We start from the raw sequence: 288,358 nt of genomic DNA on the forward strand, positions 1-288,358 counted from the left end.
GTAAACATGTCCCAATATTGTGCTATGGCTTCAGTCTAAGGAGAGGAGTTACATAGACTAAAGTCTCAATTTGCATGGGAACCTAAAAGTGAGGATTGACATTAGGTTAGGGAACTGGAAAACGAGAAACGCCTTACCGCGGCTTCCAGGTACACATAAATTGTCCATTTTATGCACTAAGCTTTCTCAATTTTTCGTATGTCTAATGCAGTAATGGATTTCATTTTTCATATTTGCATGCTATGGCGCTACAATGTGCTTCCTATTTTGTTTGAGTGTATATGAGTTGGTGACTCTAGGTTAAGCACCTATTCACATTTAGTTTATGGTTGGATGTGACGGTCAGTTTTTTTTAAATTTAGAAAAAGCAGGTATCCTGGAGAAACGCGCGTCAGGGACACATGTCCCAATATTGTGCCAGGGGTGATAAAGACAGGATCATTTAACTACGGTAGTTTACAAGAGGGTGCTGGTATCCACACAGCGCCAATGACAGCTGCGGAGACAGTTGGTCCACAGCGACACGCTGATCGATTCATGTTGACGTGTTCGCTACCACAGACGGCCTGTGCCTGTTACATTCGTCTGCCACACCTGTATGCAGTCACAGCATTAGCCACATGCAGAGCACACCCAGCTTACACGGCCTGACAGTACCGCTGTGTTCGCTGTAGTATCAGACGCATGGCATTTTCCCGCACCGGTTTGCTGCAGCTCTAGTCTATCGTGCACGAGCTGCACTACAGAATATAACTGCATATATGTGCGGGATGCAATTGTGGCACGTATGTTAATTAAAAACAGTGGAGCTAATACTACATACATAATATTCTAGCTATATAAATTGGTCAGACATCTATATGTGAATTATATTGGCTGATTATTATATATAAGGCCTGTTTCACACTTCAGTTATTTGATGTCAGTCAAAATCCGCCGTTTTGCAAAAAAAAATGGATCCGCCATTTTTTTTGGCAGATCCGTTTTTTCCCCATTGACTTGCATTAGGGGCGGATTTTGACGGATGGTCATCTGTCGGATCTGGTTTTGACGGATCCGCCAAAATTTTGGCATCCGCTGACTTTAGTGGATGGACAATGAAATGTTTTTTGTCTCTCTCTCTGCCTTTCTTTTTCCCAGGCTCGTGTTCCTTTAAATTTCAGTCCTAAACTGATAAAGCAGATCCGTCAAAAAACGGATCCGGTGGCATCCGTTTATGCCACAACGGAAACGGATCCGTTTTTTTCACAACCTGGCGGTTTTTGACTGACGTCAAATAACTGAAGTGTGAAACAGGCCTAACAGTCGTTTTATGATACTGTTTAATTGCATATATATGCAGGATGCAACTGTAGCATGTACATTAATTAAAAACAGTGGAGAGATATCGCTAATAATATATGTAACATAATATCTCTGCCATACATGACAAACCTATATGGATCATATTCGCTGAATATACATAACAGTGCGAAAATTCTTTTATCCTAATTTATGGAGCGATAGAGGTATACAACCACATCCCCTTACTCCTTTGTAACTAGCGATCCTATAATTTTGGGCTACAGAATAACCTGACCAATAATGTCAGACAGGAGGACCAGGGAACGGCGCTGTCTTTGCCACCGAGAGAAATCAAGATGCAGAAGTTTCAGGTTGCTTGTAAGTAAAAAAAATTTTTATTCAAACTGATAAAATCTATATACAAAACGCGTTTCGGCTATTTGCAGCCTTCAATTTTTTATTTATTTATTTTTTTTTAAGAGTTTTTTTTTTAAGAATATCTTTTCTCCTCTTTTTTAAAGAATAGAAGGTCACTTATTGGGATACAATTTAGTCTTCATATGGCAATTTAATTACCGTATATACTCGTGTATAAGCCGAACCCCCTAATTTTGCCACAAAAAACTGGGAAAACTTATTGACTTGTGTATAAGCCTAGGGTGGAAAATGCAGCAGCTACTGGTAAATTTCAAAAATAAAATAGATACCAATAAAAGTAAAATTAGTTGAGACATCAGTAGGTTAAATGTTTTTGAATATCCATATTGAATCAGGAGCGCCATATAATGCTTCATACAGTTCATGATGGCCCCATAAAATGCTCCATACAAAATACACCCATATAATGCTGCACAAAGGTTAATAATGGCCCCATAAGATGCTCCATAGAATAATATGCCCCATATGCTGCTCCATAAAGGTTATGGCCCCATAAGATGCTCCATAGATTATGCCCCATAAAATGCTCCATAGATTATGCCCCAATAAGATGCTCCATAGATGATGCCCCCATAAGATGTTCCATAGAATATGCTCCCATAAGATGCTCCACAGATTATGCGCCCATATGCTGCAGCAAATAAAAAAAAAAATGACATATTCACCTCTCTGTCGCTGGGGGACAGGTGCCTGTGTCGCCGCTGGCTCAGGGCCCCGGCACCTGAGATATTCACCTGTCCCCGTTCTATCGCAGGACGCCCCTCCGTCTTCTGGGTCCTCTGTCAGTGACGTTCAGGCAGAGGGCACGCACTAACCACGTCACCACGCCCTCTGGCCTGAACATCAAAGCCAGGGGATGCGGAAGACACAGCGGCACCCTGCGATGAACTGGGGACAGGTGAATATTGCATATACTCACCCCCTTCCTGGCGCAGTCTCTGCAGCCCCTGTGTCACTGGCAGCTCTTCTTGCCTTCAGCGGTCACGGAGTACCACTCATTAAAGTCATAGATATGCATGACTTTAATGAGCGGTACCACGTGACCGCTGAAGGAAGACCCCTGAGACCAGGAGAAGCAGGGGGGCTGCAGAGACGCGCCAGGGGGGGGTCAGTATGACACCCCCGCTCCCCCTCCAAACCCCCTGGCGTATATGACTCGCATATAAGCCGAGAGGGGGACTTTCAGCTCCAAAAAATGGGCTGAAAATCTCGGCTTATACGCAAGTATATACGGTAGATTGACATTTCGTATAAATACAGTGCCTTGCGAAAGTATTCGGCCCCCTGGAACTTTTCAACCTTTTCCCACATATCATGCTTCAAACATAAAGATACCAAATGTAAATTTTTATTGAAGAAACAACAACAAGTGGGACACAATTGTGAAGTTGAATGAAATTTATTGGTTATTTTAAATTTTTGTGGAAAGTCAAAACCTGAAAAGTGGGGCGTGCAATATTATTCGGCCCCTTTAACTTAATACTTTGTTGCACCACCTTTTGATGCGATTACAGCTGCAAGTCGCTTGGGGTATGTCTCGATCAGTTTTCTACATCGAGAGACTGAAATTCTTGCCCATTCTTCCTCTGCAAACAGCTCGAGCTCAGTGAGGTTGGATGGAGATCGTTTGTGATCAGCAGTTTTCAGCTCTTTCCACAGATTCTCGATTGGATTCAGGTCTGGACTGTGACTTGGCCATTCTCACACCTGGATTCGTTTATGAACCATTCCATTGTAGATTTTGCTTTAAGTTTGGGATCATTATCTTGTTGGAAGACAAATCTCCGTCCCAGTCTCAGGTCTTTTGCAGACTCCAACATGTTTTCTTCAAGAATGGTCCTGTATTTGGCTCCATCCATCTTCCCTGTCTCTGCTGAAGAAAAGCAGGCCCAATCCTTGATGCTGCCACCACCATGTTTGACAGTGGGGATGGTGTGTTCAGGGTGATGAGCTGTTTTGCCTTTACGCCAAACATATCGTTTGGCATTGTTGCCAAAAAGTTCTATTTTGGTTTCATCTGACCAGAGCACCTTCTTCCACATGTTTGGTGTGTCTCCCAGGTGGCTTGTTGAAAACTTTAAACAACACTTTTTATGGTTATCTTTGAGAAATGGCTTTCTTCTTGCCACTCTTCCATAAAGGTCAGATTTGTTTAGTGTACGACTGATTGTTATCCTATGGACAGACTGTCCCACCTCAGCTGTAGATCTCTGCAGTTCATCCAGAGTGATCATGGGCCTCTTGGCTGCATCTCTGATCAGTCTTCTCCTTGTTTGAGATAAAAGTTTAGAGGGACGGCCGGGTCTTGGTAGATTTGCAGTGGTATGATACTCCTTCCATTTCAATATGATCGCTTGCACAGTGCTCCTTGGGATGTTTGATGTTTAAGAAATCATTTTGTATCCAAATCCGGCTCTAAACTCTCTCCACAACAGTATCACGGACCTGCCTGTTGTGTTCCTTGGTCTTCATGATGCTCTCTGTGCTTCAAACAAGACCCTGAGACTATCACAGAGCAGGTGCATTTATATGGAGACTTGATTACACACAGGTGGATTATATTTATCATCATTAGTCATTTAGGACAACATTGGATCATTCAGAGATCCACAATGAACTTCTGGAGTGAGTTTGCTGCACTGAAAGTAAAGGAGCCGAATAATATTGCACGCCCCACTTTTTAGTTTTTGAATTTCCACAAAAATTTAAAATAACCATTAAACTTCATTCAACTTCACAATTGTGTCCCACTTGTTGATTCTTCACCAAAAATTTACATTTGGTATCTTTATGTTTGAAGCATGATATGTGGGAAAAGGTTGAACAGTTCCAGGGAGCCGAATGCTTTCGCAAGGCACTGTAAGTTCATTATTATCAATATTGTTTTTATATACATTTTATATGTCATGTTTTTATATATTAAAAACAATATGGGATGAATCCCTCCTCCTGTCCTCTCTTGTCTCCCTTCCCTCTCTCACACTGGGAAAGGGCTCTATAAGAAGGATCAAATTCATTTTCTCCATGCACCTGAAAAAGGCTGCATTCAGCTGAAACACGTTGTGTATATAGTTTTTATCAGTTTGAATCAAACATTTTTTTTTTTTACTTACAAGCGCCCTGAAATTTCTGCACCTTGATTTCCCTCAGTTACAAAGACAGCGCCGTTCCCTGGTCCTCCTTTCTGGAATCCACGTTGTGGGATCCTCCTGTTTCAGGGTCCAGTCCCTCCTCACCAGGGCGGCATCAGTCTCTTGCTAAAGCAGCCATACTTCAAGCTAGAATTGTTCCTCTGTTTGCACAACTGCATCAGGTGAGCTAATTCCTACAGATACTCACAGATTCCCAACTGACTATATCTTACTACGCTTAGATAGCGCCACACTTTTCTCCTTTAGGAACTTCAACACTGACCAATAATTTATAAGGGACGTATGGTCAGGAATCCAATTTATAATACAAATCCTGGAAACTATTGGGAATTAGTGGATCACAGCTGTGACCGCAACTCCTATAGATGGCCTTATATACATCCCCAATAGATGTATGTACCGCACATTATATGTTATATCACAATCATTAATGATAAAATAGAAGTCATTTTTATTCCCAGTTTTCCCTTCCCCATTAGTTTATTATTTTGCATTGTATGGCGGTATTTAGGTCTAAAACCTCCATCTTCCAATTGCAGCTGCTTGGAGAAGAAGCACCTCCGCTCAGTGACGAGCACTCAAAATTACACTGAAAACGGTTTTTCCTGAAAGTAGCCTTCTCCAAAAGGGGTGTACGTGAGAGAATTGCTTTGCAGGCAGATTCCTGTCAATCAGGGATCTATTCGTCTGTGGTTCACTTTTCTATACATTCCTTGCAGGTGTCTAGAAGGATCGTTTCTTGCCTCCTGATTATCGATTTTCGCCCAATACGTCACCCAGTGAAATGTCAAACCATTTAGCTGCAATTTGTTCCCAGACAGAAACAAAAAACTCTTCACAGCTTGAGATTTGCTGCCTAAAAATACTTCATTAACTACTCTAATCTGATCCATTAGGGACGGCAGCGCAGCTGATTACAGCGTACCTGACACAATGCATTAGGATTAGCCGGTGTTAGCTGGGGAGGCTGGAGGTTGGTTTGGCCGTGGTTGGCTCCGGTGGAACAGGTAAACAGGCAGTTTCCAGACTCTGCACGGTGGAGGAACACTGATCATTACCGGGGTCTGGCATCAATTAAACACAAATTCCACAATTGTTTTGCATTATAAGGCTATGTGCACACGCTGCGGATTCACCAGCGGATTTTTCTGTGCGGATCCGCAGGTAAAGTGACCTGCAGTTTTACCTGCGGATTGGCCAGCGGTTTTCCCCTGCGGTTTGACACCTGGACAATGGAATAGGTGTCAAACCGCAGCGGAATCCGCAGAAAGGATTGACATGCGTAGATGCAGCTGTTGCTTTTGACTGCGGCATCTAAGGTAGGAACCATGTTGTAGATGTTGCTTCTCCATTAGAGAAAGTAAAAATATCCATCAAGAAACAACTGGGCCTGGAAATGGCAGCAGAAGTGTCACAGCTCTGCTCCGTACATAGTAGTATTTTTCCAAGGTCCATGATTAAGACAGATAGTCGGAACTTGTAGGTCCTGTTAACAATATTTTATATTACGTTGCCTGTATTTTGGAAGTTTTTTATACTTGAATAAATGCTAAGTTTTACTTTTAAAAGGAAGCCACTATTTCTGCTGGATCATTTCTCCCTTAATTTTTGGATATAACAGTCTATAGGGCGGGTCACATATCCCTGTTTTTTTGCATAGTCTGTGTAAAATCGCAGAGACATGTTCAATAGACCCGAGTGCTGGATCAAACTCGGCAATGCAAGTGAAAAAACGAGAAAAAAAAGTGGACAGCACTCGAATTATGCCACTGACTGATAGGAGAACGTGGAGAATCCTTTTCTTCCTCAATAATGGAAAAAAAGTGATGAAAATCGCCATATGAGAAAAAGCTGACGAGCGAATGAGGCCTAACTAAAGACCGGCAAAAAGTTCACTTCTGGGAAGTTAAAGTGATGGCAAACTATGGGGCATGGGAACAAGGGCATAGCTAAATGGCATTAGCTGTAATATGGCTTTTCCTCCTGGGGTCCCTGTACACCCCGACGTGTGGAGGACTACTGGATACAGATAATGTACAGACGCTATGCAGCGGAGTCATCACAAATGGTGGAATATAAAATTGCCACCCATTTGGAAGAGTTCAGGTAAAGCGTTTGCAAAGGGGTTTAAGTTGTTCTTTCAAAACTCCAGTCTAGTGGCTGAATGGGTAATAAATAAAAAAAAGATAACAAAATAAAAAAGAGGGCAGTAAAGTGCTAAAAAGTTGTGGTTAGAATGTAGTTTGTGAGGGCATGATGGGAGATGTAGTTTCACAATAACTTAGGCTACGTTCCCACCATCAGGAAGCAGCAGAGCTTTGGATGCAGCATATTTTCTCTATGCTCTATAATGAACAATGCAGATTTACCGCGTCCGATACATTCTATTGTCGCAATATCTGTTGCGGAGACTAGTGCCTCAGCTGCAGATAGATAACATGCTGCGGCTCGTCAGCCTTCGCCGCAGGGCAGTTTACGCAGCGTCAAATAGAAGCACAGTGCGCATGAGATTTCTATAAATCCCATTCATTGTGTTACGTTTTGAATGCAGTGCAAAGGTATGCCGAGTCCAAAACGCTGCTATTCCTGGGCACTTATAACTCGCTTCTTCTGAGATACATGTACTCTGGGGTTCAAAGCGATGGTTATTTGTTTACATATTGGGTTCTTTACATTGTATCATTGTATGTGGGTCGAGCTGTAGTCCAGGGCAGGCTAGTGCATTCTTCTCCTGTATTTCACATACAGATTGCACCCGATTCTTACACTAGGGATGATAGTCCTCATAGACTGTAAGCTTGCGAGCAGGGCCCTCACTCCTCTTGGTATCTGTTTTGATCTATGTGACTATTGTTATGCTGTAATCTCGATCGTCTATACAAGTCCCCTCTGAAATGTAAAGTGCTGCGGAATATGACGGCGCTATAGAAATAAAATTATTATTATTATTTACATAGGATTGCAGCAGAGCCTCAGCTGTGAGAAACATTAGGCCTCTGCACAGACCTAACAGTACTGCAAGAAAACAGAGGTTTTGAGAACAGCGAGGCATTTCTTTAAAACAATTGTGAAAAGTTTCAGAACTTTTTCCTGACTTTCTGATGCCCTTTTTTTTTTTTTTTTTTTATTCATATAAAAAGAGGAAAGTCCTTTTTAAGTAGAGCATGTAACACATCTCCCAGGACAAGGGAGCAAAAAAGAAGCAAATGAAAGAACACCACAAAATGTGACATATGGGCAGATACAAGAACACTGCTTGCTGTGCGGGACTTGTAATGATACAAGGGCAGTGGCAACCCTGACAAGGTGAGATAGAAGCTGCCACGTCACATGACCCCGCTCGTTTATTGGGGCAAAGCTTAGGCTGGCAAATCCATGACAAGTCCGAATTAAGCGATTAGTCCTGCCTGGCAATTTATACCTTTCTTTAACATTGTTTGACCAGATAACAAACCCAAAGGCATAATGCGACACATTAATGAAATCAAAGGCCAGAAATGCCACGGGGAGACGCCCGTGCCAACCTGTGATAGCAGCCATCGCCATTCATTCACACTGCTCTTTGTCTTCTATCTGCCCTGCAGCTCAGCTTCCCCAGAAGACAGGAGGCGACATCTTGTAACTATTCATCTTTGAAGACGACTGAACAATGCAGTCACACAGCCAGAGATGGCGAAATCTCAAAATGTTCAGGTTAATACCGTAGTATTACTGTGTTCCTGTCATTTAACACCTGCAGTGAAGCTCAGTCCTTCTGTCCTCAGTCTTCAGCTAAAATACCAATATAGCCTGAATATAGCAGTATATTATATAAGTCAATCAATTATAATATTAATAATTCTACTATATATAGCAGCTAAAAGAATGGTAGACCATTCGAAGTATTTAAGAGAAACCAACAAAACAGTATTCGAATTTAGGTCAATAAAGAAGTACCATATTGTAATCTAAATACAAAAATTCGGAATAATAATAAGAGAAACAATATCTTTATTATAAAGGTATACCTTTATTAAAATAGGGTAACAATAGTATACAACCGTGTTCTCTGTGTACAATAGATAATAATAATTAAAATAGAAAATGGAAAAATACCAAAGACATAGCAGGCTGGCAAGTCATTAATCCCAAATATACACATATATATATATATACATATATATATAAATAATCCTGATATATAAAAAATCTTTCTCATATAGATACGTGAAAGTATAAGTGATAAATTTATATATAAGCACCCTGAGAAAAATGAAAATATATCTGATGTAAACAAAATATAAATATCCAAAAATTCAAAAAATTGTCATCTTAATATAAAGTGCCAAGTGCCAAAAGAACAATATGACTATTGCAAATAGTTAAATAAGTAAAAATAAAATATATGGTGCTTTTCAAACCAACACCATATACCTTTGAACCAAAATGCCAAGTGCAATATAAACAAACAAAGGTATAATCATTGAAAGTGCCAATGTGCATATAGCTAGGATAAATGATGAGAGAGAATGAAAAAAGTGTATACCTGGAGCACAGCCTGCCGGTCACAGGGGGTGGTCTCTGATCTAAACCGGGTCCTTTAAATATACATCCGCTGATTAATGTCCGGGATTTGGGCCTATTGCGGCGCGCGCGCCGCCATGGTAACCCGGATATACAACCCTCCCCCACATCACATGACCGGCAACCCGGAACTAACCGCTGTTGCCTGGTCACAGACGCAGGAGCGAGGAGTCCAGGATCCTGGCTGCGCAAGCGCACAGGTCCACCCATAACAATATTCAGCAGATCCAATGTGAGGGGGAGAGGATTCAACGGCGCATGCGCTAATGAGCCAATAGGAGTGTGAATGCGCACGCGCTATCCACAGCATGTTGCCATGGACACGCAACGCAGACACATAACCATGTCACCAGAAGCACACGCGCACTTCCTAAACCCAGACACATGGGTAAAAATGTCTATATAAATAAATGTAAATAGAGAGGGGAGGGGGAATAAATTGGCACCATATCATAATCACAAAAAATATATATGGCTGAATGATAAGATATCCACAATTATATAGGCCAAAATTGTGTAAATTAACAATTAACATAGTACAATGACCACAATATGGGTAAAAAATACCCCAAGATTATATATAGCATATTCTCAAAAAAAGAAAAGAAAAGAAGAGGAGAAAAATAAATAAATAATGGTAATAATAATAAATAAAAATAAAAAAGGAATAATACAAAATAATAATAATAATAATAATAATAATAATAAAAATAATAATAAATAAATATAAATAAATAAAAATACATATAAAAATAAATAAAAGTAAATATAAATAAAAATAAATATAATTATAAGAAAAATAAATAAAAATAATAATAAAAATATGAAAATAAAAAAAAAAAAATATTAAACAAAAATAAATAAAATAGGATAATATTAGTATTATAATAAATACAACATATATAGAAGAAATAGTATATGGAATAAAATCCCCATCTTCATTTCACTTTCCATTCCAGATATTTATATAGACAAAATATTAGCATGTCAATCCATGAATCCTCATAGTGAAGAATCCCACTCAATCGACTCACAAAAACAAGAAATCTAGAAAGAATGTAAAAAGGTTAAAATTATTAAAAATAATAAAAAGAACAGATTCAGAGAAAGAAAGCAGTTCACGACTTATAATTATAAAAAAGGAGCAAAGCTCAGATTCTCATTTAATCCTAGGGGCGATACTGTATTAAGGTTCCGGATCCATTTTGCTTCTAACCTAGCCAAGGGAGTACTAATTTTTCCGCCCCTAATATTGGGTTTTATCATATCAATGCCAATTATTCGTAAAAGGTCTGCATTACAATTATGATGCATCTTGAAGTGTTTCGGAATAGTTTTTAACATATCCAAATCCTCTATTCCTTTTGCAGCAGTAATCCCCAAAACATGTTCCCGAACTCTTACTTTTAACTGTCTTGTTGTCAGTCCGACATATATTAGGGAACATGGACAGGTAGCATAATATACTACCGCTTTTGATGTACATGTTATTGTGTGTGTAATTTTCTATGTCTTAGACCCGTCTGAATTGGAGAAGGTATTAGCCCGATCGACATTTGGACATGCCACACATCTGCCGCATGGTTTACATCCCCAAGGTGGTTTTGATATTGATAAAAATGTCGACTGGACTGGATCAGAGACATAATGGCTTTTGACCAATTTATCTCCCAAATTTGCTGATCTTCTATATGTCATACTAGGTTCTAAACCAATGTATTTGGATAATATAGCATCAGTATGTAATATAGGCCAAGCTTTCCTTAAACAATTCACCATGGCATCTGTCTGACCGTGATATTGGGTAATAAACCTCACTGTTTTCTCTGTTTTTAATGATTTAGCCGAATAAAGTGCTTCATGGCGTGAGGTATTTTTGGCCCTATTAAAAGCCCTTTTAATGGATCTATTGCTATACCCACGTTGTAAAAATCTGAGTTTAAGATCCTCCGCCTGTTACCTAAAATCTTCTTCGCTGGAACAAATCCTACGCAACCGTAAAAATTGGCCGATAGGAATCGATCTTATTAAAGCTGGGGGATGTGCCGAAGTTGCATGGAGATATGAATTCACTGCGGTGGACTTGCGAAATAAATCAGTCTGCACACAATTTTCTTTATCTCTTCGAACACTAACATCCAAAAAATCAATTACATCTTTGTTGACTTGGTAGGTAAGATGTATATTAAGAGAGTTAGAATTTAAATTGGATATAAATTCCTTGAGTGTGTCTGTTGATCCTTGCCAAATCAAAAAAATGTCGTCAATGTACCGCGCCCAAAAAAGAACGCGATCTACTGACGACAATTGGTCCGATAGAAAGAGGTCCCTCTCCCACAGCCCCAGGAATAAATTAGCATATGCTGGTGCAAAAGATGCACCCATAGCTGTACCCTGGAGCTGCAGGTAGAAGGACCCCTTAAAAAGAAAAAAATTGTGTGACAGTGTGAAGGACAATAATTCTTCTATAAATCGATTCATGGACATAGACATTGTCATAGACATCAGTCTTCAGCTGCATAGTCCAATCGAAGATATCCAGGAACATTCCCTGTGCCCATGTCTTGGAAATTGACATTCACTCTTTTTGGAAGTTGCTCCTCTTCAGTATTCAGCCAGAACTATAGGTTCAGAGACTCCCTCTTCCTCATTTCCCAGCACGCACTGTACCTGACACTGTCCAAACACTCGCCTGCCCCGAACTGAAAGTTCACCTCTATTTTCTGCCATTATCAAGCCGGGCAGAGTAAGAAGCCTCCCCGACCTCCTGTAATCAATCTTCTGGTCTCCTCTACATCTTGTCAATTCAAATCAGTCTCTGGCAACAAACAGCAGGAGACATACCAAGTGTGGACAAGACGTAGGAGTTTGGTTTAGGGGAAAAACAACATTATTGCTAAATAGTGATTCGCATGAACACCACAGAAAGAGGAAAAAACCTCCAAAAAATTGGTTACAGACCAGACAGGCCCAAATGCATCTGCACTAATCCAGGTTGCAGCGGACCCAAGTAAAAATGGCAGCTGCACAGGTGCATAAATACCGAATGAAACAGCCAGCCTACAATGAGGGATTGGCCGTGTGGTACACCAGTGCAGAAAAAATAATCCGCATGTGGCAAATAGTGATTCGCAGATGAACGATTCAGCACTATATCCAATGAAAACAGATTGTCTGTATTATAGCAGTTATATTCTTGCACATAGGGGCAGTATTATAGTAGGTATATTCTTGAACATAGGAGCAGTATTATAGTAGATATATTCTTGTACATAGGGGGCAGTATTATAGTAGTTATAGTCTTGTACATAGGGGCAGTATTATAGTAGTTATAGTCTTGTACATAGGGGCAGTATTATAGTAGGTATATTCTTGTACATAGGGGGCAGTATTATAGTAGTTATATTATTGTACATAGGGAGCAGTATTATAGTAGTTATATTCTTGTACATAGGGGGCAGTATTATAGTAGTTATATTCTTGTACATAGGGGGCAGTATTATAGTAGTTATATTCCTGTACATAGGGGCAGTATTATAGTAGTTATATTCTTGTACATAGGGGGCAGTATTATAGTAGTTATATTCTTGTACATAGGGGGCAGTATTATAGTAGTTATATTCCTGTACATAGGAGCAGTATTATAGTAGTTATATTCTTGTACATAGGAGCAGTATTATAGTAGATATATTCTTGTACATAGGGGGCAGTATTATAGTAGTTATAGTCTTGTACATAGGGGGCAGTATTATAGTAGTTATATTCTTGTACATAGGGGGCAGTATTATAGTAGTTATATTCTTGTACATAGGGGCAGTATTATAGTAGTTATAGTCTTGTACATAGGGGGCAGTATTATAGTAGCTATATTCTTGTACATAGGGGGCAGTATTATAGTAGTTATATTCTTGAACATAGGGGCAGTATTATAGTAGTTATATTCTTGTACATAGGGGGCAGTATTATAGTAGTTATAGTCTTGTACATAGGGGGCAGTATTATAGTAGTTATATTCTTGTACATAGGGGGCAGTATTATAGTAGTTATATTCTTGTACATAGGGGCAGTATTATAGTAGTTATAGTCTTGTACATAGGGGGCAGTATTATAGTAGCTATATTCTTGTACATAGGGGGCAGTATTATAGTAGTTATATTCTTGTACATAGGGACAGTATTATAGTAGTTATATTCTTGTACATAGGGGGCAGTATTATAGTAGTTATAGTCTTGTACATAGGGGCAGTATTATAGTAGTAATTTGTCTCTGCATTATTCTGATTGTACAAGATAACAATTTACCTGAGAAAACATTTTAGAAATGCAAGAAAGAAAATATATGCTCCATGCTCACAAGTGTGACCGTGCTGCCATGTTATCACAGAGATGACGCTCAGTCCATCACCCCTTTCTCACAGACCCTGTTATTCGTTAGTGAAATGTAGTATAACAGTAGCTAGTGTTAGTATTCCTGGCAGTGAGATACCGGGGCAAGGACTGATATGGACAGTAAATCATTAATTGCTTTAGTTTGTGGGGTGGAGAGTGATCTGGGGAGTGTAACGGCAGAGGCGGAAGGCATGAATGACCACAGCACAATACCGTCTCCTCAGGAATTAATTCTCAAAAGATTTTATAGTTCAGCTTCCAACAAACACAGAGAAAAGGCACTGACCTTTATGGTGTCGTCTTTCCACCGAGGAAAGGTCAAGCCAAGAACATGGCAGATAAGACACAGGGACGTGCGGGGTCAGGTCTTCTAGGGACAAGATGGGAGTCATGAAAATATCTGAGTTTATTCATTTGAGTTCAATTTGTGGTTTTGGTGATTTTTCTGTATAATTATGGTCGCCCAGCGCTAGGAGACTAAACACGGGAACTAAAAGGCCTCAAAAAAAAAAAAAAAAAAAAAAAAAAAGGGACACTAAGGGTGTGTGCACACGCTGCGGATTCTGCTGTGGATCCGCAGCGGACTTGGCCCTGCGGATCCGCAGCAGAATTAGCTGCGGTGTACATTACCTTTATGTGCTATGGAAAATGGAAACCGCAGTGCAGACGGTGCGGAATTTTCCACATGTTTTTTGCTGCGGTTTCCAATCCGCAGAAAGAATTCACATGTTATTCTTTTCTGCGGATTCCGCTTCGGTTTGCCGTCGCCTCCATTGTGGAGATGATAAACCGCAGGGCAAAACCGCAGGCTAATCCGCAGGTAAACCGCATGTCTTTTGACCTGCGGATTTTGCAAAATCCGCGCGGAAAAATCCGCAGACCATTCTGCAGTGTGTGCACATAGCCTAAGACTTCACAGACGGCAGTGTACACACCTGTAATATGAAACGGATAGAAGTGAAGGGGCCTCATACTGATGAGAGAAAAGGGAGCCGCGACCTGCCACCATCCGAGTACGGGGCCTCGAAAATCTCCCCCAACACACACTGCCAAGGGACAGACGGAGCGGGCATGTTCTATCAACACAGCCTGATCCTTTTGTTCCTGCAGAAGATAAGCTTCCACCAGTCTGGAGACGACAGGAGTCTGGCAGCAACTTCATTCTTATCCCTAATTGAAAGTACATGCATGCTTGGCCAAACTGAGCGTGCACGAACCTGGGGTGGAAGTCAGGATTTTAGGATTTTTCCCATCACTATAATGGGAAAAATATAAAAGTTACACAATAAATTGTGACTGGGAGAATTCAAGGAGCTAAAAAAGGGAAAATAAAATAATTTTGTTTCCGTTCAGCCAAAATACAATGAGATAATTTCCAACCTCCATAAGGCTAAGTTCACACTGGGCGTTTTTTTAATGCTAATTTTCAGCTTCTTTTCACAGCACCAGCAAAGTCTATGAGATTTCCGAAATCTCATGTACATACTGTTGATTTTTGTCATCAGTATTTTGGGCTTTACATTTTTTTTTGGACATAAAGCATTTCACTTCCTTCAGCGTTTTTCACCAATTGACTTGAATGGGTGGTGTGTGTGTGTGTGTGTGTACGCACCAAAAACGCAGGTATCAGATTTTGTTGCGGTTTTTGTGCCAAAACCTGATTCTATGGAATAGGGCTTTTTTTTTCCAAAACTAATCAAAAACGACAAGAAAAAAACAAGGAAACCATGCTTTTTTTCTGCAGCTTCTTTCCTGCCAAGAGATCAGGTTTATGCCGCAAGATAAAAAAAAAAAAAAAAAAACTGCTGAAAAAACCGGCAAGTGTGAACTTACCATAAGAAAAGAAAGTTTTGACAACCCATTGGTGTTTTTTTTAAAAGTGGTTGTCAGACTTAACAAGACCCCAATTCAGCTCCGTGGATTATTTGGTCCTCACCTATTAACACCTGTTCAAAGTAAAGAAAGGCTCCACTCATCAGCGCGGTATGAAGCGCCTGATCAGTAACACCTGTGTGTTTCGGGAGACGTTTACTTTAAGGCTGTGTGCCCACGTAGCGTTTTTTAAGCGTTTTTCGGGGTCAAACCGCATCAAAAACGCTTAAAAGAAGCATCCCATTCATTTAAATGCATTTTGGCCTTTTTGTGCCAAAGGAAGCATTTTTTACCGCTAAGGAAACGCTTAGGGATAAAAAACGCAGCATGTTCATTAATTTCCGCTTAGGTCCGCGTTTTGGGCTATTTCCTATAGTCCAAAAGACGCGCGCAAAAAAAAAATGCGCAAAAATCAAGGCAAAAACGCACGGAAAAAAACGCGCGTTTTCTGGGAAGAAGAACCCGTTTTCTGAGCGTTTAAAAACGTTACGTGGGCACATAGCCTAAAAAGAATCAATGAATCAGGATTTGTATTGTAAATACACAGCCAGCTGCCATGACACCCTGATTATGACACATTGTGTAATATGAATTTATGAGGCATAAATCAAGGCAAGTGAGCGGGGACAAAGCAGAAGCCTGGTCTGAGGCTACAAAGAACTAACAGCGGCGGCCGAGTGTTCAGTGTATACAGAGATGGCGTCACTTTGGTTCCCTGTCTACTTGTGTCACCCCACTGGAGCTGGAGCTCCCCCTCCTGGTCACCAAGTGCACAGCTGCTTCAGGCAAAAAAAGTGACAGATGGGGTACAGATGTAACGGGAATCTGGTGGGGAGAAAATAATTAAGAACTAAAGCCTGAAAGGTCTTTTATACATTTGCAGCAGGTTTTCTACTATTGCTTCTAAGTTAGATTGGACGGTATTTGGCACTAAACTTAAAAGGATTTTCTGAGTTATTTTTTGTAAAACCAAAATTAGCAAGTACAGGCCGTGTTTAAAATAATAAAGTGTGGCATACCCACCTGCATTTATCACTATGGACTCGGTGTGGGCTGCTCCGGTGGGCTGTGCTCGGCCCAGAAGTGATGAAGACTCATTCTTCAGTCATCTGACCTGAGACCCGTGATCGGTTGCAGCGGTTAGGAGACATCTTTGGATGGGTCTCTGATAAGATAATCCCATTAGAAAATTTGGAGAATGATATGTGAACACTGCTGACACCTTTTTCCATAATTTTGTTTAGGCCACATTTTTGCCAAAGCACTGGATGGTCAAAAAAAGGAATTACCAGAGATAATAACTGAATCATCCACGTATAACATTGGGAAAAAAACTGCAGCAGGTCAGAAAACATATGATTTCATTTGTGTGCCACTACATCTCAGTCTGATGGTGGCAACCCAGAAACCAGATAAAAAGAATTCTAGCTATGAACTCGCTCTACGCCCGGGTGGCGAGCATTTTTATTGGTATATGGTCTCCCATCCTGGTATGCATGGTCCCCTCACCCCCCCACCAATCCTGGTATGCATAGCACCCTATTCCTCATCCTGGTATGCATGGTCCCCTCACCCCCCAATCCTGGTATGCATGGCCCGCCTCACCACCCAATCCTGATATGCATGGTCCCCTCACCCCCCCACCAATCCTGGTATGCATAGCACCCTATTCTTCATCCTGGTATACATGGCCCCCTCACCCCCCAATCCTGATATGCATGGTCCCCTCACCCCCCTTTCGTGGTATGCGTGGTCCCCCTCACCACTAATAAACTACACACATACAAAAAAAAAAAAGTATTTATACACACCCTTCTTTCCTGTGCTCCAGCGCTGTCACGTTCTGCTGGAGGCCGGGGCAGGAGTGCGGCTGCAAATGTGTCTTCAGTAAAATGGCGCTATGCGCATGCGCGATTCCGGCCACACTACTGCCCCGGTCTCTGGCCGAAGATAAGCGCCGCGGCAATGCTCCTCCCGGTCAGGTACAGTGGGGCAAAAAAGTATTTAGTCAGTCAGCAATAGTGCAAGTTCCACCACTTAAAAAGATGAGAGGCGTCTGTAATTTACATCATAGGTAGACCTCAACTATGGGAGACAAACTGAGAAAAAAAAATCCAGAAAATCACATTGTCTGTTTTTTTTTCATTTTATTTGCATATTATGGTGGAAAATAAGTATTTGGTCAGAAACAAGCAATCAAGATTTCTGGCTCTCACAGACCTGTAACTTCTTCTTTAAGAGTCTCCTCTTTCCTCCACTCATTACCTGTAGTAATGGCACCTGTTTAAACTTGTTATCAGTATAAAAAGACACCTGTGCACACCCTCAAACAGTCTGACTCCAAACTCCACTATGGTGAAGACCAAAGAGCTGTCAAAGGACACCAGAAACAAAATTGTAGCCCTGCACCAGGCTGGGAAGACTGAATCTGCAATAGCCAACCAGCTTGGAGTGAAGAAATCAACTGTGGGAGCAATAATTAGAAAATGGAAGACATACAAGACCACTGATAATCTCCCTCGATCTGGTGCTCCACGCAAAATCCCACCCCGTGGGGTCAGAATGATCACAAGAACGGTGAGCAAAAAACCCAGAACCACGCGGGGGGACCTAGTGAATGAACTGCAGAGAGCTGGGACCAATGTAACAAGGCCTACCATAAGTAACACACTACGCCACCATGGACTCAGATCCTGCAGTGCCAGACGTGTCCCACTGCTTAAGCCTGTACATGTCCGGGCCCATCTGAAGTTTGCTAGAGAGCATTTGGATGATCCAGAGGAGTTTTGGGAGAATGTCCTATGGTCTGATGAAACCAAACTGGAACTGTTTGGTAGAAACACAACTTGTCGTGTTTGGAGGAAAAAGAATACTGAGTTGCATCCATCAAACACCATACCTACTGTAAAGCATGGTGGTGGAAACATCATGCTTTGGGGCTGTTTCTCTGCAAAGGGGCCAGGACGACTGATCCGGGTACATGAAAGAATGAATGGGGCCATGTATCGTGAGATTTTGAGTGCAAACCTCCTTCCATCAGCAAGGGCATTGATGATGAAACGTGGCTGGGTCTTTCAACATGACAATGATCCAAAGCACACCGCCAGGGCAACGAAGGAGTGGCTTCGTAAGAAGCATTTCAAGGTCCTGGAGTGGCCTAGCCAGTCTCCAGATCTCAACCCTATAGAAAACCTTTGGAGGGAGTTGAAAGTCTGTGTTGCCAAGCGAAAAGCCAAAAACATCACTGCTCTAGAGGAGATCTGCATGGAGGAATGGGCCAACATACCAACAACAGTGTGTGGCAACCTTGTGAAGACTTACAGAAAACGTTGGACCTCTGTCATTGCCAACAAAGGATATATCACAAAGTATTGAGATGAAATTTTGTTTCTGACCAAATACTTATTTTCCACCATAACATGCAAATAAAATGAAAAAAAAACCCAGACAATGTGATTTTCTGGATTTTTTTCTCAGTTTGTCTCCCATAGTTGAGGTCTACCTATGATGTAAATTACAGACGCCTCTCATCTTTTTAAGTGGTGGAACTTGCACTATTGCTGACTGACTAAATACTTTTTTGCCCCACTGTAAGTATGGCGCCGGAAATAGCGGTATGCAGTGTGTACGCGTACCGCCATCTCCGACGCCATACACACTCTTCACCGCTGGCTGCCTCATTCTGTCTGGAGCCAGACTACGCAGGCGCGTCGCGCTTGCACACTCTATAAAGGCTTCGGACAGAGTGACGCTTACAGCATTATATTATAGATTATATTAATCAGAGCTACACAGTTTTCCAATTGGATAGACTTGTGCATGTTTTCCAAGAATTCATCATATATAGTTTTTCATATGGAAAACAAACACGACTGGGCCAGAAATGCAAACTAACCCAAACAACGATGGTATTAGAAGTGAAAGAGGAATTATGTTACTATTAATTCTCCACCCCACAGTCACCAGATAAAAGGCTTTAGATTATAACTCTAACATTACATAACAGGGAAATTCATTCAGGGCTTCAGTATCATGTATCAGCGCTGCCTAAAGTTTACTTTAACACACAAAGAAAATGCATCTGAGACCGGCACCAGATATCGGTTACCATCTGGAGAACAGCAATGCTTCTATGGGTGCGAAATCCCAAAATGCTTAGCAACTTACTCTGCCAAGATGTAAAAGATTGTGTAACCAAGAGCAATTCTGAGAAGATCACACAACTTACATCAATCCATTGCTTACAATACCGCCCCTTACACAAAAAAATAACTAGAATGCTATGTGCACACAGTGTGGATTCTGCTGCGGATCCGCCGCAGAACTGCAGGTGATGTACAGTACCATTATAGCCTATGGGAAATGGAAACCGCAGTGCAGACGGTGCGGAATTTTCCGCGCGGTTTTTGCTGCGGTTTCAAATCCGCAGAAACAATTGACATGTCATTCTTTTCTGCGGATTCCGCTGCGGTTTGCCATCTCCTCCATTGTGGAGCTGATAAACCGCAGGTCTTTTGACCTTCGGATTTTGCAAAATCCGCGTGGAAAAATCCGCAGATCAATCCGCAGCGTGTGCACATAGCCGAATACTTGCTCCTATGTATAAGAATATAACTACTATAATACTGCCCCTATGTACAAGAATATAACTACTATAATACTGCTCCCCTATGTACAAGAATATAACTACTATAATACTGCTCCCTATGTACATGAATATAACTACTATAATACTGCTCCCCTATGTACAAGAATATAACTACTATAATACTGCTCCCCTATGTACAAGAATATAACTACTATAATACTGCCCCCCTATGTACAAGAATATAACTACTATAATACTGCCCCCCTATGTACAAGAATATAACTACTATAATACTGCTCCCTATGTACAAGAATATAACTACTATAATACTGCCCCCCTATGTACAAGAATATAACTACTATAATACTGCCCCCCTATGTACAAGAATATAACTACTGTAATACTGCCCCTATGTACAAGAATATAACTACTGTAATACTGCCCCTATGTACAAGAATATAACTACTGTAATACTGCCCCTATGTACAAGAATATAACTAATGTAATACTGCCCCCTATGTATAAGAATATAACTACTGTAATACTGCCCCCTATGTATAAGAATATAACTACTGTAATACTGCCCCCTATGTATAAGAATATAACTACTATAATACTGCCCCCTATGTATAAGAATATAACTACTGTAATACTGCCCCTATGTACAAGAATATAACTACTGTAATACTGCCCCCTATGTATAAGAATATAACTACTGTAATACTGCCCCCTATGTATAAGAATATAACTACTGTAATACTGCCCCTATGTACAAGAATATAACTACTGTAATACTGCCCCCTATGTATAAGAATATAACTACTGTAATACTGCCCCCTATGTATAAGAATATAACTACTGTAATACTGCCCCCTATGTATAAGAATATAACTACTGTAATACTGCCCCCTATGTATAAGAATATAACTACTATAATACTGCCCCTATGTACAAGAATATAACTACTGTAATACTGCCCCTATGTACAAGAATATAACTACTGTAATACTGCTCCTATGTACAAGAATATAACTACTATAATACTGCTCCCCTATGTACAAGAATATAACTACTATAATACTGCTCCCTATGTACATGAATATAACTACTATAATACTGCTCCCCTATGTACAAGAATATAACTACTATAATACTGCTCCCCTATGTACAAGAATATAACTACTATAATACTGCCCCCCTATGTACAAGAATATAACTACTATAATACTGCCCCCCTATGTACAAGAATATAACTACTATAATACTGCTCCCTATGTACAAGAATATAACTACTATAATACTGCCCCCCTATGTACAAGAATATAACTACTATAATACTGCCCCCCTATGTACAAGAATATAACTACTGTAATACTGCCCCTATGTACAAGAATATAACTACTGTAATACTGCCCCTATGTACAAGAATATAACTACTGTAATACTGCCCCTATGTACAAGAATATAACTAATGTAATACTGCCCCCTATGTATAAGAATATAACTACTGTAATACTGCCCCCTATGTATAAGAATATAACTACTGTAATACTGCCCCCTATGTATAAGAATATAACTACTATAATACTGCCCCCTATGTATAAGAATATAACTACTGTAATACTGCCCCTATGTACAAGAATATAACTACTGTAATACTGCCCCCTATGTATAAGAATATAACTACTGTAATACTGCCCCCTATGTATAAGAATATAACTACTGTAATACTGCCCCTATGTACAAGAATATAACTACTGTAATACTGCCCCCTATGTATAAGAATATAACTACTGTAATACTGCCCCCTATGTATAAGAATATAACTACTGTAATACTGCCCCCTATGTATAAGAATATAACTACTATAATACTGCCCCTATGTACAAGAATATAACTACTGTAATACTGCCCCTATGTACAAGAATATAACTACTGTAATACTGCTCCTATGTACAAGAATATAACTACTATAATACTGCTCCCTATGTACAAGAATATAACTACTATAATACTGCCCCCTATGTACAAGAATATAACTACTATAATACTGCCCCCCTATGTATAAGAACTACTATAATACTGCCCCCCTATGTACAAGAATATAACTACTATAATACTGCTCCCTATGTACAAGAATATAACTACTATAATACTGCCCCCCTATGTACAAGAATATAACTACTATAATACTGCCCCCCTATGTACAAGAATATAACTACTGTAATACTGCCCCTATGTACAAGAATATAACTACTGTAATACTGCCCCTATGTACAAGAATATAACTACTGTAATACTGCCCCTATGTACAAGAATATAACTAATGTAATACTGCCCCCTATGTATAAGAATATAACTACTGTAATACTGCCCCCTATGTATAAGAATATAACTACTGTAATACTGCCCCCTATGTATAAGAATATAACTACTATAATACTGCCCCCTATGTATAAGAATATAACTACTGTAATACTGCCCCTATGTACAAGAATATAACTACTGTAATACTGCCCCCTATGTATAAGAATATAACTACTGTAATACTGCCCCCTATGTATAGGAATATAACTACTGTAATACTGCCCCTATGTACAAGAATATAACTACTGTAATACTGCCCCCTATGTATAAGAATATAACTACTGTAATACTGCCCCCTATGTATAAGAATATAACTACTGTAATACTGCCCCCTATGTATAAGAATATAACTACTATAATACTGCCCCTATGTACAAGAATATAACTACTGTAATACTGCTCCTATGTACAAGAATATAACTACTATAATACTGCTCCCTATGTACAATAATATAACTACTATAATACTGCCCCCTATGTACAAGAATATAACTAATATAATACTGCTCCTATGTACAAGAATATAACTACTATAATACTGCCCCAATGTACAAGAATATAACTACTATAATACTGCCCCCTATGTACCAGAATATAACTACTATAATACTGCCCCCTATGTACAAAAAAATAACTACTATAATATGACTTTTATGTATAACAATACAATTGTAAATTAGAAAAAATATTAATACAATTATAGAATAGTCTCAGGTGTCTGGTGGATTTATCCCATGTGATGAGTGACAATTCGCCTTTCTTATATTCGGCTTTCATCACTGCCCTTGAAATGTTTATCACCTGTAGAGCGGTGACCTGGGAATTAGGACTTTGTCACCTCTTTCTGCTCCAGAGATCCTGGGAATATGTGAGGATAATGAGCTCCCGGGTGAACATGTAACTTCCAGTTTTAGCATCAAAGCTCAGAGGCAAAGCTGGATACAATGGATAGGAGACACATTCTGCTCAGTCACCTCCTCTTGGAGGTAAAAAATTAAAAATAGAATGTGTTAAGTGGCCTCTGCCATAATTTGGATCACCAAGTCATCAGAATAGAACCCCAAAAAAAAAAAAAAAACAACAACACAGGAACACAGACATTTATGCATTACAAACTTAACTTTTTGAATTTCACGAGACCATATAAAGCTATACTTTCCTACAGTGATGATAGTCTATCCTGAAGGGTTCCAAAACCTAGAACACCCAGCCTGTGAATACAAGTGCTGGGAGAAGAGCAGAGCTGTGTGTCTGATATAGATGCAGAGGGGGGAGGAATGTAATGACACACAGCTCTGCTCTCCCACAATGTCCATGCTGTGAGATTAGAGCTGCATTAAGGCCCTTTTACATTTAGCGATGCACCAGCGATCCAACCAGCGATCCGACCCGGTCAGGATCGCTGGTGCATCGCTAAATGATCGCTAGTGAGCTTTCATACAGAAAGATCTCACAGCGATGCAGCAGCGACGCAGCGCACGATACTTACCATTCACACACAGCGATCCTGCGTCCTCCCGCCCGCGTCCAGCGTCGCTCGTCGTCACAGCAGGAAGTCTCAGCAGGAAGCGCCCGACGAGAAATGGAGCCGGACATTCTCGCGCGATCAGCGATGGACAGCGGGGGAGCCGGTCGCTGGTAAGTATCACACATAGCGATATCGCTAGCAATATCGCTATAACGTCACAAAACCAGTGACGTTTTAGCGATATTGCTAGCGATATCGCTTAGTGTAAAACCCCCTTTATTCTCAGATAGATAACAAGGATAGATGCAGAGCTGCTATGTAGTCACACAACTCTGCTCTCATCCCCTGCACTTGCAACCACAGTAGTGAGATCTGTGTGACCTGGTTACATACGTACATCATTCTTACTGTATCAAAGCTGGACCTAGGCTTTCCTGAAGGGGCTTTTTTTTGTCAGTACCAAGCCTAAAGAATATGGAACATTAAACCTAGACCCTTTGTTAGATAAATTCAGAACCAAGGATAACCCATGGTCCAAACTCCCGCTATCAGTTATAGGTCGAGAAAATCTTATCAAGTTGATCCTTATGCCACAATTGTTATGCTCCTTGTTGGTTTCCTCCCCACATATTTCGTAAAGTACAGACCATGTTCAGGTAATTAACATGGCGTAATCAGTATTGTCAAATAAAACTACAAACTCTAAAATATAATAAGGCTGAGGATGGTCTGGCCACTTCTGATCCATGGCTACATTTTATTGCATCCCAATAACACCTCCATAGATGGGGAAGTAGAGATGACATGGGCCAATCAGATGCACCTATATTACAGAATATGAAATGGGCCTCACCTCTGGATCTTCTGGAGTCTGGGATTTCTCCCCAAGGGAATCCTCTTACTCTCACATTGGGGTCAGTATTTAAAGTGTGAGATAGTACCGATAAGCTTTTTTTTTTTCTAAGGGATTCACCAAATACACACCACTATGGCATAATCTCAATATGGGTAAAGTATCAAAGTTAAATGTTTTTTCTGATTGAGAGCAAAAAGGGATCTGGTCGACAGAACAACCATTTACAAACTCTGCCCTTAAAACTTTAAGGGTATGTGCACATGCTGCGGAATGCTCTGCGGATTTTGTAAAATCCACAGGTAAATCTGCAGGTCAAAAGACCTGCGGATTAGCCTGCGGTTTTGCCCTGCGGTTTTTCATCTCCACAATCGAGGAGATGGCAAACCGCAGCGGAATCCGCAGAAAGAATTGACATGTCAATTCTTTCTGCGGTTTTGAAACCGCGGAAAATTCTGCAGCGTCTGCACAGTGGGTTTTTTTCTCCCATAGGGTATAAAGGTACTGTACAACGCAGCAGAAACTGCTGCGGATCTGCAGCGGCGAAATACGCTGTGGATCCGCAGCAGAATCCGCAGCGTGTGCACACACCCTAACAGCTCCAAGATGAATTCAATTTATTGCTTACCAATACCTACGAATCCGACATTCTCCATCAGCTCAATTGGGTCTGATGGATCTTAGCAAACATCATCCCCTAAGATACTATTGCTTCTACAGGTCATACAAAGGGTTTAATTTTTACCATATACAGTGAGTACGGAAAGTATTCAGACCCCTTTAAATTTTTCACTCTTTGCTTCATTGCAGCCATTTGGTAAATTCAAAAAAGTTAATTTTTTTTCTCACTAATGTACACTCTGCACCCCAACTTCACTGAAAAAAAAAAAATAAAAAATAATAATTTAGAAATTTTTGCAAATTAAAATAGAAAAACTGATATATCCCATGGTAGTATTCAGCCCCTTTGCTCAGACACTCATTTAAGTCCCATGCTGTCCATTTCCTTGTGATCCTCCTTGAGATGGTTCTACTCCTTCATTGGAGTCCAGCTGTGTTTCATTAAACTGATGGGATTTGGGGCCGCTATGCATTGCATTATTACACTTGGGGCTTTTTCAGGTTTATCTATCAATTGGGACCAGTCTGTGTTGTTGCCTCTGGTTGTGGTGGCTCCCCTGACACTAGACCCTGGGATCCCCTTACGGGTGGTTCATGAGTTTAAATATCTGTGTATTGTGATCTCGGCTAAGATAGAAGACTATGAGCGGCTCAACTTAACTCCTCTGCTGGGAAAGGTTTCAACAGAAGATTGGAGCCTGGAAGAGGCTGCTGCTGTAGGTCGCCGGTAGAGTCAATTTGGTTAAAATGATACTCATGCCTCAACTTCTCTACATATTGCACAATGCTCCAGTGTGTTTGGCACAGAGTAAATTTTATAGGATCAATACCTTATTTAGGTATTTGATTTGGAAAGCTGGTTGGGCACACATCAAATTAGAAAAATTGCAGAGATCAAAGGATGAGGGGGGGGGGGTTGGCGGTTCCTAACCCTTGGATTTATTATATAGCGTCCCAATGTCAGCATATGGTGGGCTGGGGATAATATAGCCAAAGAACATCAGCGGGGATAATCACTGAATACATATTGGGGAAGGGCCCATTGTTAGCTAGCTTGGAAGCGGGTAGATTCAGATTAAATCCAAGGAGATTTCCAACCATAGTTATGATGGGGAAAATGTGGCAGAAGCTTAAACAGTGGAGGGGTGTTACGGAATATACACACTATGTGTCGATTTGGTTTGACCCTAGGATGGTGGAGCTCATGAGATTGTGGGGATTTGGTCAGTGGAGGCTTATTGGCATTTGGTTCGTGTCTCAGCTGTTTGATGGTGGTGTTCTTAAGACATTTGAAATGCTTAGGAAAGTTTCCTTTAAGCCAAAACATGTTTATCCAGTATCTGCAGTTGAGACATGCCCTAAAGAAGCAGAATGAAGTGTCGCGGGTGGTCCTGCAGTCAGATTATTTGTTGAACCTTATAGGTCCTGATAGATGTACAAGAGGATTTATTACTTTAATGTATAGGGGCCTGTTGGAAAAATTTTTACTGAGACACCCGTTAATGTTGAAGGAAAAATGGACGGCAGACTTGGGTTCCTTTTTGGAATCTCAATGGGAGTCCATATTACAATATATTCCTAAGGTCTCTTTGAGTGAGGCTAAGAGGGTGTCGCAGTTATATTTGGTGCATAGAGTATACAGGACACCGTTATGGATGAGGAAGGCGGGACCGAGAAGAGACTCAAAATGTCCCAAGTTGTTCTGAGGAAGGAGCGGACCTTATGCACATGATGTGCTCATGTTCTCGCCTGCAGCCCTTTTGGGTGAAGGTGCTTAACTTGATTCAAGAAGTGATGGGGGTAGATATTGGGATGTGTGGATGATATTGCTGCGGATGAATGTGTGAAATTGGCTATTGCAAGATTGTTGTATGCTGCCAGGAAGATTATCGCGATGCATTGGTTGGATGAAAGACCACCAGTCAAAATAAAGTTAATTTTATTGTTCTCATGTAAAGGAACATATATATATATATATATATATCTCAAGAGAGGGCAACATACAAAGTTTGAAAATGTTTGGGGCAGATGGATGGACTATCCAGGTGTGGCGTCTGTGGAGTTATTGCAGGCTAGGCTGGGTCCAGTTTAGGAGAGAAATTCATATTTATAAAGTTGTGCATCTGAAAAGCTATGTTTCAGTTTACTAAGAGGTGATGTATTAGCTGAAGCATAAAGGATATTGGGATGGGATTGGTGAGAAGGGAGGGGGTAGGGGGGTGGGTTATTGAGTCAAGGGGCTAGTTATGTTGAAAAAGGAAAATGTATTAATCAGCTTTTTACATTACATTTTGTATCTGTCTGGAGTTTGTCAGACTGTATTACAATATGGTTATCCGTTGTAATAAAAAATATTTGATTAAAAAAAACTGATGGGACTTGATTTTTAAAAGGCGCACACCTGTCTATATAAGACCTCACAGCTCGCAGTGCATGTCAGACCAAATGAGAACCATGAGGTCAAAGGAACTGGCCAAGGAGCTCAGAGACAATTGTGGCAAGGCGCCGATCTGGCCAAGGTTACAAAAGAATTTCTGCAGTACTCAAGGTTCCTAAGAGCACAGTGGCCTTCATAATCCTTAAACGGAAGAAGTTTGGGAGCACCAGAAGTCTTCCTAGACCTGGCCGTCCAGCCAAACTGAGTGTTACAGAACCCCCCCAGCACCCCGAATAGGAGATGCATGTATGATAGATGCAATGTGAGATGCATGCCCTTAATGCAACAACCGACCGGCTGCGACCCCTGGGCAAAGGTAAACGAGATATCCCACTTCTGACCTTCCCCCACCTTGGTAAATCACACGGCTATTGTAATGTATGTCTGGCGTCTTAATTGGAGCCTGTTATCTACTGGCCCGACACATATTGATTGTCCTGCCCTCTGTATGTATATACATTCTGAGACCGGTGAGTAAAATGCTGTCACACTGGAAATACGTGGAGAAGCAGCGATCTTTTATATGTTCCCATGTTACAAAGCCTTTCGAGCCAGCGTCCTTCATTCAGAAGTGAGGAAAAGCAGAGTGGACCTCCTGAGAAACAGGGTGGTAATGTAAAGAGGTATTACAGAACAGAAGACCCCGTTACACTGAGCAATCGTAGAAGAAGAGCCTTGGTGAGAGAGGTAAAGAAGAACCCCAAGATCACTGTGGCTGAGCTCCACAGATGCAGTAGTGAGATGGGAGAAAGTTCCAGAAAGTCATGAAAAATAAGATTCTCTGATCCGATGAGATGAAGATAGACCTTTTTGTTGAGAAGTGTGGAGAAACCAGGCACTGCTCATCACCTACCCAATACAATCCCAACAGTGAAACATGGTGATGGCAGCATCATGCTATGGGGGTGTTTTTCAGCTGTAGGGACAGGACGACTGGTTGCAACTGAAGGAAATATGAATGTGGCCAAGTACAGAGGTATCCTGGATGAAAACCTCTTCCAGAGTGCTCTGGACCTCAGACTTGGCCGAAGGCTCACCTTCCAACAAGACAATGACCCTAAGCACACAGCTAAAACAACGAAGGAGTGGCTTCAGAACAACACTGTGACCATTCCTGACTGGCCCAACCAGAGCCCTGACCTAAACCCAACTGAGCATCCCTGGAGAGACCTGAAAATGGCTGTCCACCAACGTTCACCATCCAACCTGACGGAACTGTAGAGGATCTGCAAGTAAGAATGGCAGAGGATCCCCAAATCCAGGTGTGAAAAACTCTTTGCATCATACCCAAAAAGACTCATGGCTGTACTAGCTCAAAAGGTGCGTCTACTCAATACTGAGCAAAGGGGCTGAATACTTATGACCATGTGAGATTTCATTTTTTCCTATTTTAATAAACTTACAAAAAAATTCTACATTTCTATTTTTTTTTCAGTCAAGATGGGGTGCAGAGTGTACATTAAAGAGAAAAAAAAAATGAACTTTTTTTTAATTTACCAAACGGCTGCAATGAAACAAAGAGGGAAAATTTAAAGGGGTCTGAATACTTTCCGTACCCAATGTAGAAAGCTAAATGGGAGGCAGATGTAGGTCTTATATCGATGGAGCAATGGAGATTCTTGAAACTGTTTCCAAATTATCTACGTGCAAGGCTCAAATACTCTCAACTATATGTCATTCAGAGTATACAAAACGCCAAGCTTTTACCACAAGATAGGATACTGCCATGAGGCAAAATGCCCCAGGTATGGGATTGATGAGCCACATTTGATTCATATGATGTGGGAATGTAGACAGATATTACCTCATTCAAAAATGGGCCTCTCCTTGATAAACCCTTTCTATGGAGTGAAATAGTTAACAGATCTATAACTATACACACACACACTGATAAAAAAAAAATAAAGGCAACACTGAAATACCACATCCTAGATATCTCGGAATGAAATATTCCAGTGGCAAATCTTTATTGCTTACATAGTGGTATGCGTTGACAACAATAAACATGAAAATGATCAATGGAAATCAAAATTAATATCTCATGGAGGTCTGGATTTGGAATGATACTCAAAATCAAATTACAGGCTGATCCAATTTGAGTGGAAATGCCTCAAGACAATGAAATGATGCTTAGTAGCGTATGTGGCCTCCATGTGCCTGTATGACCTCCCTACAACACCTGGGCATGGTCTTGATGAGGTGGCAGATGTTCTCCTGAGGGATCTCCTCCCAGACCTGGACTAAAAACAGTCAACTCCTCGACAGTCTGTGGTGCATTAGTGGACGGAACGAGACATGATGTCCCAGATGTGCTTGATTGGATTCAGCTCTGGGGAACGAGGTGGTCACTCCATAGCATCAATGCCTTCATAATGCAGGAATTGCTGACACACCTTAGCCACATTAGGCCTAGCATTGTCATTTATCATAAGTAACCCAGGGTCCACTGCACCTGCATATGGTCTCACAATGGGTCTGAGGATCTCATCCCGGTACCTAATGGAAGTCAGCGTACCTTTGGCTAGCACATGGAGAGCTGTGTGGTCCTTCAAACAAATGCATCCACACACCATATCTGACCCACTGCCAATCCTGTGTGAACCTGCTCTCATCTGTGAAGAGCACAAGGCACCAATATAAAATATGCCAATTTTGGTGCTCTCTAGCAATTGCCAATCACCCTGCATGGTTTCAGGCTGAAAGCACAACACCCACTTATAGACATCGGGCCCTCATGGAGTCTGTTTCTGACAGTTTGAGAAGACACATGGATGTTAGTGGAACGCTTGAGGTCTTTTTGCACAGCTCTGGCACTGCTCCTCCTTGCACAAAGGAGGCAGCGGTCATGCCGTTGCCCTCCTAGTCTACTGGTATCTGTTCCATGCACTGGACAATGTGCTGACAGATACAAATGCCCTTCTTGCCACAGCTCACATTGATGTGCCATCCTGGATGAGCTACACCACCTGAGCAACTTCTGTGGGTTATAGACATTGCCTCATGCTACTGTAAAAAAATGAAACAATTTTCAGCTCACCCAGAGATGTAATTCCACACACAAGAAGGAGCACGGCGTCGTCACTGCTGCACAGTGTCCAAAGCAATAGGAAGAACAGAAGTGGAGCCAACTCACTCAGAGGGCTCATTTAAAACCCAAACTTTTATTGGGTTATCCTTTAAAAATTGAAGATTACAAATGGACATCTTAGATGACACAGCAATTACAGGGGGTGGCATGTAATAAGGCCATACGCGTTTCGAGCAACACCGCTCTTGAACACTGGTTGCCCACAAATCTTCTAATTAGAGATAACATAGTAAATATTCTATTTCTTAATTGCCAAGTCCTCTTCCCCACCGCCTTCTCCATCTGTCTACAAATTTTATGTTATGTTATTCTAGAACTGCTCTGAAAATGGTCCTCTCTGGAATGTTGGGACTTAAGGTACTGTCACACTAAGAGATATCGCTAGCAATATCGCAATAACTAGTGACGTTAGAGCGATATTGCTAGCGATATCGCTGTGTGTAATACTTACCTACAACCCGCTCCCCCGCTGGTTATCGCTGATCGCGCGAGAACAGGCTGGACTGTTTCTCGTCGTCAGCTTCCTGCTGTGACGACGAGCGACGCGTGGAGCCGGGCGGGAGGACGCAGGATCGCCTGGTGTGACAGGTAAGTAGCGACCCCCGTCCCCAGCGATGTCGCTGGTGAGATCTGCCTGTGTGGCAGCTCACTAGCGACCACTTAGCGATGTACCAGCGATCCTGACCGCGTCATATCGCTGGTCGGGATCGCTGGTACATCGCTAAGTGTGACAGTACCTTTAGGTTTTAAGACGAGATAGCAAATTGAAGTGGACTTTGTATTTACTTTATAAATTACATAATTCCATAGTATGTTATTTTAAGATGAAAAGTTTGTATTTGGAGCTTTTCATTAAAAAAAAAAAAACACCCCTAAATAATATACTCTGCTAATGTCCCCAAGTTATAGTGGAAATTTGCATATAAAATGCACAAACCATTAACTCTGCAATGAAAATGAGAAATAAAAAATTAGTTTGAATCATTCTAAAGTGGCTGAAGATTTTATTCAGACAGTTTGTCATGTAAAAAAAAAAAAAGCCATGAAAGGTCTTTTTAAACGATAAGAAACCCTCCAAAAACAAGTTGTCCAAAAGATATTACCCTCTAAAGTGACAGAGCTTGATTACACCTATAATCCTTTCAGATGTGAGAAGTTTCACTTACACATGCTACACAAAGGAAAAGAGCCATCAGCCAAGACTTTGTGAAATCACTTAAGACTGGGTCAGGTCAGAGGGAGATTACCGAGAAATTTTAAACCAGTCAGTTAATTACCAAAGAAGCAGCAAGAACTGAGGAGTTATACAGATATGGCACCATGTCTGTACTAGCTGGTCACAGCGAGAAATATTGACAGAAGAGCATTGATGGGGTGGTGAGCTGGATAAAACTTCAGAGAAGACAAAGACACCCCCCCGCCCTTCATGATTATCCAAGTATGCAAGAAGCTGAGCCTTCGCTGTGGTTTTATGATATGCGGTCCCTATGAGTGGTCACCGAGATCCTACATTTGCTAAGAAATCAATGGAGCCAATGTTGTCTAAAGCTACATCCGTGTGAACGCACCGTTAGCGTACCGTTACACTTAGCGATGCACCAGTAATCCTGACAACGATATGGATCACTGGTGCATCGCTAAGTGGTCGCTAGTGAGCTGCCACACAGGCAGATCTCACCAGCGACATCGCAGGGGTCGCTACTTACCTGTTAGACACGGTGATCCTGACGTCCTCCCGCCCGCCTCCACGCCTCGCTCGTTGGCGCCACAGGAAGCGCCCAACGAGAAATGGTCCAGGAGCTTATCGCGCGACCAACGATGAGCAGCGGGGGAGCCGGTCGGAGGTAAGTATCACATGCAGCGATATCACTAGCAATATCGCTGCAACGTTATATATGGTATATAGTTTTTTCAACTTACTCTGCTTGTCCCCTTATGTTGTAAGGTCAAGAAACTTTTCAAAGTGCTTTATGATCCATGTAGTGCTGGACATGTGTTTATTTGACCACAACATTTTATTGGGTCCTGGTGTCTCAATTTAGTGTGATTGATTAACGAGAAGAGAGAGGCCAAAAAAAAAAAAAAAAAAGTTCTAAGTCTTATCCTCCTATATATTCAGACATAGCTTGGGGATAGCATTTATGCAGGGGGCATTTATGCACACTTTATCCAAGTACAGTTTATCAAAGTACTGGCACTTATAACATGGCAGTTAGACAGGGCAGGAGACAGGTAAGACATTTATATACATCTACTCCCTGTACATTTGGAGTACAACAAATATATACCATATGCATTTGTGTAATTTTAATCCTGGCCGCTGCATTCACACACATCCACCGCCTTGGCATTAACTCTCTACACTCCATCCACATTGGCCCCTCGCTTCTTTCCTCTCCTATGTATAGCACTCATGCTCTTTTCACATTGTTAAATTGCACAGATCCAGTCAGTCCCACCATTCAACATCAGAGACGCTCTCACAAATCACTTAACCATCTGCTCACTCTTTCTATCCTCCTTCTCCTAGTCGCAGGAGACATTGCTCCCAACCCTGGTCCCCCATGTTATAGAAAGTCAAACCCCCCGACTGCTACACTTAGAAACCCCTCTAATCTTATTAATGTTCCCTGCATGCCATCTGTCTCTCTTAATTGTGCACTTTGGAATTCTCGCTCAGTGTGTAACAAACTCTCCTTCATTCATGACTTTTTCCTTTCTAATTCTCTTAACCTCCTGGCTCTTACTGAAACCTGGATCCAGCAGTCAGACACTACCGCTGCTGCTGCTCTTTCATACGGGGGGCTTCACTTCTCTCATACCCCAAGATCAGACAGTAGAGCTGGTGGAGGCGTTGGTCTGCTCCTATCACCAAAATGTACCTTTCAGGTTATCCCTCAAGTACCCTCACTTGTCTTCCCTTCTTTTGAGGACCATGCCGTCAGACTCTACACCCCCTTCTCCATGCGAGTGGCGGTGGTGTATCGTCCTCCCGGCCCCTCCCATCAGTTCCTGGATCATTTTGCCACTTGGCTTCCACATTTTCTCTCCTGTGACATCCCTACCCTCATCATGGGAGATTTCAACATCCCCATTGCTCTTCCCCTCTCACCATCTGCTACTCACCTTTTATCTCTAACCTCCTCATTTGGCCTTTCGCAGCTTACTAATTCTCTAACGCATGAAGACGGAAACTCCCTCGACTTGGTCTTCTCTCGGCTTTGTGCAGTGGATGATTTTGCAAACTCCCCTCTCTGACCACAATCTTCTTTCATTCTCTATCAAGAACTGCCAGGCTGCTCAGGTCACCCCCACTGTCCAGACTTATAGAAACATACAGGCCATTAACACCCAGAAACTTCTGAAGAACTTGCAGTCTTCATTGGCCCCTATCTCCTCCCTCTCATGTCCTGATTCTGCATTGAAGCATTACAATGAAACACTTCAAAGTGCCCTGGATGAATTTGCACCCCCTATAAATAGAACACCACAACGCAGACGGCGACAACCCTGGCACACGGTGCAAACACGTTTCCTGCAGCGGTGCTCCAGGTGCGCCGAACGTCTGTGGAGAAAATCCAATCTACCCGAAGATTTCATCCATTTTAAGTTTATGCTTAGAACATACAACACTGCCCTTCACCTCTCAAAACAAACCTATTTCAACACCCTCATCACCTCACTGTCTAATAACCCGAAACGTCTCTTTGACACTTTTCATTCTCTACTCAATCCAAGAGTACAGGCCCCAACCACGGAGCTCCGAGCTGACGATCTGGCCAATTACTTCAAAGAAAAAATTGACCAGATCCGACAGGAAATTATCTCCCAATCACCTCATACCATGCACTGTCCTCCCTCCCCCACTGCATCTAACTCACTGATTTTGAACCAGTCACAGAAGAAGTAAGCAGGCTCCTTGCATCTTCTCGCCCAACTACTTGCACCAGTGACCCATTTCCGTCACAGCTCCTCCAGTCCCTTTCCCCTGCTGTCACCCCTCACCTAACTAAAATATTTAACCTCTCTCTCTCTTCTGGTATTTTTCCCTCCTCATTTAAGCATGCCATCATACATCCACTACTTAAAAAACCATCCCTCGACCAAAACTGTGCCGCTAACTATAGACCTGTCTCTAATCTTCCCTTCATCTCTAAACTCCTGGAACGCCTGGTCCACTCCCGTCTTATCCGTTATCTCTCAGAAAACTCTCTTCTCGACCCTCTCCAATCCGGTTTCCGCTCTTTACACTCCACTGAAACTGCCCTCACTAAAGTCTCCAATGATCTGCTAACAGCTAAATCAAATGGTCATTACTCCATGCTAATTCTCTTGGATCTCTCTGCAGCATTCGACACTGTGGATCATCAGCTCCTCCTCACTATGCTCCGTTCCATTTGCCTCAAGGATACCGTTCTCTCCTGGTTCTCCTCCTATCTCTCCGACCGCTCCTTTACTGTATCTTTTGCCAGTTCCTCCTCCTCTCATCTTCCCCTTACTGTTGGGGTCCCCCAAGGATCGGTTCTAGGCCCCCTCCTCTTCTCCTTGTACACTGCCCCTATTGGTCAAACAATCAGTAGATTTGGTTTCCAGTACCATCTCTATGCTGATGACACCCAATTATACGCTTCTTCTCCTGACATCACGCCAGCCTTTTTAGAAAACACCGGCGATTGTCTAAACGCTGTGTCTAATATCATGTCCTCACTATATCTGAAACTGAACCTGTCAAAGACTGAACTCCTGGTGTTTCCTCCCTCTACTAATGTACCTATACCCGACATTGCCATTTCTGTGTGTGGTTCCACTATTACTCCCCAGCAACAGGCCCGCTGTCTTGGGGTCATACTTGATTCCGAGCTTTCCTTTGCCCCCCACATTCGATCACTGGCTCGCTCTTGTCATCTGCACCTCAAAAACATTTCTAGAATTCGACCTTTTCTTACCTTTGACTCTGCAAAAACTCTTACGGTTTCTCTTATTCATTCTCGTCTGGACTATTGTAACTCTCTTCTAATCGGTCTCCCTCTTACCAAACTCTCCCCTCTCCAATCTGTCTTGAATGCTGCAGCCAGGATCATATTCCTCACCAATCGTTACACCGATGCCTCTACCTTGTGCCAGTCATTACACTGGCTACCCATCCACTCCAGAATTCAGTATAAACTTATTACCCTCACTCACAAAGCCCTCCATGGCTCAGCACCACCCTACATCTCCTCCCTTGTTTCAGTATACCACCCTACCCGCGCCCTCCGTTCTGCTGCTGACCTGAGGTTAGCATCCTCAATAGTCAGAACCTCCCACTCCCGTCTCCAAGACTTTACACGTGCCGCGCCAATTCTTTGGAATGCACTTCCCAGGTCAATACGATTAGTCCCCAATCCCCACACTTTTAAGCGTGTCCTGAAAACGCATTTATTCAGACTGGCCTATCGCCTCAACACATTAACCTAATCTATCCCTGTGTGGCAGAGCCAAAAGTTTTACCATAACCAGGTTCCCCGCATCATTCTCCCACATGCTTTATGCATCCATTAGCCCTCTGTGTCCGTACTGTCACACACCTAACATTATGGCTGGTCCATATAATCAGGGCAACTGTTACCACCCACCTTTCGTGTCTACCTCTTTCCTCATAGACTGTAAGCTTGCGAGCAGGGCCCTCTTTCCTCTTGGTATTTGATATAATCTACTGTATGTGATTATTGTTATGCTGTAATGTCTATTGTCTGTACAAATCCCCTCTGAAATGTAAAGTGCTGCGGAATATGTCGGCGCTATAAAAATAAAATTTATTATTATTAACGTCACAAAATCGGTGACGTTACAGCGATATTGCTAGCGATATCGCAGTGTGGAACGGGGGCTTTAGGCTGTGTGCACACGTTGCGGATTCTGCATTTCCGCAGCGGTTTTGGCCCTGCGGAAACGCAGCAGTTCCGCTGACCATGTACAGTACAATGAAACCCTATGGGGTTTCAAAAACGCTGTGCTGACGGTGCAGATTTTTCCGCGCGGTTTACAAACCGCAGCATGTCAATTGTTTGTGCGGATTCCGCAGCGGTTTCATACCTTTACCATAGCAGAGGTGTGAAACCGCAGGGGAAAACCGCAGACCAAACCGCAGGTCACTTTACCCGCGTTTCCGCGCGGAAGAATCCGCACCGTGTGCACATAGCTTTAGGGTTTTGCAGACAGTTCGGTTTAACAGTCTAACAAAACATTGGATCACTCTCGGACCAATGTTAGTCTACGGGGTCGGGTAGATGTCCGCTGATTTCCACAAAGAATGTACGATTAAGTAGAATCACTGCAGGAATGAGATTGATCAGATATTCGGATTGCACTCAGTGGAAAACATCAGATTGCAGACAGGTGACATTGAGTGCAGTTCAATTTCCACAGACTGATACAATGGAGAAGACCGGGGAAAAAAAAAAAAAAAAAATTCTCTTTATTGTCCATATCCGAGAAAATCAGATCACACTATATACTCTGATCAGTATAACTGATGAGATCTTCTTAAATATCTTAAAAAAAAAAACAAAAAAAAAACGAACAACAACAAACCACGCTTGTCTGCACCTAGTATACTGCGTGCAGCTGGGAACTGATCCATTGTCATACACTGTGCTGCCACCTTGTGCCCGAGATTCCAAGATGACAAGTTCTGTTTCCTGTGCTACAAAGTGTCTTATAATAAAAGAAAAAAAAACATTGAAAAAAACAATCCCAACATCGGCACCAGTCATTTTTATTGGCAATTCCCAAAGTAAAGGTTTCTGAACACAGTAAAACCTGTATCCGAATTCTCTTACCGGCATTCAATCTAAAACTAAAGTTTTTCCACTTTCACAAAAAGAACAATCCAAGTGAAAATAAACGAAATTGTGGCATCTGCCCCTGAAAAAGAGATAACGGGTGAAGAACATCTTAAAACAAAAAATTTGGAAGATCCAGACTTTGGGTCGGAGATTACTACTGTGATATTACGAAAGGCCAAAGAATGAGATATAACCAACGCGCCAACACAAGCTGGGATCTTGCGGGTGAGAAAGTCTGGTATTATGGACCCCACTGCACCCCAGGGTCATCAGCCAACCCGCAAGGGAGGAGCAACCAGCACAACGCCATCGCCTCTTACAAAAAGCATGGGGATGTTCCTCTTCGTAGACTGGAAAAAAAAACAAAAGAAAAACAAAAAAAAAAAACAGGAGAGAATTTAATGAATTCCATAGTATTCATTAATAAGCATCACCAGATACAGCAGCCGGCGTCCGCTGCAAAAGGTGTGGACTCCGCTCCCTTACCCACACACTTAGGCCCCCCGCTAAGAAACTTCTCGTGTTCCACATTATAAAAAATAAAATATCCAGCATTACCAAGACTGAGCTCAGCAGATTGTGGGAAATACCTTATATATCTCCTCGTAGGTTTCCTCATCGATCTCTATGGTGGTCACGGTTTCTTCTACATCCCCCAGTATCATGTTTAAGTGCTGATCATAGGCCTGTACGGAAACAAAGGATTAATAATGGAGGGGTCCATGCCAAAATGCACAGAGCCAGAGATCCAGACACGTACGTGCAGCCGTCCCCGGAGCTCTCGGTCATTCCTCATCTTCACATAAATGCGCTCGTCTAAGCTCAGCCGGATCAGATCCAGAGGCTCCTCCACCGTGTTTGTCGTCGGCTGCTGTATGTGGGAGGAGAGGAAAAAAGGCAAAATCATAAACGCACAAAACACAAATACATGTACCGAGAGCCTCGATGTGAAGATGAAAAATTTATAATGAAAAGTATGTACACAGTGAGTGCGCCAGCAGAATGGTGAGTGCAGCTCTGGGGTATAATACAGAATGTAACTCAGGATCAGTAATGTAATGTATGTACACAGTGACTGCACCAGCAGAATAGTGAGTGCAGCTCTGGGGTATAATACAGGATGTAACTCAGGATCAGTAATGTAATGTATGTACACAGTGAGTGCGCCAGCAGAATGGTGAGTGCAGCTCTGGGGTATAATACAGAATGTAACTCAGGATCAGTAATGTCATGTATGTACACAGTGACTGCACCAGCAGAATAGTGAGTGCAGCTCTGGAGTATAATACAGGATGTAACTCAGGATCAGTAATGTAATGTATGTACACAGTGACTGCACCAGCAGAATAGTGAGTGCAGCTCTGGAGTATAATACAGGATGTAACTCAGGATCAGTAATGTAATGTATGTACACAGTGACTGCACCAGCAGAATAGTGAGTGCAGCTCTGGAGTATAATACAGGATGTAACTCAGGATCAGTAATGTAATGTATGTACACAGTGACTGCACCAGCAGAATAGTGAGTGCAGCTCTGGAGTATAATACAGAATGTAACTCAGGATCAGTAATGTAATGTATGTACACAGTGACTGCACCAGCAGAATAGTGAGTGCAGCTCTGGAGTATAATACAGGATGTAACTCAGGATCAGTAATGTAATGTATGTACACAGTGACTGCACCAGCAGAATAGTGAGTGCAGCTCTGGAGCATAATACAGGATGTAACTCAGGATCAGTAATGTAATGTATGTACACAGTGACTGCACCAGCAGAATAGTGAGTGCAGCTCTGGAGTATAATACAGGATGTAACTCAGGATCAGTAATGTAATGTATGTACACAGTGACTGCACCAGCAGAATAGTGAGTGCAGCTCTGGAGTATAATACAGAATGTAACTCAGGATCAGTAATGTAATGTATGTACACAGTGACTGCACCAGCAGAATAGTGAGTGCAGCTCTGGAGTATAATACAGGATGTAACTCAGGATCAGTAATGTAATGTATGTACACAGTGACTGCACCAGCAGAATAGTGAGTGCAGCTCTGGAGTATAATACAGGATGTAACTCAGGATCAGTAATGTAATGTACGTGCACAGTGACTGCACCAGCAGAATAGTGAGCGCAGCTCTGGGGTATAATACAGGATGTAACTCAGGATCAGTAATGTAATGTACGTGCACAGTGACTGCACCAGCAGAATAGTGAGCGCAGCTCTGGGGTATAATACAGGATGTAACTCAGGATCAGTAATGTATGTACACAGTGACTGCTCCAGCAGAATAGTGAGTGCAGCTCTGGGGTAAAATACAGGATGTAACTCAGGATCAGTAATGTATGTACACAGTGCCTGCACCAGCAGAATAGTGAGTGCAGCTCTGGAGTATAATACAGGATGTAACTCAGGATCAGTAATGTAATGTATGTACACAGTGACTGCACCAGCAGAATAGTGAGTGCAGCTCTGGAGTATAATACAGGATGTAACTCAGGATCAGTAATGTAATGTATGTGCACAGTGACTGCACCAGCAGAATAGTGAGCGCAGCTCTGGGGTATAATACAGGATGTAACTCAGGATCAGTAATGTATGTACACAGTGACTGCACCAGCAGAATAGTGAGTGCAGCTCTGGAGTATAATACGGGATGTAACTCAGGATCAGTAATGTACTGTATGTACACAGTGACTGCACCAGCAGAATAGTGAGTGCAGCTCTGGAGTATAATACAGGAGGTAACTCAGGATCAGTAATGTAATGTATGTACACAGTGACTGCACCAGCAGAATAGTGAGTGCAGCTCTGGAGTATAATACAGGAGGTAACTCAGGATCAGTAATGTAATGTATGTACACAGTGAGTGCACCAGCAGAATAGTGAGTGCAGCTCTGGGGTATAATACAGGAGGTAACTCAGGATCAGTAATGTAATGTATGTACACAGTGACTGCACCAGCAGAATAGTGAGTGCAGCTCTGGGGTATAATACAGGAGGTAACTCAGGATCAGTAATGTAATGTATGTACACAGTGACTGCACCAGCAGAATAGTGAGTGCAGCTCTGGAGTATAATACAGGAGGTAACTCAGGATCAGTAATGTAATGTGCTCAGTGACTGCACCAGCAGAATAGTGAGGAGAACCAGAGTAGACACCTCAGTGGTCCCTGACCGCTTATAATGGCGGCTTCTGCTCGCTGTAAGAGCTGTGTACAGTACACACACGCCCCCGTGCTGCTCCGCGCTCACCTGCTCTCCATCATCCGCCATCTTGAAATCCCCACTCAGCGGAAGAGAACAGAACTCGCGCGAGATTTATGCCGCTGTCAGGCGGGAGGGAACTTCAGCCAATCAGGTGTGAGCTGCGGAACCATGTGACTTCCTTTGGTTTGGTTATACAACACTGCAGCATGTGTGGCTGAGCGGGATGGGGAAGCGCCGGGGCTCCGCGGATGGACAGACCGACTGCAAAAAGCCGAGGAAGCAGCCGGGGAAGAGGACGCCTGCCGCAGAGGGCAAAGGTGGGCGCCAGCGGTGCTTAGTGCTGTCCTATGTGCTGGAGCCATCACTGACAATGCTCTGACTCCGCCCATTACCTCATTACCATATTCCCTTAAAGGGCATCTCTAGCTTTATATAAATAATCCTTAAAGGGATCCTTGTAAGGCCAAGAAATTTGCACACTGCATCCTCCCCGCCCCAGTGGACTCCAAGTGAAAGTGGACAATCCCTTTAAGGTGGAAGTAGCCCCCCAGATTCAGCAAGCGGAGGTCTTAGCAGTGTAGTACACGGCATTTTAGCAAGTTGTCGTTTATCTCGTGCGGTTGTGTCCAGTACGAGATGGCGATGAAATAAACTCTGCACAGAATAACGCAACTAAAGGGCAAAACCGCTTCAGACTGCAGACGCAGTGCGGACACCTGCAGGTAATGGCGGCGCTCTCCCCCGGCTGCGCTCTGACTGTCCGGGATGGGTCCAGTAATGGCGGCGCTCTCCCCCGGCTGCGCTCTGACTGTCCGGGATGGGTCCGGTAATAGTGGCGCTCTCACCCAGCCGTGCTCTGACTGTCAGGGATGGGTCCGATAATGGCGGTGCTCTCACCAGGGGGCGCTCTGACTATCCGGGACTGGTCTGGTAATGGCGGGCGCTCTCACCCGGCGGCGCTGTGACTCTCCGGGACGGGTCCGGTAATGGCGGCGCTCTCACCCGGCTGCGTTTGACTGTCCGGGACGGGTCCGGTAATGGCGAGCTGTCACCCGGCTGAGCTCTGACCGAGACGGGTCCGGTAATGGCGGCGCTCTCACCCGACGACGCTCTGACTGTCCGGGACGGGTCCGGTAATGGCGGCGCTCTAACCCGGCCGCGCTCTGACTGTCCGGGACGGGTCCGGTAATGGCGGCGCTCTCACCCGGCGGTGCTCTGACTGTCCGGGACGGGTCCTGTAATGGCGGCGCTCTCACCCGGCGGTGCTCTGACTGTCCGGGACGGGTCCTGTAATGGCGGCGCTCTCACCCGGCCGCGCTCTGACTGTCCGGGACGGGTCCTGTAATGGCGGCGCTCTCACCCGGCGGTGATCTGACTGTCCGGGACGGGTCCTGTAATGGCGGCGCTCTCACCCGGCGGTGATCTGACTGTCCGGGACGGGTCCTGTAATGGCGGCGCTCTCACCCGGCGGTGCTCTGACTGTCCGGGACAGGTCCGCTGATTGTTTTACATGAACTTTGCATTTTTACCATTCACAGGCTGATTTTCTCATGTTTTTTTTTTGTTTGTTTGAATTTTTACTTCTGTTTTCTGTTGGTTTCGTGCAGCAGATGCTGTGGAGCCTGAATGTGAAGAGGCGCCAAATAAGAGACGCCGAGTCACCGCAGCAGGTGCCAGAACCACAAAAAAGGCCCTTAAAGGTGCGGAGAAGACGCCCGGGGGAGACGCTGCGGGGAAGAAACCTCCGAGAAACAAGAAGAAGGTGAAGGAAGAGGAGCCAGAGAAGGAGATCCAGTGAGTGTATTGTCAGAAAAGCCTGCGTGGTGCCATGGCAACCCCAGAGCAAGCGCAACCCCAGAGCAAGCGCAACATTCACCCAGAAGGTTTATATTAGAAAGTGCTCGTTGGATTTTTATTTTTCTCTCCTTGGCTTCTGTTAAGTCTTAAATGCATACTGGATGGAATCTCCTGAGGATCCATCTTTATTTATTTTTTATTTATATACCCACTGATAGGTAAAATGAAAACAAAAAAAAATTATTTTTTTTAATATAAACAATAGTTCAAATCCTGACGACTCGTTTCCTTTTCCAATAGATTAAAAGTGGAATTTCCCTTTTAATGTGGCCAGGTTCACACTGCGGCGACTGCTCGTTTTAGCAATAAATTGTCGGATAATTATAGTCACTGAATGCCCCGTGTGTCGCCCCCCCTAAGCTCTTTTCTGCTGATTATCCTATGATTGTGCTGCAGCGATTCTTCGTTTACTGCACGTTAAGCTGTTATTGTATTTTATGTTCTTTTTCTTTCAGAAAATTATTAAGTTTGGAGTCGCAGTCTGCGGTTTCAGATGCAGCGGTTAAAAAGGAAAGCGGCTCAGAAGATGACGAGGACAGCGAGGAGGAGTGGGAGGAAGTGGAAGGTATTCTGGGGAGGCCAAAACTTGGTGTGAAGCACTAAAAACTGCATTTTTGAGTTGCATGGTGGAGGGATAGAGCAGCAGACTGAGGAGACAGAAGGTGGGGTTGGCTTAGAATGTAAATATGCTGACACAGATTCTCATTAATCCTCCACCTTGTCCTTTGTTATAGAGCTCCATGCCACCACCCTGGACACTTTACAAGCCACAACATCCAATGATTCGGGGTTACCCACCGAGTCCGTGGAGATAGAGATCGAAACAGCAGAAGCTGCCAAGAAAAGATTAAGGAGGTAAATAAGGTTTGCAAAAATTCACTCGACTTACTACTTCACTGAACAACATTTATAGCCTGTATAGCCAGAAGGCCGTATGTGGCAACGGGCCGCACTTTGCCACATACGGCCTTCTGGCTATTCTTGTCTGGCCCAAGGACCAATACAGTCAGAGGGCTGAAACAGTGGCCCGCGGGCCGCACAGTGCTCTCCCCCTGCCCGGCCACTGCTGTCTCAGTTTCCACTATGTGCATCCGCAGTATGCAGGCAGAGGTGAATACATTGGGTGGAGGAGGCCGGCAGCCCCTTCTTCCACCAATCAGCGTGTGGGGCAGCAGTCATTTCATCACATCATCTGCTGTGCACTGCGGCGAGTCAGTGCATCGGAGACAGAGCGCTCAGGATCAGTAATGTATGTACACAGTGACTCCACCAGCAGAATAGTGAGCGCAGCTCTGGAGTATAATACAGCATGTAACTCAGGATCAGTAATGTAATGTATGTACACAGTGACTGCACCAGCAGAATAGTGAGTGCAGCTCTGGGGTATAATACAGGATGTAGCTCAGGATCACTAATGTATGTACACAGTGACTACACCAGCAGAATAGTGAGTTCAGCTCTGGAGTATAAGAAATCTGCAGTTAGGAAGTGATTTATGTTTTCTTTGCGGAATAATTTAATATGTAAATGGGTAAATTTATCAGATTTATGCATTGAGCAGCAGTGAAGTCTGAATTAAGGTAAATGCTAGGAGCTGATGGATGGGCCTATGTTTTACAGGGAAAAGAGAAAGGCAGAGTTTGACGCTTATCTACGCCGAATGATGAATCGATTCAGCAAGGAGCTGCGAGAAGACACCCACAAAGTGAGACATCGCGGAGCAATTGTCAGATGGTTCCTGTAGTGGTTTATTAATTGTCCTTGGTGCATTAACAACAAATAGAATAGAACATTATGAGGAGGATGAGACCTGTAGAAATGTATGGGTTTACCTGACCTTATGCTCTGATTTTTCTTCTCCCTAGGTGCATCTGCTCTGCCTCCTTGGCAATGGCTTCTTCCGTAGTGACGTGTGTAACTCCCCAGACCTCCAGGCAGTGGCGCTGTCTGTGGTTCCAGTTAAATTTGTAAATGTTCCCTCTGCTCGGATGGATGTTGTGTACGTGGCCAACTTGTTGAAGTGGTAAGTGATTCTGTGATAGGGTTATTTATTATAACTACCTGGACGCATTCCCTTGTAAATTCTGTTCCTTTCTAGGTTTACGACCACATTTACCCTGAATCCAGACATGTCTCTTGATGATCGAGAACCGCTGTCGGCCAGGCTAGAGCGGAGATTTGGAGTGTACGGAGTGAGGGACGCGGAGGAAATGGTCCATGTAGGTGACAAATCACTGGTTTCAAAACGTAAATGCAAACTTTAAGTTAATGAAGGTCTGGACAATGCAGATTATGTGGACCTCCATGATATGTCTGTAAGTCGGTGGGCTTCCATGACGGCCATCGAATACCATAAGTGCCCTTAAATATATCCGATTTAGCTGGGAAAAAAAAGCCAAATGATAGAATGACCTTGGGAGCTGGTAACTAAGGTACACATCGGGTTTCTAAGGGGCGTGCGTCACTTAGAAACCCGATGTGTACCTTAGTTACCAGCTTCTAAGCACAGCGCCGTGCTTAGAAACCCTGCGTTTACCTTAGTTACCAGCTGATCACTGGTCTTCCGCTTGTCACACGCAGCGATGTGTGCTGGCCAGCGGGAGACCAGCGACCAAAAAAATGTCCAGGGCTTTCCAACAGCGATCAGCTATACTGGCAGGGGGGCCGGTCGCTGATCGCTGTCACACACACTGGCGTCGCTGGTGAGATCGCTGTTACGTCACAAAACTTAAATGTGAAAGGGCCCTTACCCATCTTAGGCCTATTTCATGCTTACGTTATTCCCGTCAGTTGCCATCCGCCAAAAAGGTGGAGAACAGATCCGTGTCCGTCGAGACACCAACGGACCGTTGCATTGATGGGGTCCGCCGATGTAGGAATGTTAAAGGAACCGCAGGAAATCAAAAAGTACCGTCGTGGTAGTGGGGCCGCGAGAAGAGAGCGGGGCCGCCGGACTGGGAAGAGATCGCGGGACAAGCCACGAGAAGAGTCCGGGGTCGGGACGAGATCGCGGGGAGAGAGTGGCATTTAGGGTTAACTTTCCGGCAATGCCAATTCCGGGCACACGCAGTGTACAAATGCGGATCCGGCAACCAAAAAACGTTGCCGTGTCCGTCCTGCCATGTCAGCGGACGCTAACATTTTGGCGGATCCGTACAAAAACGGATCCAACGGATGACCATCCGTCAAGATCCGCCGTTAATGCAAGTCAATGGGGAAAAAACGGATACGCCAACAAAAATGGCGGATCCGTTTTTTTTTTGCATAACGGCGGATTTTGACTGATGGTGAAAGACTGATGTGTGAAAGAGGCCTTAGAAGCCTATTATTTTTTTCTACACTGATACATTGTAACAAACTAGAGAGACAGGAGTGAGGTTTTTGCTGGGGATATGTTTAGGATTGAATAGACCGGATACAATTATGACTGGTTTATCAGCAACAACAAATCTCTGTTGTTCTGGTGCTTTGTGGACTGAACCAAATTGATGTTGACCTTCTGAGGAACAAACTGTTTGCTAAGTCCCATTGTTCTTGCACAACTTGATCAAACATTTTGCATTTTTTGACATTTTTAAGCCAGCTTTTAGAAGAGCGGGACGGAGCTTTCTTGGGAGGGTTTTAACAAAGAATATGTATCATTTGCGCTATGTATTAATCCCTCACTGGAATACAGTTATTGCACTGGTGCATGACAAGTGAAACATGGACCATATTTACCAAGCGTGCTAATCTTACCCCAGTACACTCTTCACCAAGATTGATGTAAACAATACCAAGATTGATGAATCTAAGGCCAAAGTATATTAGAAATCTGCAGAACTTGTCATTATACATTCCTACATTTATTTTATTTTTTTGCAGCTGTTTTTGATTCTCCTTCGAGCGTTGCAGCTTCTTAGCCGCCTGGTGCTCTCCCTACAGCCGATCCCCACAAAGGAACCACCCAGCAAGGTAAGGGTTGTATGTGAGCCATACAAAAAAGTTGAGACTTCACCATCTTCTGGCTTGTGATGAGCATCAATCCTGCCTTATTCATTGCTGACAGAAGGGAAATGGAGACTTGAGCTCAGCTGCATTTTTCTGCCTTCTAGATAACAAGCAGCCCAAAAGGGAAGTCCTGTAAGAAGACTAATAAAACGTCCAGACCCCGAAAATCCCCCAAAGGAAAATCAAAGCCAAAACACAAGGAAAAGGAGCCCATTTCCTTAGACAGTTCAGAGGATGAAGATCAGAAACAATTAGATGTTATAACACCTAAGAAAGAAGTCCGTAAAGTCGAGAAGGAGAAGTCAGAGGAGAACTCCGAAGACTCCAAGGTTAAAGCAAATCCCAAAAATAAGCTCCGGAGGAAAGTGGCCTCCAAAGTATCATACAAAGAGGAGAGCGAGAGCCACGAGGGCAGCAGCGATTCTGACTACTCCGACACCGGCAGCAAGGACAGTGACTTCTCCGACTGGGACGAGTCGATTGAAAGGAAAGTTAAAAGGATGTCCTCACTAAAGGTGAACAGTAAAAGGTCAGGGGAGAGCAAAGGTAAGAGTCCTGTTGCCCCAGGACAACCTAAAGCAAAGAGCTCACCTAAAGATGATGACCAAACACCTAAGAGGAGAGGCAAGATCATTTCCACCGATGATGATGATGAGGTTACATTGCCGACCCCGACGAGAGGTAGCGATCAGTGGGTGGAGGTCTACCTGGAGAAAGAAGAGAAGTGGGTGTGCGTGGACTGTGTGTATGGGACGGTGAACCAGCCTTCCCTGTGCTTCAAGGCCGCCACCAAACCAGTTACTTACATCGTGGGGATTGACACCACAGGTCATGTAAAAGATGTGACACAAAGATATGATCCAGAGTGGATGACAAGGACCCGCAAACGCCGCGTTGATACAGAGTGGTGGGAACAGACACTGCTGCCTTACAAAAGCACCGACAGTACACGGGAAGATAAGGAAGATGTAGAGGTAAGGAGTGGAGACAGTGGTATATGATCACAGCATTTTACCCCACCTGCACTAGCAACACCACTGATGTTTGTGGGTTCATTATTGAAAACACATCAGCATGAAGTCTTTGGAGGGGGAAGGAGCGGAAAGAGAGAATCAGTCAGATGGTGCTGCAGCTTCCTAGTAAGTTTCTCACCACTGAGCCGAATTCACAGCTACACTGCTCAGCATTGCTGTGTCATGTTCTCCATGCTGCTGCTTCTAAACGTGCTACATAGAGACAAGAAAGTGGGAATCTTTCATGTCTGTGACTGCTATGTATGCGAGACATCACAGCAACTCGTCTACACTCACTAGCCCAGAGACATGTGAAAATTAGAGGTAGAGCCTGCAGTGATGAAAAATGTAGGATTCAAGTCATATAGTGGGCAGAAATAGTGACACCCCTCATGTGCACATTACATCTTATTCTTTTATACACTTCAAGGGGCTGACCAGTCTCTAAGGAAAAGTGTGCAATACTGCAGACTGCCAAATTGTGACTGTGTCCTCACGCTGCTTCCCGCAGGGGTGAATGGTCACATGGCCATATTTGTGATGATCATGCTTGCGGTCCTTTGCAGACTAGTCTCTCCCAGGTTCTCTCAACAGAAGAGAACTGAGGGAAGCTCAGGAGTCTAATCGGAAAAAGACCACAAGTATGCAGATCACAAATGTAGTCATGTGCCTGGTCACATGCTGGGAATGCAGGGGAAGCATGGTCGTAAGCGCACCACACACTGCCACAATTCTGCAGTCTACAGTCAAGCAGAATGTAGAAAATGTTTTCTTCTGAGACCAGACAACCCCTTTAACTCCAAATTACTGATTTGTTTTTTAGTTTGAAGCAAAACTCCTGAACCAGCGCCTGCCGACCTCTATCACAGAGTATAAGAACCATCCTCTCTATGCTCTAAAGCGACACCTACTGAAGTATGAAGCCATCTACCCTGAATCTGCTGCCATCCTTGGCTCCTGTAGAGGGGAGGCTGTGTATTCCAGGTAATGAACTAACGGCCTTTGCTCTAAATATGTCGGGCATAATTGTTTTTTCTTTATCACTTCACTGGGGGACACGGGTAACCATGGGGAGTTTCTCTGCTCTGTTGACATTCAGCAAACGTATCTTCACATTCCTGTTTGTGTACAGCATTCGAGATTCATTTGGTTTGCGATCCAGGAGGACCACTATCAATTCACGGCCCTTCCTTTCGGCCTAGCATCTGCCCCCAGGGTCTTCACGAAGGTCATGGCGGCTGTCATAGCCATCCTTCGCTCCAGGGGGATTCTTATAATCCCTTACCTGGACGACCTACTGATCAAAGGCCCGTCTCGCCGAGACTGCAATCAGTCTTCAAATCACTCTGGACACTCTGGTCCGTCTAAGCTGGATAGTCAGAGAGAAGTCCTCCCTGATCACTTCACATGATCCAGGCTTGTGTTTTCCTTCCGAAGAACAAGTTTTCATCTCTCTGCCAGGGAATCGGCTCCCTAAAGCGTCCTGTCCCCCTCCCCTTTCGGGCCTGCATGAGTGTCCTGTGAAAGATGATTGCCTCCATGGAAGCCGTGCCCTTCGCCCAGTTTCACACCCGCCCTCTTCAGCTGGCGCTCCTGTCCGCGTGGGACAAAAGAACGGTCTCCCTAGACTGACCTGTGCTTCTGCCTCTCAAAGTGAGGCAATCCCTGACCTGGTGGACGCTAATCGCTTCAGTCCTGCACGGGAGGACCTTTCTTCCACTTCGATGGCAGGTCGTCCCCACAGACGCCAGCCTCCTCGGGTGGGGAGCGGTTTTCCTTCAGGACACAGCTCAATGTCGCTGGAAGGAATCTGATGCTGTACACAAACAGGAATGATGCGCATCCTGAATGTCCACAGAGCAGAGCAACTCCCCATGGTTACCTGTGTCCCCCAATGAAGGCTCCAAGAAAGAGATTTTACAGTGAATACACCAAAAATCCTTTTTTCAGTCTCCTACTTTACCTTTGGGATATGACTGACATGGAACAACATCACATCCCGGATCTGGCTGTAGGCTGGCATTGTATCACAGGCGCTGGATTATTAAAGATCCAGTAAATACACCTGGTCATTCTCTCTGCAGGTCTTGTGTCCACACCCTGCATTCACGGGACACGTGGTTGAAGGATGCCCGCGTGGTGCGACTCGGGGAGGTGCCTTGCAAGGTGATGGAATAGACAGACTGCTTGGCCCCACCTGGCACGGAAAATTAAACTGTTAGATAAACTTTAGAGGATGATCTAATGTCATTTATGTCACACCCAATCTGCTTCGTGCACAGATGGTGAAAGGGCAGTCTAATCGAGCGAGAAAAGCCCGCCTGGCAGATCCAAACAAGGACAGCAATGACCTTGCTCTTTTTGGCCAGTGGCAGACGGAGGAGTATCAGCCGCCTATTGCTGTGGATGGAAAGGTAACGCTGCAGTGTCAGTGCATGAAGATTGGAAATAACAGTGATGGACATGGCACACTCCTCTGAAAGTGGGGTACACCTTAGCTACCTGCCGGTTAAGCCCTTATTGAACCGACTGCTATTCATTCTGACTCTCCCCGTACACTTGCATGCTTGGTTCAGTAGTGTGTGCACATACAGTTGTGGCCAAAAGTTTTGACACCCCTGCAATTTTGTCAGATAACGCAGTTTCTTCCTGAAAATGATTGCAATCACAAATTCTTTGGTATTATTATCTTCATTTAATTTGTGTTAAATGAAAAAACACAAAAGAGAATGAAGAAAAAAGCAAAACATTGATCATTTCACACACAACTCCAAAAATGGGCTAGACAAAAGTATTGGCACCCTCAGCGTATTGCTTGGTTGCACAACCTTTAGCCAAAATAACTGCGACCAACCGCTTCCGGTAACCATCAATGAGTTTCTTACAATGCTCTGCTGGAATTTTAGACCATTCTTCTTTGGCAAACTGCTTCAGGTCCCTGATATTTGAAGGGTGCCTTCTCCAAACTGCCATTTTTAGATCTCTCCACAGGTGTTCTATGGGATTCAGGTCTGGACTCATTGCTGGCCACCTTAGAAGTCTCCAGTGCTTTCTCTCAAACCATTTTCTAGTGCTTTTTGAAGTGTGTTTTGGGTCATTGTCCTGCTGGAAGACCCATGACCTCTGAGGGAGACCCAGCTTTCTCACACTGGGCCCTACATTATGCTGCAAAGTTTGTTGGTAGGCTTCAGACTTCATAATGCCATGCACACGGTCAAGCAGTCCAGAGGCAGCAAAGCAGCCCCAAAACATCAGGGAACCTCCACCATGTTTGACTGTAGGGACCGTGTTTTTTTTCTTTGAATGCCTTTTTTTTTTTTTTCTCCTGTAAACCCTATGTTGATGCCTTTGCCCAAAAAGCTCTACTTTTGTCTCATCTGACCAGAGAACATTCTTCCAAAACGTTTTAGGCTTTTTCAGGTAAGTTTTGGCAAACTCCAGCCTGGCTTTTTTGTTTCTGGGTAAGAAGTGGGGTCTTCCTGGGTCTCCTACCATACAGTCCTTTTTCATTCAAACGCCGACGGATAGTACGGGTTGACACTGTTGTACCCTCGGACTGCAGGGCAGCTTGAACTTGTTTGGATGTTAGTCGAGGTTCTTTATCCAACATCCGCACAATCTTTCGTTGAAATCTCTTGTCAATTTTTCTTTTCCGTCCACATCTAGGGAGGTTAGCCACAGTGCCATGGGCTTTAAACTTCTTGATGACACTGCGCACGGTAGACACAGGAACATTCAGGTCTTTGGAGATGGACTTGTAGCCTTGAGATTGCTCATGCTTCCTCACAATTTGGTTTCTCAAGTCCTCAGACAGTTCTTTGGTCTTCTTTCTTTTCTCCATGCTCAATGTGGTACACACAAGGACACAGGACAGAGGTTGAGTCAACTTTAATCCATGTCAACTGGCTGCAAGTGTGATTTAGTTATTGCCAACACCTGTTAGGTGCCACAGGTAAGTTACAGGTGCTGTTAATTACACAAATTAGAGAAGCATCACATGATTTTTCGAACAGTGCCAATACTTTTGTCCACCCTCTTTTTTATGTTTGGTGTGGAATTATATCCAATTTGGCTTTAGGACAATTCTTTTTGTGTTTTTTCATTTAAGACAAATTAAATGAAGATAATAATAACAAAGAATTTGTGTTTGCAATCATTTTCAGGAAGGAACTGAGTATTATTTGACAGAATTGCAGGGGTGTCAATACTTTTGGCCACAACTGTATGTACTCAATGGGGAGAGGGGAATAAGCTGCTGCTTAACAAATTCTCCTTTGATAACATGGCTCATCCTTTTCTTCCCCAACATCTGCTATTGAAGAAGAGTTGGGACACCTTGATTCGCATTCGATGGTCGCTCAGTTCCCCCAAAATCAGCAGGTTCCAAGTGGTGGACACAGCGCTGTGGCTTCTTCTACCAGATTCCTTATCCGACTATCTTTTTGATCTGCAGGTTCCTCGCAATGAGTTCGGCAATGTCTACCTCTTTAAACCCAACATGCTGCCCATCGGCTGCTGCCATCTGCAAGTCGCTAATCTGCATCGTGTGGCCAGGAAGCTGGATATCGACTGCGCCACTGCCATCACTGGCTTCGACTTTCACTGTGGCTTCTCACACCCTATGTAAGGCTGATGTCTCCTCTAACATAACTTTTTAGGGTTTGCACTTAATTTATCCAATGCAACAGACTGCAAACTGGCCCCGTTTTATTAAGCCCTTTGCTTTTAGTGTGTGCAAGATATTTGATTGCTGTCAGTGTACAGTGGAAGCCATAATTTACATTCAGCGATTGGTTATGTTGAATTGTTCCTTCATTCGATGCGTTAGAGTTGAGCAATTTTGTTCGGGTCCCTGCTTATTAGGTAAGCTATAGCTATAGGCCTTACCGAATAAGCTACTGCGGGAACCCGGATACATGGGGCACGCTGGCTGTTCCGTGCCGCAGTTGCATGTGTCGCGGCTGTGTGACAGTCACGGCACATGCATGGAGAGCCTGTGTGTTGGGCTTTCCATGCATGTGCTGCGACTCTGACACCGCTATGGCGCTGATGCGCACCATGTATCCGGGTTCCCACAGTAGCTTATCCAGTAAGCGCTATAGCTTGCTTAATAAGCAGGGACCCAAACAAATTTGCTCAACTTTAGTTATGATGTAGCACGTCCTCCTCCCACACTATCTGCATTGGTAGGTGAGAACTGCAGCATTGCCATATAATGAGCATGCTGGAGATTTGTTTTCTTTATTTTTTTTCTCCAACATATTGGGTTATAAAACTCCATCCACTTGTATTGATTTGGCAAATTTTAGCAACTCTACCTTGTCTGGACACTGCCTATTTTAAGCCTGTAAATTTAAACTATTAACATTTCCATTCACTGACAGCAAGCAGAATGGTTAGGAAATAAAACTATAAAGCTACAGAAAATGACAACTGCAGTACTAGGTTTCTTCTTTATTTCCCCAGTACTGATGGTTATATTGTGTGTGAAGAATATAAAGACGTCCTGCTGGCTGCCTGGGAGAATGAACAGGCGGAGATCGAGCGTAAGCAGAAAGAGGTGAATGACAGAATAGATTCAATGCGCCATGGTTAATGGGGCTGTGGAGTCGGTAAGCCGAACCACCGACTCCTCAATTTCTCTGACTTCCGACTCCACATCCCTGATGGTAAAATGACCCAATATTCAGACCGATCTCTGTACTTGTCTTGTAGAAGCGAGAAAAACGAGCGCTGGGAAACTGGAAACTGCTGGTGAAAGGTCTTCTGATCAGAGAGAGACTGAAAGCGCGATATGGACAGAAGGTAAAGCTGTGAAAGTGGCGCACTCGTCCAGACCGCTCCCCTCCTGCCAGTAACTGCAGCCAGCAACTCTTAACTTTTTTACAATGCCCCTCACAAGCTGCAGAAAATGCAAATTGTATATCAGGGCGGACATAGTGTGAGCACCTATCTGCAGCATTCCCTATACCTGGTGCAAGATGCATCCTTTACTGTATAGGGGAAATGTACTGTAAAATTAATAACCTCCCCCCATGTGGGACCCCCTACCTTTGCACTACTGAATTGGGACCCCTGCTGTTTAATGCTAGCACCAGACTGATAAGGTTTTGCTGATCACATTATAAGCACCTTTATCCTGACTCTTACTGTATTATTTCTGCAGGACTCCGCTCACTTCACCTCTGCAGCCGGAGAAGGATTCTCATCAGATGAGGAGCAACCGGCGAGTGGGACCCTGGCGCTGGACACTGCCGTATCCTGGCCCCAGAACAGAAAGGCTGAAGAGCAGCTGGGCGAGAAAGTGAAGCGGAAAACCAAGAGAGAGAAGAAAGGAGAAGAAAAACATTTATTCCCATTTGAGAAGCTGTGAAAAAGTCTGAGCATATGCGAACCACAAGTCTCAGCTTCCTACCCCTAACTTTATCTTAAAGGAGCACTTCAGGCAAAACGGGCACCGTGTCATACATGGTAACAGGGCCTTTGTTTCTTCAGGGTCTGACGGTAGAACAGTCATGAGAGAATCCAGGAGATGCGCTCTGCCCCTGCACCAGCCATAATGTCCTTTTACAGATTGTGAGTAGTATTTAAGAATATAATATAGAATTGTTTATAACAAAATAAAGAAAAAAAAAAAAAAAAAAATCAAATTTAAGACTGAATCTGGTTTTGTACAAAATTCTGAAAATAAATGTTTTATAATTGAGAACCCAAGTAGTGTTATTTATTTCCCTCTGTGACACAAGATTCAAGTCTGTCCTCACTCAGCTGCCGTCCATACAGTAAGTGCTGCCCCTTCTCATCTGTGCAGAGAGGGTATTTCTTATGGCAGTCACATGACCTAATCTGTAAAATGACAGTTCGCAAAGGGATTGTCCATAACTTGGATATTCAGAGCTGGGTCAGCACAGCGCCACATTGTGTAGTGGCCATTCTCAGGTACTGCAGATCAGCTCCTATTGAAATTAATGTTATCTGAGATTCGGTAAATGGGAGCAGGCACTACAGTGCTCAGATCCGTGCTGCTCCAGCTCCGTACATCCGGCTCCCAAAGGACCTGCAAAACAGCTACTCAATGGGGGTCTGCGGTGTCTGACTCCACGGATCTGATATGGATAACCATTTACCAAGGACATGTCATTAATGGCAAAGCGGAGGAGTGGCACACCAGGAATGTACGGGGTAGTTTCTCACTAGGTAGATCCACATTCACTCCTAAAGAGCATGGAAACATCCTAAGTCAGTTGCTTAAAAGGGTTGTCCGCTTTCACCAAATCTTGTGGTCCAGAGTGATAAGTACAGCACAGTTTTTTCTTTACTATACTCAACCTTCCTGAGTGCAGCATTGTCGCTGTTGTTTGAGCTGCAGCGGTGTCAATGTGGCGCTCTCACTGCAGCCAGAGACAAGACAGATCCAGGGAGAATAAGTGAAGATAGCATTTCATGTATGAAGGTGCCAGCATCGCAGGCGAGATGGTCACAGCTTTGTGTTCAGCTGCAGCCATGCCAAAGAGATCTGCTTATAATCAGGGAATGGAAACTCATCACTTCAATAGTTCTTCCAAGCTTATCTGCCAGGAGCAGAGGTTGCTGCTGTACATTTATCGGAGTTCTTACCTGTGCACCAGAGCACATTCTCAGGCCCTGGAGCAAAGTCATGACGTTTCCCATTCATTGACTACAAGCAGAGATCTTGGAAACGTTTAATTCACAAACTGTATAGCGCTTTATTTTATGAAGTCAGAAATTCCCTTTATTCATTGCATAAAACGCCAGTAACTTGTGTCGTACGTTCTTATTTAAGATCTCTGCTTGCCATGAGTGATTGAAAACATCGATCATAGAGGGTAAAAGCTTCTGGCTTGTACAAAAGTGAACTATAATCTACTCGAGGCACGATATCAGGACTGGTTTTCACTATCTCTTGTCATTTACTGACCGCAAGCAGAGATGTTGACCGTGGTGAGAAATTGAAAGTTTTATTACAAAGTCGCAGAACTTTTCAGTGCACAAATGGAAAATCCTCAGTAACTTTGCTCGGTCTCTACAGAGACTGGAACATGGAGAGCAGGATTGTCATTACAGAAGCGCTGGCTGGATGTTGCCAATATATGTTAATGTTCCTGCTGAGACTTGTAGTACCACAGAAGGCAGAGGCTTCAGTGTCAGCTCCATGTACCACTGACTGTCGTAAACATTTATTTTCCTTCAGCCACAGATTTAACTCTTCTCCTGCTCAATACAGTACAAAAATAGTGAGTCTCTTTGGTGACACCTGGATTCTGTATTTCACAGATGGCAGGTGCCATGTAACACGGGCAGGACCAATACATCATATACACAATGTGGAGTAACTCTGCATTACATGCATCATGTCACACTCCAATCACATCCAAAGCTGCATTCACGTCTTGGAATAGGTCAGGTCCGCATGAGGGGGAGACAGAGACCGAGCTGTACCCAAGAAACGTTCTACACGCTTCTCTAGATGTGACCAGAGAACAACACCTGATGTGTAATCCAATACAATATATAAAAACATTATCAAAGAATCCAAAAAGTAACATTGATGACATTATTGCATCGATGACCCCGAGGGCCGGAGCTTTGTAACCTTGTCACTACCACAACTCAAGTAGGGAAATGGCCCTACTGGTATTTCTTGGTGGGCACACGGGTCCGGGCGAGGAGAATAATGCCAATGGCGGCGGCGCTCAGCAGCAGTGCCATCAGCGGGCGATAGAACAACCAGCCGGAGGCGATGGTCAGCAGCGAGAGGGACGTGGAGATGCACAGGGCAAACAGCTTGAGACCCAGATTGACGAGATCACGAACAATAGGAAACCAGTCGACTGTAATGGGAGCAATGGGAAGTGATTAACCCAAAGGAAGAAAACACCATTCAAGCTTCTAGACTCCCTCCTTAAATTATGATCCTATTTTTTTCAGCACAGACTTCCATAATCCCCACGGGTATTCCGCTCTGGTCACTTCCATATCTGGAGGAGATTAGGGCCTGTGCCGTCTACTGACAAGGTCACATGCTCCATTGGTAAGTCTTGTGTACCTGTGGAGCACACATCTGGACAGCTAGCTGTAGACATGACTTTATTAGCCCCGCTCTCCTGAGGCAGTCAGTGGAGCCAGAGTAACCTTTTAAATAGAGCAGTCAAACTAAATAAGCAGAGCTGCAGTGTAAAGCAAGGAAGGAGATGGATTGAAAAGCTACCCCACTACACCGAAGCAGAAGTGTAAAGTAGAGGGTCAGAATAGCAGCCTAAACCTCTGATGAAGCAGGAGGTGGCTTTCCGACTACCTCAAACTCCAACAGACTGTGCAGCTGAGCTGGAGACTCTGCAAAAAGCGCCAGTACATGGCTACAACTGACTGTAGTGAGAGGATCTCATTACTGTATTGCCCCCCATTATCTATGCTCGCTCCTGGAGAATTCATGGCTCACCTAGCGTGTGGATGATCTTCGTCATCAAACTGACACCTAGGAACATCATCAGCCACCCGGCGGCACGCAGGGCCCACGTCTTCATGATGTTGCTCTGATGCTCTGCAAGGAACATTTCCTACAAGATATACGGCATCTCCTAAGTAAAGGTACGACGTGAGGGATGGGGAGACGCCTACGCCCTACCTCAGGCAGCAGACTGACCTCAGCCGTATGGCTCCCCAGATACAGAAGCTCCAGGGGGTCTCCAGATTTCGTCTTGTAAGACACAAGTTCTCCCCCTCGCTGCCGTGCTACGATGCTCACCTGGCAGAAAATAACAGTACGTTATATGGGCTCCAAGCGATGGGGTGGACTTCCCCTTTAAGTGAATGCTCCTGCCATGCTGAGCTACTCACCGAATAAAAATACAGAAATACTGTGGACTCAAAAAGACTTCTTAGTACCCCATTATATATCAGGAGGCACATAATGCCTCGCCTTTCGAGTCATTTAATAAGTTGAATTCCCATCATTAACAATTCTTCATATTAAATTACCGTATCGACTGATCCAAACGTTGGGCCTCCCATTGAAACTCCGGCGTACCAAAAAGAAATGCGCAAATCCCCCACCTGAAACAGAAATTCAATGTGACCCTCATATCGAGAGTTGGGCACATTTAGGTACTCGCACATCTCATGGTCTGGAGTATTCATTAATCCACAATGCCAGATTATCAGATGTCAAGGTAATAGATACTAATGCTCCACTCACCTCTGGGTTTTTGGGATTGGCACTTTCATAGAAGTAATTGCCTTCAGTGGTGACATCAGCATGCGGCGTCCTGATCTGGGACAGACTCAGCTGCTTAAATTTGTCGATCTTATTAATCAGCCCTGAAGGAAAAGTGCAGAAATCAGAAGAGGAACCAGAGCAAAAAGGAAGAGGGATACACAGATCGGGGGCCACACACAAGAGTCATAGGATAGCAGAGCGACAACCATGACAATAAATCCAGGTTGTGGGGACCCTTTCCATTTTAAAGGGTTTGTTTCATATTCTTTAAGAGTGCACGCCTCACTTGCCTCCAGCTTGCCAGGGACGGTGCACTCCTTCCCTGCCTCCAGCTTGCCAGGAATGGTGCAAATGGTGCACTCCTCTCCCTGCCTCCAGCTTGCCAGGAATGGTGCAAATGGTGCACTCCTCCCTGCCTCCAGCTTGCCAGGGATGGTGCACTCTTCCCCCTGTCTCCTGTTTGTCAGGGATGTGTACTCCTCCCCTGCCTCCTGCTTGCCAGGGACAGTGCACTCCTCTACTGCTTGCCAGGGATGGTGCACTCCTCCCCTGCTTGCGAGGGATGGTGCACTCCTCCCCTGCCTCCTGCTTGCCAGGGATGGTGCACTCCTCCCCTGCCTCCTGCTTGCCAGGGATGGTGCACTCCTCCCCTGCCTCCTGCTTGCCAGGGATGGTGCACTCCTCCCCTGCCTCCTGCTTGCCAGGGATGGTGCACTCCACCCCTGCCTCCTGCTTGCCAGGGATGGTGCACTCCACCCCTGCCTCCTGCTTGCCAGGGACGGTGCACTCCTCCCCTGTCTCCTGCTTGCCAGGGACGGTGCACTCCTCCCCTGTCTCCTGCTTGCCAGGGACGGTGCACTCCTCCCCTGCCTCCTGCTTGCCAGGGACGGTGCACTCCTGATGGTTGAACGTTCTAACCACCGGAATGGTTGCATTACAGGTTTTAATTGTGCACTCTTTCATGCTAGGGGCATAGACAGCTTTCTGCAGCATCGGAGGAGTATAGGGTACTGAGAATCGTTAGATCCAGAGTCTCTTCAGAGCACTGATTACAATCTGTATTGGAAAGAGAATAGCTTAGTTACTCACCGATGACGGTGTTTCTCGGAACCCATGACAGCACCACGGAGAGAGGGGGGGTCCGCCCATTAAGGACAGGAACCTACAGACAAAAGAGCGGCACCTCTCCTCCGCCCCCAGTTGGTTACAGAGCATCAGAGGGTCTCCCGGTTAGTTAACAACAAAAGTATATACATAACATTATAATTTGTATACTTATAGAGAAGCCTCATGTCTAAGAACACACTCTACACACATTAAATCGTGCTCACCGCACACGTGAATAATGGGGGGGGAATTAAGCGGGTGCTGTCATGGGTTCCGAGAAACACCGTTATCGGTGAGTAACTAAGCTATTCTCCCTCACCCATGACAGCACCACGGAGAGAATTTCAGAGATTGGTAGCTTAGGGAGGGACCACCGCCTGAAGGACCCTTCTCCCGAAGGTCAGACGCAGAGGCTAGATCTAGGCGATAGTGTTTGAAAAAGGTAGAAGGTGTTGACCAGGTGGCCGCCTTACAGATCTGCTCTATTGATACCTCTGATCTCTCTGCCCATGAGGTCGCCATTGCTCTCGTAGAGTGGGCTTTTAGACCCTCCGGGATGGTATTCCCACTGCATGAGTATGCCAGGGCAATCGCATCCCTTATCCATCTTGCCAGGGTAATTTTGGACGCCCCGAGCCCCTTCCGAGGTCCCTGGAAACACACAAAGAGAGATCCTTCCTTCCTACATCCCTTGGTGGCCTCTAGGTAGTGCACTAAGCACCTCTTCACATCTAATGTGTGAAATTTCTCCTCTCCTCTATTCGTAGGGTTTGGGCAGAAGGAAGGAAGGAAGGACTACCTCCTGTGATCTATGGAAGTGTGTTGCTACCTTAGGCAAATATGCAGGGTCAGGTTTCAATATAATTCTATCCTCCATAATTTTAATGAATGGGGGTAATGCCGATAAGGCTTGAATGTCACTCACTCTGCGAGCAGATGTTAGGGCCACTAGCAGTATCGTTTTTAATGATAGGGTCTTTAGTGGAGCTGACTGGATAGGCTCGAATGGGGGTCCTGTTAGGGCTGACAACACTAAGTTCAGATCCCATGATGGTACTTTCTGGTTAGTTATTGGTCTAGACCTGGCTGCGGCCCTCATAAACCATGATACCCAAGGGTCGCTCGCCACCTCCTCATTATAGAGGGCGCCTAGGGCCGCTACCTGTACCCTCAGTGTGTTAGTCGCTAGTCCCTGTTCTAACCCCCTTTGGAGGAATTCCAGGATTTTATCTATTTGTATTCCATCCTGAACCTTTGCCCCCGAACTGGATAGGAATTTCCTCCAGGTTCTACCATAGGCTCTGGTTGTAATTGGTTTTCTACTTTTTTGCAACGTGGAAATTAGATTTTCTGAAAATCCTTTCCCCCTCAGCAGTGACCTTTCAAATTCCATGCTGTTAAATGGAGGTTCACTGCTTGGGGGTGTAGCACAGGACCCTGCAATAGAAGGTCGGGGAGATCTGGTAGAACCCAGGGGTCGGTTACTGACATTATTCTGAGCCATGAAAACCATGTTCTTTTTGGCCAGAAAGGGGCTATAAGTATTACCCGAGCCCCCTCTTCCCTGACTTTCCTTATCACCGCCGGGAGGAGAATGGTCGGTGGGAAGGCATACAGTAGTCCCCGTGTCCATGGGAGCATAAATGCGTCCAGGGTCCGAGGATTCCCTTTGGGATTTAGAGAACAGAATGCTTCCACTTTTTTGATTTTGTGGTCTGCAAATAAGTCTATGTCTGGGGTTCCCCACATTTCCACAATCTTCTGAAAAACGGACTGATTTAGAGCCTACTCCCCTTGATGTAGTTGGGTATGGCTCAGAAAGTCTGCTGTCTGGTTCTCTACTCCCCGTATGTGTAGCGCCGATAGGGACAGTAAGTTTTCCTCGGCTAACCTGAATATCTCGGAGGATGCCTCCATTAGCGTTCTGGACCTGGTTCCCCCCTGGTGGTTTATATAGGCCACTGTTACTCGGTTGTCCGAGAATATCCGGACATGATGGCCCTTTAATGCTGGCAAAAAGTGACTCAAGGCATAATTTACTGATAGCAGTTCTTTTTGATTCGAGGAGGCTTTTAGTTCTTGACCTCTCCATCCTCCTTGAGCCACACTGATGCCCATGTGTGCTCCCCATCCCACAGGACTGGCGTCGGTGGTAATTACATGTGTGATCTTGGCCTCCCAGGGAATCCCTTTGGACAAGTTGTTTTTGTCCTCCCACCAGGCTAGGGAATGAATAGTTTTTGAATCTAGCGTAATATGATGTTCCAAGTGGTCTCCTAAAGCCCACTGGTTGGTCAGGACATCCCACTGCAGATCCCTCATGTGTATTTGTGCCCACTGGACCGCCGGCAAGCATGCAGAGAGGGACCCTAACAGAGACATTGCTTGTCTTAGTGTCATAGAAGGGTTTTGCCTCGCTTTTTGTACCATATGAATGATTCTGTCCCTTTTGTGATTTGACAAGTAACACACTTGGATGTTTGAATCCAGTGTCATGCCTAGGAACTCCTGGACTCTCCTTGGTTCCAGCCTTGACTTTTTCAGGTTCAGAAGCCACCCGAGGTTTTTTAGAGTGCTCATCACTCTGTCCCTCTGTTCTGTGCATTTCTGGCCTAAGTTGCTCGCTATTAAAAAGTCGTCCAAATATGGCACTATCAGAACATCCTGTTCTCTTATGTGAGCCATCATCTCTGCCACCAATTTCGTAAAGACCCGTGGAGCCACTGAGATCCCAAATGGCAGGGCCCTGTATTGGAATTCTCTTATTTCTCCTGCTATCGAGACCGCTAGCCTGAGGTATTGCCTGGACTCTTTGTGAATGGGGACATGGTAGTAGGCATCGCTGAGGTCTAAGACCACCATAAAGCATTGCGGAAAGAGAATTTTGATGGTCGATTTGATCGACTCCATCTTGAATTTTTCGTTCTTGATATAGCAATTCAGTCTTTTTAAATTTATGATGGTGCGGAAGGTGCCGTCTGGTTTGGTTACTAGGAAGAGAGGCGAGTAGAACCCCCTGCCTCTCTCCTGTGGGGGAACCTCCTGTAGGACTTTTTTGTCCAACATACTCAGGACCTCCTTTTCGAGGGCGTCTTGTTCGTTTTTTGACGACCTTATCGGGGTAATTATATATTTTTGCGGCGGGAGAGAATAAAAGCTTATCCTTAATCCTGATCTTATAAGATTTATCAGCCAGGGATTGTTGGATATTTTCTCCCAGGCTGGGAGGAAAAAACTTAGTCTCCCTCCCACCCTGGGCCCACAGTCACTTGGCGGGTTTTTTATCCCAGGACGAGTTACCGAAGATGAACCCCCTGTCCCTTCTTCTGTCTTCCCATTTTTGGTCTCTCGGGGGTCTCCTCTGAAAGAACTTTTTGTTCCGAAAGGACCGTTTAAAGCCCGTGGCGCTCACTGGTCCTAGGTTTGGGAAGCCTTTCTTTTTGTCGCCTGCCTTTTCGAGGATGTCATCCAAAGTTTCCCCGAAGAGGAATTTTCCTTCACAGGGAATGGCGCATAACTTCATTTTTGTCTGGAGATCCCCAGGCCAACATTTTAACCACAAAGCTCTTCTAGCTGCATTCGACAAGGCTGCCGTTTTGGATGACAATCTTATCGAATCAGCCGAAGAGTCGGCCAGGAAGGCTGCCGCCCCTCTTATCATTGGCATGGATTCCAGAATTTTATCTCTGGGAACCCCTTCCCTTATCTGTCTCTCCAATTGGTCTATCCATACCATAAGAGCTCTGGAGGTACAGGTTGCCGCTACCGCCGGCCTGATGTTTCCCCCTGCTGATTCCCAGGTGCCCTTAAGTAGGGTATCCGCTTTTTTATCTAATGGGTCTTTCAGGGTACCCATATCTTCAAAGGGGAGCGCAAACCTTCTTGCCCGCCACGTCTAGTTTGGGGGCTTTATCCCACGATGTGGATGCCTCCTCATCAAATGGGTACTTTCTTTTGATGGAAGTAACCGTAGAGTTTTTCCTATCCGGTTTTTCCCATTCTTTATCTATGAGGCCTTGGACGTTCTTATTTAACGGAAATACCCTCCGTTTCTTTTGACCCAGTCCTCCGAACATAATGTCCTGGACTGATCTATCAGTCCGGGGGTCTTCCACCCCCATAGTGGATCTTACCGCTTTTACTAAGGCATCCACTTCGTCCAGGGGGAAACAATGACGACCTTCCGTCTCCTCTTCGGAGGATGACAAGTCGGTGTTTACAGTATGGGAGGTGACTTCCCCTGACGATAAGCTCTCTGATTGGTACTCTATTACCACGTCCCCCTTCCTTCCTTTCCCGTTTTTTGGATGAAAGGGCACTCTGAATTTCTGCGTGGATTACCGCCCTTAGGTCTGCGGCATGATCCAGGGTTTCACCGCCGAGGACCTCCTGTATACAGGAGTCACATAATTTTTTCTCCCAGGGCGTTGGTAATGGCTTCCTACAGGTGGGGCATTCCCTGTTCTTGGTTTTTTCTCTCTTCTTTCCCTGATAAGGGAAAGAAGTCTATTACAATGGGGAACATTCACGAAGATCCACTTACCCCCCATGCGCGGTTGCAGGTACCGGTTCTGGAAGTGGATCCAAATCCCTCACTGGGCGATCCACGGCAGGTGACTTGCTCCTTGCAGTTGATTGCTGCGTGGAGTGACTACTGAACCGGCTCTCCCGTCCGTCTTTATCCTTTTGGCGGTGCTGGTGCTTAGGCTGCTGTAGCTCCTCATGCTGGTCGCTATCCATCACGCCTGAACGCTTCCAGCCCTGAGGCTGCTTCAGCGTTCCAAATTCGAATAGGCCTCCCTGGCGTCACCTGTTTTCCCGGCCTGCACCGCTGCCTCCCCGGGGAGTGCGCACTGCGCATGCGCCGACCGCGGGGACCAGGAAGTTCCTCCTTCTATTTCCGGGGCAGCGCCATCTTGGTACACCTCTGTACCCGGCGCTGCCCCTATACCGGCGTCCCCCGGCCCCTACTCCTCCCGGAGCGGCGGCCCGGTCCTCCCCGCCCGCTCACCCTGGACAGCCCCTCAGCTGCAGCGGTGGCGGCTTCGGCAACCGACCCCGCCGCGACAGGGGCCTCCCCGCTGTCTGACCGCGGACGGGACGGTCCCGGATCTTCACCCCGGTAAGTGCTGCGCTCCTGCTGCCGTGGTTCACCCGTCAAGGACAGGAACCCAACTGGGGGCGGAGGAGAGGTGCCGCTCTTTTGTCTGTAGGTTCCTGTCCTTGATGGGCGGACCCCCTCTCTCCGTGGTGCTGTCATGGGTGAGGGAGAATGCCCAGGTTAACGGCCACCTCTTCAGTCTGTCGGTGGCCAGTAACCTGGGCAACGAGCAGTAAACTATAGAATTAAAAATACCTTCATTCCTGAGAAAGTGGAAAATTTTTAAAAAGAAGTAATAATAATAATAATAATTTGTATTTCTATTGTGCCAACATATTCTGCAGAACTTTAATCTGCAAGGTTACTTGTTTTTCCCCAATTTGAAAACATGAGGCGAAGAATCTGAAAGGCAATTACTAAATAAATAAGCAGCAAACATTTTTCTGGATTTTCCACCAAAGAATAATCAGTCACTCCACATCCTGAAAGAGGAAGCAATAGATTACGATAAACAAAATGAACATAAGATAGATCTATCGCCCCTTACAGGGGTTTTCCCTACTCAGGATATGTGATATGTTTCAGATCGAATCACTGGGTCCCCAACAATCCAGAGAACGTGGCTCTGTTATGTCTTATTACAATGGCGCAGTGGCGGCAAATTGTAATCTCCGACTGTCCAATAAACCAGGAATAGAATGATACCAACGTGACATTTCAGAGCTCGATTTTCGACAACCAATTTAAAAGTCCTCAACAGCATCGACATCATGTATAATTAAAAGGACATGCCATCCAAACTTGTAAAAGTGTACATACAGTCATATGTAAAAGTTTGGGCACCCCTATTAATGTTAACCTTTTTTCTTTATAACAATTTTGGTTTTTGCAACAGGTATTTCAGTTTCATATATCTAATAACTGATGGACTCAGTTATATTTCTGGATTCAAATGAGGTTTATTGTGCTAACAGAAAATGTGCAATCTGCATTTAAACAAAATTTGACAGGTGCAAAAGTATGGGCACCCTTATCATTTTCTTGATTTGAACACTCCTAACTACTTTTTACTGACTTCCTGAAGAACTAAATTGGTTTTGTAACCTCATTGAGCTTTGAGCTTCATAGCCAGGTGTATCAAATCATGAGAAAAGTTTTTTAAAGTGGCCACTTGCAAGTAGTTCTCCTATTTGATTCTCCTATGAAGAGTGGCATCATGGGCTCCTCAAAACAACTCCCAAATGATTTGAAAACAAAGATTATTCAACATAGCTTTTCAGGGGAAGGATACAAAAAGTTGTCTCAGAGATTTAACCAGTCAGTTTCCACTGTGAGGAACATAGTAAGGAAATGGAAGAACACAGGTACAGTTCTTGTTAAGCCCAGAAGTGGCAGGCCAAGAAAAATATCAGAAAGGCAGAGAAGAATGGTGAGAACAGTCAAGGACAATCCACAGACCACCTCCAAAGACCTGCAGCGTCATCTTGCTGCAGATGGTGTCACTGTGCATCGGTCAACAATACAGCGCATGCATAACGCTTTTTTGTATGACCAAACAACTCAATCTTTGTTTCATCAGTCCACAGGACCTTCTTCCAAAATGTAACTGGCTTGTCCCAATGTGCTTTTGCAGACCTCAGGCGACTCTGTTTGTGGCGTGCTTGCAGAAACGGCTTCTTTCGCATCACTCTCCCATACAGCTTCTCCTTGTGCAAAGTGCGCTGTATTGTTGACCGATGCACAGTGACACCATCTGCAGCAAGATGATGCTGCAGGTCTTTGGAGGTGGTCTGTGGATTGTCCTTGACTGTTCTCACCATTCTTCTTCTCTGCCTTTCTGGTATTTTTCTTGGCCTGCCACTTCTGGGCTTAACAAGAACTGTACCTGTGTTCTTCCATTTCCTTACTATGTTCCTCACAGTGGAAACTGACTGGTTAAATCTCTGAGACAACTTTTTGTATCCATCCCCTGAAAAGCTATGTTGAATAATCTTTGTTTTCAGATCATTTGAGAGTTGTTTTGAGGAGCCCATGATGCCACTCTTCATAGGAGAAGCAAATAGGAGAACTACTTGCAAGTGGCCACCTTAAATACCTTTTCTCATGATTTGATACACCTGGCTATGAAGTTCAAAGCTCAATGAGGTTACAAAACCAATTTAGTGCTTCAGGAAGTCAGTAAAAAGTAGTTAGTAGTGTTCAAATCAAGAAAATGATAAGGGTGCCCATACTTTTGCACCGGTCAAATTTTGTTTAAATGCAGATTGCACATTTTCTGTTAGTACAATAAACCTCATTTGGATCCAGAAATATAACTGAGTCCATCAGTTATTAGATATATGAAACTGAAATACCTGTTGCAAAAACCAAAATTGTTATAAAGAAAAAAGGTTAACATTAATAGGGGTGCCCAAACTTTTACATATGACTGTATGTATATTTGTGTACCAGACCAATGCCCAAACCCCATGACCTCACTCTTCAACATCACTGAAGGGGAGCTTAATAGTCTCTTCTCCAAATCGCACCTCACAACCTGTGCACTCGACCCCATCCCATCCCACCTCCTCTCCAACCTCACTACCACACTTATCCCATCCCTAACCCACCTCTTCAACCTATCACTAACGTCCGGTACCTTCCCTTTTACTTTCAAACATGCCACAATCACACCTATCCTTAAAAAGCCAACCCTCGACCCAACCGCTATGCCCAGCTATCGCCCAATATCGATGCTTCCAAACTCCTGGAACAGCACGTCCACGCTGAACTTTCCTCCCACCGATCATCTAACTTGCTCTTTAACAATCTACAATCTGGTTTCCGCCCCCATCACTCCACTGAGACAGCCCTGACCAAAATTACTAACGACCTACTTACAGCCAAATCAAATGGACAATACTCTATACTCCTGCTTCTAGACCTGTCCTCTGCATTCGACACAGTTGACCACTGCCTCCTACTACAGATCCTCTCCTCCTTCAGCATCAAAGGCCTCGCCCTATCCTGGATCTCCTCATACCTTTACAACCGCACATTCAGCGTCTCCCACTCCCACACCACCCCCTCATCCCACCCTCTCTCTGTTGGAGTCCCCCAAGGCTCTGTTTTAGGACCACTACTCTTCTCAACCTATACACTTGGACTGGGGCAACTCAAAGTCCCAAGGATTCCACTACCACCTTTATGCTGATGACACTCAGATCTACCTCTCTGGCCCAGACGTCACCTCTCTGCTGTCCAGAATCCCAGAGTGTCTATCAGCCATATCCTCCTTCTTCTCCTCTCGCTTCCTCAAACTCAATGTAGACAAATCTGAACTCATCATCTTTCCTCCATCTCACAGATCTTCCTTACCCGACCTAGCTATAACAATTAATGACATCACACTTTCCCCAGTACCGGAAGTCCGCTGCCTCGGAGTAACCTTTGACTCTGCCCTGTCCTTCAAACCGCACATCCAAGCTCTTTATACCTCCTGTCGCCTCCAGCTCAAAAATATTTCCAGAATCCGTCCTTTCCTCAACCTACTAAAATGCTTGTGCATGCCTTCATCATCTCCCGCCTCGACTACTGCAACATCCTTTTCTGTGGCCTCCCTGCTAACAGCATCGCACCTCTCCAGTCCATCCTCAACTCTGCCGCCCGACTAATTCATCTCTCTCCTCGCTACTCCTCCGCTTCTCCCCTCTGCAGATCTCTTCACTGGCTCCCTTTCCCTCAGCGTATCCAGTTCAAATTACTAATACTGACCTACAAGGCCATCTATAACCTGTCTCCTCCATATGTCTCTGAACTAATCTCCCGATACCTTCCCTCACGTAATCTCCGGTCCTCCCAAGATCTCCTCTCCTCCACACTTATTCGCTCCTCACTCAACCGCCTCCAAGACTTCTCCCGAGTAGCCCCCATCCTCTGGAATTCTTTGCCCCAACAAGTCCGACTATCAACCACACTCGGATCCTTCAGACGGAACCTGAAAACCCACCTCTTCAAGAAAGCCTACAGCCTGCAATGACCCCGCTACCTCCTTCTCTCTCACCACTACCGGTGATATCACCTCAACCAACACCGGAACTGCTGCAACCCACCAACCTACTGTCTCCTTCCCCACCATCCTGTAGCATGTAAGCCCAAAAGGGCAGGGTCCTCTCTCCCCTCTGTATCAGTCTGTCATTGTTAGTTTGTTTACTGTAAGTGATATCTGTAATTTGTATGTAACCCCTTGTCATGTACAGCACCATGGAATCAATGGTGCTATAGAAATAAATAATAATAATAATTATGTCAGAAGCATCGATTAGTGGGCATCCTGGTACTGAGACCCCCATAAATTGCTGCTATAAAGGAGCAGACGCCTTCGCTGTCTTACTTTCTACAACCCGCTTCAGATCAGCCGATCGCTGAGTGCCTCGGCCCCTTCATTTTAGCAATCAATGGGGGTCTTAGCAGCTGGACTTGCTCTGACTAAAACTTTGATATGTCACTATGAAACAACAGGCATAATGTCAACGCTCATTCTGCTTTTCTCTACAGTCCATTCCTACTGAGTAAGTGAAGCATTAATTCATGGTGAAAAGGAGATGAATCCAGCGAGCCAAGTTTGAAGTACATAAAAAAAATCTTGTTCTTTATTTCAAACGTAGATTAAAAATATTATCCATAGCAGCATATTATAAGAATAGGCAGAGATAGGAAAAATTACTGCAGTAAAGCGCACGGCAAGACGCGTTTCGGCTAAACCTTTATCATTGCCATAATACACATTGCTATTTTTCTGGGATATAAGAAGGAAAAGGTCCTAAGATAGGAGGTACTATAGTTGATTAAGCGTTAATAGATCACACTTGTGGGCATCCACCTATAAGATTAACTATTTAAAAACAAGTGTTAACCCTAACAAAAGCTAATACGCTAGCAGTAATTTTTCCATATATTTTACAAATATTTTGCGATACATGATATAACAGAATATATATACAGAGATTTTATTCTCATGTTATCCTCCACAATACTTCCATAATACAATTTTTACTCAAAAAAATATATATATTTATGAACTTAAGACAGAGCAGGTTATAATTATTAACATAAGAATCATGATTTTAGGATTTTTAATAAATTCTAATTAAATCTTGTCTATTGTTTAAGCCAATTGGCATCCTAGTTTCCAAAGTAAAAATCCAAGCAGATTCTCTGTTAAGTAGTTTACGCTTTCTATCGCCCCCTCTGGTAGACCGTGTTACTAACTCTATTGCTTTAAACCTGAAGCTATCAAAATTGCCAGAATGATAATGTGAAAAATGCCTGGAGACCGCTGATGGATTGAAGCTGGAGGGGTTAATAGCATCAGAAATGTGTCTTCTAATTCTTTTCCTCAGTTTTCCCGTTGTACAACCTATATACTGTTTACAACATGATGTACAGTCAATCAAATATACTACATAGGTGGAATTACAGTTCAAAAAACTATTAATAGGATATTCTTTGTTACTATGGAATGAGGAGAATGTGTTGATTTTATGAGCATATTGACAACAAGTACATCTCTTATTTCCACATTTAAAAAACCCCTTTAATTTCAGCCGGGTGTCACTGGTTTCCAGCGAGGAATTCAAATACAGACTGGGCGATAGTTTATCCTGCAGAGTGGGGGCTTTTTTTGCTACATAAGTAATTTGGTTTTCTGCAATAATTTGTTTTAGTTTTGGATCCTGGCTTAACACTGGAATATATTTCTTTATAATAGAAACTATGTTGTTATACTGAAGACTATATGGAGTAGAGAAAAAAATTTTTTTTATTATTTGGAAATTGTGATTTTTTTTGTTGTTTTTTTATTTGTTATTAAATCCTTTCTATCAATATCCTTGACTATTTTGGTTGCTCTCTGTAACATCCAATTTGGATATCCTCTATTTTTTAGTCTCATATTAACTAATTCCTGTGCATTTTTATATGTTTTTGGATCAGTCGAATTTCGTTTGTACCTTATGAGCTCTCCTATGGGGATGTTTTTTATCACATGTTGAGGATGGCAAGAATCAGCTGCCAGTAATGTGTTTTTGACAGTGCTTTTGCGGTAGGGGCTAATAAAGATTTTTTTGTTGTCATTTTCATCTAGACCTGCTGTTAATGTGACATCTAGAAAATTCACTGAGTTTTTATTCCAAAAATACGTAAAGGCTAAATTGAAATCATTCACATTGATGCTGTTTATAAAACTGGAGGCTTCCTCCTGTGTTCCTTTCCATATAATGACTAAGTCATCTATATAACGCCCTGTCCACACCAGGCTTTTAAAAAAAAGGTTGGAGTCAGCATATAGGACCAATTCCTCCCATCTGGCCATAACTAGATTTGCCAGAGACGGGGAGAACTTGGCCCCCATGCTGACTCCAGTCTTCTGCAGAAAAAATCTGCTATTAAAAGAAAAATAGTTGTGACTGAGTAAAAACCTTACTGCCATTACCAAAAAATCCTTGATTTCTATAGCATAATTACTAAATGTTTCTAGGTGATAAATTAAGGAATCTATGGCCACCCCATGAGGGATCGATGGATATAATGAAACCACATCACTTGTAATCCAGGAGTATTGATCCTCCCATACAAAGTTTTCCATCATGGTAACTAAAGCTTTGGTATCTCTGATGTAACTAGGGATTTCTTTCACCAGAGGCTGTGAGTAATGATCCAGATTTTAATGATTGAACTCTAACATGAATACAGAACAGATAATTTTGGATGTGGATGATTATGCCAATAGACTAGACAGATCTGCACAGATCTTTAAAGCCAGTAATGTGAACAGGGTGCAACTTCCTGATGAATTGTCCACCATTATAAAAAATCTGGAATATAAAATGAGCAAGAAAATAAAAACTTGGTGGAATCATAACTCTCTAAATGTATATCTTGAAAAGGAGATGATTCCCCGCGGACTAAGATTACGGAAAAAAGCTACAGCTCATTTTAGTGAGGAATTCCAGAGAAAATGGGAGGACATTCTCAGCACATGTTCCTTGAAGCTTATTCAACTGATTATCAAGGAGGAGGAAGTTCACCTAGCTTCCATACAGACAGATATCAAAGATCTTAAAAGCGATCTGGCTAAATTTTCACAACATGTGGACTTTCAAAAATTACAAGACAAAATGAAATCAAACTTGGTTAAATTGGAAAATTCTATTACAGATATTAAGAAAAGAAAGTTTGAAAGAGATCTGAAAGACTACAAAGAAAATAAAGTCTATAATTGGCAATCTTATCCACGCCCTACATTAAAGAAAAATCTGTATACACAGAATAGAAACAAAGTGACTTTCTCCGATGGGAATAAAAGTTCAGATTCCTCTTCATACAATTCTACAGAGGACACTTGTGATTCTTCATCTTTATTCACTTCTATTGATGGAATACAACAAAGGACTTTTTATTCTACAAAGGTTTCAAAAAATGGAGGAAAAGAGGTGGGCGGAAACACCATAGTGCCAGCAAGAAGAAATCCGCAAAGGAACAAAAATCGGAGGTATTAGAGGTTCCTATATGGAACCTCTCTAGTTATATACTAACGGAAGATCAAATTTCCCTGTTATCTAGAGGACTAGGCTATTGTCCGACGTATAACTTTGATTTATATAAAACCTTGTTAGATGTTATCAAATTGGCACGCAATTTTACTATTAAATGTCATTTTTCTGATGATAATGTTACTAAGTTATATGATGATATGCCTATTATAGATGAAGATATCATGTTATCCTATGAAGAACAAAAAACACTTTTGTCTGCAAAAAAACTACAATGTGAAAGCACAGATAGTTATATAGATCTGAATTCAACCTTTCATACAAAAAATCCTCAATTTTATCCCCTGAAGTCACGACCACCAGTCCTGGATTCTTTCCAGGAGCTGGTGGAAAGTGAACTTATAGAGCTGGATAAAGAAATTAGAAATGACCCTATAAATAGAAATAATTTATCTACAAAAGAAAGAATGGCTTTAAAGGATTTAATTAGTAATAAAGATCTGTTAGTACGTGAGGCTGACAAAGGGGGAGGAGTAGTTATTCTTAATGCAGGATTGTATGAAAGGTTGAATTTATTAGACCTTGAGAATTCTCATGCCTATCAAGAAATATTCTATGATCCTACTATTGAATTTAATGGGGAGCTTAAAGCATTGCTAGAGGGCTTATTCAATGGGGCTATAACACAGAGGTTATTTGACTATTTACATGTCACCTGTCCAATTGTTCCTATTTACCATTCCCTCCCTAAGGTCCATAAGGATTTATTTCCACCTCCACTACGTCCTATAGTGGCAGGTATTGGATCTTTGGGAGAGAGATTAGGAGAATGGGTGGATCATTACTTACAGCCTCTGGTGAAAGAAATCCCTAGTTACATCAGAGATACCAAAGCTTTAGTTACCATGATGGAAAACTTTGTATGGGAGGATCATTACTCCTGGATTACAAGTGATGTGGTTTCATTATATCCATCGATCCCTCATGGGGTGGCCATAGATTCCTTAATTTATCACCTAGAAACATTTAGTAATTATGCTATAGAAATCAAGGATTTTTTGGTAATGGCTGTAAGGTTTTTACTCAGTCACAACTATTTTTCTTTTAATAGCAGATTTTTTCTGCAGAAGACTGGAGTCAGCATGGGGGCCAAGTTCTCCCCGTCTCTGGCAAATCTAGTTATGGCCAGATGGGAGGAATTGGTCCTATATGCTGACTCCAACCTTTTTTCTAAAAGCCTGGTGTGGACGGCGTTATATAGATGACCTAGTCATTATATGGAAAGGAACACAGGAGGAAGCCTCCAGTTTTATAAACAGCATCAATGTGAATGATTTCAATTTAGGCTTTACACATTTTTGGAATAAAAATTCAGTGAATTTTCTAGATGTCACATTAACAGCAGGTCTAGATGAAAATGACAACAAAAAAATCTTTATTAGCCCCTACCGCAAAAGCACTGCCAAAAACACATTACTGGCAGCTGATTCTTGCCATCCTCAACATGTGATAAAAAACATCCCCATAGGAGAGCTCATAAGGTACAAACGAAATTCAACTGATCCAAAAACATATAAAAATGCACAGGAATTAGTTAATATGAGACTAAAAAATAGAGGATATCCAAATTGGATGTTACAGAGAGCAACCAAAATAGTCAAGGATATTGATAGAAAGGATTTAATAACAAATAAAAAAACAACAAAAAAAAAAAATCACAATTTCCAAATAATAAAAAAAAAAAAATTTTCTCTACTCCATATAGTCTTCAGTATAACAACATAGTTTCTATTATAAAGAAATATATTCCAGTGTTAAGCCAGGATCCAAAACTAAAACAAATTATTGCAGAAAACCAAATTACTTATGTAGCAAAAAAAGCCCCCACTCTGCAGGATAAACTATCGCCCAGTCTGTATTTGAATTCCTCGCTGGAAACCAGTGACACCCGGCTGAAATTAAAGGGGTTTTTTAAATGTGGAAATAAGAGATGTACTTGTTGTCAATATGCTCATAAAATCAACACATTCTCCTCATTCCATAGTAACAAAGAATATCCTATTAATAGTTTTTTGAACTGTAATTCCACCTATGTAGTATATTTGATTGACTGTACATCATGTTGTAAACAGTATATAGGTTGTACAACGGGAAAACTGAGGAAAAGAATCAGAAGACACATTTCTGATGCTATTAACCCCTCCAGCTTCAATCCATCAGCGGTCTCCAGGCATTTTTCACATTATCATTCTGGCAATTTTGATAGCTTCAGGTTTAAAGCAATAGAGTTAGTAACACGGTCTACCAGAGGGGGCGATAGAAAGCGTAAACTACTTAACAGAGAATCTGCTTGGATTTTTACTTTGGAAACTAGGATGCCAATTGGCTTAAACAATAGACAAGATTTAATTAGAATTTATTAAAAATCCTAAAATCATGATTCTTATGTTAATAATTATAACCTGCTCTGTCTTAAGTTCATAAATATATATTTTTTTGAGTAAAAATTATATTATGGAAGTATTGTGGAGGATAACATGAGAATAAAATCTCTATACATATATTCTGTTATATCATGTATCGCAAAATATTTGTAAAATATATGGAAAAATTACTGCTAGCGTATTAGCTTTTGTTAGGGTTAACACTTGTTTTTAAATAGTTAATCTTATAGGTGGATGCCCACAAGTGTGATCTATTAACGCTTAATCAACTATAGCACCTCCTAGCTTAGGATCTTTTCCTTCTTATATCCCAGAAAAATAGCAATGTGTATTATGGCAATGATAAAGGTCTAGCCGAAACGCGTCTTGCCGTGCGCTTTACAGCAGCAATTTTTCCTATCTCTGCCTATTCTTATAATATGCTGCTATGGATAATATTTTTAATCTACGTTTGAAATAAAGAACAAGATTTTTTATGTACTTCAAACTTGGCTCGCTGGATTCATCTCCTTTTCGCATTTATTGGTGGCAAGAGCTCCTGTCATTTATCCGTTGCTGAGAGCCTATACAGTATAGCAGCTTGTCTTTTGAACCAACCGGGTAAGCTGGCATTTCTTCTTTTTTATTAATTCATGGTGGAAGAATATGACATCCCTTACCTTTAGATAAATAGTAATTTCCAACCTGTACATCTGCGGCCACGGCTGTGTACGACTCTACTGCCATGGCGCTGTAAAAAAAAAAAAAAAAAGAAAAGATTATATCCACAGATAACATATAGATAAGGGAAGTGCAGCAGCAGGCATTGTAATTGTGCTATTCGCCAGTAGCGGGAGCCGCTGTGTCGATTTACAGGTGTGAGCGCTCACCTAGGGTTCTGATGCGCAATTTCTCTGTCAAAATGGCGGCTGCTGACAACCTCTGACCTCCATTCAGTGTCTGGGAAAAACAATGGAAATGTTCTGTTTATAGATTATTATACTCCATTCACATCCAAAGCAGCTCTAACAATTCTACGGTCTTCCAGCTACAATAGAGAAGTGCATTGCGGGAGCTCAGAGGACAGTTAGTGCTCAGTAGGTACCGTATCATATATTTACACCTGCAGACTTTTGAATGCAGCTCTGGGTGTGACTCGAGGATAAGTAAAATAATAGTAAAGTTATGCTTCAGGGTGCAGAAGGGGTGTACTCACTATACGTGTATCTAGTCTCCGTCTTCTTCTCTCCACCTTCTTCATACTCCCTGCAGAACAAGGAAAGACACAGTGGCTAAATGTGACTTTTGGCTGATAACAGAGTGATAAAGTGCATTCGACTGTGCAGCAAATGGAGAAACGACAGATTGCAAATGTAATAACCCTTTAAACAGATGCCACGTCAGCCTCTGTAAATCCCATATAGTCCGGACACAGAGACATGCAAAGGCAGCGCTGCAGGGTAAAGGGAGACTGTTTGCACGAGGCATCTAAGCAGCTACAGCTGGCGCACAGCCAGGAGGACATTTCCTTGTATTTTGGTAGTTTATCTGCTTCTGAAAAGTAGGATGATAAGCTATATGGCTGCCATTGTTGCCATCACTCAGCTTTCCCACCACTCAGAACACTAAATCTGTCCAATTATGAAATGGGCCAGTGCTTAGCCAGGCAGATCTGCCACTCAGAATGCAAGGAAAGCTGTGTGACTATACCCACGGGAACCGTCATGTGCACAGTACCCAGCTTTCCCAGAAGGGAACAGGTTCATGCTAAAGACAATTCTTACTTCGATTCTTCATACTCCACCCACTGATACATCTCCACCTGGCGCTTCAGCTGCACACAGTGCATGGACACCCCATAGTTCGGGTCAAATAGCGGCTGCATAAAAAGTACGACAAGAATTAGTATAATGTCACTAAAACCACCAAATTTATGTGTTTGGTGCAATGTATCAGTGCAAATAAAATGTATCAGTCTCAGAGGTTAACCCCTTCATGACCCAGCCTATTTTGACCTTAATGACCTGGCCATTTTTGGCAATATTGACCAGTGTCCCTTTATGAGGTAATAACTCAGGAACGCTTCAACGGATCCTAGCGATTCTGAGATTGTTTTTTCATGACATATTTGGCTTCATGTTAGTGGTAAACTTAGGTCAATAATGTTTTCATTTATTTGTGAAAAAAACGGAAATTTGGCGAAAATTTTGAAAATTTCTCAATTTTCACATTTTTAATTTTTATTCCGTTAAACCAGAGAGTTATGTGACACAAAATAGTTAATAAATAACATTTCCCACATGTCTACTTTACATCAGCACAATTTTGAAAACAAAATTTTTTTTTGTTGGGAAGTTATAAGGGTTAAAAGTTGACCAGCGATTTCTCATTTTTACAACAAAATTTACAAAACCATTTTTTTTAGGGACCACCTCACATTTGAAGTCACTTTGAGGGGTCTATATGGCAGAAAATACCCCAAAGTGACACCATTCTAAAAACTGCACCCCTCAAGCTACTCAAAACTATATTCAAGAAGATTATTAACCCTTCAGGTGCTTCACAGCAACTAAAGCAATGTGGAAGGAAAAAATGAACATTTTAATTTTTCCAATAAAAAATTTCTTTTAGCATCAATTTTTTCATTTTCACATGGGCAACAGGATAAAATGGATCCTAAAATTTGTTGGGCAATTTCTCCTGAGTACACCGATACCTCATATGTGGTCATAAACCACTGTTTGGGCGCACGGCAGGGCTCAGAAGGGAAGGAGCGTCATTTGACTTTTTGAATGGAAAATATGCTGGAATATTTAGCGGTTGCCATGTCGCGTTTGGAGAGTCCCTGTGCGCCTAAACATTGGAGCTCCCCCACAAGTGACCCTATTTTGGAAACTAGACTCTCCAAGGAACTTATTTAGATGCATAGTGAGCACTTTGAACCGCCAGGTGCTTCACAAATTGATCCATAAAAAAAAAAAAAGGACTTTTTTTTCACAAAAATTTTCTTTTAGCCTCAGTTTTTTCATTTTCACATGGGCAATGGGATAAAATGGATCCTAAAATTTGTTGGGCAATTTCTCCTGAGTGCACAGATACCTCATACGTGGTCATAAACCACTGTTTGGGCACACGGCAGGGTCCCGAAGGGAAGGAGCACCATTTGACTTTTTGAATGGAAAATTAGCTCCAATCGTTAGTGGACACCATGTCGTGTTTGGAGAGCCCCTGTGTGCCTAAACATTAGAGCTCCCCCACAAGTGACCCCATTTTGGAAACTAGACCACCCAAGGAACTTTTCTAGTTGTGTGGTGAGGACTTTGAACCCACAAGTGCTTCACAGAAGTTTATGACGCAGAAAAGTGAAAATAAAAAAATAATTTTTTTCCTCAAAAATAATTTTTTAGCCCGCTATTTTTTATTTTCACAAGGCTAATAGGAGAAATTGGACCACAAAAGTTGTTTTGTAATTTGTCCTGAGTACACCGATACCCCATATGTCAGGGGAAACCACTGTTTGGGCGCATGGGAGAGCTCAGAAGGGAAGGAGCGCAATTTTGGAATGCAGACTGATGGGATGTTCTGCGGGCATCATGTTGCGTTTGCAGAGCCCCTGATGTGCCTAAACAGTAGAAACCCCCCACAAGTGACCCCATTTTGGAAACTAGACCCCCCAAGGAGCTTATCTAGATGTGTAGTGAGAACTTTGAACCCCCAAGTGCTTCACAGAAGTTTATAAATGCAGAGCCATGAAAATAAAAAATCATTTTTTTTCCTCAAAAATGATTTTTTAGCCCGCTATTTTTTATTTTCACAAGGGTAACAGGATAAATTGGACCCCTAAAGTTGCTGTTCAGTTTGTCCTGAGTACGGTGGCACCCCATATGTGGGAGGGAACCACTGTTTGGGCGCACGGCAGGGCTCAGAAGGGAAGGAGCGCCATTTGACTTTTTGAATGGAAAATTAGCTCCAATCGTTAGCGGACACCATGTCGTGTTTGGAGAGGCCCTGTCTGCCTACACTTTGGAGCTCCCCCACATATCACCCCATTTTGGAAACTAGACCCCCTAAGGAAGTTATCTAGATGCATAGTGAGCACTTTGAACCCCCAGGTGCTTTACAGAAGTGTATAACGCAGAACCGTGAAAATAAATAATCTTTTTTTTTCCTCAAAAAATGATTTTGTAGCCCGCAATTTTTTATTTTCACAAGGTTAACAGGATAAATTCGACCCCAAAAGTTGTTGTCCAGTTTGTCCTGAGTACGCTGGTACCCCATATGTGGGGGGGGACCACTGTTTGGGCACACGTCGGGGCTCAGAAGGGAAGTAGTGATGTTTTGAAATACCGACTTGATGGAATGGTCTGCGGGCGTCATGTTACGTTTGCAGAGCCCCTGATGTGCCTAAACAGTGGAAACCCCCCACAAGTGACCCCATTTTGGAAACTAGACCCCCCAAGGAACTTATCTAGATGTTTGATGAGCACTTTGAACCCCCAAGTGCTTCACCGAAGTTTATAACTCAGAGCCGTGAAAACAAAAAAAATCATTTTTTTTCACAAAAATCATTTTTTTAGCCCCCAATTTTTTATTTTCCCAAGGATAACAGGAGAAATTAGACTCCCAAAGTTGTTGTGCAATTTTTCCTGAAGACGCTGATACCCCATATGTGGGGGTAAACCACTGTTTGGGCACACGTCGGGGCTCGGAATGGAGAGAGTGCTGTTTGACATTTTGAACGCAAAATTGGCTGGAATAAATCGTGGCGCCATGTCGCGCTCGGAGACCCCGTGATGTGCCTAAACAGTGGAAACCCCTCAATTCTAACTCCAACCCTAACCCCAACACACCCCTAACCCTAATCCCACCCTAATAATAACCCTAACCACAGCCCTAACGCCAACACACCCCTAACCCTAATCCCAACTCTAACCCTAACTACAAGACTAACCCTAATCCCAACCCACCCCTAACCCTAATTCCAGCCCTAACCCTAATTCGAGCCCTAATTCCAGCCCTAACCCTAATTCTAGCCCTAACCCTAATTCCAACCCTAACCCTAATTTTAACCCTAACCCTAATTTTAACCCTAATTCCAACCCTAACCCTAATTCTAGCCCTAACCCTATTTCTAACCCTAACCCTATCTGTAACCCTTATTCCAACCCTAACCCTAGTTCGAACCCTAAATGGAAAAAAAAAATATTTTTTTTTATTTTATTATTTGCGCCTGGCTATGGGGGTGATAAAAGGGGGGTGTATTAACTTTTTTTTTTCATTTTGATCACTGTGAGAGTGTATCACAGTGATCAAAATGAAAAATGAACGGGCAACCGGCAAATTCATGGGCGCCGCCATCTTGGACAATGGCAGGCGCACTGCGCATGCGCCCGCCATTTTGCAAGATGGCGGCGCCCATGATCCGGACGCCGGGAGCCACGGCGGGACACCGGGAGCACGATCGGAGGTCCTGGGGGGATCGGAAGGTGGGAGGGAGCGATAGACAGGGGAGGGGGAGCAGATGATGACGGCGGCGAACGATCGCCGCCGTCCATCGGTGGCGGGGGCCGATCGGCCCCGCCAGTCGGTGTGTGTGGGGGGGGGGGGGTCGGGGGTCGGTGTTCAGCCATGTCCGATGCTATTGCAGCATCGGCCATGGCTGGATTGTAATATTTCACCAAATTTCATTGGTGAAATATTACAAATCGCTCTGATTGGCTGTTTCACTTTTAACAGCCAATCAAAGCGATCGTAGGCACGTGGGGGCTAATCCACGCCCCCAGGGATTAACTGTAGAGTGTCCTTTGTGTGCGGGTCGGGTGACCTTTCAGTGACCCCGGTCACCCGACCCGCAGGGGGGCTATTTATAGCATGACGCCTACGTAGGCGTCATAGGTCGTTTGGGCATGACTTTTCATGACGCCTACGTAGGCGTCATGGGTCGTGAAGGGGTTAATCTAGCCTAGAAACAAACCCTCAGCTGTGAGGAGAATAAGGTCTGTAGAGATGACAGCACACATTCACTGACTGCAAACGGAGATTTTGTAAAAGTGTCAGAAAGTTGCAGAACTTCTCATTATATGAAGGTAAAGCTTCATTTACATTAAAATAAGGGAGTGGCCTTTTGGGGTCCCGTGTAGGAAATAAAAGCATTAATGAGGCAAGAGGTACAGCAGACCTCCCGTATTGGGGATTGCTTCAGCCTTCAATATGGTTTTCCACAAGTGGATGGTCGCCAGGACTTTCTGTGTTACGGATGACTCAGCTGAAGTTACACCCTATGACTTTGGCAGGTTGTGCAGCGCTGGACCCGCTCATGGACGGAGCAGCGATGTGCACATAGTAATGCTGCTAACAAATTACTGTGATTGTGCAGAATTGTTTAAGAATATGTGCACATCCTACACGGTCAGAGCATGCTGGGAGTTGTAGTCTTACGGGTTGTAGACCACTGCTGTATGGCACAGAAGCTGGTAAATGCACAAAAATATGGTAGCGAAGAAAAGATCAGCTCACCTTCAATGTCTGCAGCGGACCAGTTAAGTGCAATAATTTTGCTTCGTTTATAGGGTCAACCCGATGGACGTTTCCTATAGGAACCACAACTGAAAGACCCTCATCTAGAGAGGCCGCAGTCTGCACTGCCCGACCCTGCAATATAACCAGATGTAGTTATAGCCTGTCATTCCATGTAATCGTACAGACATCTACGAACAGCAGCATAAAGTAAACATCTACAACTACTCATCCGACACGGATCCTGAGCTACATTGTGTATTATCCTCCAGAGCTGCACTCGCTATTCTGCTGGTGCCGTCACTGTGTACATACATTACTGATCATGAGCTACATCCTGTATTATACTCCAGAGCTGCACTCACTATTCTGCTGGTGCAGTCACTGTGTACATACATTACATTACTGATCCTGAGTTACATCCTGTATTATACTCCAGAGCTGCACTCACTATTCTGCTGGTGCAGTCACTGTGTACATACATTACTGATCATGAGCTACATCCTGTATTATACTCCAGAGCTGCACTCACTATTCTGCTGGTGCAGTCACTGTGTACATACATTACATTACTGATCCTGAGTTACATCCTGTATTATACCCCAGAGCTGCACTCACTATTCTGCTGGTGCAGTCACTGTGTACATACATTACTGATCCTGAGTTACATCCTGTATTATACCCCAGAGCTGCACTCACTATTCTGCTGGTGCAGTCACTGTGTACATACATTACTGATCCAGAGTTACATCCTGTATTATACTCCGGAGCTGCACTCGCTGTTCTGCAGTTTGCGGGATATTATGTGTCTGGCATATTCTCACCTCATTAGTAAACAGCAGGTAGAATGAGAGGGTGAAGGCGATGAGGCCGACCACCATCCCTCCGGCCGTGTCACTCAGGCGCTGCAGGAATCCCGGGGCCGGGTCACTTCTGACCGTTGTGTGTTCTCTGCCGGAATCTGCAAACTGCAAACATCACACAGAAGGTGACGAGACGCGTCAAGTACAATATATGAGGGGACTGTTTGACGCTCTTGTCACAGCTGAGGGTTTGGTACAATGTATTAGTCTTGATTGTTAGCATTATTGTCCTGACACGAAACAACTGCAACAAACCCTCAGCTGTGAGAAATCTCACTAGTGGGGACATAAGAGGCAGAACTGTTTCCTACAAGCCCTGCCCGCCGTCAGACTCTCCCTTATCAGGCACTTGTAGTTCCATAGCAGCAGGCAAGCAGAGTTACTACACCCCATCTGTCGCTGCCAGCAGCACTCACCTGTTTCGCCATGTTCCGCCCTGAGAGACAGACACTTGTCTAGTATGGAGAAGCGGTATAGACGTCAGGAACCCCGGATACAGCGCCCTCACTTCTTGCTAGCGACTTTCTCCTGATACAAAGTTACCTCCCTGTCCCAAAACACATCTGCGCCTGCTCAGTAATCCCCGCCGCGCGAGGCAGCATGGGAGTTGTAGTTTTTGTCTCGAGAGACCCCCCTATAAAGTCCTTTCTGGAATATTTCTGTGTTGATTATAATTCAGTGACAGGCTATTAAGCCACCGGCCTCAGAATAACGCAGATATCGTTAATAATGTGGCTTATTTGGAACAGGCAGTGTTTAGGGCAGACCCGTCCGGGGGCTTTTTGATGTTTCGCATCGCTCTCAGTGACGTCGGCAAAGTGCGCGGTGCCGGGAGAAGTGTGAGCGCTACAGCCATGTCCTACTGCAGGCAGGAGGGTAAGAAAGGACACGAGGGAGCTGGACCGAGCAGAGTGGGGGCAGCAGGCCGGGGGATGACGGGTGGAGGGGCAGCAGGAGAGAAGCAGCAGGGTAAAGCAAGGGAAAGAGGCGCGCTGAGGGTAAATGCACTTCAAGGGCATCTCCTGTCACCGGGAATATTACAATGCTAGGAGTAGGAGTCATCCTCCAGCTGCTTGGTAAGGTTTTCATCACCCTCAGTTATTTTCCAGTCTTTTTTTTTTTTTTAAACTTTTGCTGTTTTTTTGTTGCTGAGGTTGGTTGGGGCAGAAGGTTTCTTGGAGGAGGACAGGAGGTTTGGGTGGGAGATGGGTGATGTTGTTGGGGCAGTTTTGTTTTCTGTGGATAAATGATCAGTCTTTGGTTTGCACCAGAGAGCTCCGATCCCTGCGCCGGGCCAGCAGCGCTGGAGACAGGGCAGAACACGCAGCAGGTTCACTATCGGTATGTGCTGCTGATGACTCACAGAGCGGTGATGTCCAGGAGGGAACGTCTGAGCCCATGAGTTGGCACACGACGCTCGCGCCATGGCGCTTCTTATACCTGCCAGGTCCTGGTTTACACGGCGACAATAAATGTGGGCTGATTCTTGTTTTGGGTTTTTTTACACAAAAAGCTAATTTTTCTCTCAAACTCTGTATTAATACATTTTGCAAAACTATTTTATCTAATGTTGAATGTCCCTGTCCCCAAGTTATAATTTTTACATTCTTCTATCCCCCCCTCTCTTTTATGCTTTGCTCTGCGCCATCACCAGTCAATACTAGTTCTTTTCTAAGTATACTCGTCCATGAAAAAAGCAGGGTCACAATCGGTATGGCTGCAATGTCTGATTCAATCGAGACCCAGTTGAATAAATCCTGACAATCTTTTTTTTGTGATCTTTTTAGGAAAAGACAAAATTATTTTTGTAACCAAAGAAGATCATGAGACACCAAGCAGTGCGGAGCTCATCCCCGATGACCCCAACGACCCCTATGAAGACCAAGGTTGGTAATAATTGTGTGTTTAATTTTGCAGTGATTTAAGGGAGACCTTCCGCCCTTCTTTTCCACATCGGTCAGGAAGAAGACGCGCTGATAGCATTGCATCGTTGAGTATTGGCCAGGGTTCTTGCACGGTCTGCAGATATCGTGCATGTCTTCTAGTCTGATGAACAGGACAAGTGCGTGACACTTGACATTCGTTCATGATCTCTGGCCGGATGCAAATTATTAGCACATCTTTCCCATCCATGCAGTAAAAAATAGCTGGAGAACACTTCTATTCATTGCAAAATTAGTTTTCACAATTTTCTAATATTTTTTTGGTTTTCAGTTTGTAACATCATGTAAGATTTCCCCTTGCTTTCAGTCAACGGGGATATTGTTTGCATTCAGAGGATGAAAACATTCTTTCTGCTGAGGTTTTGTTACAATTGCATCTATCATAAATCATCCTTTGAGCTAAACTTATCGGCCGCACAAATCTTTCTACTGTCCTGGTAATTTGTTACACTGTATTAGGGCAAGTGAAATTTTTCCGTTTGGAGGTTGTTTAGCCGACAGAGGATTCTATAGAATGGATGCAGCAGACTCTCTGCTATTATTATTATTATTATTATTTATTTCTATAGCACCATTGATTCCATGGTGCTGTACATGAGAAGGGGTTACATACAAATTACAGATATCACTTACAGTAAACAAACTAACAATCACAGACTGATACAGAGGGGAGAGAACCCTGCCCTTTCGAGCTTACATGCTACAGGATGGTGGGGAAGGAGACAGTAGGTTGGGGGGTTGCAGCAGTTTCGATGTTGGTTGAGGTGATATCACCGGTAGTGGTGAGAGAGAAGGAGGAAGCGGGGTCATTGCAGGCTGTAGGCTTTCTTGAAGAGATGGGTTTTCAGGTTCCGTCTGAAGGATCCAAATGTGGTTGATAGTCGGACTTGTTGGGGCAAAGAATTCCAGAGAATAGGGGCAGTTCGGGAGAGATCTTGGAGGCGGTTGGGTGAGGAGCAAATAAGTGTGGAGGAGAGGAGGAGGTCTTGGGAGGACCGGAGATTACGCGAGGGAAGGTATCGGGAGATTAGTTCAGAGACATATGGGGGAGACAGGTTATAGATGGCCTTGTAGGTCAGTATTAGTAATTTGAACTGGATACGCTGAGGGAATTGGAGCCAGTGAAGAGATTTGCAGAGGGGAGAAGCGGAGGAGTAGTGAGGAGAGAGATTAATTAGTCAGGCAGCAGAGTTAAGGATGGACTGGAGAGGTGCGAGGGTGTTAGCAGGGAGACCACAGAAAAGGATGTTGCAGTAGTCGAGGCAGGAGATGAGGGCATGCACAAGCATTTTAGTAGATTGAGGGTTGAGGAAAGGACGGATTCTGGAAATGGTTTTGAGCTGGAGGCGACAGGAGGTAGAAAGAGCTTGGATGTGCGATTTGAAGGACAGGGCAGAGTCAAAAGTTACTCCGAGGCAGCAGACTTCCGGTTCTGGGGAAAGCGTGATGTCATTAATTGTTATAGCTAGGTCGGGTAAGGAAGATCTGTGAGATGGAGGAAAGATGATGAGTTCAGATTTGTCCACATTGAGCTTGAGGAATCGAGAGGAGAAGGAGGATATGGCTGATAGACACTCTGGGATTCTGGCAGGGCTGTGGAGTCGGTAAGCCACAGTTGCGACTCCGACTCCTGGATTTTATCAGACTCCGACTCCTTCATAAATGGCCAATTCATAACAACAAATTTACTGTTGTAAAATATTAAACATCATGCTTATTCAGTTTCTCACCATCATATAAGTAATCAGACCACTTAGAGCAAAAACTACATTTATTAGAATACAATTAGAATATAGCAAATAACTTTTATAAACTGTAAGTAAATATGCAATAAACACTTTTATGCAGTTAATAAGAAGAAATCTATAAATTTGTCCTCAGAAAAAGTATTGCCTCTGTCAGATCCTCCTTCATGGATGCCCTCAAATCTGATCTAATTATTTTGAGAGCAGAGAACAACCGCTCTACACTAACTTGTGTTGGTGGCAAAGCAGTAACCACTCGGGCAACATCTCTGACAATGTCAGGATACAGAGGAATCGCTTGTTGCACTGTTATTTTTGATGAACGGTCAAATTTCTCAATTTCTTTTAGTGCACATGAAAAATTCTGCTGAAATGTACTGGCTGTGTTCCTTGATGGGGATGACTCTTCTTCTATGCGGGAACGCTTTGCACGGTCCTTGTGATCCAAATATTTTTCGAAATTAAATTCTTCATCAGTTGATGATGAGGGTGAAGATGTGGCAGGACGACCAAATTCTTCTTGTTACTCCTGACTGTTCTGCAACCCTTTCATCCTTACTGCTATTTCAAACAGAGCTTCTTTTCCTTTACTTAGCTGTTGATCATCTAGAAGAATCCGATGCATTGGGTCTACATAAACAGCTGCCAAAAGAATGTTATTTTGTAATAGTAGCTCCTCTCTCCGTTTCATTGATGTAGCAATGCCACTTGCAATTAACCCTCCTCTTTGGGACAGGCGAAGCATCAGGTTCTTCCACTCCTTTAAGAAAATACCTGGAGTTAAGTCCTCTGCTTGTAATTTTTTAGTCACTGTAAATGGGTGCTCTAGCAATTTTTCCAGCTCAGTCACCTGATTCCACTGACTTTCATTTAGCGTCAGTTGAGGGTTAGCCATGTCTACAAGAAAGGTTTTCAGTTCAACCAAGCGCTGAATCATTAAGTAAGTACTGCCCCATCGTGTGGCTTGATCAATAATTGCCCCTTTTCCAGCACGTCTCTTCAAAATTGAGTCAACTTTAGGGGTTCTGGCAACAGTAGCCAATTTTCTCACCTTGCCAATCAGTGCAGCAGCATGTCCTTCTTGCAGACTGTCTCTTATAGCCAGCTGTAGCGTATGCACAACACATGTGATGAATGAAAGAACATATTGACACAGTTTCAACAAGATCATCTAAACTATCATGTTGCTGTTCATCTGAAGCAACTTCAGTTTGCTCCTCAGTTACAATACTGTGTTCCTCTATTTCAAACATTTCTGTGTCTGTGGACCCAGAATGTTCTTCTAGCTGCTGGTCACCATCATTACTCTCATTCATTAGCTTAATAGTACTTATCATATTTGAAGCATTGTCAGTTACGACAGAAAGAACTTGCTCTTTTTTACGTTCATAGTCTTGCAGAACCTTTTCCACCAAGACCTGGAGAAACTCACTGGTGTGATGAGCTTTGGTGTCTTTTACTGCCAATGTCTTGGTAACTATTTCATTTTTGTCACAAACAAATCGGACATTGATGGCAAAATAGTTCACTCTGTGACGTGTGCAGGCATCCATTTTAAGAAACAGAAAGCGTCCCTTGAGAGTTTTTTTAAGTTCTTCCTTTTGTTTAAAAGCTTCTTCGATTTCTAATTTTCTAATACTCTCTCTCTCTCTCTCTCTCTCTCTCTCTCTCTCTCTCTCTCTCTCTCTCTCTCTCTCTCTCTCTCTCTCCAGAGAAACACCAAGCTTGCGGGCCATTTCCCCATTCAGACACACAAAAGCTGGTCGTGAAAATAATGAAATAGGCACACTATCCTTTACAACAACCTCTATGATCTGTTTTTTAAATGTATCTACTGTCATTGTCACAGTAACTTTGTCACTGACAATATCTTGCAACTGATGGCTGCAAAGTTCTCTGCTCCTTTGTTTGGCTGGAAGAGCTGGGCACTGGTTCATTGGTTTGTATGCAGTCTTTCTCATCCACTGCTTTCAGTACTTCTGGATGAAAGCGCTGTAAATGTCTCTTTAGATTAGAAGCTCTGGTAGGAGCATTTTTATCTTTGCCTGAATATGCACTCATCTTGGCTTCACAGCATTTGTTTTCGTCTGGATCATTTGTCATACACTGACAGACAATGTTTTCTATCTTGAGTGATGGTGAAATGTTCAAATACAGCTGATTTAATGTGATGCTTCTTTGACATTCTCAGGTTTTTAATTCTGCATTCACAATCCAAATGACAATTGTTTTTCCTAAAAACAATTGTACACAATTATTGCCAGGTCGTACAACTGATATAGTGGTCAGTAATAATACTGTTATTATTCCTCATGTACTCAGTTAACTGATGCAAAGTTTGTTGAAAGGATAATACTTCTTACAGTCTTCCTCTTCTGAGTAGCAGGCAGCTGTGAGATGCTTGGAAGACGCACACCTAGTATGATCTAGTCTAGAGGAGGAGCTTTACTACTAAGAATTTGCAACACATTTTCACTTTCAGTTTCATACAATGTAAGTAGGGGGGTTGGGGCAGCATGAGGTTAACCAAGTATAAGATTAGATAAGGGCAGTGGAGAACAGTGACACACAAGAAGTAAGAAATGTCTCTATCTCCAGCAGAACTGCTTATCACTGTTGTTCATAGTTTGATAGAACATATATATTTGAGTAAAATTTATAAAATTCATATGAAAGTTCAATTATGAAATATTACATTTTTTTTAAAGCTGGAGTCGGTACATTTCTTCCGACTCCAACCAAAACTAACTCCGACTCCACAGCCCTGGATTCTGGAGAGCAGAGAGGTGACGTCTGGGCCAGAGAGGTAGATCTGAGTGTCATCCGCATAAAGGTGGTACTGGAATCCGTGGGACTTTGAGTTGCCCCAGACCAAGTGTATAGATTAAGAGTAGGGGTCCTAAAACAGAGCCTTGAGGGACTCCAACAGAGAGAGGGTGGGATGAGGAGGTGGAGTGGGAGACGCTGAATGTGCGGTTGGAAAGGTATGAGGAGATCCAGGATAGGGCGAGGTCTTTGATGCCGAAGGAGGAGAGGATCTGTAGTAGGAGGCAGTGGTCAACCGTGTCGAATGCAGTGGACAGGTCTAGAAGCAGGAGTATAGAGTATTGTCCATTTGATTTGGCTGTAAGTAGGTCGTTAGTAATTTTGGTCAGGGCTGTCTCAGTAGAGTGATGGGGTCGGAAACCAGATTGTAGATTGTCAAAGACCAAGTTAGATGATAGGTGGGAGGAAAGTTCAGCGTGGACGTGCTGCTCCAGGAGTTTGGAAGCGAATGGGAGCAACGATATTGGGCGATAGCTGGACATAGCGGTTGGGTCGAGGGTTGGTTTTTTAAGGATAGGCGTGATTTTAGCATGTTTGAAAGCAGAAGGGAAGGTACCGGAAGTGATAGGTTGAAGAGGTGGGATAGGGATGGGATAAGTGTGGTGGTGAGGTTGGAGAGGAGGTGGGATGGGGTCGAGTGCACAGGTTGTGAGGTGTGATTTGGAGAAGAGACTATTAAGCTCCCCTTCAGTGATGTTGGACAGTGAGGTTATGGGGTTTGGGCATTGGTCTGGTATACAAAGGGGTTGTGGTGGTTGAGTGATGAAGACTTGCCTTGTTTGGTCAATCTTATTTTTGCAGTGTGTGGCAAAGTCCTCGGCAGAGATGAGGGCGGTCGGAGGAGGCAGTGGTGGGCGGAGCTATGAAGTATTGCGTCACAAGGTTTGTTATCGTGGAGACACAGATCTGAATAGGAGCTTTAGAAACAAAACATTCATTATCTGTTAAAAGTTGTTGCAAATTTTACAAAAATTTCTTATTTCTGATGAACTGGGAACATTAAAAAAGGTCATTGACTAGCTTGAAGCTTTTCTAACTTTACCAAAGCTCAAATAATAATGTCACAATTGGATTGGAAGTGGTGTCTTGAGTCAGAGAAGCCCACAACGCAGGCTCCTGCCAGATTAGAAGCTGTCCCCATGGTCTGTCATTTCTTGGCTTCTGTCGGACTTGTGAAGAATCTCCCTTTTGAAATTAATGGATTAGCAGCTGATACGCCACATTTCTGGTTATTATTGTGCCTATTGACTTTAGTGAAAAAGTGAACTAGTATTCTCTTGTACATAGGTGCAGTTCCAAATCCTGCCTCCAGAGGGCAGCATTCAGTCACTGACACTTGCACAACTCCCCAAAGGATAATGTGAATCACAGAACCATACATTTCCCCCTCCACTTGGCACCAGTGACCGGCATATAATGACTCAATGAACATTTTCGTCTCTTGAGTGAGCAAAATGTAAAGAATTAAAATTTAAATTATAATATTTTTTATATATATGCCTCAAAGAGTTAATTTTAAAATGTACCCTGATCCAAAAACCAGATTAGCCCATGGCGCGGAGTCAGCAGATGTCTCTAAGCATGTCCTGATTCACAGTTTAGACTTGGCTCACAGTGTAAAGGGTGATAGAACGCTGGCATGTTAAGCTGCCATGTCAGGCATTGAATGCCATCCATAAACTACAAGTTACATCATGCACTGATTATTGAATGCTTGGACTTGTAGTATCACATCGGCTGTAGACCACTGACTAATCGATGCCCGTGCAGGCTCTGATTTATGTTTCTGCCAGCAGCAGCATTACAGAGACAGGAGCCTGGTGATTCTAACTGGCAGATGTATTGCCTGCAAACTAGTGCACCCCAAAAACTTTACTTATTTTTGATCACATCCATTTTTTTAACATGATCCAAAGCTAAAATCTATGAAGTTAAGTTGTATCTATATGTTTTGGCCTCTTCCTAATTTTTTTTTTCCCCCTCTGGTTACTTCTTCAGACACAATCCATTGTCTCGGTGTCTCGCCTCTGAGGGTGACGGTCGGATTTTTAAGGGTTAATGCCATCCGTCATTGGCTGATTGCTCCTGAAAGGACTGGTGTAGCAGGCGGGCTGCAGCTGGCAGCGAGACATGAATAGTCGGATTCATTCTGCCTGTCACTTGTGCTATAGGGAGGGCGGTCTGCCGGGTGGTAGATATTGTACAAAGCTGCCACCAACCTCGAAAAGATTGGAAACATGGCTCGGCATTACAGAGAGCTTTGTGTGTGTGTGTACAGCGCGTTATGTCACTAGCAAGTCTAACTGCAGGTCAGCGGTAATTACTACATGGCACCGCAGCCGCCAGTCCAAGGGATGGATAACGAGGGAGGGACGGTGCCCAGACAGGATAGACACCATCGTGTGCCAGGCTGCCTATTATCCTCCAAATGCTCAGTTTACACTGACACGACGGTTGTCTGCCACGTTAAAGGGGTATTCCCATTTCATAGCTTGATGTTATTTCTCTGGCATATCCTATTTTATGATCATCCCAGTGTAATGGAAAAAAAAACATTAAATGAGATTCAACCAAACTATTGCTGCTGGATCTTTTTTTTTTCCTCAAGTTTGTGGGGGTCCCAAAGGTTGGACACCCACTGACCACAAAGAAATGCAGTCACTTTACAGGATGAAAATACTTAATTTTTTTAAGGCATTCTGGCATATTCCTCTGTTGTGAGTTCATTTTCCCCTTCGTCACTGAGGTCTGGTGAACTCCCTATTCTGGTAAAGGAAGGTAATGAGCCTGATTATCAGGCACCTGAGCCTAATGAGGATGACTGGCTGAGTGGAGTCACGGACTGGATATAAGGCTGCCGACGCCCTTCTGCCCTGCGGGTGATTTCTCTGTGGACCTCTAGGACACCAGTCTGATTCCTGCTCCTCTAAAGCTAAGTTTTCTGCTTTGCCTGTTAGCATTTGTGTTTGGTTGTTTTTTTCCTTGCTTTTCTGTATTCTGCCATTCCCTGCTGGGGTGAGCTGAATCTCCTTTTGCCGGTTGCTCTGTCTTCAGAATATTCCTGAGTACTGACAGCTTTTTTGAAGCCTAGCGTCTTCAGGGCCTTTTTCACTGTCAGTCTGTTGGCTCTTATTTTCATAGGGTTTTTCACGGATTGCAGACAGCAGCCTTCCTGTCCTTTTCTATTTAGTTAGCTTAGGCCCCTCTTTGCTCAGTCTATCTTTCTGTCTGTGTTAGTGTTTTCATCTTGCTTCACCGTCATTATTTGTTGGGGGCTGCCTATTGCTTTGGGGTCTGCTCTGGGGCAGTTTAGATTTCCCCTTTCTTTCTTAAGGCCTATTTAATTCTCCGGCTGTGATCGAGGGGTCTAGGGCATCGTAGGAACACCCCACTGCTACTGCTAGTTGTGTTGATAGGTTCAGGGGTCTGCAATCCGATAGCTGCCAACTTCTCTGGTTTTCTGGACTTAGCTAGCATTTCTGTTTTTGCCTCCTACGGTGACTCAATCATAACATTCCTCTTCTGGTAAAAGTGTAGGTTTGAACTTAGGCGAGGAGGAGGGAGATGCAGCTGCAGTTTCTCTCTGAGAAATGTGAGGGGAGGCAGAGCAGTGAGGAGATATTTGGATACAGCTCAGCTGTGACATCACACCAAGAGGACACGCCCAATGAGGCGGAGCAGAGAGAAAATGTGCAAGTACAGGAGCCAACAATGGTGTACAGTGGCATGTAAAAGTTTGGGCACCCTGGTCAAAATTATTAAAATTACTATTCACTATTGTGAACAGTTAAGCAAGTTGAAGATGAGATGATCTCTAAAAGGCCTAAAGTTAAAATGAGATTTTTTTTGTAATTTAGGCAACAACAAAAAATATACATTTTAATCTTTTACATTTTAAAAATTACAAAAAGGAAAAGAAGCCAATGCAAAAGTTTGGGCACCCTGCATGGTCAGTACCTAGTAGCGCCTCCTTTTGAAAGTATCACAGCTTGTAAACGCTTTTTGTATCCAGAGAAGAGTTTTTCAATGTTGTTTGAGGGATTTCCATCCATTCTTCCTTGTACAATTCATAGAATCGTAGAGTTGGAAGGGACCTCCTGGGCCATCTGGTCCAACCCCCTGCTCAAAGCAGGATTTGCTAAATCATCCCAGTCAGATGTCTGTCCAGCCTCTGTTTGAAGACTTCAATTGAAGGAGAACTCGCCACTTCTCGTGGCAGCTTGTTCCACTCATTGATCACTCTAACTGTCAAAAAGTTTTTTCTAATATCTAATGTGTCTCCTCCCATTCAGTTTCTTCTCATTGCTTCTAGTCTTTCCTTGTACAAATGAGAATAAAGATGATCCTTCTACAATGTGACAGCCCTTTAGATATTTGTAGACCGCTATTAAGTCTCCTCTCAGTCTTCTCTTTTGCAAACTAAACATTCCCAAATCCTGCAACCTTTCCTCATAAGACAGGGTTTGCAGACCGGTCACCATTCTGGTCTCTCTTTTCTGAACTTGCTCCAGTTTGTTGATGTCTTTTTTAAAATGTGGTGCCCAAAACTGGACACAATATACCAGATGAGGTCTGACCAAAGAGGAGTAGAGGGAAATAATGACTTCACGTGATCTAGACTGTATGCTTCTGTTAATACATCCTAGAATTGCATTTGCCTTTTTTGCTGCTGCATCACACTGTTGACTCATATTCAGACTGTGATCTATTAGTGTACCCAAGTCTTTTTCACATGTGCTGTTGCTTAGCCCTGTTCCTCCCATTCGGTATATGCTTTTTTCATTTTTATTGCCCAGATGTAGTACTTTGCATTTTTCCCTGTTAAAAACCATTTTGTTAGTTGCTGCCCACTGCTCCAGTTTATTTAAATCTTTTTGAATCCTCTCTCTCTCTTCTCTAGTATTAGCTATCCCTCCTAGCTTTGTGTCATCAGCAAATTTAATCAGTTTACCCTCAATTCCTTCATCTAAATCGTTGATAAAGAGGTTGAACAATACAGGGCCCAGGACAGAGCCCTGTGGTACCCCACTTGAGACATTCTTCCAACTGGATGTGCAGCCATTTACGACCACTCTTTGGGTCCGATCACTAAGCCAGTTATGAATCCACCTAACAGTTGCCTTGTCCATTCCATACTTAGTCATTTTTTCAATAAGGATTGTATGAGATACTTTGTCAAATGCTTTGCTGAAGTCAAGATATACTATATCTACAGCATTTCCTTGATCCACCCAATCAGTGATTCCATCATAGAAGGAAATTAAGTTAGTCTGACATGACTTATTAGTTACAAACCCATGCTGACTCTGTTTAATCACTTCATTCTTATCCAGGTATTGACATACATGTTGTTTAATAATTTGTTCAAAGATCTTTCCTGGTATAGACGTCAGACTCACCGGCCTATAGTTGCCTGGGTCCACCTTCTTCCCCTTTTTGAAGATAGGAACAACATTTGCTCTTCTCCAGTCTTCTAGGACTTCTCCTGTTCTCCAAGAATTTTCAAAGATTATGGAGAGGGGTTCAAAAATTTCTTCTGCTATCTCCTTCAGTACTCTGGGGTGTAATTTATCTGGACCTGGAGACTTGAATTCATTTAGGTTAGCGAAGTGTTTCCTCACTATCTTTCTGTTTATAGATATCCTGGATTCTTCTATTAACTTAATAGGACAGTGAAGAATAGTTGATGTTACATTTCCTTTCTGAGAGAAAACAGATGCAAAATAGGAATTTAAAAGTTCGGCCTTCTCAACATCCTTTCATACCATTTCATCATTTTCATCCTGTAAAAATCCTATAGCATCTTTGACTTTTCTTTTACTTTTGACATATCCCCAAAATCCTTTATTATTGCTTTTGACATCTCTTGCAAGCCTCAATTCATTGTCAGCTTTAGATAATCTGATTTGTGCCCTGCAGGTTCTGCCGACAGCATTATATTCTTCTTTAGATATGCCTCCCTCTTTCCATTTTATAAACTTTTTTTTTCTTCCTTTTTAGCATGTGCTTAAGTTCTGTGTTCATCCATCCTGGTTTCCTTAAATGCTTCCTATTCTTCCCTCTTTTCTGATTTGTTAACAATTGTGCTTTGAGAATTTCATTTTTCAAGATTTCCCATCCTTCCTGGACATTTTTGTTTTTAAGGATATCCAGCCATTGGATCCCTCCAATTCTCTTTCTGAATCCCTTAAAATCTGCCTTTCTGAAATCTAACCTTGACGTCTGAGTCTTCACAGGTCTTTCTCCTCTAGTTAGCCAAAATTCTAAAATAGCATGGTCGCTACCTCCAAGGGTCCCAGCCACTTTTACCTCCTCAACCATTTCCTCCCTGTTTATAAGGATTAGATCCAAGGTAGCAGTTCCCCTAATTCCTCCAGTCCTGTGAGATTCCTGGGGCGTCTTGCATCCTCTATTTTGACGTCTAGCCACAGATTTTCAATGATGTTTAGATCAGGGGACTGTGAGGGCCATTGTAGACCTTCAGCTTGCGCCTTTTGAGGTTGTCTATTGTGGCTTTTGATGTGTGTTTAGGATCATTATCCATTTGTAGAAACCATCCTCTTCTCACCTTCAGTTTTCTACAGATGGTGATATGTTTGCATCAAGAATTTATTACATTTCATTGAATCCACCTGTGAAATGTTCCCCGTGCCATTGGCTGCAACTCAACCCCAAAGCATGGTAATGATACGATACTATCTGTAAAATTATTTATTTTCTTTTTCAGGTTTGATTCTCCCCAATGGAGACATTAACTGGAATTGTCCATGCCTGGGGGGAATGGCCAGCGGACCATGCGGGGAGCAATTCAAAGCTGCCTTCTCCTGCTTCCACTACAGCCAGGAGGAGGTGAAGGGCTCAGACTGCCTGGACCAATTCCGAGGGATGCAGGAGTGTATGCAGAAGTACCCTGATCTCTACCCCCAGGAGGACGACGACGAGGACAACAAAGACAAGCTGAGCCCAGAACCGGCACCTACAGAAGCCTCCCCTGTGACTGTAGAGGAGTCGTCCAGCTAATGTAACGGAAGGGGGCACCGCCTCCTAGATTTTACCTCCCACTGTTGTATGGACCATGACCTACCCCCCCACTGTCTTATGTAGGGCTGTGCTGGCGCATGATGCAGGAGGTCACCCACAGCTGGAGATCACTGTGAAGAATGCTTCTGCCTCTAAGGAAAAATCAGTTAAATTTAATTATTGCAATATCTCATTCTGGGAAAGCTGGGATTCAGCCCATTTAGTGTTCAGCTGGCAGAGCAGGAACAGCGGCCATATTGGTGATAACCCAGCCTTTCCAGATCTGGATAGAATTATTTGAGGGGGACAGTCGGGGCTTTCTTGTGGTTTCTTATTTTCCATGATTCCGGTTCACTCCTCGCTGTCTTTTTAGTGGGTATGGACATAATGAAGATCTGTGGAGGAGCAGACAGCACCCACCTGTGCCTCAATCCTGACACCCAACGCTGCCGCCTATCCTGAATGCACTGAATATAGCAGGTTCCGTATCTGTGGATCATGTGCAGCGTTTGTGACTAGAAGGTATTAAATCTCTTTCTACCTTATACCGAGATTCCTCGCAAATTATTTTTTTTTTTTTTTTTTTTTTTTTTTTTTACATTTCAGATTTTATTTAACTTTGCAGTTGAGTCCAGTAGTCAAACTACAACACTCATCATGTCCTCACTGCCCTTGACCCTCCTGATATGCTGGGAGTTGTAGTTTTCCAGTCTCTGTAGAACCACAGGGTAGTGACCACTGCTATGGACTCAGATGGTGGAAAACTATTGACAACCACTGTAAACACTTCAGGAGTTGTCAGGCCGTGGAGGCCAATGCTTGGCCCGGGTCTCATGAGTAATATTTGTAATTAATATACATTGTGTTAAAAATCGTCACCATTTTTAAACTTCTGCTTGCTGTCAGTGAATGGGAACATTCTTGTTTACATTTAGAGACTAAAAATTCATCCTAGCCTAAAATGTCTCACAGCTGAATTAGGAGTACAGCTCTGGAGATGGATTATGCAGAAAATAGGATGTAATTCATGAGGATTACAAGATTTTTGACAAAGTTCAAAATGTCCTATAGATTTAATCTGCAGCGTTAGTGTAATCCAGTAACATTACATGATGGGGGTGGCGGGGGGTGTATCACACATGGTAGAATTTCATACAGCATCTCCGCATACAGGACCACACACAATAGCTATACAGCACTGCAGACAGTATCACATTTATTAGGATTAGATACACAGCACAGTACCTCACATGGTAGTTTTAGATACTGCATCTCAGCACACATAAAAGGATTAGATACACAGTTCAGCAGTGTCATACATGGTAGGATTAGATACTGTCTGGTGCATCACACACGGTAAGATAGATACCATGAGCAGCACACAGTCCCTCCGGTGCTTTGGGGCTAGTCACTTGGTAATCACTCTCCTTCAGTCACAAATGTTTAAATAACTTTAATTTACAGTTAAGTACAAAAGTAGCGAGTTTTACCCGTGCTTCGTGAATACCACCATCGGGTGCACCAAAAAAACCCTGAAGCCTATTTATAATTTACAGGAGTAACCTGAGCACAGATCCTAAGGTTGGGATAGTCAGAATACTTAAGATATAGTGAGAAAATCCCAAGGAGTGGAGAATTTTGATAGGCTGCCCTTCACACAAATCAGACAGAATCAGGCCCACAATAATCATAGCGGGGTACAAACAACCGTAAGTACCAGTCTATCCCCACCCCATTTATGGTGCAGCAGAATGCATCTATTGCTTCCTGTTATCAGCCATTTCAAGGTGGACCATAATGTTCGGAAGACACCGCCCTGCCCCCATGATCACCATCTCGGCTCTAGAGATATTTCCATCCATTTGTGACTGATATCAGCCCCTCTTATATCACCGCTGCACTCCATAATGTCCACGGACCATGTCCGTCTTTGGTTGCCTTCTGGTTCCTCAGCGTCCCATTGTACAATCTTCATGATCTCCACATCCAGCGCTCTCCCTGGCAATAAAATATCCGTCTGCAGCCGTCACGTGGGTTATAAGCAGCTGATCGCAGCACTGGAGCCGTCCTGTGATCGTCTATCCGGAGGAGGAAGCTCGGCCTAGGAGTTCCTTGTGCACGGAGGGAGATCTACGCTACTGCCAGAGAGAAGAAAAAGCATCAAGACCTCCGAGATCTATTTACATCCGGAGCGGAGGAAGTCGATGGCCTGCTTGGCCCAGACGGCCTTCCAGGGCTTCACCAGACTGTGCATATTGACCAGCAGCTTGTTGTTCCGGGTGTCCTCAGATCCGGCGATTAGGTAGTCTACACCTGAAAGACAGCACACAATGTATCAGGTTTATTCCAAATCTTTACTTGCAATGAATGGAAGCTGTCATGTGTACGGTCAACATCTGCATAGACATCCAACTTCTCACAGCAGATGGTTTGTCACATTTGTATCCTGCCTATGCAGTCTTGAGTCGACTATGACGGTCGAGGTCTCCTTTGGAGACTGCAGGACATCTGAAGATAATGTATGCAATAAAAAGAAAAATTAAGTAAAAATTAAGATATGGTTCAGGTGCAATATAAACTCAGACTTTTAGTACATGTCCCTTCTACATACCAGCCACTGTTAGTGTCTCTGATCAGAGAAAAGTGGTCAGATTTACGGATGGAATTCGTACATGCTGCAATCCCCCTCCCCACGTTCTTTCCGAGGGAAAAAAATGTTCTGACATGCACGGCCCCATAGGCTAACATTAGTATTAGTTTGAGCGCGATCCAAAGTTTTGTCGCCTGCACGAACCCTTAGATCTGATCTTTAGTCATTAGCAAGAAAATCCTCATTCAGTGACAGGAAGCAGAGATCTCCAAGAGGTAAGTAGGAAATGTACAGCTGATGCTACAGAGGAAAAGTGAAGTGGTGACTATAAGGACAACCCATCAGATTCCATAGCTAATTTTGCAAGTTTATATGTGAAAGTTACAGAATCAGATTGGTTACTATAAGAAAATCACTTTTTTCACATTTCGATAATACGGAGGATATCAAAAGTAAATTGCAGAACTCGGGGATTCTGTGTCGGACAATCCCTTCTGTTAGAAGTCCTCCCCAAATAAAGGATAATTACAGGGATAATCCCTGGTGATCAGATGAGGAAGGAACTAGCAACAACCGATTGATTTCCCTACAGCGCCACCACAGGGAAAATGAGGCATTACATGTGCCCATTAAACTCATTAATGTACAGTCATTTTGGGTCCTCCCAGAGATGGAGTCTGTAGTTTTCCAGTTTCATCTCTCTTCTCACAAACTAACAATTCATTATTCCCCAAAGACTATTAGTAGATATCCAGGAAAATCCCTAACTATCTGGCACCAGGATAAATCCTCAGACTAGGCCCAGCGACTGCCACCGCCAGTTCTCCGAGAGCTGATCTGTCCGAAAACCGCACATGAACAGCTCGATTCATTCTGCTCAAATTGTGGAATGAGACTTTAGGACAAGAGACAGAAGCAACTGATCCTGTGTCCCAAACAGGCCAGACCTGTCCCGAACAGAAAGGCCACTGTGTCCGTCAGCGATTTCTGGGAGAGAGTGAAACGCTGCCATTTACTGCAAGTCTTGACCCTTTAAGTACTGAACGACCCCGTGCCCACCAGATTATACATCCTCTGCAGCTTTTGGAGGAGCTCATAGGAACCCCTCTGTGGTCTGTCAGGTCCTCATTTTGCTTTTACCTCATTTTTTGAGGTTGCTAAACCTTCCATTTTACCTGCAGTTTCATCATTTTCAACTGAACACGAGTCATTTCTTAATAAAGCATTATAGCAGAGTTTTTCTGGAACAAAGCTCCAAATCTTCTGCATGTACTGTATATAATTGTACTGCCTGCACCCACCACTAGGGTAAGTACACTCAGTATGGGATCAGTATACTTCTGTCTGCAGGGAGCTCCCCCTAGTGGTGGCTGCAGACAAGATCTTATGTATCTCTGTATACAGGGAGCTCCCCCTAGTGGTGGCTGCAGACAGAATATTATGTATCTCTGTATACAGGGAGCTCCCCCTAGTGGTGGCTGCACAGGAAGCTCCCCCTAGTGGTGACTGCAGACAGAATCTTATGTATCTCTGTATACAGGGAGCCCCCCCTAGTGGTGGCTGCAGACAGAATCTTATCATGTATCTCTGTATACAGGGAGCCCCCCCTAGTGGTGGCTGCAGACAGATTATCATGTATCTCTGTATACAGGGAGCTCCCCCTAGTGGTGGCTGCAGACAGAATCGTATCATGTATCTCTGTATACAGGGAGCTCGTGGTGGCTGCAGACAGATTATCATGTATCTCTGTATACAGGGAGCTCCCCCTAGTGGTGGCTGCAGACAGGATCTTATCATGTATCTCTGTATACAGGGAGCTCCCCCTAGTGGTGGCTGCAGACAGGTTCTTATCATGTATCTGTATACAGGGAGGTCCTCCTAGTGGTGGCTGCAGACAGGATCTTATCATGTATCTCTGTATACAGGGAGCTCCCCCAGTGGTGACTGCAGACAGGATCTTCTCATGTATCGCTGTATACAGGGAGCTCCCCCTAGTGGTGACTGCAGACAGGATCTTCTCATGTATCGCTGTATACAGGGAGCTCCCCCTAGTGGTACTGCAGACAGAATCTTATGTATCTCTGTATACAGGGAGCTCCCCCTAGTGGTGACTGCAGACAGGATCTTATGTATCTCTGTATACAGGGCGCTCCCCCTAGTGGTGGCTGCAGACAGGATCTTATGTATCGCTGAATACAGGGAGCTCCCCCTAGTGGTGACTGCAGACAGAATCTTATGTATCGCTGTATACAGGGAGCTCCCCCTAGTGGTGGCTGCAGACAGGATCTTATCATGTATCTCTGTATACAGGGAGCTCTCCCTAATGGTGACTGCAGACAGAATCTTATGTATCTCTGTATACAGGGAGCTCCCCCTAGTGGTGGCTGCAGAGAGGATCTTATCCTGTATCTGTATACAGGGAGCTCCCCCTAGTGGTGGCTGCAGACAGGATCTTATCATGTATCTCTGTATACAGGGAGCTCCCCCTAGTGGTGGCTGAAGACAGGATCTTATCATGTATCTCTGCATACAGGGAGCTCCCACCTAGTGGTGGCCGCAGGATTCCAGATTTTTTTTTTCTTTCTGTTTCTAATATATGCTACCTGGGTTAAGGATGGGGCACGTGCACCCACGATTGGTCCAGGATTCTGGATAGATGCTCCGGTTGTTCCGACCAATTTTCACTTTCCCTGATTTGAGGACTTTTCTCACTTTCACCACCACTTCTGCATGAGTTCCTTTATCATGTGCCGACAAAATCCTTGCTTTTATGACTGCAAAAGAAAACCAAAAAAGATCTAAAGGCTTTGAATGTTACATGGTGCTTTCTTCTCATCCAGAGCTGCATTCAGAATTCTGCTGGTTACCGGAGGGCAGTGCATTGTGGGAGATCAGATGACAGATACACTCTCATGCCTTCGCTATTAGGACAGATGCTTCGGTGTGTAGTGAAGAAATGTTATCTTGCAGAATTGTGAATGCAGCTTTGGTTGTGAATGGAGTATCAGACAATAATGAGATGTTGATAAAGTTTTCATATTCCTGCTGAATCAGATATGGCATTAATGTTCTCTGGTCCTAAATGTTGAGGATTTATCAAGTACAAGACGTTATTTTACTATCGTTAAGATCTGGAGAGCGTGGTAACATCCGATCTCCCACTTACCGTACGCATATTTCATCTGGCAGAAATCTGTTATGCTCCCCAGCATCCGCTCCTTGCACACGCACTTCTCTGGAGGACGCACGGGACGTGCCAGGTACATGAAAAAAAGAATTCAAGACGTCGGCCACATGGTTATCAGGGCCAATCTGCAATCTGGCTGGTGTGAAGGACTACAAGTAACTGCATGGCTGCCAGCAGTGCTGGGTCTAGCAGTTTACAACATCTATAGTATTGTATAAATAGTGCCGCCACTTTCCATCATCTTTTAAAGGGACAGTTCACCTTTGAAGAGCTATGCCGTTTTATTGCACCCTATGATATCGCTGCAGAACTAGACAGTGTGTGACAGCTTACATGTGGAAGCTACACTTATACCCTGCTATTCCAATGTGAATTTTCCCTTAAGAGAAGATCAACTCTGAGCCTTAGACTGTTCTTCTTTGTTGGCCGCGGCGACTACCTGGATGTCGCAGAGCTGAAAAGCCCTGTTCACTTGTCCACTTCCAGTCATCTTCACTGTCATTGGTCGGCATGTCTATGATGTCAGGAATCCGTCCACCAATAGGAATGTTTAAATAATGTTCATTGTCATTGCTGCAAAACGATCGATGACATCATCAGCGGGATCGGCCAGATCGTTAGGTCACTTATATTGTCGAATGACACTAAAACAACAAGATACCTGTTGCGACATTCCCCCGTATCTGGGTCACAGTCTCGCGCACAGTCACATGGTCGGCAGCCATTGTCTCCAAATCCCCAGTATCCCATCAAGCAGTGATCGCAGTATGGACCGGCCACACCGGGTTTGCAGTAACAGAAACCAGTTTTGGGGTTACATTTCCAATTTTTCTTCAGCACTTCATTTACAGAGCCGATAGCATTACAGGGACATTCTGTAATAAGTATGATGAGCGTTATAATACATATTGTTACAAAACAGAGCAGTATTATAGTAGTTATATTCTTGTACATAGGGGGCAGTATTATAGTAGTTATATTCTTGTACATAGGGGGCAGTATTATAGTAGTTATATTCTTGTACATAGAGGCAGTATTATAGTAGTTATATTCTTGTACATAGGAGCAGTATTATAGTAGTTATATTCTTGTATATAGTGGCAGTATTATAGTAGTTATATTCTTGTACATAGAGGCAGTATTATAGTAGTTATATTCTTGTACATAGGAGCAGTATTATAGTAGTTATATTCTTGTACATAGAGGCAGTATTATAGTAGTTATATTCTTGTACATAGGAGCAGTATTATAGTAGTTATATTCTTGTACATAGGAGCAGTATTATAGTAGTTATATTCTTGTACATAGGAGCAGTATTATAGTAGTTATATTCTTGTACATAGGAGCAGTACTATAGTAGTTATATTCTTGTACATAGGGGGCAGTATTATAGTAGTTATATTCTTGTACATAGGAGCAGTACTATAGTAGTTATATTCTTGTACATAGGGGGCAGTATTATAGTAGTTATATTCTTGTACATAGGAGCAGTACTATAGTAGTTATATTCTTGTACATAGGGGGCAGTATTATAGTAGTTATATTCTTGTACATAGGAGCAGTATTATAGTAGTTATATTCTTGTACATAGGAGCAGTATTATAGTAGATATATTCTTGTACATAGGAGCAGTATTATAGTAGTTATATTCTTGTACATAGAGGCAGTATTATAGTAGTTATATTCTTGTACATAGGAGCAGTATTATAGTAGTTATATTCTTGTACATAGAGGCAGTATTATAGTAGTTATATTCTTGTACATAGGAGCAGTATTATAGTAGTTATATTCTTGTACATAGGAGCAGTATTATAGTAGTTATATTCCTGTACATAGCAGTATTATAGTAGGTATATTCTTGTACATAGGGGATAGTATTATAGTAGTTATATTCTTGTATATAGGAGCAGTATTATAGTAGTTATATTCTTGTACATAGGGGGCAGTATTATAGTAGTTATATTCTTGTACGTAGGAGGCAGTATTATAGTAGTTATAGTCTTGTACGTAGGGGGCAGTATTATAGTAGTTATAGTCTTGTATGTAGGGGGCAGTATTATAGTAGTTATAGTCTTGTACGTAGGGGACAGTATTATAGTAGTTATAGTCTTGTACGTAGGGGACAGTATTATAGTAGTTATAGTCTTGTACATAGGAGCAGTATTCTAGTAGTTATATTCCTGTACATAGGAGCAGTATTATAGTAGGTTTATTCTTGTACATAGGAGGTATATTCTTGTACATAGGAGCAGTAGTATAGTAGATATATTCTTGTACATAGGGAGCAGTAGTATAGTAGATATATTCTTGTACATAGGGAGCAGTATTATAGTAGATATATTCTTGTACATAGGGAGCAGTATTATAGTAGATATATTTTGTACATAGGGAGCAGTATTATAGTAGTTATATTCTTGTACATAGGGGCAGTATTATAGTAGTTATATTCTTGTACATAGGAGCAGTATTATAGTTGGTATATTCTTGTATATAGGGGGCAGTATTATAGTAGATATATTCTTGTACATAGGGGCAGTATTATAGTAGATATATTCTTGTCCATAGGGAGCAGTATTATAGTAGATATATTCTTGTACATAGGGGCAGTATTATAGTCAGGGCTGTGGAGTCGGTAAGCCAAACCTGCGACTCCGACTCCTCAATTTCCCTTACACCGACTCCACGACTCCGACTCCCACACATATTGCTTATATTTAAGTGAAAAATTTATTGTAGTACAATGTGAACCTCAGACATTTAATCATTTTTATGATCCAATAATCAAGATATTTAGATAGAACAGAATATATATTGGTGTACTACCCGGTTTTCATTCTTTTTGGTACAGATAAGGTATGGATAGACAGATATGGATAAATGGATAGAGCAGATTTCTAATCTGCTTTTGCTATTGAAAACATTATCTATGAGCTCAAAAACCTTTCAGGTGATGCAATTTTTAAAAAAGATGATCAGCTTTTGCAGCTGAAAAACATATCCTCAAAAAACACAGGGAAAAACGCTGTGTGTGAATGTAGCCTTAGATCAGGAATATAACAGCCATTTATAGGACATTTCATAACTTTCCCAAACTCCTATGAAAAAATATTCAGCACATCCTGCATTGAATTACTGTACCCAATTTATTATATATTTTCGGAGTCGGTCCATTATATACCGACTCCAACTCCGACTCCACCAAAATGAGCTCAGACTCCGACTCCGACTCCACGACTCCGACTCCACAGCCCTGATTATAGTAGTTATATTCTTGTACATAGGGGCAGTATTATAGTAGATATATTCTTGTCCATAGGGAGCAGTATTATAGTAGTTATATTCTTGTACATAGAGGTCAGTATTATAGTAGTTATATTCTTGTACATAGGGGCAGTATTATAGTAGTTGTATCCTTATATAATTTTACATCAGATTGCATTCCACTGCACAACAATTACAGAGGAGATAGATTTTAAGCTGCGTCCCTTTAACTGAACCCTGGCATCTGGTTGGCTGAACATAATTCAGCTATTTAAATAGAACGGGTTTCTCCTCGCCCGCTCACAGCTGTGCTTTGCATACACAGGCACACCGGATTATGGGACTAGGAAAAAAAAGAGCCAAGATATAATTGAATGAGCACTGCTAATGCCCCAGATGTATCACAGAAGGAGACAGAGGCTTAGACGAACAATGGACGGGCATTACGGCCCCCGTGAAGAGTAATGCCCAGCTCCAAATGAATCATATCACACTATATCAAAACCCAGGAATCCGGTGTTATGTTGCAGCTGAAGGGCAGGTGTGTGTCGGGCGGACGGCCGCCTTTTATGCCCCTTTCTTTTGTGTCTGATACGCTGGGTACATGGCATCTCAACTGGCAGTTTTATGGACTTTTTTTTTTTTTTATTTAAATCACAAGATGTTGAGACAAATTGCTTATTAATGCATGAAGGCGCACACTCATCAAGCTTGTGTCTTAAAGGGGCTGTCTACAATAGATACCTCCGTGTCTCATCTTACCTAGTAGAGGTTGTCCGCCCACTAAAGACACAGTAGAAGTAACAATTGCACCACCATGGATGGCTCCGAGTTCAGGTGTCCTATAAGTAGCATGGAGCCGGTCTCTTCTTCTGGACTTACCTTTGCACACTAGGGGGGAGCTGATGGGCTCAGTGGGGTCCCGGTAATAGCCCACCCTGCATCTCTGGCAGCGGTGCCCTTCAGTATTGTGCTGGCAGTTTTCACAAACTCCTCCACTTTTCTTTCCAGAGGATACCCAGATGCCAGGATCAAAGTGACAGCTGACGGCATGATTGTGACAACGACAAACTACACATAGAGATAGGGGAGATATTACCGGAGATGTGACCATAGCCACAACCAAGACATGAAAGCTCCTCTGCATCCATCCATCCATCCATCAGTCTGTCCATCCATCTTATATCCATTCCTCTGTCCATTCAACCATCCATCTCATATCCATCCGTCTGTCCTTCCATCCATGCATCTGTCAATCCGTCCGTCCTTTAATCTGTCCATTCCTCCATCTAATATCCGTCTGTCTGTCCATCCATCCATCCAATATCCATCCAACCATGCATCTGTCAATACATCCGTCTGTCCATTCATCCATCCATCCATGCATCTGTCAATCCGTTCGTCCATTAATCTGTCCATCCATCCAATATCCATCCGTCTGTCCTTCCATCCGTCTGTCCATCTCATATCCATCCATCGGTCCGCCCATGCATCTGTCCATCTTGTATCCGTCCATCCGTTTGGCCATCTCATGTCCATCTATACGTCCATCTGTGCTGTGTATTTTCTTCACACTTACGTTTGCACTCGTTGGGGGCTCCAGTTTTCCCATCTCCAGGCCTCCATGGGACATCGTTGTACATTGGGGCGCACTTTTCACAGTGATCCCCTGCGGTGTGATGTTGGCACACACATTTCCCATGGCCCTGAAGAGATAAAATAAAAGTGCCATAGACTGATGCTACTCTTCATTATATTCACACATGAGCTGTGTATCTAATCCCATCATGTGGGACACTGTCTGCAGCGTTGGTGCATTTACCCCATCATGAGAAGCATGCAGCACTACAACCCCCATCATCAATTGTTACATTGCAGGTAACGTAGCAATGACTCGGTGCTGGTCATCCTCTGATGATGGAGATCTGGGAGCTATGGGCGGGCAGAATCTGGGTCAGGCCTGGATATGATAGGCCGCAGCCCCTCATTGTTCCTTTGTATCACATTGTTCTGTTGTTTTTAATGTGGGGAGCACAGCGGCTCCATGTGCAGAGGCAGCGCCCCCCAGCTGCGCCTGCTCAGCAGCTCATGTCACTGTCTGGGATGGTTTTTGGCACAGGACCCAGGCAGACTTTTTTCTCCTCCATCCAGCTTTTCTTTGAATTGCAGAGCTGCACCGTGCCTGGAGGTCACCAAGCCTGGCACGGCCTAGATCAGATAGTTTGGAAATTGCTGGGGATTATCAGGGTGAAGGCACAAGATGTTTGGACAGGAGATAACTACTGGAAACGGAGGAGGGTTATAGAAGGAATGTGCTAAATCCACTAAGAAATGTCTGTGTGCAAAAACAAGAGTCACCTCGGGTGACCTGGAGCTACTGGCCTGGAGCGGGCGATGGACCTGACCCCCTGCAGGGAACCAAGAGGAAAAGAGACAGCGAGGGAACCTGCAGAAAAGCCGGAGGGGTTCTGCGGGATCGGGGAGCAAATATATCAGAAGAAGCTGGTCACCAGGGACCGGGACACCAAACAGCGGGTCACCAGGGTCCGGGATACCAAACAGCGGGTCACCAGGGACCGGGTCACCAGACAGCGGGTCACCAGGGTCCAGGATACCAAACAGCGGGTCACCAGGGACCGGGTCACCAAACAGCGGGTCACCAGGGTCCGGGATACCAAACAGCGGGTCACCAGGGACCGGGTCACCAAACAGCGGGTCACCAGGGACCGGGTCACCAAACAGCGGGTCACCAGGGTCCGGGATACCAAACAGCGGGTCACCAGGGACCGGGTCACCAAACAGCGGGTCACCAGGACACCATATAGTAGGTCACCATGGACCCGGACCCCAAACAGTGGGTCATCAGGGACTGGGACACCAAACAGTGGATCATCAGGGACTGGGACTCCAAGCAGCTAGTCACCAGGGACTGGGACAGTAAACCACCAGAGTTATCCCAGTTTTTCATACATGACTTCACCCCAGGTTATATCAGAACGGTCCATTATAATATATTACTTTCCCTAACACAGGGTCCTTGTCCTTCCTTACACTGAGAGCCACATTGGTTATTATACTTGGGGCTAATGCACCAAACTGGCAGACAGCCATGATGCACACATTGGGGGTTGCGAGCCTCAGGTTGGGGACCCCCTGCCCTAACACAATCAGCAGGAGACTATTCCAGCGTCAGATTACACACCCCACAAAGAGCAAGTCGCTCGCAGTTGGGGCTGTCAGTGTCTGTGCATTAACTATTTGCTGAACCTGGGATTGCGGGGGCTATGGTTAGGGCTGGGTCACATCCCTGTTGGAGCGCTGCCAGTTGAGAGAGATGCGTGGGGTGAAGGGGTTAGTTGATCCGGCCACACCTTCACTGTGGAGGTCAGGTTGTGCCAGCATCCCCCCCAGGGCCTCATGTAGTGGCAGACTCAGACAGAATGGGCCCCTGTGCAAGAATATATGGGCCCTGTGCAGTCCAATATCTCATAATGCCCAATTCCACTTGCTTTGGAGCTGGATGTGGCCCCCTGACCTCCTGTGCGGCTGCACCAATTATATTTCCACCCGTGGCCTCATGACACTGGATACTGGTCCCCGAGACACCGGACAATTTTAGCATAAATGTACTCCAGTCCCCAGGAGTAATATTATGGACGTCTAAAGCTTTGAGCACATTTTAGCAGAACGTGTAACTTTTCAACGTAAAAAGTAGCAAAAAAAGAAAATAAAGAGCATTTTTGATTTGGCGCAAGGTTTGTGACCTATGTGCTCCTGTTGGATAACTTTGGAGCAGAAGAATAAATATCAACGGAAAACACAAGATTAAAAAAAAAAAAAGAAAAGTGACCAAGTAAAAATTGCAAACTTTGTATTTCAAGTTTTCTCTGAGCTCTGATTGCTGTCATTGAATGGACCATTGTTTACAACAACCAGAAGGTGAGGCTTACAACTGTCAGTGCTGAGGGTTTGCTACAATTGCATCCAGCCCGGACAGTCCTATGTGAGCGAAATACTTGGCACAGAATTTTAGTTTGCTGTTATTTATCAGAACATATCAGCGCAGGTAAAATGTAATCTGGAGTCGGAGAATGCTCTACTCTGGATACATTGCAGCAAATCCACAGCTATAAGTAGTGTTAGGTCAGGATGGGGGTTCAGCCTCTTCATGTTAAAAAAAAAAATGTAATGATTTACTTTCAGCAAGCAGAGGTCTTGAAAATGGGGTTAAATGGACATGCAAAGTACATCTACAGCAGAACAAATCACTATTCTGTACAGTGTATCGGTGCAGGGAAAATATATCCCCTTTGGCTGTGCGCACACGGTGCGTTTTTTAAATGCAGATTTGTCACAAAACCTGAAGGGTTTCCTGATGTCAGCAAAGTGAATGGGCATCCTGAAGTCTCGTGCACACGCTGCATTTTTGTGACCTGTAGATTTAAATCTGTGCCTATGTTCACACAATGCATTTTTTTATGCTTTTTTTTTTTTTTTCCCCACAGGCAAAATCTGCTCTTTTGGCAGTAGGAAACTTGCTTACAAAAAAAAAAAGCAGGTTTTGCTTAGTTTTTGTTGCATTTTGTTTGCTGCTGTGTCTTATTCCGGTCATTGACAAGTAGCAGAGGTCTTAAAAATGAGGAAAATTGGATGCACAAAAATAATAAAAAGAGACCGGTAAAGCAGAAGTACACGGACTAATGTCTGTACAGTCATGCACTTCTATTTGCTCTTCCAGCTCTGCAGAAAGCAGGGTGACAATCCCTATGGGCAATGTAATGTCTGACAACTCTGAAAGCCGAGCAGCACCTGTTCCATTGAGAGGAGGATGAGCTGCCTGCTCTGCCCCTTTACTCACCGCAGCCTGGAAGCTGCCTGCTCTGCCCCTTTACTCACCGCAGCCTGGAAGCTGCCTGCTCTGCCCCTTTACTCACCGCAGCCTGGAAGCTGCCTGCTCTGCCCCTTTACTCACCGCAGCCTGGGAGCTGCCTGCTCTGCCCCCTTACTCACCGCAGCCTGGGAGCTGCCTGCTCTGCCCCTTTACTCACCGCAGCCTGGGAGCTGCCTGCTCTGCCCCTTTACTCACCGCAGCCTGGGAGCTGCCTGCTCTGCCCCTTTACTCACCGCAGCCTGGAAGCTGCCTGCTCTGCCCCTTTACTCACCGCAGCCTGGAAGCTGCCTGCTCTGCCCCTTTACTCACCGCAGCCTGGAAGCTGCCTGCTCTGCCCCTTTACTCACCGCAGCCTGGAAGCTGCCTGCTCTGCCCCTTTACTCACCGCAGCCTGGAAGCTGCCTGCTCTGCCCCTTTACTCACCGCAGCCTGGGAGCTGCCTGCTCTGCCCCCTTACTCACCGCAGCCTGGGAGCTGCCTGCTCTGCCCCTTTACTCACCGCAGCCTGGGAGCTGCCTGCTCTGCCCCTTTACTCACCGCAGCCTCTGCGCCAGGCACGCTCCCCGCCTGCTCACACGCCTCCGCATGTCCATTGCAGAAACAGCTTCCACGTACGATCAGGTCATAAATGGCGTAGTAAGCGAATCTTTGGGGCTTCTCCTGTAATCCGGGCACAGCCTGACACGGACAGTCCTGTCTCTTTAAGAGCAGAAGTCTCAGGTTAGTGATCTTCAGCAGGTCTTGTGCCTGAGGACTGTACGGATCCTCAATTCTATTAGCCGGATTTAAGGCTCGAAATATCACCTGGAAGCAAGAGGGGGTGCAAACACAAAGGTACAATAATTACATGTGATACATTTTTGGGTGTATCAGTAAATCTTCATATGGGAGAAATAGATGCCTCTGTATCGTGTTAGCCCATAGATAGAAAAATATTCTCTCCTCAGTGGTTGATACCTTTCAATGTCTAACTGAAAAGATGGTAACAAATAGCAGCACCGGAATGAAGGTGTCATGGATTTATTGTCCTTCTACATCAGCCATGGAATGTGTCCTCAGACCTTGTGGGGGCATCACAGCCATGGACCAGACCCCAAGCACAGGACAATAAACCTTTCACACTCCTTACCTATGAACTGTTCCAATATTTATGGGCACAGCTGTTTCTCCCCTTCCCACAGTGATAGTTCTGCTTCTCGTCACTTGTCTTATCTATCGCGTTATTCCTGTGTCCTGTTGTGTATAAATATGTGACTCTTCAGATTTTCGGTTATTTTATGCCTGATGAAGACACCTGAGGAGTCCGGAAACCTGTTTGTTACCATCTTTTTAGTTCGCCATTAACATGTTACCACCACTGAGGTCTGTACAGTGTCAGACTGAAGGACATGGGGCCAACCAGAGGATTTGATTCTGAAGGCCCTTCTTTCTCCCCCACTCAAAGGGCCAATAATAGCTGCATGGTTTGCACTATGAACGCTCCTGAAGAAGAAGTCAGGGCCCACCGGAGGATTCTCCGGTTCCCTGGTGGGCCAGTCCAACCCTGGGTCTGTAGTGTATTATAGGAGCCAGATGAGGAGACATCCGCCATGTGGCATCCTGAAGAATTCTGAATGCAGCTCTTGGACTAGATTCACACGTTGCTGCCATGATGCGTTTTTTTGCCTCAACGTGACAAAAGGAAACTGTTTTCCTGCAATTTCCAGCAATCACAGCAAAAAACACTGATGAGAAAACTGCCCTGCAGCCGCAACGTGAGAACGCAGACATAATGTGACTTACAAAACATATTACAGACTAAGGCAGTGCTATATATTGTGTAATTACAGGAACTCGGCTGAGGTAGTGGCATTCAGCAGAATTTTGAATGCAGCTCTGGATGTGAGTGCAGACATACTGCAGGGGAAGGCAGTGCCATATATTGTGTATCCGGGATAATAAGGATAACTGAGGCTTATTCATGGCAGCACATCGCACTGGCGCTGTGTTGTGACTGCACATGTGGCGTGAGCTGCGTCACAGTATTCATGCCCGGTCAACTGTCATGAACGTTTCTAATAACCTCCCTCATCCCCAGCAGTGACAGTCCGATGTCCCAGCCCCCCACTGTTTAGGAGATGCTCACCCCGCTGTGCCACAAAAATGCTCTATTCTATTGCAGCAGTCGGGAAGAAATGGAATTTCAGTGCCGCTGACACAAGTGTGTCTACCCCTCTACTGATGGGCAGTGCCTGGGACCCCCGTGGTTCTGTTATGAGGCAGGGGGGCAGATGTGCTCCTCTGTGCAATTAACCCTTTGTTTAATGAGAAGTTCCTTTCCAGAGTCAAAAAGGTTAAAATTGCTGAAAGAGCAATAGACTGAATGTAACTCAAACATATTAACAGTAATTACCATAAATAATATTGGCACAAGCTATGAGCCCCCCCCCCATTACAGGTGCTGCCATCCTGCATTCATATCATTGCCCAACATAACAGAGGCGTAACACCTAACCACTGGGTATATTTAATTTTGCTCATTTTAAAATGACCCAAACTTTAGTGCTAATTAACTTTATAACAGATTTATTACTCATGAAACTTGATTTTACAGTTACATAGTTCAAAATCCCCTGCATAAACCGAGGCGTATAACACAATTCAAGCCACCAATTAAAGATAAAATTCTGTCTGCAGCCACCACTAGGGGGAGCTCCCTGTATACAGAGATACATGATAAGATCCTGTCTGCAGCCTCCACTAGGGGGAGCTCCCTGTATACAGAGATACATGATAAGATCCTGTCTGCAGCCACCACTAGGGGGGACTCCCTGTATACAGAGATACATGATAAGATCCTGTCTGCAGCCACCACTAGGGGGAGCTCCCTGTATATAGAGATACATGATGAGATTCTGTCTGCAGCCACCACTAGGGGGAGCTCCCTGCATACAGAGATACATGATGAGATCCTGTCTGCAGCCACCACTAGGGGGAGCTCCCTGTATACAGAGATACATGATAAGATCCTGTCTGCAATCACCACTAGAGGGAGCTCCCTGTATACAGAGATACATGATAAGATCCTGTCTGCAGCCACCACTAGGGGGAGCTCCCTGTATACAGAGATACATGATAAGATCCTGTCTGCAGCCACTACTAGGGGGAGCTCCCTGCATACAGAGATACATGATAAGATCCTGTCTGCAGCCACCACTCTTGGAGACCTGATGCGGACATCGCTGCAATTATTATTAGAATTTTGTAAATTTACTGTACTATTACAATACCGCAAAATCAATCAGCTTTTATATTTGAGTCGTCATAGAGGAACATATATAAATATCAAATACCCATTATTTCTTGATTGTATCAGAATATACACAAGTGCTTCTCCCAAAATTAGAATATCATCAAAAAGTGAATTTATTTCAGTTCTTCAATACAAACAGTGACTCTCCTCTATTCTATAGAGTCATTACACACAGAGTGATCTATTTCACGTGTTTATTTCTGTTACTGTTAATGATTACGGCTTACAGCCAATGAAAACCCAAAAGTCATTATCTCAGTAAATTAGAATACTTTATAACACCAGCTGGAAAAATGATTGTAAAATCTGAAATGTTGTCCTACTGAAATGTATGATCAATAAATGCACTCAGTACTTGGTCGGGCTCCTTATGCATCAATTACTGCATCAATGCGGCGTGGCATGGAGGTGATCAGCCTGTGGCAGTGCTGAGGGGTTATGGAAGACCAGGTTGCTTTGATAGCAGCCTTCAGCTCGTCTGCATTGTTGGGTCTGGTGTCTCTCGTCTTCCTCTTGACAATAACCCATAGATTCTCTATGGGGTTAAGGTCAGGCGAGTTTGCTGCCAATCAAGCCCAGTGATACTGTTGTGTGTACTCCAGGTGTTGGTACTTTTGGCAGTGTGGACAGGGGCCAAGTCCTGCTGGAGAATGACATTTCCATCTCCATAAAGCTTGTCGGCAGAGGGAAGCATGAAGAGCTCCAAAATGTCCTGGTAGATGGCTGCGCTGACTTTAGTCTTGATAAAACACCGTGGACCTACACCAGCAGATGACATGGCTCCCCAAACCATCACTGATGGTGGAGACTTCACACTAGACCTCCAGCAGCTTGGATTGTGGCCTCTCCACTCTTCCTCCAGACTCTGGGACCGCGATTTCCAAATAAAATGCAAAATTTACTTTCATCTGAAAACAACACCTTGGACCACTGACAACAGTCCAGCTCTTTTTCTCCTTGGCCCAGGTAAGACGCTTCTGGCGTTGTCTATTGGTCATGAGTGGCTGACACAAGGAATGTGACACTTGTAGCCCATGTCCTGGATACGTCTGTGTGTGGTGTGAAGCAATGACTCCAGCAGCAGTCCGCTCCTTGTGAATCTCCCCCACATTACTGAATGGCCTTTCTTAACAATCCTTTCCAGGCTGCGGTTATCCCGGTTGCTTGTGCACATTTTTCTACCACACTTTTTCCTTCCACTCCACTTTCCATTAATATTCTTGGATACAGCACTCTGTGAACAGCCGGCTTCTTTAGCAATGACCGTTTGTGGCTTCCCCTCCTTGTGGAGTGTGTCAGTGACTGCCTTCTGGACATCTGTCAGGTCAGCAGTCTTTCCCATGATTGTGGAGCTACTGAAACAGGCTAAGTTACCATTATAAACGCTTAGGAAGACTTTACAGGTGTTTATTAATTATTCTAATTTACTGAGATAATGACTTTTGGGTTTTCATTGGCTGTAATCCATAATCATCAACATTACCAGAAATAAACCCGTGACATAGATCACTCTGTGTGTAATGACTCTATAGAATATAGGAGAGTCACTTTTTGTATTGAAGTGGGTCGCCCTCCCAGGGCTGTGGGGTACCCGGTACCGGGCCGGTGTCGGCGGGATGTGTCACAGCAGCGGTGACCCGGTCCGTGGCCCTGGGCGCCCTAGTAATGGGGGAATTGAAATGGTGGAATGTAGTTGATTAAATGAATAGTTGGTGACGCCACCTGTGGTGTTCGGCAAGTGAGATGTTAAGCCGACGCTGCATGCAGATCCACTGGGACTGATGGTATGGAGCAGCAAAGATGTAAAAGCTCCCCACAGGTGAAGCTGTAGTCCCAGGGCAGTGTAGATGTGGCTGGCACGGGGATGTAGCAGTGCAGGAAGGGTAGGAAGCAGACAGACACAGCGGGATGCAATTTCTGTACCTTTACTTGATAACTGCAGTCCAGGGTCCTGATTACAGATGGTACCGGAGCAGGCTAGCCTGGAAGCAGCTCAGGGATGCTCTCTCAGCAGATGGGCTGTGCAGTCTCCTTCTTAGCGCTTGTTTGAGTGTAGTACTCCTAGTACTGAGTTACACTGAAGTTCCTCCTAGATCTCTTCTACTAGCACTCCTCGTATGGCAGACAGCTGTAGCCGCTATTCCTCTCTTGGCTCACTCCGTGCTGTTGTGCCTCCGAGTCTTAGATGGGGGTAGGGCATTTACAGCCTCCTACTCCTCTGGTGTCTGTTGCAGGACCATTAGTATCCGTACAACCGTGGAGACCAGGCTCCAGTTCATGCGCTCTCACTGGAGATGAGCCTTTCCTCTCCGCTCGATCTCTGTGCTTCTTCCTCACGTCTGCACACTTCACCCTCCTCACGCTAACTGACCACTCCTTCCTCTTGGCCCTCAGAGAGCACTCCTCCCTTCAATTCCAGTTCAGAACCCCCCCCTGCTGGCCTGGAGTGGAACTGTGTTGCATGTACAGGTTAACTGCGAGAGAGACCCTTCACTGCTTCCAAGCCTGGCATTACCGTCCCTGGAGGAAGGCAAAGCCACTGTGGCGGCCATACTCCTGGGGGCGCCACAGAAGAACTGAAATAAATTCACTTGTTGATGATATTCTAATTTTGGGAGATGCACCTGTATTTACAGACAGATTGAGGCTACAGGGATTGACACTTGGGGTGGACTTATGTCCTACACAGACTAGGTTGATTATTTTGGAATATGGCCATTTTTAAATGGTTTTAATTATCGTTTTTGACTCGTTATATCATTAATAATACAAACTATTTTAACCCCTTCCTGACATCCGATGCACTATCCCGTCCATGGGACCCGGGCCCCTATGCCCATGGACGGGATAGTACGTCTACCGCGATCAGCGGCGCCCACTTGGTGAGCGCCGCTGATTGCGGCCGGGTGTCAGCTGATTATCACAGCTGACACCCGGCACAATGTGTCAGGGGCGGTCACGGACCGCCCCCGACACGTTAACCCCTTGCACACCGCGATCAAACATGATCGCGGTGTACCAGGGGTTAAAGGGAAGCATCGGCTCCCTCCGTGCTTCCTTGAGCCCCCCACGGCAGCGCAATGTGCAGCGCTGCTGTGGGGGGCTCCTTTCCTGCAGGCCCCCGAATCCAAGAAGGCGACGGGGGCCTTCGGGGGCCTGCAGGAAGCTGGCTTCCTCAGTGCCTGCAAAGCGCAGGCATGAGGAAGCCTTCTGCACTGCCTGTGACAGATCGCTGATCTGTCACAGTGATCTGTGATGTGACAGATCAGCGATCTGTCACAGGACAGTGATGTCCCACCTGGGACTATGTAATAAAATTAAAAAAAAGTAAAAAAAAAAGTGTTAAAATAATTTAAAAAAAAAAAAAAATCGCCAAATAAATTAGAAAAAAAAAAAAAATATTCCCCCAATAAATCCATTTTTTGGAAAAAACAAAAACAAAATAAAGTACACATATTAGGTATCGCCGCGTCCGTAACGACCCGCCCTATAAAACTGTCCCATTAGTTAACCCCTTTAGCGAACCCCTTAAAAAATAAAAAACGAAGCAAAAAATAATGATTTGTTATCATACCGCCAATCAAAAAGTGTAATAACGCGCGATCAAAAAGACGCATATAAATATCCATGGTATCGCTGAAAACGTCATCTTGTCCTGCAAAAAACGAGCCGCCATACAGCATCATCAGTGAAAAAATAAAAAAGTTATAGCTCACAGAATAAAGCGATGCAAAAATAATTATTTTTTATATAAAATAGTTTTCATTGCATAAAACCGACAAAACATAAAAAAACGACCTAAATGAGGTATCGCTGTAACCGTACTGACCCGAAGAATAAAACCACTTTATCAACTTTACCGCACGCGGAACAGTGTAAACGCACCCCCGCAAAAGAAATTCATGAAACGCTGGTTTTTGTTCATTCTGCGTCCCAAAAATCGGAATAAAAAGTGATCAAAAAATGTCACGTGCCTGAAAATGGTACCAATAAAAACGTCAACTCGTCCCGCAAAAAATAAGACCTCACATGACTCGGTGGGTCAAAATATGGAAAAATTATAGCTCTCAATATGTGGTGATGCAAAAACTATTTTTACAATAAAAAGCGTCTTTGCGTATGACAGCTGCCAAACATAAAAACCGCCATAAATAGTAAATCAAACCCCCCGTTATCACCCCATTAGTTAGGGAAAAATAATAAAATTAAAAAAAATGTATTTATTTCCATTTTCCCGCTAGGGTTAGGTCCAGGGCTAGGGTTAGGGCTAGGGTTAGGGCTGAGATTAGGGTTAGGGGTGTGTTGAGGTTAGGGTTGGAGTTATAATTGGGGGTTTCCACTGTTTGGGCACATCAGGTGCTCTCCAAATGCAACATGGCGTCTGATCTCAATTCCAGCCAATTCTGAGTTGAAAAAGTCAAATGGTGCTCCTTCCCTTCCAAGCTCTGCCATGCGCCCAAACAGTGTTTTACCCCCACATATGGGGTATCAGCATACTCAGGACAAATTGCAAAACAATTTTTGGGGTCCAATTTCTCCTGTTACCCTTTGGAAAATAAAAAATTGGGGGCAAAAATATCATTTTTGTGGAAAAAAATGATTTTTTTATTTTCATGTCCGAGCGTTATAAACTTCTGTGAAGCACTTGGGGGTTCAAAGTGCTCACCACACATCTAGATAAGTTCCGTGGGGGGCCTAGTGTCCAAAATGGGGTCACTTGTGGGGAGTTTCAATAGTTTAGGTACATCAGGGGCTCTCCAAACGCACATGACACCCGCAGACCATTCCATCAAAGTCTGCATTCCAAAACGTCACTGCTTCCCTTCCGAGCCCCGCCGTGTGTCCATACAGTAGTTTTCTCCCACATATGGGGTGTCAGCGTACTCATGACAAATTGGACAACAACTTTTGGGGTCCAATTTCTCCTGTTACCCTTGGGAAAAAGAAAAAATTGGGGACTAATTGATCATGTTTGTGGAAAAAATACGATTTTTTTATTTTCATGCCCAGGCATTATAAACTTCTGTGAAGCCCTTGGGGGTTCAAAGTGCTCACCACACATCTAGATAAGTTCCTTAGGGGGTCTCGTTTCCAAAAGTGGGTCATTTGTGGGGGGTTTCCACTGTTTAGGTACATTAGGGGCTCTCCAAAGGCAACATGACACCCGCAGACCATTCCATCAAAGTCTGCATTCCAAAACGTCACTACTTCCCTTCCGAGCCCCGAAGTGTGCCCATACAGTAGTTTTCTCCCACATATGGGGTATCAGCATACTCAGGACAAATTGGACAACAACTTTTGGGGTCCAATTTCTCCTGGTACCCTTGGGAAAATAAAAAAAAATGGTGACTAAAAGATCATGTTTGTGGAAAAAATACAAATTTTTTATTTTCACGCCCGAGCGTTATAAACTTCTGTGAAGCACTGGGGGGTTCAAAGTGCTCACCACACATCTAGATAAGCTCCTTGGGGGGTCTAGTTTACAAAATGGTGTCATTTGTGGTGGGTTTCCACTGTTTAGGTACATCAGGGGTTTTCCCATCGCGACATGGTGTCCGATCTCAATTCCAGCCAAAAACGTCAAATGGCGCTGCTTCCCTTCCAAGCTCTGCCATGCGCCCAAATAGTGGTTTACCCCCACATGTTGGGTATCAGCGTACTCAGGACAAATTGCACAATAACTATTAGGGTCCTGTTACCCTTGGAAAAATAAGAATTGAGGGTGAAAAGATCATTTTTGTGGAAAAAATATGATTTTTTAATTGTACGGCTGTATGTTATAAACTTCTGTGAAGCCCTTGGGGGTTCAAAGTTCTCACCACACATCTAGATAAGTTCCTTGGGGGTCTAGTTTTCAAAATGGTGTCATTTGTGGGGGGTTTCCACTGTTTTGGTACATCAGGGGTTTTCCAATCGCTACATGATGTCCGATCTCAATTCCAGCCAAAAACGTCAAATGGCGCTGCTTACCTTCCGAGCTCTGCCATGCGCCCAAATAGTGGTTTACCCCCACATGTGGGGTATCAGCGTACTCAGAACAAATTGCACAATAAGTTTTATGGTCCGGTTACCCTTGGGAAAATAAAAATTGGGGTGAAAAGATTATTTTTGTGGAAAAAATATGATTTTTTAATTGTACTGCTGTACGTTATAAACTTCTGTAAAGCCCTTGTGGGTTCAAAGTTCTCACCACATATCTAGATAAGTTCCTTGGGGGGTCTAGTTTCCAAAATGGGGACATTTGTAGGGGGTTTCCACTGTTTAGGTACATCAGGGACTCTCCAAACATGACATGGCGTCCGATCTGAATTCCAGCCAATTTTGCATTGAAAAAGTCAAACGGCGCTCCTTCCATTCTGAGCTCTGCCATGCGCCGAAACAGTCGTTCCCCCCCACATATCAGGTATCAGCGTACTCAGGACAAATTGCACAATAACTTTTGCAGTCCAATTTCTCCTGTTACCCTTGGTAAAATAAAAAAAATTGAACCTGAAGTATTTTTTTTGTGAAAAAAAGTTAGATTTTCAAAAAAAGTTAGATATTCAAAAAAATTCCTGTGACGCACCTAAAGGGTTAATAAACTTCTTTAATGTGGTTTTGAGCACCTTAAGGGGTGCAGTTTTTAGAATGGTGTCACTTTTGGGTATTTTCTATCATATAGACCCCTCAAAGTGGCTTCAAATGTGATGTGGTCCTAAAAATAAAATGGTGTTGTAAAAATGAGAAATCGCTGGTCAACTTTTAACCCTTATAACTTCCTAACAAAAAAAAATTTTGGTTCCAAAATTGTGCTGATGTAAAGCAAACATGTGGGAAATGTTAGTTATCAAGTTTTTTGTGTGCCGTATCTCTGTGATTTAAGGGCATAAAAATTCAAAGTTGGAAAATTGCGAAATTTTCGCCAAATTTCCGTTTTTCTCACAAATAAATGCAAGTTATTTGAATTAAATTTTACCAGTATCATGAAGTACAATATGTCACGAGAAAACAATGTCAGAATCACCGGGATCCATGGAAGCGTTCCAGAGTTATGACCTCATAAAGGTACAGTGGTCAGAATTGTAAAAATTGGCCCGGTCATGAACGTGCAAACCACCCTTGGGGGTGAAGGGGTTAAGGTGCTCACTATTGTATACATACCTCTTTTTTCTTTCACTTATATTTTGACATTGCAGCAATGGCGCTGCTACGTGATAGGAGTATCTGTTATTTTTTGTTTACATTGGGGAATATCACAAACTGGTTGTCCGAGTTGTTAACAGATCAGCTCCCACTGGTGGTGACTGTAGGCAGCAAAAGTTTTGGAGATTGGTGCTCTAGTTTAAAAATACATTAGGAAATCTCTCAGGGCAGAAAATGAATGATCCTAAAATGTATTTCTAAATCATATTGATTCTTTTGCTCCTCCGTCCTCCCTGGAAACTGTGGAGGAAAAACTGATCTCATCACCAACGCACGAGATTTGGCCACTGTTCGAGATGAAACAAAGCAGAATAATCTCATGAATAAAGTCAGACAAGTGAGCGCCTCGTACAGCAGCAATGAATATGTCTGCCTGACGGATCCAGCAATGTAGAGTATGGGGGGTAACAAACTGTGCAACTAAAAGTCACTGCCTTGTGCTCCATGTGTCATGTCCCTGTACACCTGAGTGTCAGTGTCGTCATCCTGAACCCCGAGTGTCAGCGTCGTCATCCTGTACCTCGAGTGTCAGCATCGTCACCCTGTACCCCCCCCGAGTGTCAGCGTCATCATCCTGTACCCCCCGAGTGTCAGCGTCGTCATCATCCTGTACCCCCCGAGTGTCAGCGTCGTCATCCTGTACCCCCCCCGTGTCAGCGTCATTATCCTGTACCCCCCCCCCGAGTGTCAGCGTCATTATCCTGTACCCCCCCCGAGTGTCAGCGTGATTATCCTGTACCCCCCCCCCCCGAGTGTCAGCGTCATTATCCTGTACCCCCCCCCCCGAGTGTCAGCGTCATTATCCTGTACCCCCCCCCCCGAGTGTCAGCGTCATTATCCTGTACCCCCCCCCCCCCGAGTGTCAGCGTCATTATCCTGTACCCCCCCCCCCGAGTGTCAGCGTCATTATCCTGTACCCCCAGTATCAGTGTCGTTATCCTGGACCCCGAGTGTCAGTGTCGTTATCCTGTACCCCGAGTGTCAGCGTCATTATCCTGGACCCCGAGTGTCAGCGTCATTATCCTGGACCCCAAGGCAGTGGTGTCTGGTCGACAATATTATAAAATGTGAAATGATAAGTTGCTTTGGTTGTTTTTGGAGCGTTTTCACACTTGGGCCGTCGCTCACCTCTCCTCTTGTGCAGGGCCAGGCGGCTGAGTACCGTGAAGTGCACATTGACCCCTCCTCATTCAGGTCGTCCTGGAGGCTGAAAGTCGCTGTACAGTTAATAGCAAAATACTTGTAAGGTCTCCAAGTTTTCCCATGGTCAAACGACCTCTCCAGAACCATCGCTGCGGGCCGTGGGGACCTGAAGACCATGATGACGTGCGTCAAGTAAAACTCAGTCTCTAAGTCCAACCTGATCTCCTCCTTGAGGACACCCTGTGCCGACTGCCACCAGGTGCCCGGACTGGAGAAGACGTCGTCTGTCATGTGAGAGGGAAGGTGCGAGTTCTCCGGCTGGTTGATGCTACATTTTGTGCACTGGCTTTCGCTGCAGGAGATGTCTGTCCGCTGGTACCGAACCTCAGGGTAGGAGCAGTACAGTTCACTGACATTCTGGCCGCAGGTGGTGAGGGTGACCGGAGTCCGGCCGATAGCAAGGTTCCCAACCGGGGGGTTGCAGGAATGTCCATCACACCGGAGATGGTGGGACCTGGCTAGAGAGAAAAGAAAGACCGTGAGGCTTGCAGGTTTCCTCAATATTTGTTCCCATTTCTCACTATTTCCACTTCTCTGCTTGCTGTTAATAAATAGGGGATGGCCGGGGCCCCCGAGATCAGGACTTCAAAAGCCACAGAGTCTCGGAGAACGACATGCAGGACTTGACTGTATCGTGCTGCCAGGCTCTGATTCTTGCTGCTCGGGGTTCAGGCAGCATGAATTTAGGATCCATTTAAGTTTGCTACAACGTATCAGTCTGAAGATCAATCTGTTTCTATCAGTGGGATATGTAGGCCGGATACAAGTGTGATAAAACCCGAAAAATGAGAAGTATTTGGCCCATAACGATTTGCAAAATATTCCACACGTTTAGGCCTTAAGAAATCGTTTTTTTCTGGTATCAAAAATTAACTAAATTTGCCACAATGGGTACTCGTGAAAAAATATAAATTGCTATTTTTTGTGCTGTGCTTTACATGTTTTTAAAAAAAAAATATAGGTGGAAATTAGCAGTAAGGACCATGGCCAACCACGAGCAACAAATTTACGCTGATGTGCATCTGAAAACCAGTGGATATCATGGCTGCAATTTACACTAGCGCAGGTATAGATTTCATTATCTGGAATCTGGACGGGCTAAAGACTTCCAAAAGGTATGGAGAGGTGCCCAGCTAATAATACATTTGGCACATCCTACCTTACCAAGATTTTTTTGAGAATGACAAGAAAAACCCTTCACTTGGTAAATTGATCATTGGTTTTTCACCACTGCCACTTTGTTTTTTTCTGCAAGGACCGGAAGTGATGACATCCCAAACTTTTCGAAAGTTTTCAAACTTTTACACTACACAGTGATAAAGGGGATGTAAATATTACAGCAGCAATGACCATGCAAGGGACTGTGGTGATATAGGGTGATGTAGTCTCCTTTGCACGCAGGGCTTGTAATCATTTTCATTGAGTTTGGCCACAATCAGAGTTGTCCTCCCGCCTGGCACACAGACAATGAAGCGACCTCCGTTACCAGCACAGATCTTCAACAATTCATAAACTGCTGATGCCTGGGGAAGCGGCCTTATCTCTTTGGGAGCTGCTGTGGCATAACTGATTCCCTGATTACAGCTGCTGAACCGGATCCGTTTTCCAATAATCAGCATCCTGTCTCATAAGCCACGGAGCCGCTGCTGCATTAACCACATCTTACCCAACTGTTGGCATCACAGGAAGTAACTGGGAAAGATCCATAACAAAGAGTGTGGACTATGGACGCAAAATAGTTATCGACTACAGTAGAAGACTGTACATTGCAGCAAATATGACCCTCACAAACCTATTTTGGCCCCTAAATTAAAAATAGAATGTTTTATTGGATGACGTAGCGCAGTATTTCCTACGGGTAGAGAGGATCGAGACCATTTGCAGCCACAGCCATATTCTGTTGCCACCAAACAGGAGCCCTGCGAATCACATCCTACCTGCTGACATCCCCAGCGCCTATTCTGATTACTAGGCCCAGCGTGACATCATACATAATAATGCTGCAGTGGGTCTATGAATAAGAGCCACCGGCCATTCCGACAGGTAGGAGGAGGTTCGCAGGCCTTCGGTCCGGTGGGCACAGACTATTACTGTGGCTGCTGCACCGGGGAATGGATTCACTAATCTCTACTCATAGGCTGATGCACCGGCGGACATAGACAGAAAAGGGCCCCCATGCAAAAGCAATATTTGGAACCCTTGCTGCCCCATAGCTCATCATAATGCACATTTCCATATAATTTGGAGGTGGTAGTGGCCCCGTTACCTATTGGGCCGCTGGGCAGCTGCACAGGTTACACCAATGATATGTTCGCCCCATGGCTGATGTAAAAGTAAAAAAAAGTTTATGAATAAAGCAGAACTTCAATGTTTCCCTACACAAAGAAAGTCACTAGTGTCTGTCGTAATGATACCGGTCAGCAGCCTGCTTATTGATGGTTTCCAGCAGGCTGAATTTTCCTACACGTAAAAGAACAACTGAAAAAACAAAAGAGTAAAAACAAATGAAAAGATTTATGTTACTTGTCACACAATGAAACATTCTTCTACTTTTCCATTTCATTTTCAGGCCTCTGATAGCTGTCAGGGAAGTGAAAGCTTATTGTTTACATCCTAAATCGGTAAAGACCCCAGACATCTCACAGCTGAGGGTTTGTTACAAATGGATCTGACTGATGCATTTAACCTGCACTGATACATAGTAACAGAGGCCAAGTGCTGACACACGAGCAGATCTTGCAGCTCGTAACATCTGGCTCAGCATCGGACGGAAATCATGGAATCCGGGACTGCGGTCAGTCACTGTCGGTTCTGGCACATCAGGATGTTCTGTCCCTGCACAAGCGTCCAACTTCCGGTCACCCTGGGTGATCTTACATTAATATGTTAGGAAACCACTTAGAAGAGTTGTAAACTGATTTTCAGAATCCTTATTAGGTAATTGTCAGTAACTAGTGGTCCCTCATTTGGAGAGGAGAGCGCCTCTGTGGAGGACTCGCCACTTACACACATTACAAAGCCTAAATATTTCAATGTAAAATGTACAATGCTCCATGTCTCCTGTGGGGGGCGCTGCAGGGAAACTAAACGCCTGATCCTCCTCCAGACATAGGCATCCTTTATAACAGGCTGTATGTTGGCACGGATGAAGGAAACAAAACACTATCCTGCAGAGGGGACAGTTAACACAGCGCAGCACTATCGTTATATGTTTCCACAATCTGATCTTCATAGACAGTGCACATACATGCAAACCATTGTTCCCTGCTATTAATTATTCTGGCATAGAGGATGCTCCATGATGACTACTTGATTTTGATGATCTCCTCCAGTACTGAGGCATTTACATCTATAAGTTTGACTGATCTTAGTCCCTTGTCTTTCATAACCTCCTGCGCAGGAGCGGACACAGACAGAAAAGGGCCCCTGTGAAAGGACAGTATATGGGCCCTTTGGAGTCCAATAACTCAAAGCAGAATCCCACCTGCTTTGGGAGTGGAACTGAGCCCCCTTATCTCTTGGCGCCCTGTGTTCCTGCACAAGTTGCACCAATGGTATGTTCGCCCCAGCGCTATTATAAATTGCCAATATTAGCTGTACTGCGCCTTTAAAAAATGGTTTAAAAACAAAAAATAAATGATTAGCAAAATGCAATTGCCATTGATAGCAGTTACATTACGTTAATCAATCCCTGATATGAGCAGAGCCAGAAATATTGGAAACAATCCGTCATCTTCCAAGCTCTCAATGTGTCGTCCAAACATGTGCGAACTGGAAAAGCCAATTCCCTATAATCAGTAACCTATTACTGGAAACTGCACTGAGCTCTGTATTATAAGATAAATTACTTATCCTGAGTTACATCCTGTATTATACTCCAGAGCTGCACTCACTATTCTGCTGGTGCAGACACTGTGTACATACATTACTGATCCAGAGTTACATCCTGTATTATGCTCCAGAGCTGCACTCACTATTCTGCTGGTGCAGTCACTGTGTACATACATTACATTACTGATCCTGAGTTACATCCTGCATTATACCCCAGAGCTGCACTCACTATTCTGCTGGTGCAGTCACTGTGTACATACATTACTGTTATGAATGGGTCACCGAGGAGAAAAAACAAAACAAGCTAAGTCACAGAAAACCAGAGAGGTTGGTAACTATGCAGATTGCAGATCCCTGATCCTAACCACACAGCTAGCAGCAGCCGTGGAGCGTACCTACGATGGTCCTAGACGCTTTGTCACAGCCGGAGGACTAAATAAGCCTGAAGCAAGAAAAGGGGAAAACTAACTGCCCCAGAGCAGACTCCAAAAGGAAAGACAGCCCCCGCACATGTATTGACGGTGAAACAAGATGAAAGCACAAACACTGGCAGGAAAATAGGCTGAGCAAACGATGGGGCCCAAACTAACTAGAAAGGATAGGAAAGGAAAGACACTGTCTGCAAACTGCAAAAAAACCTACAAAAATAAAGTCCAACACTTCTGATAGAAAAATTAACCCTGAAGTCACTAGACTTCTCCCACTATATCAGCACACTGAAATATTCTGAGACAGAGAAAAAGAGGCCAATCTAATAAGGGACAAAAAGCAAATTGGCAAATACAGATAAATAAGAGTGGAAATTTAGCGCAGCCCCAGCCGGGGCTGGCTGACCACACAAAAAACTGAATAGACCAACAAAATCAAGAGTGAACATTAGCAGAAAAACTTAGCTTTAGATGACTGGAACAGAGCTAAAAACCGAGACCTGACAAGCCAGAAGGAATCACCAGCAACTGAATAGGGCGCCGGCTGTCTTAAATCCAGTCTGAGATTCCTGAGGTCCAATCGTCATCATTATCAGGTGGCAGATCTCTACTGATTAAATCAGCCTCACTACCTCCTGTTACCACCAGAGGGAGCCTGGAAGGAGAACTCACAACTGGTGGACCAGAAAATGAACTCACAACACATTACATTACTGATCCTGAGTTACATCCTGTATTATACTCCAGAGCTGCACTCACTATTCTGCTGGTGCAGTCACTGTGTACATACATTACATTACTGATCCTGTATTATACTCCAGAGCTGCACTCACTACTCTGCTGGTGCAGTCACTGTGTACATACATTACTGATCTTGAGTTACATCCTGTATTATACCCCAGAGCTGCACTCACTATTCTGCTGGTGCAGTCACTGTGTACATACATTACTGATCCTGAGTTACATCCTGTATTATACCCCAGAGCTGCACTCACTATTCTGCTGGTGCAGTCACTGTGTACATACAGTTGTGGCCAAAAGTATTGACACCCCTGCAATTTTGTCAGATAATACTCAGTTTCTTCCTGAAAATGATTGCAAACACAAATTCTTTGGTATTATTATCTTCATTTAATTTGTCTTAAATGAAAAAACACAAAAAGAATTGTCCTAAAGCCAAATTGGATATAATTCCACACCAAACATAAAAAGAGGGTGGACAAAAGTATTGGCACTGTTCGAAAAATCATGTGATGCTTCTCTAATTTGTGTAATTAACAGCACCTGTAACTTACCTGTGGCACCTAACAGGTGTTGGCAATAACTAAATCACACTTGCAGCCAGTTGACATGGATTAAAGTTGACTCAACCTCTGTCCTGTGTCCTTGTGTGTACCACATTGAGCATGGAAAAAAGAAAGAAGACCAAAGAACTGTCTGAGGACTTGAGAAACCAAATTGTGAGGAAGCATGAGCAATCTCAAGGCTACAAGTCCATCTCCAAAGACCTGAATGTTCCTGTGTCTACCGTGCACAGTGTCATCAAGAAGTGTAAAGCCCATGGCACTGTGGCTAACCTCCCTAGATGTGGACGGAAAAGAAAAATTGACAAGAGATTTCAACGCAAGATTGTGCAGATGTTGGATAAAGAACCTCGACTAAAATCCAAACAAGTTCAAGCTGCCCTGCAGTCCGAGGGTACAACAGTGTCAACCCGTACTATCAGTCAGCGTCTGAATGAAAAGGGACTGTATGGTAGGAGACCCAGGAAGACCCCACTTCTTACCCCGAGACATAAAAAAGCCAGGCTGGAGTTTGCCTAAACTTACCTGAAAAAGCCTAAAACGTTTTGGAAGAATGTTCTCTGGTCAGATGAGACAAAAGTAGAGCTTTTTGGGCAAAGGTATCAAAATAGAGTTTACAGGAGAAAAAAAAGAGGCAAAGAAAAGAACACGGTCCCTACAGTCAAACATGGCGGAGGTTCCCTGATGTTTTGGGGTTGCTTTGCTGCCTCTGGCACTGGACTGCTTGACCGTGTGCATGGCATTATGAAGTCAGAACACTACCAACAAATTTTGCAGCATAATATAGGGCCCAGTGTGAGAAAGCTGGGTCTCCCTCAGAGGTCATGGGTCTTCCAGCAGGACAATGACCCAAAACACACTTCAAAAAGCACTAGAAAATGGTTTGAGAGAAAGCGCTGGAGACTTCTAAGGTGGCCACCAATGAGTCCACACCTGAAACCCATAGAACACCTGTGGAGAGATCTAAAAATGGCAGTTTGGAGAAGGCACCCTTCAAATATCAGGGACCTGGAGCAGTTTGCCAAAGAAGAATGGTCTAAAATTCCAGTAGAGCATTGTAAGAAACTCATTGATGGTTACCGGAAGCGGTTGGTCGCAGTTATTTTGGCTAAAGGTTGTGCAACAAAGTATTAGGCTGAGGGTGCCAATACTTTTGTCTGGCCCATTTTTGGAGTTTTGTGTGAAATGATCAATGTTTTGCTTCATTCCCTTTTGTGTTTTTTCATTTAAGACAAATTAAATGAAGATAATAATACCAAAGAATTTGTGTTTGCAATAATTTTCAGGAAGAAACTGAGTATTATCTGACAGAATTGCAGGGGTGTCAATACTTTTGGCCACAACTGTACATTACTGATCCTGAGTTACATCCTGCATTATACTCCAGAGCTGCACTCACTATTCTGTTCTTGCAGTCACTGTGTACATACATTACATTACTGATCCTGAGTTACCTCCTGTATTATACTCCAGAGCTGCACTCACTATTCTGCTGGTGCAGTCACTGTGTACATACATTACATTACTGATCCAGAGTTACATCCTGTATTATACTCCAGAGCTGCACTCACTATTCTGCGTTCACAGATTTCTGAATGATAAATTTACTTGGCAATGAGGAAGGAGTGGGGCGTGTGACAACCCTTTATTCTTGGGGGGTGTCCGAGGTATTTTTGGGCTGATAACTTTTCACCCTCATCCTTATTCAGGGGGATACAGCTGATCTGACCTCACAGCCCCCATCTGATCCATCTTGGATGCGCTGTGAGATCTGAGCTGTGGAAAGTTCTATATGATTCCGCTGTATGGATTATGTGTCACTGACATCAGAGAGTAAAAGACAATCCTGAGCTAGAGGAAGCTGCAGAGGAGCTGGAATCTGACAGCCTCCACCCTGTCATTCACAGCTCCCAAAAGCAGTCAGTGAGCAGAAACACACACATTACTCTTTCTTTGCCCAAGAGGTTCTGCAGCAGCTGGGTCATTTTTAATTAATACTTTAGGCAGCAGATCTGTCTAGGAATGGACCCATCCCCCTAACTACATGCAACATCCGAGGACACTGCAAGAAGGTCCAAGAAATAAAGTGACCTCTATCCTGACAGATTCTCTGCTGACTCTCCCTGCTGCACTACATCTCCCAGCTGGACCCTCAGTGTATGGGGAGAGTTGGACCCCCAGCAGCCCCCCACCCCGCCTGTGCCACCATCCTTACCTGTGTGCACAATCCACTGCAGGAACACAATGAGAGTGATCGCCTGCATGATGGGAGTGGGGATCTGAGGAGAGGGCTGCTCTGCCTGCCCAGTGCCCTCAGTCTCTGGCTGTCAGTCACACATGGTCAGCAGGGGGCAGGCAGTCTCGGGGTCACCTCCCTGCCCCAGTGGCTCTGGGGCTCTGATCTCAGCTTCTACTCCACCCCCTGACATCAGACTCCTCTTTCAGATGTTTAGTCCCAGCAGCCATATAATCCATAGACTGTGAGCGGAGGTGACTGCGGTCCTGGTCCTCTCCTGATCTTGACCTCTGGTCCTCGGCTCCTTCCTCCTTGAGATGCTGACTCCGTCTCTCCCTTGGAGGCTGCCGGGCTGTCAGTTGCATGACTCTCTCAGAGGCTGCTGTCACTTTAAATTAAATGCCCAACACGTGGGCAGTGACTCCGCCCACTCACTTCATGGATTGCAACTGTGCAGTGCCCTCTGCTGGACATACACGTGTACTGCAGGCACCTGCCATTCACCTTCATGTCAGCATCTTGACTTGCTGTCAGTGAACGGAAACAAAAAAAAATTAACAACATATATTAACCCCTTAACGACCATGGATATTTATGGTTTTGCATTATCAGTTTTTCGCTCCCTTTCTTCCCAGAGCCATAGCTTTTTTTTTTTTTTGGTCAAAATGGCTCTGTGAGGGCTTGGTTTCTTTGCGGGACGAGTTGTACTTTTGAACGACACCATTGGCTTTACCATGTAGCAGAAAACGGGGAAAAAAATTCCAATTGCGGTGAAATTGCAAAAAAATAATACAGTAATGTTGGGGCCCAGATCTGCACAGGGGCCCACCGGGGGATTCCCCTGTTCCCCTCTGGGCCAGTCCGAGCCTGGTTACAGGCCTTCCATACTAGCAGAAATATGACGAAAATAACTCTCTTGGGGTCCGCGCACGACTGACTGAAGGTTAAGGCAGGTGATGGGTCACGTGACGGAATGCGACTGCGACAAGCAAAAAGTCAGAACTCCTTGGATTTTCTTTGTCGCAGTACCTCGTTGGTTACAATGTGAACCAATACCCTCGTACTGTGCGGTGATGAGGCATAAAGTGCAGTTGCCAGGTAGTCCAGGCCTACAAAATTGCAGAACTTTCCAAAAAGTTACACTCTGGGACAGGTTTTCCCCAATCAAACCATGGGGGATTTTATAGAAACAGCATCACTTTTATTATAGGCTGCAAAAACTAAGCTACAATACCAGACACAGCCTATAGTCAAAGATGGCGCTGTTCCAGGAATAAAAAGCATTTTGGATTTAGTTTGTATTCTTGACTGCAATCTATTTGTGGTTGCCAAAGCCGGACCACATTGACAATCAATAGATGCAGTGCTGCAATGCCAAATAATGACAACCATGCAACATTTAAAGGGGTCGTCCACCTTTGGGAGCAATTTTTTTTTTACTTATATATAGTTGGGGTTGAAAATTTTAGCAATTGGGTTTCTTTTAAAATCGTGCACAGTTTGCTTGCTATAACCTCTGTGCTGCACTGTATTGCTGGCTGCAGAAAGAGGTAACAGTGGATCTCTCAGTGAGCTCTTTCTTTTTTTTTTCAGCTCCTCTCAGCTGATATATGATCACAAACCACATTATCAGGGAGACAAGAAGCCTGTAAAAGCCAAATGGTGCAAAATATTTTCATGAAACCAAATTGTAAAAATTATTTTTGAAGTAAGAAAAAAAAGTTCCCAAATGTGGACAATGTGGTTGAGGTTGTAATCACAGGTGCGGGCGTTAATGATTTTTGTTTGTGAAATTTGATAGAAAGTAATGAATTTAGAAGGTGGCGCTGTGTCCGCAGAGCCTGGGGTATGTGCTGTGCCTGGAGGAGGGGCTCAGGTAACACATTAATTTGGGGAAAGGTACTGACCAGTGAGGCCGCAGCACAGTTGTGGGTGGGGCAGTTTACCTGATTTTTTCCCTCAGGGTCTCCTGGGTCAGTCCATTTTCCCCGGTGGCTCAGGATGATCAGTCTGCAGGAGCTGTGTGCTGGTATTCCCCTCCACCCCCTGCCTGAAAACAGAGGCAAGGATGATGGGGTCCCTCATGCTCCTATCCGGACCCCCCAGCTCTCTGCACAGGATGAGAAGGTGAGTGTGGCATCAACTGCCCATTCCTCGGTTCCTCCTATATGGAGGCTTGTGGAATGCTGGGACTTGTAGTTCCACACTATGCTGAATGTTGGGATTGAAGATTCTGCTCTCTGTGGGAGATCTGCAGAGTTGTCTGGTGTGCGGTGGGCAGCTAAGTGCCCCTCAGTGACAGAACATGATGTTTCTGGGCCCTAAGAGAAAGTCTGCACCATGGGCCCCTAACTGCTCTGGTTATGTTGGCTCTAATGGCCACAGCGGAAAACAGCTGGCCCCCACTTATCCCTGAGGGCACAGGGTTTCAGCACTTTTTTGGGGGGGTCCCTTCAGGCTCCATAATGGCAGTGTTGGCTTAGAGCTCTGGTCAGGATGAGCTGACGCATTGTAACAAAATGGCTCATGGTGTGGCTTCAGCCACATAAAGGTTTCTATTCACTGACAGCCAGAAAAAGAAAAGTGAAGGATTGTAACTTACTAAGGAGGCAGGGGACTATCCAGACAAAATGGAGCGAAAGGAATGGAGTCAGTCTTCTGCACAACTTTCTCTTGAGTTTTACTCTTTTGTGTTGTAAGAGTTGGGATCGGGCCACGAGAGCCATCTTGGTAAGTTTGGCCCAGTACGTGACGGTATTTCAGCCATTTGGCACATAAACACGCAGAGGCCAGCGGAGCAGTGTCCCACTGCACACCAGCTTATGGGGGATCTAGGAAACTGCCTGTTTCCCAGAGCAACCAATCAGAGCACGGCTTTCATCTTCAATGCTGCTTTTAGACAATGACAACTGTGCAATGATTGGTTACTATGGGCAACAGGACCATCTGTTCTGGACAACTAAAGAAGCCCCTTTAAGGAACAGTAATGCCCTGCTGTCCTGATTGGCCTAGTGGTCAGAAGGGAACATGAGTCCAGAAAGTTATAGCCAGTCACAACACAGCTTTCAATTTACCAGAACAACCAATCAAAGCTTGGCTTTCTTCTTACAGGAGCAGGCTTAGAACTGTAAGCCGTTTTCTGGTTGGTGCCTACGGGCAGCGGGTGTTTCTTCAGGACAGCTTTGATTGGAGGCCTTCTGCCATTTGTGTTTTGTGGGGGCGGACGGTTATTGGTTAACTATTCCCTTGCATTGTGTAACAGTAGCTGTCAACAAGTCACCACCGATGGGCACAGATGGCCGCCTCCCCAGGATGTGGTGTTTGCTATCGTCCTGTTTTTTTGTCACTTTCTCCTTGATCCTAGACTCGGCCTGCATTTGGGCAAAACCTCTTTTTCTCTTCCCGGGCCACTTACACGTCTCTCCTGAATATAAAGTGATGTAGTGGAGCTGGATCTGTCGTGTTAAGCCATTTCTAGGCCCTAAAGCCGTCCTGCAACGCTGCAGTTACTGTCCTAAATGGCTGATAACGGAGAACGTGGCGTGCAGGTTGTGATTCTGGATGAAGTAACCGTCTCTCTGTGCTATTGTTCCAGCTTGCTTTGGAGAACGCCTTGCGCTACTTTCCCCCTGAGCATCATTCCACGCTGGCTCCAGAATTTGCAAAGGAGCTGAGTTGCTATGGACACATCTACATGTATCGCTTCTGTCCAAAGATACTCATGAGGTGAGATCTATGGTGGTAAGTGGCTTCACTGGAGTAGAAGATCTAAAAATGACCGTTTTAAAAAAAAAAAAAAAAAAATCTATTCTATTTCTAAACACTGTTTTTCGGTGATCACTTTCTTCATACTGCACCCACACACACACACAAATGATACACCATTTGAAAGGTAAACTTGCCCCCTTCAGCAAGAAAATAGCCAAACAAACCACACATCCACCATTTGAACACAAAATACAGTTTAAACATTAATTTTCTTAAACCTGCAGTAAGGAAAAACGACCTGCAGGTGGCACCACAGTACTCCAAAGCACACTACCACAAAGCTGCTTACAGACATCACAAACAAATCCAAACATTTGCCTTGGGGGGGTGGTCGTTCCAGCGTGCGGAACTGCTTGCCCAGCCTATTTTAGCCAAACTGTAGGATTGCACACTTCACTGCAGGTGAGGCACATACGCAAACACATTTGTAAACATGCACTGCTTTTTTGCTGATTACTTCGTCCCACACACACAAGTGACACACCATTTGAAATGTAAACTTGCCCCCTTCAGCAAGAAAATAGCCAAACAAACCACACATTCAAGATTTTATCACTAAATACAGTTTAAACATTCATTTTCATAAAGCTGTAGAAAGACACAATGACCTGCAGGTGGCACCTCAACCGGAAGACATTTTTGACCTCTAGTTATCAAACCCAATTTATAGTATTACCAGTCTACATATAAATATCTGTCTGTGTTCATCATCTCCTGAAATACATTTACATTTCGCCAGCTTGCTTTTTCTGAAATTGCCTGCACCCCCGACGTCCAATGTGCGAAAATTTGGCACGGGCCAAGCTAGTATGATGTATTATGCAAGAGTTTAAGGCAGGTGTGGAAGAATGGCTATTAAAATAGAAGTGTTATAAGAGGGAAAACCCGGCACTCAGAGTTCATGCTATGAAGAAATGACCATTTTAATATGGTAATCCAATTATAATGACATTCCGGCCCTTTGTCAGACAGTAACGAATTGTTGTGGGAGCGGAGGTTCCAGGAGACAGAGCGCAGAGGTACAGCGGCCGTAGTCGCTCGTGCAGAAGCGCGGTCATCTCTTCATCGCATAATCTGAGTGCCGAGTTTTCCTCTTACTCGGGCACTATATCTCTCATGGAGTGATGTATAGTGCCATAGACTAAAATAGAAGTGTTCACGGTTTATTTTTATCTGTTAAAGAAAGGGAAAGAAAATCCACAAGATAAATCTAAATCCCATCAAGATTTGGTGACTGCCAGTCTTCATCAATTATCCCAAGCACACTTCATACCAGAGGTGTAGGGGTTTGGTTCAGGGGTAAGTGAATCCTCTGAATGGGTACCTAACCATGTAACCCTGACCGCAAATATTGTAGCGCCCTTAATAGTGGAAGTAGGAGAACCTCAGCAGATAAAAGTTGTTAATAAAAAAAAAAAAAAAAAAACCCTCAATACAGAAATTACCACTCCATGACGGTAACATCACCAGTTACTGTTGGATACCAGTCCTGCAGAACGTATAAGAGGTTACTGTACAGTTATTGTGGGTGACTCACAGCTGATGTTTCTGATGGAATCGTTCACTTTTCAATGTGACCCAGACTAAGGCTACTTTCAGACTTCAGTTTTGAAGCATCAGGCGCGATGCGGCGAAAAATGTAAAAGATCCGGCTCTTCCCCCCCCCCCCCCCCCCCCCCCATAGCATTATCGCCGCATTGCGCCTGATGGCCATGCGGCGCTTCCGGCTTTTGCCGGATATGGCAAAAAGTGCCTGTCCAGCGTCTGCAAAAAAAGTTCCGTGCAACGTGTTTTTTTTTGTTTTTTTTTTTGTTTTCAGCGCCGGACCGCTTTTTTCCACTGCGCATGCCCGAACACTCTCTCGCCCTCTCCTGCACCGTCTCCGGCCTCAACAGATGATCCGGTGGGCTGCGGCTTCTACTGGATCAGGTTTGACAACTGTTTGCCGCAGCCCGCCGGATCTGAAGTCTGAAAGTAGCCTAAGATGGCAACTGCATCCAGCCAGGACTCTGCTGCAGAGATTACAACACACATCAGACTTCTCACCATCCCCATCTATCCCCAACTTGCACAAATGCCTTATCTTGCTGATACCCCAATGCTGAGCCGCTGCTGCCGTATGTGTCCCTATTACTGAACCTACTGTGTGCGCCCTCTAATTTTACTCCTACTAAACCCCTAGATTCCCCTTTCATAGCATTCATAAATTATGATTTCAATAAAAATGCCCCACAAACATGAAGATCTCTTCCCCCCCCCCCCCCACACACACACACACACACACACAGTGAATTCCTTCACATGCACAGTATGACGACCCTACTCTACCCCACCCCTCAACTCCCCTGGAAAAGTGTGGTGACTCAAGGGTGCCCCCCCAGCAGACCTCCATGCAGTATAATTGGTCTACATAGAATATAAGGGCCCTGCATAAACCTTCACACTGTATAATGGCTTGCTTACAGTTTAAAGGCCCCCATGTAGCCCTCCAAATATAATAGCCATGAAATAGACCTCCACACAGTATAATGCACACCATGGTTCTTAATGGTTTTATGGCCAATGCAATATTCTTAAAAAAATTAAATAAATTGCAGTAATTGCTGCTCCAGTCTCCGAACCTTGTCTTCTGAAGTGTCGCACATCTCTGCATAGAAGACGCCATGTAGTGACATTATCACGAGGAGAAGTCAGTCGCCGAGGCAGAATGATTGGGGAGGAAATGTTGGCTGAAACCCTGTCCTCAATCGTTGCATGCATTGGGCTGATGGGGTACAGTAAGCTGTATGGGGGACTATGTGGGGGCTGTTTATATTTGGTGTGTTATGTGGGAACCTTTAAATTGTATGCAATCAATTATACAATGTTTATCAATTGTCCGGTTTTATGGAAGTCCCTTGACGGTGCACAAGGGCCACACAGGCATGGAGGGGGATTTTGGTGGAAGAACATGACCAGCTGCACAAAGCTCGGACCTTAGCCTTATACAACTCCTATAACTGAGTCTGAGCCCGGCCTCTCCCTAACATCAGGGTCTGACCTCACAAATGTTAGTTTTTGGGAACTTTTGCCACTTCACCCAAAATTATCTGCAGAGGGGTGACGCCATATTAATGTCTATGGAGGACATAAGTTCTTAAAGGTGGAAGAGGCCAATTCGTAAATGGTACATACTCCAATATTAAATGCAAAATTTCCCCTTGGAGTTTTCCATGGGTGAAGTGATAAGCTTTTAAAGTTGAATCTGGGCTGCTGTATGTAATGCCGTGTTTTGTTTTTGTTTTTTTTTTTCTTCCAGGGCTTATCCAATCAGTGAGTATCCCTGCAAAACAAAGAAGGCAGCAGCCATAATGCACATGATTATGAATAACCTGGATCCAGCAGTGGCTCAGGTATAGGCTTATAATTCTGAGATGACAGCCTTTAATGTTGGGCGATCATGGAAGATGTAGGGAACTGTATGATGAAGTCTCGTCATGTGGCTTATGCATAGTACAGTGATGGTATGCAATGCCATATCACTACCATAGTGCTTGCATAATACGGTCATACAGCACATGCATAATATGGCCATATAAGGAGACAGTCATGCCATATAGTGCCCAAAAATACCACCACTTTATAATGCCTTTACTGGCATGACAAGGTAGCTTCTCGGCCACAGGAGACGGAGTTGAACCAGGCAGTGGAGGTTACTTGGTGATAAAGGTCTCGGGTCTGTTTACCCCCTTTACCCTGTTAGTCTTGCCATGTATACATAATATGGTGAGAGCGTGTGATAATTGTAGATTGTATAACTTCTGACCCACAGTTTCCCCAGGAGTTGGTAACATATGGTGGCAATGGACAGGTCTTCAATAACTGGGCACAGGTAGGTGCTAAGTGTTGGGTTCTGGATATTTATTGGTAACCTAAAGAGTTGCAGATTCTCAAGACCATTCCTTCTCTCCCTGATGTGGGCCTCAATATGAATTCATTGACTGACAGGGAATAGTAGATTGTACAGAAGTAGAGGTGAGACAGTTTAGTGTACCCTTTAACTATGGTGGGCGCTCTATCTGCTTTCTTTGACTTGCATGCCTTTTGTATTTTGATAAGTAATCTAATGGAAATATATTAAAGGGTTTTGGTTTTTGTCCTGAGATCGTACTTTCTGACCTCTTGTGGATGGGATTTTTCTTTGAACCTCAAGCCGTTCCTTCTTGAGATCATCCATAAAGCCAATTTCAAATCAAAGCAGCTTGAGGCTTGGCCGGCCTCCCAAGTTGGCATCGGCACCAGGGTTTACTATCCCCACTACCATTTCCCTTTTCTTCTCTTGTATCTGCAGTTCTGGTTGGTGATGCATTATCTATCTGAGATGACGGAGGAACAGACTTTGGTGATGTATAGCGGTCATCCTCTTGGTCTCTTTCCTAGTCACCCTGGTGCTCCAAGAGTAGTGATCACCAATGGGATGGTGAGACATCCGCTCATTGCCATTCTCCAGGTGTTCAGATATGGGTATCCATATATAAAAGGTAATCTTAATTTTTTTTTTTTTTTTCTTCTTCTGTAGGTGATTCCCAACTACTCATCCAGGAAAGATTATGAGAAGATGTTTGCTTTAGGAGTCACAATGTAAGTATACAACCTTCATCTATATTCCATGTTATTCTCCCCCAGAAACCTCAGATGTATCCAGCTTTTTGCTGGTTCCCCACTGAGACTTTAACCATCCACAAGTAAATTGAAGCGTTGTGGGGGTGTTAATGTCAGCCGGGCTGGTGGGCTATCTTGTGTATATTGAGCGCTCTCTACTGGGCATGTCAGATTTAAACACTCCATTTAAGAAAGTTTTACCTCCAGAGATTTCTGTCCGCAGCTTACACCCCTTTACCCATTTAGAGCAATGTACACTCGGCAAAACTGACTGTGCACGTGTATGGGAGTGTTGGGAGGAGGAGCGTTCGGCCCACAGCTATTGAAGCTTTATGGGCACCATTTGTGTAATGCATTTGGAGACTATACTATATCGATCTCTGCTTCCATAAGGTGAATTTTTGCATCCGGTAATTTAAGTCCATCTTTAATTTTTATTTTGGAAGGTATGGACAGATGACGGCAGGAAGCTACTGCTACATTGGCCCGCAAGGAATTGTGCATGGTACAGTGGTGAGTTGGAACAGTGTGAACTCTACTTAAAGTATATTGCGGGGTTTTAATTTTACAGAATCAATTTGTGCAAAACTGTAATGCTGCCTCCCTCCTACAGCACATCCTGATGTTGGAGCATGACTCCAAGGAGGAGCAGTGTCATGGTCCGTCCACCTCCCGATACGCCTAGTTTAGTAAGGCTACGTGCACACGCTGTGGATTGGGGTGCAGATTTGGCCGCGTGGATTTTGTAAAATCCGCAGGTCAAAAGACCTGCGGATTGCTCTGCGGTTTTTGCATCTCATCAATGGAGGAGATGGCAAACTGCAGCGGAATCCACAGAATTGACATGTCAATTCTTTCTGCGGTTTCAAAAGCGCAGAAAAATCCGCACCGTCTGCACTGCGGTTTTGTATTCCCATAGGGAATCATGGTACTGTACACCGCAGCCAAATCCGCTGCATTCCTCTAAATATTGCACTTTTCGTGGCTTGCCCACTGGCCATCTGTCTGATCACACATTTCTGATCACACACAGTTAACGGTATTGAACGCTGGAAGAAGATACCTTGGAGTAGATGATCTCAGTGGGAAGGTGTTTGTGACCTCAGGTCTGGGAGGAATGAGCGGCGCACAGGCTAAAGCGGCCACGATTGTGGGCTGTATCGGGGTCATTGCTGAGGTAACTGTTCTTGGCTCTCCATTATGGGACAGAACTTGCTAGATGCCAACTGATAATTGGGGACCTCTGATGAGGACACTGCTCCTGTGAGACTCCATGCACCTCCATCTCACGGCTCCTATGTATTGTCAGGTCGATGAAAGTGCGCTGGTAAAGAGACATAAGCAGGGCTGGCTGATGGAGGTAACAAAGTCTCTGGATGAATGTATCCAAAGGATCAGGTAAGGGCAAACCAGACCTAAGTGTGTACGCTGCACTTCTGCCAAGGCAGCGGGGGTGCCCGTTGGCTCTTCTAGAGAGTGTGTGGTTTTTTTTTTTTATGTTTTTTTTTTTTAATATATTACATTAACCATCTTTGTCTTCACAGAAAAGCAAAGAAAGATAAGGAAACGCTCAGCCTGGGATACCATGGGAATATCGTGGACCTCTGGCAAGTCGTGTTCTTCTGCTGCACATATGGGGCCTGTAACCGTCACATTGTGCCAGGGAGGAATCTGTAACACATTACAGTAATGCTCTTATGATACTCCATCACTGGAGAGGATTGGCGAGGAGGTGATCCTGATCGCTCACAATCCAAGTGTCTGCTCCCAGATCTGAAATATTCAGATTTTGAAGAATTTCCCTATAAGAATAATTCACAGTAAAATAGAAAATTCATCCTCTGCTCTCTATTTGTGGCAGATGTTTCTAATCTTTGTTTCTGGAAACGCTAAATTACTACAAATGGCCATATAAAGGGGTTATCCGACAAATATCTCAACTACAGGATGTATGATTGCTGGGGGGGGGGGGGGGGTCCTTCCACTGATGACCGTTGCTGATCTTGACTACGAGGGTCCAGTGTCCCTCATGTGAGTGGAGTGTGCATGTGTACCCAGCACTTCATGCAGTGTCTAAGGGGGCATTGGTCACGTGCACAATCTTATACCAGTAAATGGAGCATTGATTGAAGAGGTTGTACACTACTGTTACACTGACCTATCCTTAGCATAAGTCATCAATGTCTGATCGGCTGGGGTCCGACTCACGGCAGCACCCCCACTGATCAGCTGTTAACTGCTACTCCTTTCACGTGGGGAACCCTGCACTCCCCACATCCAGCTGTTGGACCATCAGCAATCATGCATCCTGTGGATGGTGATAACCCATTTAAGACTCCCACCTAGGTTGTCACTTGGCACTTAATTTAGGATTGTTTAACTTGAATCCTAGAGTCGAGAGGGGGGAAAACTCAACGGTCTATCTTAGAGGAGACCTGCACGATAGTCTCTAGTTGGGGATTACTAACTTTTGCATTAACGACACGAAGATTCATGCTTTTCCTGACTGCTAAATAATAACTTATAATTTGTAAAAGCTGAATAGTGGTGGTTGTCCTATGTCGGCCGTAATGGATGTCTCCCAGCACTTTTAGAATCTGAGGAATGACATGCAGACACGCTGGTTCTAAGCTTCCACCCAAGATATGTCCACAACTATAGTCCTGGTGTGGGTTGCCTGCTGCCTCTCTTAGGAGGGTATTACAGGGCAGTTTTAGCATGCCAGTTGTGGGGAGCGCTATAGTATTTTCTTCACTGGAAGGTCTGGACTATGTTTGCAGTGTGTGTGACCGGTGAGTCCCTACACCTAACTGAATATTGACTTGCAGGGAGAGGCTGGTAGAAGAATACGAGAAGACCGGTGATCTGCTGGTAGACCTTGGATCGGATCAAACCTCCTGCCATAATCCATTCAGTGGCGGGTATTACCCAGTGCAGCTGTCATTTACTGAAGCCAATAAAATGCTCTGTAGTGACCCCCTGACCTTCCGCCAGCTGGTCCATGAAAGGTAAGTTGTGCAGAGGTGGTCCACCTGTCCAGGGGTTGATGTCTGGATCCTGGCTGTTTGTAACCGTAATGGCAGGTGTAGTGGTGGCTCTAAAGACCAGTAGCTATTTTCAGTGTGTGTTTAGTGACTGAGTCTTCATCAGATAATTCAATACATTAACTTAAATGCTATACATGAAGAGACCACATAATGTCTCAATGCATAGTGTAGACCCTTCCATAATTCATGGTTGGCCCAGGAACTTATCAACTTTCCATAAAAGGTTACCGTATTACATCCAGGATGATCTGACCACATCAAAGTTGTAAAGTCATGCAGATTGTTGTATCCTAGAGTATAATGTGCTGCTCCTGAACGCTTTCTGCTTTTTCCAGCTTATGGCGTCAGGTCTCTGCAATCAATAAGCTATCTGATAAGGGCATGTTTTTCTGGGACTATGGAAATGCTTTCTTGCTAGAAGCGCAAAGAGCTGGTGAGTAAAACGCAAAACAATAAACTTTAATGCAGAAACGAGCCCTTGCAAGGGTTGTCTAAATATAGGGATTAGTGGTGGGGTCTCTCGTACGCCAACCTAGCTAAATTCTGGAGGACCCGACTCGTCCGGACACTGCACAGGCAGCGCTTTGCGTCAGTACACGTTGTGTAATCCTTTAGTTCTGCAGCTCCACACCAGGTAAAATCAGCACCTGCTGCCAGCCAGTATTGTACACAAATCGCAGCTGATTTCTGTGGGTCAAAGCGACGTGACTCTCTGCAATCAGCTTATTTCTGAAGGACTTTAAAATATATATAAAAAAAAATTCCAATATGGAGAACCCATGAAGTCTTATAATTTGTCTCTCTTGTGCATTATGTGAGCCCTCCTATTCTTGAGCAGGTGCTGATGTTGAACAGAAAGGTGGGAGAGGCATGGAGTTCAGATACCCATCATACGTGCAGCATATTATGGGGTGAGCACATTATACAATGTCTAATTGTACTACTTGTCCCCCTCCAAAAAAAATCTAAAGGGCAGTGTGAGGTATGCGTCTCCCCCATATCAGTGGACAGGCGGCTGCTCATCTTGTCTGCTCGCAATAAATAAGGAATCCCAAACATCTACTAATTAAGCTGTCTTGTGTTTATTACCAGAGACATATTCTCTCTGGGTTTCGGGCCGTTCCGTTGGGTGTGCACCTCCGCAGATCCGACTGACCTGGAAGTCACTGACCACATTGCAGCCACTGCCTTGGAGGATATCATTGCCCAAGGAGGTAAACGGATCCATGGTGTGCAAGCATGAGCCATGGTGAAATGGATAAATGCTGTCACTTGTTACTGGAAATGTTCCCTCTTAAAACATGAGCAAGGAATCAATGGGTAAATCGTAATCTCTGGAGAATTATTACTGAAATTGCATCACTGAATGCTGAGTATTATCTTAGGATCTGTACAAGATAAGTAATATGTGCAGTGACTGCACCAGCAGAATAGTGATTGCAGCTCTGGGGTATAATACAGGGTATAACTCAGGATCAGTAATGTATGTGCACAGTGACTGCACCAGCAGAATAGTAAGTGCAGCTCTGGAGTATAATACAGGATGTAACTCAGGATCAGTAATGTATGTGCACAGTGACTGTACCAGCAGAATAGTAAGTGCAGCTCTGGAGTATAATACAGGATGTAACTCAGGATCAGTAATGTATGTGCACAGTGACTGTACCAGCAGAATAGTGAGTGCAGCTCTGGGGTATAATACAGGATGTAACTCAGGATCAGTAATGTATGTGCACAGTGACTGTACCAGCAGAATAGTAAGTGCAGCTCTGGAGTATAATACAGGATCAGTAATGTATGTGCACATGGTGACACCACTACTTATCTGGATGTCTATTTGTTTAATACAACATGCAAGACAACGTGTTGTGCACATGTATCTGACTACACTGTATTTATCCTCTACATTCTAGACTATAAATAGTGGTCATTAAAATAACAGAACATTCTGGGGGGTAATTGCACAATGTTTCCATACAAACTAATGTAGCTAAAAATGGATAGTCTTATATCTGAATACAACTAGGCACACAATTCCAATAATCCAATTGTATAAATTAACAAGAAATAGTGGCATTAAATGGGGAGATTTTTCTTTAATGTATCCTCATTTTGCCACCATCTCTGTATAGTGCCATCATATTCTGCTGTACAGTACACGGGCTGGATTCCTCCCATCAGTCACTTATTAAACTGCTGTAATCTTTGTACTTTGGGAAATCCTAATACCTAATTGCCTGGCCCAGATGGGGTAATTCCTTACTCCATCTTTTTGATCTTTCACTCCTCAGTCGGTGATGCAGTCAGGAAGCAGTACAACGATAACATACGGTGGATCAAAGACGCCAGGAAACACCAGCTGGTAATGTCACCTCCCCTCATCAGTTCAACCATATCTGCTTTAGAAGATTAATATTTTTTGGGGTGGTCTTTCTTCTCAAGGTTGTTGGTTCTCAGGCCAGAATCCTATACTCTGATCAGAAAGGGAGAATCTCCATTGCTGTCTCCATTAATAGAGCGGTGGCCAACGGACAAGTGAAGGTGCGATCATGGTCTGTTTCGCTGACACTAGACATATACTGTATATAATAGTCTAATTTGACACGTGACCTTCAGGCTCCAGTGGTAATCAGCCGAGATCATCATGATGTGAGTGGAACAGATAGTCCTTACAGAGAAACCTCCAACATCTATGACGGCTCTGCCTTCTGCGCAGGTGAGTGGAAATGTCACGGGATGTATAGGGTGAGACCAGACTAACCGGCAGAGGGCTGTTGGTAGGATGAGGGAAACTGCCCAGAGCGCCCGCTTCTTCTGGAAGACTGGTACACAAACTAAAATAAGCTTTATATACAGTAATTAGTATTTTTTAGACTCTTCTTTAAAGTCTTAGTATGTCAGCACTACTGCAAAATCACAGTATTGTAATTTTTCTTGAATATAATACTGACATGCCTCACCTTTGCAAAAAAAAAAATCTCCATTTTACTTGTTGCCCAAGATCTAGTTTCCTTGAAACTGGCCACAAGTCTGTGCTTTAAACTGACCAGCCATTTTGACACTTCAAATACTATTGTTTTTTTTTTTTTTGTTTTGTTTTGTGAAGTGTCTTTTAGACCCTTTTGGGCACAGTCTGGAAGCTACTAAAACTTGTACACATCCTAACAACTGTTGATGGGAGCACTACTGCACAGATTGCACCACTGTTACATCTGATTCTTGACAACACTCCACCCGATACAGGAATCCTTGTGCCCACTTCTGTGACTGAGCCTTTAACTTCTCGGCACCCATTAAGAGGTGACCTGGAATGGGCCCATAATGATCCATGACTGTCTGTATTTGCAGATATGGCTGTACAGAACTTTGTAGGAGATTCTTTTCGAGGGGCCACATGGGTAGCTATTCACAACGGAGGTGGTGTCGGCTGGTGAGTTAATGTTGCAGTAGGTTTGTGATATCTGGCTAACTGTCTATGGATAACTATAACTTTGTAGTTTGCCTTTTTCAGGAGGGGTATTATAATCAGTGCAAAACTGCCATATTCCTCTACATCCTGACTCCCATTAATTTCTGCTGACACTGTATTAGGATGTATCTGGATACTGCTCTGCTAGAGTTGGCATCCACAAAAGCGGCTTGCAGAAAAGAACAATTAAAAAAAAAAAATTAACAGAAAAATGGCATTTACCAACACTAGGTCACAAAACTAAAGCACTACAGGATGCAGAAGCCCCATGACAAAGGTAGAGGCAGCACAAGTGCAAAACACTTGACGCATCCACTAACACCGACTATTCATGGAAGTATTATAAATGCACATGGATAAGGCTTGTATAGGGCGCCAGTCACACAGATGTGCAGTGCACAGTGTCTGGCTTCCAGTCTATTGGTTACATCCATATAATTAAATTCGGAGGCTGCTCAGCACTGTGTGTGCACTCCAAGATCCTCCAGCCAACACTAGAGCGCCAGCTGTACCCTGCAAAAAGAGAAAATCTGCCACAAATATGTAAAACCTGCATGGGGTATTGGACCTTTCTCCATAATTAGATGGTATAGGGTTAGAAAGACATCACTCCCTGCCACTTGTGCCGCTCACGCCCATTCACTTGAGTGGAGCTGAACTGCAGTACCAGAACATTGCCTAGAGGCAGGTGTTGCGGATTCTGGCGGAAGGCCGCCATGTCTTTCTAATCCTGGACAACCCCTTCAATAAGATCACTATTTCCACACGATCTGGACAGGAGGTGCTGTGGGAACGGGCTGAGTTTGGATTCTGACTCTGACCAAGGAATGTTTGCCGTTGCTAAACTGCACATCAGATGGATTATCTGAGACTTAATTCTAATTTTTTAGTTTTTTTTTTTTTTTTTTTTTTTTTTTTTTTGGCTTCCTTGCAGGGGCGAGGTCATCAACGGAGGCTTTGGTCTAGTTCTGGACGGATCTCCTGAGGCTGAGCGAAACGCAAAAACTATGCTGAGCTGGGACGTGTCCAATGGGGTCTGTATGATGCAGAACTTGCGTTTCCATATTTAGGAGAGTGCCATGCCCTGAAATACTTACTGCTATTAATCATTCTTCTTGACTATTCTTGGTTCTTACACAGACGTGGCATTTTAGTAATGAGCATTTTCCACTAAAATGAATCTGTCCCTGGGAAATCGAAGCCCCTGAGTGCTCTTCTATTGCCCGGTTAGAGGCTTCTGGTTGCCAGTCAATATGGCAGACCATGCCTCTTAAGGGTTGTCACACAACTCTCCTGTCTAACAAACTTGCAGACTAACATGTTCCCTGTTATCAGCCATTTTTTTTTTTTTTTTTCTCTGTATTGTTATATGGGATGACTGATGGAATTTTTTTTTTTTTTTTTTTTGTGGGGGTTATGGCTTCTTTAACTTATTTTTGCTTTCTTCAGGTGACACGACGCTGTTGGTCCGGTAACAGAAATGCATATGACACAATAATCCGTGCTATGGAGGAAGATCGGAGCCTAAGAGTGACGCTGCCGTATGAGATAAAGGACAGGAAAGTGCTGGATGTGGCTCCATCTGAGAAGTGAGCAGCCATCAGGGAGAAGTGTAGAAAGTTACAGATTTCCTGACCGCCATCACTGTGACATCAGTGTGCCTCATCCATCCGTACATCTCTTATGTCAAAGAATCCTTTTCCTGTAGACTTAATTTTTTTTTTTTTTTCCATATATTGATGGTAAACTGAAGTCTTCATCAAGCCCTTGACTCATTCAATAAAAACCTGTTACAAGGATTGTGACCTAAGGCTTTCATTAAATGGCAAAGTGGTCTATGGACCCCCACAGCGCCAACTCCCAGGTGCAACTGTTGCCTGTGTACTTCCTATAGTTACTCTGCTGCATAGATTAAGGTCCACAGCAAAACTTATATAAACCTTCATCCACGGGCAGCTGGTGCGGCATTAGTTTACATCACTGTAGTGTGGTCCGGAGTTTATTCTAAGTCTGGCTGTTGCAGTGAGAAGTCCGATCACTGAAGACACTGGCAATATTCTGCGTTCCCAAAGCTCTGGATATACAGAGTCTGTAGCTCTGCCCCTATGTAGGTGCTGCTGTGGTCTTGGGACAGGACAGTTCTGCCCCCTAGTGTATGAAAGTCAAACCTATGTATAGCCAACTTATAAGTTTAAAGAGGCCACATTAACTGTTACAAACCGGCCTTTAGGCGGGACGTGAACCCACAGTGCTGCCATCAGGTTAGGAGAATTTACAGAGCTTCGATCTTTTGCAGTAGAAAATTGACACTTCAATGTAGATGCAATAAAGTGACTTGTCATATTTCACATAGCTTTTCCACTGCATTTAATAGGGTTGATGTTTCAGCCAATCATATGGCCTTCATCAGAACAAAATACATAACAAATTTACAACAAAAATGCACGCAAATGTAATGGATAATAGGTGTGCAACATGTACTAGAAAAACAGCGTTGGTTATATCAAAGGGCACCAGTCTAACTCCGATTCCATTATGTGTATCATGATGATGATCTAATAATTGAATACATATAATATACATCAATTGCTATTTTGTAGTGGAGGTAAAAGGATAGCGGCTGACTTCACATTACAATGCCCAATAGATGGCATATGACCTTGTGAGCAGCAACAAATCCAGATTTACCAAGAAGTTCCTCTCTGCATATTGTCAGAAATCCTAGCAGATGCAAGGGGATAATATGCCGTTGTAGCATATAATATCTGATAGACTATTAGCATAGCATTAACTCACCAGGGATACCTTGGTATTATGTTTGATGGCCCATATCAATGGGAATGGTGCTGGAAGTATGGCGCGGTTAGAATGTCGCTCTCAGCATCTAGTGATCTACCATATAGGTAACTGTGCGGCAATCCTTGTTAGTGACGCGTTTCCAGTTGGATACTTGGCATCAATCTATATCTTATGAATGATACAAAACACTGTTAGGGCTGGCAGATCCGAAAACAAGTCAATAAAATATATAATACAAATATAGGAAAATAAGTTTACACTTGACCAAAACCAAAGACCCTGACTTCTCATCTATTAAGGTGATGGGGCAAAATATATATATATAACTTTTAATCAAGAATTAGGATAAAATTGACAAACATCACCCTTGTGAAAATCGCACCAACAACCACAAAAACGCAAAGACATACAGATAAAAATACTTGCAGGATCTTCCTGCCTTTAAATTGAGTATATGGCCTCTTTAACCATAACAGATCTGTGTTTTTTTTTTTTTTTTTTGTATGGTTAATAGATCACAACAATGCCTAGATGTGATAGGCTCTCACAGGAGCACAATGTTACTGTCACACTAGTAAAATTAAACCACCAAAATTATAACTACCAATATTAATGCCATAAAATCTCCAGAGGAAGTGCACTGTGCATATCAATAGGTTTTATAGCCTCCACTGGGACAATTTAAGGCTTTTTAAAACCTTTGAGAGATCATCATAAACCACTTCCACATAAATGCTTAATGCATGCAAAGAATCAAACCTGGCTAGAAAACATGAGGCCATGTATAGTATTAAAACATGCACTTGGGGAGGGAGGCAATAAGCAAGAAAAAGCGGGGAGATCATTACATTTGTCATAGGAACCATGCTGCCTCACTACATCAGTGAGCATTCCCAGTGACCCATTCAAGTAAGAATATTAACAATGCAGTTTTAAAATATACTATTGCGGCTTTTTACATTATCAGATCTCACCCAATGTCTCTCCAGCGTTCTTTACCGTGACACTAAGCCCATGCTGTATTGGTAACACGATATTGCCTGCCTATGAGATTGTGTCTTCCGATGCGTTTCGCTATAATATACTCATCAGGGGAGTTTTGGCAAAATGTCCGGCTGCCTTACCGCAGTCCCCCCGCTCCTGTGGTTGAAATAACAATTGCTGGGAGCCGCATCCTTCAAAGACACGCCCCCGGCATGTGACGCGCTGCCGGTGGGTGGACACAATTGATTTGCCTTTTGATTTTAAACGCCTCCAGTTTCCACTTCGACTGGCATTTGCAATGTCCATTAACAATGCTCAGGGACAGTCCTTGAAAGTAGTAGGGATTGATTTGCAATCTCCATGCTTTTCTCATGGTCAACTTTACATGGCCTGTTCAAGAGTTGGAACTGCCAAAAATCTGTTCATCTTTGCACTGAAAGGAAAAGACAAAAATGTTTATCCAAAGGCTCTTGAATGAGTTGAAAGTAAAATACTATCAATACTTGGGTAATCGCTTAGTTAATTTGTGTTGCAAATCTGTAGTGTTGAATATATGATGTGAAATGTTTCTATGTGCAATATAATCATAATTTATCACTAACCACAGTTAGTTACTATGCCCAGGCAACGCTGGTCTCTTCAGCTGGTTATATACAATTCTGTCATTAAAGGGGTTGTCCGGGCTTTTCACAATCTCAGTACATATCTGGACTGCAGAATTATGACAATAAGTAATTTACGTTGTCAATAGTTTGGACGGTTTTCTAGATATTCTGAACAGAACGTCCAAGGGGGGGGGGGTGTTATGGCATTGAAATGAGAACTAGTCGTAACCTCATATTCTACTCCAAACATGCCCTCTATAGCAACAACCCCACCCTCCATAGCTACAGGCCCTCCCCGTCCACATGAAGAATCGTCCTGTATTCTGGGACAGGCTGCTCCCATCAGTATTTGTGTCATTAGAGACACAGTGCTCACACATACACTGCACCAAATCTGCTGCTGTGTGAAGACATCAGTGACACAGAGCTGTCTCATTCACACAGCAGAGTCTTTGTCACACAACAGATTACATCAGTGACTGCCATCCCCTGTGCAGATTAGAAGCTGCAGACCCCCATCACTGGCCATCAAGTCTGTTCTCACTGCTGCCAGCAGCCTGGGACAGTGAGGGAAAGAAATACTGATAATGAGTTATGTATTGTAATCATGGAGTGGCCCAGAATACAGGACGATTTTCACTCCTCACTAGTTTCACTTTCCATAGATCACTGTTCAGCGTGTGTCTTGGGGAGGAGCAGCTGCTCTGCAGTGAGGCTGATAGAGGGGGAGGATTTGTTACTGTGTGATGAGGGCTGCTTCATGTGGACGGGGAGGGCCTGTAGATATGGAGGGTGGGGTTGTTGCTATAGAGGGCATGTTTGGAGTAGAGTAGGAGGTTATGACTAGTTCTCATTTCAATGTCATAACACCCCCCCTTGGACGTTCTGTTCAGAATATCTAGAAAACCGTCCAAACTATTGACAACGTAAATTACTTATTGTCATAATTCTGCAGCCCAGATATGTACTGAGATTATGTGAAAAGCCCGGACAACCCCTTTAAATGGAGCAAACGCTACTTGGCATAGCAACTGTTATAAAGATGGTGCAGGAAGTACTTATCCCTATGGTCTATGGCAGTGGTCCCCAACCTTTCTGATATTGACAGCAACCAAAGCCCCCATTACAGGTATAATGATAACCAAAGCTTTTCCACAGAAATCACTCCAAAGCAGTACACTGAGATCCAGGGGTCCCCACAATCCCCCCATTCAGTATTCTTCCATCAAGGACTCCCAACACACTGTCACATCCAGCTTCAAGAACCTCCTCTAACAGGTAGCACCAGGCCCGGATTGGTAATATAACCAACCGGGCATTTTCCCGCTGGGTGGGCCGCTGTCATGTGGGCCGTGGGCTGCAGCGCCCGATCATCTGGCCGCTTGCCAGCTGATGCGGCCACTGGCCTGGCTGTTGCTCCTGCCACCGGCCCTCTGCGGGCACGTCGGTTATAGTTTCCAACCCTCCAGCATTGCAGGGAGATAAGCTCCCCATCCTCGCCATAGCATGAGACCTCCCCCCCCCGCAGCCGCTCAGAGCGTCGCTTGCCTGCTCTCTTCTTTGTTCACAGGGCCAGCAATGAGGTCACAGGGGGGAGGAGTCAGGGGTCACATGATCAGGAGTCTGTCCAGACCCCTGATCATGTCACCCCCTGACTCCGCCCCTCCTGTGACCTCATCACAGGTCCTGTGCGCACATCCCTGCCTCTTGGTGTCTGCAGGACTCTGCTGTGCTGTTGTCATGGTGCTGGATGAGGTAAGTATGTGTGGGGTCAGGAGGGGTTTACAGGGTAGATGTAGCAGAGCTGTGTGTGTACGAGGTGTACGGAGTGGAGCCGTGTGTGTACGAGGTGTACGGAGTGGAGCCGTGTGTGTACACGAGGTGTACGGAGTGGAGCCGTGTGTGTACACGAGGTGTACGGAGGGGAGCCGTGCGCGCACGAGGTGTACGGAGCAGAGCCGTGTGTGTACTTGGTGTACGGAGCGGAGCTGTGTGTGTACGGAGTGGGGCCATATGTGTACGGAGCGGAGCCAAGTATGTACGAAGCATACAAAGCGGGCTTTTCCCATGGACACAGGAGAACACGGCGGAGCCCCGAGGAGCATTTTAAAACACACACATGACGTTCTACCTGAAGTGATGTGCTGGAAGCTGACCGGAAATGAGATAATTTCATGAGGAGATTGTGATGGAACCAGGAATGCTTCAGATCCATCACCGTGTCCTCCTCCGACAGCGCAGACAGCAGGATCGCCTTGGAATTGGGGATGCCAGCCATGTGAGCGGATCATGATATGTCCTGCACCGGGAGGCTCAGGTGGGCACTACAATGGGAGCTGGACTGCTATAGTATCTTTAAAGAATCTTTCTTTATTTCTTTCTCTCTTTTTCTTTCTTTCTCTGTTTTTTCTTTCTCATTCTCTGTTCTGTCTTTCCCTCATTTTCTTTCTCTCTCTCTGTTCTTTATTTCTCTCTCTAATCTTTCTTTTTTCTTTCTTTCTCTCTCTCTCTGTTCTTTCTTTCCCCTCTTTCTTTTTCTTTTCTCTTTCTTTCTCTCTGTTCTTTCTTTCTCTCTGTTCTTTCTTTCTCTCTCTAATCTTTCTTTTTTCTTTCTTCCTCTCTGTTCTTTCTTTTCTTTACTTATTTCTTTCTCTCTCTGTTCTTTCTTTCCCCTCTTTATTTCTTTCTCTCTCTGTTCTTTCTTCTTTCTCTCTCTGTTCTTTCTTTCTCTCTCGCTTTCTTTCTGTCTTTTTTCTTTTTTCTCTCTCTCTGTTTTCTCTCTTCCTTAGTGCCAGTCAGTGTGCCCATAATGCCAGCCACTGTGCCCTCAGTACCAGTCAGTGTGATCAGCAGTGCTAAATGGGTGCGATTAGGCGTGGACATGGGTGTGAATAGTTGCAAAATGGGTGTGGCCAGGCGTGGCGTAAAATTTGCAGCGGCGTGCTGCAGTCTTTGTCCCTCTTTCCCTTCCTCAAAAGTTGGGAGGTATGATAGGGGCAGCTATGACCAGGGGGTCTGGTTGCCCAATGGATAGCAGTTCTGCCAGGAATTCTGTCACCGTGCATACAAAAGGGGACAGAGCTTTGGGAGGAGTTCTGCAACTAAAAGAAATAAATAGGACTGAGCTGAAATACTGGGCACAGCTGTGACTACATGTTATATAGTCGTGTTAATCTCCTCTCACTTCTTGTAACCTATAAGTGTACAAAGATATTATATAGTCACCATGTGACTAGTGGGCCTGTGTAACTTCAAATGCCAGGGCTGAATTTTAGTCCCAGTCCGGCCCTGTCCGGTGTACCATAACTAAATCCTCTATCAACCCCTAAGACCAGTATATGTGCATCCACATCTGCTCTTCTGTGCAGGGCTGCTCACAAAATTCACCATTTTGAAATGTACTTTTCATACATGTTTGATAGACCTGGACCTAATGCACCAAGCTGGGAGACAGTCGGGAGCCACAATTCATGGGATCGTGAGTCACATGTGATTCCCGAGCTAACGGTTGGGGATCCCTGGTCTATGGTGAGCAAGACCTCCCACAAGGTCCTATTGCACTTAACACCTCAGCCGCATGACCAGACCAAACACTACTGCCACGTGGTAAAATAACTGCAGAAAACATTACTGAATAATACCGCCATATCATAACCTGTGAGAACCACTGGGCAGGTAAACTCAAGACGGACCAGATGCAGGTGACTCAGGGGTGTGTGTGTTTTTTTTCTTTTTTTTCTTTGTATGTACACTCTGTCTGGGCCAGACCACGATCAAGGTTACTCCAGCTATGAGTTTGCTGTGCAAACTGATAAATCTTCATCAAGCCCTTGACTCATTCAATAAAAACCTGTTACAGGGATTGTGATCTAAGGCTATGTGCACACACAGTTTTTTGGGTGTGCGGATTTTGTAGAGAAAACCGCAGGTAAATCCGCAGGACGAAGTCCTGCGGTTTATCTGCGGTTTTGCCTGCGGTTTTACACCTCATAATGGATGAGGTGTAAAACTGCAGCGTTTCTGCACTAAACAATTGACATGCTGCAGATAGTAAACCGCAGCAAAACCGCGCGGAAAAAACACAGCATGTGCACAGCTTTTTTTTTTGCATTGGAAATAAAGGTACTGTACAACGCAGCAGATTTCACTACGTGTGCACATACCCTAAGGCTTTCATTAAATGGCAAAGTGGTCTATGGACCCCCATAGCGCCAACTCCCAGGTGCAACTATTACCTGTGTACTCCCTATAGTTACTTTGCGCAGAGATTAAGGTTCACAATAAACCTTCATCCACGGGCAGCTGGTGCGGTATTAGTTTACATCACTGTAGTGTGGTCCGGAGTTTATTCTAAGTCTGGCTGTTGCAGTGAGAAGTCCGATCACTGAAGACTCTGGCAATATTCTGCGTTCCCAAAGCTCTGGATTTACAGAGTCTGTAGCTCTGCCCCTATGTAGGTGCTGCTGTGGTCTTGGGACAGGACAGTTCTGCCCCCTAGTGTATGAAAGTCAAACCTATGTATAACCAACTTCTAAGTTTACAGAGGCCACATTAACTGTTACAAACCGGCCCTTAGGCGGGACGTGAACCCACAGTGCTGCCATCAGGTTAGGAGAATTTACAGAGCTTGGATATTTTGCAGTAGAAAATTGACACTTCAATGTAGATGTAAAAAAGTGAATTGTCATATTTCACATAGCTTTTCCACTGTATTTAATAGGGTTGATTCAGCCAATCATCTGGCCTTCATCAGAACAAAATACAAATTTACAACAAAAAAATGCAAGCAAATGTAATAAATGGATAAGTGTTGTGGTGTAATGACCACTGTGTCCACTAGGGGGCGCTGTGTGGATGTCCCAAGAGAACGGATGAGTGGCAGAATCCTGAAGGATAGTTATGTATCTCAAAGTGGGTGGCATTGAGATGGAGACTTGTGTATGTGTGATCAGCAATATCATGGCTGAGGTGTTGTTTCTAAGTGTAAGGGAGAAGTCTCCAGGTAACTAGAGAGATGGGCGGGTTCTGGTTATCTACAAATCCACCCAGGGGTGTGTCTGATAACGCCTATTGTAAAAGGCTGTGTAAGTGTGTGAAGGACCTGTGATGAGGTCATAGCCATGTGACCCAGTGGGCGTGGCTACGGACCATATAAGGTGGCCAGGGTAGGTCACAAGGTGTGAATGCTGGGACCTGATTGGTCCAGTTTGGAAGGTCCTGTGAGGCAAAGGAGAGGCCTGTGGAGCTGCTGCTGTGTGTAATGGCGGCCAGCGCCTGAGAGTCCCTGAGGAGAGAGTGGATTTCTGCAGTGTGGAGAAACAGCCATGTGGGAACCCTGACGTGGGTGAGATAAGGATGAGGCTGAATAGCCTGAGTATGGACATTGAGTAACCTGTGTGACCACAGGCTTAACCAGAGTGAAGCTATAATGGACGCTATCCTGTAATGCTGTTTATGTTGCTTCTGGGGTTTATGATGACGAATACACCTCATGGACTATGTTAATGGCTTATGAAAACCCGAGCTGGATCTGATTGTGTGGCTGCCAAGCGAGTGTCCCCCAACCTTGAATGACAGCGCTACCTCACAGTGTGCAACATGATTTAGAAAAACAAGACAGCGTATCTGCTCAATGCAATAGTACACAATTCTTCTAGCTGATTATAGCGGGAAGAAACAATGAGTATTTAGGAAAGAATATGTAAACAATTTTATTGAAATATATTACAAATATACACAATGAACAGAGTTTCCCACTATGCAGGCTAACAAGGGGTTAATCCAAAATAGACAGTACAGATAGTGTTAAATAGCTGAAACCATATATTATCAGCATACAAGCGTCCTAAAGTATTCAATATTAGCATATATAATGCCAATTTATTACCTTTATAAATAGGCTCATTACATAATCAGGCCACGTTAAAAGTGCAAAGAGTGCTTTTATAGTGCAAATAAGACTGATTAATACACTGACAATGAAGTATCATGCAATCTTCCAGTGCTAACAAACAAGCAATATAAACTGGATACTACAATTTAGATAAACCCCTTATAAATGGACAATTATGTACTGCTGCCAGTGCTTAAACCGTGGCCCAAATAGTGATGCATGTAGATAAACTATACGCTGTACTTACATCTAATATGTAGTGGAGGATTCCCCAAGCCTGCCGCCCCAACGCGCGTTTCACCACTTCTTCCTCAGGATGTAAGTACAGCGTATAGTTTATCTATATGCATCACTATTTGGGCCACGGTTTTTAGCACTGGCAGCAGTACATAATTGTCCATTTATAAGGGGTTTATCTAAATTGTAATATCCAGTTTATATTGCTTATTTGTTAGCACTGGAAGATTGCATGATACTTCATTGTCAGTGTATTAATCAGTCTTATTTGCACTATAAAAGCACTCTTTGCACTTTTAACGTGGCCTGATTATGTAATGAGCCTATTTATAAAGGTAATAAATTGGCATTATATATGCTAATATTGAATATTTTAGGATGCTTGTATGCTGATAATATATGGTTTCAGCTATTTAACACTATCTGTACTGTCTATTTTGGATTAACCCCTTGTTAGCCTGCATAGTGGGAAACTCTGTTCATTGTGTATATTTATAATATATTTCAATAAAATTGTTTACATATTCTTTCCTAAATACTCGTTGTTTCTTCCCGCTATAATCAGCTAGAAGAATTGTGTACTATTGCATTGTATCTGGAGTTAAAGAGGTGATATTGTTATATCCATAATTTTTTTGGGAATATTTGTGATAGTATCTGCTCAATGTAGCGCAGATTATATCAAAGGGCACCAGTCTAACTCCGATTCCATTATGTGTATCATGATGATAATCTAATAATTGAATACATATAATATACATCAAAATTGCTATTTTGTAGAGGAGGTAAAAGGATAGCGGCTGACTTCACATTACAATGCCCAATAGATGGCATATGACCTTGTGAGCAGCCACAAATCCAGATTTACCAAGAAGTTCCTCTCTGCATATTGTCAGAAATCCTAGCAGATGCAAGGGGATAATATGCCGTTGTATCATATAACATCTGATAGACTATTAGCATAGCATTAACTCACCAGGGATACCTTGGTATTATGTTTGATGGCCCATATCAATGGGAATGGTGCTGGAAGTATGGCGCGGTTAGAATGTCGCTATCAGCATCTAGTGATCTACCATATAGGTAACTGTGCGGCAATCCTTGTTAGTGACGCGTTTCCAGTTGGATACTTGGCATCAATCTATTTTTTTCTTATGAATGATACAAAACACTGTTAGGGCTGGCAGATCCGAAAACAAGTCAATAAAATATTTAATCCCAATATAGGAAAATAAGTTTACACTTGACCAAAACCAAAGACCCTGACTTCTCGTCTATTAAGGTGATGGGGCAAAATATATATATATTCAGCCACACCCACTCCACATAGCAACCAATCACTAAGCATCTTTCATTTCAGTAGAGCTGTCTGAAAGATGAAAGCTGAGCTGTGATTGGTTGCTATGAGCAACAGTTTTCCTTGTAGACAGTTGTGGTAAGTGAGGCCTAATATTCTTATTTCTATGGTGCTATCGTCCTTCTGTAAAGCTGGAAATAACAATTACTATGCTGACACAGACCACCCTCTGACACAGACTGCAGGGGGAGCCCAGTATCACACAGGATAGGATTAGATACACGGCTCAGCAGAAGGTATCACACAGGACAGAAGTAGATACACAGCTCAGCAGTCAGTATCACACAGGATAGGATTAGATACATGGCTCAGCAGCCAGTATCACACAGGACAGAAGTAGATACACAGCTCAGCAGTCAGTATCACACAGGATAGGATTAGATACACGGCTCAGCAGTCAGTATCACACAGGATAGGATTAGATACACGGCTCAGCAGTCAGTATCGCACAGGATAGGATTAGATACACGGCTCAGCAGTCAGTATCGCACAGGATAGGATTAGATACACGGCTCAGCAGTCAGTATCGCACAGGAGAGGATTAGATACACGGCTCAGCAGTCAGTATCGCACAGTAGAGGATTAGATACACGGCTCAGCAGTCAGTATTGCACAGGAGAGGATTAGATACATGGCTCAGCAGTCAGTATCGCACAGGAGAGGATTAGATACACGGCTCAGCAGACAGTATCACACAGGAGAGGATTAGATACACGGCTCAGCAGTCAGTATCACAGGATAGGATTAGATACACTGCTCAGCAGACAGTATCACACAGGAGAGGATTAGATACACGGCTCAGCAGACAGTATCACACAGGATAGGGTTAGATACATGGATCAGCAACAGGATGTGCCAAAGGAGAGGACATTTTCATTCCAAGAATTCCACTCATTCTATCTGATTTGCCTTTTGATTTTAAACACCTCCAGTTTCCACTTCGACTGGCATTTGCAATGTCTATTAACAATGCTCAGGGACAGTCCTTGAAAGTAGTAGAGATCGATTTGCAATCTCCATGCTTTTCACATGGTCAACTTTACGTGACCTGTTCAAAAGTTGGAACTGCCAAACATCTGTTCATCTTTGCACCAAAAGGAAAAGACAAAAATGTTTATCAAAAGGCTCTTGAATGAGTTGAAAATAAAATACTATCAATACTTGGGTAATCGCTTAGTTAATTTGTGTTGCAAATCTGTAGTGTTGAATATATGATGTGAAATGTTTTTATGTGCAATATAATCGTTATAATTTGTTATAACTAACCACAGTTAGTTATTATGCCCGAGCAACACTGGTCTCTTCAGCTAGTATTAAATGGAGCAAAAGCTACTTGGCATAGCAACTGTTATAAAGTTGGTGCAGGAAGTACTTATCCCTGGTCTATGGTGAGCAAGAGCTCCCACAGGGTCCTATTACACTTAACACCACAGCCGCATGATCAGACCAAATACTACTGCCACGTGGTAAAATAACTGTAGGAAACATTACTGAAAAATACCGCCATATCATAATCTGTGAGAACCACTGAGCAGGTAAACTCAAGACGGACCAGATGCAGGCGACTCAGGGGTGTGTGTTTCTTTTTTTTCTTTGTATGTACACTCTGTCTGGGCCAGACCACGATCAAGGTTACTCCAGCTATGAGTTTTCTCTGCAAACTTTGTTGACCTAGATTTCCCAAACCCGACATGATTGACTTGTATCCTCCACCCCGAGTTCTACACTGCTACATAAGCTACAAAGTATCTATCATCCTGCAATCAATTTCCTCTTAATTAGAGACTGTAAATATTATAAAGAAATAATGCTTGCATTTCCTGCCCTTACCCCTGTGACAAATGTAATGGCATCAGATTGGCCACACTGCCTAAGTGCAGGTACAGCTTGCCTTTTACAGACAGACTTGTCTGTAGCTGACATGACACTCAAATATGTAACTGATGTTGCCTTTTACTGTTGTCATAAACTGTAAGCAAAGCAGGGTCAATATTGGGGTTTATCAGGAGTAGAAAAAATAATAGGGCAAGAAGGACATGTTGGCAGCAGTAACCCGCCCATACAATACCAGTGCTTGGTGTGGGGAAGGCCATGGGGGATGAGAGGGGTAGTGTCCTGTGGCCTAACATAGGTGTTTCTGGCTGCCTGTAGGGGGAGCTCTCTAAGGATAGATTTATTATTGCAGACAAGGAGTTTTGTGACGTATACTGACGACAGGTAGGTTACGTCCGAGAGTGGACCCTCAGGATCGCGGCACTGGAGCTCCCGGGGGTGAGCGCGCCAGGTGGTACCGACCCCTATACAGGGGCCGTTAGGGGCAGGCCCTCGGAATACAGATGCCGCGACTGCTAGAACCAAGAGGGGCGGCTCAAAGGACTGAGTGAGGGGTGCAGAACTGAGAACGGAATGCAGAAGGGAGTAGGAAGTACAGAGTGGAGTGCAGGACGGAAACACGGAATATAGGACCAGGCACAGAGAGGGGAGTACGGGACGGAGACACGGAGTACAGGACTGGGCACTGGGGTACAGGACGGAGACACGGAGTACAGGACTGGGCACTGGGGTGCAGGACGGAGACACGGAGTACAGGACTGGGCACTGGGGTGCAGGACGGAGACACGGAGTACAGGACTGGGCACTGGGGTGCAGGACAGAGATACGGAGTACAGGACTGGGCACTGGGGTGCAGGACGGAGACACGAAGTACAGGACTGGGCACTGGAGTACAGAACTGAGGAGAGAGAGTGAGAAGGGGGAGACCCCTAAACACTTGGTCAGGATACCGTAAGGATAGGCACACGATAATCAGGAGTCTCCACCATGTTGTAGACGCCTGATATACCCCGTGCTGTTAGCTGATTGGGTGCTCAGGCTTCTGGGAGGGCGCTGCAGGGTTAAGAGACCTGCAGAGCGTGCGCCTGCGGCGTAAGGTGCCTGCACGAAGCAGGCACGCGCCGGACAGAGGGGAACGAGGAGGAGGCGGGCACAGTGCGGTGTGGCGAGCGCCGGTGAGTATAGGCGGCGGCGGGCCCCGCCGCTGCTGGGACGGCGGCAGCTATTACCGCCGACGTAGCAAGTTTTATACTCTGGACTTCAGAGAGCGCCTCCTAGTGGTCTGTTACGTACAGTATAGTCTTATATGTTGTATAATCAGCGAGTGCCGTCTATTAACACGTAGCGTCATGTAACCTTCACATGTTGCCAGATAACGGTGGTATTGCTGATATTACTGAAGGACGACTGGTTAATGTGTAATAAATAATCCTTCTCCAGTCTGAATATAAAGCACCTGGTGCTCAGATCCCACTGTCATCTACTGAACCTCCTCAAGACCTAGACTGCCCCTCACAATGCAGGTGATTCTACCTCTGCTGCTGGGAATTGCTGTGGTGTCTGCAGCTCCACCAGGTAATGCTGATGGGTACATACTGCTAACTGTAGTAATACCGCTATGACAGATCAGTGGTCATGCAAAATGCAGATGTTTACAGCAGTCTCCGCAAATGGTACACGTGATCACAGTCCATTTGGATAGATGCAGAAAATGAATGCAGCATTTCTGCACCCTGGTCAGTTTTTGAAACTCTCTTGCTTGGAAGGGGAACAGTTCTGATTTTTCCTTTAAGGCCGGGGTCACATAACCGACACAAAATACGGTCCGTAGTTTACAGGCGTAATACGGATGAATGACCCCTAAATAGTGCTCCGTATGTCATCCGTAAGCAAGGTGTGGTCGCGTATTTTGCGCATGTCAGCATCCGTATGTAATCCGTATGGCATCCGTATGCTGAGATTTTCTCGCAGGCTTGCAAAATGGACATATAATGGAGTCCTATGACAGGTTTTATAACAGAAACCAAAGAATAGATATAGACACATAGAATACGTGTGTGTGTGTGTATATATATATATATATATATATATATATATATGAACAACGACAAAGCAAAGTCCAGCAATAACGTGAGCAATCCAGGATGCTGTTAAAAAAATTTTTTCTTTTTATTCATAAATCCATTAAAATGCAATGGTCCAAGCAGTTCAAAACAGCAATAACGCAGGAAAGTCGTGCAGATAGGACTACGCGCTTCAGCGGTAGAACCCGCCTTCTTCACGGTCCAGAATCTTCACGGTCCAGACTTTGCTTTGTCGTTGTTCACATTTGTATGGATGGACTCCTACATCCAGATCCGGGCACAACGGAGTTAACCAGGTCAGCTGAGGTTCCAGGTGGTTCACAGGAGTGAGCTGGTCTACATTGTTGGATATATATATATATATATATATATACACACGTGTCATTGTGACAAACATATATTTATACTTCACGGAGTTCTTCATAGCAGAATAGCCGCTAATTAAATTGCCGGCTTCTATCAAATCATTCCCCAACCTGACATGAAATGACACATGGTTTACATTCAGTAAAGCATTTCACTTCATGTTTTTTTATATGTCCCTAATAATTAGATGAGGGTTTGTGTGCAAAATTTGGGAGTTGTAGTTGTTGTTTTAAGGGGTTAATTCGTTGTTAAAAAATGCATGGGCTTCCCATTGCCCTGTAGCGATGACGAATGGGTTAATCTACCAATCGAATGGTGACATTAACCCTTTGTTAGATTAACCCACTCGCCACCGCTACAGGGCAATGGGAAGCCCACGCATTTTTTAACAACGAATTAACCCCTTAAAATAACAACTACAACTCCCAAATTTTGCACACAAACCCTCATCTAATTATTAGTCAGGGACATATAAAAAAACATGAAGTGAAATGCTTTACTGAATGTAAACCATGTGTCATTTCATGTCGGGTTGGGGAAGGATTTGATAGAAGCCGGCAATTTAATTAGCGGCTACTCTGCTATGAAGAACTCTGTGAAATATAAATATATATATATATATGTTTGTCACAATGACATGTATGTGTGTGTGTGTATATAATATATATATATGTATTCTATGTGTCTATATCTATTCTTTCGTTTCTTTATTAAACCTGTCAGTCTGAGTTTACTGTATAGCGCACTGAATTGCCGGCTTTTCTCGCAAGTCACATGTGTGGTCCGTGTGTAATCCGTATTTTTTGCGCACCCATAGACTTGCATTGGCGTATTACGGCCGTAGTACGCTGACAATCGCAGCATGCTGTGATTGGCACGGAGCGTAGAATACAGATGAGAAATATACGGCTGTTGGGAGCTGCCCCATAGAGAATCATTGGTCCGTGTGTAATGCGTGCTTTTAACGCCTCTCCCTCGTCCGTATTCCTCGCCAGTGTGACCCCGGCCTAACACTCTCACCCCTCCTATCCCTTGTCAAAAGAAATACAATGTACGTAACCCTAAAATATAATTTTACTAGGTAGATACTGAAAGTAGTTTGCAGTAGCATCAACAAATTGTTGCGGCACGTATAGTTTATATTAGACTATTAAAACTGTTGTAAAACCTCAACACTTTTTTTGTTTTTTTGTTCTCCCCTCTAGTGATGAGCGAGCATGCTTGGATAAGGTGTTATCCAACCAGGCTTCTGTCCTAATCAAGTATGGCATGCTCGAAAAAAAATAAAAATGTTTGGGTCATCATGGCTGCATGTCTCGTGGCTGACAGCTGTAACACGTGCAGAGATTGCCGAATAGACGCAAGACATGCGGCCGTGACGACTCGAGCATTTTTTTCGAGCTCACTGAAAATAATCGATGGGATCAGGAAATGTGATTTAATAATCTCTAAATTTGACAAATCTGTATGTATATAGTTTACCATCTATGTTCACAAATGGATTCAGTAGTGAACCCCCCCCCCCTTATTAACCAGGCAATTTGGAGATCCTGCACAAGTTCTCTTCACACTGTATCAATGGGATGGTATAAACCAGGACCGAGCCCCTTGTTCTCAAGGGCCCCATAGCAGCTGCATCGAGGAACTTTTAACATTGCCAATGCCCAAATTGCGGGTAAAGCCACCCAACTCTCACTTGCTTTTTTTTTCTTCAGAAAGATGGGTCAACGACTACGATCAAGTTCTCCACTTCGCGTGTCAGAGTCACCAGAGCATTAACTTAATAATCAGGTAATAAAACACAAAGATTGCCCTGGAATAGATAGGGCAGAAGAGCTGGGCTGGCGGCACAAGTGCCTTTACTGATCTACATTGGTGTTGCTAGACTAGAGACCTTTAGGTCCTGCCACTGCGGTGCCTGGGAACACCCACAAATCGAGAGGGCCTGCCAACTTTTGGGTTGGGTTTGCATAAACATCCCTAAAAATTTTCCAGGATTTTATCTGAAAAATTGGGAAGTCCTGGAGTTTTTGCCAACTATGTGCACTCCAGGTTCTAGAGTGCTGCCAATATGTCACTTTGCTGTGGCCACGACATTACACACATTGTTAGGAAGCTGTGAATTCTTGCCTTGAATTGCAGGGGATTGTACTTAAGGTCCTGAGCAGCAAATGTGCCCAGCTGTAGATTAATACATGAGAGATAGGAATTGGGCCCTCAAAACAGCAGTTGAGTGCTCACATGCAGGACCTCCATACAGCTACTAGGACTTTGGTTACACCCATGAATAAGCAAATCAGCTTGATACAACCCCCTTAGAGCGGTAACTGTGGCCTCCTATATTCATGTACCATATATTACTTATCCTGTTCTACTTTCTTCCAGCATCCACAACAATAAGGCTGAGGATCGTGTCTGGGATTTCGGCTGCCAGAACACCTTTAATTATCCAGGTTCCTGTTATTGGACGAATTACGTCAATGAGTTTGACCAGGAGTTTACGTTCGTGTGTCCATTTGGCTCAGTTCTGAGTGGAATGGATAGCTACCATGACAATGGAAAAGAAGACAGGAGGTAAAACTATTCTTTATTCCAGCAGTTTGACTGAAACCTCTGAATACTTTTTTTTTTTTTCTTTCTTCATTTGTATATATTCCTGGTTAAGGAATAATGTTTTGGATTTGATTCTAATTTTTTTAAGGGGTGCAATCATATCAACGTTATAATAAGAGCTGCTGCTTTTTGGGATAAAACCATGATACTTCTCAATTCTTTGCAAATTAGCGGTCTTCCAGAAGGAAAGCAGTCTCCTTGGCGCGATCCACTGGAGAAAGTTCACGTATCATGTTTTTAAGATTAGCAGATTATTGATGTCAGGTAAAAATTTATTTTTTAAAAACATCAAATCATTTTTAGATGGAGATTTCTTTGCTGTGATGGAGAGACGGCCGTTCAAAGAAACTGCAAGTGGAGCGGCTATGTCAATGAATTTGACGAGTACCTACGATGGGATGCATCGCCAAATTATCACCTTGTTGGGGCTCAAAGTTATCATGACAACAGTAAGGAGTAGGTATCTACACTGGGACATGGAATATAATGATCAATATTCAGAAACCTTTTCTATATGTTCAGTAGAACCCTTAAAGGGATAGTCTCAAATGCAAAACAGCAAATTTTCCCTGCAGGGGGAAACGTATTATTACATGACATTCACCTAAGAAGTTGTGCAGTCACGTAACCCTCAGAGATGGCTCAGTCAAATTGTACCCCAGAGAAAGCCAAGTCACGTGCCCCATCCCAAAATACAAGGTGCATGGGATACTGCCTTCTGTCTCCTCTAAATGAGTTGAGTTCTTGCCAGTAGGGGAAGGGGAGCTCTGGCATAGAATATATTCCTGGCATACAGAATTAAATGAGCATATTTCCAGTCTTGTGAAATTTGCAGACATGACTGGCCCAAGGATTCACATGCTCATGTGAACTTGACCTTAAAAGGGCTGTCCCATTAAAGAACATATCACCTGTCCACAGGAGTGGTGATCAATGTATGATCCCTACAGAAATCCCAGCTAGACATGAGACTGGGGGTCCTAAAGTTCTCTGTGTGTATGGAGCAGAAGTGATCATGTGCGACCACTGATCCATCCTGTATCTATAGCAATGAAGGTCGCACATGCTTGTTCCCGTTCTTGGTGGCGGTCTGATTTTAGATCAGATAGGTGTTTGTATTTTTTATGTGTCATCTGAAATTCACCCTATTGTTTAAATAAGTTTTTGAAAATGTTTTGCATTTCTGGGGCCGCCCCATACAGGTAACTACTGTTCATGGTGCATGCTTCGTGTGAATTTTCCAGGTGATTTTGGGTGCAGAAAATCTTCAGCATGATAATGTACTAGCCAAAAGTGTTTGTTAATTGCCCTGTGTTGCCAATTTTAAATCTTTAATATGTCAATTATTTGTGCATAATTAATTGCGGTATTATCTATTTTCAATCTTTCGGGTGAAATTGTCAACAAAATCCAAGTGTAGTGGCTGCAGAGTTTCATAGGAAAATGCAGGGGAAGTGCTACAGAGAATCCACATCAAATCAATACTCTCTGTTTTGCTGAATTATCATTGTTGACATTTTTTTTTCTTTGCTCAACTATCAATCTGATTTGTTTTGCAGGGACAGACGCTGGAATTATTACTCATGTGAGAAGAACTAATTATTGCAAATACTGAGGATCATCGGCACGTCGTATGCCAGACCATAAAGTATCAGGCAAAACTAAAGATCAATAATTAGGGGTTGATCAAAATAAAATAAAAACAAAATAAAAAAAAAACACGCCGGATTGTTCTCAAAACATTGCCACACTTCTCAGTTGGTTGTTTATGGTATTGCAGATCAACTCTATTGAGTCTGTACCATACGCCTGCTGTGGACAGATGTGACACAGTTTTTAGAAGAGAATCAATATTTAATTTCAGCCTGTACATTTAGTTCTGAGTAAACAAATAAAGGAAAATTTTCAAATCAGAACATTTCCTGTTTCTCCTTTTTATTTTCTGTCATGCTGGCGCTGCCTGTCATGCCGGGTCCCGCTTCCCTTGCCGCTGCTCCCAGGGTCTTCCCCCAGCTCCCCGCTCATGCCGCCGCGTAGCGTCCTCAGCCTCCTGTCCTGCAGCCCAGGAGATCCAGCATGATGGTCCTCCTTCCTGTCTGGCTCTTGTTCCAGGCATGCGCCTTAGGCCGCAGGCACGCGCTCTTCTCTCCCCTTAACCCCTTCTGCACCATTCCTGTGGAGCGATCTCTAATCAAGCTCCAGCACAGGGTATATCAGGCGGCTCCTCCCTCATGGAGGCGCCTGATTATCGTGTGCCTTCCTGTACGGTACTCTGGCCCCGTCCTGTCGCTCCTGACTCCGGTCACTCCTGACTCCTGTCGCTCCTGACTCCTGTCGCTCCTGACTCCTGTCGCTCCTGACTCCTGTCGCTCCTGACTCCAGTCACTCCTGACTCCGGTCGCTCCTGACTCTACTGGCTCCTGACTCCGGTCGTTTTTGACCCTCTGCCTTGTTGTCTCATCCGCTCTTGAGCCGCCACTCTTGGTATCAGCTGTCACGGTATTCGACTCCTTTGGGCCTGCTCCTAACGATCCCTGTATAGGGGTCGGCACCACCTGGCCAGCTCGCTCCAGGGACCTCAGTACCGCGACCCAGAGGGTCCACTCTTGCTACACCTCACATTTTCTAACCTGCACATGGTCTCTACATGTTCTAAGGAGAACGAAATGACCCTAAAAGGGCCCAGAAATCCCCGTTTACTCCCCACTCAGACCTGTGCGGCTCCTCCACACTCACCACTGTGTCTGCTGTAATCAACATCTGGCAGGGGCATCATGTGGCCGCTGCAGACAATCAGAAGCCACTGATTGCCTGCAGCCTTCTCAGTTCAGTCTGAACAATTTCTTCCTGTTCAGAAGGAATGAGGTTGCAGCAGATCAGTAGCCCATGTTTGAATGAACAATAAATACACTTTTTTAATAATTTGTCTTTAATAAGTTTTTATTATTTTTTAGATTGTTGTTTATTAGTCTCTTTAGTGTAATAATTTGTATCCATTGTTCTTAGTGGGTCTGATTCAATGATAAGTGAAAGAATGAAGCATAAGAATAACTATATGAAAATGTGTAAAGGCCCTTTAATCACAAAAAAAAAATATTCCCACTGAATTTCTGCCCTGCCACAATATGAACTTTCAGTGATCTTCTTGTTAACTCAGGAGAAATTGTTAATGAGGACAAGGCAGCTGATATCACTCCTTCATAGTGACTGAAAAAGAACAGACTGGTTGCTTTATAATGGTGCTGGAGCTTGAAATCACTTTTGGTAAACAACTTACCTGCTAGTGAAACATGTACGGTCATGTACAGTGATTTTCATTGAAAGAGATTTACAGTCAAGGACATTGCTACTTGTAAGATTGCCCCTAAATAAACCATTTATCTGTTCATCAAGAACTTTACGAAAGGTTCCACTGCTGTGAAGAAAGCTTCAGGACACCCAAGAAAGTCCAGCAAATGCCCGGACCGACTCCTAAAAAAGATTCAGCTATGGGATCGATTCATCTCCAGTGCAGAGCATGCTCTGGGATGGGAGCAGGCAGGTGTCAGTGCATTTCCACACACAGATCCTCTAAGAACAATTTCTCCCATCATCCAGCACAATGTGATGATAGACAATGTTCCCCAATGATAGAGACCAGTTCATAATGCAAATGTGAGAATTAAGTGTTTCGGGGAACAAAACGATTCCACGACCAGGAAATTCAGCAGATCTTAGTCCCATTGAGAACCTGCGGTCAATCTCGCAAAAAGTGACAAAACCCAGAAATTGTGAAAACTCTGAGCTCTGATGAGACAAGTGCGGGCAACCGTTAGTCAGGATTAGCCCAGAAGCCGATATCCAGCTGTTGGGAGAAGGGCAGAAGTCTGGAGAATAAGGGGCAGGAGTCTGGGGATTAAGGGGCACAAGTCTGGAGAAAAAGGGGCAGGAGTCTGGAGAATAAGGAGCAGTAATGTGGAGAATAAGGGGCAGGAGTGTGGAGAATAAGGGGCAGGAGTGTGGAGAATAAGGGGCAGGAGTGTGGGGAATAAGAGGCAGGAGTGTGGGGAATAAAGGGCAGGAGTGTGGAGGATAAGGGGCAGGAGTGTGGAGGATAAGGGGCAGGAGTGTGGAGGATAAGGGGCAGGAGTGTGGAGGATAAGGGGCAGGAGTGTGGAGGGTAAGGGGCAGGAGTGTGGAGGGTAAGGGGCATGAGTGTGGGGAATAAGAGGTAGGAGTGTGGGGAATAAGAGGTAGGAGTGTGGGGAATAAGAGGTAGAAGTGTGGGGAATAAAGGGCAGGAGTGTGGGGAATAAGAGGTAGGAGTGTGGGGAATAAGAGGTAGAAGTGTGGGGAATAAAGGGCAGGAGTGTGGGGAATAAGAGGTAGGAGTGTGGGGAATAAGAGGTAGAAGTGTGGGGAATAAAGGGCAGGAGTGTGGGGAATAAGGGGCAGGAGTGTGGAGAATAAGGGGAAAGAGTGTGGAGAGTAAAGGGCAGGAGTCTGGAGTATAAGGGGCAGAAGTCTGGAGAAGAAGGGGCAGGAATGTGGAGGATAAGGGGAAGGAGTGTGGGGGATAAGGGGCAGAAGTCTGGAGAAGAAGGGGCAGGAATGTGGAGGATAAGGGGAAGGAGTGTGGAGAATAAGGGGCAGAAGTCTGGAGAAGAAGGGGCAGGAGTGTGGAGAATACGGGGCAGGAGTGTGGAGAATCAGGGGCAGAAGTGTGAAGAATAAGGGGCAGGAGTGTGGAGAATAAGGGGCAGAAGTCTGGGGATTAAGGGGCAGGAGCCTGGAGAATAAGGGGCAGGAGCCTGGAGAATAAGGGGCAGGAGCGTGGAGAATAAGGGGCAGAAGTCTGGGGAATAAGGGGCATGAGTGTGGAGAATAAGGGGCATGAGTGTGGAGAATAAGGGGCATGAGTGTGGAGAATCAGGGGCATGAGTGTGGAGAATAAGGGGCATGAGTGTGGGGAATAAGGGGCATGAGTGTGGAGAATAAGGGGCATGAGTGTGGAGAATAAGGGGCAGGAGTCTGGAGAATAAGGGGCAGAAGTCTGGGGAATAAGGGGAATGAGTGTGGAGAATAAGGGGAATGAGTGTGGGGAATAAGGGGCAGGAGTGTGGGGAATAAGGGGCAGGAGTGTGGAGAATAAGGGGCAAGAGTGTGGAGAGTAAAGGGCAGGAGTCTGGAGTATAAGGGGCAGAAGTCTGGAGAAGAAGGGGCAGGAATGTGGAGGATAAGGGGAAGGAGTGTGGAGAATAAGGGGAAGGAGTGTGGGGGATAAGGGGCAGAAGTCTGGAGAAGAAGGGGCAGGAATGTGGAGGATAAGGGGAAGGAGTGTGGAGAATAAGGGGCAGAAGTCTGGAGAAGAAGGGGCAGGAGTGTGGAGAATCAGGGGCAGAAGTGTGAAGAATAAGGGGCAGGAGCCTGGAGAATAAGGGGCAGGAGCCTGGAGAATAAGGGGCAGGAGTCTGGAGAATAAGGGGCAGAAGTCTGGAGAATAAGGGGCAGGAGTGTGGAGAATAAGGGGCAGAAGTCTGGGGAATAAGGGGCAGGAGTGTGGAGAATAAGGGGCAGGAGTGTGGGAATAAGGGGCAGGAGTGTGGAGAATAAGGGGCAGAAGTCTGGAGAAGAAGGGGCAGGAGTGTAGAGAATCAGGGGCAGAAGTGTGAAGAATAAGGGGCAGGAGTGTGGAGAATAAGGGGCAGAAGTCTGGGGAATAAGGGGCAGGAGCCTGGAGAATAAGGGGCAGGAGCCTGGAGAATAAGGGGCAGGAGTCTGGAGAATAAGGGGCAGAAGTCTGGAGAATAAGGGGCAGGAGTCTGGAGAATAAGGGGCAGAAGTCTGGAGAATAAGGGGCAGGAGTGTGGAGAATAAGGGGCAGAAGTCTGGGGAATAAGGGGCAGAAGTCTGGGGAATAAGGGGCAGGAGTGTGGAGAATAAGGGGCAGGAGTGTGGGAATAAGGGGCAGGAGTGTGGAGAATAAGGGGCAGAAGTCTGGAGAAGAAGGGGCAGGAGTGTAGAGAATCAGGGGCAGAAGTGTGAAGAATAAGGGGCAGGAGTGTGGAGAATAAGGGGCAGAAGTCTGGGGAATAAGGGGCAGGAGCCTGGAGAATAAGGGGCAGGAGCCTGGAGAATAAGGGGCAGGAGTCTGGAGAATAAGGGGCAGAAGTCTGGAGAATAAGGGGCAGGAGTCTGGAGAATAAGGGGCAGAAGTCTGGAGAATAAGGGGCAGGAGTGTGGAGAATAAGGGGCAGAAGTCTGGGGAATAAGGGGCAGGAGTGTGGAGAATAAGGGGCAGGAGTGTGGAGAATAAGGGGCAGAAGTGTGGAGAATAAGGGGCAGGAGTGTGGAGGATAAGGGGCAGGATACTTGGCATCAATCTATTTTTTTTCTTATGAATGATACAAAACACTGTTAGGGCTGGCAGATCCGAAAACAAGTCAATAAAATATTTAATCCAAATATAGGAAAATAAGTTTACACTTGACCAAAACCAAAAGACCCTCACTTCTCATCTATTAAGGTGATGGGGTAAAATATATATTCAGCCACACCCACTCCACATAGGAACCAATCACTAAGCAGCATTCTTTTCAGTAGAGCTGTTTGAAAGATGAAAGCTGAGCTGTGATTGGTTGCTATGAGCAACAGTTTTCCTTGTAGACAGTTGTGGTAAGTGAGGCCTAATATTCTTCTTTCTATGGTGTTATCGTCGTTCTGTAAAGCTGGAAATAACAATTACTATGCTGACACAGACCACCCTCTGACACCGACTGCAGGGGGAGCCCAGTATCACACAGGATAGGATTTCTATTTCTGCTATACGTTTTCATCTTCAGAAATATAGTTTTTAATGTGTTGACTTACAAAACTATATTGTGGAGGTTTTACAGTTTTTGTTATCACATAATTATTTTCTTTTTGATAAAAAGTTCTTCCTACAAAATAACGAAGTTTCCATGGGAGCCAAATTCTCACCATCTGTGGCCAATTTGGTCATGGCTTGGTGGGAAGAGCTTTTTATCTTTAATGTTGATAATCCTTTTTTTGACCATATTGAATGGTATGCTAGGTATATAGATGATTTGTTACTGATTTGGAAAGGCGACATTAACATTATTCCTATGTTTCTAGATTACATTAATTTGAATGAATTTAATTTGGAATTTACTTATTTTTTTGATTCGCATGGTATATATTTCTTGGATCTTTGTTTAACGGGAAAATCACATCAATGTATCTCTACTGCCACCTATAGAAAGGAAACCGCAGGTAACACCATGCTTCATGCTCTTCATGCTCGTAGTTACCATCCAGCCCATACCATCAAAGCTATCCCTGTGGGAGAACTCACACGTGCTAAAAGAAATTGTAGCACAGAGGAGAGAGCTATAAAAAAGAGTTCTTTTCTATTAAAAATCGCTTAAATAAAAGAGGTTATCCTAACTGGACGATTCAGAGAGCTGCAAATATTGTAAATAAAAAATCAAGGGATACACTGATCAATTCTAATTCTTACATTAATAAAAACAGTGATTGTCCGACTTTAATCCTTACATATAGTCCCTATTTTAATCAGATTTGCAGGATTATTAATAATAATCTACATATTTTGCAGAAAGATGATATTATTAATGAAATATTGAAAGATGGAATTAAAATAGTCTCCAGAAAGGCATTAACATTAGGAAACAGCCTGTCACCTAGTTTATATCGTTCAGAGCAATCTTATAATGGTGATAAAGGTAACTGGCTATCTATAGTAGGATATCACAAGTGTGGCCAATCACCATGTAAAACTTGTTGTTTTTCATCTAAAACTTTATCTTTTTCTAATTCTGCAAATAATAAGGCATATAAAATTAAAGAGTTTTTAAATTGCACCTCAAATTACGTTGTTTATATAGCTGAATGCACTAAATGTGGTTTAAAATATGTAGGATCTACTATTCAAAAACTAAAAGAGAGAATGCATGAACATCTATATGATGTCGGGCAAACTACTACCAGAAATGTTTCTAATTTATCAAAGCAATTTACTTCTGTTCATGACAGGGATTTTTCTGGCTTGAAGATTTATGCAGTAGAAAGGATTAGGCCTTTTTCACACTTCCGTTTTTGACCATCAGTCAAAATCCACCAGGTTTTGAAAAAAACGGATCCACCATTTTTTTTTTGCGGATCCGTTTTTTCCCCATTGAGTTGCATTACTGGCGGATCTTGACGGATGGCCATCCGTTGGATCCGTTTTTGTGAGGATCCTCCAAATTTTTTTCGTCCGCCGGCATGCTTGGACGGACCATGCAACGTTTTTTTTTGTTGTTGGATCCGCATTTTCCATTGCGCATGCCCGGAGAAAGGAAGTCAGGGAGAAAATTAACCCTGAAATCCTTTCTGGCGGAGGAATAAAATTCTCTCTCTCTCTCTCTCTCCCCCCTTCCCGGCCAGCGTTTCCTTTAAAATTCTTCATTCTGAGGATCCGTCACTAAACGGATCCTGTGCCATCCGTTCACATCAGTTAGGAATGGATCCGCTCTTCCGCCTTTTTGGCGGATTTTAACTGACACAAAAAACTGAAGTGTGAAAGAGGCCTTAGAAGGAATGTACGAGGTGGAGACAGAGAAAAACTCCTAAGGAACCGAGAGCCATATTGGATATATGTGCTTGATACACGTGTTCCTTTGGGATTAAATTTGAAAAAGGAATTAATGCTGTACAATTGAATTTTTATATCTTTTTAATATGTTATGTTATAAATAGGTTTTTGTTTTTTTGTTATTGTTTCTTTTTTCTTTTTTTTTTATATTATTTCTATATCAATTGTGCACTTTTGATTAGATGATTTTTATCACCTGTGATTGAGTTTTATATGTGGTTCAGCTGATATTCCACAGCCACTCTGAGTCTAAGAGCACTCATGCTCGAAACGCGTACAGAGATCTGGAGAATATCCCCATGCGGTAATTTTGTTGCCGATATTTGATCACAAGCAGCCATGAATTTATTTTAAACATGATTCAATAAAAATCCTGGATTTTAATTTCTGGAGCTGGACCTTCCTTTCTTTTCTTGGATTTCATTATACGTCCTGGCAGAACCGTGTCCGTGCTCAGTCTTCCCAATAGTTCTTATGAACTTACAAAAGGTGAGCTGAAATTTATCTTTCTCAGTACTTATCTCCTGCCTTTTTCGTGCTCCCTTTTCTATGGACTTGAAAACCCTAAAAAGCACTTGACTTTATGTGCTTAAACCCACAATTTATGGGTTTTGTTCATGTGGCTAGCTGGTGTATTGTGATCACTGGGGATTTCTTCTAAATTATTTTTATGTACAGCAATATTTTCCTTATACCATGGACACAGATCCAAGCAGACGTGAACGTGCTGCATTAGTATTCCAATCTGTTGCAAACCCTCTGGATACTCCACCTGACCAACTTAACCTCATTCATGAAATAGAGAGATTATCCTCTGGTGAAACCCGTGTTTGGTGGGATAAGACCACATTAGAGAACTCTATTCAAAAGCACATGATACCGCGTGGTCTGAGAATTAAAAAGATTCCAACAACAGTTTTCAATGAGGATTTTGTACAGGCTTGGAACACTATTTTGTCTGACTGTTCCATAAGATTGATGGAACTAATTATCAAGTATGAAGACCAAGAACTGACATGTGTTCAAGCTGATTTGGATAAAAATTTGTCTCTATTAAAGTCTTTCATGGCGGCACAACCATATGAGAATTTCCATAAGGATCTAAAAGTAAAAACACTAGTTTTGGAAGATTCTATTGTGGAGGTTAAGAAAAGGAAATTTAATCGAGACATTTTTGATTACTCTAATGATCAAGTTTATGAGTGGGGCAGGTGGGAAAGAGTAAACCATACACTCAAATCTATTCTAAAGAAAAAGCCTCGTACTTTTGTGAACACTGCCCATAAGAAACAAGTTACCTTTTCCTCATCGGATTTGGAGTCATCGGATATCTCCACTGATCCATCATGTGAATTCTCTGATAATAGTCGTACTAGGAAAAATAAATCTCAACCTAATTACTGCAAAAAGTCACAGAGATCCTTGTCAAAAAAACGCACAAGGAGGGGAGGACGGAAACACACAAGACATGCCGATGTTTCTGAAATCTCGTCTGAGGAGCTCCAGCAAAACACATCATTAGATGTTATTAACCTGTCCTCTTTTTCTTTATCTCCGGCGGAGTTGAAATTATTATCTAAAGGATTGAACTTTGCACCTCTTAATCTTAATTTAGATGTCTTTTCCACTCTTAAAGACATAAATAAATTTGTCAGGGATCTTACTGTTAAAAAACATTTTTTTGCGGATAATGAATCTCATGATATATACAAGGTTCCACAAGATAATGTTTTTCTTGGTAGGAATTTTTTGGAGCAGTCCTGTCTGTTGAATTTGGTTGATTTGGATAATTCTAATGATTCTTCTGATGTATTAACCTCATATTTCCCTTTCAGAACAAAGAATCCATTATTTTATCCTGTTCAAGCTAGGACTAGTGAAATGGAAATTTTCCAAGATCATGTGGAGAGAGATAGCAAACATTTAATAAATAATAGAAATAGTAATTCCTTTAAATCTTACCTGACGGTTGCTGAAAGAAAAGCTTTAATTGATCTCAAATCTAATAATCAAATTATTATTAAAATGTCGGATAAAGGCGGCTCCGTTGTTGTCATGAGAAAGATTATTCTTTGGCTATTAATAAAATGATCTCAGAAAATTCAATATATACTCCCTTACAAGGTGATCCCACTAATTTTTTCTTAAAAAAGATCAAGGATATAATCTGTGGGGGAGACAGGGCAAAAGCTTAGAACAAGGATGAATGCTCATCGTCACACAATAAGAGAAAAAAGAATGGATCTACCTGTGGCAAAACATTTTTGTATCCCTGACCACAGCAATATGGATATGAAATTACTGGTATTGAAAGGTAACTTCACATCTCAGAGAGGGAGAAGAGTTTGTGAGTATAAATTTATGACAACCTTTGACACTCTCAGTGCTGGAATGAATGTGTCGCATGGATTTATGTCTTTTTACATCAATTAAGGAATTTGCTTGTAAGACCTTGTGGAGGCATCACAACACATTAGGAGACCCCAATCAGAGGACTATAAAACATCCGGACTCCTTATCTATGAACTGGTCCAATGTTTATGCTTCTCCCTCTCCCATATTGATAGTTCTGCTTCACGTCACTTGTCTCATCTATTGCATTTATTCTATGCTGTATTGTGCATAAATATGTGACTCTTCAGATTTTGTATTAGTCTATGCCCGATGAAGAGACCTGAGTAGTCTCGAAAGCTTGCAATGTGTTACCATCTTTTCAGTTCACCATTAAAAGGTATCAACCACTGAGGACTCTCAATTCTGAATATTTTTCTAATTTATCAAAGCATTTTACTTCTGTTCATGACAGGGATTTATCTGGCTTGAAGATTTATGCAGTGGAAAGGATTAAAAGGAATGTACGAGGTGGAGACAGAGAAAAACTCCTAAGGAACCGAGAGCCATATTGGATATATGTGCTTGATACACGTGTTCCTTTGGGATTAAATTTGAAAAAGGAATTTATGCTGTACTATTGAATTTTTATATCTTTTTAATATGTTATGTTATAAATAGGTTTTTGTTTTTTTGTTATTGTTTCTTTTTTCTTATTTTTTGATATTATTTCTATATAAATTGTGCACTTTTGATTAGATGATTTTTATCACCTGTGATTGAATTTTATATGTGGTTCAGCTGATATTCCACAGCCACTCTGAGTCTAAGAGCACTTGTGCTCGAAACACGTACAGAGATCTGGAGATTATCCCCATGCGGTAATTTTGTTGCCGATATTTGATCACAAGCAGCCATGAATTTATTTTAAACATGACTCAATAAAAATCCTGGATTTTAGTTTCTGGAGCTGGACCTTCCTTTCTTTTATAGGATTAGATACACGGCTCAGCAGTCAGTATCACACAGGATAGGATTAGATACACAGCTCACCAGACAGTATCATACAGGAGAGGATTAGATACACAGCTCAGCAGTCAGTATCACACAGGACAGAACTAGATACACAGCTCAGCAGTGAGTATCACACAGGAGAGGATTAGATGCACGGCTCAGCAGTCAGTATCACAGAGGATAAGATTAGATACACGGCTCAGCAGTCAGTATCACAGGATAGGATTAGATACACGGCTCAGCAGTTAGTATCACACAGGATAGGATTAGATACACAGCTCAGCAGTTAGTATTACACAGGAGAGGATTAGATACACGGCTCAGCAGTCACTATCACACAGGATAGGATTACACAGCTCAGCAGTTAGTATTACACAGGAGAGGATTAGATACATGGCTCAGCAGACATCACACAGGATAGGATTAGATAAACGGCTGAGCAGACATTATCACACAGGATAGGGTTAGATACACAGCTCAGCAACAGGATGTGCCAAAGGAGAGGACATTTTCATTCCAAGAATTCCACTCATTCTATCTGATTTGCCTTTTGATTTTCAACACCTCCAGTTTCCACTTTGACTGGCATTTGCAATGTCTATTAACAATGCTCAGGGACAGTCCTTGAAAGTAGTAGAGATCGATTTGCAATCTCCATGCTTTTCTCATGGTCAACTTTACGTGACCTGTTCAAAAGTTGGAACTGCCAAACATCTGTTCATCTTTGCACCAAAAGGAAAAGACAAAAATGTTTATCAAAAGGCTCTTGAATGAGTTGAAAATAAAATACTATCAATACTTGGGTAATAGTTTAGTTAATTTGTGTTGAAAATCTGTAGTGTTGAATATATGATGTGAAATGTTTTTATGTGCAATATAATCATTATAATTTGTTATAACTAACCACAGTTGGTTATTATGCCCGAGCAACACTGGTCTCTTCAGCTAGTATTAAATGGAGCAAAAGCTACTTGGCATAGCAACTGTTAGGCTGTGTGCACACGCTGCGGATACTGCTGCGGTTCCGCAGCGGGTTTGGCCGCTGCGGGTCCGCAGCAGTTTTTGCTGCGGTGTACAGTACCATTATTCCCTATGGGAATCAAAAACCGCAGTGCAGACGGTGCGGAATTTTCCGCGCGGATTATCTGCGGTTTTCAATCCGCAGAAAGAATTGACATGTCAATTCTTTCTGCGGATTCTGCTGCGGTTTGCCATCTCCTCCATTGAGGAGATGAAAAACCACAGGGCAAAACCGCAGAGCAATCCGCAGGTAAAACCGCAGGTCTTTTGAACTGTGGTTTCACCTGCGGATTTTACAAAATCCGCGAGGATGAATCCGCACCACAATCCGCAGCGTGTGCACGTACCCTTATTAAGTTGGTGCAGGAAGTACTTATCCCTGGTCTATGGTGAGCAAGAGCTCCCACAGGGTCCTATTGCACTTAACACCACAGCCGCATGATCAGACCAAATACTACTGCCACGTGGTAAAATAACTGTAGGAAACATTACTGAAAAATACCGCCATATCATAACCTGTGAGAACCACTGGGCAGGTAAACTCAAGACGGACCAGATGCAGGTGACTCAGGGGTGTGTGTTTTTTTTTTCTTTTTTTTCTTTGTATGTACACTCTGTCTGGGCCAGACCACGATCAAGGTTGCTCCAGCTATGAGTTTTCTCTGCAAACTTTGTTGACCTAGATTTCCCAAACCCGACATGATTGACTTGTATCCTCCACCCCTAGTTCTACACTGCTTCTACATAAGCTACAAAGTATCTATCATCCTGCAATCAATTTCCTCTTAATTAGAGACTGTAAATATTATAAAGAAATAATGCTTGCATTTCCTGCCCTTACCCCTGTGACAAATGTAATGGCATCAGATTGGCCACACTGCCTAAGTGCAGGTACAGCTTGCCTTTTACTGTTGTCATAAACTGTAAACAAAGCAGGGTCAATATTGGGGTTTATCAGGAGTAGAAAAAATAATAGGGCAAGAAGGACATGTTGGCAGCAGTAACCCGCCCATACAATACCAGTGCTTGGTGTGGGGAAGGCCATGGGGAATGAGACGGGTAGTGTCCTGTGGCCTAACATAGGTGTTTCTGTCTGCCTGTAGGGGGAGCTCTCTAAGGACAGATTTATTATTGCAGACAAGGAGTTTTATACCCTGGACTTCAGAGAGCGCCTCCTAGTGGTCTGTTACGTACAGTATAGTCTTATATGTTGTATAATCAGCGAGTGCCGTCTATTAACACGTAGCGTCATGTAACCTTCACATGTTGCCAGATAACGGTGGTATTGCTGATATTACTGAAGGACGACTGGTTAATGTGTAATAAATAATCCTTCTCCAGTCTGAATATAAAGCACCTGGTGCTCAGATCCCACTGTCATCTACTGAACCTCCTCAAGACCTAGACTGCCCCTCACAATGCAGGTGATTCTACCTCTGCTGCTGGGAATTGCTGTGGTGTCTGCAGCTCCACCAGGTAATGCTGATGGGTACATACTGCTAACTGTAGTAATACCGCTATGACAGATCAGTGGTCATGCAAAATGCAGATGTTTACAGCAGTCTCCGCAAATGGTACACGTGATCACAGTCCATTTGGATAGATGCAGAAAATGAATGCAACATTACTGCACCCTGGTCAGTTTTTGAAACTCTCTTGCTTGGAAGGGGAACAGTTCTGATTTTTCCTTTAACACTCTCACCCCTCCTATCCCTTGTCAAAAAAATACAATGTACGTAACCCTAAAATATAATTTTACTAGGTAGATACTGAAAGTAGTTTGCAGTAGCATCAACAAATTGTTGCGGCACGTATAGTTTATATTAGACTATTAAAACTGTTGTAAAACCTCAACACTTTTTTTGTTTTTTTGTTCTCCCCTCTAGTGATGAGCGAGCATGCTTGGATAAGGTGTTATCCCACCAGGCTTGTGTCCTAATCAAGTATTTTTGGCATGCTCGAAAAAAAAATAAAAATGTTCGGGTCGTCATGGCTGCATGTCTCGTGGCTGATTGACAGCTGTAACACGTGCAGAGATTGCCGAATAGACGCAAGACATGCGGCCGTGACGACTCGAGCATTTTTTTCGAGCTCACTGAAAATACTCGATGGGATCAGGAAATGCGATTTAATAATCTCTAAATTTGACAAATCTGTATGTATATAGTTTACCATCTATGTTCACAAATGGATTCAGTAGTGAAACCTCCCCCCCCTTATTAACCAGGCAATTTGGAGATCCTGCACAAGTTCTCTTCACACTGTATCAATGGGATGGTATAAACCAGGACCGAGCCCCTTGTTCTCAAGGGCCCCATAGAAGCTGCATCGAGGAACTTTTAACATTGCCAATGCCCAAATTGTGGGTAAAGCCACCCAACTCTCGCTTGCTTTTTTTTTCTTCAGAAAGATGGGTCAACGACTACGATCAAGTTCTCCACTTCGCGTGTCAGAGTCACCAGAGCATTAACTTAATAATCAGGTAATAAAACACAAAGATTGCCCTGGAATAGATAGGGCAGAAGAGCTGGGCTGGCGGCACAAGTGCCTTTACTGATCTACATTGGTGTTGCTAGACTAGACACCTTTAGGTCCTGCCACTGCGGTGCCTGGGAACACCCACAAATCGAGAGGGCCTGCCAACTTTTGGGTTTGCATAAACATCCCTAAAAATTTTCCAGGATTTTATCTGAATAATTGGGAAGTCCTGGAATTTTTGCCAACTATGTGCACTCCAGGTTCTAGAGTGCTGCCAATATGTCACTTTGCTGTGGCCAGGACATTACACACATTGTTAGGAAGCTGTGAATTCTTGCCTTGAATTGCAGGGGATTGTACTTAAGGTCCTGAGTAGCAAATGTGCCCAGCTGTAGATTAATACATGAGAGATAGGAATTGGGCCCTCAAAACAGCAGTTGAATGCTCACATGCAGGACCTCCATAGAGCTACTAGGACTTTGGTTACACCCATGAATAAGAAAATGAGCTTGATACAACCCCCTTAGAGCGGTAACTGTGGCCTCCTATATTCATGTACCATATATTACTTATCCTGTTCTACTTTCTTCCAGCATCCACAACAATAAGGCTGAGGATCGTGTCTGGGATTTCGGCTGCCAGAACACCTTTAATTATCCAGGTTCCTGTTATTGGACGAATTACGTCAATGAGTTTGACCAGGAGTTTACGTTCGTGTGTCCATTTGGCTCAGTTCTGAGTGGAATGGATAGCTACCATGACAATGGAAAAGAAGACAGGAGGTAAAACTATTTTTTTCCCCAGCAGTTTGAGGGAAACCTCTGAATACTTTTTTTTTTTTTTTACTTCATTTGTATATTCCTGGTTAAGGAATAGTGTTTTGGATTTGCTTCTAATTTTTTTAAGGGGTGCAATCATATCAACGTTATAATAAGAGCTGCTGCTTTTTGGGATAAAACCATGATACTTCTCAATTCTTTGCAAATTAGCGGTCTTCCAGAAGGAAAGCAGTCTCCTTGGCGCGATCCACTGGAGAAAGTTCACGTATCATGTTTTTAAGATTAGCAGATTATTGATGTCAGGTAAAAATGTATTTTTTAAAAATATCAAATAATTTTTAGATGGAGATTTCTTTGCTGTGATGGAGAGACGGCCGTTCAAAGAAACTGCAAGTGGAGCGGCTATGTCAATGAATTTGACGAGTACCTACGATGGGATGCATCGCCAAATTATCACCTTGTTGGGGCTCAAAGTTATCATGACAACAGTAAGGAGTAGGTATCTACACTGGGACATGGAATATAATGATCAATATTCAGAAACCTTTTCTATATGTTCAGTAGAACCCTTAAAGGGATAGTCTCAAATGCAAAACAGCAAATTTTCCCTGCAGGGGGAAACGCATTATTACATGACATTCACCTAAGAAGTTGTGCAGTCACGTAACCCTCAGAGATGGCTCAGTCAAATTGTACCCCAGAGAAAGCCAAGTCACGTGCCCCATCCCAAAATACAAGGTGCACACCATGGGATACTGCCTTCTGTCTCTTCTAAATGAGTTGAGTTCTTGCCAGTAGAGGAAGGGGGAGCTCTGGCATAGAATATATTCCTGGCATACAGAATTAAATGAGCATATTTCCTGTCTTGTGAAATTTGCAGACATGACTGGCCCAAGGATTCACATGCTCATGTGAACTTGACCTTAAAAGGGCTGTCCCATTAAAGAACATATCACCTGTCCACAGGAGTGGTGATCAATGTATGATCCCTACAGAAATCCCAGCTAGACATGAGACTGGGGGTCCTAAAGTTCTCTGTGTGTATGGAGCAGAAGTGATCATGTGCGACCACTGATCCATCCTGTATCTATAGCAATGAAGGTCGCACATGCTTGTTCCCGTTCTTGGTGGCGGTCTGATTTTAGATCAGATAGGTGTTTGTATTTTTTATGTGTCATCTGAAATTCACCCTATTGTTTAAATAAGTTTTTGAAAATGTTTTGCATTTATGGGGCCGCCCCATACAGGTAACTACTGTTCATGGTGCATGCTTCGTGTGAATTTTCCAGGTGATTTTGGGTGCAGAAAATCTTCAGCATGATAATGTACTAGCCAAAAGTGTTTGTTAATTGCCCTGTGTTGCCAATTTTAAATCTTTAATATGTCAATTATTTGTGCATAATTAATTGCGGTCTTATCTATTTTCAATCTTTCGGGTTAAATTGTCAACAAAATCCAAGTGTAGTGGCTGCAGAGTTTCATAGGAAAATGCAGGGGAAGTGCTACAGAGAATCCACGTCAAATCAGCTATTAATCCAGGTCCCTTTCAATTGATAGAGGAACATGTGGCGGCATACAGAGCGCCTGATCCTATGTATTAATGCGGACCCCTGGAGAGTTCCTGTACGGGGTCCGGGCATGAATCCCAAGTCAATACTATCTGTTTTGCTGAATTATCATTGTTGACATTTTTTTTCTTTGCTCAACTATCAATCTGATTTGTTTTGCAGGGACAGACGCTGGAATTATTACTCATGTGAGAAGAACTAACTAATTATTGCAAATACTGAGGATCATCGGCACGTCGTATGCCAGACCATAACGTATCAGGCAAAACTAAAGATCAATAATTAGGGGTTGATCAAAATAAAATAAAAACAAAATAAAATAAAAATAAAAACAAAAAAAAAAGCACGCCGGATTGTTCTCAAAACATTGCCACACTTCTCAGTTGGTTGTTTATGGTATTGCAGATCAACTCTATTGAGTCTGTACCATACGCCTGCTGTGGACAGAGGTGACACAGTTTTTAGAAGAGAATCAATATTTAATTTCAGCCTGTACATTTAGTTCTGAGTAAACAAATAAAGGAAAATTTTCAAATCAGAACATTTCCTGTTTCTGCTTTTTATTTTCTGTCATGCCGGCGCCGCCTGTCATGCCGGGTCCCGCTTCCCTTGCCGCTCCTCCCAGGGTCTTCCCCCAGCTCCCCGCTCATGCCGCCGCTCAGCGCCCTCAGCCTCCCGTCCTGCAGCCCAGGGGATCCAGCATGATGGTTCTCCTTCTTGTCTGGCTCTTGTTCCAGGCATGCGCCTTAGGCCGCGGGCGCGCGCTCTTCTCTCCCCTAACCCCTTCTGCACCATCCCTGTGGAGCGATCTCTAATCAAGCTCCAGCACAGGGTATATCAGGCGGCTCCTCCCTCATGGAGGCGCCTGATTATCGTGTGCCTTCCTGTTGGTCACTTTGGCCCCGTCCTGTCGCTCCTGACTCCGGTAGCTCCTGACTCCGGTCGCTTCTGACTTCAGTTACTCCTGACTCTACTGGCTCCTGACTCCGGTCGTTCTTGGCCCTCTGCCTTGTTGTCTCATCCTCTCTTGAGCCGCCCCTCTTAGTATCAGCTGTCGCGGTATTCGACTCCTTCGGGCCTACTCCTAACGGTCCCTGTATAGGGGTCGGCACCACCTGGCCAGCTCGCTCCAGGGACCTAGGTACCGCGACCCAGAGGGTCCACTCTTGCTACACCTCACATTTTCTAACCTGCACATGGTCTCTACATGTTCTGAGGATGAAATGACCCTAAAAGGGCCCAGAAATCCCCATTTACTCCCCACTCAGACCTATGCGGCTCCTCCACACTCACCACTGTGTCTGTTGTAATCAACATCTGGCAGGGGCATCATGTGGCCGCTGCAGACAATCAGAAGCCACTGATTGCCTGCAGCCTTCTCAGTTCAGTCTGAACAATTTCTTCCTGTTCAGAAGGAATGAGGTTGCAGCAGATCAGTAGCCCATGCTTGAATGAACAATAAATACTTTTTTTTTTAATAATTTGTCTTTGATAAGTTTTTATTATTTTTTATGCTGTTTATTAGTCCCTTTAGTGTAATAATTTGTATCCATTGTTCTTAGTGGGTCTGATTCAATGATAGGTCAAAGAATGAAGCATAAGAATAACTATATGAAAATGTGTAAAGGCCCTTTAATCACAAAAAAAAAAAAATGTTCCCACTGAATTTCTGCCCTGCCACAATATGACCTTTCAGTGATCTTCTTAACTCAGGAGAAATTGTTAATGAGGACAAGGCAGCTGATATCACTCCATCATAGTGACTGAAAAAGAACAGACTGGTTGCTTTATAATGGTGCTGGAACTTGAAATCACTTCTGGTAAACAACTTACCTGCTAGTGAAACATGTACAGTCATCATTCATTTTCATTGAAAGAGATTTACAGTCAAGGACATTGCTACTTGTAAGATTGCCCCTAAATAAACCATTTATCAGTTCATCAAGAACTTTACGAAAGGTTCCACTGCTGTGAAGGAAGCTTCAGAACACCCAAGAAAGTCCAGCAAATGCCCGGACTGACTCCTAAAAAAGATTCAGCTATGGGATTGATTCATCTCCAATGCAGAGCATGCTCTGGGATGGGAGCAGGCAGGTGTCAGTGCATTTGCACACACAGATCCTCTAAGAACAATTTCTCCCATCATCCAGCACAATGTGATGATAGACAATGTTCCCCAATGATAGAGACCAGTTCATAATGCAAATGTGAGAATTAAGTGTTTCGGGGAACAAAACGATTCCACGACCAGGAAATTCAGCAGATCTTAGTCCCATTGAGAACCTATGGTCAATCTCGCAAAAAGTGACAAAACCCAGAAATTGTGATAACTCTGAGCTCTGATGAGGCAAGAGCGGGCAACCGTTAGTCAGGATTAGCCCAGAAGCCGATATCCAGCTGTTGGGAGAAGGGCAGAAGTCTGGAGAATAAGGGGCAGGAGTCCGGAGAATAAGGGGCAGGAGTCTGGGGATTAAGGGGCACAAGTCTGGAGAAAAAGGGGCAGGAGTCTGGAGAATAAGGAGCAGGAGTCTGGAGAATAAGGCGCAGGAGTCTGGGGATTAAGGGGCAGAAGTCTGGAGAGAAAGGGGCAGGAGTCTGAAGATATAAGGGGCAGAAGTCTGGAGAATAAGGAGCAGGAGTCTGGGGATTAAGGGACCGAAGTTTGAAGATATAAGGGTATAAGGGGCAGGAGTGTGGAGAATAAGGGGCAGAATTGTGGGGAATAAGGGGCAGGAGTGTGGGGAATAAAGGGCAGGAGTGAGGGGAATAAGAGGCAGGAGTGTGGAGAATAAGGGGCAGGAGTGTGGAGGATAAGAGGCAGGAGCGTGGGGAATAAGAGGCAGAATTGTGGGGAATAAGGGGCAGAAGTCTGAAGATATAAGGGGCAGGAGTGTGGAGAATAAGGGGCAGAATTGTGGGGAATAAGGGGCAGGAGTGTGGGGAATAAAGGGCAGGAGTGTGGGGAATAAGAGGCAGGAGTGTGGGGAATAAAGGGCAGGAGTGAGGGGAATAAGGGGCAGGAGCATGGGGAATGAGGGGCAGGAGTGTGGGGAATAAGAGGCAGGAGTGTGGGGAATAAGAGGCAGGAGTGTGGAGAATAAGAGGCAGAATTGTGGAGAATAAGGGGCAGGAGTGTGGGGAATAAGGGGCTGGAGTGTGGAGGATAAGGGGCAGGAGCGTGGGGAATAAGAGGCAGAATTGTGAAGAATAAGGGGCAGGAGTGTGGAGAATAAGGGGCAGGAGTGTGGAGAATAAGGGGCAGGAGTGTGGAGAATAAGGGGCATGAGTGTGGAGAATAAGGGGCAGGAGTGTGGAGAATAAGGGGCAGGAGTGAGGGGAATAAGAGGCAGAAGTGTGGAAAATAAGGGGCAGGAGTGTGGAGGATAAGGGGCAGGAATCTGGAGGGTAAGGGGCAGGAGTGTGGAGGATAAGGGGCAGGAATCTGGAGGGTAAGGGGCAGGAGTGTGGGGAATAAGAGGCAGAAGTGTGGAGAATAAGGGGCAGGAGTTTGGAGGATAAGGGGCAGGAGTGTGGAGGATAAGGGGCAGGAGTGTGGAGGATAATGGGCAGGAGTGTGGAGAATAAGGGGCAGGAGTCAGGGGATTAAGGGGCACAAGTCTGGAGAAAAAGGGGCAGGTGTTGTGAGTTAATTTTCCCCTTCGTCACTGGGGTCTGGTGAACTCCCTATTCTGGTGAAGGAAGGTAGTGAGCCTGATTATCAGGCACCTGAGTCTAATGAGGATGACTGGCTGAGTGGAGTCACAGACTGGATATAAGGCTGCCGACGCCCTTCTGCCCTGCGGGTGATTTCTCTGTGGACTTCTAGGACACCAGTCTGATTCCTGCTCCCTAAAGCTAAGTTTTCTGTTTTGGCTGTTAGCCTTTTTGTTTTGTTTTTTGTTTTCCTTGCTTTTCAGTATTCTGCCATCCCCTGCTGGGGTGAGCTGAATCTCCTTTTGCCTGTAGCTCTGTCTTCAGTATATTCCTGAGTGCTGACATAGCTTTTTGAAGCCTAGCGTCTTCAGGGCCTATTTCACTGTCAGTTTGTTGGCTCTTATTTTCATAGGGTTTTTCACAGATTGCAGACAGCAGCCTTCCTGTCTTTTTCTATCAAGTTAGCTTGGGCCCCTCTTTGCTCAGTCTATGTTTCTGTCTGTGTTAGTATTTTCATCTTGCTTCACCGTCATTATATGTTGGGGACTGCCTGTTGCTTTGGGGTCTGCTCTGGGGCAGTTTAGATTTCCCCTTTCTTTCTTTAGGCCTATTTAATTCTCCGGCTGTGATCGAGGGGTCTAGGGCATCGTAGGAACCCCCCATGGCTACTGCTAGTTGTGTTGATAGGTTCAGGGGTCTGCAATCCGATAGCTGCCAACTTCTCTGGTTTTCTGGACTTAGCTAGCATTTCTGTTTTTGCCTCCTACGGTGACTCAATCATAACAGGCAGGAGTCTGGAGAATAAGGAGCAGGAGTCTGGAGAATAAGGCGCAGGATTGTGGAGGATAAGGGGCAGGAGTCTGGAGAATAAGGGGCATGAGTGTGAAGGATAAGGGGCAGGAGTCTGGAGAATAAGGAGCAGGAGTCTGGGGATTAAGGGGCAGAAGTCTGGAGAAAAAGGGGCAGGAGTCTGAAGATGTAAGGGGCAGAAGTCTGAAGATATAAGGGGGAGAAGTCTGGAGAATAAGGGGCAGGAGTCTGGGGATTAAGGGACCGAAGTTTGAAGATATAAGGGGCAGAAGTCTAAATATATAAGGGGCAGGAGTGTGGAGAATAAGAGGCAGAAATATGGGGAATAAGGGGCAGGAGTGTGAGGAATAAGAGGCAGAAGTGTGGGGAATAAAGGGCAGGAGTGAGGGGAATAAGGGGCAGGAGTATGGGGAATAAGGGGCAGGAGTGTGGGGAATAAGAGGCAGGAGTGTGGGGAATAAGAGGCAGGAGTGTGGAGAATAAGAAGCAGAATTGTGGAGAATAAGGGGCAGGAGTGTGGGGAATAAGGGGCATTAGTGTGGAGAATAAGGGGCAGGAGTGTGGAGAATAAGGGGCAGGAGTGTGGAGAATAAGGGGCAGGAGTGTGGATGATAAGGGGCAGGAGTGTGGAGAATAAGGGGTAGGAGTGTGGAGAATAAGGGGCAGAAGTCTGGGGAATAAGGGGAAGGAGTGTGGAGAATAAGGGGCAGTAGTGTGGAGGATAAGGGGCAGAAGTGTGGAGGATAAGGGGCAGGAGTGTGGAGGATAAGGGGCAGGAGTGTGGATGATAAGGGGCAGAAGTGTGGAGAATAAGGGGCAGGAGTGTGGAGGATAAGGGGCAGGAGTGTGGAGAATAAGGGGCAGGAGTGTGGAGAATAAGGGGCAGGAGTGTGGAGAATAAGGGGCAGGAGTGTGGAGGATAAGGGGCAGGAGTGTGGGGAATAAGGGGCAGAAGTCTGGGGAATAAGGGGCAGGAGCGTGGTCCTGCCCCAAACGATCCCTGTATAGGGGTCGGTCTTCACCTGGCGTGCTCGGCCCAGGGGCTCCGGATCCCCGATCCAGAGGGTCCACTCTCTGACGTAGTTTTTACCTAAAAACGTTACAGTATCATCAGGCCATAGACCCCGCCGGTGCCGCGGCTGCCACTCAGAAAGAACTGCTTTTCTTAAGGGAGAATCAGACCCGAATTATGTCATTCATGAAGTCCATGGACACCCGGCTCTCCGCCCTGCAAACCGCTGACCCAGCGCATGCTCCTCTCTTAGCCAGCCACCAGCAGGAGCTCGCGCAACAGCGCGATGCGCAATCTCACATTTTGGGGTATATGGCGTCCGTGGATGATCGGCTGCTTGCTCTGCAGTCCTCCGCGGCCGCTTCTACCCAAGCCCGGGACGCTGTCTCATCCCCACCTCCCAGTCTTGGAAAGCCGCTCAGGTACTGTGGGGACCCAAAGTTGTGTAGGGGTTTTTTAAACCAGTGCAGACTGCACTTTGAGCTTCTGCCCCAACAATACCCCACGGATCGTGCTAAGGTGGCCTTTATAGTGTCCCATCTAGAGGGAGAGGCGTTGGCTTGGGTGAATCCGTTGTGGGAGAGGGATGACCCGGTGGTTACTAATATCCTGAGTTTTTTGGAAACATTTCGTAAGGTGTTTGATGAACCCGGGCGCCTTGCTTCCTCTACGGAGGCCCTTTTTAACCTCCGCCAGGGGTCCCTTACGGTAGGGCAATACGCCATCCGTTTTCGGACCTTGTCCTCGGAGCTGGGGTGGAATAATGAAGCCCTTGTTAGGTGCCTTTTGGAGAGGCCTTTCTAGTAAAATCAAGGATGAGCTGGCCGGGCGTGACTCCCCAACCACCCTGGAAGATCTCATCTCTCTAGCTACTCGTATTGATCTGCGTTTTCAGGAACGCCCTAGAGAGTCAGCCAGGGAGAAGAGGCCCTTTAGATTATACCAAGCCCCCATTCCGCGCGCTGTTGCTCCCTCTAGTAACTCTGCTCCTGAGCCTATGCAGGTGGATCGCGTCAAGCTGTCCGAACAACGGCGCAAGGAGAGGATGACTAATGGACTCTGTTTATATTGTGGAGGGGCCAATCACTTCGTACGCACTTGTCCTGAGAGACCGGGAAACGCATCCACCTAGGCCAGGTAGGAGATGGCCGCCTAGGTGATCAGACCCCCTCTCTTCCACTTACTCTTTCAGCTCTGCTTATTACAGGTCGGGGGCGTGGCTCCGTGGAGTCGTATGTGGACTCGGGCGCAGCAGGCAACTTCATCCGCCAGGAAGAGGTTGACAAACTCCAGATTCCCGTGGTCGTCCTAAGTAATCCGCGAGCAATCACCTCCGTCGATGGCAAACCTCTGCCTGGACTCATCACCACGGTTACCACTGAAGTTAAGCTACAAATTGGCGCACTTCACTCCGAGTGGATTGCCTTTTATGTCCTGCCTCAACTATCCCACGCCATTCTATTAGGGTTACCTTGGCTTAGGCGGCATGAGCCAGTTGTCGACTGGCGCTCCGGGGAGATCTTGCGCTGGGGGCACGCCTGCCATGCAAGCTGTTTGCGTACCCTTGTTCGTTCCCATTCTCTGCCTAGGCCAACGGATCTCCCGGGCCTTCCTGTTCCATACCACGCCTACGCTGATGTTTTCTGCAAGAAGGAAGCGGATTCCCTGCCTCCACATCGGTCCTATGACTGCCCTATCGACGTGATTCCCGGAGCTGTCCCTCCCAGAGGAAGAACGTACCCTCTTTCTCCAGCCGAGACCTCTGCCATGACGGAATATATTCATGAAAACCTGTCCAAGGGGTTTATCCGGAAGTCCTCTTCTCCTGCGGGCGCAGGTTTTTTCTTCGTCCGGAAGAAAGACGGATCTCTGCGGCCTTGTATAGATTACCGGGGCCTAAACAATATCACCGTTAAAAATCGATATCCCCTTCCGTTGATTCTGGAGCTCTTTGACCGGCTGAGAGGAGCTCGGATCTTCACGAAGTTAGATCTGCGGGGAGCCTACAATTTGGTCCGGATCCGCGCAGGGGATGAGTGGAAAATGGCCTTCAATACCCGTGACGGGCATTATGAATACTTAGTCATGCCATTCGGCCTTTGCAATGCCCCAGCTGTGTTTCAAGAATTTATCAACGAGGTGTTCCGGGATCTGCTCTATTCCTGTGTGGTCGTGTATCTAGACGACATTATCGTTTTCTCGCCCGATCTGCCCTCCCATCGCAAGAGCGTACGCTTGGTCTTGCATCGCCTTCGAGAGAATCAACTCTACGCCAAGATTGAGAAATGCCTTTTTGAGCAGACGTCATTGCCCTTCTTGGGATGTATCGTCACCGATTCCGGTCTGAAGATGGATCCCGAAAAACTCAGTGCGGTACTCAAGTGGCCCCGTCCAGTGGGGATAAAGGCCATCCAGCGGTTCCTTGGGTTCGCAAACTATTACCGTCAATTCGTGCCTCATTTTTCTACGGTTACTAAACCCATCACGGCCTTGACCCATAAGGGAACGAAGCCCAACAGCTGGTCCCCCGAAGCTGAAAACGCCTTCCTGGCTCTGAAACGTTCTTTTCCATCGGCACCCATCTTGCATCGGCCAGTGACCAGCAGGCCCTTCGTCCTAGAGGTGGATGCCTCCTCCACTGGAGCGGGGGCGGTCCTGTCCCAGCAGGCTTCATCCGGACGGCTGGCCCCTTGCGGCTTCTTTTCTAAAGCCTTTTCGCCTGCGGAGTGCAACTACTCCATTGGAGACCGGGAATTACTTGCCATTAAGATGGCCTTGGCTGAATGGCGGTATTTACTCGAGGGGGCTGTACATCCCTTCACCATCCTCACGGACCACAAGAATCTGGCTTACCTGCAGTCTGCCCAAAGACTCAATGCCCGGCAAGCCAGGTGGGCCCTGTATTTCTCCCGCTTTGACTTTCAACTTCACTTTCGACCTGGTAATAGGAACATCAAGGCCGATGCCCTTTCCAGGTCGTTACAGTCACCGGAGAGGGATGAAGACCCATCCTATATTATCGAGCCTACTAAGATGATCACCGTGGCTCCTGTGAATTTTTCTACTCCTCCGCCTGGTAAAACTTTCGTCCCTCAAGGCAGACGTTCAGAGGTGTTGCGCTGGGGGCATTCCTCCAAAGTTGCTGGACACGTTGGGACTAAGAAGACTCTCTTGCTGCTTTCCCGGTATTACTGGTGGCCCACACTTCGCCAGGATGTGATGGACTATGTAGCTTCGTGCACAACCTGTGCCCAGAACAAGGTGGCTAGGGCTTTGCCCGCCGGTCTTCTTCACCCATTACCAGTTCCTGAGGCTCCCTGGCAGCAAATCGCCATGGATTTTGTGACTGATTTACTCCGCTCAGCTGGATGTACCACCATCTTAGTCGTAGCAGATCGTTTTTCCAAGATGGCCCACTTTGTTCCCTTACCGGGACTGCCGTCCGCCCCGAAGTTGGCCGAGATCTTCATCCACCAGATCTTCAGGCTACATGGTCTTCCTCAGCGGATTGTGTCGGATCGGGGGGTCCAGTTCACCTCTCGCTTCTGAAGGGCTCTCTGCCGGCTTATAGGTACATCTCTCGACTTCTCCTCTGCATACCATCCTCAGACCAACGGGCAAGTGGAGCGAATTAATCAGGTGTTAACCACCTTCCTATGTCACTTCTCCAATGCCCATCAGGACAATTGGGTCGCGCTCCTACCTTGGGCTGAATTCTCGCACAATAACCATCCCAGCGAATCTACCGCCAAGTCACCATTCTTTGTGGTAACCGGTCAAAATCCAGGTATTCCGTTACCTTTTTCCACGTCTACGGGAGTGCCCGCAGCTGATTCTCTCGCAATGGAATTCTCGCAGATTTGGAGAGAGACCAGGGAAGCGCTCAAGAGTGCCAACAACCGAATCAAGAAACATGCAGACAAAAGACGAAAGGACGTGCCTCCGTACCATCCAGGTGACAAAGTCTGGCTTTCTACTCGACATATCCGTCTGAGAGTTCCCTCTTACAAGTTGAGTCCTCGGTACATTGGGCCGTTTGAAGTGATTAGACGCATTAATGAAGTGGCTTATAAGCTGAGGTTGCCTGCTTCGCTCCGGGTTCCCAACGCTTTCCATGTCTCGCTCTTGAAACCCGTAGTCCTGAATCAGTTCCAACCAGTTTCCATCGCCCCTCCTTCACCTGTTGTCTCGGACAACGTCTTTGAGGTCAAGGACATCTTGGCTATGAAAAGAGTCAGGGGAAAGACCCTTTTTCTTATCGATTGGAAGGGTTTTGGTCCCGAGGAAAGGTCCTGGGAGCCTCGAGAAAATATCAACGCTCCCCGGATTCTGAAAAAGTTTTTGGCCAATCTCAGTGGGGGAGGACGTAAGGACAGGGGTACTGTGACATCGGCGGCTATGCCCGCCGATGCCCCTCCAGCGGCAGCGCACGCCGCAGCGTCCTCTTACCTGCGCGCCCCCGTCCAGGCGCGCGCCCGTCCTACGTTCTCCCTCACAGCGGCTCCTGGCACCCGCTCCCTGCCGCGCGCACACCCCCTCCCGCTCTCCCTCCAGCGGTGGGCGGCGCTGAGGGGCAGGACAGGTGGACGCACATCCGTGGGTTAGTATACTTCAGGCATCCTCGCTGTTAGGAGGACGCCTGATGATTGTGTAGCTTACTGCACCCTCTGGCCGCTACAGTACACCTGTAGTCCTCCCGTTCTCTGCCTTGATCTCCTCCAGTCCCTCCAGGCTCTCCCTCCCTGCCGTCCTCGGTCTCGTTTCCCCCTCTCTCCAGCCTGTCCAGGCGCTGTTCCCCTGCTATCCTCTGTGTTCCTCTCCCTCTGTCTCCAGTCAGCCCAGGCCAGTCCTCTTGCCGTACCCCCGTATTGTGTTTCCTCTGTGCCTCCGGTCCCTGGCCGTATCTAAGCCCACCGTCTTCCGAGCCCCCTTATGTCCGTGGAGCCGTCCCTCTTGGTTCCGGCTGTCGCGCCTCCGTCCTCTGTGGTCCTGCCCCAAACGATCCCTGTATAGGGGTCGGTCTTCACCTAGCGTGCTCGGCCCAGGGGCTCCGGATCCGCGATCCAGAGGGTCCACTCTCTGACGTAGTTTTTACCTAAAAACGTTACAATAAGGGACAGGAGTGTGGAGGATAAGGGGCAGAAGTGTGGAGAATAAGGGGCAGGAGTGTGGAGAATAAGGGGCAGGAGTGTGGAGAATAAGGGGCAGGAGTGTGGAGAATAAGGGGAAGGAGTGTGGAGAATAAGGGGCAGGAGTCCGGAGACTAAGGGGCAGGAGTGTGGAGGATAAGGGGCAGGAGTGTGGAGAATAAGGGGCAGGAGTGTGGAGAATAAGAGACAGGAGTGTGGAGAATAAGGGGCAGGAGTGTGGAGAATAAGGGGCAGAAGTGTGGAGGATAAGGGGCAGAAGTGTGGAGAATAAGGGGCAGGAGTGTGGAGAATAAGGAGCAGAAGTGTGGAGGATAAGGGGCAGAAGTCTGAAGAATAAGGGGCAGAAGTGTGGAGGATAAGGGGCAGGAGTGTGGAGGATAAGGGGCAGGAGTGTGGAGAATAAGGGGCAGAAGTCTGAAGAATAAGGGGCAGAAGTGTGGAGGATAAGGGGCAGGAGTGTGGACAATAAGGGGCAGGAGTGTGGAGAATAAGGGGCAGGAGTGTGGAGAATAAGGGGCAGAAGTGTGGAGAATAAGGGCAGAAGTGTGGAGAATAAGGGGCAGGAGTGTGGAGAATAAGAGGCAGAAGTCTGGAGAATGAGGGGCAGGAGTGTGGAAAATAAGGGGCAGAAGTGTGGAGAATAAGGGGCAGAAGTGAGGAGAATAAGAGGCAGAAGTCTGGAGAATAGGGGGCAGAAGTGTGGAGAATAAGGGGCAGGAGTGTGGAGAATAAGGGGCAGGAGTGTGGAGAATAAGGGGCAGGAGTGTGGAGAATAAGGGGAAGGAGTGTGGAGAATAAGGGGCAGGAGTGTGGAGAATAAGGGGCAGGAGTGTGGAGGATAAGGGGCAGGAGTGTGGAGAATAAGGGGCAGGAGTGTGGAAAATAAGGGGCAGGAGTGTGGAGGATAAGGGGCAGGAGTGTGGAGAATAAGGGGCAGGAGTGTGGAGGATAAGGGGCAGGAATCTGGAGGGTAAGGGGCAGGAGTGTGGAGGATAAGGGGCAGGAATCTGGAGGGTAAGGGGCAGGAGTGTGGGGAATAAGAGGCAGAAGTGTGGAGAATAAGGGGCAGGAGTGTGGAGGATAAGGGGCAGGAGTGTGGAGGATAAGGGGCAGGAGTGTGGCGGATAAGGGGCAGGAGTGTGGAGAATAAGGGGCAGGAGTCAGGGGATTAAGGGGCACAAGTCTGGAGAAAAAGGGGCAGGTGTTGTGAGTTAATTTTCCCCTTCGTCACTGGGGTCTGGTGAACTCCCTATTCTGGTGAAGGAAGGTAGTGAGCCTGATTATCAGGCACCTGAGTCTAATGAGGATGACTGGCTGAGTGGAGTCACAGACTGGATATAAGGCTGCCGACGCCCTTCTGCCCTGCGGGTGATTTCTCTGTGGACTTCTAGGACACCAGTCTGATTCCTGCTCCCTAAAGCTAAGTTTTCTGTTTTGGCTGTTAGCCTTTTTGTTTTCCTTGCTTTTCAGTATTCTGCCATCCCCTGCTGGGGTGAGCTGAATCTCCTTTTGCCTGTAGCTCTGTCTTCAGTATATTCCTGAGTGCTGACATAGCTTTTTGAAGCCTAGCATCTTCAGGGCCTTTTTCACTGTCAGTTTGTTGGCTCTTATTTTCATAGGGTTTTTCACGGATTGCAGACAGCAGCCTTCCTGTCCTTTTCTATCAAGTTAGCTTGGGCCCCTCTTTGCTCAGTCTATGTTTCTGTCTGTGTTAGTATTTTCATCTTGCTTCACCGTCATTATATGTTGGGGGCTGCCTGTTGCTTTGGGGTCTGCTCTGGGGCAGTTTAGATTTCCCCTTTCTTTCTTTAGGCCTATTTAATTCTCCGGCTGTGATCGAGGGGTCTAGGGCATCGTAGGAACCCCCCACGGCTACTGCTAGTTGTGTTGATAGGTTCAGGGGTCTGCAATCTGATAGCTGTCAACTTCTCTGGTTTTCTGGACTTAGCTAGCATTTCTGTTTTTGCCTCCTACGGTGACTCAATCATAACAGGCAGGAGTCTGGAGAATAAGGAGCAGGAGTCTGGAGAATAAGGCGCAGGATTGTGGAGGATAAGGGGCAGGAGTCTGGAGAATAAGGGGCATGAGTGTGGAGGATAAGGGGCAGGATTCTGGAGAATAAGGAGCAGGAGTCTGGGGATTAAGGGGCAGAAGTCTGGAGAAAAAGGGGCAGGAGTCTGAAGATATAAGGGGCAGAAGTCTGAAGATATAAGGGGGAGAAGTCTGGAGAATAAGGGGCAGGAGTCTGGGGATTAAGGGACCGAAGTTTGAAGATATAAGGGGCAGAAGTCTAAATATATAAGGGGCAGGAGTGTGGAGAATAAGGGGCAGAAATGTGGGGAATAAGGGGCAGGAGTGTGAGGAATAAGAGGCAGAAGTGTGGGGAATAAAGGGCAGGAGTGAGGGGAATAAGGCGCAGGAGTATGGGGAATAAGGGGCAGGAGTGTGGGGAATAAGAGGCAGGAGTGTGGGGAATAAGAGGCAGGAGTGTGGGGAATAAGAGGCAGAATTGTGGAGAATAAGGGGCAGGAGTGTGGGGAATAAGGGGCAGGAGTGTGGAGAATAAGGGTCAGAAGTGTGGAGAATAAGGGGCAGGAGTGTGGAGGATAAGGGGCAGGAGTGTGGAGAATAAGGGGTAGGAGTGTGGAGAATAAGGGGCAGAAGTCTGGGGAATAAGGGGCAGGAGTGTGGAGAATAAGGGGCAGGAGTGTGGAGGATAAGGGGCAGAAGTGTGGAGAATAAGGGGCAGAAGTGTGGAGGATAAGGGGCAGGAGTGTGGAGGATAAGGGGCAGGAGTGTGGATGATAAGGGGCAGAAGTGTGGAGAATAAGGGGCTGGAGTGTGGAGAATAAAGGGCAGGAGTGTGGATGATAAGGGTCAGAAGTGTGGAGAATAAGGGGCAGGAGTGTGGAGGATAAGGGGCAGGAGTGTGGAGAATAAGGGGTAGGAGTGTGGAGAATAAGGGGCAGAAGTCTGGGGAATAAGGGGCAGGAGTGTGGAGAATAAGGGGCAGGAGTGTGGAGGATAAGGGGCAGAAGTGTGGAGAATAAGGGGCAGAAGTGTGGAGGATAAGGGGCAGGAGTGTGGAGGATAAGGGGCAGGAGTGTGGATGATAAGGGGCAGAAGTGTGGAGAATAAGGGGAAGGAGTGTGGAGAATAAAGGGCAGGAGTGTGGATGATAAGGGTCAGAAGTGTGGAGAATAAGGGGCAGGAGTGTGGAGGATAAGGGGCAGGAGTGTGGAGAATAAGGGGTAGGAGTGTGGAGAATAAGGGGCAGAAGTCTGGGGAATAAGGGGCAGGAGTGTGGAGAATAAGGGGCAGGAGTGTGGAGGATAAGGGGCAGAAGTGTGGAGAATAAGGGGCAGAAGTGTGGAGGATAAGGGGCAGGAGTGTGGAGGATAAGGGGCAGGAGTGTGGATGATAAGGGGCAGAAGTGTGGAGAATAAGGGGCAGGAGTGTGGAGGATAAGGGGCAGGAGTGTGGAGAATAAGGGTCAGGAGTGTGGAGAATAAGGGGCAGGAGTGTGGAGGATAAGGGGCAGGAGTGTGGGGAATAAGGGGCAGAAGTCTGGGGAATAAGGGGCAGGAGCGTGGAGAATAAGGGGCAATAGTGTGGAAAATGAGGGGCAGGAGTCTGGAGATTAAGGGGCAGAAGTCTGGATAATAAGGGGCAGGAGTGTGGAGAATAAGGGGCAGGAGTGTGGAGGATAAGGAGCAGGAGTGTGGAGAGTAAGGGGCAGGAGTGTGGAGAATAAGGGGCAGGAGTGTGGAGGATAAGGAGCAGGAGTGTGGAGAGTAAGGGGCAGGAGTGTGGAGAATAAGGGGCAGGAGTGTGGAGAATAAGGGGCAGGAGTGTGGAGAATAAGGGGCAGGAGTGTGGAGAATAAGGGGAAGGAGTGTGGAGAATAAGGGGCAGGAGTGTGGAGAATAAGGGACAGGAGTGTGGAGAATAAGGGGCAGGAGTGTGGAGAATAAGGGGCAGTAGTGCGGAGACTAAGGGGCAGGAGTGCGGAGACTAAGGGGCAGGAGTGTGGAGGATAAGGGGCAGGAGTGTGGAGGATAAGGGGCAGGAGTGTGGAGAATAAGGGGCAGGAGTGTGGAGGATAAGGGGCAGGAGTGTGGAGAATAAGGGGCAGGAGTGTGGAGGATAAGGGGCAGGAGTGTGGAGAATAAGGGGCAGGAGTGTGGAGAATAAGGGGCAGGAGTGTGGAGGATAAGGGGCAGGAGTGTGGAGAATAAGGGGCAGTAGTGTGGAGACTAAGGGGCAGGAGTGCGGAGACTAAGGGGCAGGAGTGTGGAGGATAAGGGGCAGGAGTGTGGAGGATAAGGGGCAGGAGTGTGGAGAATAAGGGGCAGGAGTGTGGAGGATAAGGGGCAGGAGTGTGGAGAATAAGGGGCAGGAGTGTGGAGGATAAGGGGCAGGAGTGTGGAGAATAAGGGGCAGGAGTGTGGAGAATAAGGGGCAGGAGTGTGGAGGATAAGGGGCAGGAGTGTGGAGAATAAGGGGCAGGAGTGTGGAGGATAAGGGGCAGGAGTGTGGAGAATAAGGGGCAGGAGTGTGGAGGATAAGGGGTAGGAGTGTGGAGAATAAGGGGCAGGAGTGTGGAGAATAAGGGGCAGGAGTGTGGAGGATAAGGGGCAGGAGTGTGGAGAATAAGGGGCAGGAGTGTGGAGAATAAGGGGCAGGAGTGTGGAGGATAAGGGGCAGGAGTGTGGAGAATAAGGGGCAGGAGTGTGGAGGATAAGGGGCAGGAGTGTGGAGGATAAGGGGCAGGAGTGTGGAGGATAAGGGGTAGGAGTGTGGAGAATAAGGGGCAGGAGTGTGGAGAATAAGGGGCAGGAGTGTGGAGAATAAGGGGCAGGAGTGTGGAGGATAAGGGGCAGGAGTGTGGAGAATAAGGGGCAGGAGTGTGGAGGATAAGGGGCAGGAGTGTGGAGAATAAGGGGCAGCATTGGGAATATTGAGGCTTTACAGAACTTCTTGGATTTGTCAATAAAAGTGTAAAAGCTGCTGAAATGTTTACAATATTGTCAGTAACCACTAAAAGAGTGAAAACACTGAAGAGGCAAAAGTGAAAAACAAAACTTTAGTGTCAATCTGAAAACTTTGCCTAAAAATGTAAATACCCAAGAAATAAATTGGAATAATAAGAAACTGTATAATTAATCATTAGGACCGGTCAGGTCACCTCAATGCATTCAATATGAAATGTACCATACACCACATGATGAGTGTCGGGGGCCGGTGCAGGCTCAGGGAGTGAAGCTGCTGTTGTGTCTGCCATCCAACGGATCAATCAGGTGGTCGCCGGCTCAAATCCCACAGAGGGACGAAGGAAAATGGAAATAATTAGTAACAAATATTGAGGAAGAATAAACGTGAAAGGAGAAATAGTTGTGGTTCTAGAATACGGAGGAATGAAGCAGAATAAACTATATAAATCTGGGATCGCCGCAACCTGCGGAATAAAGACAACCCTGAGTGATGGATCCCGGAAACAGGAACCCAACGGGGGATTCCTGTGTAGACGGCAGCGAAACGTCCACAACGAAAACCCAAACCACAGCGACATCCCGCGAAATACACCGATTGTGCCCAAACTAGAGCGCGTTATGCCATGTACCTCCTACACTGATAATAATGAAAAAATAATCCTCCAAAAATGACAGGAGTTACCAATGATGAAATCACGTGACTACACGCCCCCTGCTCTGTACTGAGCCCCGTTATAAGAAATAAAATAGTCCGGGCCGCCTGTTGCTAAGTAACGGCAGAGTTCTCGGATGGATACAGTGATCGGACATCGCGATCCCTGTGAGGCGGCTTTTGCTATGTCCTTCCGCAAGAACTACATGCTACAGGGATACCAAGATGGAAATCCAGGGGCCGACGGGGCAGCGGCAGCAAGATGGCGGCTCGGGGCTCCCTGAGGGAGAGACGCCGGCGGGGGAGGACGACGAGGAGAAGTCCGGGCTCCAGAAAGACGCTGGAAATGTTCGTCCCATCTACATGGTGGTCAACCTGGGCTCTGTGGCCCCGGAGCCGCCGCCGCCGCCTCCTCCACCGCAGAGGCCCTGCCCGCCCTCGGAGCTGGCCCTGCCCGGGTACGTGACGGTGCTCCTGGAGAACGGTCTGTTCACACTAGGAGGAGGCGGCAGGGAGGCCTCGGAGAGCGGAGCTAGGCCGCAGCCTCGGGGTGGGAGCAGCAGCGCGCCCGCCACCCCTCAGCAGAGCTGGGCCTCCGAGCTGTCCCCTCCGGGGGAGCCGAGCAGCAGCTCCGGGGCGGCGCACAGCTTCACCGAGAGCCTGGAGGACATGGTGCTGCGCGGCCCGGTGGACGAGCAGGTGGCCGGCTTCCTGGTGGGGGACATCGGGGAGCTGCAGGTGAATCTGGGGGAGGCTCTGGACCTGGCCCGGAAGGGGGTGCTGCTGGTGTTCCGCTGCCCGCAGCCCGGCTGCGCCAAAGCCTTCGACCGTAAGCAGCAGCTGAAGGTCCATTTACTGAGCCACACGGAGGAGCCGCGGCCCTACAAGTGCCAGGTGCAGGGCTGCGACTGGTCCTTCACCACCCTGTACAAGCTGAAGCGCCACCTGCAGTCACACGACAAGCAGCGCCCCTTCTCCTGCGACGCCCTGGGCTGCGGCAAGAGGTTCACCACCGTCTACAACCTCAAAGCCCACCTAAGAGCCCACGAGCAGGAGAACCTGTACCGCTGCGACACCTGCGGCGAGGCCTTCAACACCACCACCAAGCTGAGTGCGCACAGGAGGACGCATTTCGAGCCCGACAGGCCGTACAAGTGTGAGTTTAATGGTACGTGCCAGGCGGATATATCACAGGGCGTATTATCCGTAAGCCAAGCCATGGAGTATAGTGCATCCTGCAGTCAGGCGACAGCGTAATTGTTGTACAGATGTGATGTGTGCAGCAGCTCTCGTTCTGTCTGACCCGACCTCAAGCGCAAAGAGGTGCTGCAGCAGCCACTTGATGTCCAACGGTATTGTGCATGAGAGATGCAGCTACACATGGTGTAGAACGTGTGTGATACCTGTTGGAAACTGGATGGTTGCTTCAGCAACTATCACTGGATGGCAGAAACCTCGAAGCAGAAATGGTGGCTTTGTGCAGCTGTTCTTCCCACTACCTGATCTGTATTCAGCTGCGGAGGTGCTGCAGCACACTGGGATGAAGAGGACGGTTACCTAGGCAACAGCTCCACACACAGATCGTATCATACTGTGCATGAAATGCTGCAGCAATGTGAGGTCTTGCAGGTATGATGCATGTGTCCTAATAAGACGATACCTGCTGGGCATTGGACTGGTGCCTCAGGAACCTTTGTGCAGCAGCATCTTCCATGTATGATACCTGCCAAGCATGAGGTGATTGACCCGTCCACTGTCAGATCAGGTAGAAGAGAAAGTTGTGACACAAAGTCTTTACATTTCTGAGTCAGGACACGCTTATTTTATGTATGGTGGCAGCCTGATTGTCCATCTGTGATTCGCGTGTGTACAAGGGGCCTTCAGATTGATGCATCCTATAAATCTAAAGATTATTCATTGTATGGGAAAAAGTTCTGCAACTTATACACTTTGTGTAGCTAATCCTCACCATTTTCAAGATCTCTGCTGGCTGAATTTACAATCAGTCTGAAAATCCTTCCATAGTTCTCAGAGCAGGGTTTCTTAGAGATGTGTCCAGGTGAATTCTACAGGAGATAGAACAGTAGTGAAATACATTTTACGTGCACCAAAATACATTGTAACAAAGTTAGGCTAGTTTCACATTAGCGTTTTTTTGCGCAGCGCATCGTGCGCAGTCCAAACGCATACAAAAAACGCATCTAGCGTTTTGCATGCATTTGCTTATTTTATGTGCATGCGTTTTAACCAGTTTGTTGCCATGTGAACTCTTAAAACGCATGCGATTTGTAACGCTGACGTGCACATGTCCATGCACACGCCAGCGTTCCCATAGACTGTAATGTGTTTTTTTTTTTTTGCGCATTCCGTGCGCATGCGTTTTTTGACACAGGTTGGGCGCACAAAAAATGCAACGGTGCGTTTGGCGCGCATAGGCGCACACTGCAAAAAAACGCATGCGCACAAAAACACGTATAAACGCTAGACCATGCGCACCCATGTTAAATAAACATAGGGGCGCATGTATGCGCACGATGCGCTGCGCAAAAAAACGCTAATGTGAAACTAGCCTTATCGGGACAGCAGAGAGATTTGTGCTGACGATCTGTTATCTCTCCCAGCGGATTGTCTAGACTGGATACTTTATAACAACCCAGAGCTGTGATATATATTGGTATGGACTTTCAACCAGTAAATGTAAACCAGAATGATCACATTTGCTGACTGCAAGAAGAGGTCTTAAAAATGGTACATAAAACATCAAAGTTTATTAGAAAGCTGAATGGTCCACAAATTGAGGACAAGCGTTTGTCCATTCCCGATTATCGTCCATCAATCACCTGATGAACAAACAAAACGCTTATTTGTTGATTTGATTTCTGTTCTTGCATGAAATCGTCATTTGCAGCACATCGCTCTGTCTAATCAGGAATCGTGCTGCTCATAACGTATATAATCGTGTTACCGCTTGTTAAATCTCCCTCATTCAGATACCTTAAATATAACTGATTTGTGCTTGATCCTGGCCTGACATTGGTAATGTAAAGTACCATTACTTTGCGTTTTTTAAAGTACATACATATTTCCCATGATCATTTTGGAGCATCATTTGTGTTATTTCTTTGCTATACTTGGAAAGTGCGCTCTGGTGTATGCTCAAACACATCTGATTTGCTGTGCAGATTCTTCACCTCAAATCCACACCAATTTACAGTATAATACAAGTGGATTTCTAAAACCTTTGATCCTTGGGTGTACAGATTTTCCCAGAGGTTTTTTTGTGCTAATGTTAAAATCCAGAGTGAATTAAAAGCTCAATCTCCTGTAAAATCTGCATGTGACACCTGTATATTTTGCATTGGAAACACCGTTGATTTCCCATGGTTCAGTTATGTGTTCCTTCACAGCCCCATGATGTAAAGCCGATGGTGACCATTTATACACACATCCTACTGACACGGGAAGGATTAAAAGGAACCTGTCATCTGATTTATGGCTGCCCAAACTGCAGGCAGCATAAATCTGAGTGTGACCACACGATTGCAGCCGGGGATATTTTCCTCTGAAATGCTCTGTTGTTGAATCAGATGACAGATTTCCTTTGATGGCCAGTTGGCATTTGTTAATCCGTTTGCAGGAGGGAAAAAACCCTATATGAGGGTCTCTCTAAAGGCTCATATTCATCACAGTAATGATCTATCGGTCGGTCCAGAAAAGTGAGACGAGTTTAATGCGATTTTTATTTTATTTTTTTTATCACCCAGAATCCAAATGACATCGATTTACATGTGAATATAATCCAATTGCAATGCAAATTTTAACGTGAGCTTTTACATGGAGTAATTTTGGCATTTGCACATAGTTTTCAAAGAAAATATTCTTATATATGTTGGGTACAGAAAGATCGATATAAATGTGAGTGAGATATATAATCAGTGCTTTGTGTGTGTAGCTTGCGGTACATGTTTTATTAATAAATTTAGAAATGGCACGTGCTCCCCAGAAATTTTATTAACCAGCGGAGGGAAAGCGGACAGCTGGGTGCAGATGTTTATAGCTTGGAAAGGGGATAATGCCCATAGAGCTTCCCAGACTTACAACATTAGCTCTCAGCTGCTCCAGAAATGGTGTATACATAAGATGCACCACATCTGGCACTTGGCTTCACTCTTCCCACTTTCCCTGGTGTGGTGTTATAGTTGGGGAGGTGGGTGTTGATGTCACCTTTGTGTTGTCAGGTGACCTCAAGCCCATGGGTAGTAATGGAGATGCCTCTGTAAGACATCCCCATTACTAACCCGATAGTCAAATTATATAATGCCCAGAATAAAGTCCTCGATTTGAACAAATGACACTGCTTTATTGATTCTAAATAAGCGAACATGCGCTGTGTCCAAAGCGCTGTTACTTCTGGATCATGTACACCCGGCCTTATGGATGCGCCATTTTTGGGGTGGCTGAGAGCTGATGTTTTTAGTCTGGGACGGGGCCAATATCCATGGCCCCTTCATATGCTCTTAATATCAGCCTGAAACTGTCTGCCTAACCTTTGCAGGTTCTTAATTATAGAGTGACCCTACGACACTTTTTTTGGGAGGTACCCCATTTTAATCAGTAAAGGCTTCGTATACAGCTGTGAGCTGATATTAATAACCTGGGAACCTCCATGGGTGTTACCCCCTTTTCAGGCTTTAAACATCTGCCCCCAGTTGTCCGCTTTCCCTTTGTTGGTTAATAAAATTTCATGGGACCCCACGGCAGTTTTTTCATAAAAGAATTTATTAATAAAATACATGTACAGTAAACTACACAAGCATTGCACTAATTATATATGTGACTATTCTATTCTGTCTGGTCACACTGATTTTACTGTACATGTCGAATGAAATGACAGGTTTTCAAGGACATAAGGACATGGGTGTGTAAAATCAGATGGTCCGAGTGCCGTGCGATATTTTTAATATTATTTTTTTTTTATTTTTTATCTATCATACCCATTGACTTGCATTGGCGAGTCTCGTCTGAGATACAAGGACAATTGCAGCATGCCGCAACTTTTTTCTCAACCCAATGTGAGCTGAGAAAAATTCTCAGATGAGCAGGAACTCATAGATTAACATTGGTCAGAATGCAATCCGATTTTGTTTATCTGAGTGCACTCGTCCATTTTTCTTGTAAATGAGTATGAGCCCTAAAATGGAGCATCAAAATGTTTTTAGGAAAAGGTTACTGGACAGTGGGAAAACATCCAGCGGTAGTGGTAGCTGGTATTCCCAACCCTAGATTCACCAGCTGTGCAGTTCAGTCTGTTGTGCCCTTTTTGTGCTCAGATGGAGAGTGGAAGCTCTTGTGCTGGTGTCAGCAGGGGCAGCCATTCATTGCTCTAGGAAAGAAAGATCCAGCTCGGATGAGTAAAATCCAAAAACTGAGTCTAAGAACACTAGCTGTTCGAGATGCGTCCAGTCTCCCATCGGCAACCTTTCCTCCGGGTATACCGGTCGGGTGTGTTACAAGCCTGTTCATGTTTTATTGAACTGAATAAAGTTTTTAGATTTTACTCTTCCGAGCTGGATCTTTCTTTCTTTTCAAGAGCCATTTCCCTTACCGTCTCTCAGAGGCGTGGTCGGTGCTGAGAAGTCGCATTGGAATATAAAGGGTGAGCTGAACTAACCTTCCACTGTGCAACCATTCATTACCAGGTTCTGCAAGTGTCGTTATTTCCTTCCTCTGCCTGTATCTGCACCAGTCACAGATGGCAGCGAGGGCTGAAGAGGAAAGAAAGTGGGAAGTTCCAGAGCGAACTTGTGTTGATATATCCTAAAGTGATCTCTAGCTGAGAGGGGTGTAGTGTCAGATGTGCTGTGTAGTAGAAGGTTGCACCCAGGCCCGATTGCTGCATATATGTTATGGTTTACTATAGAAATCCTTTGTGATATTTTTGTTGCTGATTAACCTGAACAGTTGTCATTTTTGAGACTGAACACTTCTGTTCTTTGTAGGTTGCGACAAGAGTTTTATTACAGTGACTGCATTATTCTCCCATCACAGAGCGCACGTACGTGAGCAGGAACAGTTCATCTGCTCTTTCCCTGGCTGCAATAAGCAATACGACAAGGCGTGCAGGCTGAAGATACATCTCCGCAGTCATACAGGTATGGGTTTTGTCAGGGACAGGAATTAGGGCTGCTCCATATATAAGGACACCCGCAATTATTGCCTGTTCCTCACCAGGATCCACCTTTTAAAAGGAACCTGTCACCTATTTTTTCGTATATAAGCTGCAGCCACCACCATCGGGCTTATCTACAGCATTCTGTAATACTGTAGATAAGCCCCCGATGTAACCTGAAAGATAAGAAAAACGAGTTATATTATACTCACCCGGGGGTCCGGTCCGATGGGTGTCGCGGTCCGAGTCCAGCACCTCCCATCTTCATGCGATGATGACGTCCTCCTTCTGTCGCGCTCCTGCGCAGGCGTACGTTATCTGCCCTGTTGAGGGCGGAGCAAAGTAATGCAGTGCGCAGGCGCCGGGAAAGGTCAGAGAGGCCCGGCGCCTGCGCATTGCAGTACTTTATCTGCCCTGTTGAAGGCAGAGCAAAGTACGGCTGCGCCGGAACATGACAAAAGCAAGGAGGACGTCATCTCTAGAAGATGGGAGGCACCGGACCGTGACACCCATCAGACCGGACCGCCCCCGGTGAGTATACTATAACTAGTTTTTCTTATCTTTCAGGTTACATCGGGGGCTTATCTACAGTATTACAGAATGCTGTAGATAAGCCCCTGATGGCGGTGGCTGCAGCTTATATATGAAAAAATAGGTGACAGATTCCTTTTAATAATCTTTTACATAAACTAATAATATTTGTGTTAGTTGTCACTGACTTCCACTTGTAACTTTTTGCTTTTTTTCAGGTGAGCGGCCTTTTATCTGTGACTTTGAGAGCTGCGGCTCATCCTTCACAAGCATGTCCAAGCTCTTAAGACATAAAAGGTATCTTGTAGCAGTCATGTCTCACTGACACAGCACTGATGTTAATGTTGTGGGTTTTTTTTTTTTTTTATATAACTTCTCAGTAGTTTACGGGTATAGTTACATTAGGTGGATAAGCTGTTTAAGCTATTTTCAGGTTTGCAAGTAGCAGCATAGTAAATGAGTTTATAAAAATAAATTATGTAGGCTGTGGAAAAATTTGCAGCGTGAATAACCTTATGGTACAGTCTTTCCATTCACAGCCAAAATATACTGCTGATTTCACATCTTTTCACCCTCTTTTTCAATGCAAATCTTTCAATAAGTCACTGAATTTGTTGAGTTTATTAATGCTGAGGAAAGCTGCAGCATGACAGTCCAGTGTGGATGCACCGTAAACAGTTGACATTTTGCCTATTATATTACAGGGTATCTCCAACGCTATACTTTTTCTTACATATGTTGAAATGTCAAGTCTTTTGGATAGATCCCAATGTATTGAATATATAGTGGTGCTGACGAGCACCTACTTTGCTGTATTGTATATGTGTATTTGAAGCATCCAGGCTTTCTGCCTTTATCCACAGTAAAGGAAATGAACAAAATGGATAATCCCTTTAAAAGATAAGGACTTGCATGTAGATGTAAAAAGCTTTGGTATTCATGGAATCATTACTGGCTGTATAATTTGTGTTACACATATAATGTAATAATAAGTCCCCATATCACGTGAACAGCTGCATGACATTGTGATGATATAGCTATCAGTATCTACTCATTGTAATTCTGTACCATTGCTGCTGTAGACCCCAAGTGGCCATCTGATAAATGTCCCATGGGAAGCATTATCTCATCATAAATAAGTGAAACTGCAAAATGATTGTAAAAATTAGTTACTTTGCAACTTGTCTCTTATTACAAATAATCTCTGTTCTAAAGATTAGAGGGTTTTTTATTCTAGTTTATTGCTCGTTACCTAGGATACCTTCCGTTTCTGCCATCTGTAAAGGGTGGTATGTTTTCTAGTGTAGAAGCGCAGTGCTTACTGGGTTTTTTGCAGTTTAAGTGCTGCTCAAAAGGTGGCAAAATATCTAGCTTTAGTGTCTCTGCGCTTCTCCAATGCTACGGAGGCAAAGCTGCCTCTGCTTGCAGCTTTAAAGAAAGCACAGTTTGACTAGCAGCACAACCATACCGCTGACCCAAGCTGCCAATCATTCAGGACTGTACAGCCCCCTACCACCATCCCAGGAAGTCGTAGGTAGAGGGGCACTGCACGTCAGAAGAAAGAGCTTGAAACAAAACCTTTAAGTAATCTTGTTTTGAAATAGTATCTATGATATAATTAATACTACTATTTAAATCCCAATACAACATTAATGTTATCACAAATTAATATCGCTCCCATCCTTTATATTCTGTCTGCTTCAAGGAAACACGAGGATGACAGACGTTATCCATGCCCAGTAGAAGGCTGCGGAAAATCGTTTACACGAGCAGAGCACTTAAAAGGCCACAGAATTACTCACCTGGGCACCAAACCTTTCGAATGCCCTATAGATGGTAAGGATTCATGTCATTGGTTACATTTGTGCACTTTATACCTGGCCTCTGGAGATACTTCTAGTGTCTGAATACTAGTAAATGTGGGCAGGCAGAATCCTTAGATCATCTCAGAAATACAATGGTGTACATTGTCTGATGTATGCTATTGTCTTTCCTTAAGATTTCTTTTACACTTTATATTCTCTGCCAGGTTGTGGAGCCAAGTTCTCAGCCAGAAGCAGCCTGTACATCCACTCCAAAAAGCACCTTCAAGATGTGGACGCCTCAAAGACGCGTTGTTCAGTGTCCAACTGCAGCAAGATATTTACATCTAAGCAGAGCCTGAAATCTCACATGGTTAAGCAGCACGGCCACGGTAGGTTCATCTGTAATGATCACAAGCTTTATGTGAGAGGCTAGAGGGGGAAAAAGGTTTTACAGTATTTTTGCAATGATTGAAAATGTGATGACTGTCTGATTTCAGGGAGATCCACCGATCACTAATGGGATAACTTCTGTCTCTACTCTGCTATAGGGATTGCATCGTGCAGCATGATTGCACCGCTTGTCGTTCTGATTTCTGTCTATGGGACTGACCATAATCCTGTAGCAGTGTACTCCACTCTGTCAGTCCCATTGACATGCTCGTGTAAGTTTCATTCATTTTATTACTAATACTGTGTTTTTTTTGTTTTTTTTTTTATTTAAGATCTTGAAGCTGCAAGTTCCCTCACCCCCAGTAGTGAACTGACGAGCTCAGGACAGAGTGACTTAAGTAATCTGGATCTCTCCTCTTTATTCTCCAATGTGTCCTCCAATGGGTCTGGAATCTCTGCAGACCTGACCTTGGTTAACTCTGGGATACTGACCATTGATGTCTCTTCTGTAAGATCTACATTAGGGGGCAACTTGTCATCCAGCAGTAACGCTCTGGTTCATCCTGTGGACCCCTTGGTATTGGTGTCAAACAGTGATAATAACAGCAGCCTGGATAGTTCCATCCTCTTAGGGGCAGCTGCGTCCATCCTTCAGCAAGGAAGCCTTCAGCTGGACGATGTACAGACTGTAAATGCAGAGGCTTTGGGCTCCTTGGCGTCTTTGTCTATGAGAGGGTCCAACCAGGACATTCATGAACTTACAGCCACAAATAATCTTTCTATTGATTCCACTGCGTTAACATCTTCGGTCACACTGGGAACTAGTAGCTCTATACCAGAATTGTTGACTCAGCCCAAAGCTGACAGAAGCCTTATGCCAGCATCTGAGGTTGTGAGCCAACAGGAGGGGAGTAAAGTGGTGACACAGTTTGTGTTTCCTCAAACGGGAAACTACAGCTCTCAAAAGGACATGGACTTCAGCCCAGTAGCTGCAAATGCTATATTGGTAAGACAGCAAGACTTCTGTTCTTTTTTTTTTTTTTTGTTTACATTTATACAGACTTCCATATATTTTTCTTAAGGAAGAACTTTTATTTCCCAGTTCAGTGCCCTGGTTTAATGGCAGGAACCTATTCTGAAGCTCTCTGCTCTTGAATGGCATCTTCTTTATTGTCCAGTGTCCTTTTCAGGAGGGGAGGTTTGCAAGTAGTGGCCACCAATAAGCCATAGCACTAAGGAATGAATGACCGCCAGGCACTAGGCATTAGTTTATAGCTCGTGTATGAATTAAACATCATTTTTTCAGGTGTGGTTACCAAAACATGCTTACCATCTTGGTACGTCTCTGAAGATCAGCTATATGCAATACTGTTATACTTCAGTATATAGTATGTGATTGGAAGATCACAGGTTCAAGTCCCCTACAGGGACTGAAAAATGAAGTGTGAGTAAAAAAAAAAACATCCATCTATGTTGATGTGTTCAAATCAGCCTCCCTGCCCCCCTCACACACTGTAAGTGCTACAGCCATAAAAGATCTATCAAAATGTGAAAAAAAATATAATCCAGTCGGGGAAATATGAGGATGAAAAATCAAAATGCCGGAAAGGTGTGTTTGTTTTCATTTTTTTTTTTTCTTTAAAAAAAAAAAAAAGAAAAAAATGAAGTGTCATGTATGCCGGAAGTGGTGTCGATAAAGCAGTCAGGTCATCACACCAAAAACAAGCCTTCACAAAGCTCAAGTGATGAAAGGACGAAAATGTTACAGGTCTCTGAATACGACGTCACAAAACCTCTTTTCAATTATGGTAACACCATAAACGTACTGATTCAGAATAACTTTTGCCTCAGAATGTAGCCTAAAAACAAAACACACAGCCATGGCAGAATTGCATTTTTTTATTTTTTTTTTATTTTTACCATACTTTATTTTCCTTTTCAATGCACTAAAAACGGGGAAAGAAAATTCAACAGTGTCACTTAAAATTGTTATTCTCCACCAACGCTGGAGCATGTACTGCACAGTACGCCATATTCTTCAGATTAAAGCAACGTTTGAAAAAGACCCAGGATGGGTCGAAACGTAAAATACCACTTGTTGCTCTATATTCTTCTGGCCTGCACTTTGGTGAATTATTGTACTATAAATACAAACGATCATTTAAAAAATTCTTAGAGTGCGGCTAATTTGCTGCTGTTTAACTCAAAATGGCAGAGGGAAGGGATAAAACTAATGTGACACCCAACCACAGGCAACATACAGCAGTAATAGATGATCATAGAAGAAAGCACATCCAGTAGAAGACTGTAACGTGCTGGGTTTACCAGGGCTGTGGAGTAGAGTCAGTATCTGTGTCCATTTTGGTGAAGTCGCTGTTGGTATAAAATGGACTTACGCCAACTCCTAAAATATATAATACATTGGGTACAGTACAATGCAGGATGTGCTGTAAGTGTTTTCATAAGAATTTGAGAAAGTTATGAAATGTCCCATAAATGTCTGTTCTGTTCCTGATCTAAGATCTTGGCTTTTCGTTGAGATGAATCTGTGGTGCTCTTTATGCACATGCTCAGTAGTTGGGAAAATTTGAGTCGGAGGTTTGGCTTACTAACTCCACAGCCCTAGGGATAACATTATTACTTTGTCCTCGGCCCAGGCCAAAAAGGGGAAAAAATACCATTGCATTCAAAAAAGTGTCAAAACATACCCACGCATTTTGATTCTGAGTGCTGCGATACACTTTTTTTTCTTATTGGGTTATTGGTGTCTTGTACCAGTTGTCATAAAATTGCCCTTCATTAGCCATGTCAGGAGACAAGCTCTGGCGTCCTCTGTCATGTTTACTTGCTCCTGAACCCTCGATAATCATCAGTTGTGCCCAGCCACGCTGTTTGGCAGCTTTCTACTTACATATAGGGATAAAGCGCTCGGGAAGTGGTTGTAGGGTAGAGGGAGCTGCAGCTCCCGAATACCAAGACGCAGTGCTAGGCTTCTACTGTTACTGATACAATAGCCGCTATAAGATTTTCCTTTAAGTGACTCTGCGAAGAAATGAGTCTGTCTCTATTTTGTGCTGCCCTCAGTTTGATAATAGATTCTTACTTGTTGATGCACTTGTTTGGACAAGCTGTACAACCTCTGTTCCCTTTCATTAGGAAAGTGTTGGCTCAGCGAGGACGGACTACAGAGCCATTCAACTGGCCAAAAGCAAAAAGAAGGGCAGTGCGAGCAGCTCAGGGACTTCACCTCCACAGAGGAAAAGTAAAGGTACAAAGGTACAGAATCAAGCCGTGTCTCCAGCTGTCAACCGATTTAGTAGCGGTGTTTTGTCAAATGGCGGGCTGACGCTGCGGGATCCAGCAACAGGAGCACAATATGTCCAAATCCAGCTTCTTCAGGTAGGTAGGCACAACCCTTGCCTTCCTTTCTTTGGTGTAGACAGCAAATGAGCTCAACAGTCACCCTTCTGTCCTCACTGTTACAGGACACCACATGGTTTCTATACCACTCACTACTGGTGTAACTTAATTGAAAATATCTCAAACATTAAAAAAAATTTCAACAATGCAGCGATAACCCAATAAAACTCACCTTACTTTATGCATTATCAGAAATACAGGAGCCCATGAATGGGCCTACATGTATTATGCCTTATTTATAGCCAACAGCATTGATTGAAAATATAGTGTAGTTACATTCCCTGCATGCAACCTCAGGACAGTAAATGGTAGAGAACCTCCTTTAAGTGCCTATTACTGTGTAATGTGCGAGATAGCTATTGCCCTTGAATTTAATGCTTTCTGTTCTGTCCCAAGGATGAGCCTCCAGGGGATGGGGACCTGCCCTTCCAGCTGAATGCCCAGTCACCAGCTGCGCACACACAGCTGACTGTTGATTTGCCGGTGCATATCCTGCAGGTACAATGGTTTTTGTATTTTATCATATGTACAGAAAGATGGCAGCTTGTATGTTATATTCTCTTTAGGAAGTCAAAGAAATAGTTTGTGCTTTATGTCCATGTGAGAAAAAATTGTATTTTGGACTTTATCAGTGATCCTCAACATGCAAAGACCTCCACGGGTCAGCACCATGAAGGGCTGAGACGCTCACACGATTGGCTGTGACTAGCGCTGTGCGATAGGAATCTTAGCCTTTCTTGTGCAGATCTTCAAGAGGTCCCTGTATTGTGCTGATCTGCAATAGGTCTCTTATTGTTCTGATTCACAGTAGTCTTGCGGGTCAAACCCTCACTGATCAAACATTGATGCCCTATGCAAAAAGAGGCTTTTAATGATAAAAGATCCAGAGATTCGCTTTAAGACTCGAAAGCACAGTATATCTGGACCCATACTCTGTGGTATGTCACAAAGATTTCTTGACGTATATCTGATGCAATTCTCCGACCTGTGCACTAAGTGGTATACGTAGACCATAAGGTCCCAATGAACAACATTCATAGATATCACACAGGAGGCTCGATCGATTGGGTGGATTCATTTTGAATTGTGTGCCAAATGTAAGGCTCTGCTACAGTATGCATGCAGCATTAATTGCACCCAAAAGGTCTAATTATCTACATGCATAATTAGGTTTTGTTTTTTTTTTGTTTTTTTTTTAGGAGCCTCCCGTGTCAACAGAAGACGATGCAGCTTCAGACAATTCCCAGTTTACAGGAAGCACAATAAATCTGCAGGATCTTGAATAATCTGACATTGCGCTCGATCAGGAAAACCACGTGTTATTGAGAGCCGCCAGCAGTGCGCAGTTGTCTTTTGTTCACTCCAGTCACGTGGTATTTAGAAGATGACTCCTTGCACATCTGTTTCTCTTGATTGTGGATTTATCTCCAATGTGGCATTTCCTTTTGCACTAGGCTTTTATGCTCCTCTTGCCATAATGGACTCATCTTGAAAGTGCCCAACCGCTGCTCTGCAAGTTCCTCCTCCTGCAGGACATCATAATCTGCTGTGTCCACCTGAAAGGAATGGGAATTGCCCAAAGAATCTTCTGGATAAAGTATTCTGCAGTCTTTTGTATGAATGTTTCCCGTTAGCAGAGGGCTGCCTTTTTATCTGAAAAGTACTTGATCTATTCACCACAAATGTCATCTCTCCAGTGATAGTGTGCACCTACCTCCGGAGCAGAAACCGTTCAGTCTGACTTCTCCAACCATGCGCTGTCCTCCTATAAAGACTGACTTTTATAATATAAAAAAAAAGGCTGTGGGTAAAACTGACCCAGCCCCATGAGTTTGTAAAATATGTTATCAGGTATTTATTTGTGCTACCGCAGGAACATTTTCACTTGCGTTTCTTTTTTTCTGTACAAAGTTGTACAAATTTAGTATTTATATAATCCCTTTAATTCAGAGATTTCCTTTATTGCCCTACTGCAATTTTTTTTCTTTTTTAATAGGTGCATTTTGGTGAATTCAAGTATTAAAAGAAAAAAAGATAATTCTGACCTCAGTGATTTGTTTCGATATCAGTATGTTGGTGTAGGCTACGTCTGTGATGTGTGTCAGGAGAGGAAGTGATCACGTCCCGTTCTTTGGTGACGATTGAGGCCAGTGAGTAGCTACAGTGGTCAGGTGTTGCTAAGTCACATCCGATGAAAACTCATTCTAACCAATGACAGCCATGCCACAAGAATTGGATGTTATCGTTGTCTGTGCCGCTCATTGGAGCATCCCTCATTGGCCAACGGGATTTTGAGCAAATGTATAATTGATTTATTTTGCTACTATCTCTGCCGCTGCCTTTACCGATCGGGTCTCATTCCCATATTGCAATCAGGGCTGCGGAGTCGTGGAGTCGGTAGAAATGTACCGACTCCGACTCCAGCTTTAAAAAAAATGTATTATTTCATAATTGAACTTTCATATGAATTTTATAAATGTTACTCAAATATATATGTTCTATCAAACTATGAACAACAGTGATAAGCAGTTCTGCTGGAGATAGAGACATTTCTTACTTCTTGTGTGTCACTGTTCTCCACTGCCCTTATCTAATCTTATACTTGGTTAACCTCATGCTGCCCCAACCCCCCTACTTACAATGTATGAAACTGAAAGTGAAAATGTGTTGCAAATTCTTAGTAGTAAAGCTCGTCCTCTAGACTAGATCATACTAGGTGTGCGTCTTCCAAGCATCTCACAGCTGCCTGCTACTCAGAAGAGGAAGACTGTAAGAAGTATTATCCTTTCAACAAACTTTGCATCAGTTAACTGTGAGTACATGAGGAATAATGACAGTATTACTGACCACTATATCAGTTGTACGACCTGGCAATAATTTTGTACAATTGTTTTTAGGAAAAACAATTGTCATTTGGATTGTGAATGCAAAATTAAAAACCTGAGAATGTCAAAGAAGCATCACATTAAATCAGCTGTATTTGAACATTTCACCATCACTCAAGATAGAAAACATTATGTCAGTGTATGACAAATGATCCAGACGAAAACAAATGCTGTGAAGCCAAGATGAGTGCATATTCAGGCAAAGATAAAAATGCTCCTACCAGAGCTTCTAATCTAAAGAGACATTTACAGCGCTTTCATCCAGAAGTACTGAAAGCAGTGGATGAGAAAGACTGCATTCAAACCAATGAACCAGTGCCCAGCTCTTCCAGCCAAACAAAGGAGCAGAGAACTTTGCAGCCATCAGTTGCAAGATATTTTGTCAGTGACAAAGTTACTGTGACAATGACAGTAGATACATTTAAAAAACAGATCATAGAGCTTGTTGTAAAGGATAGTGTGCCTATTTCATTATTTTCACAACCAGCTTTTATGTGTCTGAATGGGGAAATGGCCCGCAAGCTTGGTGTTTCTCTGGAGAGCGAGAGTATTAGAAAATTAGTAATCGAAGAAGCTTTTAAACAAAAGGAAGAACTTAAAAAAACACTCAAGGGACGCTTTTTGTTTCTTAAAATGGATGCCTGCACACGTCACAGAGTGAACTATTTTGCCATCAATGTCCGATTTGTTTGTGACAAAAATGAAATAGTTACCAAGACATTGGCAGTAAAAGACACCAAAGCTCATCACACCAGTGAGTTTCTCCAGGTCTTGGTGGAAAAGGTTCTGCAAGACTATGAACGTAAAAAAGAGCAAGTTCTTTCTGTCGTAACTGACAATGCTTCAAATATGATAAGTACTATTAAGCTAATGAATGAGAGTAATGATGGTGACCAGCAGCTAGAAGAACATTCTGGGTCCACAGACACAGATGTTTGAAATAGAGGAACACAGTATTGTAACTGAGGAGCAAACTGAAGTTGCTTCAGATGAACAGCAACATGATAGTTTAGATGATCTTGTTGAAACTGTCAATATGTTCTTTCATTCATCACATGCGCTGTGTTGTGCATACGCTACAGCTGGCTATAAGAGACAGCCTGCAAGAAGGACATGCTGCTGCACTGATTGGCAAGGTGAGAAAATTGGCTACTGTTGCCAGAACCCCTAAAGTTGACTCAATTTTGAAGAGACGTGCTGGAAAAGGGGCAATTATTGATCAAGCCACACGATGGGGCAGTACTTAATGATTCAGCGCTTGGTTGAACTGAAAACCTTTCTTGTAGACATGGCTAACCCTCAACTGACGCTAAATGAGTCAGTGGAATCAGGTGACTGAGCTGGAAAAATTGCTAGAGCACCCATTTACAGTGACTAAAAAATTACAAGCAGAGGACTTAACTCCAGGTATTTTCTTAAAGGAGTGGAAGAACCTGATGTTTCGCCTGTCCCAAAGAGGAGGGTTAATTGCAAGTGGCATTGCTACATCAATGAAACGGAGAGAGGAGCTACTATTACAAAATAACATTCTTTTGGCAGCTGTTTATGTAGACCCAATGCATCGGATTCTTCTAGATGATCAACAGCTAAGTAAAGGAATAGAAGCTCTGTTTGAAATAGCAGTAAGGATGAAAGGGTTGCAGAACAGTCAGGAGGAACAAGAAGAATTTGGTCGTCCTGCCACATCTTCACCCTCATCATCAACTGATGAAGAATTTAATTTCGAAAAATATTTGGATCACAAGGACCGTGCACAGCGTTCCCGCATAGAAGAAGAGTCATCCCCATCAAGGAACACAGCCAGTACATTTCAGCAGAATTTTTCATGTGCACTAAAAGAAATTGAGAAATTTGACCGTTCATCAAAAATAACAGTGCAACAAGCGATTCCTCTGTATCCTGACCTTGTCAGAGATGTTGCCCGAGTGGTTACTGCTTTGCCACCAACACAAGTTAGTGTAGAGAGGTTGTTCTCAAAATAATTAGATCAGATTTGAGGGCATCCATGAAGGAGGATCTGACAGAGGCAATACTTTTTTTCCATTCTATATGACGGCACCACGAGAGAGGGGATCCGCCCAGCGAGGACAGGAAACCTTCAAGATAAAAGGGGCGGCTCCTCTCTCCGCATCAGTTGGTTTCCTGTCCTCGATGGGAAGCCCTCAAGATGAAAACCTCTTGAAGAAAGAAGAGGATGCCTGGGCCTGGGTCGGGTGATCAAATAGCAGGCACCGGTCTGCTACACCTGATACCAGGTACCGGTAGTCGCCTCGGGGGTCATATATTCCTATGTCCCCCCTGAGCGAGTGCATGGCCACAGCCCATGGGGCAGATGCCCGGGTGAAGCTGGATACCTTGGAGACCACAGGCGGTGTACCCTCCAAGATGTAAATGTACCCCGTAAAACGTCCACGGAGGCCACGTTCCGTGTTCCCTCCCTGTTGACGTATGGTGGCCATGCAGCCCATGTGACACATCGGTGCCTGGGCGAAGATATTGCTCATCGGGGGTGCCACATTTGTGTACCCGCCCTGTTGAGACCAGACGCCAGTCCCCGTAGAATCCGGCTCTGGAAGGTTTACCTGGTGTATACGTTGGTGGTATAGTGGATCGTCCATCCTTTCTCCTCAGGTAAGAGGGAGAGCACAGGTGACCGGTATGGGGCCCAGGCGCTCACCGGAGAACCGGGGTTCGCGCCGCTGAGCACACCAGGGAGGCAAGGACACGCGCATTGGAGCGCGCATGGCGGGGCCTTGCTGGGAGGAAGCCGACGCTAAACCGGAAGTGGTAAGCGGCGACCCGGAAGTAGAGGTGGCGCGCGCAGCAGAGACACAGGGGTGTGCGCAGTCTCTAGGGGGCGCGCGGACACAGGTAGTGGCGCGCGCAGAGGGCGCAAGCGAGATACGGGGCCCAGGCGGTCCAATTTAAAAAAAAAAAAAAAAGAGACTGCTCTCATTTGGCTCCTGCTAAGCAGCTGGAAGCTGGGGGCTGCTATTTAAACCGGTAGTGGCTGGCGTCACTACACCATTACATGGCAGGTGTGACTGCTCTCAGCACAGGATAGCAGCAGACATATACGGCAGGATGGAGAGCCCCTCACCAGAGCATATACAACCACGCCAGGAAGCGAAGGAAAGGCGGTCACGCTCACACGAAAAGAGCCAGACACGCCGCAGCAGCAGTGGAAGCCGCTCGGGCAGCGCACGGGCGGATCGTCAACGCAAGAAGGAGGGGTCCCTAGTCTCCTTAGGAGACAGTGAGAAGACCAGTCAGCCTCCAGATCCGGTACCCGTTTTGTGAAAGCGTCCGAGTGGTGAGTGAACTACGAGAAAGTCCAGTACTCTAATGTCTGTTCTCTTTCTCTTGTCTCCTCTCTTCCCTCTCCTCCCTCTCTTACATACATTGGCGGGGTGGAGTATAGAAAGTCCCTAAGAAAAGTAGGGGAAAATCTAAGAATAAAGAATGTGCTTTATGCAAAAGTCCCGTAGGAACAGCCTGGAATAAAAAGTTATGCCAGGAGTGTATTAACAAAACAATAGCGGAGGAGACTCCCTCATTCTCGGATAGTCTGAGGTCCCTAATTCAGACAGAGGTTTGTAAGTCAGTAAGTGCATTACAATCTGCGGATGCAGATAGGAAAACTAGGGATAGATCCAGCCCCTCAGGGGTCTCTCAAGAAGACTATACAGGATCAGAGGAGGACTCAGATAAAACGCACTATTCAGATAGTAGCTCAGATGGGGAAGATACGTTCCCAGTAGAATCTACGGATGAACTTATTAAAGCAATCAGATCTACCATGGGGCTGGTAGAGGAGCGAGCAAAAAAGACAGCCCAAGAACTCATGTTCAGTGGACTACAAAAGAAAAAGCGTAAGACCTTCCCTATTAATGAGCAAATAGAAGAGCTCATAAAACGCGAATGGGAAAAACCAGAGAAAAAGTCCCAGATATCTAATTCTCTGAAGAGGAGGTATCCCTTTGAGGAAGAGGCATCCTCATCCTGGGATAGGGCTCCCAAAATCGATGTAGCGATATCAAAAGTCGCCAGGAAAACCTCCCTACCCTTTGAGGATCTGGGGTTTCTGAAAGAACCGCTGGAGCGGAAGACGGACAATTGCCTTAAGACAGCCTGGGAAACCTCGGCTGGGGCGCTAAGACCGGCTATCTCAGCTACGTGTGTGGCTAGGTCTCTAAAGATATGGGTAGACAACTTGGAGGATCAACTAGAACGTGGAGTTCCCAGAGAGTCAATTCTGGAAGCATTACCGGCTATTAGAGCGGCGGCAGACTTTCTCGCAGAGGCTTCTGCAGACTCGGCCAGACTAGCAGCAAAGTCAGCAGCCTTAACCAATGTAGGACGGCGCGCAGTATGGCTAAAATGCTGGCCGGGGGACACTCAGGCAAAGATGAAACTGTGCTCTCTGCCATGTGAGGGAAATTTCTTGTTCGGACCTGCATTGGATGACGTATTGGAAAAAGCGGGTGATACAAAGAAAAATTTTCCAAAACAACCATTTCAAGCGTTTCGGCGCTCCTTTCAGAGGGGCCGAAAATTCAGAAAGCAACAATTCAGAGATCGAGACAAAAACAATTCTGACAGGCGATACAGAGGAGGGAGAGGCTTCTATTTCGGCAAGCCCTCCAGGGAAGCCAAAAAACCCTCCCAGTGACGGTCCTTCTCAGGTGGGGGGAAGGCTCTCTCACTTCCTCCCAGCCTGGGAGAGAATCTCATCCAGCACCTGGATCCGACAGATAGTAGGGTCAGGTCTGGAATTAAAATTCCACCATTGGCCACCACAAAAATTCATTCAGACTCCAGTGCAATCTTCTCAAGAAAGACAAGAGAGTCTGGAAGAGGAGGTATTGTCACTCATACAGAAACTCGTACTGGAAGAATTTCCGGAAAAAGAAAAAAAGGAAGGCTTTTACTCCCCCCTATTTCTAATAAAGAAACCAGACAATTCCTGGAGGACAATTATAAATCTGAAAGGCCTCAACAGATATTTGATAGTCCCATCATTCAAGATGGAAACCATAAGATCTGCAGTGAAACTCCTCTTTCCTCGGTGTTACATGGCGGTCCTGGATCTCAAGGATGCTTACTATCATGTCCCGATCCGGCAGCAAGACCGCAAATATCTCAGGGTGGCAGTCCAGATAAAATCTCAGTGGCATCACTTTCAATACAGGGCTCTGCCCTTTGGGGTAGCAATAGCCCCCCGGGTCTTCACGAAACTAATTGCGGAGGTCTCGGCACATCTCAGGGAAAAAGATGCCCAGGTAATACCATATCTGGACGACTTCCTGATAGTGGGGAGAGATTTCTCTCACTGTCAGGAACAAGTCAAGATAGTGATGGAGACACTTCAGACTCTGGGTTGGCAACTGAACCTCAAAAAATCCAAACTGGAACCAACAATGATCCAGAATTTTTTGGGCCTAACAATAGACTCGGTGGTGCAGGAATGTCGCCTCCCAGAGGAAAAAGAAGAAAAAATCAAAAACCTAATCAGGACAACATTAAGAAAGCCAGTAATGACTCTGAGGAAAGCCATGTCAGTGTTGGGATCCCTAACTTCCTGCATACCAGCAATAAAATGGGCTCAGTTTCACACAAGGGAACTTCAGTGGTGTGTGTTACAAAACGATCTGAGGCTTCAGGGGCAGTTAGAGCAAAAGCTCACCATCCCGGACCCTGTACTCCAGTCACTCAGGTGGTGGTTACAGATAGAGTCCTCTCCAAGGGGAGTACCCTGGACATATACAGCCTCCAGAGTAGTCACGACAGATGCCAGCCCCTGGGGCTGGGGAGCCCATCTAGACACCCTATGGCTTCAAGATCCTTGGGCTCAGGACGAAAAAGATCTATCCTCAAACGAGTGGGAGCTGCTAGCCATCGAAAGGGCGCTGGAAGGTTTACTGACACACCTGACAGGACATCACATGAAAGTCCTATCAGACAATCGTACAGCAGTAGCATATGTGAACCATCAGGGGGGCACCCGTTCTCGGTCATTAATGAAAATAGCGGGAAGAATACTGACTCTAGCGGGACGTCAGTTTCTCTCATTATCGGCCCTGCATATCCGAGGTGTGGACAACCTGAAGGCAGACTTTCTGAGCAGGAACCGGTTGAAGCAAGGCGAATGGTGCCTAAAAGAGTCCATTTTTCAACGGATTATGCTTATGTGGGGGAAACCCATAATAGATCTCTTCGCCTCAAAAACCAACAGAAAGGTTCAAAAGTTCTGCTCTCTAAGTCCAGCAGACATGCCACTGGCGGTAGACGCCTTCAGGATAAAATGGACATCAGGTCTCCTGTACGCCTTCCCCCCGATATGCCTCATTCCGTTAGTCCTGAAGAAGATCAGGGAGGACCGAGCCAGAGTAATTATGATAGCTCCCTTTTGGCCAAAAAGGCCGTGGTTCTACTGGCTAAGAGTGATGTCAGTGACGGACCCATGGGTACTCCCAGAGGACCACGACCTCCTAACACAGGGTCCCTTCAATCGCCCTCCGAACTCCAGGTTGCATTTGACAGCCTGGAATTTGAAAGGTCACTGTTAGAGGAAAAAAGGGTTTTCACAAAGGTTAATTTCCACCCTAATCAGTAGCAGAAAGCCAGTGACTACAAAAATATACGGGAGAATATGGAGAAAATTTTTGTCCACCTCAGGCCCAATACGGGAGGGAGAAGTACCGGTGAGGGCAGTGCTAGAGTTTCTGTAAAGGGGTTTAGACTTGGGCTTAGCTGTCAGCACCCTCAAAGTACACGTTTCAGCCCTGGCAGCATTATTCAACTATGACCTAGCAAATGATAGATGGGTGGCCAGGTTTATCCGGGCCTGTACTAGGGCTAACTCTGTCCCATCTCCTAAACCTCCTCCCTGGGATCTAAACTTAGTCCTATCATCTCTAACAGAAAGTCCATTTGAACCACTAGACGTGACATCAGATAAAGTGTTAACTTTAAAAACAGCCTTATTAGTGGCACTTACATCGGCACGTAGGGTGGGGGACTTACACGCACTGTCAGCAGACCCGCCATACACTCAGGTTATGGACGATAGAGTTATCTTAAGATTAGACCCAGCATACCTCCCTAAGGTAGTGTCGAAATTCCACAGAGCTCAGGAAGTAGTCTTGCCATCCTTTTGTCCTAACCCCGGTAACAAGGAGGAGAGGCTACATTGCTTAGATGTTAGGAGATGTATCCTACAATATTTAGAGATGACAAAACCCTGGAGGAAACAGAGGGCCCTGTTTGTTTCATACCAGGGGGCAAGGAAGGGCCTTAAAGCCTCTAAGCAAACTATAGCTAGATGGGTGAGAGAGGCCATCATACTAGCATATGGTAGTGCAGGCAGGGCTGTTCCAGAGGGCCTAAAAGCCCATTCCACGAGGGCCATGGCAACGTCCTGGGCGGAGAGAGCGGACGCCTCCATCGACCAAATCTGTAAGGCGGCCGCTTGGTCCTCTCCGTCTACCTTTTTCAAGCATTACAGATTAGACCTATCTGCTACCTCTGATCTCACATTCGGGAGAAGAGTGTTACAAGCAGTGATCCCCCCCTAAAGAGAATACAAATCTCTGTAACTCTCTCGTGGTGCCGTCATGTAGAATGGAAAAACACGGGTATTACATACCTGGTAATGTGTTTTTTCATGAGACATGACGGCACCCTTATATTCCCGCCCTATTGATCACGTCATTAGTTGGGTGCATTATTAGTATTATACACTCCCTTGGTGTCGGAAATTTAACAGTATTAAAGTTGTATTATTTATGTGTACACTAACCTGCGGAGTTCCTCTCGTGCTCTGTAAAACAACTGATGCGGAGAGAGGAGCCGCCCCTTTTATCTTGAAGGTTTCCTGTCCTCGCTGGGCGGATCCCCTCTCTCGTAGTGCCGTCATGTCTCATGAAAAAACACATTACCAGGTATGTAATACCTGTGTTTCTGAGGACAAATTTATAGATTTCTTCTTATTAACTGCATAAAAGTGTTTATTGCATACTTATAGTTTAGAAAAGTTTATAAAAGTTATTTGCTATATTCTAATTGTATTCTAATAAATGTAGTTTTTGCTCTAAGTGGTCTGATTACTTATATGATGGTGAGAAACTGAATAAGCATGATGTTTAATATTTTACAACAGTAAATTTGTTGTTATGAATTGGCCACTTATGAAGGAGTCGGAGCCTGATAAAATCCAGGAGTCGGAGTCGCAACTGTGGCTTACCGACTCCACAGCCCTGATTGCAATGGCGCCGCACTGGGCACTCTTCTTGCGTCTCAGATTTGGAATGCTGTGCGTATGTGTAACTGCTTCTCGACCTACAGGGGTGACATGGTATCTGAATCGTGTTTGGTGGACCCCCTTGTCGATAGTTAATACATTTTGACTTTTGGATGACTCCTTTTAGGTGACAACACAAGTTGAATAACTGTGGGGCGAACGTGCATTTGTCTGTCATGTTCACCCAAACTCCTGCATGTTTAGCTGATTTGATTCCATGTTTATTTCAATGGAGAAAATGTAAAAGGGGCCTGTAATTGCTTATGATTAGGCATAAATGTCTTCTTTTCTGGCGCTGGCTGAATTTTGTGAAAGCTGTAATATGACATTATTACGGATGCTTCTAATTTGTCGTACCCTTGTGTAAGTGTTCATGATGTCTCAGTATAAAAACCTCTGTTCTGTAAACCGCAGTCCTTGAAATTAAACAGTAAGGCTATGTGCACACGTATGCAGAAAATTTCTGCATGAAAACCGGACTCCTTCCCAGGAAACGCACTTTTTGGGCGTTTTTGCCGTGATTTTTTTCCGGAGCATCCCCAGACACACAGAAAATAGCCAGAAATGCGGAATTTACCGCAAAATTAATGAGCATGCTGCGTTTCTTAAAACCGCGAAGCGTTTTTTTTCGCAGTAAACGCATCAATATGCACAAAGTGCAAAATGCATTAAAATGAATGGGAAGCTTCTTTTAGGCGTTTTTTGAGCGGATTTTTTTATAAACCCGCAGGAAAAACGTGAAAGATGCAACGTGTGAACACAGCCTTAGGGTCAGGATTCTAGGTAAAAAAAAGCAAAGCCTCCTCCTTTTCTTTGTCAGCATCTTGGTCTTTCTCAATTTTAGGTTTCATTGCTGGTGGATCAGATCTCGTCATCAGTTTCCTGCCAGTCTGTTGAGGGAAAAAAAAAAATTGTTGCTTCACAGTGAATAGATGCATTTTATAATACTGCCCAGGACAATATTTTTGTGTCTGCACTTTGTCTGTGGGTGTGTTTTATATAAGAAGGACCATTATCCCTGTAAGGTCTCCTTCACATGTCTGTCTCTCCAGTACGTGTGGTGACAGTGAGACACGTAAGGGCATAGACCCATTCAAATGAATGGGTCTGTGTGCACATGTCAGTGTGTTTCCACGGACCGTGTGTCTGTGGGCAAAACACACTGACATGTCCGTTTTTTGCCGTCACCACAGATGGCAAAACGTTGTGAACACCGAGAACACACATTGATGTCCTCCATGTGCACGGATGGCCACCGGGGAAGAAGTGCTACTGTAAAGCGTTGTTCCCCCTGCGGGAGGTGCTGAATGCGGCTCTCATTCTCCCTGCTCTGCCAGCGATTGGTGCGAGTAGAGGAGAATGAATGAATGAAAAACCCGATGTGGGATCCCCTATGTTTTTGAACAAACCCGGCAAAACACAGGTGAGGGCTGATATTCTCAGGCTGGTAAGGGGCCATGGATATTGGGCGCCCCCCCCCCAAGCTTAGGGGGGCCCGCAGCTGCCCATAAAAGGTGCATCTATTAGGTTCACCAATTCTGGAGCTTTGCCCGGCTCTTCCCACTTGCCCTTTAGCGGTGGCAAGTGGGGTTAATGTCACCTATTGTAAGGTGACATCAAGCCCACGGCTTAGTAATGTAGAGGTGTCAGTAAGACACCTATCCATTACTAATTCTACAGTTGTTAAGGGTTTAAATAAACACACAGCCAGAATAAAGTATTTTAATGAAATCATACCCACACAGTTTTGCCATCTTTATTGTTCTGCTAATCCAAGTAACGCCCTCAATCTCCTGTAATAAAGATAAAATAATAAACTAACAATATACCATACCTGTCCGTCGCTCTGTCCCACGCTGTATTCCATATCTGGGGAATAATCGGTTTACAACCGGAGCGGTGCTACATGCGACCACCGCGGCTGTAAACTACTGGTGAATGAATGAGAAGCTGCGGGCGCAGACTCAGTGACAAGCAGTGACGTCACTGAGTCTGTTGTCGCTGCCGGCCTGAACTCCTGTGACCTCAGGACCGTGGGAAAATCACAGTGATCTTATCATTTGCATTTTCCCACGGTCCTGAGGTCACAGGAATTCAGGCTGGCAGCGCTAGTCACTGAGCCTGCACCCGCAGATTCTCCTTCATTCACCAGTAGTTTACAGCCGGGGCGGTCGCATTTATCTTTATTACAGGAGATCGAGGGTGTCGCTTGGATTAGCAGAACAATAAAGATGGCAAAACTGTGTGGTGTATGATTTCATTAAAATACTTTTTCTCGTTCGCCTTATTGGGGGACACAGAGACCATGGGTGTATGCTGCTGCCACTAGGAGGCTGACACTATGCACAAAAAAAAGGTTAGCTCCTCCGCAGTGTACACCCCACCGACCGGCAGGGAATTCCTCAGTTTAGCTTAGTGTCAGTAGGAGGTGGACACGGGTCTTTGATTAGACCCATATCTACCTCGATGTGCGTCGTTCCTTTTCAGGTTTTTTCGGAGGGATACAGAGTGAATAGTCACATCTGTACTCCCACAAGGAGTCTGTGAGTACGGCGTGTACTGCCACCCCGTATCCTCGCAGTTATCCGTAGCAGGACCAGCAGCCTTCCAGGCGGACGCCAACACGAAGACGTGTCAGCGATTCATAGGGTCCTTGTCGTCAGTCTCCCACCCACTCGCCTACCAGAGCCTGTCGGTTGGACGAGACGCAGACATCCTTCAGGAACATGGTACCTTTATTCGGGCCCGGGACGGGTGAGTATTGGGACCCTTTGGTCTCAGTGGGCACTGTGGCGGCGTTCCCCTTGGAGCAGGGATGCGGTAGCGCTGCGGACACCTGCGGTCATCCTGTGCATCCAGGCAGCCTCCGCTCTCTCTTACAGTTCCCTTCTCCCCTGACAGGTTTCTTTTGCGGCAGCGCTCATGCTGCGGCACCTCCGCGCCGACCCCGTGCTGACAGGCGGCCGCCATTATTAATTTAGGTCCCGGCTTCATTTCGGGTCTACTTCAGCGTCGCGGCCACGCCCCCCGCCCCTTTCTACTAAGCGGGCTTCTCTCCCGCCCGTTCCAGGTCCTCACACCGTCTTTCTTGCACCCCAGCCTGTTATTGGCCAGCGGGCGGTGCCTTTTTCAGCCTGGCGGTTAGCTCCGCCCTTCCTCTCAGGCGGTCGCCATCTTCTCAGCCTGTCAGCCGGACACCGTTCTGTCGGATATCGCTCTCAGGGCCTGTCAGCCGGATTTCGCTCTGACCTGCAGACAAGTCGGATAGCATTGTCTCTGGGGAAACCGGACCATGAGTAGCTCTGCATCTGCAGACTGACACCCTCCTCTGCCTTCTGTCCCCCAACCTTCCAGCACTACCTCAGTTTTCACTATGTCTAACGCTAAATCTGATCGTACCCGCTCTACGGCTCCCCCCTGCACTCTAGTCAAGTACTTTGCGTGCTCTTCTTGCAATCGCAAACTTCCCTCAGGTGAGTCCACTCCCCTCTGCCTGGACTGTAGCAATCCAATTCAGCCTGACGCCGCCCAGGAGCCATCTATGGCCCCAGGTGAGAGTGAACCCCCCATGCCTGGCTGGGCTTCATCTCTTTCACAATCAGTGGCAGACCTCACCAGGGTGTCTCAGTCCCTAGTAGCCGTTCTGGATAAGTTGCCCCTGTACACTTCTGCAGGGTCCAGCAGGTCTCAAGAGATTCCTTCTGAGTCAGCCAGCATTAGTCGCAAAAGACCCAGGCAGGATCTCCAGCCGGAAGCCTCTCCTCGTCCCATCTCACCGCAGAGTCCTCAGCAGCCTCCTTCCCGAGCCTCCTCTCCCGAGTCAGGTGAAGCGTTCTCGGACAGGTCTTCTAAGGGGATTTTAGAGCTGGATTCGGACCAGGATGCGAACATGAAGGTTACGGTGCAGAACCTCATTGCATCGATTCACCATACCTTCGAGACTGCTGACCCCCTGCGAAATCCTCAGATCAGGAGGTTTCGTTCAGACGGGCGGAAACACCCTCCAGGGTATTTCCTTTCCATTCCGAGTTTGGAAAGATTTTTACCAGTGAAAGAGAAGATCCGACCAGATGCTTTCAAAGAGGAAAGCGTCTCGGCGTACTGTACCCGTTTGCTAAAGAGCTCACGGACAACTGGTCTGCTTCTCCCTCGGTGGACCCACCCGTGTCCAGACTTTCTAATAACACTGTTTTCCCGCTTTCAGGCGTGGCGTCTCTAAAGGATTCTAATGATAGGATTATAGAATCCCTAGCTAAGTCTTCCTTCGAAGCGGCTTCAGCGGTGGTATGTCCAAGCTTTGCTTCATCTTGGGCAGCAAAGGCCATAGCTACTTGGGCAGAGGATCTTCGTCAGGGCATCCTAGATAAAGCACAACCAGAGCGGTTGGCCGATCTCGCCAATCAGATTTCCCATGCGGGGGATTATTTGCTTTCTGCTTCTTTGGATGCCGTATCCTGCGCAGTTCAGGTGTCAAGCAACGTTGTGGCAATCCGACGTACAATTTGGCTCAAGGCCTGGCAGGCGGACTTGTCTTCTAAAAAGTCTCTTACTAATCTGCCTTTTCAGGGAGTACGCCTCTTTGGATCCCAATTGGACCAGATTATTAAGGACGCCACCGGAGGCACGAGTTCCCTCCTCCCTCAGTCCAAGCCTCGCAGACCTCCACTAAGGCGTCAGTTTCGACCCTTTCGGGCTTTCCGCCGTTTCAATACGGCAGAGAACCCGTCCAACCAACAAAGACCGCAGGCGCGCCAAGATAGGTTTCCTTCAGGCCCACTCCCTCCTGGCGATCCCACTCTTCCCAGGGCAGACCATCCAGATCCAGATCTGGACGGTCTACATCTGCATGACTATCATCGGACTCCCGAGGGTCCCTTCCAATTGGGAGGTCAACTGCTCTTCTTCAGGGACATCTGGCTGGCCTCAGTAGAGGACGCTTGGGTCAGGGAGGTTGTATCGTCAGGATACAAGATAGAGTTCGTCTCTCTTCCACGGGATCGTTTCTTCGAATCCCGTCCTCCAAAAGATCCAGCCTTGATCCCGGGATTCTTTACGGCCATCGCCTCTCTCCTCAGTTCCGGGGTGATTGTGCACGTTCCCGACTCGGAGCAGTTCACAGGGTTTTATTCGAACCTTTTTGTGGTACCGAAAAAAGGCGGGGCGGTCCGACCCATCTTGGATCTCAAGCTTCTCAACAAGAGAGTCCGCCACTTCCGGATGGAGTCGGTTCGTTCGGTAATCGCTTCCATGGAGGAGCAGGAATTCATGTGTTCAATAGACATCCAAGATGCCTATCTACATGTTCCCATATTCTCCGGACATCAGAAGTTCCTGCGTTTTGCGATTCGCCAGGAACATTACCAGTTCGTCGCGCTGCCCTTCGGTCTCGCCACCGCTCCCAGAGTCTTCACGAAGATCATGGCTGCGCTGATGGCCTTGTTGAGGATCAGAGGTCTCGTTCTTTTTCCGTACCTCGACGATATTCTGATCAAAGCTTCCTCTTTTCAACAGGTTCACCTAAGTTTGACGATCGTCCTAGACACCCTTTCCAATTTCGGGTGGATCGTCAACAGGAAAAAGTCCTGTCTGATTCCTACTCAACGTCTTGTGTTTCTGGGCCTACTGTTCGACACTCGTCGGTCAAGGGTCTTTCTCCCGCGAGAGAAGATTCTTTCCCTGCAGCAGGATGCACGATCACTGCAAACCACATGATTTCCGTCCCTCCGAACAACTATGAGGGTCCTGGGAAAGATGGTGGCGGCGATAGAGGCAGTTCCCTTTGCCCAATTTCACGCCAGACCTCTCCAGCACGCCATTCTGTCGAGGTGGAACAGGTCGGCTCTGTCTCTGGATCGCCCTGTTCGTCTTTCATGCCGGATCAAGCGGTCACTCAACTGGTGGTTGACGTCACCTCTCATCCCCTTGGGTCGGTCTTTTCTTCCCATTCACTGGCAGATTGTAACAACGGATGCCAGCCTCCTCGGCTGGGATGCAGCGTTCCGCAATCACACTGTTCAGGGTCGTTGGTCGACTCAGGAATCGGCTCTGCCAATCAACGTCCTAGAGATACGAGCGATCTATCTAGCTCTCGTCCACTGGGAGAGGCTGCTCAGGGTCTTGCCTGTCCGGATTCAGACAGACAATGCCACAGCGGTGGCATATGTCAACCGCCAAGGAGGGGCACGGAGTGTCTCAGCTCTGGCAGAAGTGTCCAAGATTCTTCATTGGGCAGAGATTTCTGTCCCGACATTTCCGCGGTACACATTCCCCGCATAGACAACTGGGCCGCCGATTTTCTCAGCCGCGAGGGTCTCGCGGCAGGAGAGTGGTCCCTACATCCGGAGGTGTTTCATCGGCTCTGCCGTCGATGGGGAACCCCGGATGTAGACCTGATGGCGTCTCGCCTCAACAGGAAAGTCCCCCAGTTTGTTTCCAGGTCTCGAAACCCTCTGGCAGTGGGCGCCGACGTTCCGGACGTTCCTTGGTCGCAGTTCGAACTCCCCTACCTGTTCCCTCCTCTGCCTCTTCTTCCCAAGCTGTTGAAGAAGATCAAAGCAGAAGGAATTCCAGTCATTCTCCTCGCCCCGAATTGGCCCAGAAGGTCTTGGTTCGCAGACATTGTCAACCTTCTCACGGACGCCCCCTGGAAGCTTCCAGACAGGGCAGATCTGCTGTCTCAAGGCCCGATTTGCCACCCCAATTCTCGGCCGCTCAATTTAACGGCGTGGCTGTTGAGACCGAGGTTTTAAAACGGGCAGGATTCTCCGATCAAGTAATTCATACCATGATCCGAGCAAGAAAGCCATCATCTTCCAAAATTTATTATCGTACTTGGAAGGCCTATTTCACCTGGTGTGAGGTATTACACCTGGTGTGAGGCCAATGACATCGCACCCATGTGCTTTTCTCTCCCTTCTGTTCTGGCGTTTCTTCAGGCAGGACTGGATGCGGGACTTGCCCTCAGTTCTTTGAAGGGTCAAGTTTCGGCGCTATTTTATTTCAGAAGACGGCCTCCCGTCCTCAGGTCAAAACCTTTCTTCAGGGCGTGGCTTACACGGCTCCTCCGTACCGAGCGCCCGTGGTTCCATGGGATCTTAAACTGGTTCTTGAGGTTCTGCAAGGTCCTCCTTTTGAACCTCTCAGGGATGTTTCTCTTTCTTGGAAGGAAGCTTTTCTGGTGGCCATCACTTCCATCCGGCGCGTGTCGGAATTGGCGGCTTTCTTGCCGCTCGCCTTTTTTGGTACTTCATCAGGATAAGGTAGTTCTGCGGCCTCCGCCCTCTTTTCTTCTGAAGGTGGTGTCCTCCTTTCACCTCAATGAGGATATTGTTCTGCCTTCCTTCTGTCCGAGTCCATCTCATCCTCGGGAGCGGTCCTTGAACAACAAGCTGGATCTGGTCAGGGCGCTGAGAGTCCGTCTAGGACGACTTCCTTGCAAAAGACAGACTCTCTTTTCGTCATTCCAGATGGGGCGCGGAAAGGTCACCCGGCCTCTCCAAGGCTACTATTGCTCGCTGGATCAGATCGGCAATTTTGGAGGCCTACCGGGTTAAGCATCGAGTGGCTCCTCCGGGGATCAGAGTGCACTCTACCCGGGCAGTGGGTGCTTCCTGGGCGGTACGCCACAGAGCTTCCGCGTTGCAGCTTTGCAAAGCTGCAACCTGGTCATCGGTTCACACGTTTGTGAAATTCTACAAAGTCCACACCTACGCTTCGGCGGACGCCAGCCTAGGTAGAAGGATTTTGCAGGCTGCGGTGGTGTGTCCGCTGGCCTGATGGAAGTTTGTTTCCCACCCCAGGGACTGCTTTGGGACGTCCCATGGTCTCTGTGTCCCCCAATAAGGCGAACGAGAAAACAGGATTTTTGGGTTGCTTACCGTAAAATCTGTTTCTCGGAGCCTTCATTGGGGGACACAGAGACCATGGGTGTATGCTGCTGCCACTAGGAGGCTGACACTATGCACAAAAAAGGTTAGCTCCTACTCCACAGTGTACACCCCACCGACCGGCAGGGAATTCCTCAGCGAGAAAGCAGTAGGAGAAGCAACAGAATAGATTGGTTACAGTTGAGTTGTTTGTTCTGTTTTCAATCTATTCTGTTGCTTCTCCTACTGCTTTCTCGCTGAGGAATTCCCTGCCGGTCGGTGGGGTGTACACTGTGGAGTAGGAGCTAACCTTTTTTGTGCATAGTGTCAGCCTCCTAGTGGCAGCAGCATACACCCATGGTCTCTGTGTCCCCCAATGAAGGCTCCGAGAAACAGATTTTACGGTAAGCAACCCAAAAATCCTGTTCTGTGTTTGTGTGTTTATTTAAACCCTTAACAACTATAGGATTATTGACACCTCTCCATTACTAAGCCGTGGGCTTGATGTCACCTTACAATAAAAAGGTGACATGAACCCCACTTGCCAACGATACAGGGCAAGTGGGAAGAGCCAGGCAAAGCTCCAGAATTGGCGCATCTAATAGATGCGCCTTTTCTGGGCAGCTGTGGGCCGCTGCTTTTAGGCTGGGGTGGGGGGCATATCCATGGACCCTTAGCAGCCCGCACCTGTGAGTTTTGGCAGGTTGGTTCAAAAACATAGGTGGAATCCACCGTCAGGTTTTTCGTTCGTTCATTCATTCTCCTCTGCTCGTGCCGGTCGCCAGCAGTGGAGAATGAGAGCCGCATTCAGCACTCTTGCAGGAGGAACGGCGCTTTACAATAGCGCTTCTTCCCCGGCGGCCGTCCATGTGGTACTGATGCGGCACACAGTTGCCACACATATTACACACGGATATCTCAAATACCGTTTTTTCTGGTACAGGAAATATACGGATGTGTGAGAGTCCTAAAGGAGTTCTAGTTGGACAGTTATAAGCTTCATTAAAAATTCAGTTTTTTTATTAAAAATTAGACTAACACTTTAGGCAAGAAAACAACAATAAGTAGTGTGTTACAATAGACAATATCTAGGCATAAAATAGATAAGCATGTGTCACGGGGACAATATAATAACAGTAGGTCCGTAGGAGACTAAGTTACCCAGGACATACTAATATTTTAGTAATAAAGTGAAGATCACTCATCTCCTGGGTAACTTAGTCTCCTACAGACCTACTGTTAAGCATGTGTCACGGGGACAATATAATATCCAATTTATGCCTAGATATTGTCTATTGTAACACACTACTTATTTTTTGCTTGAATTGACCTCATTTCCAGGGTTAATTGTCTGTGGGTGTGTTTATATCTGATCGTTTGGTGGCGTTTGCTTTGAAACCTTGGACAGATTCTGTTAACGAATTTTGTCCTCCTTGCGGTACAAAATATGTAAACACTTACTGTTTTCTTGGGGTCGGCTTGTGCTCTTTCTAGAGCGCGGCGTAGTCTTTCCTCCTGGTGCAGCTTCTGCTGTTTAATTTTCTCATCTCTCAACCTGAGAATAAGGAATATGGAATCAAATCTTCTAGCATACAAGCTTCCTTATGTGCAAACGAACATAATGAAAGGGTACAGTAACCCAAGCACCGAGACCTCCGCACCTCAGCCGCCGCTCCTTCTCCTTTGCTTTTTCAGCAATCTCCAGCCTTTCTTTTGGGATGGCTTCAATGTTGTCTAAGAGCTCCTCCACCTGCTGCTCCATCATGGTTAACATCTGCAAGGCGTTCAGATTAGCTCGGTTTTCCTTTATGCAGGCCTGGTACACCTCCCCCACTTTCTTGGTGAGAGATGTTAACATATTCTCCTGAAAAGTGAAAATAGAGATACCATCGCTGTCACCACGAATGTCCCAGGAAAACATTTCATAAAGAGACATTAAAAGAAAATTGGATCGTGAAGAAGGACCATGCTTAACCCCTTCACCCTGAAGCCTGTTTTCACTTTCCTGACCAGGCCAATTTTTTCAATTCTGACCACTGTCACTTCTGATTCGGAAGGTCCAGCCATCTTGAGGGAGTGAAGGATGGATGGAGATAGTGAATGGGCTACACACGCACACGTACACATAGAATGACTTTGATTAGTGAGTGTGATAAGCCGCTCTGAACAAATGTGTTTTGAGGGAGCGCCTAAAACTGTGCAAATTGTGGTTAGTCCTAATTTCTTGGGGTAGAGCATTCCAGAGGATAGGAGCAGCACGGGAGAAGTCTTGGAGTCGGGAGTGGGAGGTACGGATTAGTGCAGAGGTTAGTCGAAAGTCGTTTGCAGAGCGCAGCGATCGGCTAGGCCGATAGACAGAAATGAGGGAAGAGATGTAGGGGGGTGCCGCACTGTGGAGAGCTTTGTGGGTGAGAACAAGTACTTTGAATTGGATCCTATAATGAATGGGCAGCCAGTGTAATGACTGACGAAGAGAGGACACGTCCGAGTACCGATTAGCCAGATGGAAAACCCTGGCTGCTGCATTAAGTATGGACTGGAGAGGGGATAGTCGAGTGATGGGGAGGCCAATTAAAAGAGCGTTGCAGTAATCCAAGCGGGAGTGGATCAATGCTACAGTAAGGGTTTTTGTTGTTTCCATGGTGAGAAAAGGGCGGATTCTAGAGATGTTCTTTAGGTGTAAGCGGCAAGAGTGGGCAAAAGATTGTATATGGGATGTGAAGGAGAGATTGGTGTCAAACATAACGCCTAGACAGCGCGCCTGCTGCCGGAGTGTTATTGTGGTACCACCCACGGAGAGGGAAATGTCCGATTTAGGGAGGCTAGTAGATGGCGGGAGCAGAAGTAGTTCAGTTTTGGAGAGGTTGAGTTTCAGATAGAGAGGGGACATGATATTGGGGACTGCGGACAGTCACTGGCGTTCTGTAGTACAGAGGGGGTAAGGTCGGGGAATGACATGTATAGTTGTGTGTCATCAACATAAATATGGTACTGAAAGCCAAATCTGCTGATGGTCTGTCCAATTGGGGCCGTGTAGAGAGAGGAGAAGGGGCCAAGGACTGAGCCCTGAGGTACCCCGACAGCAAGAGGAAGAGGAGATGACGTGGAGCCAGAGAACAAAATACTGAAGGAGCGGGCAGAGAGATAGGAAGAGAACCAGGAGAGAGCAGTGTCCTTAATTCCTAGTGACTGGAGCCTAGAGAGTAGGAGATGGTGGTCAACAGTATCGAAAGCTGCAGATAGGTCAAGAAGAATGAGCAGAGAGTGGTCACGATTACGTTTTGCTGTCAGAAGGTCATTGGTCACTTTGCTGAGTGCAGTTTCAGTCGAATGTAGGGGCGGAAGCTGGACTGTGAAGGGTCTAGAAGGGAGTGAGTGGAGAGGTAACGGGTAAGGCGGGAGTAAACTAGGTGCTCCAAAAGTTTAGAGATGAAGAAGAGATTGGAGACTGGTCTGTAGTTGGTTGTGCAGGATGTGTCGAGAGCGGGTTTCTTTAGTAATGGAGTAATGATGGCGTGTTTGAAGGAAGATGGGAAAATGCCCGAGGAGAGTGAGAGATTAAAGATTCTAATTAGGTGGGTTGTGACGACTGGAGAGAGAGACTGGAGGAGATGTGAGGGAATGGGGTCGGTAGTGCATGTAGTCGGACAAGAAGAGAGGAGTCTGGAGATTTCTTCTTCTGTGATGGGATCAAATGTGGAAAGTGAGCCAGGGGAGATGCAAGAAGGGATGGGAGTCACAGCACTTGGTGGTTGGGAGCAGATTTCCTGACGGATATTATCTATTTTTTTCTGTAAAGTGGGAGGCCAGGTCATCAGCACAAATGTCTGTGATAGGGGCTTGTGCTTTTGGCCTGAGGAGGGAGTGAAAAGTGTCAAAAAGTTTCTTGGGGTTGTTGGCTAGTGAGGAGATCAGGGTGGTGAAGTAGATCTGTTTGGCGAGGTGAAGGGCAGCATTATAGATTCTTAACATAAATTTGAAGTGGATGAAGTCTTCTGGTGTGCGGGTTTTTCTCCATAGGCGTTCAGCACTCCTAGAGCATCGCTGGAGAAGTTGGGTTTGCGATGTGAGCCAGGGCTGTTTAACTCTGTGCTTGGAGGTTCTGAGGGTGAGGGGAGCTACTTGGTCAAGGGTGGGAAGTTGTACCATTCAGGCTGCTTGCTAGCAGTGAATGGAGTAAATACATGCAGGGTGGCTCAGTTCATTACCATTTGGATATATTGCATATAACATTTCCCACATGTCTACATTACATCAGCACAATTTTTGAAACATATTTTTTTTTTTGTTTGTTAAGGGTTAAAAGTTGACCAGTGAGTTCTCATTTTTACAACCAAATTTCCAAAACCATTTGTTGTAGTGAATTCTGCTGAGTGAAAATTGCAATCTGCTGTTGTAGTGACCATTACGTTATAGTGACCAGTACATCATGCCCAGCTCGTGCTTCTGTAGACACGTTCCCATAAACTAGGCGGGCTCTCATCACTACAGAAATCCCTAACATGAGGGCGCCCTATGTGGTTTAGGCACACTGGGGCTCAGAAGGGAGGGCGGCATTTTGATTTGGGAGCAGAACATTTGCTGAATTTCTTTGGGGGGTGAGGGGCCGTTTAGCTTTTCCAGAGTTTTTTTTGCTTCCAGTAACGTGGAAGCCCCCTATATTTCCTTTAACAGATGACAGACCTGAGTGGGGACTTGCTTTTTTTTGTGGATTGAGTTGAAGCTTTTATTGGGCGCCGAGCCTCACTGCGACCTTTGGGAGGCAAAAAAAAAAAATCAACAGCAGGTGAAGAATTTGTTTTATTTTTTACGCCGTTCCTTGTGCGGTATAAGTGATTAGACTTCTTTATTCTTCTGGTTGGTGCGATTACAGCGATACCAGATTTATATCAGGTTTTTATGTTCGGCTGCTGTCATCCAAGTCATGGGTGGGCTTGTTTTTTGCAGGAAAAGTTGACGTTTCTATTGGTACCATTTTCAGGCACATGACATTGTTTGATCGCTTTCTATTCCGATTTGTCAGAGGTAGAATGAACAAAGACCTGCAATTAACGTTTTTTTTTTTATATATATACCGTACCACGTGTGGTAAAATTGGTAAAGCAGCTTTAGTCTTCAGGTCAGTATGATTACAGCGATATCCCATTTAGATTTTTTTTTTTTTTTTATGTTTTGGTGCTTTTACACAAACTTTTATAGAAAAAATAACTATTTTTGCATTGCTTTACTCAGAGCTATAACTTATTTTTCCGCTGAAGGAGCTATATGATGTTTTTTGTGGGACAAGATGTTTTCAGCGGCACCATTTTTATTTACGTTTGTTTTTTTAATTGCGCTTTATTGCACTTTTTGCTCGGCGGTATGACGATCAAGCAGTGTTTCTCCTGTCACCTTCCACGACAGCTACATCGGAGGATGTCTTCCCCACCCTAATAGGGGGCAGGAACACAAAGAGGTTAAATACCCCTCCCCTTCCTGCAACAACCAGTGTTTTCTGTCCCCTATGGGGCATGAAGAGGTCTACGATGGTGCTGCCGTGGCCGGTGATCGGGAGCACCCCACATCCAGTACCAGCTGGGATACCTGTCAGATGCCGGGCAGCCGAGGTCGGGGGCCTTGCTCTCCTCTGGTGGGTGCTCCCGTCTCCGCCTGCATGGTGGGACTCGGGACTCTCCTGCGCCTCCTTCGAGGGTAAAGCGAGGCGGTGTTGTGCGCGGCGGGGTCCTCCAAATAGCTGCCTGGCTTCTTCCTCCTCCGTGCTGCCGGTTCCTGGGGGCTCACGCTGGCCGGGGGTGGCGTTCCTCCACTTCGGGCGTTACTGGGCTTTCCACTGGGGCGTGCGTCGCTTAGGGGCACACGTCACTTCCGGTCTGTCCCTATGCGTTCCACGGGGGGGGGGCACTACTCCTGGGACCAGCTGTCATATTCTGGGGCGTCCTCATGTGATCCCCCCCATTGGGCCAAAGGGAGGAGGATGTGCACAAACAACGCTGGACCCTCGATCTTTCAAGGTCCGGGTGAGGAGATCACCAGGTAAGGACACCTGTCTGACACTGACTGTAGACGGTATGGACGGTGACAAGCCCTCTCTCTCTGCGTCGGCGGAGCCCAGCGTACCCCCTCCTACTGTAAGTAGCAGGCGTCGGCCCTGGCTATCCAGCATTTATTTACTAAAATGGCGTAGCATACCTCTCTCTAATATGGGGAGAAAAGGTCTCTGACTCTATGAGGAGCTGCCAGACTCCCTCGACATACGGGGAAAGCTCTGCCCGTCCTGTACGGAGAGGTCCTTCGCACTGAGCAGCCCTCTCTCCTGGATAGCATCAAATCCCTCATAATACAGGAGGTTCACTCCTCCATGGCTCCCTTCTTCCAGACCGCCTCCCTCTAGGAGGAGGAGGAAAGCTCCGATAGAATCTGACTCAGACTCAGGCGAAATTCAGTCCTCGGATTCAGAGGACGCTCGGGAGATTAAGGGTTCCTCTTCCATGTCCACCCCTAAAACCAGGGAACAAGAAATATCACTTGGTTCCGAGAATATGGGTGAGCTAATCAGTATGGTTAAGAGCACCATAGGGGTGGAGGAGGAAGAAGTTAAATACACGGTACAGGACGAGATGTTGGGCTGAAGCCCAAAGAAGGTGTCCTGTACACGAGAACGTACAGAATCTGATCCTCCATAAAAGGAGGCCTTCCTAAAAAGAAAAAAAAAAAAAGACTATCCCTTTGAGGGCTCCTCCCAGCTCAAAGATCCAATGGATCGAGAAATATATATATTTCGGCACGGTGGCTCAGCTGGGGTCCTGGGTTCGAATCCCACCAAGGACAACATCTGCAAGGAGTTTGTATGTTCTCCCCGTGTTTGCGTGGGTTTCCCCCAGGCACTCCGGTTTCCTCCCACATTCCAAAGACATACTGATAGGGAATTTAGATTGTGAGCCCCATCGGGGACAGTGATGATGATGATGTGTGTAAAGCGCTGCGGAATATGTTAGTGCTATATAAAAATAAAGATTTATTTATTTATATATATATATATATATATATATATATATATATATATATATATATATATATATATATATATAATTTTTTTTTTTTTTTGAGAGCTGATCAAGGAAGTCCTGGGACACCTCTACAAATCTGCTAGAAGCTAATATAGCTTTCAAATGCCCTGTTTCTATGATTACGCACAGACTCAGGGCACCCCAGGGGAAAAGATACCTGACGCCCTACCCCTACTGCAGAAAGCAACGAGGTTCCTAGCCGATGCTTCTGCTGGTGGTCGCTAAACAACTTGAGACCAGGCCGGGACCAGGGCGGAAGACCAGCCTGTAATTCGCAGGTCTCTGGTAATTCTTTAATGAACCGGCTCTTCTAGGCTGAGCGTGACTGCTCTCGCCAGGTCCGGGTAGCCGCAAAAGCGGCCATCCTTTCTAACTCCTCTAGAGGAGTGCCCTGGATAAAATCCTAAGGGAGGCGACTTATCTCCAAATGGTGAGCCATCCCCTTCCAGGGCCACTATGTGTTCAAGCCTGTCCTGGATAACATCCTGGACAAAGCTTCGGACAAAAGGATCTCTTCCGGAACATAGAAATCCTAGGAGACGGATTTTTCGTCCCTCCCGTGACCAAACCTCTGTCAACAGCTATTCTAAGCTGAATTTGCATGCCCTCGTCAGATCACAGCCGCTAAGCAGCTTGAGGCTGGGCCAGTACCGGCATGAGAGACTGGCTGGGAATCCCTGGTCCTGTTGACATACTCAGGAAGAGTATAGGGGGGCAAGGGCAGGAACATCCTTGTCCCTAACCTTCAACAGACCCCAGATAAGCAATGACGCCCGGTTGGGGGTCGTCTCTCGCTCTTCTTTCACCCGCTGGCAGTCCATCTCCACAAATCATTGGGTCCACCGTACCATACGAGATGGACTAAAAATTGGGTTCAAGAGTCCTTCCCTGTAATGCTTAGGGGTAACCTCCTTACAGCCTCCACACCTTCAGGGCTCCTTACCAAGAGATCTGCTCCGGTAGAACGCGCGGGTGCCAAAGCAGGAGAAGGACACGGCCATTACACACGTCCCTTCCTGGTGACGAAGCCATCAGAGAAAAACCGAATCATCATAAACCTGAAGCCATTAAACGAATCGGTCCGGTACAGCCAATTCAAAATGGAGTCAATCAGGGGCAGTCCCGCTCATCGGACAGAACTGGGTAATGGCAACGGTAGATCTGAAGGGTGCATATTACCATGTGCCAATCCATCCGACCATGTATCTCTCCAAGATCATGGCGGAAGCAGTGGTTTTCATCCGGCGGCAGGGGATAGGCGTTATCCCATATCTGGACGACTTCCTCCTCTCTATACCATCTATCATGTCAGAAGATGGACGTAGGAAAGACCCCGGGGATATTAAGATCCCTGGGTTGGATACCGAACCTGGTCTATCCCTCCACGAGAAGGAAGCTTCTGGGAGTTCTCTCGGACTCAAGGGGAAAGACATCCTACCTAAGGTTTGTCAGGTCGACCTTGTCCACAAAAGAACCTGGTTCAGGACCAGCGGGCACCGACCCTCAGAGTCAATGTATGCTCTAAGACAGGGATGGGGAACCTCAGGCCCCAGGGCCATTTACAGCCCTCGATGACCTTTTATCAGGCCCCCGAGCAGATTCTCAGGGACCGCATTCTTGGGCAGGGAGCTGTATTTTGATTGCCACAATCTCATTAATTTCTTCTTGCTCTGTGAGCGCACACACGCAGTGTTCACTACTGAACATTGAAGGGCATGCAATGAAAGATTAAGTCATGAAACCAGTGCCAGAGTCAGTATGTAATTTGTGGGCGGAGTTTGTACGGCCCCAGAAGGATGGTATAACTATCCAAATGGCCCTTGGCAGAAAAAAAGATTCCTCACCCCTGCTCTAGGATCTCTGACCACATGCACCCAGGCGGTTTCTTGGGCTCAGGTCCACACCCAAATTCTACAAAGCCATGTGCTTTTACATTCCAGGATCCGCCTGGCCTACACGGCGACAAATTCCATTATCCTGAAGGATTCCCTTCCCTGGTCAGGTTAAACCGGCCCTGAGGTGGTGGTTGAACTACCGAAATCTTCAGAAGGGAGTCAGCCAGATTCAGCTTCCCCTGAAAACAATCCGCTCAGATGCCAGCCAACGAGGCTGGGGTGCAGTAGTAGAGAGATCCTATTTTCAGGGGCGATGGCTGCCGAGCATCAGCACCAGTTCCTCAAATCTGAGAGAACTGAAGGCGGTAGGAAAAGCGCTAAAAGACGTCATCATCGCTAATCCAAAATCGCCACGTCTGCATCTACTCGGACAACATGACCACAGGCCTATCTCCAGCCAAGGGGGTACGAAGTACGCCGGCCTGAAGGCAATATCAGCAAGGATCTTCTCCTGGTCAGTACGTCTGAAAGGATCAGACAACACCCAGGCAGATTTCCTCAGTTGAGAAGACGTTCATCCGGAGGAGTGGCGCCTGGACCAGACGGTATTCGTGTCCCTAGCCTCAAGATGGGGCGGAGGTGGACCTAGTCGCCAACAGGCAAAATGCAAAGACAGGGGTATTCGTCTCCCTCAACCACATGGACGGAGTGCAAGGAATAGATGCCCTTCACCCAATGGTGGGATTCCAACCTCGCATATACCTGCCCACCCATACCGATGCTGGCAAAAAACATCTCAGGAAATCCAGATGGACCGAGTTCCCACAATACTAATTGCCCCTCTGTGGCCCGGAAGAAGTTGGTACAGTGCCCTACTTGCTATGGCCCAGGAAGGCCCTGGCTTCTACCCCAAAAAGGGCGACCTCCTTCACCAAGGTCCTCTGCTACACCCGGACGTAGGCAAACGGAACCTGGCAGCATGGTTATTGAGGCCGAATTCTAAAGAGCCAAATGGCTCTCGGATCGGGTGATCCAAACCCTTCAGGAAAGCTAAAAACCAATAACTAAGGCCATCTATGCCAAGATCTGGGAAAAGGTTTACGCCCTGGTGCTCTCCAGGCACCCCTGATCCCTTCATCCTAGTGCGGCACAGACCCTAGATGTTTACAAAAGGTCTAGAACAGGGCCTTATCTCCAGCACACTAAAGGTACTGTCACACTTAGCGATGTACCAGCGATCCCGACCAGCGATATGATGTGGTCAGGATCGCTGGTACATCGCTAAGTGGTCGCTAGTGAGCTGCCACACAGGCAGATCTCACCAGCGACATCGCTGGGGACGGGGATCGCTACTTACCTGTCAGATGCGGCGATCCTGCGTCCTCCCGCCCGGCTCCACGCGTCGCTCGTCGTCACAGCAGGAAGCGCCGCAGGAAGCTGACGACGAGAAACAGACCTGAACGTTCTCGCACGATCAGCGATAACCAGCGGGGGAGCCGGTCGTAGGTAAGTATCACACACAGAGATATCGCTAGCAATATCGCTGCTACGTCACTAGTTATAGCGATATTGCTAGCGATATCTCTTAGTGTGACATACCCTTTAAGGTATAAATATCAGCTCTTAGCACCTTTTTTGATCTTGACCTGGCCAGCCACCGCTGGATCAAACGATTTTATGGCTTCGGCAGCCAGGATTCGTCCTGAACTCCGCAGTCAGGGGCCTCCTTAGGATCTCAACACCGTGCTCAACACCCTAACCTAAGATCCATTTGAGCCTCTAGATTCCATGACCATGAAAACCTAACCCTTTAACCGTCCTCTTAGTCGCAATTACTGCGGCTAGACGTATAGGAGAATTGCAGGCCCTGTCAATTCAAGAACCTTACCTTGTAATCATTACAGATAATATTATCTTGAGATTAGATCACGCCTTTCTACTCAAACTTTCATAGGGATCAGGACATTGTACTGTCCTCATTCGGCCCAAGCTCTTCCAACCATAAGGAAGAGACCTTCCACACTCTCGAAATTTGCAGAGTGGTCCTGTCTACCAACAATAGAGTGAAGCCTAGCGGATTCATCAGAATTTATTCATCCAATTCTCAGGACAAAATAAGGGCAAGAAGGCGTCAAAGAACACGATCGCGAATTGGATCACACAATCTGTCTGCCTGACCTACGCATCACAGAAGCTGGCTCCACCCGCCTCACTGAGTGCACATTCTACCCGTGCGATAGCAACATCATGGGCAAAAAAGGGGAATGCTTCGTCAGAGCGGATATGCAGAACCACCACCTGGTTGTCCATCCACACGTTCACCAGGCGTTATAGGCTAAATTTCAATGGGGATTTAACATTTGACAGACGAGTGCTGCAGGCCATGATTCCCCCCCCCCCCCCCTAGAGAAATTAGCTGTTGGTATTTCTCCAATACTGCTGTCGTGGAAGGTGACTGGAGAAAATAGAATTAGACTTACCGGTAATTTGGTTTCTAGGAACCTTCCATGACAGCACTAATTTCCCTCCCTATCTAATATTCTTATTGGATGATTCCTGCACTTTGGTTGTAACTATTCATACTGGTGTCCAGTTAAACACTGGTGGTTGCAGGAAGGGGAGGGTTATTTAACCTCTTTGTGTTCCTGTCCCCTATTAAGGTGGGGAAGACATCCTCCGATGTAGCTGTCGTGGAAGGTTCCTAGAAACCGAATTACCGGTAAGTCTAATTCTATTTTTTTGCCTCGTTTTTTATTTACCGTATTTTTCGGACTATAAGCCGCAATTTTTTCCTCCCAAAATGTGGAGGAAAATGGGGGGTGCATCATAGTGACTGACTGTGCGCTACTGAAGAGCAATGAATGAGCAATGAATACTCTCTGCGATGAACAGTCCTGGCGAGTATTCCGGCACCTGTGCTCTGCTTGTGAGCAGCGCATGATGTCCCTGCCATGCGCTGCTTACAAGCATTAAGCAGCTGCTGGAAATGGAGCAGGACAGTGCGAGGGAGCGGAGGAAGGTAAGTGTAATTTTTTTTTTCTTTTTACTCTATTCTGATGGGACCAATCATACCATAATAGGGATGAGGAAGCCATGCGTCCGGTGCGTCTTATAGTCCAAAAAATACAATATATAGATATTTTTTACAATGTGTTCACTGAAGGGGTTAACTAGTGTGACAGTTTTATAGAGTGGGTCGTTCCAGATACAGCGATACCAAATATCACACAGAGCTGACACCCGCACCGATCGAGGCGCCGCTCAGCATTAGCGCCCACAATAGCTGCACCGTACAAGCACTCTGCAGGAATGCAGCACCCGAAGCACCGTATATGTACTGCGCATGTTGGGAAGGGGTTAAAGGGTGAATTGCTGTACAGAACCAATACAAAGTAACGTAAATAAATGTGTCCATTGCATTACTGATCCTGAGTTACCTCCTGTTTGATCCTCTAGAGCTCCACTCCCTATTCTGCTCTTGCAGTCACTGTGAACATGCATTACATTACTGATCCTGAGTTACACCCTGTATTATACCCCAGAGCTGCACTCACTATTCTACTGGTGCAGTCACTGTGTACATACATTACATTACTGATCCTGAGTTACATCCTGTATTATACCCCAGAGCTACATTCACTATTCTGCTGGTGCAGTCACTGTGTACATACATTACATTACTGATCCTGAGTTACATCCTGTATTATACTCCAGAGCTGCACTCACTATTCTGCTGATGCAGTCACTGTGTACATACATTACATTACTGATCCTGAGCTACATCCTGTATTATACTCCAGAGCTGCGCTCACTATTCTGCTGGTGCAGTCACTGTGTACATACATTACATTACTGATCCTGAGTTACGTCCTGTATTATACCCCAGAGCTGCACTCACTATTCTGCTGGTGCAGTCACTGTGTACATACATTACATTACTGATCCTGAGTTACCTCCTGTATTATACCCCAGAGCTGCACTCACTATTCTGCTCGTGCAGTTGGTCTAGAGTGTTACCTGTTCTTCAAAACTGTACTGTCCAAAGGCAAATACCCGACACTTCATTTCCAGGTCTACCGCCCGCTCCTCCTCCCTCACAATCGCGGCCTGCAGATTAGTGATCTGAGCCTTCAGCTGTTCAGTCTCGTTCTCCCTACAAAAAAAAAATTGGAAAAAAAATTAAAGGAAATAATAGATGTTTAGTTCTAACTGATCCAGCAGAGAGACCCCCTTCTGCCCGTAACCACACTCATTACTTTGGGAAGAGGGGCAGCGATCGTGAGCCAAATACACAACACAGGAGTCAGTTCTGTTCCTACATTTTCTTCTCTGTCATGGCGATGGTGTGCTTGATCTCCTCTAACGCCTCCTCTGTTTCCTGCGAGTTCTGGATCAGCGATAGGTTCCGTTCCTCCATTTCTGAGAAGATGTCTAGAAGTTGTTGTGGATCAGTAAAGTACAACTCCGGCTCCTGGAGAAAGATCCGTCATCAGTATCCTCCTTCCTCATCTTCAACTCCAGCCAGGGCGGGGTGAGGGAGGAACCCCCTGGACTCCAAACCAGGAGGGGCTGGTAATAACCCCTCTTACTACCCTCGCCCGTAGTTATTAAAGTTGGTGACTAGTGATGAGCGCGAGTGCCCCTTCCTCGAGTTTGCCGAGGGTGCTCAGTATGCACCGAGTACCTGGTTCGAGTCCCCAGCTGGTAAGTCCACCACAAAACATGCGGGAATTACCCAACAGCCGTGAAACATGCAGGCACGGGGACTCGACATGTCACTCGAGGACTTGTGCTCATCACTAGTGATCAGTTTTCAGCTGACTGTTGAGTGACCAAAACCCGACATCGCCAGCGATCTATCTCCTACTGATGACCTATCCTACAAACACATTGTTAATCGTGGAGTCCTGGACAACACCTCTTAATTTAGTTGCGATCCTTCAGCTGCCAGGAAACAGTATATTGCTGCTGATCTCAGTGGAGTTTTTTGCTCTTATTCCCTCAGCTTTCCGGAGTGTTCCCTTCTTTTTTTTTTTTTACAAACCGCCATACGGTTCCAGATGTATGGGCCTTTTTATTAAGTATAATTTGTATGTGATCTTCAAGGGGGCATGGCCCACAGGATCCTCAGGGGCGTGTCTTTAGGCTACTCTTCCTTATTACCTTGTAAGCCACACCCTCATAGTAAAAACCATAACAAAAATTAGAAGTCCCGTATTTCTGGACCTGTATGGCGGATTGCAAAAAAAAAAATAAAATAAAAAAAAGAATACTGGGAAGCAAAAATAAGAGCACAAGTGAGCCAATTTTCACCAGCTCAGCTTAAAGCTTGGTGGTTATAAAAGTTCATAGAGACCCTAAAAAGTTTTTGGTGCTTATTTCCCCATACTAAAAATGTAGAAAAGTCAACTCCTTTCCGTTTTTGTACATGATTTTTCTTACCTCTTCACTGTCGGAGGACGCCAACATTTCAGAACGGTTATCGTCTTCCTGGACCGTTATACTGCTCCTGGAACAACCGTGCCGACAAGATGTTGAATGCCGGCAGGGAGTACCCCGCTCCCCTCAGTGGAGGTATGGGGGCGTCCGCCAGTGGGAGAAGCAGAGAGGATACTACTCACACTTTTTTAGAGACCACGGTTTTCAGGCTGGATCTGGAAGGCTGACGGATGTCCCGAGTGGAGTCACGGCTCGCCAGCGGTCCAGACGTTCGAGACTCTGATTCTGGATTAGATGAGAGACATTACTGTATAGAAAGTCGGCCAAAAATACGCTGCATCACATCGGCACACATTTATCGCCCAGCCACTGACTGGCAACTATAGATAAGTGGGGATCCTGGGCTCCTCTGTTCTACACAGCCCCTGCTGGGCAAACTAGCAGCAGATCTGGCTTTTGGCATCATGTGACCAGATGATACCCCATTTATACAGTTCTCACGTCATCACCACCCACCCAACTACTACAAAACACGTCTCCATCTGCAACTGAATCTGCCGTGAAGAGAGATTCTCATGTTTCCATTCTCTGCCACTCAAGTAAACCTGATCTTTCCATTTCCATGTGCAGTATCCTCATAACTCCCGAGCAGCATGCCCATTCTCATCCATAAAGCTCTCCACCCTGCTGCATCGCCCTGCGTGTCTTTTCCACAGTGCTGAACCACCCTAAATCTCCTCATCTCTGTCCACCACCCTACCCGTCCTCTCCAAGGTGCTGCACCACCCTACCTCTCCTCATTTGTCTACCACCCTACCCGTCCTCTCCACGGTGCTGCACCACCCTACATCTCCTCATTTGTCTACCAAGCTACCCGTCCTCTCCACAGTGCTGCACCACCCTACATCTCCTCATTTGTCTACTACCCAACCAGTCCTCTCCACAGTGCTGCACCGCCCTACATCTCCTCCGCATCTCTGTCCACCACCCTATCCATCCTCTCCACAGTGCTGCACCGCCCTACATCTCCTCCGCATCTCTGTCCACCACCCTATCCATCCTCTCCACAGTGCTGCACCGCCCTACATCTCCTCCGCATCTCTGTCCACCACCCTATCCATCCTCTCCACAGTGCTGCACCACCCTACATCTCCTCCGCATCTCTATCTACCACCCTATCCATCCTATCCACATGGCTGCACCACCCTACCAGTCCTCTCCACACTCCTAGACCAACCTACATTTCATCCCTCAGCTCTGTCCACCACCCAACCCATCCTCTCCTCAGTGTTGCACCGCACTACATCTCCTCCGCATCTCTATCTACCACCCTACCCATCCTATCCACATGGCTGCACCGCCCTACCAGTCCTCTCCACACTCCTAGACCACCCTACATTTCATCCCTCAGCTCTGTCCACCACCCAGCCCATCTTATCCACAGTGCTGCAGCGCCATACATCTCCTCATCTATTTACCACCTGCCCGTCCTCTCCACAGTGTTGCACCGCCCTACATCTCCTAATCTCTGTCTGCCACCGTACTGTCAGGTCTGGCAACAATCTAAGACTTCCATCCTCCATTATCCGAACCTTTCACTCATGTTTCCAGATTTCTCTTACGCTGGCTCAGTTCTCTGGAATGTATTAACTTGAATAATCAGAATAATTCCTCATGTGCAGATTTAGGCGTCTATCACGGTCACTCATCTAGCTCCTCTATCTGTGGGTGCACTTACTTTTCCCTGTGACGGGGGATGTAGACACCTTGTGAACCATGGAGCCTCTTTTCTCCGTCTCGCGACTGAGGGGCGGCATATGTAATTTGCTCTCCTGCTCCTTCTTCTTCAGGATCTGCTCCTGCCATTCCTTTGGAGACAATCTGAAGAGAAACTCCTTGTACATGAGATATTCCCGCAGGATCTCCTCAGACTTTGCGATGTCACTAGGGGGGGTAAATATCTATAAGAAATCCAGTAGCGGCTGTGTCGTCTATACGACGGGGATCTCCGCCCGTACGGTGGTGGCAGCTCAGTCCACGGATACCTTTTAATGTTCATCATTTGCGCCGTCTGACTCTTGATCTCGGCTGCTTTTTCCAGTTTCAACTTCGTTTCCTTATCAGCCCTAGATGTAAATACAGAAATCTGAGAGACGGGCCCCCTAATGCCCTGGCCTGACTCCCTGTTGGATAACTACAACTCCCAGCATGCCATGCTAGCGTGTGGCACACGATACAGACCGGCACAGCCGCCTCCGCTCATCCTTACTGTTTCATGGCCTCCACAGAATTCCTGTCATTTTCTTTCAGGAACTCGTCGAATCTGATGGCGTCCTGCTCCAGGAACTGCTCGGCTTTCTCCAGCTTCTGCTCCTCGGCAGCCGCCATGGTCTCCAGCTTTTGGATCTCATCTCTTTTCACTTGGAGGCCGTACTGAAAAAAGGAAACGAATCAGTGCGGGAACTAATGGATTTGGCCAATTGCTGAGGGCACTCGCCCCATTTGACGGATCTCGTCCCTTTATTGTACAGCACCTGGTACCTGTGAGACCGCGCGGAGGGTGGAAAGTCCAGACCGGCCCTATGAATGTGTGTATGGACGCCACCTCCAGCGCCTCCCACAGGAAACATTCAGTGAGCGAGGCTAACAAGGAGGCCTCTGTGCCGCCTGCTCTTCTGGGAAGTCTCTCCCTTTTCCTGGACCCTCCCTGATCGACTGTCCTATGTAATGTGCACACAGCCCCCCGCAATCAGTGACGCATCGGCCTCTTACCTCCAGGCGGAACATTTCCCTTTTCTTGTCTATGTAGTCGTTCAGACTCTCCCGCTGGATATTTCTGTCTGAAGGAGGATATCATTTATTATATGGCTGCGATTATATGGTGCGGACCGTCCCCGCGGCCACCGGAGCATAAAGATAGTCCAGTGTGGACACCAGTAGCATCAGATGAGCCACGTAAGCCAAAATGGTGGTGGCTCCAGAACATGGAGTGTCCGGTCACTGTGACGAGAGCGCTCCGCCTAGAATGGAGGGGCTCCGGTTACACTCCCGCCGTGCACCCCCTGATTACCTCTGGTCACTGCAAGTTTCCAGGAAGGGTTTTCATGCCGGGCCAGCGCCCTGTCCTCCGCGACACCCATCTCCTCATCCTCTATCTCTTTTCTCAGCCGCCCCATCTCCGCGGTCATCCGGGTGTTGTGCGTCGTCTTCTGGTGAATCTTCAGCTGTTTGTTCCGTTCCTTCTCCTGCAAAGAAATGAAGACAGATCTGTGGAATAAATATGGCGGCAGAACGAGGGGACAACTGGAGGTGGTGGAGGAACAGACAGTGGTGGATCGGGGGAAGAGACGGCAGAGGATAAGGAATGTAGGGAATCGGGGGACAGATGCTGGAGGAATCGGGGGACAGGCGGTGAATATGCAGCCCATCAGCGAGGAGTCCTGCGGGAACCAGGCAGCACTGTGCCACCACATGGTGCTCGGGGCAGGGAACATTGGGCGGTTACGGGCCCCTTATTCAGGCACGTCTGGGTGCGGTGACACCGTCCCTGTTCCCTTCCCGGCACCGTGGTAGTTATGTGGCGGCACAGGTTGCGCCTTGTATCTACGTCTCATCTCCGCACCATTTGCTTTTTCTCTCTCTCTTGATCCCTGATCTGGAAGATGTCCACGTCGGCCGGGATCCTGAACGGGTTGGCGTCATTCTTTTTCTTCTTTTCCTCTTGAGCTGCGGAGAAGACAATTGTGTCATGTGGACTCCGGCAGACAAGCTTCACTACACGCCGCCCCACCCGCAGCCCACGGTACCTGACACAACGGACTTTGCATCTGCCCAGGACTTGGCCGAGCTGAGCGTGGACCTCGGGACAGAGCGGTGGGAACCTGTGCCGACCCCTCCTGCGGACAAAGACAAGGGGATGACAGGGTCTCCTGCACCTCTCAGGAACTACGACTCCCACCGTCCACCACTGACAGGCAACTAATGAGGGGAGGAACAGTGCGAGCCATTAATGAGGAGCGCGGTGCCCCGAGACGTCACTACTCACTGGATCCGGTCGCTGTGGTCTCTCGCGACACAACGGAGCGTTCTAGGGTCATGGAGGACATCTCGGAGGGCGACGGTGATGAATCCACTGGCTCCTCAGAGACAAAGAGAAATACATATATACTGTACACGCCGCGGGGTCCGCGTGCCGCTATCAGGACCTTGTAACCAGCACCGGTCCGCGTACAGAGGATGAGCCGCAAGGGTCGGGTGCGGGGCCCCTGCTCCCACCATCTGCGGCTGCGCGGCCCCTCGCTGTCAGTCTGCAGAAGTCATTGCATGAGGTCTCTGCGGCTCCGCGGGCACAATGGGGGATCGGGGACCCCACCACATGTATGAATGTCACATTCTCTACGGCCGGACCCCCCTCCCCCAGGGTCGGCCGCCAGACGGACCCCATAAACCGAAGCCTTCTGGATCCATTCACGACCTCTGCTTGCTGTCAGTGAACGGAAACATCCTTCTCTGCAGAGTAAAAAACCCTGTAGAAAGCTCGTAGTCCTCACAGCTGAAGGTTTGGTACAATTACACCCAGCTCCTACCTGCAGTCACGGTCACAGCGCCGCCGCCATCCACCAGCACGAGCAGCGGGAGAAGTCAGCAGAAAGCCACAAAGTATCAGTCACCGGGATACAGTCTCGCCCCGTATATACCGCGTGTGTGTCTGTATACCCGGGAGCGCGTCTCCATAGCAACGGACGAGCGAAACAATTCACCGAGTTCTCTGCTGCTTTTCTGCTGACCACCAGAGGGAGCCGTCTAGTGAAAAACTACAAAAAGCGGCATTCACTGCGCTCTCTGCTGACCAATCAGCGTTACTGCACTGCTCCCCTGTACAGTATTCACTGCGCCCTCTGCTGTGTAATCAGCGTTACTGCACTGCTCCCCTGTACAGTATACACTGCGCCGTCTGCTGTGTAATCAGCATTATTACACTGCTCCCATGTACAGTATTCACTGTGCCCTCTGCTGGACATACAGCATTACTACAATGCTAAGGGCGTAGTGTAGTAATGCTAATTGTCCATTAAGGGGGGAAGTGAATACTGAATAATGTACAGGTGAGCAGGGTAGTAATGATGATTGTCCTGCAGGGGGAGTACCGAATACTGTATAGGGGTAGCACTGTATGAATAAGGACTGTCCACCATATTGTACAGGGGGAGCAGTGTAGCAATACGGATTGTCCAGCAATACGGATTGTCCAGCAATACGGATTGTCCAGCAATACGTGGTGTGAATACTGTACAGGGGAGAAGTGTAGTAAAGATGATCGGCCAGCAGAGGGAGCAGTGAACACTGTACAGGGGAGCAGTGGAGTAACGCTGATTACACAGCAGAGGGCGCAGTGAATACTGTACAGGGGAGCAGTGTAGTAATGATTACACAGCAGAGGGCGCAGTGAATACTGTACAGGGGAGAAGTGCAGTAACGCTGATTACACAGCAGAGGGCGCAGTGTATACTGTACAGGGGAGCAGTGCAGTAACGCTGATTACACAGCAGAGGGCGCAGTGAATACTGTACAGGGGAGCAGTGTAGTAATGATTACACAGCAGAGGGCGCAGTGAATACTGTACAGGGGAGAAGTGCAGTAACGCTGATTACACAGCAGAGGGCGCAGTGTATACTGTACAGGGGAGCAGTGCAGTAACGCTGATTACACAGCAGAGGGCGCAGTGAATACTGTACAGGGGAGCAGTGTAGTAATGATTACACAGCAGAGGGCGCAGTGAATACTGTACAGGGGAGCAGTGCAGTAACGCTGATTACACAGCAGAGGGCGCAGTGAATACTGTACAGGGGAGCAGTGTAGTAATGCTGATTACACAGCAGAGGGCGCAGTGAATACTGTACAAGGGAGCAGTGTAGTAATGCTGATTACACAGCAGAGGGAGCAATGAACACTGTACAGGGGAGCAGTGCAGTAACGCTGATTACACAGCAGAGGGCGCAGTGAATACTGTACAGGGGAGCAGTGTAGTAATGCTGATTACACAGCAGAGGGCGCAGTGAATACTGTACAGGGGAGAAGTGTAGTAATGCTGATTACACAGCAGAGGGAGCAGTGAACACTGTACAGGGGAGCAGTGCAGTAACGCTGATTACACAGCAGAGGGCGCAGTGAATACTGTACAGGGGAGCAGTGCAGTAGCGCTGATTACACAGCAGAGGGCGCAGTGAATACTGTACAGGGGAGCAGTGCAGTAACGCTGATTACACAGCAGAGGGCGCAGTGACTACTGTACAGGGGAGCAGTGCAGTAACGCTGATTACACAGCAGAGGGCGCAGTGAATACTGTACAGGGGAGCAGTGCAGTAACGCTGATTACACAGCAGAGGGCGCAGTGAATACTGTACAGGGGAGCAGTGTAGTAATGCTGATTACACAGCAGAGGGCGCAGTGTATACTGTACAGGGGAGCAGTGCAGTAACGCTGATTACACAGCAGAGGGCGCAGTGAACACTGTACAGGGGAGCAGTGCAGTAACGCTGATTAAACAGCAGAGGGCGCAGTGAATACTGTACAGGGGAGCAGTGTAGTAATGATTACACAGCAGAGGGCGCAGTGAATACTGTACAGGGGAGCAGTGTAGTAATGCTGATTACACAGCAGAGGGCGCAGTGAATACTGTACAGGGGAGCAGTGTAGTAATGCTGATTACACAGCAGAGGGAGCAGTGACTACTGTACAGGGGAGCAGTGCAGTAACGCTGATTACACAGCAGAGGGCGCAGTGAATACTGTACAGGGGAGCAGTGCAGTAATGCTGATTACACAGCAGAGGGCGCAGTGACTACTGTACAGGGGAGCAGTGTAGTAATGATTACACAGCAGAGGGCGCAGTGAATACTGTACAGGGGAGCAGTGCAGTAACGCTGATTACACAGCAGAGGGCGCAGTGTATACTGTACAGGGGAGCAGTGCAGTAACGCTGATTACACAGCAGAGGGCGCAGTAAATACTGTACAGGGGAGCAGTGCAGTAACGCTGATTACACAGCAGAGGGCGCAGTGAATACTGTACAGGGGAGCAGTGCAGTAACGCTGATTACACAGCAGAGGGCGCAGTGAATACTGTACAGGGGAGCTGTGCAGTAACGCTGATTACACAGCAGAGGGCGCAGTGAATACTGTACAGGGGAGCAGTGCAGTAACACTGATTACACAGCAGAGGGCGCAGTGACTACTGTACAGGGGAGCAGTGTAGTAATGATTACACAGCAGAGGGCGCAGTGAATACTGTACAGGGGAGCAGTGTAGTAATGCTGATTATACAGCAGAGGGCGCAGTGAATAATGTACAGGGGAGCAGTGCAGTAACGCTGATTACACAGCAGAGGGCGCAGTGAATACTGTTCAGGGGAGCAGTGCAGTAACGCTGATTACACAGCAGAGGGCGCAGTGAATACTGTACAGGGGAGCAGTGCAGTAACGCTGATTACACAGCAGAGGGCGCAGTGACTACTGTACAGGGGAGCAGTGTAGTAATGATTACACAGCAGAGGGCGCAGTGAATACTGTACAGGGGAGCAGTGCAGTAACGCTGATTACACAGCAGAGGGCGCAGTGAATACTGTACAGGGGAGCAGTGTAGTAATGCTGATTACACAGCAGAGTGCGCAGTGAATACTGTACAGGGGAGCAGTGTAGTAATGATTACACAGCAGAGGGCGCAGTGAATACTGTACAGGGGAGCAGTGCAGTAACGCTGATTACACAGCAGAGGGCGCAGTGAATACTGTACAGGGGAGCAGTGTAGTAATGCTGATTACACAGCAGAGGGCGCAGTGAATACTGTACAGGGGAGCAGTGTAGTAATGCTGATTACACAGCAGAGGGAGCAGTGAACACTGTACAGGGGAGCAGTGCAGTAACGCTGATTACACAGCAGAGGGCGCAGTAAATACTGTACAGGGGAGCAGTGTAGTAACGCTGATTACACAGCAGAGGGCGCAGTGAATACTGTACAGGGGAGCAGTGCAGTAACGCTGATTACACAGCAGAGGGCGCAGTGAATACTGTACAGGGGAGCAGTGCAGTAACGCTGATTACACAGCAGAGGGCGCAGTGAATACTGTACAGGGGAGCAGTGCAGTACCGCTGATTACACAGCAGAGGGCGCAGTGAATACTGTACAGGGGAGCAGTGCAGTAGCGCTGATTACACAGCAGAGGGCGCAGTGAATACTGTACAGGGGAGCAGTGCAGTAACGCTGATTACACAGCAGAGGGCGCAGTGAATACTGTACAGGGGAGCAGTGCAGTAACGCTGATTACACAGCAGAGGGCGCAGTGAATACTGTACAGGGGAGCAGTGTAGTAATGCTGATTATACAGCAGAGGGCGCAGTGAATAATGTACAGGGGAGCAGTGCAGTAACGCTGATTACACAGCAGAGGGCGCAGTGAATACTGTTCAGGGGAGCAGTGCAGTAACGCTGATTACACAGCAGAGGGCGCAGTGACTACTGTACAGGGGAGCAGTGTAGTAATGATTACACAGCAGAGGGCGCAGTGAATACTGTACAGGGGAGCAGTGTAGTAATGCTGATTATACAGCAGAGGGCGCAGTGAATAATGTACAGGGGAGCAGTGCAGTAACGCTGATTACACAGCAGAGGGCGCAGTGAATACTGTTCAGGGGAGCAGTGCAGTAACGCTGATTACACAGCAGAGGGCGCAGTGAATACTGTACAGGGGAGCAGTGCAGTAACGCTGATTACACAGCAGAGGGCGCAGTGACTACTGTACAGGGGAGCAGTGTAGTAATGATTACACAGCAGAGGGCGCAGTGAATACTGTACAGGGGAGCAGTGCAGTAACGCTGATTACACAGCAGAGGGCGCAGTGAATACTGTACAGGGGAGCAGTGTAGTAATGCTGATTACACAGCAGAGTGCGCAGTGAATACTGTACAGGGGAGCAGTGTAGTAATAATTACACAGCAGAGGGCGCAGTGAATACTGTACAGGGGAGCAGTGCAGTAACGCTGATTACACAGCAGAGGGCGCAGTGAATACTGTACAGGGGAGCAGTGTAGTAATGCTGATTACACAGCAGAGGGCGCAGTGAATACTGTACAGGGGAGCAGTGTAGTAATGCTGATTACACAGCAGAGGGAGCAGTGAACACTGTACAGGGGAGCAGTGCAGTAACGCTGATTACACAGCAGAGGGCGCAGTAAATACTGTACAGGGGAGCAGTGTAGTAACGCTGATTACACAGCAGAGGGCGCAGTGAATACTGTACAGGGGAGCAGTGCAGTAACGCTGATTACACAGCAGAGGGCGCAGTGAATACTGTACAGGGGAGCAGTGCAGTAACGCTGATTACACAGCAGAGGGTGCAGTGAATACTGTACAGGGGAGCAGTGCAGTACCGCTGATTACACAGCAGAGGGCGCAGTGAATACTGTACAGGGGAGCAGTGCAGTAGCGCTGATTACACAGCAGAGGGCGCAGTGAATACTGTACAGGGGAGCAGTGCAGTAACGCTGATTACACAGCAGAGGGCGCAGTGAATACTGTACAGGGGAGCAGTGCAGTAACGCTGATTACACAGCAGAGGGCGCAGTGAATACTGTACAGGGGAGCAGTGCAGTAACGCTGATTACACAGCAGAGGGCGCAGTGAATACTGTACAGGGGAGCAGTGTAGTAATGCTGATTACACAGCAGAGGGCGCAGTGAATACTGTACAGGGGAGCAGTGTAGTAACGCTGATTACACAGCAGAGGGAGCAATGAACACTGTACAGGGGAGCAGTGCAGTAACGCTGATTACACAGCAGAGGGCGCAGTGAATACTGTACAGGGGAGCAGTGTAGTAATGCTGATTACACAGCAGAGGGCGCAGTGAATACTGTACAGGGGAGCAGTGTAGTAATGCTGATTACACAGCAGAGGGAGCAGTGAACACTGTACAGGGGAGCAGTGCAGTAGCGCTGATTACACAGCAGAGGGCGCAGTGAATACTGTACAGGGGAGCAGTGCAGTAACGCTGATTACACAGCAGAGGGCGCAGTGACTACTGTACAGGGGAGCAGTGCAGTAACGCTGATTACACAGCAGAGGGCGCAGTAAATACTGTACAGGGGAGCAGTGCAGTAACGCTGATTACACAGCAGAGGGCGCAGTGAACACTGTACAGGGGAGCAGTGCAGTAACGCTGATTACACAGCAGATGGCGCAGTGAATACTGTACAGGGGAGCAGTGCAGTAACGCTGATTACACAGTAGAGGGCGCAGTGAATACTGTACAGGGGAGCAGTGCAGTAACGCGGATTACACAGCAGAGGGCGCAGTGAATACTGTACAGGGGAGCAGTGCAGTAATGCTGATTACACAGCAGAGGGCGCAGTAAACACTGTACAGGGGAGCAGTGCAGTAACGCTGATTACACAGCAGAGGGCGCAGTGACTACTGTACAGGGGAGCAGTGTAGTAATGATTACACAGCAGAGGGCGCAGTGACTACTGTACAGGGGAGCAGTGCAGTAATGCTGATTACACAGCAGAGGGCGCAGTGAATACTGTACAGGGGAGCAGTGCAGTAATGCTGATTACACAGCAGAGGGCGCAGTGTATACTGTACAGGGGAGCAGTGTAGTAATGATTACACAGCAGAGGGCGCAGTGAATACTGTACAGGGGAGCAGTGCAGTAACGCTGATTACACAGCAGAGGGCGCAGTGTATACTGTACAGGGGAGCAGTGTAGTAATGATTACACAGCAGAGGGCGCAGTGAATACTGTACAGGGGAGCAGTGCAGTAATGCTGATTACACAGCAGAGGGCGCAGTGTATACTGTACAGGGGAGCAGTGTAGTAATGATTACACAGCAGAGGGCGCAGTGAACACTGTACAGGGGAGCAGTGCAGTAATGCTGATTACACAGCAGAGGGCGCAGTGAATACTGTACAGGGGAGCAGTGCAGTAATGCTGATTACACAGCAGAGGGCGCAGTGAACACTGTAGAGGGGAGCAGTGCAGTAACGCTGATTACACAGCAGAGGGCGCAGTGACTACTGTACAGGGGAGCAGTGTAGTAATGATTACACAGCAGAGGGCGCAGTGAATACTGTACAGGGGATCAGTGCAGTAATGCTGATTACACAGCAGAGGGCGCAGTAACTACTGTACAGGGGAGCAGTGCAGTAACGCTGATTACACAGCAGAGGGCGCAGTGTATACTATACAGGGGAGCAGTGCAGTAATGCTGATTACACAGCAGAGGGCGCAGTGAATACTGTACAGGGGAGCAGTGCAGTAATGCTGATTACACAGCAGAGGGCGCATTGAATACTGTACAGGGGAGCAGTGCAGTAACGCTGATTACACAGCAGAGGGCGCAGTGACTACTGTACAGGGGAGCAGTGTAGTAATGATTACACAGCAGAGGGCGCAGTGAATACTGTACAGGGGAGCAGTGCAGTAACGCTGATTACACAGCAGAGGGCGCAGTGAATACTGTACAGGGGAGCAGTGCAGTAACGCTGATTACACAGCAGAGGGCGCAGTGAATACTGTACAGGGGAGCAGTGCAGTAATGCTGATTACACAGCAGAGGGCGCAGTGAACACTGTACAGGGGAGCAGTGCAGTAACGCTGATTACACAGCAGAGGGCGCAGTGACTACTGTACAGGGGAGCAGTGTAGTAATGATTACACAGCAGAGGGCGCAGTGAATACTGTACAGGGGAGCTGTGCAGTAACGCTGATTACACAGCAGAGGGTGCAGTAAATACTGTACAGGGGAGCAGTGCAGTAACGCTGATTACACAGCAGAGGGCGCAGTGAATACTGTACAGGGGAGCAGTGCAGTAACGCTGATTACACAGCAGAGGGCGCAGTGAATACTGTACAGGGGAGCAGTGCAGTAACGCTGATTACACAGCAGAGGGCGCAGTGAATACTGTACAGGGGAGCACTGCAGTAACGCTGATTACACAGCAGAGGGCGCAGTGACTACTGAACAGGGGAGCAGTGAGGTAACGCTGATTACACAGCAGAGGGCGCAGTGAATACTGTACAGGGGAGCAGTGCAGTAACGCTGATTACACAGCAGAGGGCGCAGTGAATACTGTACAGGGGAGCAGTGCAGTAACGCTGATTGTACAGCAGAGGGCGCAGTGAATACTGTACAGGGGAGCAGTGCAGTAACGCTGATTGCACAGCAGAGGGCGCAGTGAATACTCTACAGGGGAGCAGTGCAGTAACGCTGATTGCACAGCAAAGGGCGCAGTGAATACTGTACAGGGGAGCAGTGCAGTAACGCTGATTACACAGCAGAGGGCGCAGTGAATACTGTACAGGGGAGCAGTGCAGTAACGCTGATTACACAGCAGAGGGCGCAGTGAATACTGTACAGGGGAGCAGTGCAGTAACACTGATTGCACAGCAGAGGGCGCAGTGAATACTGTACAGGGGAGCAGTGCAGTAACGCTGATTACACAGCAGAGGGCGCAGTGAATACTGTACAGGGGAGCAGTGCAGTAACGCTGATTACACAGCAGTGGGCGCAGTGAATACTGTACAGGGGAGCAGTGCAGTGACGCTGATTACACAGCAGAGGGCGCAGTGACTACTGTACAGGGGAGCAGTGCAGTAACGCTGATTACACAGCAGAGGGCGCAGTGAATACTGTACAGGGGAGCAGTGCAGTAACGCTGATTGCACAGCAGTGGGCGCAGTGAATACTGTACAGGGGAGCAGTGCAGTAATGCTGATTACACAGCAGAGGGCGCAGTGAATACTGTACAGGGGAGCAGTGCAGTAACGCTGATTACACAGCAGAGGGCGCAGTGAACACTGTACAGGGGAGCAGTGTAGTAATGCTGATTACACAGCAGAGGGCGCAGTGAATACTGTACAGGGGAGCAGTGCAGTAACGCTGATTACACAGCAGAGGGCGCAGTGAATACTGTACAGGGGAGCAGTGCAGTAACGCTGATTACACAGCAGAGGGCGCAGTGAATACTGTACAGGGGAGCAGTGCAGTAACGCTGATTACACAGCAGAGGGCGCAGTGAACACTGTACAGGGGAGCAGTGTAGTAACTCTGATTACACAGCAGAGGGCGCAGTGACTACTGTACAGGGGAGCAGTGTAGTAATGATTACACAGCAGAGGGCGCAGTGAATACTGTACAGGGGAGTAGCGCAGTAACGCTGATTACACAGCAGAGGGCGCAGTGAATACTGTACAGGGGAGCAGTGTAGTAATGCTGATTACACAGCAGAGGGCGCAGTGAACACTGTACAGGGGAACAGTGTAGTAATGCTGATTACACAGCAGAGGGAGCAGTGAACACTGTACAGGGGAGCAGTGCAATAACGCTGATTACACAGCAGAGGGCGCAGTGAATACTGTACAGGGGAGCAGTGCAGTAGCGCTGATTACACAGCAGAGGGCGCAGTGAATACTGTACAGGGGAGCAGTGCAGTAACGCTGATTACACAGCAGAGGGCGCAGTGACTACTGTACAGGGGAGCAGTGCAGTAATGCTGGTTACACACCAGAGGGCGCAGTGAATACTGTACAGGGGAGCAGTGCAGTAACGCTGATTACACAGCAGAGGGCGCAGTGAATACTGTACAGGGGAGCAGTGCAGTAACGCTGATTACACAGCAGAGGGCGCAGTGACTACTGTACAGGGGAGCAGTGTAGTAATGATTACACAGCAGAGGGCGCAGTGAATACTGTACAGGAGAGCAGTGCAGTAACGCTGATTACACAGCAGAGGGCGCAGTGAATACTGTACAGGGGAGCAGTGTAGTAATGCTGATTACACAGCAGAGGGAGCAGTGAACACTGTACAGGGGAGCAGTGCAGTAACGCTGATTACACAGCAGAGGGCGCAGTAAATACTGTACAGGGGAGCAGTGTAGTAATGATTACACAGCAGAAGGCGCAGTGAATACTGTACAGGGGAGCAGTGCAGTAGCGCTGATTACACAGCAGAGGGCGCAGTGAATACTGTACAGGGGAGCAGTGCAGTAACGCTGATTACACAGCAGAGGGCGCAGTGAATACTGTACAGGGGAGCAGTGCAGTAACGCTGATTACACAGCAGAGGGTGCAGTGACTACTGTACAGGGGAGCAGTGTAGTAATGATTACACAGCAGAGGGCGCAGTGAATACTGTACAGGGGAGCAGTGCAGTAACGCTGATTACACAGCAGAGGGCGCAGTGAATACTGTACAGGGGAGCAGTGTAGTAATTCTGATAACACAGCAGAGGGAGCAGTGAACACTGTACAGGGGAGCAGTGCAGTAACGCTGATTACACAGCAGAGGGCGCAGTGAATACTGTACAGGGGAGCAGTGCAGTAAAGCTGATTACACAGCAGAGGGCGCAGTGACTACTGTACAGGGGAGCAGTGCAGTAACGCTGATTACACAGCAGAGGGCGCAGTGAATACTGTACAGGGGAGCAGTGCAGTAACGCTGATTACACAGCAGAGGGCGCAGTGAATACTGCACAGGGGAGCAGTGCAGTAACGCTGATTACACAGCAGAGGGCGCAGTGAATACTGTACAGGGGAGCAGTGTAGTAATGATTACACAGCAGAGGGCGCAGTGAATACTGTACAGAGGAGCTTTGCAGTAACGCTGATTACACAGCAGAGGGCGCAGTGAATACTGTACAGGGGAGCAGTGCAGTAACGCTGATTACACAGCAGAGGGAGCAGTGACTACTGTACAGGGGAGCAGTGTAGTAATGATTACACAGCAGAGGGCGCAGTGAACACTGTACAGGGGAGCAGTGCAGTAATGCTGATTACACAGCAGAGGGCGCAGTGAACACTGTACAGGGGAGCAGTGGAGTAATGCTGATTACACAGCAGAGGGCGCAGTGAACATTGTACAGGGGAGCAGTGCAGTAACGCTGATTACACAGCAGAGGGCGCAGTGACTACTGTACAGGGGAGCAGTGTAGTAATGATTACACAGCAGAGGGCGCAGTGAATACTGTACAGGGGAGCAGTGCAGTAACGCTGATTACACAGCAGAGGGCGCAGTGAATACTGTACAGGGGAGCAGTGCAGTAACGCTGATTACACAGCAGAGGGCGCAGTGAACACTGTACAGGGGAGCAGTGCAGTAACGCTGATTACACAGCAGAGGGCGCAGTGAATACTGTACAGGGGAGCAGTGCAGTAACGCTGATTACACAGCAGAGGGCGCAGTGAACACTGTACAGGGGAGCAGTGCAGTAACGCTGATTACACAGCAGAGGGCGCAGTGAATACTGTACAGGGGAGCAGTGCAGTAATGCTGATTACACAGCAGAGGGCGCAGTGAACACTGTACAGGGGAGCAGTGCAGTAATGCTGATTACACAGCAGAGGGCGCAGTGACTACTGTACAGGGGAGCAGTGTAGTAATGATTACACAGCAGAGGGCGCAGTGAATACTGTACAGGGGAGCTGTGCAGTAACGCTGATTACACAGCAGAGGGCGCAGTAAATACTGTACAGGGGAGCAGTGCAGTAACGCTGATTACACAGCAGAGGGCGCAGTGAATACTGTACAGGGGAGCAGTGCAGTAACGCTGATTACACAGCAGAGGGCGCAGTGAATACTGTACAGGGGAGCAGTGCAGTAACACTGATTACACAGCAGAGGGCGCAGTGAATACTGTACAGGGGAGCACTGCAGTAACGCTGATTACACAGCAGAGGGCGCAGTGACTACTGAACAGGGGAGCAGTGAGGTAACGCTGATTACACAGCAGAGGGCGCAGTGAATACTGTACTGGGGAGCAGTGCAGTAACGCTGATTACACAGCAGAGGGCGCAGTGAATACTGTACAGGGGAGCAGTGCAGTAACGCTGATTGTACAGCAGAGGGCGCAGTGAATACTGTACAGGGGAGCAGTGCAGTAACGCTGATTGCACAGCAGAGGGCGCAGTGAATACTCTACAGGGGAGCAGTGCAGTAACGCTGATTGCACAGCAAAGGGCGCAGTGAATACTGTACAGGGGAGCAGTGCAGTAACGCTGATTACACAGCAGAGGGCGCAGTGAATACTGTACAGGGGAGCAGTGCAGTAACGCTGATTACACAGCAGAGGGCGCAGTGAATACTGTACAGGGGAGCAGTGCAGTAACACTGATTGCACAGCAGAGGGCGCAGTGAATACTGTACAGGGGAGCAGTGCAGTAACGCTGATTACACAGCAGAGGGCGCAGTGAATACTGTACAGGGGAGCAGTGCAGTAACGCTGATTACACAGCAGAGGGCGCAGTGAATACTGTACAGGGGAGCAGTGCAGTGACGCTGATTACACAGCAGAGGGCGCAGTGACTACTGTACAGGGGAGCAGTGCAGTAACGCTGATTACACAGCAGAGGGCGCAGTGAATACTGTACAGGGGAGCAGTGCAGTAACGCTGATTGCACAGCAGTGGGCGCAGTGAATACTGTACAGGGGAGCAGTGCAGTAACGCTGATTACACAGCAGAGGGCGCAGTGAACACTGTACAGGGGAGCAGTGCAGTAACGCTGACTACACAGCAGAGGGCGCAGTGAACACTGTACAGGGGAGCAGTGTAGTAATGCTGATTACACAGCAGAGGGCGCAGTGAATACTGTACAGGGGAGCAGTGCAGTAACGCTGATTACACAGCAGAGGGCGCAGTGAATACTGTACAGGGGAGCAGTGCAGTAACGCTGATTACACAGCAGAGGGCGCAGTGAATACTGTACAGGGGAGCAGTGCAGTAACGCTGATTACACAGCAGAGGGCGCAGTGAACACTGTACAGGGGAGCAGTGTAGTAATGCTGATTACACAGCAGAGGGCGCAGTGAACACTGTACAGGGGAGCAGTGTAGTAATGCTGATTACACAGCAGAGGGAGCAGTGAACACTGTACAGGGGAGCAGTGCAATAACGCTGATTACACAGCAGAGGGCGCAGTGAATACTGTACAGGGGAGCAGTGCAGTAGCGCTGATTACACAGCAGAGGGCGCAGTGAATACTGTACAGGGGAGCAGTGCAGTGTCGCTGATTACACAGCAGAGGGCGCAGTGACTACTGTACAGGGGAGCAGTGCAGTAACGCTGATTACACACCAGAGGGCGCAGTGAATACTGTACAGGGGAGCAGTGCAGTAACGCTGATTACACAGCAGAGGGCGCAGTGAATACTGTACAGGGGAGCAGTGCAGTAACGCTGATTACACAGCAGAGGGCGCAGTGAATACTGTACAGGGGAGCAGTGCAGTAACGCTGATTACACAGCAGAGGGCGCAGTGACTACTGTACAGGGGAGCAGTGTAGTAATGATTACACAGCAGAGGGCGCAGTGAATACTGTACAGGAGAGCAGTGCAGTAACGCTGATTACACAGCAGAGGGGGCAGTGAATACTGTACAGGGGAGCAGTGTAGTAATGCTGATTACACAGCAGAGGGAGCAGTGAACACTGTACAGGGGAGCAGTGCAGTAACGCTGATTACACAGCAGAGGGCGCAGTAAATACTGTACAGGGGAGCAGTGTAGTAATGATTACACAGCAGAAGGCGCAGTGAATGCTGTACAGGGGAGCAGTGCAGTAGCGCTGATTACACAGCAGAGGGCGCAGTGAATACTGTACAGGGGAGCAGTGCAGTAACGCTGATTACACAGCAGAGGGCGCAGTGAATACTGTACAGGGGAGCAGTGCAGTAACGCTGATTACACAGCAGAGGGCGCAGTGACTACTGTACAGGGGAGCAGTGTAGTAATGATTACACAGCAGAGGGCGCAGTGAATACTGTACAGGAGAGCAGTGCAGTAACGCTGATTACACAGCAGAGGGCGCAGTGAATACTGTACAGGGGAGCAGTGTAGTAATTCTGATAACACAGCAGAGGGAGCAGTGAACACTGTACAGGGGAGCAGTGCAGTAACGCTGATTACACAGCAGAGGGCGCAGTAAATACTGTACAGGGGAGCAGTGTAGTAATGATTACACAGCAGAGGGCGCAGTGAATACTGTACAGGGGAGCAGTGCAGTAGCGCTGATTACACAGCAGAGGGCGCAGTGAATACTGTACAGGGGAGCAGTGCAGTAACGCTGATTACACAGCAGAGGGCGCAGTGACTACTGTACAGGGGAGCAGTGCAGTAACGCTGATTACACAGCAGAGGGCGCAGTGAATACTGTACAGGGGAGCAGTGCAGTAACGCTGATTACACAGCAGAGGGCGCAGTGAATACTGCACAGGGGAGCAGTGCAGTAACGCTGATTACACAGCAGAGGGCGCAGTGAATACTGTACAGGGGAGCAGTGTAGTAATGATTACACAGCAGAGGGCGCAGTGAATACTGTACAGGGGAGCAGTGCAGTAACGCTGATTACACAGCAGAGGGCACAGTGAATACTGTACAGGGGAGCAGTGCAGTAACGCTGATTACACAGCAGAGTGCGCAGTGAATACTGTACAGAGGAGCTTTGCAGTAACGCTGATTACACAGCAGAGGGCGCAGTGAATACTGTACAGGGGAGCAGTGCAGTAACGCTGATTACACAGCAGAGGGCGCAGTGACTACTGTACAGGGGAGCAGTGTAGTAATGATTACACAGCAGAGGGCGCAGTGAACACTGTACAGGGGAGCAGTGCAGTAATGCTGATTACACAGCAGAGGGCGCAGTGAACACTGTACAGGGGAGCAGTGGAGTAATGCTGATTACACAGCAGAGGGCGCAGTGAACATTGTACATGGGAGCAGTGCAGTAACGCTGATTACACAGCAGAGGGCGCAGTGACTACTGTACAGGGGAGCAGTGTAGTAATGATTACACAGCAGAGGGCGCAGTGAATACTGTACAGGGGAGCAGTGCAGTAACGCTGATTACACAGCAGAGGGCGCAGTGAATACTGTACAGGGGAGCAGTGCAGTAACGCTGATTACACAGCAGAGGGTGCAGTGAACACTGTACAGGGGAGCAGTGCAGTAACGCTGATTACACAGCAGAGGGCGCAGTGACTACTGTACAGGGGAGCAGTGTAGTAATGATTACACAGCAGAGGGCGCAGTGAATACTGTACAGGGGAGCAGTGCAGTAACGCTGATTACACAGCAGAGGGCGCAGTGAATACTGTACAGGGGAGCAATGCAGTAACGCTGATTACACAGCAGAGGGCGCAGTGAATACTGTACAGGGGAGCAGTGCAGTAACGCTGATTACACAGCAGAGGGCGCAGTGAATACTGTACAGGGGAGCAGTGTAGTAATGCTGATTACACAGCAGAGGGCGCAGTGAATACTGTACAGGGGAGCAGTGTAGTAATGCTGATTACACAGCAGAGGGAGATGTGAACACTGTACAGGGGAGCAGTGCAGTAACGCTGATTACACAGCAGAGGGCGCAGTGAACACTGTACAGGGGAGCAGTGCAGTAACGCTGATTACACAGCAGAGGGCGCAGTGACTACTGTACAGGGGAGCAGTGCAGTAACGCTGATTACACAGCAGAGGGCGCAGTGAACACTGTACAGGGGAGCAGTGTAGTAATGCTGATTACACAGCAGAGGGCGCAGTGAATACTGTACAGGGGAGCAGTGCAGTAACGCTGATTGTACAGCAGAGGGCGCAGTGAATACTGTACAGGGGAGCAGTGCAGTAACGCTGATTGCACAGCAGAGGGCGCAGTGAATACTCTACAGGGGAGCAGTGCAGTAACGCTGATTGCACAGCAAAGGGCGCAGTGAATACTGTACAGGGGAGCAGTGCAGTAACGCTGATTACACAGCAGAGGGCGCAGTGAATACTGTACAGGGGAGCAGTGCAGTAACGCTGATTACACAGCAGAGGGCGCAGTGAATACTGTACAGGGGAGCAGTGCAGTAACACTGATTGCACAGCAGAGGGCGCAGTGAATACTGTACAGGGGAGCAGTGCAGTAACGCTGATTACACAGCAGAGGGCGCAGTGAATACTGTACAGGGGAGCAGTGCAGTAACGCTGATTACACAGCAGTGGGCGCAGTGAATACTGTACAGGGGAGCAGTGCAGTGACGCTGATTACACAGCAGAGGGCGCAGTGACTACTGTACAGGGGAGCAGTGCAGTAACGCTGATTACACAGCAGAGGGCGCAGTGAATACTGTACAGGGGAGCAGTGCAGTAACGCTGATTGCACAGCAGTGGGCGCAGTGAATACTGTACAGGGGAGCAGTGCAGTAATGCTGATTACACAGCAGAGGGCGCAGTGAATACTGTACAGGGGAGCAGTGCAGTAACGCTGATTACACAGCAGAGGGCGCAGTGAACACTGTACAGGGGAGCAGTGTAGTAATGCTGATTACACAGCAGAGGGCGCAGTGAATACTGTACAGGGGAGCAGTGCAGTAACGCTGATTACACAGCAGAGGGCGCAGTGAATACTGTACAGGGGAGCAGTGCAGTAACGCTGATTACACAGCAGAGGGCGCAGTGAATACTGTACAGGGGAGCAGTGCAGTAACGCTGATTACACAGCAGAGGGCGCAGTGAACACTGTACAGGGGAGCAGTGTAGTAACTCTGATTACACAGCAGAGGGCGCAGTGACTACTGTACAGGGGAGCAGTGTAGTAATGATTACACAGCAGAGGGCGCAGTGAATACTGTACAGGGGAGTAGCGCAGTAACGCTGATTACACAGCAGAGGGCGCAGTGAATACTGTACAGGGGAGCAGTGTAGTAATGCTGATTACACAGCAGAGGGCGCAGTGAACACTGTACAGGGGAACAGTGTAGTAATGCTGATTACACAGCAGAGGGAGCAGTGAACACTGTACAGGGGAGCAGTGCAATAACGCTGATTACACAGCAGAGGGCGCAGTGAATACTGTACAGGGGAGCAGTGCAGTAGCGCTGATTACACAGCAGAGGGCGCAGTGAATACTGTACAGGGGAGCAGTGCAGTAACGCTGATTACACAGCAGAGGGCGCAGTGACTACTGTACAGGGGAGCAGTGCAGTAATGCTGATTACACACCAGAGGGCGCAGTGAATACTGTACAGGGGAGCAGTGCAGTAACGCTGATTACACAGCAGAGGGCGCAGTGAATACTGTACAGGGGAGCAGTGCAGTAACGCTGATTACACAGCAGAGGGCGCAGTGACTACTGTACAGGGGAGCAGTGTAGTAATGATTACACAGCAGAGGGCGCAGTGAATACTGTACAGGAGAGCAGTGCAGTAACGCTGATTACACAGCAGAGGGCGCAGTGAATACTGTACAGGGGAGCAGTGTAGTAATGCTGATTACACAGCAGAGGGAGCAGTGAACACTGTACAGGGGAGCAGTGCAGTAACGCTGATTACACAGCAGAGGGCGCAGTAAATACTGTACAGGGGAGCAGTGTAGTAATGATTACACAGCAGAAGGCGCAGTGAATACTGTACAGGGGAGCAGTGCAGTAGCGCTGATTACACAGCAGAGGGCGCAGTGAATACTGTACAGGGGAGCAGTGCAGTAACGCTGATTACACAGCAGAGGGCGCAGTGAATACTGTACAGGGGAGCAGTGCAGTAACGCTGATTACACAGCAGAGGGTGCAGTGACTACTGTACAGGGGAGCAGTGTAGTAATGATTACACAGCAGAGGGCGCAGTGAATACTGTACAGGGGAGCAGTGCAGTAACGCTGATTACACAGCAGAGGGCGCAGTGAATACTGTACAGGGGAGCAGTGTAGTAATTCTGATAACACAGCAGAGGGAGCAGTGAACACTGTACAGGGGAGCAGTGCAGTAACGCTGATTACACAGCAGAGGGCGCAGTGAATACTGTACAGGGGAGCAGTGCAGTAAAGCTGATTACACAGCAGAGGGCGCAGTGACTACTGTACAGGGGAGCAGTGCAGTAACGCTGATTACACAGCAGAGGGCGCAGTGAATACTGTACAGGGGAGCAGTGCAGTAACGCTGATTACACAGCAGAGGGCGCAGTGAATACTGCACAGGGGAGCAGTGCAGTAACGCTGATTACACAGCAGAGGGCGCAGTGAATACTGTACAGGGGAGCAGTGTAGTAATGATTACACAGCAGAGGGCGCAGTGAATACTGTACAGAGGAGCTTTGCAGTAACGCTGATTACACAGCAGAGGGCGCAGTGAATACTGTACAGGGGAGCAGTGCAGTAACGCTGATTACACAGCAGAGGGAGCAGTGACTACTGTACAGGGGAGCAGTGTAGTAATGATTACACAGCAGAGGGCGCAGTGAACACTGTACAGGGGAGCAGTGCAGTAATGCTGATTACACAGCAGAGGGCGCAGTGAACACTGTACAGGGGAGCAGTGGAGTAATGCTGATTACACAGCAGAGGGCGCAGTGAACATTGTACAGGGGAGCAGTGCAGTAACGCTGATTACACAGCAGAGGGCGCAGTGACTACTGTACAGGGGAGCAGTGTAGTAATGATTACACAGCAGAGGGCGCAGTGAATACTGTACAGGGGAGCAGTGCAGTAACGCTGATTACACAGCAGAGGGCGCAGTGAATACTGTACAGGGGAGCAGTGCAGTAACGCTGATTACACAGCAGAGGGCGCAGTGAACACTGTACAGGGGAGCAGTGCAGTAACGCTGATTACACAGCAGAGGGCGCAGTGAATACTGTACAGGGGAGCAGTGCAGTAACGCTGATTACACAGCAGAGGGCGCAGTGAACACTGTACAGGGGAGCAGTGCAGTAACGCTGATTACACAGCAGAGGGCGCAGTGAATACTGTACAGGGGAGCAGTGCAGTAATGCTGATTACACAGCAGAGGGCGCAGTGAACACTGTACAGGGGAGCAGTGCAGTAATGCTGATTACACAGCAGAGGGCGCAGTGACTACTGTACAGGGGAGCAGTGTAGTAATGATTACACAGCAGAGGGCGCAGTGAATACTGTACAGGGGAGCTGTGCAGTAACGCTGATTACACAGCAGAGGGCGCAGTAAATACTGTACAGGGGAGCAGTGCAGTAACGCTGATTACACAGCAGAGGGCGCAGTGAATACTGTACAGGGGAGCAGTGCAGTAACGCTGATTACACAGCAGAGGGCGCAGTGAATACTGTACAGGGGAGCAGTGCAGTAACACTGATTACACAGCAGAGGGCGCAGTGAATACTGTACAGGGGAGCACTGCAGTAACGCTGATTACACAGCAGAGGGCGCAGTGACTACTGAACAGGGGAGCAGTGAGGTAACGCTGATTACACAGCAGAGGGCGCAGTGAATACTGTACTGGGGAGCAGTGCAGTAACGCTGATTACACAGCAGAGGGCGCAGTGAATACTGTACAGGGGAGCAGTGCAGTAACGCTGATTGTACAGCAGAGGGCGCAGTGAATACTGTACAGGGGAGCAGTGCAGTAACGCTGATTGCACAGCAGAGGGCGCAGTGAATACTCTACAGGGGAGCAGTGCAGTAACGCTGATTGCACAGCAAAGGGCGCAGTGAATACTGTACAGGGGAGCAGTGCAGTAACGCTGATTACACAGCAGAGGGCGCAGTGAATACTGTACAGGGGAGCAGTGCAGTAACGCTGATTACACAGCAGAGGGCGCAGTGAATACTGTACAGGGGAGCAGTGCAGTAACACTGATTGCACAGCAGAGGGCGCAGTGAATACTGTACAGGGGAGCAGTGCAGTAACGCTGATTACACAGCAGAGGGCGCAGTGAATACTGTACAGGGGAGCAGTGCAGTAACGCTGATTACACAGCAGAGGGCGCAGTGAATACTGTACAGGGGAGCAGTGCAGTGACGCTGATTACACAGCAGAGGGCGCAGTGACTACTGTACAGGGGAGCAGTGCAGTAACGCTGATTACACAGCAGAGGGCGCAGTGAATACTGTACAGGGGAGCAGTGCAGTAACGCTGATTGCACAGCAGTGGGCGCAGTGAATACTGTACAGGGGAGCAGTGCAGTAACGCTGATTACACAGCAGAGGGCGCAGTGAACACTGTACAGGGGAGCAGTGCAGTAACGCTGACTACACAGCAGAGGGCGCAGTGAACACTGTACAGGGGAGCAGTGTAGTAATGCTGATTACACAGCAGAGGGCGCAGTGAATACTGTACAGGGGAGCAGTGCAGTAACGCTGATTACACAGCAGAGGGCGCAGTGAATACTGTACAGGGGAGCAGTGCAGTAACGCTGATTACACAGCAGAGGGCGCAGTGAATACTGTACAGGGGAGCAGTGCAGTAACGCTGATTACACAGCAGAGGGCGCAGTGAACACTGTACAGGGGAGCAGTGTAGTAATGCTGATTACACAGCAGAGGGCGCAGTGAACACTGTACAGGGGAGCAGTGTAGTAATGCTGATTACACAGCAGAGGGAGCAGTGAACACTGTACAGGGGAGCAGTGCAATAACGCTGATTACACAGCAGAGGGCGCAGTGAATACTGTACAGGGGAGCAGTGCAGTAGCGCTGATTACACAGCAGAGGGCGCAGTGAATACTGTACAGGGGAGCAGTGCAGTGTCGCTGATTACACAGCAGAGGGCGCAGTGACTACTGTACAGGGGAGCAGTGCAGTAACGCTGATTACACACCAGAGGGCGCAGTGAATACTGTACAGGGGAGCAGTGCAGTAACGCTGATTACACAGCAGAGGGCGCAGTGAATACTGTACAGGGGAGCAGTGCAGTAACGCTGATTACACAGCAGAGGGCGCAGTGAATACTGTACAGGGGAGCAGTGCAGTAACGCTGATTACACAGCAGAGGGCGCAGTGACTACTGTACAGGGGAGCAGTGTAGTAATGATTACACAGCAGAGGGCGCAGTGAATACTGTACAGGAGAGCAGTGCAGTAACGCTGATTACACAGCAGAGGGGGCAGTGAATACTGTACAGGGGAGCAGTGTAGTAATGCTGATTACACAGCAGAGGGAGCAGTGAACACTGTACAGGGGAGCAGTGCAGTAACGCTGATTACACAGCAGAGGGCGCAGTAAATACTGTACAGGGGAGCAGTGTAGTAATGATTACACAGCAGAAGGCGCAGTGAATACTGTACAGGGGAGCAGTGCAGTAGCGCTGATTACACAGCAGAGGGCGCAGTGAATACTGTACAGGGGAGCAGTGCAGTAACGCTGATTACACAGCAGAGGGCGCAGTGAATACTGTACAGGGGAGCAGTGCAGTAACGCTGATTACACAGCAGAGGGCGCAGTGACTACTGTACAGGGGAGCAGTGTAGTAATGATTACACAGCAGAGGGCGCAGTGAATACTGTACAGGAGAGCAGTGCAGTAACGCTGATTACACAGCAGAGGGCGCAGTGAATACTGTACAGGGGAGCAGTGTAGTAATTCTGATAACACAGCAGAGGGAGCAGTGAACACTGTACAGGGGAGCAGTGCAGTAACGCTGATTACACAGCAGAGGGCGCAGTAAATACTGTACAGGGGAGCAGTGTAGTAATGATTACACAGCAGAGGGCGCAGTGAATACTGTACAGGGGAGCAGTGCAGTAGCGCTGATTACACAGCAGAGGGCGCAGTGAATACTGTACAGGGGAGCAGTGCAGTAACGCTGATTACACAGCAGAGGGCGCAGTGACTACTGTACAGGGGAGCAGTGCAGTAACGCTGATTACACAGCAGAGGGCGCAGTGAATACTGTACAGGGGAGCAGTGCAGTAACGCTGATTACACAGCAGAGGGCGCAGTGAATACTGCACAGGGGAGCAGTGCAGTAACGCTGATTACACAGCAGAGGGCGCAGTGAATACTGTACAGGGGAGCAGTGTAGTAATGATTACACAGCAGAGGGCGCAGTGAATACTGTACAGGGGAGCAGTGCAGTAACGCTGATTACACAGCAGAGGGCACAGTGAATACTGTACAGGGGAGCAGTGCAGTAACGCTGATTACACAGCAGAGTGCGCAGTGAATACTGTACAGAGGAGCTTTGCAGTAACGCTGATTACACAGCAGAGGGCGCAGTGAATACTGTACAGGGGAGCAGTGCAGTAACGCTGATTACACAGCAGAGGGCGCAGTGACTACTGTACAGGGGAGCAGTGTAGTAATGATTACACAGCAGAGGGCGCAGTGAACACTGTACAGGGGAGCAGTGCAGTAATGCTGATTACACAGCAGAGGGCGCAGTGAACACTGTACAGGGGAGCAGTGGAGTAATGCTGATTACACAGCAGAGGGCGCAGTGAACATTGTACATGGGAGCAGTGCAGTAACGCTGATTACACAGCAGAGGGCGCAGTGACTACTGTACAGGGGAGCAGTGTAGTAATGATTACACAGCAGAGGGCGCAGTGAATACTGTACAGGGGAGCAGTGCAGTAACGCTGATTACACAGCAGAGGGCGCAGTGAATACTGTACAGGGGAGCAGTGCAGTAACGCTGATTACACAGCAGAGGGTGCAGTGAACACTGTACAGGGGAGCAGTGCAGTAACGCTGATTACACAGCAGAGGGCGCAGTGACTACTGTACAGGGGAGCAGTGTAGTAATGATTACACAGCAGAGGGCGCAGTGAATACTGTACAGGGGAGCAGTGCAGTAACGCTGATTACACAGCAGAGGGCGCAGTGAATACTGTACAGGGGAGCAATGCAGTAACGCTGATTACACAGCAGAGGGCGCAGTGAATACTGTACAGGGGAGCAGTGCAGTAACGCTGATTACACAGCAGAGGGCGCAGTGAATACTGTACAGGGGAGCAGTGTAGTAATGCTGATTACACAGCAGAGGGCGCAGTGAATACTGTACAGGGGAGCAGTGTAGTAATGCTGATTACACAGCAGAGGGAGATGTGAACACTGTACAGGGGAGCAGTGCAGTAACGCTGATTACACAGCAGAGGGCGCAGTGAACACTGTACAGGGGAGCAGTGCAGTAACGCTGATTACACAGCAGAGGGCGCAGTGACTACTGTACAGGGGAGCAGTGCAGTAACGCTGATTACACAGCAGAGGGCGCAGTGAACACTGTACAGGGGAGCAGTGTAGTAATGCTGATTACACAGCAGAGGGCGCAGTGACTACTGTACAGGGGAGAAGTGTAGTAATGATTACACAGCAGAGGGAGCAGTGAATACTGTACAGGGGAGCAGTGCAGTAACGCTGATTACACAGCAGAGGGCGTAGTGAATACTGTACAGGGGAGCAGTGTAGTAATGCCGATTACACAGCAGAGGGAGCAGTGAACACTGTACAGTGGAGCAGTGCAGTAACGCTGATTACACAGCAGAGGGCGCAGTGAATACTGTACAGGGGAGCAGTGCAGTAGCGCTGATTACACAGCAGAGGGCGCAGTGAATACTGTACAGGGGAGCAGTGCAGTAACGCTGATTACACAGCAGAGGGCGCAGTGACTACTGTACAGGGGAGCAGTGCAGTAACGCTGATTACACAGCAGAGGGCGCAGTGAATACTGTACAGGGGAGCAGTGCAGTAACGCTGATTACACAGCAGAGGGCGCAGTGAATACTGTACAGGGGAGCAGTGCAGTAACGCTGATTACACAGCAGAGGGCGCAGTGAATACTGTACAGGGGAGCAGTGCAGTAACGCTGATTACACAGCAGAGGGCGCAGTGAATACTGTACAGGGGAGCAGTGCAGTAACGCTGATTACACAGCAGAGGGCGCAGTGACTACTGTACAGGGGAGCAGTGTAGTAATGATTACACAGCAGAGGGCGCAGTGAATACTGTACAGGGGAGCAGTGCAGTAACGCTGATTACACAGCAGAGGGCGCAGTGAATACTGTACAGGGGAGCAGTGTAGTAATGCTGATTACACAGCAGAGGGCGCAGTGAATACTGTACAGGGGAGCAGTGTAGTAATGCTGATTACAGAGCAGAGGGAGCAGTGAACACTGTACAGGGGAGCAGTGCAGTAACGCTGATTACACAGCAGAGGGCGCAGTAAATACTGTACAGGGGAGCAGTGTAGTAATGCTGATTACACAGCAGAGGGCGCAGTGAATACTGTACAGGGGAGCAGTGTAGTAATGCTGATTACAGAGCAGAGGGAGCAGTGAACACTGTACAGGGGAGCAGTGCAGTAACGCTGATTACACAGCAGAGGGCGCAGTGAATACTGTACAGGGGAGCAGTGCAGTAACGCTGAGTACACAGCAGAGGGCGCAGTGAATACTGTACAGGGGAGCAGTGTAGTAATGATTACACAGCAGAGGGCGCAGTGAATACTGTACAGGGGAGCAGTGCAGTAACGTTGATTACACAGCAGAGGGCGCAGTGAATACTGTACAGGGGAGCAGTGCAGTAACGCTGATTACACAGCAGAGGGCGCAGTGAATACTGTACAGGGGAGCAGTGTAGTAATGATTACACAGCAGAGGGCGCAGTGAATACTGTACAGGGGAGCAGTGCAGTAACGCTGATTACACAGCAGAGGGCGCAGTGAATACTGTACAGGGGAGCAGTGCAGTAACGCTGATTACACAGCAGAGGGCGCAGTGACTACTGTACAGGGGAGCAGTGCAGTAACGCTGATTACACAGCAGAGGGCGCAGTGACTACTGTACAGGGGAGCAGTGTAGTAATGATTACACAGCAGAGGGCGCAGTGAATACTGTACAGGGGAGCAGTGCAGTAATGCTGATTACACAGCAGAGGGCGCAGTGAATACTGTACAGCGGAGCAGTGCAGTAACGCTGATTACACAGCAGAGGGCGCAGTGAACACTGTACAGGGGAGCAGTGGAGTAATGCTGATTACACAGCAGAGGGCGCAGTGAACACTGTACAGGGGAGCAGTGCAGTAACGCTGATTACACAGCAGAGGGCGCAGTGACTACTGTACAGGGGAGCAGTGTAGTAATGATTACACAGCAGAGGGCGCAGTGAATACAGTACAGGGGAGCAGTGCAGTAACGCTGATTACACAGCAGAGGGCGCAGTGAATACTGTACAGGGGAGCAATGCAGTAACGCTGATTACACAGCAGAGGGCGCAGTGAACACTGTACAGGGGAGCAGTGCAGTAACGCTGATTACACAGCAGAGGGCGCAGTGACTACTGTACAGGGGAGCAGTGTAGTAATGATTACACAGCAGAGGGCGCAGTGAATACTGTACAGGGGAGCAGTGCAGTAACGCTGATTACACAGCAGAGGGCGCAGTGAATACTGTACAGGGGAGCAGTGTAGTAATGCTGATTACACAGCAGAGGGCGCAGTGAATACTGTACAGGGGAGCAGTGTAGTAATGCTGATTACACAGCAGAGGGCGCAGTCAACACTGTACAGGGGAGCAGTGCAGTAACGCTGATTACACAGCAGAGGGCGCAGTGACTACTGTACAGGGGAGCAGTGTAGTAATGATTACACAGCAGAGGGCGCAGTGAATACTGTACAGGGGAGCAGTGCAGTAATGCTGATTACACAGCAGAGGGCGCAGTGAATACTGTACAGGGGAGCAGTGCAGTAACGCTGATTACACAGCAGAGGGCGCAGTGTATACTGTACAGGGGAGCAGTGCAGTAATGCTGATTACACAGCAGAGGGCGCAGTGTATACTGTACAGGGGAGCAGTGCAGTAATGCTGATTACACAGCAGAGGGCGCAGTGAACACTGTACAGGGGAGCAGTGCAGTAATGCTGATTACACAGCAGAGGGCGCAGTGACTACTGTACAGGGGAGCAGTGTAGTAATGATTACACAGCAGAGGGCGCAGTGAATACTGTACAGGGGAGCAGTGCAGTAACGCTGATTACACAGCAGAGGGCGCATTGAACACTGTACAGGGGAGCAGTGCAGTAACGCTGATTACACAGCAGAGGGCGCAGTGAATACTGTACAGGGGAGCAGTGTAGTAATGATTACACAGCAGAGGGCGCAGTGAATACTGTACAGGGGAGCAGTGCAGTAACGCTGATTACACAGCAGAGGGCGCAGTGAATACTGTACAGGGGAGCAGTGCAGTAACGCTGATTACACAGCAGAGGGCGCAGTGAATACTGTACAGGGGAGCACTGCAGTAACGCTGATTACACAGCAGAAGGCGCAGTGACTACTGAACAGGGGAGCAGTGCAGTAACGCTGATTACACAGCAGAGGGCGCAGTGAATACTGTACAGGGGAGCAGTGCAGTAACGCTGATTACACAGCAGAGGGCGCAGTGACTACTGTACAGGGGAGCAGTGCAGTAACGCTGATTACACAGCAGAGGGCGCAGTGAATACTGTACAGGGGAGCAGTGCAGTAAAGCTGATTGCACAGCAGAGGGCGCAGTGAATACTGTACAGGGGAGCAGTGCAGTAACGCTGATTACACAGCAGAGGGCGCAGTGAATACTGTACAGGGGAGCAGTGCAGTAACGCTGATTGCACAGCAGAGGGCGCAGTGAATACTGTACAGGGGAGCAGTGCAGTAACGCTGATTGCACAGTAGCGGGCGCAGTGAATACTGTACAGGGGAGCAGTGCAGTAACGCTGATTGCACAGCAAAGGGCGCAGTGAATACTGTACAGGGGAGCAGTGCAGTAACGCTGATTACACAGCAGAGGGCGCAGTGAATACTGTACAGGGGAGCAGTGCAGTAATGATTACACAGCAGAGGGCGCAGTGAATACTGTACAGGGGAGCAGTGCAGTAACGCTGATTACACAGCAGAAGGCGCAGTGAATACTGTACAGGGGAGCAGTGTAGTAACGCTGATTACACAGCAGAGGGCGCAGTGAATACTGTACAGGGGAGCAGTGCAGTAACGCTGATTACACAGCAGAGGGCGCAGTGACTACTGTACAGGGGAGCAGTGTAGTAATGATTACACAGCAGAGGGCGCAGTGAATACTGTACAGGGGAGCAGTGCAGTAACGCTGATTACACAGCAGAGGGCGCAGTGAATACTGTACAGGGGAGCAGTGCAGTAACGCTGATTACACAGCAGAGGGCGCAGTGAATACTGTACTGGGGAGCAGTGCAGTAATGCTGATTACACAGCAGAGGGCGCAGTGAACACTGTACAGGGGAGCAGTGCAGTAACGCTGATTACACAGCAGAGGGCGCAGTGACTACTGTACAGGGGAGCAGTGTAGTAATGATTACACAGCAGAGGGCGCAGTGAATACTGTACAGGGGAGCTGTGCAGTAACGCTGATTACACAGCAGAGGGCGCAGTAAATACTGTACAGGGGAGCAGTGCAGTAACGCTGATTACACAGCAGAGGGCGCAGTGAATACTGTACAGGGGAGCAGTGCAGTAACGCTGATTACACAGCAGAGGGCGCAGTGAATACTGTACAGGGGAGCAGTGCAGTAACGCTGATTACACAGCAGAGGGCGCAGTGAATACTGTACAGGGGAGCACTGCAGTAACGCTGATTACACAGCAGAGGGTGCAGTGACTACTGAACAGGGGAGCAGTGAGGTAACGCTGATTACACAGCAGAGGGCGCAGTGAATACTGTACAGGGGAGCAGTGCAGTAACGCTGATTACACAGCAGAGGGCGCAGTGAATACTGTACAGGGGAGCAGTGCAGTAACGCTGATTGTACAGCAGAGGGCGCAGTGAATACTGTACAGGGGAGCAGTGCAGTAACGCTGATTGCACAGCAGAGGGCGCAGTGAATACTCTACAGGGGAGCAGTGCAGTAACGCTGATTGCACAGCAAAGGGCGCAGTGAATACTGTACAGGGGAGCAGTGCAGTAACGCTGATTACACAGCAGAGGGCGCAGTGAATAGTGTACAGGGGAGCAGTGCAGTAACGCTGATTACACAGCAGAGGGCGCAGTGAATACTGTACAGGGGAGCAGTGCAGTAACACTGATTGCACAGCAGAGGGCGCAGTGAATACTGTACAGGGGAGCAGTGCAGTAACGCTGATTACACAGCAGAGGGCGCAGTGAATACTGTACAGGGGAGCAGTGCAGTAACGCTGATTACACAGCAGAGGGCGCAGTGAATACTGTACAGGGGAGCAGTGCAGTGACGCTGATTACACAGCAGAGGGCGCAGTGACTACTGTACAGGGGAGCAGTGCAGTAACGCTGATTACACAGCAGAGGGTGCAGTGAATACTGTACAGGGGAGCAGTGCAGTAACGCTGATTGCACAGCAGTGGGCGCAGTGAATACTGTACAGGGGAGCAGTGCAGTAACGCTGATTACACAGCAGAGGGCGCAGTGAACACTGTACAGGGGAGCAGTGCAGTAACGCTGATTACACAGCAGAGGGCGCAGTGAATACTGTACAGGGGAGCAGTGTAGTAATGCTGATTACACAGCAGAGGGCGCAGTGAATACTGTACAGGGGAGCAGTGCAGTAACGCTGATTACACAGCAGAGGGCGCAGTGAATACTGTACAGGGGAGCAGTGCAGTAACGCTGATTACACAGCAGAGGGCGCAGTGAATACTGTACAGGGGAGCAGTGCAGTAACGCTGATTACACAGCAGAGGGCGCAGTGAACACTGTAAAGGGGAGCAGTGTAGTAACGCTGATTACACAGCAGAGGGCGCAGTGACTACTGTACAGGGGAGCAGTGTAGTAATGATTACACAGCAGAGGGCGCAGTGAATACTGTACAGGGGAGTAGTGCAGTAACGCTGATTACACAGCAGAGGGCGCAGTGAATACTGTACAGGGGAGCAGTGCAGTAACGCTGATTGCACAGCAAAGGGCGCAGTGAATACTGTACAGGGGAGCAGTGCAGTAACGCTGATTACACAGCAGAGGGCGCAGTGAATACTGTACAGGGGAGCAGTGCAGTAACGCTGATTGCACAGCAGAGGGTGCAGTGACTACTGAACAGGGGAGCAGTGAGGTAAAACTGATTACACAGTAGAGGGCGCAGTGAATACTGTACAGGGGAGCAGTGCAGTAACGCTGATTGCACAGTAGAGGGCGCAGTGAATACTGTACAGGGGAGCAGTGCAGTAACGCTGATTACACAGCAGAGGGCGCAGTGAATACTGTACAGGGGAGCAGTGCAGTAACGCTGATTGCACAGCAGAGGGTGCAGTGACTACTGAACAGGGGAGCAGTGAGGTAACGCTGATTACACAGCAGAGGGCGCAGTGAATACTGTACAGGGGAGCAGTGCAGTAACGCTGATTGCACAGTAGAGGGCGCAGTGAATACTGTACAGGGGAGCAGTGCAGTAACGCTGATTGCACAGCAAAGGGCGCAGTGAATACTGTACAGGGGAGCAGTGCAGTAACGCTGATTACACAGCAGAGGGCGCAGTGAATACTGTACAGGGGAGCAGTGCAGTAATGATTACACAGCAGAGGGCGCAGTGAATACTGTACAGGGGAGCAGTGCAGTAACGCTGATTACACAGCAGAAGGCGCAGTGAATACTGTACAGGGTAGCAGTGTAGTAACGCTGATTACACAGCAGAGGGCGCAGTGAATACTGTACAGGGGAGCAGTGCAGTAACGCTGATTACACAGCAGAGGGCGCAGTGACTACTGTACAGGGGAGCAGTGTAGTAATGATTACACAGCAGAGGGCGCAGTGAATACTGTACAGGGGAGCAGTGCAGTAACGCTGATTACACAGCAGAGGGCGCAGTGAATACTGTACAGGGGAGCAGTGCAGTAACGCTGATTACACAGCAGAGGGCGCAGTGAATACTGTACAGGGGAGCAGTGCAGTAATGCTGATTACACAGCAGAGGGCGCAGTGAACACTGTACAGGGGAGCAGTGCAGTAACGCTGATTACACAGCAGAGGGCGCAGTGACTACTGTACAGGGGAGCAGTGTAGTAATGATTACACAGCAGAGGGCGCAGTGAATACTGTACAGGGGAGCTGTGCAGTAACGCTGATTACACAGCAGAGGGCGCAGTAAATACTGTACAGGGGAGCAGTGCAGTAACGCTGATTACACAGGAGAGGGCGCAGTGAATACTGTACAGGGGAGCAGTGCAGTAACGCTGATTACACAGCAGAGGGCGCAGTGAATACTGTACAGGGGAGCAGTGCAGTAACGCTGATTACACAGCAGAGGGCGCAGTGAATACTGTACAGGGGAGCACTGCAGTAACGCTGATTACACAGCAGAGGGTGCAGTGACTACTGAACAGGGGAGCAGTGAGGTAACGCTGATTACACAGCAGAGGGCACAGTGAATACTGTACAGGGGAGCAGTGCAGTAATGCTGATTACACAGCAGAGGGCGCAGTGAATACTGTACAGGGGAGCAGTGCAGTAACGCTGATTGTACAGCAGAGGGCGCAGTGACTACTGTACAGGGGAGCAGTGTAGTAATGATTACACAGCAGAGGGCGCAGTGAATACTGTACAGGGGAGCAGTGCAGTAACGCTGATTACACAGCAGAGGGCGCAGTGAATACTGTACAGGGGAGCAGTGCAGTAACGCTGATTACACAGCAGAGGGCGCAGTGACTACTGTACAGGGGAGCAGTGCAGTAACGCTGATTACACAGCAGAGGGCGCAGTGACTACTGTACAGGGGAGCAGTGTAGTAATGATTACACAGCAGAGGGCGCAGTGAATACTGTACAGGGGAGCAGTGCAGTAATGCTGATTACACAGCAGAGGGCGCAGTGAATACTGTACAGCGGAGCAGTGCAGTAACGCTGATTACACAGCAGAGGGCGCAGTGAACACTGTACAGGGGAGCAGTGGAGTAATGCTGATTACACAGCAGAGGGCGCAGTGACTACTGTACAGGGGAGCAGTGCAGTAACGCTGATTAAACAGCAGAGGGCGCAGTGACTACTGTACAGGGGAGCAGTGTAGTAATGATTACACAGCAGAGGGCGCAGTGAATACAGTACAGGGGAGCAGTGCAGTAACGCTGATTACACAGCAGAGGGCGCAGTGAATACTGTACAGGGGAGCAATGCAGTAACGCTGATTACACAGCAGAGGGCGCAGTGAACACTGTACAGGGGAGCAGTGCAGTAACGCTGATTACACAGCAGAGGGCGCAGTGACTACTGTACAGGGGAGCAGTGTAGTAATGATTACACAGCAGAGGGCGCAGTGAATACTGTACAGGGGAGCAGTGCAGTAACGCTGATTACACAGCAGAGGGCGCAGTGAATACTGTACAGGGGAGCAGTGTAGTAATGCTGATTACACAGCAGAGGGCGCAGTGAATACTGTACAGGGGAGCAGTGTAGTAATGCTGATTACACAGCAGAGGGCGCAGTCAACACTGTACAGGGGAGCAGTGCAGTAACGCTGATTACACAGCAGAGGGCGCAGTGACTACTGTACAGGGGAGCAGTGTAGTAATGATTACACAGCAGAGGGCGCAGTGAATACTGTACAGGGGAGCAGTGCAGTAATGCTGATTACACAGCAGAGGGCGCAGTGAATACTGTACAGGGGAGCAGTGCAGTAACGCTGATTACACAGCAGAGGGCGCAGTGTATACTGTACAGGGGAGCAGTGCAGTAATGCTGATTACACAGCAGAGGGCGCAGTGTATACTGTACAGGGGAGCAGTGCAGTAATGCTGATTACACAGCAGAGGGCGCAGTGAACACTGTACAGGGGAGCAGTGCAGTAATGCTGATTACACAGCAGAGGGCGCAGTGACTACTGTACAGGGGAGCAGTGTAGTAATGATTACACAGCAGAGGGCGCAGTGAATACTGTACAGGGGAGCAGTGCAGTAATGCTGATTACACAGCAGAGGGCGCAGTGACTACAGTACAGGGGAGCAGTGCAGTAACGCTGATTACACAGCAGAGGGCGCAGTGTATACTGTACAGGGGAGCAGTGCAGTAATGCTGATTACACAGCAGAGGGCGCAGTGAATACTGTACAGGGGAGCAGTGCAGTAATGCTGATTACACAGCAGAGGGCGCAGTGAATACTGTACAGGGGAGCAGTGCAGTAACGCTGATTACACAGCAGAGGGCGTAGTGGCTACTGTACAGGGGAGCAGTGTAGTAATGATTACACAGCAGAGGGCGCAGTGAATACTGTACAGGGGAGCAGTGCAGTAACGCTGATTACACAGCAGAGGGCGCATTGAACACTGTACAGGGGAGCAGTGCAGTAACGCTGATTACACAGCAGAGGGCGCAGTGAATACTGTACAGGGGAGCAGTGTAGTAATGATTACACAGCAGAGGGCGCAGTGAATACTGTACAGGGGAGCAGTGCAGTAACGCTGATTACACAGCAGAGGGCGCAGTGAATACTGTACAGGGGAGCAGTGCAGTAACGCTGATTACACAGCAGAGGGCGCAGTGAATACTGTACAGGGGAGCACTGCAGTAACGCTGATTACACAGCAGAAGGCGCAGTGACTACTGAACAGGGGAGCAGTGCAGTAACGCTGATTACACAGCAGAGGGCGCAGTGAATACTGTACAGGGGAGCAGTGCAGTAACGCTGATTACACAGCAGAGGGCGCAGTGACTACTGTACAGGGGAGCAGTGCAGTAACGCTGATTACACAGCAGAGGGCGCAGTGAATACTGTACAGGGGAGCAGTGCAGTAACGCTGATTGCACAGCAGAGGGCGCAGTGAATACTGTACAGGGGAGCAGTGCAGTAACGCTGATTACACAGCAGAGGGCGCAGTGAATACTGTACAGGGGAGCAGTGCAGTAACGCTGATTGCACAGCAGAGGGCGCAGTGAATACTGTACAGGGGAGCAGTGCAGTAACGCTGATTGCACAGTAGCGGGCGCAGTGAATACTGTACAGGGGAGCAGTGCAGTAACGCTGATTGCACAGCAAAGGGCGCAGTGAATACTGTACAGGGGAGCAGTGCAGTAACGCTGATTACACAGCAGAGGGCGCAGTGAATACTGTACAGGGGAGCAGTGCAGTAATGATTACACAGCAGAGGGCGCAGTGAATACTGTACAGGGGAGCAGTGCAGTAACGCTGATTACACAGCAGAAGGCGCAGTGAATACTGTACAGGGGAGCAGTGTAGTAACGCTGATTACACAGCAGAGGGCGCAGTGAATACTGTACAGGGGAGCAGTGCAGTAACGCTGATTACACAGCAGAGGGCGCAGTGACTACTGTACAGGGGAGCAGTGTAGTAATGATTACACAGCAGAGGGCGCAGTGAATACTGTACAGGGGAGCAGTGCAGTAACGCTGATTACACAGCAGAGGGCGCAGTGAATACTGTACAGGGGAGCAGTGCAGTAACGCTGATTACACAGCAGAGGGCGCAGTGAATACTGTACTGGGGAGCAGTGCAGTAATGCTGATTACACAGCAGAGGGCGCAGTGAACACTGTACAGGGGAGCAGTGCAGTAACGCTGATTACACAGCAGAGGGCGCAGTGACTACTGTACAGGGGAGCAGTGTAGTAATGATTACACAGCAGAGGGCGCAGTGAATACTGTACAGGGGAGCTGTGCAGTAACGCTGATTACACAGCAGAGGGCGCAGTAAATACTGTACAGGGGAGCAGTGCAGTAACGCTGATTACACAGCAGAGGGCGCAGTGAATACTGTACAGGGGAGCAGTGCAGTAACGCTGATTACACAGCAGAGGGCGCAGTGAATACTGTACAGGGGAGCAGTGCAGTAACGCTGATTACACAGCAGAGGGCGCAGTGAATACTGTACAGGGGAGCACTGCAGTAACGCTGATTACACAGCAGAGGGTGCAGTGACTACTGAACAGGGGAGCAGTGAGGTAACGCTGATTACACAGCAGAGGGCGCAGTGAATACTGTACAGGGGAGCAGTGCAGTAACGCTGATTACACAGCAGAGGGCGCAGTGAATACTGTACAGGGGAGCAGTGCAGTAACGCTGATTGTACAGCAGAGGGCGCAGTGAATACTGTACAGGGGAGCAGTGCAGTAACGCTGATTGCACAGCAGAGGGCGCAGTGAATACTCTACAGGGGAGCAGTGCAGTAACGCTGATTGCACAGCAAAGGGCGCAGTGAATACTGTACAGGGGAGCAGTGCAGTAACGCTGATTACACAGCAGAGGGCGCAGTGAATACTGTACAGGGGAGCAGTGCAGTAACGCTGATTACACAGCAGAGGGCGCAGTGAATACTGTACAGGGGAGCAGTGCAGTAACACTGATTGCACAGCAGAGGGCGCAGTGAATACTGTACAGGGGAGCAGTGCAGTAACGCTGATTACACAGCAGAGGGCGCAGTGAATACTGTACAGGGGAGCAGTGCAGTAACGCTGATTACACAGCAGAGGGCGCAGTGAATACTGTACAGGGGAGCAGTGCAGTGACGCTGATTACACAGCAGAGGGCGCAGTGACTACTGTACAGGGGAGCAGTGCAGTAACGCTGATTACACAGCAGAGGGTGCAGTGAATACTGTACAGGGGAGCAGTGCAGTAACGCTGATTGCACAGCAGTGGGCGCAGTGAATACTGTACAAGGGAGCAGTGCAGTAACGCTGATTACACAGCAGAGGGCGCAGTGAACACTGTACAGGGGAGCAGTGCAGTAACGCTGATTACACAGCAGAGGGCGCAGTGAATACTGTACAGGGGAGCAGTGTAGTAATGCTGATTACACAGCAGAGGGCGCAGTGAATACTGTACAGGGGAGCAGTGCAGTAACGCTGATTACACAGCAGAGGGCGCAGTGAATACTGTACAGGGGAGCAGTGCAGTAACGCTGATTACACAGCAGAGGGCGCAGTGAATACTGTACAGGGGAGCAGTGCAGTAACGCTGATTACACAGTATAGGGCGCAGTGAACACTGTAAAGGGGAGCAGTGTAGTAACGCTGATTACACAGCAGAGGGCGCAGTGACTACTGTACAGGGGAGCAGTGTAGTAATGATTACACAGCAGAGGGCGCAGTGAATACTGTACAGGGGAGTAGTGCAGTAACGCTGATTACACAGCAGAGGGCGCAGTGAATACTGTACAGGGGAGCAGTGCAGTAACGCTGATTGCACAGCAAAGTGCGCAGTGAATACTGTACAGGGGAGCAGTGCAGTAACGCTGATTACACAGCAGAGGGCGCAGTGAATACTGTACAGGGGAGCAGTGCAGTAACGCTGATTACACAGCAGAGGGCGCAGTGTATACTGTACAGGGGAGCAGTGCAGTAATGCTGATTACACAGCAGAGGGCGCAGTGTATACTGTACAGGGGAGCAGTGCAGTAATGCTGATTACACAGCAGAGGGCGCAGTGAACACTGTACAGGGGAGCAGTGCAGTAATGCTGATTACACAGCAGAGGGCGCAGTGACTACTGTACAGGGGAGCAGTGTAGTAATGATTACACAGCAGAGGGCGCAGTGAATACTGTACAGGGGAGCAGTGCAGTAATGCTGATTACACAGCAGAGGGCGCAGTGACTACTGTACAGGGGAGCAGTGCAGTAACGCTGATTACACAGCAGAGGGCGCAGTGTATACTGTACAGGGGAGCAGTGCAGTAATGCTGATTACACAGCAGAGGGCGCAGTGAATACTGTACAGGGGAGCAGTGCAGTAATGCTGATTACACAGCAGAGGGCGCAGTGAATACTGTACAGGGGAGCAGTGCAGTAACGCTGATTACACAGCAGAGGGCGTAGTGACTACTGTACAGGGGAGCAGTGTAGTAATGATTACACAGCAGAGGGCGCAGTGAATACTGTACAGGGGAGCAGTGCAGTAACGCTGATTACACAGCAGAGGGCGCATTGAACACTGTACAGGGGAGCAGTGCAGTAACGCTGATTACACAGCAGAGGGCGCAGTGAATACTGTACAGGGGAGCAGTGTAGTAATGATTACACAGCAGAGGGCGCAGTGAATACTGTACAGGGGAGCAGTGCAGTAACGCTGATTACACAGCAGAGGGCGCAGTGAATACTGTACAGGGGAGCAGTGCAGTAACGCTGATTACACAGCAGAGGGCGCAGTGAATACTGTACAGGGGAGCACTGCAGTAACGCTGATTACACAGCAGAAGGCGCAGTGACTACTGAACAGGGGAGCAGTGCAGTAACGCTGATTACACAGCAGAGGGCGCAGTGAATACTGTACAGGGGAGCAGTGCAGTAACGCTGATTACACAGCAGAGGGCGCAGTGACTACTGTACAGGGGAGCAGTGCAGTAACGCTGATTACACAGCAGAGGGCGCAGTGAATACTGTACAGGGGAGCAGTGCAGTAACGCTGATTGCACAGCAGAGGGCGCAGTGAATACTGTACAGGGGAGCAGTGCAGTAACGCTGATTACACAGCAGAGGGCGCAGTGAATACTGTACAGGGGAGCAGTGCAGTAACGCTGATTGCACAGCAGAGGGCGCAGTGAATACTGTACAGGGGAGCAGTGCAGTAACGCTGATTGCACAGTAGCGGGCGCAGTGAATACTGTACAGGGGAGCAGTGCAGTAACGCTGATTGCACAGCAAAGGGCGCAGTGAATACTGTACAGGGGAGCAGTGCAGTAACGCTGATTACACAGCAGAGGGCGCAGTGAATACTGTACAGGGGAGCAGTGCAGTAATGATTACACAGCAGAGGGCGCAGTGAATACTGTACAGGGGAGCAGTGCAGTAACGCTGATTACACAGCAGAAGGCGCAGTGAATACTGTACAGGGGAGCAGTGTAGTAACGCTGATTACACAGCAGAGGGCGCAGTGAATACTGTACAGGGGAGCAGTGCAGTAACGCTGATTACACAGCAGAGGGCGCAGTGACTACTGTACAGGGGAGCAGTGTAGTAATGATTACACAGCAGAGGGCGCAGTGAATACTGTACAGGGGAGCAGTGCAGTAACGCTGATTACACAGCAGAGGGCGCAGTGAATACTGTACAGGGGAGCAGTGCAGTAACGCTGATTACACAGCAGAGGGCGCAGTGAATACTGTACTGGGGAGCAGTGCAGTAATGCTGATTACACAGCAGAGGGCGCAGTGAACACTGTACAGGGGAGCAGTGCAGTAACGCTGATTACACAGCAGAGGGCGCAGTGACTACTGTACAGGGGAGCAGTGTAGTAATGATTACACAGCAGAGGGCGCAGTGAATACTGTACAGGGGAGCTGTGCAGTAACGCTGATTACACAGCAGAGGGCGCAGTAAATACTGTACAGGGGAGCAGTGCAGTAACGCTGATTACACAGCAGAGGGCGCAGTGAATACTGTACAGGGGAGCAGTGCAGTAACGCTGATTACACAGCAGAGGGCGCAGTGAATACTGTACAGGGGAGCAGTGCAGTAACGCTGATTACACAGCAGAGGGCGCAGTGAATACTGTACAGGGGAGCACTGCAGTAACGCTGATTACACAGCAGAGGGTGCAGTGACTACTGAACAGGGGAGCAGTGAGGTAACGCTGATTACACAGCAGAGGGCGCAGTGAATACTGTACAGGGGAGCAGTGCAGTAACTCTGATTACACAGCAGAGGGCGCAGTGAATACTGTACAGGGGAGCAGTGCAGTAACGCTGATTGTACAGCAGAGGGCGCAGTGAATACTGTACAGGGGAGCAGTGCCGTAACGCTGATTGCACAGCAGAGGGCGCAGTGAATACTCTACAGGGGAGCAGTGCAGTAACGCTGATTGCACAGCAAAGGGCGCAGTGAATACTGTACAGGGGAGCAGTGCAGTAACGCTGATTACACAGCAGAGGGCGCAGTGAATACTGTACAGGGGAGCAGTGCAGTAACGCTGATTACACAGCAGAGGGCGCAGTGAATACTGTACAGGGGAGCAGTGCAGTAACACTGATTGCACAGCAGAGGGCGCAGTGAATACTGTACAGGGGAGCAGTGCAGTAACGCTGATTACACAGCAGAGGGCGCAGTGAATACTGTACAGGGGAGCAGTGCAGTAACGCTGATTACACAGCAGAGGGCGCAGTGAATACTGTACAGGGGAGCAGTGCAGTGACGCTGATTACACAGCAGAGGGCGCAGTGACTACTGTACAGGGGAGCAGTGCAGTAACGCTGATTACACAGCAGAGGGTGCAGTGAATACTGTACAGGGGAGCAGTGCAGTAACGCTGATTGCACAGCAGTGGGCGCAGTGAATACTGTACAAGGGAGCAGTGCAGTAACGCTGATTACACAGCAGAGGGCGCAGTGAACACTGTACAGGGGAGCAGTGCAGTAACGCTGATTACACAGCAGAGGGCGCAGTGAATACTGTACAGGGGAGCAGTGTAGTAATGCTGATTACACAGCAGAGGGCGCAGTGAATACTGTACAGGGGAGCAGTGCAGTAACGCTGATTACACAGCAGAGGGCGCAGTGAATACTGTACAGGGGAGCAGTGCAGTAACGCTGATTACACAGCAGAGGGCGCAGTGAATACTGTACAGGGGAGCAGTGCAGTAACGCTGATTACACAGCAGAGGGCGCAGTGAACACTGTAAAGGGGAGCAGTGTAGTAACGCTGATTACACAGCAGAGGGCGCAGTGACTACTGTACAGGGGAGCAGTGTAGTAATGATTACACAGCAGAGGGCGCAGTGAATACTGTACAGGGGAGTAGTGCAGTAACGCTGATTACACAGCAGAGGGCGCAGTGAATACTGTACAGGGGAGCAGTGCAGTAACGCTGATTGCACAGCAAAGGGCGCAGTGAATACTGTACAGGGGAGCAGTGCAGTAACGCTGATTACACAGCAGAGGGCGCAGTGAATACTGTACAGGGGAGCAGTGCAGTAACGCTGATTACACAGCAGAGGGCGCAGTGTATACTGTACAGGGGAGCAGTGCAGTAATGCTGATTACACAGCAGAGGGCGCAGTGTATACTGTACAGGGGAGCAGTGCAGTAATGCTGATTACACAGCAGAGGGCGCAGTGAACACTGTACAGGGGAGCAGTGCAGTAATGCTGATTACACAGCAGAGGGCGCAGTGACTACTGTACAGGGGAGCAGTGTAGTAATGATTACACAGCAGAGGGCGCAGTGAATACTGTACAGGGGAGCAGTGCAGTAATGCTGATTACACAGCAGAGGGCGCAGTGACTACTGTACAGGGGAGCAGTGCAGTAACGCTGATTACACAGCAGAGGGCGCAGTGTATACTGTACAGGGGAGCAGTGCAGTAATGCTGATTACACAGCAGAGGGCGCAGTGAATACTGTACAGGGGAGCAGTGCAGTAATGCTGATTACACAGCAGAGGGCGCAGTGAATACTGTACAGGGGAGCAGTGCAGTAACGCTGATTACACAGCAGAGGGCGTAGTGACTACTGTACAGGGGAGCAGTGTAGTAATGATTACACAGCAGAGGGCGCAGTGAATACTGTACAGGGGAGCAGTGCAGTAACGCTGATTACACAGCAGAGGGCGCATTGAACACTGTACAGGGGAGCAGTGCAGTAACGCTGATTACACAGCAGAGGGCGCAGTGAATACTGTACAGGGGAGCAGTGTAGTAATGATTACACAGCAGAGGGCGCAGTGAATACTGTACAGGGGAGCAGTGCAGTAACGCTGATTACACAGCAGAGGGCGCAGTGAATACTGTACAGGGGAGCAGTGCAGTAACGCTGATTACACAGCAGAGGGCGCAGTGAATACTGTACAGGGGAGCACTGCAGTAACGCTGATTACACAGCAGAAGGCGCAGTGACTACTGAACAGGGGAGCAGTGCAGTAACGCTGATTACACAGCAGAGGGCGCAGTGAATACTGTACAGGGGAGCAGTGCAGTAACGCTGATTACACAGCAGAGGGCGCAGTGACTACTGTACAGGGGAGCAGTGCAGTAACGCTGATTACACAGCAGAGGGCGCAGTGAATACTGTACAGGGGAGCAGTGCAGTAACGCTGATTGCACAGCAGAGGGCGCAGTGAATACTGTACAGGGGAGCAATGCAGTAACGCTGATTACACAGCAGAGGGCGCAGTGAATACTGTACAGGGGAGCAGTGCAGTAACGCTGATTGCACAGCAGAGGGCGCAGTGAATACTGTACAGGGGAGCAGTGCAGTAACGCTGATTGCACAGTAGCGGGCGCAGTGAATACTGTACAGGGGAGCAGTGCAGTAACGCTGATTGCACAGCAAAGGGCGCAGTGAATACTGTACAGGGGAGCAGTGCAGTAACGCTGATTACACAGCAGAGGGCGCAGTGAATACTGTACAGGGGAGCAGTGCAGTAATGATTACACAGCAGAGGGCGCAGTGAATACTGTACAGGGGAGCAGTGCAGTAACGCTGATTACACAGCAGAAGGCGCAGTGAATACTGTACAGGGGAGCAGTGTAGTAACGCTGATTACACAGCAGAGGGCGCAGTGAATACTGTACAGGGGAGCAGTGCAGTAACGCTGATTACACAGCAGAGGGCGCAGTGACTACTGTACAGGGGAGCAGTGTAGTAATGATTACACAGCAGAGGGCGCAGTGAATACTGTACAGGAGAGCAGTGCAGTAACGCTGATTACACAGCAGAGGGCGCAGTGAATACTGTACAGGGGAGCAGTGCAGTAACGCTGATTACACAGCAGAGGGCGCAGTGAATACTGTACTGGGGAGCAGTGCAGTAATGCTGATTACACAGCAGAGGGCGCAGTGAACACTGTACAGGGGAGCAGTGCAGTAACGCTGATTACACAGCAGAGGGCGCAGTGACTACTGTACAGGGGAGCAGTGTAGTAATGATTACACAGCAGAGGGCGCAGTGAATACTGTACAGGGGAGCTGTGCAGTAACGCTGATTACACAGCAGAGGGCGCAGTAAATACTGTACAGGGGAGCAGTGCAGTAACGCTGATTACACAGCAGAGGGCGCAGTGAATACTGTACAGGGGAGCAGTGCAGTAACGCTGATTACACAGCAGAGGGCGCAGTGAATACTGTACAGGGGAGCAGTGCAGTAACGCTGATTACACAGCAGAGGGCGCAGTGAATACTGTACAGGGGAGCACTGCAGTAACGCTGATTACACAGCAGAGGGTGCAGTGACTACTGAACAGGGGAGCAGTGAGGTAACGCTGATTACACAGCAGAGGGCGCAGTGAATACTGTACAGGGGAGCAGTGCAGTAACGCTGATTACACAGCAGAGGGCGCAGTGAATACTGTACAGGGGAGCAGTGCAGTAACGCTGATTGTACAGCAGAGGGCGCAGTGAATACTGTACAGGGGAGCAGTGCAGTAACGCTGATTGCACAGCAGAGGGCGCAGTGAATACTCTACAGGGGAGCAGTGCAGTAACGCTGATTGCACAGCAAAGGGCGCAGTGAATACTGTACAGGGGAGCAGTGCAGTAACGCTGATTACACAGCAGAGGGCGCAGTGAATAGTGTACAGGGGAGCAGTGCAGTAACGCTGATTACACAGCAGAGGGCGCAGTGAATACTGTACAGGGGAGCAGTGCAGTAACACTGATTGCACAGCAGAGGGCGCAGTGAATACTGTACAGGGGAGCAGTGCAGTAACGCTGATTACACAGCAGAGGGCGCAGTGAATACTGTACAGGGGAGCAGTGCAGTAACGCTGATTACACAGCAGAGGGCGCAGTGAATACTGTACAGGGGAGCAGTGCAGTGACGCTGATTACACAGCAGAGGGCGCAGTGACTACTGTACAGGGGAGCAGTGCAGTAACGCTGATTACACAGCAGAGGGTGCAGTGAATACTGTACAGGGGAGCAGTGCAGTAACGCTGATTGCACAGCAGTGGGCGCAGTGAATACTGTACAGGGTAGCAGTGCAGTAACGCTGATTACACAGCAGAGGGCGCAGTGAACACTGTACAGGGGAGCAGTGCAGTAACGCTGATTACACAGCAGAGGGCGCAGTGAATACTGTACAGGGGAGCAGTGTAGTAATGCTGATTACACAGCAGAGGGCGCAGTGAATACTGTACAGGGGAGCAGTGCAGTAACGCTGATTACACAGCAGAGGGCGCAGTGAATACTGTACAGGGGAGCAGTGCAGTAACGCTGATTACACAGCAGAGGGCGCAGTGAATACTGTACAGGGGAGCAGTGCAGTAACGCTGATTACACAGCAGAGGGCGCAGTGAACACTGTAAAGGGGAGCAGTGTAGTAACGCTGATTACACAGCAGAGGGCGCAGTGACTACTGTACAGGGGAGCAGTGTAGTAATGATTACACAGCAGAGGGCGCAGTGAATACTGTACAGGGGAGTAGTGCAGTAACGCTGATTACACAGCAGAGGGCGCAGTGAATACTGTACAGGGGAGCAGTGCAGTAACGCTGATTGCACAGCAAAGGGCGCAGTGAATACTGTACAGGGG

General features: G+C 46.2%; 10 protein-coding genes across 17 annotated transcripts in view; 6 read left to right on the plus strand and 4 right to left on the minus strand.

The window, feature by feature from the left end:
- Window positions 1-10,351: 10,351 nt before the first annotated feature.
- Window positions 10,352-41,365, minus strand: LSM3 (LSM3 homolog, U6 small nuclear RNA and mRNA degradation associated). 2 transcript variants are annotated; one of them, XM_073575007.1, is made up of 4 exons: window positions 41,199-41,365; window positions 38,707-38,817; window positions 38,537-38,632; window positions 10,352-10,484 (listed from the first exon to the last, which is right to left on the minus strand). In XM_073575007.1, exons 1-4 carry the CDS (start codon window positions 41,217-41,219, stop codon window positions 10,440-10,442), a joined length of 273 nt encoding a protein of 90 aa, XP_073431108.1. In that variant the 5' UTR covers window positions 41,220-41,365; the 3' UTR covers window positions 10,352-10,439. The 2 variants fall into 2 exon arrangements, with proteins under 2 accessions (XP_073431108.1, XP_073431107.1); XM_073575006.1 differs by lacking the exon at window positions 10,352-10,484 and adding an exon at window positions 37,861-38,296.
- Window positions 41,338-54,722, plus strand: XPC (XPC complex subunit, DNA damage recognition and repair factor). Of its 2 annotated transcripts, none has more exons than XM_073574998.1 (16): window positions 41,338-41,470; window positions 42,761-42,947; window positions 43,466-43,575; window positions 43,745-43,865; window positions 44,631-44,715; window positions 44,876-45,033; window positions 45,109-45,229; window positions 46,875-46,964; window positions 47,105-47,974; window positions 48,837-48,997; window positions 50,098-50,179; window positions 50,296-50,427; window positions 52,467-52,636; window positions 53,480-53,573; window positions 53,729-53,818; window positions 54,180-54,722. In XM_073574998.1, exons 1-16 carry the CDS (start codon window positions 41,377-41,379, stop codon window positions 54,384-54,386), a joined length of 2,772 nt encoding a protein of 923 aa, XP_073431099.1. In that variant the 5' UTR covers window positions 41,338-41,376; the 3' UTR covers window positions 54,387-54,722. The 2 variants fall into 2 exon arrangements, with proteins under 2 accessions (XP_073431099.1, XP_073431101.1); XM_073575000.1 differs by having other exon boundaries at window positions 42,764-42,947.
- A 1,254-nt stretch (window positions 54,723-55,976) lies between these two features.
- Window positions 55,977-82,366, minus strand: TMEM43 (transmembrane protein 43). Its single transcript, XM_073575003.1, has 12 exons — window positions 82,209-82,366; window positions 81,754-81,897; window positions 80,930-81,064; window positions 76,198-76,292; window positions 75,630-75,679; window positions 75,304-75,373; window positions 75,094-75,164; window positions 58,230-58,351; window positions 58,013-58,087; window positions 57,678-57,779; window positions 57,474-57,591; window positions 55,977-56,865 (listed from the first exon to the last, which is right to left on the minus strand). Exons 1-12 carry the CDS (start codon window positions 82,218-82,220, stop codon window positions 56,663-56,665), a joined length of 1,197 nt encoding a protein of 398 aa, XP_073431104.1. The 5' UTR covers window positions 82,221-82,366; the 3' UTR covers window positions 55,977-56,662.
- Window positions 82,367-82,445: 79 nt separating this feature from the next.
- Window positions 82,446-95,871, plus strand: CHCHD4 (coiled-coil-helix-coiled-coil-helix domain containing 4). Of its 2 annotated transcripts, none has more exons than XM_073575004.1 (3): window positions 82,446-82,668; window positions 83,580-83,678; window positions 95,034-95,871. In XM_073575004.1, exons 1-3 carry the CDS (start codon window positions 82,578-82,580, stop codon window positions 95,324-95,326), a joined length of 483 nt encoding a protein of 160 aa, XP_073431105.1. In that variant the 5' UTR covers window positions 82,446-82,577; the 3' UTR covers window positions 95,327-95,871. The 2 variants fall into 2 exon arrangements, with proteins under 2 accessions (XP_073431105.1, XP_073431106.1); XM_073575005.1 differs by lacking the exon at window positions 82,446-82,668 and adding an exon at window positions 82,684-82,868.
- Window positions 95,872-96,525: 654 nt separating this feature from the next.
- LOC141088808 (netrin-4-like) lies at window positions 96,526-129,126 on the minus strand. 2 transcript variants are annotated; one of them, XM_073575001.1, is made up of 10 exons: window positions 128,711-129,124; window positions 120,858-121,390; window positions 109,793-110,059; window positions 105,944-106,070; window positions 105,247-105,435; window positions 101,765-101,978; window positions 101,543-101,676; window positions 101,083-101,151; window positions 100,520-100,690; window positions 96,526-97,639 (listed from the first exon to the last, which is right to left on the minus strand). In XM_073575001.1, the coding sequence occupies exons 1-10, from the start codon at window positions 128,757-128,759 to the stop codon at window positions 97,503-97,505; spliced, it is 1,890 nt and encodes a 629-aa protein (XP_073431102.1). In that variant the 5' UTR covers window positions 128,760-129,124; the 3' UTR covers window positions 96,526-97,502. The 2 variants fall into 2 exon arrangements, with proteins under 2 accessions (XP_073431102.1, XP_073431103.1); XM_073575002.1 differs by lacking the exons at window positions 101,543-101,676; window positions 101,765-101,978 and having other exon boundaries at window positions 128,711-129,126.
- Window positions 129,127-130,656: 1,530 nt separating this feature from the next.
- UROC1 (urocanate hydratase 1) lies at window positions 130,657-145,455 on the plus strand. Its single transcript, XM_073575009.1, has 20 exons — window positions 130,657-130,858; window positions 132,327-132,457; window positions 135,798-135,891; window positions 136,311-136,370; window positions 136,830-136,958; window positions 137,058-137,119; window positions 137,587-137,653; window positions 138,174-138,317; window positions 138,450-138,538; window positions 138,685-138,751; window positions 139,973-140,148; window positions 140,523-140,620; window positions 141,026-141,098; window positions 141,280-141,401; window positions 142,479-142,549; window positions 142,630-142,728; window positions 142,804-142,903; window positions 143,536-143,617; window positions 144,591-144,690; window positions 145,106-145,455. Exons 1-20 carry the CDS (start codon window positions 130,733-130,735, stop codon window positions 145,247-145,249), a joined length of 2,034 nt encoding a protein of 677 aa, XP_073431110.1. The 5' UTR covers window positions 130,657-130,732; the 3' UTR covers window positions 145,250-145,455.
- A 13,360-nt stretch (window positions 145,456-158,815) lies between these two features.
- On the plus strand, window positions 158,816-164,343 carry LOC141088880 (hemagglutinin/amebocyte aggregation factor-like). The gene is made up of 5 exons (XM_073575110.1): window positions 158,816-158,939; window positions 161,530-161,605; window positions 162,200-162,388; window positions 162,731-162,883; window positions 163,987-164,343. The coding sequence occupies exons 1-5, from the start codon at window positions 158,882-158,884 to the stop codon at window positions 164,024-164,026; spliced, it is 516 nt and encodes a 171-aa protein (XP_073431211.1). The 5' UTR covers window positions 158,816-158,881; the 3' UTR covers window positions 164,027-164,343.
- Window positions 164,344-176,782: 12,439 nt separating this feature from the next.
- Window positions 176,783-180,796, plus strand: LOC141088881 (hemagglutinin/amebocyte aggregation factor-like). Its single transcript, XM_073575111.1, has 5 exons — window positions 176,783-176,906; window positions 177,837-177,912; window positions 178,502-178,690; window positions 179,030-179,182; window positions 180,418-180,796. The coding sequence occupies exons 1-5, from the start codon at window positions 176,849-176,851 to the stop codon at window positions 180,455-180,457; spliced, it is 516 nt and encodes a 171-aa protein (XP_073431212.1). The 5' UTR covers window positions 176,783-176,848; the 3' UTR covers window positions 180,458-180,796.
- Window positions 180,797-196,645: 15,849 nt separating this feature from the next.
- On the plus strand, window positions 196,646-210,880 carry ZXDC (ZXD family zinc finger C). The gene is made up of 9 exons (XM_073575010.1): window positions 196,646-197,695; window positions 202,527-202,679; window positions 203,446-203,524; window positions 204,933-205,063; window positions 205,257-205,421; window positions 205,755-206,428; window positions 208,579-208,821; window positions 209,239-209,340; window positions 210,042-210,880. The coding sequence occupies exons 1-9, from the start codon at window positions 196,753-196,755 to the stop codon at window positions 210,126-210,128; spliced, it is 2,577 nt and encodes an 858-aa protein (XP_073431111.1). The 5' UTR covers window positions 196,646-196,752; the 3' UTR covers window positions 210,129-210,880.
- Window positions 210,881-219,703: 8,823 nt separating this feature from the next.
- Window positions 219,704-288,358, minus strand: part of CFAP100 (cilia and flagella associated protein 100) — a 105,574-nt gene continuing 36,919 nt past the window's right edge. For 2 of the 4 annotated variants that reach the window (XM_073575013.1, XM_073575012.1), the window contains exons 3-17: window positions 246,281-246,371; window positions 246,042-246,131; window positions 245,858-245,961; window positions 245,306-245,480; window positions 245,008-245,075; window positions 244,505-244,668; window positions 244,281-244,361; window positions 243,974-244,179; window positions 242,418-242,520; window positions 242,239-242,305; window positions 241,116-241,267; window positions 240,814-240,949; window positions 229,556-229,758; window positions 229,356-229,449; window positions 219,704-220,919 (exon numbers count right to left, since the gene is read on the minus strand). In XM_073575013.1, the coding sequence (XP_073431114.1) occupies window positions 220,809-220,919; window positions 229,356-229,449; window positions 229,556-229,758; window positions 240,814-240,949; window positions 241,116-241,267; window positions 242,239-242,305; window positions 242,418-242,520; window positions 243,974-244,179; window positions 244,281-244,361; window positions 244,505-244,668; window positions 245,008-245,075; window positions 245,306-245,480; window positions 245,858-245,961; window positions 246,042-246,131; window positions 246,281-246,341 (1,815 nt within the window). In that variant the 5' untranslated portion in view covers window positions 246,342-246,371 and the 3' untranslated portion in view covers window positions 219,704-220,808. Of the gene's footprint in view, window positions 220,920-229,355; window positions 229,450-229,555; window positions 229,759-240,813; window positions 240,950-241,115; window positions 241,268-242,238; window positions 242,306-242,417; window positions 242,521-243,973; window positions 244,180-244,280; window positions 244,362-244,504; window positions 244,669-245,007; window positions 245,076-245,305; window positions 245,481-245,857; window positions 245,962-246,041; window positions 246,132-246,280; window positions 246,375-246,821; window positions 247,066-288,358 lie in introns of those variants that run through there. The other 2 variants (XM_073575011.1, XM_073575014.1) reach the window with 2 other exon arrangements.

This window comes from Dendrobates tinctorius, unplaced genomic scaffold (assembly GCF_039654945.1).
Source record: "Dendrobates tinctorius isolate UK_male_01 unplaced genomic scaffold, ASM3965494v1 ptg000041l, whole genome shotgun sequence".
Taxonomy (NCBI): Eukaryota; Metazoa; Chordata; class Amphibia; order Anura; family Dendrobatidae; genus Dendrobates; species Dendrobates tinctorius.

Coding starts and splice junctions, on each gene's coding strand:
- LSM3 (XM_073575006.1), bottom strand. CDS start 41,219: ATGGCGGATGATGGAGAGCAG. Junction 38,633..38,706: donor AGCTCCGGGGACGGCTGCAC/GTACGTGTCTGG, acceptor GTTTCCGTACAG/GCCTATGATCAGCACTTAAA. Junction 38,297..38,536: donor CCTACGAGGAGATATATAAG/GTATTTCCCACA, acceptor TTTTTTTTCCAG/TCTACGAAGAGGAACATCCC.
- XPC (XM_073574998.1), top strand. CDS start 41,377: ATGGGGAAGCGCCGGGGCTCCGCGGATGGACAGACCGACTGCAAAAAG. Junction 45,230..46,874: donor ACGCGGAGGAAATGGTCCAT/GTAGGTGACAAA, acceptor ATTTTTTTGCAG/CTGTTTTTGATTCTCCTTCG. Junction 47,975..48,836: donor AAGATAAGGAAGATGTAGAG/GTAAGGAGTGGA, acceptor TTTGTTTTTTAG/TTTGAAGCAAAACTCCTGAA.
- TMEM43 (XM_073575003.1), bottom strand. Junction 75,680..76,197: donor GTGGAGTATGAAGAATCGAA/GTAAGAATTGTC, acceptor CTTGTTCTGCAG/GGAGTATGAAGAAGGTGGAG. Junction 57,592..57,677: donor TGGGGAGCCATACGGCTGAG/GTCAGTCTGCTG, acceptor TATATCTTGTAG/GAAATGTTCCTTGCAGAGCA.
- CHCHD4 (XM_073575004.1), top strand. CDS start 82,578: ATGTTTCGCATCGCTCTCAGTGACGTCGGCAAAGTGCGCGGTGCCGGG. Junction 82,669..83,579: donor GTCCTACTGCAGGCAGGAGG/GTAAGAAAGGAC, acceptor TGATCTTTTTAG/GAAAAGACAAAATTATTTTT. Junction 83,679..95,033: donor CGACCCCTATGAAGACCAAG/GTTGGTAATAAT, acceptor TTTCTTTTTCAG/GTTTGATTCTCCCCAATGGA.
- LOC141088808 (XM_073575001.1), bottom strand. CDS start 128,759: ATGCAGGCGATCACTCTCATTGTGTTCCTGCAGTGGATTGTGCACACA. Junction 105,436..105,943: donor AGCCCCCAACGAGTGCAAAC/GTAAGTGTGAAG, acceptor CTCTATGTGTAG/TTTGTCGTTGTCACAATCAT. Junction 97,640..100,519: donor GTGCCCCATCCTTAACCCAG/GTAGCATATATT, acceptor GCTGTCTTTCAG/GTGTAGACTACCTAATCGCC.
- UROC1 (XM_073575009.1), top strand. CDS start 130,733: ATGATCAGTCTGCAGGAGCTGTGTGCTGGTATTCCCCTCCACCCCCTG. Junction 132,458..135,797: donor TGTCCAAAGATACTCATGAG/GTGAGATCTATG, acceptor TTTTTCTTCCAG/GGCTTATCCAATCAGTGAGT. Junction 141,402..142,478: donor GGATATCATTGCCCAAGGAG/GTAAACGGATCC, acceptor TTCACTCCTCAG/TCGGTGATGCAGTCAGGAAG.
- LOC141088880 (XM_073575110.1), top strand. CDS start 158,882: ATGCAGGTGATTCTACCTCTGCTGCTGGGAATTGCTGTGGTGTCTGCA. Junction 162,389..162,730: donor AATGGAAAAGAAGACAGGAG/GTAAAACTATTC, acceptor AATCATTTTTAG/ATGGAGATTTCTTTGCTGTG. Junction 162,884..163,986: donor TATCATGACAACAGTAAGGA/GTAGGTATCTAC, acceptor TTTGTTTTGCAG/GGACAGACGCTGGAATTATT.
- LOC141088881 (XM_073575111.1), top strand. CDS start 176,849: ATGCAGGTGATTCTACCTCTGCTGCTGGGAATTGCTGTGGTGTCTGCA. Junction 177,913..178,501: donor AGCATTAACTTAATAATCAG/GTAATAAAACAC, acceptor ACTTTCTTCCAG/CATCCACAACAATAAGGCTG. Junction 178,691..179,029: donor AATGGAAAAGAAGACAGGAG/GTAAAACTATTT, acceptor AATAATTTTTAG/ATGGAGATTTCTTTGCTGTG.
- ZXDC (XM_073575010.1), top strand. CDS start 196,753: ATGGAAATCCAGGGGCCGACGGGGCAGCGGCAGCAAGATGGCGGCTCG. Junction 203,525..204,932: donor AAGCTCTTAAGACATAAAAG/GTATCTTGTAGC, acceptor GTCTGCTTCAAG/GAAACACGAGGATGACAGAC. Junction 209,341..210,041: donor TGCCGGTGCATATCCTGCAG/GTACAATGGTTT, acceptor TTTTTTTTTTAG/GAGCCTCCCGTGTCAACAGA.